Genomic DNA, 273,788 nt, shown 5'->3' with positions numbered 1-273,788 from the left:
CCATTTATCCCAGGGAGCCAATGTATGTTATCTATGTGTGCTATGTGGTAAAAACTGTTAGAAAGCACCATTTCAGATGTATCCCTCTTCTTGGAGAGCTTTGGTAACACATGGTCTCAATGATTTGTTTTCCTGCTTGTAGTCCAAGTTACACAGGCTCTGTCAAAGTAGAAACTGTGTCTGTCTCATATGCTGTTATAGATCTAGCACCTGCCACTCTGCCTAGCACGTAGTACATGCTCAGAAAATACTTCATGAATGAATGAATGAGGAAGTCTAGGCCTTGAAGGATGAGTAAAATTTGGATAACCTGGAAGGGTTAAGGGTTTGCAAGGGTGATGAGCAATAGGAATAGAGTCAAATATGTTTGTGGTGTATACGAGGCACAATTTGGAGGCAATGAGAAATTATCAGATCCCATCATGCCTATTTAACATAATGCTGGGTGAATAAAGAGCCACTGAAGCATCATCGCTGACGAGCAAAGTAGAAATTAGAACAAACAGATGGTAGTTGACACAACCATGTTTCTCTTAGCATCTAGTTTCAAGTCAAACTCTGTGTGTCCACTATGGAAACAATGTCTCACGTGGTCTGGGGCCTAATTCCAATAATTCTTAAATGTTCCCATACCATCTTCTAGCTTAGAAGCCCTCACTGCAATCCCTGGTACCCCAGAGGCAAAGGAACACTATGCTGTCATCCCTCACAATGTGGGATTAGAGGAGTAAACCCTGTTGTTACAGGCATTGTTTTCCACATGGAGAAAGGATCCTAGTGACTATTTCCTACTCAAAACTTATGTCAGGTGTCACAACCTTAGGGAAATTTGCCCTGAGCTCTCTGAGGTTGAGTCAAATGCTCCTCTCTGGTTCCCACTGCACCATACGTTTAATGTTAATGAAACAACCACAGCCAACATTATTGAGCATTTCACATGTTCCAGGCATTATGTTCAGTACTTTACATAAGTTATCTTACTCAATCCTTGCCACAAAATCCTATGGTAAGCATGGTTATTATCTCCATTTTACAATTGAGGAAACTGGAGCAAAGCTAAGATGGGTGCAGCAAATCAACATGGCACATGTATACCTATGTAACAAACCTGCACATTGTGCACATGTACCCCAGAACTTAAAGTATATATAAAAACCTAAAAATAAATAAATAAAGACATATGAATTAAAAGAAAAGAAAAACATTCTGAATGAGGAGAAATGAAAACTCCAGTCCTCCACCAGATGGTGCTGTGGGAGTCCAAAAGAAAAGTGCCCTTGGCCCTCTTCCTTTCCCACTCCTTTCCCAAGAATACTCCAAATATCCGCATTTTTGTTTTTTTGTTTTTCTTTTCCAGAGAAGCCTGAGTGGGTGGGAGAAACATTTTCAAGATAATGTTTAGGCAGGAATTGACATGAGTTTGACAATTTTATTTATGACTTTATGTTTTGGCCCAAAAGGCAAGGTTGACCTTATTTCACTCCACCCTTTTAGATTCGTGTACTTATTTCAAAGATCTCAAAGTGGTTTTTGCACCCTTGTCACCATTACAAAGCTGGAAATAAAATCTGAATTGCCCAGAGCATTGGAGGAGGCCATGCAGTGGAGTGAAAACGTTTCCTGACTGCGAGGCAGTCAGGAGACTTGGCTTCTGATGGCTCCACCGTTAACTAATGAGAGACTTCAGGCAAGTCTCTTCTCCTCTCTGGACCTCAGTAGCTCCATCTTTACAATAAGAGGGTTAGATGAGACTACCAACCCTGAAATGTTTTATTTTCCCTGATAGTTTCTATACAAAGGACAGTAGACAATAAAAAAGATAACTGACTCTGGTTCAAATCTCAGCTTGACCACCTATGAGCCAATCAACTTTGGACAAGTTACTTAACCTCTCTGCAACTTAATTTCCTCATCTGCATAATAGGAATACTGTTTTACCTACCTCAGAGGGTTGTTGTTAAGGATTAGGTGAGAAAATGTATGTAAAGTGTTTAACACAGTGTTTGTCACTTTCAGTAAAAGCTATTATCACATAGAGCTTACCCTCACAATGTACCAATTTCCTAGAGCTTGGGTGTTCATTTAGTAGTCATCAAAACTGGGGGAAGTTTTAAGTACTAAGCCACAAACAGTCAGGCTTGGCCCTTTTATAAGTATAATGATAAATGCATTTCATGGGTGCACTGCAAGGCTAAGTATGCAATTGAAGCAGAGAGCTGCACGAGTAACCATAAACAATTGGAATCCTCTCACACTGTTGGTGGGAGTCTAAAATGATACAAGCCACTTTGGGAAAATGTCTGGCAATTTCTTATAAAACTAAAGTACATCTTTCCCATGACCCAGCATTTCCACACCTAGGTATTTACGCAAGAAAAAGGAAAACATATGTCCACAAAAGGAACTGTATGAGAACATTTAGAGCAGCTTTATTTTTAATAGCCAGAAGTTGGAAACAGACCAAGTGTTCATCAGTAGGAGAATGGATAAACAAACTGTGGTATGGTCACACAGTGGAGTACCACTCAGTAATAAAAAAGAACAAACTACTGATACTTGCAACAACATGTGTCATGATTTATGTATCATATATGTGAATTATGTATCATTATGTATCATGTATTAGCATTAGCCTCAAAAACATTAAGCTGAGTAAAATAAGTCTTATTCAAAAAAGTCCATGCCTTATGATTCCATATATATGAGCTTCTATAACAGGCAAAACTAATCAATGACAGAAAAAAAACAGTGGCTGCCTCTGGGGGTGAAGGGAGAGGATTGCCTATGAAACGACGAGAGGAAATGTTCTTGAGTAGTAGTCTATATCTTAGTAGGGGTTACATTTGCCAAAACTCAGAAAATATGCAGTTAATATTTATATATCTCATTGTATGTATATTTTACTTCAAAAGGAAAAAAGAATAATAAACAAATATTGGACTATAATTAATGATAGGTATGGAGAAAGTGCTTAGGAGTGAAGTGCATACTGATGTATGCAACTTCAAAAAAAAAAAAAGATAACTAATAGACAAATAGATGGAGGGAGGAGTGGATAGGTGAGGGATGAATAAAGCCAGTATGGGAAAATATTAGTGGTAGAATCTAGATGGTTACTAGATATCCTCTGTAAAATTCTGTCAATGTCGCTATACGTTTGAAATTTTACACAATTTTTTTTTTTTGGAAAAATGTAACTACAAAATTTCACATTCCCCACAGAGTGAATCTTTTTCAAAGTTGGTAAGTTTCATTACAGGAAGGCAGACCTCAGACCTAGGTAAAAATTTCCTGAGCACATACTATGTGCCAGGCACTGTGCCAGGCATGGTGAGGGATACAAAGAGGAAGAACACAGCACCTGCCCTCGTGAGGTCTGTAGGGGCCATCTGATGAGCCCATCCATCACTATTCTACACTATGAGATTGCTAAGGAGAGTGAGATTTCATCTAGTTAGAAGGTTTGTGGCATTGAAGACGTTTTGGGTAACTAGTGCTGTAAGTAGGGTTGGCTAGCATCTTCAGGCCAGAGCACAGAGAGTCTTGAAGGCCACACTAAGGTGATCATTTGGAAGTCTAGTGGACCCATTCAAGAATTTTGAGCCAAGGAATGACATCTTTAGGAATTTACTGGGAGAAAGGGGCAGGTGCGATAGATGCCATTGCTTTAGAGGGGTTGGCAGGCAAGGGAGCTTTTCAGGTACCTGCAATGAGCAACGGGAGCAGGTGGAAGCATCCATAAAGAGAGGTTCAAAATGACCAGGACAGCCCCAAAGCCTAAGGAGATGAGATCTTGGTTTGATCCCCTGGGAAATGGGAAGCGATTTAGTCTGTGCCTCTGTCCTACTTCTTTGCCCAATGATGTTGTGGCTCTGTAAGGCCATACTGGTTGTTCACAGTCAACATCTATTCTGATGGTTTGTTAGTCCATTCTGATTGACCAGCATTGAAGATACACTGCTGTTGAATCCATACCTGCCCACCTTATAATGTTGTTATGAGGTTAATTAGTATAATGTATGTAATATGCCTGGCATATGCTAGACACTTGATAAATGAAATCAGGGACCAAATTTGATGCTCCAGTATGTGGCCTGAATATAGGGGGATATCAGCAGAAGCCCATGAAGATCTCCAAAAAGTCTCTAAGTAAGGCATTTGAAGCTCCTGAGGCCCATTCCAACCTACAAATATTGTGATCTTTATCAAACCCCAGTTAGTCTGAAATGCTGTGTATATTCCCATGGAAAAACTGAGAAGCCCCAGTTGGATTAAGGAACCGTCTAATTTACTCTTATCAGTCTTTTGACAACAGACCTACTGTGGTGGCTTATGGCAAACCATATCCTCAAGATTGTGCTGCTAGGAGGAGGTAGAGAAGCTTGCAGCATAGCCTGGGACAGTGAGCTCAGACCACCTGGAGTCTTCCTTTTTCCAAACAAGGCTTTGGACTCTAGTGCTTAGAGATTGGGCCCAGAGTCTCAGTTCTCTCCAAATTCTGGCTGGTCGTCCTGCCCACTACTTACCCAGCTCCACATCCTGGCACTCCCTATTTGTCCCCAGTTCACAAAGAAGTTGTCTGTGAGAGTTATAAAGGCACAGACTGTTCACCGATGTGACTTGCTCACCGATGTGTCTCTAGGACCCAGCACAGTGCTTCACACAAAGCAACATGTAATAAATATTTGTTGAATGAATGAATGAATGAATGAATGATTCCTTCTCAGTCTTTAGTTGGTGCTTCATGAAGCCTTCTTTCTTTCTCTCCTTTAGAGCCCACTGTGGCTTTGCCAGCCTTCTGGACTCCGACAGTGCTTACCATCTGTGTCTGTCCTTTGGCAACTAGCCAAACTCAACTCAGTTCAATTCAACCAACTTCCATAGAGCTGCACTGTTGGCAGGAGGCACTCACAGTCTCAAGGAATGGGGAAAGCATTTCCTATCCATGGCACCTCAATTGTACTTTTAAAACAACTTTGGCATGGAAGAGAAACTTTCCCGAGACTCTTTGAAAGTCTAAATACATGATTGTAAATTACCTCCCTTTGTCAACACCCTTGATTACCATTTTGGAAATGAGTTCCAGGTGATGGATAAACAGATGATTATTTGACAGGTACGGGGCTCGTGGAAAATGGGGGTGGAGGGGTGGTGAGGAATGAGAACCAGTGCCCATCTGGTGGATTGGCAGTTTCATTAAGTGTGGTAGGGCAAGGGGTTGGCATCTCAGCCATTCCAGGCTGGCCTGGAACTGAGATTTAAAGGATGCCCATCAGCCCCTAGTGTGAAAAGAAAGCCAGAATCCCCTCCGCCCCACACCTGTTGTTTTTTTCGGAGTGTTGGGCCTTTTTAAATTTTATGACTATTCTTCGTTTCTGTTTCCACCCGCTTTTACACATCTATCCCTCCCCATGCCATTCTTCTATAAATTAGTAGGTTGATTTCTCTCTGGTATTGATTTCTTTCAATAAAACTGGAAGTAGCATTGTGTTTATTAAAACATTATTTTAATAGCAAACATGAAAATAACGGAAATATTACAATAAATGGCAAAGTTAAATAAGTTATGGTAGATCCATAGTCTGGAGTACTGTGTAGACAATAAAATAACACTAAGGAGTCAGTATTTAGAAAGGGAGACTTCCATGAAATTGCTGTCATATTCCATTTTAATCCACTCTTTTGATCAATATTACAGGATCTGGATGCATTCATTGTGCAATATTGGAAATTATTCTTACCTTATAACTATACTGTGGCTAGGGAAAAGATGTTCTTTAAAAAAATAAAACCTGTAAGTGATCTACTCTAAAAAAAAAAACAAAAACAACAACAACAAAAAATGACGCTATGGAGAAATAGTAAATGACATGGAAAAATTTACCATGTGTTTTTAAGGGAAAAAGGCCATGAAACATGAGAGAGAGAGAGAGATTTGAGAGAGTCATGAGTATGCACTATTGATAATTTTTTGTTCTTTTTTCATGTTGCTTTTTTGTGTTTTCCAAGATTTCCAAAATTTTTCTTGTTGCTTTTTTTGTGTTTTCCAAGATTTGTTCATTGAATGCTGCAAAGTAAAACTCAGAAGGGTGCATTGTGAAGAATCTGAAAGCACAAACAGGGGCATGAAGCAAGGCTTCTTTCAGTCAGCAAATTTTGAGGAAGGCAAAATGCACAGAGTATTGCAGAGGAACCCCAGGGAGATGCTGTTTTTCAAATTCAAAGGGGAGAAGATGGTGTCTATTGGTGGTGAGAACTTAATTTCCACCACAGAAGACTAAACTCTATTAAAGAATCAAAGAGTAACAACTCCTGGGTTTCTGAACATAGGGCTGAATTGATGGAAGCGGTGTTGCAGAATTATTCTAACCATAACATGATAGATTCGGCTGTAAGCCAGGAGATTCTCTGTTTGCATATTTGACCTGAGGTAATGAGAACATGGATTAAGCTTGTGGCAATAAAACCAGAAAGGAAGGAGCAGAGGGATCTGAGACATGCTACCAAGAATCAGAGCTAGAGATTCAAATTTGGCTAAATATATGCCAAGTGGTAGGTGAAACCATGTAAGAGACACTCTTCAAGGAAATGGGTGTTGAGAGAGAATAGCTGAGGACTGAGTCCTTGGGGATTCCAACAGTTAATGGGAGGAGGAAAGAAGAGGAGCCAGCAAAGGAGGCAGAGAATGATGGGTCAGAGAGATAAGAAGAGAAACTTGAGAATGCAATGCCACAAGAGCCAAGGGTAGGACAGTTACAGGAAGGAGTGGGTGGTTGATGGTTTCAAATTCATCCTCGAGGTCAAAGATGCAAAGGGAGCAGAGACCCCTGAATTTGACCGGGAGGTCACTGGTGAACTGACTTACAGAAAGCAGTTTTGGCAGAAAGCACTGGACTCTAGAAGGTTCAAGAGAAGGGAGAGGTGGGAAAATGGAGATAGCTCATGAATACCACCCATTTGATACAAGTAATGTGTGAGGACTGAGAAGAAGAAGGTCAAACTTTATAATTCCAGTCCTGCTACTTAACCAGTCTGAACCTCAGTTTCCTCTTTGGAAAATGAGAATCCTATTAGCTCATAAGGCTGTTGAAATTAGAAAACAATTTTAAATGATTATTTTTATGTTACAGTAAAGGGGTTTCTTCCTCCTTTCCTCTCAAAAAAACAAAACAAAACAAAAAAAAACAAAACCCTAGCTATTTCTAGGTATATTTTAACGCTGCAGTCCTCAACCTTTTTGGCACCAGAGACTGGTTTTGTGGAAGACAATTTTTTCCATGGACATTGGGGAGGGGTGGATAGTTTCGGGATGAAACTGTTTCACTTCAGATCATCAGGCATTAGATTCTCATAAAGAGCATGCAATGTAGATCCATGGCATGCGCAGTTCACAATATGGTTTGAGCTCCTCTGAGACTCTAATGCCACTGCTGATCTGACAGGAGGAGCAGCTCAGGCGATAATGCTCGCTTACCCTCTGCTCACCTCTTTCTGTGCGGCTGGTTTCTAACAGGCCAAGGTCCGGCAGCCTGGGAGGTTGGGGACTCCTGTTTTAACAGATAAGAGAAGTCTTTTTAGCTCAACAGTCGTATCACTAGGTTAGTAGTGCTTTGAAAATTCTCTGGCTGTGTCCTCTGGCATTCATCCTGCCAAGTTGCTTTAACAATTCTTTCCTGAGCCCCTCTGAGGTGAGAATATTGAGGCAAGGTGACTAGAAGGGAGCCAGTGTCAGGGTCATGTGGAATGTCTCTGAGGCCTGTTTAGAGGCTGTGAAGCAAGGCTCTGTTTGAGACCCTGGATACAGTTTGGTGCCAACCTCACCTGAACACACAGAAGGCTACAGCCCCTGGGTGGATGGTGGGCTGAAGAACGGTTGGGGAAGAGGCATCGGAAAACCTTCCTTTTTTAACCCATGGCACCTATAGATTGAATGGTCCCTGGACTGAATGGTCTTGAACAGGCAGCATTATTTTCAAGGTGTGCATAAGGTTATACACTTTTCTTGCTTTCTGCTCTCATTTGGCAACTATGGACAACCAGACCTAGCCAGCACTACCTCATTTTTTCTACCCCAGCATCTACAAACCAACCCTTTTCCTTTGTGAAGCTCAGTCTGTTTCCAGTTTAACATATCTGGCCTGATCTTTGTCTTGGTGCCTTGTTTTCTCCTAAAAAAAGATAGCCTTTGAGAAAAAAATGGCTGCCCTAAAAGCCATTAGGGCCTAGACCTGTTACCAAGTCTAGAGAGGTACATAGCTGTTTGCTGGCCTAACTGGGAGTAGGGTGAGCATATTCTCTAGAACTGGCACTTTTCGATCCCGAGATATCCACAGAGTGTAGTCAAAGGGCCTTTTAAAATGTGCATGCTACTCTTATTGGAAGAACTTGGTTTCACTTCTGGGAAGATGGCTTATTACCCATGGGAAACAGGCTGCCATTATGAATAGTACATTCATGTGCTGAGATGTGTTGACTTTTCAAAAAGTGTCATAGGACATCAGTGCAGGGGTGCTTCCAAGAAGATGTAATATCACTTATATCACCAGAAACCATTTTGGATAACCAGGGAGTTCTACTCTGCCTTGGCCGTCTAGCAGGTGCCTGAGCACTCAGTCACCAAATTCAGCCTGAGCATCTTCTGAATAAGATGCTCTCCTCCGACAAGGTGGGAGGGGGGTGAAAAGGGGGGCTGGGGGAAAAGGAAAGGAATGAGGACTAGAAAGATAGGCCTGGGTCCTTGTATATGGGAGTAACTTCCATAAAATGTGGACAAGGGGTCTCTGCTGCGGAAAGGCGTCGGCCCTCTCCCTTAAGCGCCCCAAGGCAGAGCTGCCTTAGGGGGCCAAATGCTGTATCTGGGCCAAAGCCTGGCCTGCAGGGCAGGTGGCCAGAACTTGGAAGGAATTCTCTTCCGCAGCCCAGGGTCCAGGCTTGGCCCCAGCAAGCTGCCCTGCCAGCCTCTGCTGCCTGGGGCCTCGCGCATTCCGAGCCCCCGCCCCCTCCGCCCGTCTTCCAGCCTCGCCCCGACTCTTGTCCCCTTCTCCTCCCCCCACCAGCTGTCCCCTTTTCCTGGGGTAGCGAGACAGCCAGAGCCTGGGAAGAGGCGGCCGCGGGCCGGAGGGGGCGTGGTGGGGAAAGGGAGGAGGGGCGGGAGTGAGGGAATAAGGAGGCCCCGCGGTCGGCGCCCCCAGCCATTGCGCGCTCGCCGGAGAGCTGGGTGCCACTGCTGTTTCCGCTGGTGAGCCCTGCCGGACGGCCGGCCCGCTCGCTAGCTCGCTTCCCCTCGCCCAGGGGGAAAGGTCAGCAGCGTCCTGGAGCCGCCGTGTCACTCCCCAAAAGCCATGAACTGCAGCGAGAGCCAGCGGCTGCGAACCCTTCTGAGCCGCCTGTTGCTCGAGCTGCACCACCGGGGTAACGCCAGCGGCTTGGGCGCTGGCCCTGGCCCCAGCATGGGCATGGGGGTCGTGCCTGACCCTTTCGTGGGCCGCGAGGTGACCAGCGCCAAGGGCGACGACGCCTATCTCTACATCTTGCTCATCATGATCTTCTACGCCTGCTTGGCCGGAGGCCTCATCCTGGCCTACACCCGCTCCCGTAAGCTCGTCGAGGCCAAGGACGAGCCGTCCCAGGCTTGCGCCGAGCACGAATGGGCCCCGGGAGGCGCCCTGACCGCCGACGCCGAGACTGCCGCGGGCTCCCAGGCCGAGAGCCGCCGCCAGCTTGCCTCCGGGGGGCTGCCTGCCCTCGCCCAGGGCGCTGAGCGGGTCTAAAACCACAGCCCCAGGTTGCTGGTTCGCGCCCTCCTCATCTCGCTCATCCCTGGGCCGCCTCCCGCCTTCCACCCCCAACTCCCTTCTAGGGTTCGCCTCATCTGAGGCCCAGATAATGGTGAGAGGCCAGGAGACCTTGTCTGGAAGGCCCTGGAAGGAGAAGCACCACCTTACCCATTCCTGGCCAGTTTCTCCCTCTTCACCCCTGCGCCTCCACCCCTACTCCGCACATCCAACTGCACTAAACTGCCTCTGTTCTCTTGTCTTCAGACAGCCCTGACAGCACGCTCCAGCCCTCTGGGAACTGAATCCAACATGTCCAACACTTGGCACTGAACTGAAGCAATGCATTCTATCAGAACTCTGGGCCGTCTAACTGGCAGCTGCTCCAGGGGCCAGTTACTTGCCAGGCCGACTGTAGCAGCTCCAGCTTCCAGTTGCCTTAGGGACAGAGACAAAGGAAATGAAGAGACCTCAGACATCTTTTCCCTCCCTCTCTCTTTCAGCAGGGAGCTAGCAGGACACTAGGACCAGTCTGTGGGATAGAATGAACTTAATGGGGGACGGAAGCGGGAGGAGTGCTCAACGGGGAGGGAAATGATCTATGACTCCAACTGTATGGTTTTCTTGCCTCCCCAGTTTTCATCCCAGTGGTAACGCCTGATTTTTGGTAGCTATGCCATCTTCTGCTGAGGGTTACCATTACTGGGTGTATCACCCCAGTACTTCCAAATGCCTCTCCTCTATTGATTCAGTTGTTATTGCAGTGTCTGCTTCATCCGTGGAACTTGAGGCTCAGATGTCCCCTGCTCTGTAACCCTGGGGAATGTCAGAGGCAGGTAATAAAGGTTGTTTAAACAATAACGAAAGACTCTTCTCTCAAAGATTCCAGCCTTAAGACCCAGTACCATATGGAGAAGGAATCCTTTTTCTTTTGCTTTTGGAAATGATGTTTGGATTTGGGGGTTGGGTGGTTGTGATATTTATATCTATATAACCAGCTCCAATTTGATACGTGTGATTATGGGTGAAGAAAATGTTTATATGACTAAATGGGTTGTTTTTTCAAATGTTTCAAAAGTTATACCTACTTTATTACTTATCCCTCCTTTTTTCTTATTTCTGAAGCACTTTCAAAGATCACAATGCAGTTTTTCAGGATGCACTTTAAAAAACCTTTAAGGCCCATCACTTTTAGCTATTAGCAAACCTAATTTTTAGAAGCCACCTTAATAACTGTTTTTGTTTTACTTTTTTTGAGACAGAGTCTCACTGTGTCACCCAGGCTGGAGTACAGTGGCACAATCAAGGCTTACTGAAGCCTCTGCCTCCTAGGTTCAAGCGATTCTCCTGCCTCAGCCTCCCAAGTAGCCTCCTGAGTAGCTGGGATTACAGATGTGCCCCATCACGCCCAGTTAATTTTTGTATTTTTAGTAGAGACGGGGGTTTCACCATGTTGGCCAGGAGGGTCTCGAACTCCTGACCTCAAGTGATCCGCCTGCCTCGGCCTCCCAAAGTGCTGGGATTACAGGCGTGAGCCACTGCACCTAGCCAATAACTTTTTAAAAGTGGCTTATTAAAAGATAAGGAAGCCACCAAATAGTGTAAATCTGAAGTCAAAGAGAAAATTCTTGAACTGAGCAATCTTAACCAATGATGGGTAAAGTTAGAGGTGTGTGTTGTATTGATTTATTCTCCTTGTCTCAAGAAGGTTGTCAGAAACTTCCCTGCTTACAGCTGAAATGCTTATGTCTGATGATGGCTGTTTGGGCTTCATCAACCACACATAAAATCACCTCTTAGAAGTAAGCCAATTTGCTTAAATATAGCTGGGTTCTCTGATAATGATAGCAGGACAAATACATTACCAGTCACTTAAATGCATTGATAACACACAAACCTTATTCAAGGCATTGGGTCTTACCTTCCAGCCCATCTAGCATTTTATTGGAACTGTTAATAAGTGAACTTACCTTTATTTTCAGGATTCACTCCTTGAAGCTATACTGGCCTTGCCCCATTGGCTCTTCTCCAGTCCTTGTTCCAGCCATAAGGTCACCCGTGAAGGTGAGGGCCAGGGATTGGGCAATAGTCCAAGACGATGACAGAAAGAGAAGGGAAGCTGTGTGAGCCATTTCAGCCAGGCAGGGAGGCCTGGGGAGGATGTGGAGGGAGGGCACAATATACAGCAATGCTGAGGACATGTGACGGGGCAGTCTTCAATCCTGTATTCTAAGTAAAACAATGTCACTCATTTATCTGGCATAATGGGGACTCAAGGTTATTATTATTAATTTTTTAAATTGAGACGGAGGCTTGCTCTGTCGCCCAGGCTGGAGTGCAGTGTCGCGATCTCGGCTCACTGCAACCTCTGCCTCCCAGGTTCAAGCGATCCTCTTGCCTCAGCCTCCCGAGTAGCAGAGCTAAAGCCTGCGCCACCACGCCGGCAATTTTTTTTTTTTTTAGTAGAGACGGGGATTCATCATGTTGGCCAGGCTGGTCTCAAACTCCTGACCTCAAGTGATCTGCCCACCTTGGCCTCCCAAATGTTGGGATTACAGGCGTGAGCCACCATGCCCAGCCTCAAGGTTATTTTGATAATGAGGCATAATCACTGCTTCAGGTGTTGAAATTTTGTAAACACATTTGTACCATTTTCCCATAGACATTTAAAAGAATATATTGCCAAAAATAAAAGAAGCTGGGAGCAGTTAGGACAGTGCCCATAATACACATTAATGTGCCAGTTGTGGAAAACAAATCCCATGGAAAATGTTCCTGCTTTTAAAAACATTTTAGCCTTTTTATGATGACTTAGGGTACCCATGAAGAACATGTAGCGAGAGTAGCTATAGAACCCTCCTGGTCAGAAAAGTGAAGTGGGCTGGGAAGAGTGATTTAGTTTATTTTCTAGTGGCTTTTTTCAAATATTCTCAGACTTTCAACTGTCTCCCAGATAATGAAGTTTTTCAGAAGTCTGGACACTCAACTTTTACCAGACAGTGGAGGTGTTAACAGCATTGAAGTGATCATATTGTGGTTAGAAAAACATAGGAAGAAGAAAGAAAAACTAGGTGCTTGGCCAACCCCCAGTTTTGATAATGTATCCCTGAATAGCAATAGCTGACTATACAAGTTGGGAAAATGTTAGCTTTGTCATTAATGTGATTTTAAAGATGTTAAACATTCTAATAGAATGATTCTTTTTTTCACTCCACCAAACAGTCTATTTCTCCTCTCTGCATAACCAGATCCTGTTTCAACTCAGGTTCAGATATTCACTTCAAAATAATAATGAAGCAAAAGACCTTTGCTTCCTGACTTGTAACTTGAGGCTTTCTGCAAAGAGGAACTAGGGGATGTTTTGAGTTTCAATGTCTGGAATTACTCATCGACAGTGCGAAAAGAAATGAAAGCTTTTCTTCTATTACAGACACAATTCTGTGTTATCAATTTTACTTTTCTAGAAGGATATAAGTGGGGTCTTTTGTTTGTTTGTAGTTACCATCTTCTCTTTTTCAATTTGTCATTGCTTTTATCAACCCAAGATCTGCACATAACTTGTATCATCAACAACAAAAAAAGGGTCTGGGCTGCTTTCCAAACAATCTTGCCTGTCGGCTAAAGCAAATACACCATGATGGGGAGAGAGCATAGGACCAGAAATCAGGAGAACTTGGGTCCAGCTCAGGCTTTGCCAATTAACGAGCTTTGTTTCTCAGAGTGAGCTGCTTAACCTCTCAGGGCCCCAGTCTCTACAGCTGTGGGGATTTGAGGATCAAGTGAGATAATATATGGGAAAAGGCTAGGAGAAGTATAGAAACTATAGAAGGTATTAAGTTTATACTTTCCTTTTCTTTCTTTGGAGGAGTGTCCTTGGCACTTGGGTGGGAGTAGTGGGAGGAAGAGAAAATTTTCCACTATGTAGTTTCTGCTGTTAGTGCTCAAAAAAGAGGATTGCTGATACTTAGCCACTGGCTCCCAGATTTTCAAGCTTATCTACCCCATTCTCAGGATCTTGGCTGACTAGGAAACTGCATAACTGTCTCACCATTCTACTCTGCTCTCGTTTACCTGCAGGCCCATGGTGCTCTTTAAAAAAAGTATGACAGTAACACTTTATTTACAACGCTCTACCAGGACTGGAGTCTAGACTTTTGAAGACAGGAGTCTTCAGGGATTGGTAGCGAGCATAAGAGAAAAGAATGAAGGGTAAGAATCAGGGGCGCTGGGCTTCATAAGGGAGGTAAGAGGAAGAATGAACTAGAATGTTCTGTGAAGGTGAGAGAGTATGATGACTGAGGATCACCGAAGGTGAATAGATTAGATTGGTCAATAGCCAGCCTAGGTGAACTTGACCTTTCCATCAAAAATGGCCTTGGGAGAAGCTGTTGGATGAGAAGTCACTTTTCAGCCCTTTTGTTCCTACTTAACATAACCTAGAGGCTGTCCAGGAAGACAAATAATGTGATTAAGCCAATTCCTCTTTCAGTGCTAGACCTCACAGCATGGGACCAGGTGGCCCCAACTAGTCCCCCATCTGCTATGTTTTGAAAGAGGACAGAGTCGTGGTCAAAGCTGTGGCCAGTGCCTCTTCCTCTGAAGAGAGTGCAGCCAGAGCAGACAGGAAAATACCTCAGATACATTTTTAAAATTGTGGTAAAATACGCATTATGTAATATTTACTCACATAGCCATTTTTAAAAGTGTACTGCTCAGTAGTGCTAAGTACACTGACATTGTTTTACCACAGTGCCATTTTCAGTCGGAGAAAAAGGAGAACAGTTAAATTCCCTTAAATAGAAGTGGCATACTTAATCATTGCTTCAGATGGCACCCCTTCCATGGATATTCACTTTTTATAACAGATCACTTAGGACAGTGTAAAGGTAAAACCCCAAGAAAGAAACTCCAGTTGTGGGGTTCAGTGGAATCTGGAAGAAGATATACCTTGAAATATTTACAGATGTCAGGCAGACTACAGAGATGGGTATGTTGGACTTCCCACAACTTCTCAAGTCACATTCTACTCTCACTGCCAGATGCTCTTGGAACCCTGGGGAGGATGGAGGTGGCCATGAATGACTGGATTGCAGTACAAACTCACTGGATTTCCACATACCCAACTCATAACATGTCTATTCAAGAAAATATTTCAGGTCCCTAGAAGAACAGGGTATCTCCCCTTGGCTCTTTTTAGGATCTAGCTGTGATGCAGTAGGGGCTACAGCTCCAGCAGGCCCAGCACAAGAAAGAATGGAGACAAAGGACTTGTTAATTTCAATCTTCCTCTTTTAGGACCACTTCCTAATAGGGGCAATGTGATTAGGATCAGCTTCTGGAAAAACTATAGGATTGGTATTTATCTCATTTTTCCCCTTCTTGTTCCGAGCTCATTCTTGCTCTCCCTAGTCCCAGTATTCCAAAACTACCTCTTTCCTACTGCTAGGATCTAATGATCTTATTCATTTACACCTGATCTGCTATTCATCTCAGCAATGATGCAAAGAATATATTTTTAATGGTGGCTTTCAGACACTGAGTGAGGGAGAGAGGCATGAAAGAGGGTTTGTCCTAGGACACTCAAATATGATATGGGTAAGCTAACTCTGGCAGTCACAACATTGTGATTAGCTTCTCAAGGAAAGGACTTTGTTTTTTTTTCTTTATCTCCACTGCTTCTAGGGGATTTTGGAAGACTGCAACATTCAGCCTAGGAGGGCATCTTCATTTTCATGTGAGCCTCCTATTGTTGGGGATAAGATGTGTGTGGAGATGGGAGTAATTGGGGCAGGTGGAAAGGGGGAGAAGCCCTTGCCCTGCTTCCCAGTTAGCCCTCTGTCCACTGGAAGGCCACCTGAGCAAATACGACACCAAGAGGAATGGCTGAGGAGAATGAGGGGAGAAATACAAGGATGGGTCCCCTGAGGACTGTAAGAATGGAGTTGCCATCATTTTCCTGCAATCTACCTATAAGTCTATACTAAATCAAGGCCAAAGAGAAATGACAAGCCCTGCTTGGAGGTAGCTGCTCTGAAATCAGCTGGGTTAGTCTCCATCCTGTGTACCGAGTATCTGGCACTATCCCATGGAAGTTTGAGCCTTTCCTCTAGCAAGTCCAGGTGGCTGGTACGTTCAAGATCCCCCACCTTTTGATTTTCTCCATCTTCCACTAAGGCAGAATACTGTAGTACCTAGGATGTAGGTGCTAGTGCCAGGCTGCATGGGTCCAAATCTATGGTCTTTCACTAACTGGGTGATATCAAGAGAGTTACTTAACCTCCAAGCCTCCTTTCTCCCTCTGTAAAATAGATGTAGTACCTACCTCCCCAGGGTTGCTGTGAAGATTGAGAAGTTAACATAGTGCCTGGCCCAGGGGAAGGGTTCAGTAGCTACCTCTGTATTTCCCTCTCATCTTGACTTCCAATCCCTCCACTACTATTGCTATTTTTTAGGATGTTGTTCTCCTTCTGGCTTCATTTGCTTCATTCCTTGTTGGCGTACAAAATATGTCAGGCTTGCTCACCTTAAAGACAACTCTCTTGCCCTTCTCCCTCCTCCAGCTATTGCCCTAGTCCTCTTTTCCCTTTTTGAGTAAAACTCCCCAAATGAAGCCAGAGTCTACACTCTGGCTCTGTTTCTCACCTTCTAATCTTGTTTCAGTCCATTGCAATATGGTTTTCAGCTCCTCACACCAATGAAACTGCTTTGTCCTGGTCGCCAATGACCTATATGCTGCCAAATCTAATGCCCAATTTTCAGTCTTCATTCTTTGTGACTATTTAGCAGCATTTGATGGAGCTGATGACTCTTGTAGAAATTCATCTTTTGACTTCCATAACACTTCAGTCTCCTGGATTGTCTCTTTCTTCACTAGCCCTTTTTCTTCTCAGTCTCTTTTACTGGTTCCTTCTCATCTCCTCAGCCTCTCAATGTTGAACTGCCCATGGCTTCATCCTGGGACCTTCTTTCTTCTCCATCTTACTCTTTCTCCTTTGATGATGTCAACTAGCCTCAACATGAAAAATATTATCCTCACATATAAATACAGTCTTTACAATGATGACTCCCAAATTTATATACTTTTTATCTGTTGAAACCCCTACTCTTCAGACTTGCATATTTGACTGTCTACTTAACATCTCTTCTCGGGTACCTAAACCTGTCTCGAAGTTAACATGTCCAAATTAGAGTTTTTGAGTTCCTTTCTCCCAAATTTGCTTTTCTATGTGTGAAAGAAAAAACATCCCCTGACATCTGGGAACTAATGTGACATTTACATCTAGGTTTCACTCTTCTTAGAAGCTGGCCTGATGTTCACAGGTAGGCCATGTTATTCTCCTATTGGACATAAGCAATCTCACAGAACACCAATACCAGAGAAGTCCAATGGCAAGACAAGACATGTCTTGGTGACGGTGATGAAGTAAGACAAAACAAGATCATTTCATCATGTTACATATGCACAGACAAACATAAGGTTAGTGTGAAACACAAAATACCAAACATCCTCCTTTCCTAGCTAATTTGAGTGAATGCTATTGCTCTACAAATTACACCTTTAGTCTTTCTGTGCAGCCTTTCCTGCTTCTAGATGAGATTTATTAAGATACTTAATTATAGGATTATCCTTATTGATAGCACCCATTTTTGTAAATGGAACTACCACCAACCACCCATTTGCTTATGCCAAAACACGAGTCAGATTGATTCTGCTCTTTCCCTCATCCTCCCACAGCCAGTCTAGGAGCCAAATTCTTTCCATTGTACCTCCAAAAGAAATTCTACATGTGACTACTTCTCACGATCTCCACTTCTACCACCCTAGTCTATATCCCCATCATTTCTTACCTGAACTAGCCTAACACTTCCTAGTTGGTCTTCCTGCCTTTACCATTGCCCCCACCAGAGTCAGTTCTTTATACAACAGTTAGAGCAATATTGAAGCATAAAGTAGACCATGTCTCTTCTCTATTTATGTTCTAATCATATGGGTAATCCAAGGCCCTCCATTGGATTACCCATATGATTAGAACATAATCTCCCAACTCCTTACCATGATCTATAAGGCCCCTCATGATCTGACCCTTGCCAACTTCTCTAAACCTCACCTCCTGATATTCTTTTCTCCTTGCTTACTAAACTCAAGTGACACTAGTCTTCTGGCTGTTTGTTCCTTGAACACTTCAAGTTCTTTTCTGCCTCAAAGCCTTTGCATGTTCTGTTTCCTCTGCTTGGAATGTTCTTTCTTTACATCATCCTATGGCTGTTTCCTTCTTATCATTCAGGACTTAGCTCAATGGCAATTTCTCAGCGGCCTTCCTTTACCATCCTATCTATAGTTGCTCCTTTTTGCCACTCCCACCCTATTGTCTATCCCATTGTCCTGTATGTTTACTTCACAGCAGGAAACAATGTCTAAAATAATGATTTTTGTTTACTTACTAGTTTATTGTCAGTCTTTCCCATGTAGGCTATAAGATCCATGAAGGCAGAGATTTCGTGGTCAATTTTTTTATTTTTTATTTTTCTATGGTCAATTTTTAAAAAAAATTTATTTTGCTAACATTTTTGAGGTATAATTGACATGCAAACAGTGCATACATTTAAAGTGGATGATCTGATGAGTTTTGACATATGAATATATATGTGAAACCTCACCAAAATCAAGATGATGAACCTACCTATCACTCCCCAAAATTACCTTTGTGTCTCCCTCCTGCTGGCCCAAACAATCAATGACCTGGTTTTTGTTGCTGTAGATTAATTTGCATTTCCTACAATTTTATACAAATGTAATAATGCAGTATGTACTTCTTTCATTCAGCATACTGATTTTTGAGATTCATCTATATTGTTGCATGTATCAATAGTTCATTTCTTCTTATTCCTGAGTAATTTTAGGTAGGTATCATAGTTTGTTTATGCATTCACCTGTTGAAGATCATCCGAGTTGTTTCTAGTTTTTCACAATAATGAATAAAACTTGTATAAACATTTGTGTGCAACTCTTTGTGTGGGCATATGTTAAATACATAAATTGTGTGTGTATGGCTCTTTTCAGCATCCCTCACGCCCAGGCACTTGTATAATATGTATAAAATATATGGTGTTTAAATATGTGTTGAAGGAATATAGATGAACTTCTTTTGCAGCCCAGGTCCATGGGCAGTTCCATGGCTCCTGTGTCCATCCTAGAATCCTTCACTATCCTACCTTTCGTCCCATTCTTGTCCTTCCAATATGTAGCCCTGAGTGACCCCCTGAAGGTGGCTGTTTCCACTCTTGGCTTGTTGGAAAAACCCTGCATTGCGTTCTCTGCCAATGTGTGCTGTCTAAGCTGGCTTCTCTGGCTGTTCAACAATCCATTCATTCCTCGCTTGCTGACTCCCTATCACATTCCCTATAGCAGCTGCTCCAAACTTCCTGCCCTCCCCTCAAGGCCCCAGCCGCATCCCTCTCCTTCATTCTCAGGAGATGATTTCACCTCCTTCATTTCTGAGAAGATTGAGGCCAACTGACAGGAGCTTCTTCAGCTTCTATCTGAGCCATCTCCGCACAGCCATCCCAAATGCTTCCGGCTCTCAGGAAGATGTGCTCCTTCACCTTACCAGGGTTAAGCTCTCTGCCAGAGTGCTTGATTCTAGCCCCAACTTTATGATATTAATAACAACAGCAGCAAAAAAATGTACTTAGCTTTTGATATGTGCCACACACTGGGCTAAGCACTGAGGAAACAACTCTGACATTTATTGAAAAACTATGTCATCAACATGTATCATTTCTATTTTTTCTAAGCTTAGAAACTCATTAACTTTTTGTAAAAGTACAGTAAATACATAAATGCTAAGCACTTTTTGTGTGTTATCTAATTTAATCTTCACAGCAAAATTGTAGGGTATTACTATTATTTTAACAGATAAGGAGAGAGAGGATGAAGACAGGTTAAGTAACTTACTTTGGGTGATATAGCTAGTAAGTGGTAGAGCTAGGATTTGAGCTAAGGTTTAAATCCAGAGCTCTCTTTTCCTCTCTCTCTCGCCTCTCTCTGTCTCTTTCTCTCCTCCTTGAATTTCAGATAAAATTATCTTTTTTTAAAAAACTATATTTTAAGTTTTAGGGTACATGTGTACAATGTGCAGGTTTGTTACATATGTATACATGTGCCATGTTGGTGTGCTGCACCCATTAACTCGTCATTTAGCATTAGGTATATCTCCTAATGCTATCCCTCCCCCCTCCCCCCACCCCACGACAGGCCCCAGTGTGTGATGTTCCCCTTCCTGTGTCCATGTGTTCTCATTGTTCAGTTACCACCTATGAGTGAGAACATGTGGTGTTTGGTTTTTTGTCCTTGCGATAGTTTGCTGAGAATGATGGTTTCCAGCTTCATCCATGTCCCTACAAAGGACATGAACTCATCCTTTTTTATGGCTGCATAGTATTCCATGGTGTATACATGCCACATTTTCTTAATCCAGTCTATCATTGTTGGACATTTGGGTTGGTTCCAAGTCTTTGCTATTGTGAATAGTGCCGCAATAAATATACGTGTGCATGTGTCTTTATAGCAGCATGATTTATAATCCTTTGGGTATATACCCAGTAATGGGATGACTGGGTCAAATGGTATTTCTAGTTCTAGATCCCTGAGGAATCGCCACACTGACTTCCACAATGGTTGAACTAGTTTACAGTCCCACCAACAGTGTAAAAGTGTTCCTATTTCTCCACATCTTCTCCAGCACCTGTTGTTTCCTGACTTTTTAATGATCACCATTCTAACTGGTGTGAGATGGTATCTTATTGTGGTTTTGATTTGCATTTTCAGAGAAAATGGTCTTAATCCTACTTCTCAGTTCATGGCAAATGATCATCCTTAGTCAAAATATAAAGCAGTTACAAAGAAGAAGTCAAATAAAGGGGAAGAGAGTCACACTAAGGAGAAGATATGAAGGATCCTGCCAGACTAAGGAGTTTGGACTTCATGCTGTAGTCAATGACACCCAAACTTTAATAAACACTCTCTGGGGCACTTGTTAATAGGGCAGATTCCCAGGCTCCCAACTCACACCTCCTGGATCAGTACCTTTGGGGGTAGACAAAAGCAGAAGTATAAAAGACCAGTTAGGAGGCTGTGACAATATTCCAGAGGAGAGATGACAGTGGCCTGGACTATGATAGTGGCAATGGAGGTAGAGAGATACGCTCAGTTTTTGGTTGTTGTTGGTTTTTATTGAGACAGGGTCTCATTCTGTCACCCAGACTGGAGTGCCTTTGGAGTGGCACAATCACGGCTCACTGGAGCCTCAACCTCCTCATTTTTTTTATTGTAGTAAAATACACATAACACAAAAGTTACCATTAGAACCATTTTAAAGTGTACAATTCAGTGGCATTTAGTGTATTCACATGGTATGCAACCATCACCACTATCAACTCCAAAACATTTTCATCATCCAGACTGGAGAATTTTTAAAGGTAGAATTGGCAGAATTATGCAACCAATAAGATGGTGAGTGAGAGGGAAGAGTCAAACCCATTAGGGTTTTCTTTTTCTTCCATCCCATACAGAGCTGAAAAGTCTTGGGTTTGTTTTTTGTTTTGTTTTGTTTTTTTGAGATGGGTTTTTACTATGTTGCCCAGGCTGGTCTTGAACTCCTGAGTTCAAGTGATCCTCCTGCCTCAGCCTCCCAAGAAGATGGGTTTACAGGCATGTGCCAGTATGCGTGGTATCATTAGGTTTTGACAGCATGCTGATGAGGATAGTGGTGATATTTGACAGAGTTGAGTAATAAAAGGTGGGATAGAAAGAAGGAGACATAAAGGCAATTATGGACATGTGAGTTTCTTAGAGATCTTTGGGGAAAGATATGAAGAAACCAGTTGAAGTGGGCCTGGAGTCTAGGTGAAAGTTAGGGCCTGGGGGCCCAGACTATATAAAAGCAAACACTTGCATGAGGCTTACTATCTGTCAGACCCTGGTTCAAGTGCTCTATATACATGATCTCAATGAATCCTCATGTTACAGATGAGCAAACAGAGGCTTAGAGAAACTTGCTAAAGTTACTAGCACATGAAAGAGGGGTATTGAAATTCAGGCAGCCTGACTTTAGAGTCAGTGCTCATAGCCATTATATTATGCTGCCTCTCCCTGAGGCATTGCATTTTGAATCTAGGAGAGTGGAGGCAAGGTGGAGGGCAGAGCCTTGAGAAAAATCCACATCTATGGAGAAAGACATTAGAGAAATCTATTGAAGAAGACAGAGAAGGACAGATAAGAAAGGTAACAGGAAAGAGGAAAAATTGCAGAGGACAAAGGAGAGAAGTGTTTCAAGAAAGAGGGAGCATCTGACTCTGAAGACTTGTTGCAACTGAAGGCTGAGAAGGAGACATTTGATTTGCTGATGACTGTCACTGGTCACCTTCCAGATGGCTAGTTAGTGGGGAACAGGGAAAGCCAGAGGGAAACGGTTAAGGAGTGAGTTGATGGTAGGAACAGAAAATAGCTAGTATGGTATATTCTTCCAAGAATGGTGGAGGTGAAATAAAAGGGAAAGATTATCAATTGATAAATCCTTGGAAGGAATCAGCATGGCATCTTGGATCATGCAGACAGATCAGACTTCCTGTTCTGTCACTTACTTGCTCAGTGACCTTGGGTAAGAGATTTAACTTCTTGGAGCCCCAGTTTCCCCATGATAATATTAGGGTCTACCTATCTCAGAGGGTTGGGAAGTGAGATAATGCATGTGAAATACACACAATTAGTTATTGTTATTAGTCACTCAATAAATGCCAATGAATATAGTTCAGTGATTTTGAGTGTCCAGAAAACTCCCAAATCCTGCCTCCTCAGGGTCTTTGAGATTAGTAATAACTGGGCTGGTGTCTCCAACTATTGTCAATAGAAGAAGTCCTCTTGAGGTCATCTCAGCCTGGAGCCAAGTTGTAGGGGTTAAACTCAAAGCACAGCAGCTTAATGAAGATAGATGGACCTTCAACTTAATGCCTGTCTTTATAGTGAACTGGATAAAGCTTGTGTAAATTCCATATGTGACTGGGCAGAGAACCAGAGCTTCCTTTTAAAGGAGAAATGAATAGTCACATCCACTCCCCGAACTGGTTTCTCTAAGCACCTAAGGGAGTAAATAAATGCCTAAAGCTTCTTGGCATTAGATGTTTAAGAAGATTGTCCACTTGTAAGATGGGAAATTCCCTCCCTTTCTCCCTCCTCCTCTACTCTCCTAAACATTACCGAGCTTTTCTTTCAGGATTGGGAATACATTTGAGGATCTTGCAAACCCCCAGAGATCCAGAAGCATCTATTGTTCAGGTAGGTATCTCTAAGAGCTGCAGAAAATTTTCCAGAATCTGAATTGAATCCACATAATTCCTTGAAAGTTCATTTTATTTTTTAAAAAGTATCTCTCCTGCCATCTGCTTCTCCACAAACTTTGGTGCATGATGACCCAAAGCCAGATTTTTGGTTATTTGAGATTTTCAAGTTCAAGATCAAGAAGAATTTATCAGAAACATGCTTTTCCAGGTGCTGGCGGTAGGGGAATTCCATCAGTGCTCAAGGCATACAGCAGCGGTCATGAAGTCAATCTGCTGGGGCTGGCAACCAACTTCAGTGCTCACTTTACAGAGCTACAGAGAACAAGTACTGACTGAATGCTGTCTGGGCAACATGTAGGCCCTGGCTCCTAAGAATTTCTGTCCAAAATCAACTTACATGAAAAGGGATGTTTTTGCTTCTCCTCTGCATTTTTCCTCTTTACACCATCCCATTTCTTTATCTCCCTCTTTGTTCTTCTGCTCATTCCCCTTGAGTCTTTGGGGTAATCACCCACAGTTAAAACCTTTACTGCTCCATCAGCAAGGTTAGCCTCAGAGCTGTTTGCCACTTGGAAAGACCTCTCTTCCACGGCTGAAGTTGCCTGTGTACGTCTGGTGACGCTCACCAGAGTTTTCCTAAGTGGGAGTCTGTTTCAGCAGAGAACTGAAATTCAAGCAAAATGTCTGGGAGGGGAGAAGTGGAAACAAGTATTTTCTGCAGGGACTCTGAGCCCTGTCAACTGATCAGTATGGAGGCTCAGGCTTCAGGGCAAAAAGCCTGTTCTCATCTACCTATATAGAAAAGCAACATTTCTCCGCCAAGCTCAGGCCCCAATCCAAATACAATGTGACAGAGCCTACTTTTTATCTTATTTACTCCTATGGGGAGCAGAAAGGCCAATCCAAAGGCTGCTGGGGCCTTGTCCAATATGCACTGGCTACTCTTTGGGAAAGAAGACTTAGTTCTGCCTTTGGATACTCTCTGAGTGATGTGCATGGTCCTGAGTGATGTGCACGGTCCTGTAAGACTCAAATGCCTTGTGGCCCTTTTAGCTTGTGACTCTGGGTCACATTTATAGCTATACTCAAGTTTCTATACTTCCCCATCCCTCCAGTGCTCTAGGAGGTAGTTAGTTCCCTCAGAGAGTTCTCTGCTTGTATCTGAGAATACCTCAAAATGATGCTTCCCAAGTGCCTATAAGCTGATCCATCAGTTGTACTTACTATCCTTTTTTTCTTTTCCTCCAGAACCCATTGTCCACACCAGCTATTGTGGCTAGGAGATGTCATCATGAGCATACTGGTGTCCATGCCTAGGGATCTGTCTGGCACCATACGCTCCTCTGGGAGGCACTGGAGATCTGACTTATGAACAGAGGCAGGACAAACCATCCTTTTTATAATTCTTTTCTATACTGGGTTAGTGGAGCCCAAGGCCAGGCCTATTTATGCTTGGAGTCTCATCAAGTTGCAAGTGAATTGTTTATCAGCCTCTGAACCTCAGTGCTCACTGAGAAGCTTACAAAGTCTCCATGGGTTTCAAGAGGGACTTAAACCCAGCCCAGTGGGCCAGAGTGGGAACAGGAGCCAGGCCAGTCTTCCAAGTCAATCTCCTCTCTCCTCAGGTAAAAGTTTGTCTCCTCCCAAAGCAGCACTGTCTCCCCTACATCAAGCAATACTTTTTTTTTCTTCCCTTCAAGATAAATTTGTAGCAATTTGGCACCACATATACAGCATCTTAGACCTCTCGGCTCCAAAGCAAGGTCTTTGCTTTTACAGTTGCATTATTAGAAGAAGCAACTTGGAGGACGACCTAGGGTTGAAGAAGTGTGTCTGTGTTTGCTGCTATTTCTTTTTTTTCCAGACCAATTAAATCAGAATCCTGGGAAAGGGGTATAGACCTCAGTATTTTTTAATGATCCCATGGTGATTCTTTTTTTTTTCTTTTTTAAAATTAAACAAAATTTTTTTATTATACTTTAAGTTCTGGGATACATGTACAGAACTTGCAGGTTTGTTACATAGGTATACATGAGGCATGGTGGTTTTCTGCACCCATCAACCCGTCATCTACATTAAGTATTTCTCCTAATGCTATCTCTCCCCTTGTCACCCACCCCCCAACAGGCCCCGGTGTGTGATATTCCCCTCCCTGTGCACATAAATTCTCATAGTTAAACTCCCACTTATGAATGAGAACATGCAGTGTTTGGTTTTCTATCCCTGTGTTAGTTTGCTGAGAATGATGGTTTCCAGCTTCATCCATGTCCCTGCAAAGGACATGAACTTAGTCTTTTTTATGGCTGCATAGTATTCCATGGTGTATATGTGCCAAATTTTCTTTATCCAGTCTAACACTGATGGGCATTTGGGTTGGCTCCAATTCTTTGCTATTGTGAATAGTGGTGCAATAAACATAGATGTGCATGTGTCTCTATACTAGAATGATTTATAATCCTTTGGGTATATACCCAGTAATGGGATTGCTGGGTCAAATGGTATTTCTAGTTCTAGATCCTTGAGGAATCACCACACCGTCTTCCACAATGGCTGAAGTAATTTACACTCCCACCAACAGTGTAAAAGCATTCCTATTTCTCCACATCCTCTCCAGCATCTGTTGTTTCCTGACTTTTTAATGATTGCCATTCTAACAGGCATGAGATGGCGTCTCATTGTGGTTTTGATTTGCATTTCTCTAATGACCAGTAATAATGAGCTTTTTTTCATATGTTTGTTTGCCGCATAAATGTCTTCTTTTGAAAAGTGTCTGTTCATATCCTTCACCCACTTTTTGATGGGGTTGTTTGTTTTTTTCTTGTAAATTTGTTTAAGTTCCTTATAGATTCTGGATATTAGCCCTTTGTCAGATGGATAGATTGCAAAAATTTTCTCCTATTCTGAAGGTTGCCTGTTCATTCTGATGATAGTTTCTTTTGCTGTGCAGAAGCTCTTCACTTTAATTAGATCCCATTTGTCAATTTTGGTTTTTATTGCCATTGCTTTTGGTGTTTTAGTCATGAAGTCTTTGCCCATGCCTACGTCCTGAATGGTACTGCCTGGGTTTTCTTCTAGGGTTTTTATGGTTTTAGGTCTCACGTTTAAGTGTTTAATCCATCTTGAGTTAATTTTTGTATAAGGCATAAGGAAGGGATCCAGTTTCAGCTTTCTACACATGGCTAGCCAGTTTTCATAACACCATATATTAAATAGGGAATCCAATCCCCATTTCTTGTTTTTGTCAGGCTTGTCAAGGATCAGATGGTGGTAGATGTGTGGTATTATTTCTGAGGTCTCTGTTCTGTTCCACTGGTCTATATATCTGTTTTTGTACAAGTACCATGCTGCTTTGGTTACTGTAGCCTTGTAGTATAATTTGAAGTCGGGTAGCGTGATGCCTCGAGCTTTGCTCTTTTTGCTTAAGATTGTCTTGGCTATACATGCTCCTTTTTGGTTCCATATAAAATTTAAAGTAGTTTTTTTATAATTCTGTGAACGAAGTCAGTGGTAGCTTGATGGGAATAGCATTGAGTCTATAAATTCCTTTGGGGAGTATGGCTATTTTCACAATATTCATTCTTCCTATCCATGAGCATGGAATGTTTTTCCAATTGTTTGTGTCCTCTCTTATTTCCTTAAGCAGTGGTTTGTAGTTCTCCTTGAAGAGGTCCTTCACATACCCTGTAAGTTGTATTCCTAGATATTTTATTCTCTTTGTAGCAATTGCGAATGGGAGTTTGCTCATGATTTGGCTCTCTGTTTGTCTGTCGTTGGTGTATAGGAATGCTTGTGATTTTTGCACATTGATTTTGTATCCTGAGACTTTGCTGAAGATACTTACCAGCTTAAGGAGTTTTTGAGCTGAGATGATGGGATTTTCTAAGTATACAATCATGTCATCTGCAGACAGAGACAATTTGACTTCCTTTTTTCCTATTTGAATACCTTTATTTCTTTCTCTTGCCTGATTGCCCTGGCCAGAACTTCCAATACTATGTTGATTAGGAGTGGTGAGAGGGCATCCTTGTCTTGTGCCGGTTTTCAAAGGGAATGCTTTCAGCTTTTGCCCATTCAGTATGATATTGGCTATGGGTTTGTCATAAATAGCTCTTATTATTTTGAGATATGTTCCATCAATACATAGTTGAGTGTTTTTTTTTTAGCATGAAGGCGTGTGAATTTTATCGAAGGCCTTTTCTGCATCTATTGAGATAATCATGTGGTTTTTGTCATTGGTTCTGCTTATGTGATGGATTACGTTTATTGATTTGCATATGTTGAATCAACCTTGCATCCCAGGGATGAAGCTGACTTGATCGTGGTGGATAAGCTTTTTGACGTGCTGCTGGATTAGGTTTGCCAGTATTTTACTGAGGATTTTTGCATCAATGTTCATCAGGGATATTGGCCTGAAATTTTCTTTTTTTGTTGTGTCTCTGCCAGGTTTTGGTATCAGGATCATGCTGGCCTCATAAAATGAGTTAGGGAGTAGTCTCTGTTTTTCTATTTGTTTGAATAGTTTCAGAAGGAATGGTACCAGCTCCTTTTTGTACCTCTGGTATAATTCGGCTGTGAATCTGTCTGGTCATGGGCTGTTTTTTTGTTGGTAGGCTATTAATTACTGCCTCAATTTCAGCACTTTTTATTGGTCTATTCAGGGATTCAACTTCTTCCTGGTTTAGTCTTGGGAGGGTGTATGTGTCCAGGAATTTATCCATTTCTTCTAGATTTTCTAGTTTATTTGTGTAGAGGTCTTTATAGCATTCCCTGATGGTAGTTTGTATTTCTGCGGGATTGCTGGCAATCTCCCTTTTATCATTTTTTATTGTGTCTATTTGATTCTTCTCTTTTCTTCTTTATTAGTCTTGCTAGCCGTCTATCTTGTTAATCTTTTCAAAAAGCCAGCTCCTGGATTCATTGATTTTTTGAAGGGTATTTTTGTGTCTCTATCTCCTTCAGTTCTGCTCTAAGTTACTTCTTGTCTTCTGCTAGCTTTTGAATTTGTTTGCTCTTGCTTCTCTAGTTCTTTTAATTGTGATGTTGGGGTGTTGATCTTACATCTTTCCTGCTTTCTCCTGTGGGCATTTAGTGCTATAAATTTCCCTCTAAACACTGCTTTAGCTGTGTCCCAGAGATTCTGGTATGTTATATCTTTGTTCTCATTGGTTTCAAAGAACTTACTTATTTCTGCCTCAATTTCGTTATTTACCCAGCAGTCATTCAGGAGCAGGTTGTTCAGTTTCCATGTAGTTGTGCCGTTTTGAGTGAGCTTCTTAATCCTGAGTTCTAATTTGATGGCACTGTGGTCTGAGAGACTGTTTGTTATGATTTCCATTCTTTTACATTTGCTGAAGAGTGTTTTACTTCCAATTATGTGGTCAATTTTAGAATAAGTGCTATGTAATGCAGAGAAGAATGCATATTCTGTTCATTTGGGGTGGAGAGTTCTGTAGATGTCTATCAGGTCCACTTGGTCCAGAGCTGAGTGCAAGTCCTGAATATCTTTGTTAATTTTCTGTCTCTTTGATTTGTTTAATATTGACAGTGGGGTGTTAAAGTCTCCCACTATTATTGTAGGTCTCTAAGAACTTGCTTTGTGAATCTGGGTTCTCCTGTATTTGGTGCATATGTATTTAGGATAGTTAGCTCTTCTTGTTGCATTGATCCCTTTACCATTATGTAATGCTGTTCTTTGTCTTTTTTGATCTTTGTTGGTTTAAAGTCTGTTTTATCAGAGACTAGGATTGCAACCCATGCTTTTTGTGCTTTCCATTTCCTTGGTAAATCTTCCTCTATCCCTTTACTTGAGCCTATGTGTATCTTTGCATGTGAGATGGGTCTCTTGAATACAGCAAACCGATTTGTCTTGACTCTATCCAATTTGCCAGTCTGTGCCTTTTAATTGGGGCATTTAGACCATTTACATTTAAGTTATGTTATGTGTGAATTTAACATTTAAGTACATTTAAGTTATGTTATGTGTGAATTTGATCCTGTCATTATGATGCTAGATGGTTATTTTTCCCATTAGCTGATGCAGTTTCTTCATAGTGTCGACGATCTTTACATTTTGGTTTGTTTTTGCAGTGGCTGGAACCGGTTGTTCCTTTCCATATTTAGTGTTTCCTTCAGGAGCTCTTATAAGGCAGACCTGGTGGTGAGAAAATCCCTCAGCATTTGTTGTCTATAATGATTTTATTTCTCCTTCACTTATGAAGCTTAGTTTGGCTGGATATGAAATTCTGGGTTGAAAATTCTTTTCTTTAAGAATGTCAAATATTGGACCCCACTCTCTTCTGGCTTGTAGAGTTTCTGCAGAGAGATCCGTTGTTAGTCTGATGGGCTTCCCTTTGTGGGTAACCTGACCTTTCTCTCTGGCTGCCCTTAACATTTTTTCCTTCATTTCAACCTTGGTGAATCTGATGATTATGTGTCCTAGGGTTTCTCTTCTTGAGGAATATCTTTGTGGTGTTCTCTGTATTTCCTGAATTTGAACGTTGGCCTGTCTTGCTGGGTTGGGGAAGTTCTCCTAAACAATATCCTAAAGTGCGTTTCCCAATGTGGTTCCATTCTTTCTGTCCCTTTCAGGTACACCAATCAAACATAGGTTTGGTCTTTTCATATAGTCCCGTATTTCTTGGAGGCTTTGTTTGTTCCTTTTCATTCTTTTTTCTCTAATCTTGTCTTCATGCTTTATTTCAGTAAGTTGATCTTCAGTCTCTGATTTCCTTTCTTCTGCTTGATTAATTTGGCTATTGATACTTTTGTATGTTTCAGGAAGTTCTCGTGCTGTGTTTTTCAGCTCCATCAGGTAATTTATGTTCTTCTCTAAACTGGTTATTCTAGTTAGCAATTCCTCTAACCTTTTATAAAAGTTCTTAGCTTCCTGGCATTGGGTTAGAATATGCTCCTTTAGTTCAGAGGAGTTTCTTACTACCCACCTTCTGAAGCCTACTTCTGTCAATTTGCCAAACTCATTCTCTGTCCAGTTTTGTTCCCTTGCTGGCCAGAAGTTGTGATCCTTTGGAGGAGAAGAGGTATTCTGTTTTGTGGAATTTTCAGCCTTTTTGAGCTGTTTTTTCCTCATCTTCATGGATTTATCTACCTTTGGTCTTTGCTGTTTGTGACCTTCAGATGGAGTTTTTGCATGGCCATCCTTTTTGTTGATGTTGATGTTGATGCTATTGCTTTCTCTTTGTTAGTTTTCCTTCTAACAGTCAGGTCCCTCTTCTGCAGGTCTGCTGGAGTTTGCTGGGGATCCAGTCCAGATCCTGTTTGCCTGGGTATCACCAGTGGAGGCTGCAGAATAGCAAAGATTGCTGCCTGCTCCTTCCTCTGGAAGCTTTGTCCCAGAGTGGCACTCGCCTGATGCCAACTGGAGCTCTCCTGTATGAGGTGTCTGTTGACCCCTGCTGGGAGGTGTCTCCCCATCAGGAGGCACGGGGTTCAGGGACCCACTTGAGTAGGTAGTCTGTCCCTTGGCAGAGCTCAAGTGCTGTGCTGGGAGATCTGCTGCTCTCTTCAGAGTCGACAGGCAGGAATGTTTAAGTCTGCTGAAGCTGCACCCACAGCCGCCCCTTCCCCCAGGTGCTCTGTCCCAGGGAGATGGGAGTTTTATCTATAAGCCCCTGATTGGGGTTGCTGCCCTTCTTTCAGAGATGCCCTGCCCAGAGAGGAGGAATCTAGAGAGGCAGTCTGGCTACAGAGGCTTTGTGGACTTTTGCTTCTATTTCTTAGGAAGGGAGAGGCTTGTGCATGTTTAAATGCTGATAGGAGAGTAAATAGAGAGGGAGAAGGTGAAGGCACAGGAAACAGAGAGGGATATTAGTTGGAGCCTGACCTCCAGTGGAAGGCAAATGGTGGAATCTCCTCCCCCACCTCTTTTTGACAGGAGAGAGGGGGACTCCTTATTTAGGCTGTTTAAGAGTGATAGCGTAGGAAGTTGAGCATTCCCACCTGAAAAGTTTTATTTTCTTTGTGAGATGGGAGAGGGAGGGAAGTGAGGGATGGCGATTAGAAGCCTTGGTAAAAATGAAGAATGTTTTAAATTGGCATTGTGGAGGAGGATTGAAGAGGCTAATTAAGAAACTAATAAGATTGTGTGGCAGCAATAAGGGCCCCGTTGAGATTGGTTATAATGACTCTATAGTGTGTCATTTAGTCTGTCATATAGTATGTCATATAGTCTGCCCAGCTATATATTTTTGCATGAGGGGTTAGCAGTCATGGAGAAAGAAGCTTACTTTCTCTTATGTGGAAATAACTCCTTCTGCTCTTTCCTGGCAATGGAAAAGGTACTAGACTAAGAGTGGAGAGACTTGGGTTCAAGTCCCAGTTTTATCATCATCTGTGTGTCCATAAGGCAACTAATGCGACATTTCACATCCCTTACTTTACCTGGAAGGGCTGTTATGTGAAAGAAAGCAGGTGGAGAATGACAAAAGCCACATGCAAGGCATGAAAATGGCAAAACCAAAGAAAATGAAAAACAATTCTATCATAGGCCCCTTTAAAAATAAACTGCAGGAAAATTTTATACAGAAAACATTTGCAGCACATGATACAAAGGGCTTAGTATACAAAGAGTTCTTACAAATCAAAAACAAAGCAGAAAAAATGGGCAAAAGGAATAAATAAGAAATTAACAGGAGAAGAAATACAAAGAGCCAATAAACAGAAAAAATGTTCAACTTCACTAATATAGAAGTTAAAATTAAAACAAGCAACAATTACTAATCATATTTCACCTGTCAGATTTACAAAAATGAATCAGTATTTAGACATTATTATCACTGTAGACCACACTTTTCCAGATTTCATTGGTTTTCCCCTAATGTCCCTTTTCTGTTCCAGTATGCCATCCATTTAATTGTCATGTCTCCTTAGGCTCCTGTGGACTGTGATAGTTCCTCAGATTTTCCTTGATTTGATGACCTTGACACTTCTGAGGAGTGCTGGTCTAGGTATTTTATTAGAATGTCCCACAATTTAGGTTCATTTAATGTTTTTATGGTTAGACTGCAGTTTTGTAACTTGTCAATATTTACAATAATCATGTTTCACATTTGTAATCAGACTCAATAAAAATACATATTTTAAAAAGACATGATGGTGGGTGGTGAGGGAGCTGACAGTAAGTAGCTAAAAAGAAGAATGTCTACTTGGATCAACTTGCAGAAAATACATGAGGATGTGGAAAGCCATGGTTGCCCAGAGCTGTCCAAGCTGATCTTATGCTGTGACAACCAGCAATGGCTATAATCTGCCTGAGAAGGCGCCAGCAAGAGGGGGAACATGGTGAGGGGGGAGGGTGAACAGAGATTCTCCAAGGGGGACTGAGATCTTTCCATAACAAATGTCTCCTAAATCAAGAAGCTTTTCTAATCTTGAAGCACTGACTATTCAGCACCACATCAAGTGAGAATTCCTTACCACCTTCTACGCAGATAGTAACTGGAAGATGAATAGTGAAACCATTTCTGGGAATGCCCAGGCATGAGCACAGCCTCAGCACTAGGTCTATTTTTGGGAACATTTGGACATATTGGACATATTCTGCAGCATCATATTTATTCTTTGGCAAAACAAGTAAAAGTTTAAGGAAATAATCCTTGACTTCCCCTTTGTGCCTTCCATGTTTGTTTACAGAATGGCATATTCTGAGCAGAGATGGGGAGCCAGGGATGGCTGGTTAACCATTATGAAACTCGGCCATCTGCAGGGATCCACCTGGATTTGAAAGAGCAAGTGCCCCATTATACAGGGTTAATGGGGGCAGAGAGGGGTCAAGTCAGTGAAATGTAAGAGAATCAATATGCGGAATGCTTGACGATAGCACATTCACACATTTCACAGAGGACGGAAGCTAGGGTTACACCCAGCAACTGCAGATGCTTGATTTAAAAAACCAACCTTAAGTATTTGCTATTTGCTGGCTGCCTTGGGCATCTCGAACTGCCCCGCAAGCAAGCCTCAATAGTCTTTCTCTGTTCTCTCCGGAAATCTGTATCCTAAGACTGCTCTCCCCCAAACCTCTCCAGCTCCCCACCTCAGTTCCATGTGAACTTAGAGAAGGCTTGGGCAGGGAGGTTTCACTCTCTGAGTGAAAGTGTTCCCCAAGAGAATGTGTGCCTATGTGTTGGGGGCGGGGAACAGCGGGCTGGTGGAAAATGAGGAAACAGCTGGAGACGCTCCAAAGCAAGATAGGATTTTAGATTCGGCACTGGTGGGGGCAGGAAGAAGAAATGGGGAGGGCTTGGAGATGGTGAAAAGAGATGGAATCTAGGAGCCTCTGTGGCTATTAAAGCTCAGCACCTGGTCTAGGGCTGTGTACACAAATGACACATTAATTAATGTTCTAATAATAACTAGGATTTATTTGGCACTTACGTTTTCCCGGGTGCTATATTTCATATGCATTATCATCTTTAATCTCTCAGTACCCCATGGGAGGGGTAATACTATTATTGTTCCCTCATTTTACAAATAAGATAACCAAAGAGGTCAGGTTGGTTGTCCAAGGTCACAATTAGCAAGCGGTAGAGTTGAGATTTCAATCCAGAGCCCGCCGTGCTCAAATTCTTCCATTGTGTGAAAGGCCTCAACATGGTCTGTCAGGATTGGCAGGACGAGGGGGCTTGATATTTCCAGCTCCACACTCTTCCTTCTCAGAGTCAGGTCTCCCTCTCTTGCCAGTAACGTTCCTCCCCATTCCTAGCCCTCGGGCCTGCCCATCCCTAAGGCTAGCAGAGAGAGGAGCTTTTCACTGACTCCCCTTTAAAGGGCAGGGCGCAGTGAGAGGCGGAATGAGAATAACTGTCTTGTTTTTCTGTCCAGCTCCTGACCTCCGTGATCATCTGCGCTTCCTCACCCTCCTCCTCCAGATTCTCATCCTCTTGGATCAAGAGGTACTTCCTGCATTTGAGCTTAAGGGCTCAAGAGGTGGGTAGCGCAGCCAGAGCCTTCCACTGGAGCGTCACAAGCGAGCTGACCCTGTGGGTGGGCAGACTTCCCACAGCCTGGCTTTGCAGGCTTCGTCTGCCTTTTTTTTCTGGTCTGCTTTCTGCAACAGTCGCTCCCATCGATATATATTCAGAGCCCCACTCTATTTCCCTTAGGTACGGTTTCAATGACTGTGAAGTTCTGCTTCTTCCCACATAACTGGGGCGCCCGCCAGTCCAGGCTGCTGCAGGCAACTGGCCACAGACGCACGGGGATTAGCAGCTCCAAGGCTTGTGGCTGCGGCTGACCTCCCGCGCCTGCCTCTCCGCGCTGCTTAGATCCCATCCTCCTCAACCACAGACTGCAGTTTTTTTCTTTCTTGTCTTGTCTTTTGTCTTGCTTGTCTTCTCTTCTCTTTTGTCTTCTCTTCTCACTCTCTCTCACCTGTCTGTCTTGCTGCTTGCAGTCTTTCTTGCGTTCTCTCTCTGCCCTGAATTTCTTTTTGCTAAGTGAGTTTTTAAACGACTTGCTCGTTTTAAATTATATACAAAGATGTATTTGGAAAAAAGAATTTTCCCTTCCTATACAACATCTGGGGTATAATCAGTGTTAACAGTTTGATGTGGGTCCTTTCAAATTTTTCTGAAGAACTCTGTTAAAATTTATAGGAGGCCATTGGTTTAGAGTGAGCCCTTGTGCTGGGCCCAATAGACCAAACCAAAATGGAGTTACTCATGCAGAAGTTTCATGCCACCAAGTCGAAACTAAGTTATTTGTCTGACTTTCTGACAAACCAAGAGAGGCAGAGATAATAGCCAAATTCCCAAACAGGCCAGTTTTAGCCAGTGTGATAAGAAAGTCCTCTCTCTTTTAACCTTTACAAGGAAAGTAATTTGGAAATGACCCATCACTTTTTGTTCACTGTTTCTTTCTTCAGCCCTTTTCTGCCTATAAAGTCAACCTTCTCTGCTCAGTTCATGGAAACCTTCACTTTGTTTTCTAGAATCACAAAAAAAGCCAATTACATTTTAAAATAAAATTTGTTGTAATTTTGTCTTTCGACAGTATACATACACACACACACACACACACAAACACACAACATTAGTTTAAATTTTGATATAGGCTTTCTTCAAACTTGAATACTTTACCAAAATTGTTTTCTGTCATTTGAACACTTACCAGTGTGGTTTATTACATGTTCCTTTGATAAATATATGAGGATAGCCATAATATCACACCCTTTTAACAGAAGTGAAGTATTTTGATTTGATAGACAAATACACATTTACCAAATAATTGTCCCCTTGTAGTTTGTTATACAGAAACATTTCATCAACTACATTCAGTAGAAATTCAGGGGATCTGAAATTATATGTGGATGTGGGCAGACTCTTTTCTGAATTCTACTAAATGCAGTTATATATGCACACAGATATATGTGGTTCCTTTCTCCAACTATTTTAAAATAAAGATACCATCATATTATGAAAAATACTCTGCATCTTTTTTGAAAACAATAACAATACATCATGGAGAACTCTCCTGGTCAACAGTTAGAGAGCTATCAACTTGTGCTCCATTTTAGTATTTGAGTGTATGGCTGCCTGCTAACTTAACCATTACCTTTTTGATAGACCTTCAGATTGCTTTCCTTTGTGTGTGTGTGTGCTAATACCTATGGCAGTGAACATCCCCAGGCATAAATCAATACTGACTTGTGAGAATAATATACTAGGAAGAATTTCTAGAAGAGGTATTGCCAGATCAAAGGTCTACACATTTAAAATTTTTCATAGTTACTACTAGATTACCTTCCAAAATGGTTGTGGCAACTTACTCTTCTACTAGAGATAGATGTAAGGTAGTTGGTGTTCCCCATATTCTGGCCAGCACAGAACATTATCAATATTTTAAAATGATGCCAATCTGAAGGGTAATAAAAATGCTATCCCATCATTTACAATATTTTATATCCTTGACCGCCTATAAAGTTGAAACTTATCATATGCTTGTTGGTATCTGTATGTCCACTTCTGTGATTTTCCTGTTCATGACCTTTGCCATAATTTTTAGGTTGTTGGCTTTTTTATAAAAAATGTTAGAAGCTCTTTATATTATGTGGCTATTAATCTGTTTTCTTTCACTTGATTTGTAGATATTTTCTCAGTGAAGTTTTTACAGAGTCTCTCGCGTTGCAGAAAGTTTTAAAATTTTATGTTCTCAAGTTGGTCAGTCTTTTTTAAGGCTTCTGAGTTTCCTATCTTGCTTCACCCATTTATGGACCATACCCATTCTGAGGTTATAAAAATATTCTCTTTATTTTCTTCTAAAATTTTCATGTGAAAACTTAAATTTCTAATCCCGCTGGAATTTATTTTATGTGTGGCACAAAGTGATGGTCTAAAATTTTGATCCCAGTTACCTAGATGAAGTACATTATTTCTCAGTGAAACACAGTATCTATTTGACCATATTCATTCTAGCTAGCAAGGCTGCGGCCTATGAGGCTGCTTACAGATAGCCCAACCCAGAGGGAGTTTCATTCAACCACGAAGACAGACACAAGTTTTCCATTTATCTTTTATTTAACTGTATTTAATTTTATTTAATTGTATGCTTAAATTTATTTTTTAAATTATAATTGACAAATAATAATTGTATTTATATTATGGGGTGTATTAGTCAGGGTTCCCTAGAAGGACAGAACTAATAGGATCTCTCTCTCTCTCTGAGAGAGGTTTATTAAGTATTAACTTACACGATCACAAGGTCCCACAATAGGCTATTCACAAGCTTGAGGAGCAAGGAGACCCAGTCTGAGTCTCAAAACCGAAGAGCTTGGAGTCCAATGTTTGAGGGCAAGAAGTATCCAGCACGGGAGAAAGACGTGGGCTGGGAGGCTAGGCCAGTCTCACCTTTTCACGTTTTTCTGCCTGCTTTATATTCACTGGCAGCTGATTAGATTGTACCCACCAGATTAAGGGTGGGTCTGCCTTTCCCAGACCACTGACTCAAATGTTAATCTCCTTTGGCAACACCCACAGAGACACACCCAGGATCAATACTTTGCATCCTTCAATCCAATCAAGTTGACACTCAGTATTAACCACCACATGGGGTACAATGTGATTTTTTTTTTTTGAGACAGAGTCTCGCTCTGTTGCCCAGCCTGGAGTGCACTGCAACCTCTACCTCCCAGGTTCAAGTGATTCTCCTGCCTCATCCTCCTGAGTAGCTGGAATTACAGGCGTGCACCACCATGCCCAGCTAATTTTTGTATTTTAGTAGAGACAGGGTTTCACCATGTTGGCCAGGCTGGTCTCGAACTCCTGAGTTCAAGTGATCCACCTGCCTTGGCCTCCCAAAGTGCTGGGATTACAGGTGTGAGCCACCACACCTGGCCACGGTGTGTTATTTTGATATATGCATACATTGTAGGAAGATTAAATTAAGCTAACTAACATATCCATCACCTTACCTACTTTTTTGGTGGTGAGAATGTTTAAAATCTACTCTTTTAGCAATTTTGAAATATGTGTTATTATTAACTATGGTTATCATGCTGTGCAATAGACCACTAAAATGGATTCCTCTTGTATAATAGAAATTTTATAACCTTTGACCAGCATGTCTCCTTTCCCATCCTGCACATATATTTATATATATGTGTGTGTGTGTGTGTGTGTGAGAGAGAGAGAGAGAGAAAGAGAAAGAGAAAAAGAGAGAGAAAGAGAGAAAGATCATGCAGTATTTGTCTTTCTGTACCTGGTTTATTCTATTTAGCATAATGTCATTCAGGTTCATTTATCTTAAATCTTCTGGAGACTGAGGTCATTCTCAGACAGGCCTGCTGCAGCCCAGGATTGATGTTACCTTTTTTTACTCACAGTATCTCATAGTATTCATTGGATTTTGGCAAACAGTCTATCAGATTGAGGTGTTTTCCTTCCATGTTTGTTTTCTTTAAAGACTTTATTAGCCATGCCTGGTGAGTTACGTCAAATACTTCTTCATTACCTCTTGATACAATTGTATAGCATTTATTGCCTTTAATATGTGGATGTAATGAATCATATAGATAGGTTGCCTAACCTAGCCATATTTGTGTTCTTCAAATATAAACCCTGCTTAATCAGAATGAATTACTTTTCTTACTTCTATGCTGGAATCTATTTGCTAATATTATATAAAACACTTTGCTTTTTAATAATCACCATTTGGTGCAAGGCTGTGGAGAAATAGGACCATTTTTACATTGTTGGTGGGTGTGTAAATTAGTTCAACCATTGTGGGAGACAGTGTGGCGATTCCTCAAGGATCTAGGTCCAGAAATACCATTAGACTCAGCAATCCCATACTGGGTATATACCCAAAGGATTATAAATCATTCTGCTATAAAGACACATGCCAATGTGTGTTTATTGCAGCACTATTCACAATAGCAAAAACTTGGAACCAATGCAAATGCCCATCAATGATAGACAGGATAAAGAAAATGTGGCACATATACACCATGGAATACTATGCAGCCATAAAAAAGAATGAGTTTGTGTCCTTTACAGGGGCATGGGCATGGATGAAGCTCAAAGACACCATTCTCAGAAAACTAACACAGGAACAGAAAACCAAATACCACATATTCTCATTCATAAGTGGGAGTTGAACAATGAGAACACATGGACACAGGGAGGGGAACATCACAAACTGGGGCCTGTTGGGGGGTGGGGGACAAGTGGGGGGAGAGCATTAGGACAAATACCTAATGTATGTGGGGCTTAAAATCTAGATGATGGGTTGATAGGTGCAGCAAACCACCATGGCACATGTATACCTAAGTAACAAACCTGCACGTTCTACACTTGTATCCCAGAACTTGTAAACTAAAAAAAAAAATAAAAACATTTTGCATCTATATTTGTAAGTAAAAGTGTCTACAGGTTTTTCTTTGTTGCATTCTTCCATCACATTTTAAAAAGGTATGTGTAGAATAAATTTGGAAGTTTTAACCAAAGCTGAGACAGTTTGAGAAATGTAAAAAATACTTTTTTGAAGGTTAAATGAAACAGAAATATCCTATTTTTTCCCTATATTTATTGGTCTGTTTAGATTTTCTACCACTTCTTGAGTTAATTGTGATATTCTCTGTCTTGCTAGAAATTCATTCATTTCCTTTAGATTTTCAGACTTGTTGACCAAGTTGCATATAACTTTTGTCTTATCATTATTTCAATCTATTAAGTGGTTAAACCTCATTTCTTATTCCTAATAGTGTGTATTTTCATCTTTGCTCTTTTTAAAAATTAGGCCTCTGAAGGAGGGTGGTCTCTTTTATAGATCTGTTGATTTTGGTTTTAATTATCCATTCTCCTTTGTGTGTCTGTGGTAGGAGGCAGGATGTGGGGCTACGTGGTGGTGGTAGTTTCTATTTCTTTAATTTTAGCTTTTATCTTTACTAATTCTCTCTATTTTCTTTCAGTTAATGTTTTTCCCTCCAATACATCCTCTGAAAAACTAACTTTTTTTTTTTTTTTTGAGATGGAGTTTCGCTCTTGTTGCTCAGGCTGGAGTGCATTGGTGCGATCTCAGCTCACTGCAACCTCCGCCTCCTAGGTTCAAGTGATTCTCCTGCCTCAGCTTCCTGAGTAGCTGGGATCACAGGCATGTGCCACCACACCTGGCTAATTTTGTATTTTTAGTAGAGATGGGGTTTCTCCATGTTAGTCAGGCTGGTCTCGAACTCCCGACCTCAGGTGATCCACCTGCCTCGGCCTCCCAAAGTGCTCGGATTACAGCGTGAGCCATGACACCCGGCCAGAAAAACTAATTTTGTTTTCAGCGGTGACTATGTGACTATGTCTCTATTGAAGTTTTAAATTGGCAATCATATTTTATTTTAATTTCCAGAAACTCTTTTTAATGTCGTCTAATGAAATCTACTATATATCACTATGTTTGTCACTAAATTTTTAATAAAATCCAACCGGTTATTAAAAATCTGAAGACAAAATTGGAGTGATATTTAGAGGAAGGGACATAATAAAAAAGGCTTTTGATTATTTAATGCAGACTAAAGGTACAAAAGAGCTTATAGAGGGAGAAAATGTAGGCAGAACAAAAAAAGAAGTTCTATGCCATAACCTGAAAGGCAGGAAGGAGGAGGAATTGGTATCTGTATCAACACTGAAACTTTAAGCCATCATGTCACACTCATTCTCCTACCATCCTATAAAATGAGCCACGAATATCCAACATTGTTCCTGGCAAATATTCCACCACTCCCCTGGCTCCAAGATATTCCTTCATGTTTTCTGACATGCTATTACTTCCAATATATAACAATCCAATTTAAAAATCAACATCTTGTTTGTGACCCCGCTCTAGTTCTTGGAACTGGATGTTTGCACCTTATCTCACTCGTTCTTGACTCTATTCTTTCTCTCAAAGACCTGGACTTGAAATGGACTACTTCCTCTTCCGTTTCCTGCTCCTCCTTCTTCTCTTCCTTCTCCTTCCTCTCTCTTTTTGTCCCAACCTTTCTGTTTCTCTTCCTGATATGGGAAACCTGGAGAATAATACTTGCATTTGGGCCTCCTTGTAACCCAACCTCAGACTTTGGTCTGCCAGCTAGTACACAAGCCAGTCTACTCTATGAGTGTGGGAAAATTCCAACAGGTTTAATGTGATGAGTCTTTAACAATGGACAGGATATGAGAGGAACAGAAAGAGCAAAGAGCTCACCATGAGGATAAGAGTGATGTGTGTATGTGTGGGGGAATGCTCTCAGTAAAGAGTTAGCTTTATTGGAATGGAAGGTTTAATATAGAGGCAATGTCCAAGAAGTTCCTCTAATGGGGAAGGAGTGGGAGATAGAGGATGAGATGTATAGCTGGAAAGGTTCTTCAGGATCAATGCTGGTGGAACAAGTGTTTTTCCCTAAACCGTAGGGCAATGTTGAAGTCAGAGCAGTATTCAGAATCAAGGGTTAAGTAAAGAGTTGAGTCCAATCAATCAGAAAGGAGATTTGGACCAATTCATCAAAACTAAGAGGTTAAAAGAAGATATCAAGAGCAAGAATCAGGGATTGGAGGTCCAGGGATATGAGCAAGCAGCAGCAGATTAAGAGAATCCAGGAATAGGCCAGGGAGATTGCTTGCCACAGTCATTGCTAACTTTTAGGTACCTGCTACAATACGGTATGTAGACATGCTCACTAAGTGAGGAATGGGGGGTGGGAAGAAAAAGGCCAGATTGTTCTGGGTCTTGAATGTCAGGCTGAGTAATTTGGATTTGAAACAGTGAATGATAGGAAGTTATCAACGGATTTTTGAGCAGGAAGGTGATATGATGTATACAATGTTTTTGCGAACAGATATTTAGCAGTTTGGAAGGCATCAAAGGAAGGGAGACTGGAAATGACCTTGAAGATCATTTAGGAGGTTCGGGTGTGAGATGTGGAGAATTTAGACTTGGTTATTGGAAAGGAACAGAGAGTGACACATCCAGGAGACATTGTGAAGAAACATTCAGTAGGATGTTTGGGTGGGCTAGGTGAAAAGAGAGAAGGAATCATCAAAGTTAAACATGAGTTTTTTTGTTTTCTTAGTTTGGAGAGTCTACAATGCAGAGTTGGGAAGGTTGGGTAAGTTGAATTTGAAGCAATGACTAGACATTCACTTGGTGGAAAACACTATTTGATTTTAGCCTATGGGTATATGGTCACAGAAGGCTGCTGTTTTGGCTTTAGATGTCAAGCTGCATCAACATACAAATGGCCATTGAAACCATGAGAGTAGATGAAAGGAGAAGAATGGAGAAGGAGGGTTGTAGGAGCAGCTTATTGAGCACTGGGCAAACATTCATATTTTGCAAAAAGGAAGAGGCAAAGGTGACACTGAAAGAGAAATAAAAGACAAGAGAAATTAGAGAAATTCAGGGATGAGACATTTAAACAAAAGGAGGTGGTTAAAGAATTCAACTATAATGGGGTGGGGTTGGTGGTCTGCCAAGGAGGGTGATAATTTTAAAAGGCTTTGGATTTGGCTAGACGAGTGGTTTTCAAACTTGAGCGTATGTCAGAATCCTCTGGATAATTTCTTAAAAGAGATCGTCAGGCTCCACCCTCAGAGTTTAGAATTCAATAAGATCTGGGGTGGTACCCAATAATTTGCATTTCTACCTAATTTCCAGATGATGCCAAATCTGCTTCTCTAGGAATCACTCTTTTGAGAACTACTGGCCTAAAAGAGTTGTTCTCACTTTTTTGTTGTTGTTCATTTCTATCCCAACATATCTGAGTGCTATGATACACTTCTATTCATAGCAATTGTTCACCAAAACAGGGATACTCACCTAGGGCTAGGGACAAGTATATCTGGTTTTCCAAAGTACTTCCCCCACCTTCAGATGATTTCAAACACCCTTCACTTGGGGATAATTACTGAGCTGATACATGACATTAATAATTTTTAAAAACTAAGTTAAAACAACAATTGAACCATAGCAAAACAGATAATTCTGTCCTTGGTGATGCAGAAGGCACTTAGGGATCTGGCCTGTTTCAGATCCTACATGTACAGCTACATGTAGGTGTTGTCCCTTCTATTTTTTGACTCGAGGTGAATCTCTAGCCACTACTGATGGGGGGAGCAGGGGAAATGGACCTTACTGTCTCTCCAGCTGGATTGCCATCCATGAGTAGATAATCATTGTAACCCTGACGCCCACATTTGTTTGCAGGTAGGCACTTCTTGCCATAGTCTATAATGAGGGTGCTGTCGATGTCCATGGAGAGAGCAAGGCAGCTATTTCCTTCTTTTGCTCCCTGTTCTGCTGCCACATTTGCCTTCTAAAGTATACCATATACCTTGGATCCTAACAAACCCTTAAGCATTTTTCAGAGATCAGGTGATTGGTCCAAAGCTACACCAAGTTGAGAATGAGGGCAGGCATTGTAGCCTTAGCTGAGCTACCTCATTCCCTTACAAAGGCACAAGGTCTCAGTGCCTTGGTTCTTGGGGGCATCACATATAAAAGCTCCCCAAGCCTCCAGAGGTTGGCCATCCTTCCCTGATTTAGTCCTTTCTTTATCTTCCTTAAGTCCTTTCCCTTTTACCCTTTCCTTCTCCCATGTCCCTGCCTCCTCTTTTCTGGGAATGTGTGCCTCACCCCTCCCAACAGAAATAAAGCCTTCTGAAGTTTGCTGAACCCCCCAAAAAAAAAAAACAGGAAAAAAAGAGGTGATCATGTCCCATGTCTCTGCCATGTCTCTGCTGCCTCTGGTGTCTGCTGAATGTCAAAGATTTTCCTCTCCTGCCCAATTTCTGCTGAATATGCAGAGGGGAGGGGTGAGCTCAATCTTTCTATCAGATTTAACTTTTCAGGAATGTTCACATGGTAGTTGAACAACTCAAGTGATATCGAGGTATACAAAGAAAACTATAGACCTCTTTACCCTCATATCTAATTCCACCTCCTAAGTAACCAATGTTAACAGTTTGGTGTGTATCCTTTCACACCTTTCTCTATACCCTTACCAATGTGTATGTGTGATTGTGCATGTTTCCCTTACGGTAGATAAAATACTTAAATTAGATTATATCCTATGCATTACTCAGCAACTTGCCCCTCCAAACAATATATAAACCCATTGTCTTTTGATTCTGTGAGTGGTGAGATTGAATTAACTACAGTGGGTGAGGAAGAAGCCTTCCACTCTAGACTGTGAATTCTACAGGATTAATTTCCTTCTGGACACCCTCCAATCTCGTTTTCAAGAGAGATTCGTATTTCTCCTTTTTTACATAACTTAGAACTTGTTTCTTGTTCTAAGCAGCACTCACCTGACCTCTCTCCTCCAGCTGCCTGATGGGCAGATGATTGCTACAATATATCACCTTGACAGCTGCTTTCACCCTATTCCTGGCTGCCCTGAGGCTGGACTTTATATGTTGAAAGTGATCCTTGTTGTTTTCTACCACATACAGCATGCCCTTCCAAGGCTCAGCTATCTTAGATAGATGTAGGATGCCCAGTTTCCGCAACTGGACCCAATCTCCGGTCCTTGACTCCTGGCCTGTGTATCAAGTGCTTTTTTTGTCTTCCTAGGTTATTCTGGGCTACTTTTTCCTTTGGCTCAGTTGCATATCTGTTAAGCCTGTTTCCTTCTTCGCCCTGCTCCCAACTCCTAAGCCGAGGTCAGTGGACAGCTGCCGATCCTGCGCAAATATCTATAAAGGGGGAATCAAGCTTGTGGAGTCCTTCCTGGTGACATTTGTGGGCATTGCCAGAAAAGGCACATGCTAACTTCACTGCCACTTTTGCTCAGGGTGCAACATTCCCACATGTTTAATAAAGTTATGTGACTGTGAGGTCAATTTCCCACTGACCCAGATTGGAGTACTGTTATATTCGGGGTCCAATTCTCCACCACTACAAGCACAGGTACAGATTCTTCCCCTCCACCCCATTAGGTGTCCCAAGGTCCCCTTGGATCTTACAGTGGTCCTGATAAGTAGGCCTCTCATTGAGTAGTTGTACAACATTGGACTGAGATTCACAGGACGTTTTCTTGAATAATTTTCCCAGTTTAGGGGGCCTGGCATTTAGACTTCTTTCTTTTCTCTGCATTCTTCTGCCTCTGGCCCCTGCCCACTTTATCTTCCCAAACCAAAACTCTTTCTTTCTCCCCCTCTCTTTTCACATAATCTTCAGTGGTCAGATCTGGAAGCTTCTCTTATGAGCTCATTCGAATAAGAGCCCAAGTCACAGAAAAGCTGGGAGTTTTCCACCTGCACCTTGCAGGGTGTGAAACCTGATTATAATTATCTGAGTCCAGAACCTAACTCTGTGTTAAATACAAACACGAAGTAGCTTTTAAAAGGTTTCAATATATACTGAATTTTCCAATAATATAACTACCCTGTAAAATGAGAGAAAATCGTGTTGTGTTTTGTTTGCAATTTTACCAAGAATTATTTACCATTTTGGAAAAACACAACACTGATTAGTCATCTTATTTGAGTTGACAATACCACAAATCTTTATCATTCCACATCTGTGGCTGCTACATTCATGTTTTCTTTGACATAAGGGCATAAATAACTCAATACTTCAATATTTCTTTAGTGTAATCATAGCCACCTATATACATATTGAAATATGAATTACTTTATTTGTCACACTTTTAATTTTTATCTCTTTAAATATATTATTTGATATGTAAAACTATGTAACACATATATATATTAAAATGCATAATAATATAATGAGTATCAATGAATTCACAATGCCATTCATGAAATAGAACACTGTATTAGTCTGTTTTCACGCTGTTGATAAGGACATACCTGAGACTGGGAATAGAAAGAGGTATAATTGGACTTACAGTTCCACATGGAGGCCTCAGAATCATGGCGGGAGGAAAAAGGCACTTCTTCAATGGCTGTGGCAAGATAAATTGAGGAAGATGCAAAAGCAGAAACCCCTGATAAAACCATCAAATCTCATGAGACTTATTCACTACTATGAGAACAGTATGGGAGAAACTGCCCCCATGGTCTAAATTATCTCCCACTGGGTCCCTCCCACAACATGTGGGAAGTACAGGAGTACAATTCAAGATGAGATTTGGGTGGGAACACAGCCAAACCATTTCAAATACTATTAATAATTCGTACTTGCCTATCCCATCCTAATCTTTCCCTAAACCCAGGGGTAACTAGTATCCTGAATTTTGCATTTATTGTACCCTTGCCTTAAGGAATAGCTTTATTACATAAGTGTGAATGCCTAAATAATATTTATGAGGTTTATAAAAATGATATTCTACTGCATATGGTCTTCTTGGATTTCTTTTTTCCAGAACATAATGTTTCTAGGATTTAGCCACACCATCCATATTGCTTAATGTAACTGTATTATATTTTTACTACCACATGATATTTCATAATATATTAATCCATTTTCTTGTTTATGAACATTTGTTTGCCACCAAATATTTGCTGTTATGAACAGTACTTCTATGAATATTCTTGTTTTTGACTCCTGGTGCATATGTGCAAGAGAACAGTCCAAGGAGTAAAATTACTGGATTGTAGGGTATACAAATATAAAGGCAAATTGTTTCCCAAAGTGGTTGTACCCATTGACAATCACACCTGCAATGTATGCGTTCCTATTGATGCACATCCTCATCAACCGTTGGTATTATCAGACATGTTAATTTTTTCCATGGGCATAAAGTATTGTCTCCTTGTGGTCTTAATTTGCATTTTCCTGATTATTCATGAAGTTTGGCATCTTTTCATATGCTTATTGACCATTTGTGTTTCTTCTGTAAAATGAATGTTCACGGCCTATGCCCATTTTTACATTTAAAAAAATCTGTAGGAATTATTTATATTTATATTTTTGGATAAGAATCTTTTTTTGGTTGTATATGTTGTAAATACCTCCTCCACGTTTGTAGCTTGTCTCTCCATTTTCTTTATGATACCTTTTGTCAAACAGAAATTCAAAATGTTAATGTAGTCTAATTAGTCAGTCTTTGTTTTTATGGTTAGTACTTTTTCAGCCTTGTTCAAAAAATCCTTTACTACATTAAAGTCAGCAAGATATTCTCTTATGTTTTCTTCTAAAAGTTTAAAAATTTTGCTTTTCACATTTAAGTCTTCAGTCCATCTGGACTTTATTTTATGTATGGTGTATAATAGGGATCTAATTATTTTTGGCATATGGATAATCACCTGTCCCAGAACCAGTTATTGAATAGTCACTCCTTCCTCAATGATCTGCAGTGTCACCTCTCTGATATGTCACAGTTCCATATATTTATGGATCTATTTCTGAGCCCCCATTTTGTTCCATTAGTCCATTGGTCAACCCCTGCCTCAATAGCATATTGTCTTATTTACTGTAGCTTTTTTTTTTTTCCATGACGGAGGTCCTGAGAACATATGCCCCTATGGCTTTATGTTGTCTCAATATTTGTTCAGGCAAATCTCCCTACTTGATTCTTTTTCTTTCAGGAATAGTCTTCACTATTCTTGGCACTCTGTTCTCCTATACAAATTTTAAAATTTGTTGCCAAATTCAATGAAAAGCCCTGTTGAAATTTGAATTGAAATTTCATTGACTCTAGAGATTAATTTGAGAAGAATTGGTATTGAGTGTGTCTAATTATGAACATGATACATTGTCACATTTATTTAGAGCTTATTAATGTCTTTTTATAAAGTTATTTACTCTTCTTGATTGAATCTTACACTCTTTTGTTAAATTTAGTCCTAGGTGATGGCAGCAGCAGCCCATGTGCAGTGGCTGCTGGGAAGATGCTGGCTGCAGCAGGGGAGGCACAGGTGGGGTTATGTGTTCTGTGGGGCTGGTGAGATCCAGGAACAGGCAGGAGTACTGCTCCCTACCAAGTTGTCTGAGTGGGAGCCCCACATTCCCAGGCACAGCTGCAGCCTCCCAGTTGTGGCTTTGGACCCAGGCATCCCTGTACTTTCTAGGGCCCAGGAAGCCCCTGCCCCTGCAGGCTCGGAAGTGCCTGCTCCTGCTGTCTGGCCTCTGCCCACTCCCAGTGCCTGCTCTGGTGCAGAGCAAAGTTGTGGCCGAGCCCCAGCACTATTGCGACCTGGCTGGGTGTGTGTGCGCTTGGGGCAGTGCTGACATGCCAGCCCCCTGCCACCTCAGCCCCCTTTGGACTTTGGGTGCCAGTGAGAACAGGAGTGAGGTGGGTGGGGTGCTGTTGAGGGCAGCTCAGGACAGGCCTGCAGGTGCCCCTTGCCATGAACAGCCTGGGCACTGTGGATGGCATGTGGATGGTTTCAGGAGGCAGACAGTCTCCTGGGCGGAACAGTGTGGGTCCTCAGTGAAGCCCCACCTTCAAGCCAGGGAGGGCATGAAGCATGGGGGCTGGGCTGTCAGTTCCTGGTGGAGTCTGAAGACCACAGTGAGAACTTATGGTAGTTTTTCCTGGCCACCCATGGCTGCCCATGGACCAATCAGCCTGCACTTCCTCCCTTCCAAGCCCATAAAAACCCCCAGACTCAGCCAGACTTGAACAGACATTAGGATGACTTGCTTTCATAAAGGAGCTACCCACTGTGGGTTTCCTGAGAGCTGTTCTGTTGCTCAATGAACACCTGTCTGCCTTGCTCACCCTCCAGTTTTCCATGTACCTCAATTCTTCCTGGATGTGGAACAAGAACTCGGGACCCACCTAATGGCAGGACTGAAAGAGCTGTAACACCAACAGAGCTGAAACACTGCACCCCCCACTCATCATGTTGCAGGCAATGAGAAGGAGAGAAGAGCTGCAGCATCTTCGAGAAGCCTAGACCTAGGGACTCCCCAAACCAGTGCTGTGACACCTCTGTTGGGGCTCTGCAGTCCCTGGCATCTCCAAGCTTCATGGTGTCACTGCATTCCCCTCATCCAGATGCAGATGGTCACAGCGGAAGCCGCATGCAGTACATCTGGTCCATCTGCAGCCTCATATGGAGCCAGCACCTGTGCAGGCACCTGGAGCTACCCATTGTGCTGTAGCAGCCAGAATGCCTGGCTGTGTACAGTGGCCAGACCCAGCGCTTGCTCGCGCACACACCCGTCACTGCTCTGTGCCTGGCTTGCCCTTGGCAGGTGTGGGATCCAGGCTGGTAGCACAAGTCCAGTCCAGTCTGCCGGGCAAAGTGCGGGGAACAAGCCCAGTGGGCATGAGTAATACTCAGGCAGAAGGCGCCACTGGCCACAGAGGTTTCCAGCTGGCAAAGTGACACCCTAAGGATCCTGTGACATAGGTACCTTGTAGTTTTCATTGCTATTGTAAATGTTTTTTAAAAAATATTAATTTTCTAATTATTTGGTGCTGACATAGAGATGCAAATGATTTTTGAATATTGCTTCTATAGCAGGTCATCTTGCTCAATCTCTTATAATTTATACTCACTTGCAAATTGTTTAGGGTTGTTTTAATGAAGATGGTTGTATTATCTACAAATAATTATGTCTTAGTTTATTCCTGTCTAATGCATACAGCTAATTTCTTCTTTCTTTCTCTTTCTTTCTCTCCTTTCTTTCTTCTTTCTTTTTTCCAGAGTCTTGCTTTGTCACCCAGGCTGGAGTGCAGTGGTGTGATCTCTGCTCACTGCAACCTCTGCCTCCCAGGTTCAAGCTATTCTTCTGCCTCAGCCTCCTGAGTAGCTGGGATTACAGGTGCATGCTACAATACCTGGCTAATTTTTTTTATTTTTAGTAGAGACAGGGTTTCACCATGTTGGCCAGGCTGGTCTTGAACTCCTGACCTCAAGTGATCCACCCACCTCGGCCTCCCAAAGTGCTGGGATTACAGGCATGAGCCACCAACCTGGGCCATACAGTTAATTTCTTTTTCTTATTTTACTTTACTGACTCGATCCTCCAGTATAATGTTGAATAGAAACAGTGACTGAAGGCATCCATGTCATGTTTCTGATTTGAACAAAATGCTTCCACCATTTCCCTATGAAGAATAAACTTTGCTATTGGTCTTGTTTTGTTTTTGTCTTTAGTAGATAATCCTTACCACATTAAGAAAGTTATTTTTTCCAGTTTGCTAAGACTTTTTATCATGAGTATGTACTGAACTTTATGAAACATTTCTTCCTGCTCTTATTGAATTAATCATGATTTATTTTTCTTTCAGTCAGTTTGTAGCATGAATAACATTTTATAGATTTCCTATCATTAAACTACCCTTGAGTTGCTGGGATAACTCAATTTGCTTATGGTATATTATCTTTTTTATCAACTGCTACACTCAGTTTGCTAATATCTATGTTTACAATGTTTGCCTTTATACTCATGAGGAAGAATGACTTATAATTGTCCTTCTCATTCAGCCTTAATTTGGTTTTGACATCAAAGTTATACCTACCTCATAGAATGAGTTGGAGTAGATTCTCCCCTTTTTCTATTCTCTGGAAGACTTTGTATAAAATTAGATAGTCTGTTTCTTCAAAGTTTGATAGAATGAACATTTAAAATCATCTCTTTTTGCTTAGTTTGGGAAAAGGATATAATATGCACACACATAAATACATATACCTATATATATTTCCAAATCTATGTGTGTTGGTATATATATACATGTGTATATATACATATATATGTATATGTGTGTATATATACATATATATGTATATGTGTGTATATATATGTGTGTGTATATGCATATATACACACACACATACAATTTTTGTTAAAGTAGAACATAGATACAAAAGTACACAAACCATAAGGATATGGCTCCATGAATTTTTACAAACTGAAGACACCTGTATACTCAGCATTCAAAGTTATGGGGTCTAATACCTTAAGTAGGTGGGTCTATTACCTACTACATTCACTCAATATTTTGATGTAGTTAAGTTAAACCAATTAGAGACAGTCTTTCAAATTATAATTATTATACAATTATTCAATGTAACACAATGTTGTCCAACATAAAATTACCTAGTCTATCTAAAGTAAAACTTTATATGAATTCACATACCACACAAACACATTCTTTAGGATAAGAGTAGAAAGTCTCATTACCTCAGTCCATTTGTGGGCATAATGTGCTCTCTCTCTTTCCTCAGTGATGGCATAGGCCTTCACTATGGATTGGATCTGCTATGAGGGCTATCTTTATAATGAAGTCAAGAGTTTCTGTCCAGATCATCGATCTTGCAGTGTTAAGGAAAGTGGAAGGACTCAAATATCCCTTCAGTGGGAGCAAGCATCATTGATCTGTGAAAGCTCAGGGTTTGAATAGTTACTGAATCTGGATGTGTTGATCCTAAATATTAATACGATTTAGTAAGCATACTGGCTCTACCCCTCTCTCCTCCAATTAGCTGTGAGATACATGTGTGTGTGTTTATACATACACACACACACACACACACACACACACACGGGTTGAGCTTGATAAGATATATCAAGGGTCCTTCACTGGTTATAGGCAGCACTTACATATTGGTACTGATAAGATGCTGTGGTCCAAAATAAGACTTAGAGCCATGATTTAATTTCTTTTTATGGCTAAATAATATCTCAATGTATGGATATACAATATTTAATTTATTTATTCATTAGTTGATAGACATTTGGGTTATTTTGAACCCTACGCTGTTAAATGAATAATGCTGCTATGAACATTTGTGTATAAGTATTTTTGTGGACATGTTTTCAATTCTTCTACGCGTACACCTAAGATTGGTATTACTGAGTCATATGGTAACTCTATGATGACACTTGGAGAAATTGCCAAACCCTTTTCCAAACTTCCTGCACAAATAGCAATGTATGAGGCTTCTAATTTCTCCACATTTTCACTATCACTTGTTATTGTGTCTTTTTTTTATTATAGTCATACTAATGGGTATGAAGTGGCATCTCATTGTGGCTTTGATGTACATTTCTCTAAAATCTAAAGATGTTTGTTCTTTGATCTATGAATTATCTAGAATAAAAACATTTTCCAAATTAAAGGGGGATGTTTTTCTATTGTTATTGATTTCTAAATGAATAGTTTGATGGTCAAAGAATGTGATCTGTATGATACTTATTTTGGGGGCTGTTGAAAATGTCTTGTACATAATTTTTTTTAAATTCATGTGTTTAATATATGTTTATGATATTAAAATTATTAATTGTGTTCTTCAAATCTTATATCTTTACTGATTCTTTGTCTTTTTGAATTAATAATTGAGAGAGGTAGCATGAAATTTTCCACTCTGATGGTGGATTTGTCCATTTCTTCCTGTAATTTTATCTATTTTGTTTCATATATTTCAAAACTACTTAATTTGATATATGCATAGGTTTAGGATTGCTATATCTTCCTAGCGAATTTAATCTTTTATAATTATGTAGTAGTCCCCTGTATCCCTAATACTGCTTCTTGTCCTAGTGTCTAGTTTTTTGAATATTAACATAGCAATTCCAGTTTTCTTTTTGTTAGTATTTGTTTGGTATATATTTTCCCAGCTGTTTAATCTTCAACTTTTCTGTGTTGTTTTAGTTCAGATGGGTCTTTTGCAAATAGCACATAGCTGCATTTAAAAAATTAAATTCAGTTTGACAATCTCTTTTACCTAGTGAATTAAGTCCATTTGTATTTATTGTGGTTATCCAATTATTTGAGCTTTAATTTTTTATGTTCATCCTTCCTTTTCTCCTCTCACTTTGTTTGGAGGGATTGATTTTATTGCTATTATTGTTCATTTAAAAATTATTTTTTCCTCTATTGGTTTGGAATTTATATTCAATTTCTGTTCTTTTAGTGGTTAGTTCCGAAATTTTACCAGGCATATTTACCTCAAAAAAGGCTAAAATTAGGTAATATTTTCACCCCATCCCAATCAACAAAAAGACCTTAGAACACTTTAATTGATCACAGTCTCCTGACTTGCAATTTGCTTCTTTTTATAACACCAAAATGAGACATTTATTATTTTATACAGTCCACAGTGACCCATGATCATGCCATTGCACTCCAGCCTCAACAACAGAGTAAGACCCTGTCTAGAAAAAAGAAGAAAAATGAAAAAAGAAATAATGGGTACAGTTCCTCAGGGGCAGTCCAACTTCTTCCCCACAACTGCAGTCTTTCTCTCTGAGGCCAGTGGGACCGCAGGTGAGGATATTCAGCCTAGACCAATTAATTCAGAGTCTTTGAAAGGAGTCTACCATTGATATGTTTAAACAGCTTTCCAGATGATTCTAATGTACAGCCAAGTTTGAGAACCACTGATGTGGTGGAATGGTGGAGGGTTTGTGCCAAGATGAACCACAGAGCGAGTCTCCAATAACTATTATGTTTTGGTTATCGTGTGAGCCGACAGTCCCTTAGAAGAGCAGACAAGATTGAACCTTGCAGTGAGTGTAGAGTCTTCCATATCTGGCAGAAGGTGATTCAGCCTGAAGTTCTTGAAAGTGACAGCGGGCGTCATTGAGGTAGTGGGCACAGATGTGTTCAGATCCAGCAGGTCTGATTTAAATGGGTGAGTCAACTGGAACTACTAGAAAAGCAATCTATTTGGAGGTATCAAAAGCTGTCAAAATAGTCAGGTTTTGAGAATCCAAGAAGTTAGAGAAAAGGGGACCACAGAAACCTGACCCACTGCTTTAACTCTTAAGGCATTTGCTAACTCTTGCTGTACAGCAAAAGGGTGAGAATCTGGATCACACCTAGGTACATCATATTCAAATTTCTGAAAACTAAAAAAAAATTTTAAAGCATCTGGAGGAAAAAAGACACATCACATTCAAAGGAGCAATAATAAGATATTGGTTGACTTCTCAAAAGAAATAATGGAAGCCAGAAGACAAAGTGCTACCTTTAGTACTGAAAAATAACTGCCTACCTTGAATTCTATAATATATAGTCAAATACTCTTTAAAAAGGAAGGTAAAATAAAGACTTCTCCAAACAAACAAAACCCAAGAGAATTTGTCACTAGCAGATCCATACTAAAAGAAATACTAGGGCCGGGTGCATTGGCTCATGCCTGTAATCCCAGCACTTTGGGAGGCCAAGGCAGGTGGATCACCTGAGGTCAAGAGTTAGAGACCAGCCTGACCAACATGGTGAAACCCTGTCTCTACTAAAAATACAAAAGTTAGCCAGGCATGGTGGCACGTGCCTGTAATCTCAGCTAATAGGGAGGCTGAGGCGGGAGGATCACTTGAACCTGGGAGGCAGAGGTTGCAGTGAGCCGAGATCACTACACTCCAGCTTGGGCGACAGAGCGAGACTCTATCTCAACAACAGCAACAACAAAAATAGTAAAGGCTATTCTTTGATAGAAGAAAAATTTTCCTAAATGGAAACATAGAAATGCAGGAAGGCTAAATAGTAATGAAAATGATAAATCCAAATTAATATCAACTTATAAAACCATAAAAATAATATCTTGTGAGATTCCAAATATATGTCAAATTAAAAGTGCACGATGACAGAAACAAAAGTCAAAATGAGGGGAAATGGAGATAAAGCGTTCTAAGACACAGCTTCCCTCCTGTGATCTAAGATGGCTTCTCCAGCTCTTACCGTCATATCCATGTATCTCTTCCTCTTAAAGCTGCTTTTCAGAAGTTTGAATACATCACCTCTGCCTTCATTCCAGTAACATGACCTCAACCTAGGTGCAAGGGAGGTTGGGAAATGTAGTCTTCATCTGAGAAGCCAAGTAAAACTTAAGGTTTCTATATTTAAAGAAAGGAGTGAAGAGTGGATATATTCAGAAGGTGGGGTGGGAGTGAGGGTGGTAACTATCAGTTTCTGCCACATTGCCCCAGTGCCTGTGTACAATTGATTTGTACAGGTGTAAAAATTCTAGGTGTGGGCAGACTGCATGATGCCAACAGACCAACTAGTCAATGGACATTTTAGCCTTTCGAGGATTCAAATATGGCCTTTATACTACACACAGATACTATCTTGAAAAGCTTTGCTAAAAGTTTCAGCCATGAAATCTTTAATCCTAAACCGACCACTATTTCACCAAATGAGGATAGAGAATTAGTGCAAAGCTCAGTGGATAATATTTGAGTTGTATTCAGTAGTGGGAAGGAAAGAAGTAGCCTTGTTGGCGGTAAGGAAGATGTGAACTTACTCTACTGGCATAAGAAAGTTCTTCTCATGGGAATGGCAAAAACTATCACTAATGAACAGTCCATTTGTAGGATACTATGGTGTCCCTTAGATATAGTATAGCAGCAGATATTATAGCCTAGAGAAATAAAGTTCCAGAGTGCTAAGGGCAGTGCTTTGGGGAATGGAGCAAATGCTAGAACTAGTTAACTGGTTGCTGTTTGGCTCCAAATAATCAAGGATATTTAAGAAAAAATTTTCAAATGGACTGGATGCATTCACTGGAAAATATTTCCCATGAAGAAGACTTTTTGGAAGAGATCCCAAGGATCCTATGTAATACACCGGTGGAATTCTGTCACCTCACACTGGCAAGAGGAATGCCACTAGCTTTACTCGTTATTTCTTGATGTTCAGAGGGAAGCCTAAACTGCCTTGTGTTGGAAGGAGCTCAATGTGGGATGACAGCCTCAGCTGCAGTCAGCTAAATTGAAAGGCGAATTCTAAGTTGAAGATTTCCCTGGCAGCCTGACATAATAATGGGAGTCAGGAAAAGCACTCTGACCCATTTTTTCCCTGAAACATAGGGGCATAAGGTTGACTACTTGCTTAAATAAACAGAGAAGGGAAATAGGAGAAATGAGGAAAAAATAAAACTATAACTTCCTATCTCAAAACTGTTATCTTTTCACAGAAGTTGAAGAGGGAGTAAAAATGGGACTATTTCAAGCACAGGATATAATTGCATGATGAAATGAGGGGAAAGGGGTTAAAAAGGAAGACAAGAGGGAGGTAAAATGGGGACTTCTAGGAGTCCATGTGCTATGGACATGGTGCTGGCTAAAAGACTCCTTAATGGAAACAGCAAAGCAAAATTTCCCATCTTCCTCATCATCCTCTAAATATGAGAGTATTCAAGGCTCTGAGTAAGAGCAAAATTTTCAAAGTCGTGAATTGAGCATGCATAATCTGGAAGGAGTCTGACGTGCATGCAACTGTTGGGTTACACTAATAAACAAATACGTAATTATGAATTGTGATACTTCTTCTGAAGAAAGAAACAGGGTGCTGTAACCATGAATACTTGATAGGTTACTTTAGCCAGAGTGGTCAGAGAAAGTTTCTCTGAGGACATAGAAATTTTAGCTAAGCTCTCAAAGTTGAGAAGTCAGCCATTCAAGGAGCTTGTCAAAATGTTTAGGTGGAGGTCGGAGCAAATGCAAAGACCCTGAGGAGCAACTGGGCTCAGTATATTCAAAAAAGAGCAACAAGCCCAGTGTGGCTAAAGCAGAGTAAGAGAGAAAGATTATGATGCAGAGACAAGCAGGGGCCACATTACGCAGGGCCTTGTAGGCCATGGTAAGTGTGATGGTTAATTTTATGTGTCAACTTGACTGGGTTACGAAATATCCAGATAGCTGATAAAACATTGGTTCTGGGAGTGTCTTTGAGGGTGTTTCTGGAAGAGATTAGCATTTGAATCAGTAAACTGACTAAAGTGGATCCACCCTCACCAATGTAGGCGGACATCATCTATTCCATTAAGGGTCCAGAGAGAACAAATAGGTGGGAAAAGGGCAAATTCACTCTCTTCTTGGGCTGGAACATCCGTGTCCTCCTGCCCTTGGACATAGGAGCTCCTTGTTCTCGGGTATTTGGACTCCAGAACTTATACCAGTGACTCTCTCCTCACCCCAGGTTCTCAGGCCTTGAAACTTAACCAAATTACACCACTGGATTTCCTGGTTCCCCACTTGCAGAAAGCAGATTGTGGGACTTCTTGGCTTCCATAATCATGTAGACCAATTCCCGTAATAAATCCCTTTGTACATAACCTATCCTACTGGTTTTGTTTCTCTGGAGAACCCTAATACAGTAAGGAATTTGTATTTCACTCTAAGCACAACTGGATACTTTCCCCCAGTGGTTTAGTGAGGGAAGTATTATAACATAAAATGATTTAATATTTCAGAAGGCCACTCTGGCTAATGTGTGGAGAATGGGCACTAGTAGTACAAGAGTAGAATCAAAGATCCTATTTCATTCTAGAAGACATTGCAGCAATTTAGACAAAAGATGATGATTGCATGTGGCTTGGTCTAGGGTAGAGGCTGTGGAAATTGAGTGAAGCATAGTTGATTATCATTATTTGTGGTAGTTATGTTCTACAAAGTGGCTGTGAATATGGCATTAATGAATACCAAACCATTTGGGAAACAGGTTTCTACCAGCGTCTGATCACAAATTTTTTTTCAACTGATAAATATATAACTTTGTTTTATGTGTGTTTCTGTTTTAAAACATCTGCTTTAACATATACTGTTGATTAATCCACATTGGACTCACAGCCAAGATAACTATAACTCACTCCTGAATGAAGCTTGTCTAATACATGTGTTTTCTATCATCATGGCCTTCTTTTGCTTAGTTAGCAATATTAGAAGGCACTTCAGTACTATGCTTCAGGATCATTTAAAACAGTGAAGTCATTAACCAAAGCACAAAGATGTGAAAAAAAGTGGCACTAAATAGACTCCAGAAAAGATCCTTCTTTACAATATGAAAGCTGAAACAAGAAGGCAGAGCATTGCCTTTTTCTAATCTCAGCTGGGAATGTGAATGTCAGTTGACTCACGTTTTTCACCTCCCTGCAGTAGTCTGGGAATGATCTTGAAAATGCTGGAAAAATTAATTTTGGGCTTACAAATAAATTTTAGCAAGTAGGTGAATTCATAGATATAGAATCTGTGAATAGGGAAGATCAACTGTAGAAATTTTTGAGATGTATTATAGAGATATAGACTGACAGGAGTTCATAATGGATTGGATGTGGAAAATGAGGGAAGGGAAGGTGTTAAGGTGAATTCCCAGGTTTCTGAATGAGCAACAGTGATGCCACACATTGGGGAGGGGCAGGTTTGAAGGGGAGATGGTAGGTTTAATTCTGAGCATTTTAAGTTAGATACGGTGATTATCCATCCAAGAAGAGATGGCAATCAAACAGTCGGATATATGAGACTTGAGCTCAGAGAAGAGATCTAAGGGAAAGACAGACATTTGGGAGTGGGTGTCATGTGTGTCTGTGTGAAGAGAGTCCACCAACAGATTTTGTGTGAGCAACAAGGCTGTTTATTTCACCTGGGTGCAGGTGGGCTGAGTCCGAAAAAGGAGTCAGCAAAGGGTGGTGGGATTATCATTAGTTCTTATAGGTTTGGGATAGGTGGTGGAGTTAGGAGCAATTTTTTGCAGGCAGCAGGTGGATCTTACAAAGTACATTCTCAAGGGTGGGGAGAATATTACAAAGTACCTTCTTAAGGGCGGGGGAGAATATTACAAAGTACCTTCTCAAGGGTGGGGAAGGTGTATCATACAAAGTACATTCACAAGGGTGGGGGGAATGTCACAAAGTACATTATCACAAGGGCAGGGAGGGTGTATTGTCACAAAGTCAATTGGTCAGTTAGGGTGGGGCAGGAACAAATCACAATGGTGGAATGTCATCAGTTAAGGCAGAAACTGGCTATTTTCACTTCTTTTGTGGATCTTCAGTTGCTTCAGGCCATCTGGATGTATACGTGCAGGTCACAGGGGATATGATGGCTTAGCTTGGGCTCAGAGGCCTGACAGTGGGCAGTATTGTTAGTCCATTTAGTGTTGCTATAATAGAATCTCAGAGGCTGGGTAATTTACAAAGAAAAGGGATTTATTTGGTTCTTGATTCTTGTGGCTGGACAGTTCAAGATTGAACAAGTGGATCTGGTGAGGGGCTCAGATTGCTTCCACTCATGGCAAAAAATGGAAGGAGAGTGGGCATGTGCCAAGAGATCACATGGTGAGAGAGGAAGCAAGAAAGAGAAACCAAGGAAGTCAGACATTTTAGCAAGCTGATATCATGGGAACTGATCTATTTCTGCAAGAGGGAGAACTCACTAACCCCTGTGGGGGGGAATGAATGTATTCATGAGGGATTCAACCCCATGACCCAAACACCTCTTACTAGGCCCCACTTCCAGTACCACCACATTGGGGATCAAATTTCAACAGAAGTTCTGATGGAGCTGCCCCATCCAAATCATAGCATTCCACCCATGGCCCCACCAAAATGCATGTCTTTCTCACATGCAAAATACAATCATTCTATCTCAATTGTCCCAAAAGTATTAACTTGTTCCAGCACCAACTCAAAGGTCCAAAGTCCAGCTATGAGTTTGTAAAATCAAAAACAAGTAGGCTGGGCATGGTGGTTCACATCTGTAATCCTAGCAATTTGGGAGGTCAAGGTAGGTGGATTGCTTGAGCCCAGGAGTTTGAGACCAGCCTGGGCAACACGGCAAGAACCCATCTCTAAAAAATAAACAGATAAACAAATGAAAGTAAAAAGAAGCTATTTACATCTAAGATACAACAGTAGGACAAACACTTGGTAAACAGTCCCATTTCGCAAACGAGAAATAGGCCAAAAGAGAGAAATGATAAGCCTCATACAAGTACAACCCAGTGGAACAGATTAAAACTCAACACTCCAGAATAATCTCCTTTGACCCCATGTCCTGCATCTTGGGCAGACTGGTGTGAGCGGGGGACTCCTAAGACATCAGGCAGCCTTGCCTTCACGGTTTTGCTGGACATGGCCCACGTAGCTACTCTCACAGGTTGGAGTCAAATGACTGTGGCTTTTCTATGCTGAGGTTGCATGCTGCCGGTGGCTCTACAATTCTGGGGTCCAGGTTGTAGCCCTACCCTGCAGCTCCATTATTCATTACCCTCATGGGGACCTTCTGTGGTATCTCCTACTCCACATTTCTGGTTAGCATTGCCTTAGTACAGGCTCTCTCTACTGTTGTAGTGGCTCTGCACTACAACAACTTTCTGCCTGGGCTCCCAGGCTTTCCGATGCGTACTCTGAAATTTAGGTGGAAGCCACCATGCTTCCATTACTCCCATATTCTGCATGCAAAATGAGTACCACATAGACATGAATACTGCCAAGTCTTCCCAGTTGTGCTTTCTGGAGCAGGGGCACGAGCTGCATGTGGCGCCACTTGTGCTATGGCTGCTCCAGCCAGAGTGGTCAGGATGCACAGACCAGTGTCCTGAGGTCACCAGAGCAGCAGCCCTCCAAGTCTCTCCTCCAATACAATTCTATCATCCTAGGTCTCTGGGCCTGTGATGGGAAGGGCAGCCTTAAAGTTCTAAAATGCCTTCAGGTTATTCACCCATTGTCTTGACCATTAACACCTGGCACCCTTTTAGACACGCTAATCTCTTTAGCAAGTCCGCCATTCCCTTGGATTCCTCTTTTGAAAGTGCTGTTTGGAAAGTGCTCTTTTTGAAAGTGCTCTTTTGAAAGTTCTCTATTACACAGCCAGGTTGTGAGTTTTCCAAATCCTTCTGTTCTGTTTCCAATTTTTCCAGCAAATCACCATAAACACTTAGAAGTAACCATGGCAGCAGCCTGAACACTTTGCTGCTTAGAAATTTCTTCCACAAGATATGCTATTATAGCAATCTTAAATTCAGCCTTCCACAAAACCCTAGGGCATAAACACAATGCAGTCAAGTTCTTTGCAACCATGTAAAATGATGACCTTTGTTCCAGTTTCCAAATAAATATTCCTCATGTCCATCCAAGACCTCATCATACTGGCCTTGACTGTTCATATTTCCATAAGCATTTTGGTTACAACCACCTAACCAATCCCTAATAAGTTCTAGCTCATTTTCTAAGCCCCCACCAGGACTGTCTTTAATGCTCTGTTCACTGTAATATTTTCTTTTTCTAGCCTGTACCTTCAAACTCAACTTCTCCCCATTGCCCAGTTCCAAAGCCACTTACTCATTTTCAGGTGTATTTATAAGAACACCCTACTCCTTGGCACCAACTTTCTCTCTTAGTCCATTTAGTTTTGCTATAACAGAATACCAGAGGCTGAGTAAATTATAAAGAAAAGAGGCTTATTTGGCTCATAATTCTGGTGGCTGGATGCTTCCAGATTGAGCAGCTGTATCTGGTTAGGCTGCTTCTACTCATGGCAGAAAATGGAAGGGAAGTGGGCACGTGCTAAGAGATTACATGGTGAGAAAGGAAGCAAGAAAGAAGAACAGAGGAAGCTAGACTCTTTTGAATGTCAACTGTTAATCTAAAAAAAAAACACCAGAGAAAATTCCCTCTATGTTGGGTTTACTCAGAAATAGAAATAGGAAAAAAAAAAAAAAAAAAAGAAATAGGGATTATAATCCAGAATGCATGGAATCACAAGTCACCAGTACTTTCAGGGAGGGAAGGGGAAGGGGAGCTTTTATGGGCAAAAAAAGATTTACATAAGCTGCATAGAAAAAGAGTTCATTGGTTCCCCAGGTTCAATACCAGAGTTGTCAGTTCACTGGCGGAGATGCAATTACTGGAGAACTGTTCTTTTGAGAACATCTTATTGGAATTATTGCAGTCCTAAAGAATGTCTAGTGATAAGCCTCATCAAAGTAGGAGATATGTAAAGGGTTTTTAGAAAGTCCTTGAAAATGGTTCTTATCTCAGACATGTAAGCATGTGTGCCTCCCCTCCTTTGGTCCTTCCTGGTATTATTTTGTCTGGATTGGACAAAAGTGATTTCATCCCGGTATCCGCAACTTTAACACAACCAAGAAGAGATGAAAGACTAGACTGCAAAGCAGTAAGATAAGGCATTTATTGGGGTCATAGGAATTGCAATTCAGGAGACACAGATTCAGTTGGAAGCCAAAATGTCTTCCAAAGGGTGGAAGGGAAGTAGGGGTTTTCAAAAGGATGATGAGGATGATTACCCAAGTTGTTTCAAAAGAATTATCATTTGTGGAGGTGGCTGCCTGAGCAGTTCATTGGTTGTTTCTGATCAAGAGTTGCAGCACTGGGATAATTCAGCTGTTTTCCAAGATATTGTGGTTGTGGTGGTTTAGCCCAGTTCAAAGTTCAGGCGGCCAGGCGCAGTGGCTCACGCCTGTCATCCCAGCACTTTGGGAGGCTGAGGCGGGAGGATCACTGGAGGTCAGGAATTCGAGACCAACCTGGCTAACATGGTGAAACCCTGTCTCTACTAAAAATACAAAAATTAGTCGGGTGTGGTGGTGGGTGCCTGTTATCCCAGCTACTTGGGAGGCTGAGGCAGGAGAATAGCTTGAACCCGGAAGGTGGAGGTTGCAGTGAGGCGAGATCGCACCATTGCTCTCCAGCCTGGGTGACAAGAGTGAGACTCTGTCTCAAAAAAAAAAAAAAAAAAAAAAAAGTTCAAGCAAGTTCCTGTTTTACAAGGTTGCAGGTTGTGCAGGTAGTACTTTTTCGAGTGACTTCCCAACTGCATTATACATCTCTGAACCAGAATGACATCATTTTGTAGATCACATTTCACATTCCCCTGTTTTGATTAAGATCTGATGTGAGGCAGCATCACTGATCAAGTATTGATTGGTAAGCTACAGATTTGTTATTAGTTTCCCTCAGATCTGGAAGCACTTGTTTCAGAGTGTTATGTTCCATGGAGTGGGGTTGTTGAAAGTCAGTGTGTATCCAAGGCTTTAGAGACTGATCAATTTGAGTAACAAGGGAGCTATTTAAGTGAGGAGGCCCACATTAGTCTATAGTAATTAGCTATATATCAGGAGAGGCATTCATTTAATTAACCATGTCTAAATGTTATTCCTCATTCTTCTTTTCCGAAATAGATGAGATTTCAGGGTGGGCATAGAAGGCAATTGTGTTTCTTTTGGAAATGAACTTTCTTGGTCAGATAAGGAAATTCGGAGAGTCCTTCCTGGCCCTTCGATGGGAAGAATAAGACAAGATTAAAACGACTTTGATTCTGAGGCTAATTTCTTGGGCTTTTCAATTTTCAAAAACACTCAGCATGCTAACGTGCCATATTATGGAGGATCATTTTCTGCATTCCAGCATTCCCCTGTCTGATACTTCCCTAAGACTTTCACACACTAAAATCTGAGTTGGTGTCTGTGGAGAAAAAAATTGAGTCAATAGCTGAATGACAAAGGATCCCATTAAACTAGTCCCCTATTTCTTGGAAGAGACCAGTCCAATTAAACAGTTGTGTCTCATTTCAGGAGATGGCATTTCAAGCCGGCTCTCAACAGAAGAAAAACAACAGCTAGGCCGGGCGCGGTGGCTCACACCTGTAATCCCAGCACTTTGGGAGGCTGAGGCGGGCGGATCACGAGGTCGGGAGATCGAGACCATCCTGGCTAACACGCTGAAACCCCGTCTCTACTAAAAATAGAAAAAATTAGACGGGCGTGGTGGCGGGCACCTGTAGTCCCAGCTACTCGGAGGCTGAGGCAGGAGAATGGCGTGAACCCAGGAGGCAGAGCTTGCAGTGAGCCGAGATGGCGCCACTGCAGTCCAGCCTGGGCGAAAGAGCGAGACTCCATCTCAAAAAAACAAAAACAAAAACAAAACAAAACAAAAAAAACAGCTATTGTTTGGAATAGTCTATAAATCAGTTTCCTCGGAGACTGGAGAGCAGTCAGTTGAGGTGTCTAGATGTTAGACTTGAAAAACCCTCAATTAAAGTGGAAATAGGCAGTGGCAATATGAAAGGATTTTCTGGTCTGTAGTTTGTATGTCAAGGTCATTTATACATGAGCTTCAGTTTGCAGGCCCTAAAAACAAACCTAGTAGCAATTTCAGTTGGAAAAATGGAAGAAATATGTGGAACTGTTAGTTTGGAGACTTGTAGCCAGGAAAGAATTCAAGATTCAGTCTAAATTGTAGGCAAATAATAAAAACTCAAAAAAATAATGGTCAGGGTTAGAATCTAATAACAGATGTTCTATAGTTTTCTTCTGAAACACATTTTTTCTGTCTTCAGTTTCCCACTTTTACCAAAGATGAATCATAGTAGGGCCAATTTATTTGCAAAATAACTTTTGGTCTTACCATACTTGGCCTGATTATGCATAAAGTGTAGCAAAAATAATGATTGGTCATATATGCTCCTTTTAAGTTGGCTTTGCTGAAACTTTTTTTTGTGAGTGGTTCCAGCAATGCAGTTTATTAAATAAAATTAAAAAGTGACTATTCCCAGGAAAGAAAGCATCAAAAACTAGTTTTGAGAAAGAAGATGAAAGGCTCAATCTCTAACTCTTGGATGCCAGGAAGCAGAGATTTTCAGAATCAAACAAATTAAGAGCTCACAGCCCCACCCCTCAAGGGTCACATAAGTTGGTACTGTTGCTTGTAACTAATTCCAGATTTTAGTTTTTTCTTTACCCAAAATTAAAACTAAGGACACAACACTCTTAAAAAATACAAATACCATGAGATACATCATTACCAGAATCTACATAGGGCTTTGCTATTTAGGTACAGTTAGTAACATTCATATTTAAAGTCATTTCATAAAAATAACAATTGTCCCGATCTTACAAGTTTCATTTCCTCCTATCATGGTCACCAAAGCAATCTCTATTGTTAGCATTCTTCATCACGTGAAGGTAGAAACTGCTTAGTAAAATTCTCCAGCTCATTTTCAAGTTGAACAGCTTTATTTCTTAAGAGCTTTAAATTGTTTTGTATTTTCTCCCACTGATCTATTTCTTTGGGTAATCTAGCAATTTCTTCTTCCAGTTGTCTTTGAGTAATATCAACTTGTTGGCACAGGTGAGCAAAAGTGGTAGCCATTTGTTGTTTTACTTGGTGGCTGCAGTTTGCACTTGTGGAGCTAGCAATCATCTTCATTTTTTCAGTTGCATAGTTAACAAACTGCTGTTTAAAAGCTCTCTCCTTGGCATGGGTGGTCCAGGATGATCTTTCATAAAGATACAAAGCTCCATACATAGTTAATGAAACAGATATGAGTTTCCAGCCTATAGTTTTCCAAATAATTCCTCCAACAATATTGATGCCCATAGAAGTTCTAGATGTAAGAGAAGCCAATCCTGTTACTAATGTAATCATGAGTTCTTCCTGTGATGCATTATCTGGCATTGCTGGACTGGTAGGAGCAGTGGGAGTAGAAGCTAAAGATCTAGGGAGCTGAAAGATAGGCTCTGATAATCCTAGGAGCACCATTTGAGCATTTCTAGGGCCCAAAAATTGAGGTACGAGGGAAGACCAGCCCAGGGAAAAATGAAATACAATATCCTCTTGAAAATCTGAACATAACTTGTGGTAATTTAGATTATAGCTGAGATCAAATTTCTTGCAAGGGATCAGTGTATGTAGTTTATCCTGTATACCAGCTGGAAGTAATGGCTTCAAACTTTCAACAATTTCTTGCTGGAACTGAAGCACTAGGTGTTTACTTCATTGGTGCATCGATCAGCCAAATTTCTTCCCATACCATCCTCTATATGCTTATTTAATTCACTTTTATATATTTTTAATACATCTGGAGTAGGATGAAACTCTGAACAAAATTCATCAACCAAAACAGACAGTCGACAAATTTCATCTGTCATTGCACATGACACTTTGTTTGCCACCTCCCCAGTAACCTCCTTGGTTTTTTTCTTAACATCCGGTGTTAAAAGGTTCATCTGGTTTCAGATAAAGTCCAGTCTATCAGTTTGGTCTTCCTTCTCTTCCACTGCATAATGCCTTTTCTGTTCAGCTGCCATGTTTATTGAATCCATTGTTTTTTCACAGTAGCTAGTATCTGTTTAGCTCTGATAGTGTGCTGTTCAAACTGTTTTCACTGCTGACTGTGAGATACACTCCTCAAAGATTTGTTCAAAATTCTGAAATTCCTGTAATCTTGCCTGAAATCCTTCAGCAGGTGCCCCACATCTTCCATATATTCTGGCTCTGATGCAGAGGCATCCCAACGATTATTGAGAATGAAAATATTAGGCTTGGAAAGCCACTCATTCACATTGTGAAAACATGTTTTTCCGTATTCGTTAGTGTTGATTCAGAGTTTGCAACCAAAACAAAGACATCAGCATCTAGGCAAAACTTATCAATCCAGATATCCAGCTCTGTAGTAACATCTGTGCCTGGACTGTCTACTAACACCAGGTAATCTCTCAAGAGGGCACATTTTGCTTTTGGCCAAAACACATGTACAAGACAGCCAGCTTTCAAGTTTTTGTCCATGTGAAGGGCATGGGCCAGTTGATTAACTGTCTTTACACTCTTTTTTCATCTGATCCTTCTGTCATAAGATAGGATTTAACTCCATCAGTTCCTTCAACACTTAGGAAGCAATTGGTTATATGGCCAATCCCACTAGTGAGAACTTTATCCCACAACAGTGCATTGTTAACAGAACTCTTCCCACTGCTTGGCCATGATATATTAATCTAAGGTCCTTTACAATCTGGCTTTTGCTTACAAAGTCTCTACCCTCTTCTTTTGCTACTATTTCGTAGCACCTTAAATTTAACTACTTGAGTTCTCCAAACACACTGTGGTCTCTCTCCCCCTTTCTGTTTATGGCTTTCTGCAAGAAATGGGCTTTTGGACCTTTTTCACATCCAAAGCTACACCTATTTCTCATTCTCAGTAGGACAGTTGAGTCATCACCTTCCCAGGAGGCTCTTCCTACTCCTGAAACTTTTTAAAATAAGAAATACCAGATTTGATTTTTAAAAGCTTCTTAAGTGTAGGAAGCCAAGCTAAGGATTCACCGTCAGACTTGCGCTTGTAATTCTTGTATGAATTGCGTGAATTCTCTTTTTTAAATATTTTTTTGAGACAGGGTCTCACTCTGTCACCCAGGCTGGAGTGCAGTGGCAAGATCACAGCTCACTGCAGCCTTGACCTCCCTGGCTCAGGTGATTCTCCCACCTCAGCCTCCAGAGTAGCTGGGTTCACAGGTGCATGCCACCGACACCTAACTAATTTTTATTTTTTGTAGAAACAGGGTTTCACCATGTTGCCTAGGCTGGTCTCAAACTCCTGGGCTCAAGCAATCCACCGACCTTAGCCTCCCAAAGTGCTGGGATTACAGGCATGAGCCACCACACCCAGCTGAATTCTTCTCTTGTTAGAGTTGTCAAAATACCTTGAGGTTTCTGGACCTATCAGAAAGTGACATTCTTTAAATACTGAAAGGTCAGGAACCCTGTAGGGGAACATGTAGGCAAGGTACCAGGCCAGTCTTTTTCCACATCTATTGGCTTTAAAGTCAATCTCAATTTCTCGAAGCAGCCTGGTCACATTCAAAAATATGATATTCCAGTCAAAGCCTTGGTAAAATAACCAGTGGCTCAATTGTATCCTGTCACAGAAGAAAACAGATTCTTATTGAACTTAGGCAGACAACTATATTGCCATAAAATAAGAATACTCATGAATAATTTGTGGATTCTAGATAAATCGGGTAAAGAGAAAGGTAAATGTCTCAGTTTTGTTAACAAAAGTATACATTACCCATTGATATAAGGTAAAAATAGCTTAAGAGGGAAAAAAATTCTTAACTCTGTAAAACAAAACCATAAAAAGAATTAGCAATAGTTCTAGCAAAAAGTCATAAAAATCATTTCAGTCCTTCATCAAGTTAGTCTCACGTAATTAATTCTTGTTCTGCTTAATGTTGGGTTACCAATTTTATGAATACAGCTTTTTAAATTAGAGTTTTAAAAAAAATTTTACCCAGTACAGTTGAATAATTTGAATGCCATAAGCAGAGTTCTGTATTTCAGAGTATCTGTCAGACCCTCTTCCATGAACCTCCTTGAAGACACAACATTTTAAGATTTGCAAAGACCTTTTAGAAAAAGAGCATCAGAATACAGCAATTTACTAGGACGTATCAGATTTTTTGAATCTCACACAATTTTGGAACACATATTAATAACATCCCTATGAACATAATTCAAAGTTAAACACCATTTCTTATTGGACAATGATTTCCATTTGATTTTAACATACAAAATAAGCCTAATACGTTTTCTTGAACTCTCAGAGGATCTTTTTTTTTTTTTTTTTTTTTTTGAGATGGAGTCTTGCTCTGCTGCTCAGGCTGGAGTGAAGTGGCATGATCTCACTCACTGCAACCTCCACCTCCCGGGTTCCAGAGATCCTCCTGCCTCAGCCTCCTGAGTAGCTGGGACTACAGGTGCATGCCACCATGCCCAGCTAATTTTTGTATTTTTTAGTAGAGACAGGGTTTAACCATATTGGCCAGGCTGGTATCAAACTCCTTCTCAGAGGATCTTTTAAAAATGTCTGAAAGTTTGTTTAAAGTCAAAAAGACTTAATTTACAATTTTAAATTTCATTTTGGGAAGTTTGTCAAATATCAAAGATTTAAAACACTTGATATCAGAATAGGATCACAGGTCACTGTAAAATAATAGTCATTCATTTAGCCAAAGTGATAATTAAAAGTCTTCATAAAGCTAAAAACTTTTACTCTTTGACAGAAAACAGTTTTCTAAATAATCAAATGACCTAATAAAGATAGCATGAGGCAAACTCCTCTCTTTTTTGCAATTTACTTAAAAGTTGAACTAGTCTTTTACTGTTTCTTATTATTACTAAACAAAAATATTGTTCAAAAGAGAAAATCAAATTCTACCTTTGCATTGGTGTATTATTAATACTAAAGCTAATTTTACTAAAATTTTATAAACAAATTTATCCATTCTTAGACTGACCACATAAGATAAGATTTCCACAACTCTTTTATAAACTCTTACAAGTTTTTTTCATTCTCTCTCTTTCCTCAACTTTCTATATCCATTCAGTTATATCTATCATTCTTTTTTATTCCTTCAACAAAAACAACCTTTAAATCACCTTTAAACTAGACAAAGATTACTTTTCTTTGAAGAAAAAACACATTCACTTGTCTTTCTTATAAACTTTCTTACCAAAAACATCCTACTTTTCTTATGCAGTCTGTGTACAGAATTGTTTCTCTTATATCCAGTAATTTTAATTACATATATTAACTATAATTTTAACTTTCAGTAATCCAAATTTCTACAGTAAAACATAGGAGTTAAGTAATTTTAATGTTATATATATCAGGTGCAGAGCCCAGGACAGAGGACAGAGCTGTGAAGACAATGCCTGAAGGATCCGACCCTTCCCAGCATGGCCAGGGGGCACAGCTGGGCCAGAGAGGATGAGGCCATGTTGGGCTTGGCTCTGCTCTGCAGCTTGTGGCCTAGGCACTGTGGACATAACTATGTCTTCCAGCCTCACCATGGCCACCTGTCTAGACCCCAGTATTTAAAGGCTGAAAATGAAAGACGCAAGTTCACAGAAAGATGTGCACAAGGCTTTAGGGAGGTCCGTCACCCTCCCATTACAGCTTTAGCTCACAGACAAATCAAGCAAGCCTCAAAATGATCACAGAAGCAAGACTTTTATGACCTTAAAACATCTAGTAGAGATGGCATACATTTGTTTGAGTGGTAGACTCAGGTGAATATATCTAAAATTCTGAAGACATTTCTATTTTATTTTACCAACAATTTTTAAACTAGCTTTATTTACTAAAAATTACTAAAGTCACGTGAATTCAAAATGCATATGGCCTAGTTATTTAATTTATAAGTACTCATTTATTTATAAGTAAATTTAGTATCATTTACTCAATGTACAAACAGACATGTACACATGTATACATAAAATACAAAGAATGTGTAGCTTTGATTGTAAAATATTAGTCATGCGACACGTGAAATTCGCTAGTTTAAAAAGAAAGTTGGATTAAATTATGCCTCTGTAAATGGAACAAGTTGAAGTTTATCTGTCCCACATGACCAAAGCTTTTACTGAGTTTTAGAGAAAAGAGGGTAGAAAATTTACATCTCAAAGCACAGGAAGAGAATTTAAGCATTTTCAAGAAAGACTTTGGGTGTGTTAGTTAGAGAAAGATTAAAAATGGATACCAATGTAACACAAAATAAATAGGAATTAACCATAGGATTATACAGATGAGCCTAGGAAAATTCAGAAACGTTTTCAAAATAACCAAATGCCAGAAAGCCATATTTTGAAGACTAATATTTTTAGATAGGTGGCTTCTAATTTAGTCTCTGTTTTTCAACTGGACCACTGAGCTCAGGGCAGAGCCCATTAAAGAATAGGGCCAACAAATCATTTGCACTTTCCACGGCCTAAAACTTATGTATGTGAAAAGCAGGAGCAGCTGGAAGGCAGAGCATCCAGATCCCCCAAAATCAAGGATCTCATTTTTACACTGAATCTGTTGTCCTCCAAAAGAGAGAAACACTACAGGACTGGGCTGTGCAAGGCTTCCACAGTGTACTTCGCTGCAAAGACATTTCCAGAAGGTGGTGGGAGACCCAATACTCGTTAGCCCACTCTGTGATCAGCCCATTCACCACAGAAGTCATCCCTCAGTGGCAAATGTTTTCATGGCCTGCAAATGTGCAAACCACTTTTTTTTTAATTTAAACATGCAAAAAAAAAAATGAGTAGCCTGTGCAGTAATAATCATTCACTCTAAATAACCACTGTCAGCCACCTTCAAAACTGCAGCCCTTGCTAGTGACCCACCAGTCATCAAACACACATAGGTCAAGTTTTCTCTCACAGCATAAACTAATCCTTGGTCCCCCCAAAAGCCAGAGAGACCAGGGAACTCAATGAAAAAGAGACCAGAGCTTGAAATCTGAAAGGAACCTGTCCATGACTCTTAGGGCTCCACAAGGAAAACAGGAGATCTTAAAAAGGAGTTGTGTGGCACCTTTTTCTGTGCACCTTTTAATGGGGTTTTAGGGCTGCTAGAAGTCTCCTCTAGATTTTGTTATATGGAATTGAAGATGACAAAAAGGAAGGAGGAGGAGAAGTGGAAGGAAACGGAACAAGTCTTAGTGGAGCCAATTTGGGGAGCCAATTTTAAGTTTCCCAGAAAGACCAATGAAGCTTTACATTTTTTCTCAGCAAAAATCATGCCAACAAGAAAGGGAGCAAACAGAAGGAGCAAACATATCATTGAAAAGGGGATTTCAGTTGACTGAAAAAATTCCCAAAAACAGAATCTAAACTAGAAAAAGCAGAAAGGCCTTTAAAAATATTAGAGCCTGAAAATCCACTTTTAATTAAGCCGATTTCTGACTATAGTGTTCCTATAAAAAGGGTGTCTTTTCAAATATCTTATCAGATTTCATCCAGGAAAAACAGTCAATATTACTGACTTTTGAACTTTTTTCCCCCAAAGGTGACTTTCAAATGACTCACCAAAACCAAAAAGCTTTAACCAAGGATATGACCTAACCAAGGACACATGAGACATTTCCAAATGCAAAGTATTCCTCACAAGACCCAGAACCATCCCAAAGACAGCTCAAAGAAAGGACAGTTTTGCTAGCCACAAATGGGATACAACCCACATTTGTATCCGGCAATATTCTCTAACATCTCAGCTTCTTAGCCGACTGTCTACACACAAAAGCTGACCATCCCATGTACCCACAGATGAAGGATTAAAAGAGAAAGTTGGTAAGACAGGAACTCAAAAGATGTTCATGGGAGGGAAGAGGATCAATAATAAATGAATACCCCAAAAAGTTAAGTCACATAAATATCAAACCAATTTTTCAATAAATGTTTCTTTTCCTGCCTTTAAGGGCTTACATCAGCAGAGACTGATTCCTTGACTGGGAATCGAACCTGGGCCCTGGCAGTGAGAGCATCAAATCCCAGCCCTAGACCATAGGGTAAAGTGTTTTTTTTTTGGGGGGGGAGGGCAGGGAGGTAAATCCTGGATGGGCTCCAAAGCAGACAGTTTGAGCATACAAAATATTTTAACTTTGATTTAGGATTGCCCTTTAATTTAGTCAAGAAAATTTCTAAGGCTAGGCATGACACTATTATATGTCTTTTAAAAGAAATTTCATCCTCCCATATATACAAATAAGGTAATTGTTTAGAATGAGAGATCTTTAAAAGGATCCAGCTTTTGGCCACTGATGATTAGAATTTCCAATGGTATAATTATTCCAATAGTGACTCAATCCAATAACCCTCTTTATGGAAAGCCCAGGAGGAATTGCTCAGGTTTAGAATAAGTTTTTACCATATAAGCAAAGAGGGTGCCAAGAATGGCAGTGAAATGGAATAGCTAGGGCTAGGAGGGGGAGGAGACACAAGACAAAGACAAATAGAGGAGTGCTTGTTTCCAGATTTGTTTCATCTTTAGAAGCTTCTGAGTATTTTCTAATTTAGTCTTTGAATTAATTTGGCATTGTTATCTTTTAGAGACACTGGTTTAGATTCCTAGAGTCTTTTAGATGCCTCAAGATACCAAATTAAAGCAGACATCCTATTTATGCCATTTGGTCTTTTCTTTTAGCCCTTCTAACTGTGGAAGAAAATGCATTGCGGAAATTCAAAAGATCAACAGGTAGGCCATTGTAATTCCAAATCACTTTCAGTTAAATTCATCCATCAAGAAAGAAATTCACAAGATGAAGCACTATAATTTTTGCACCAAGAAACCGAGATTCCCAGAAAGGGGTGACTCAGCACCTATACTCTTAGAAGCAAAAGCCCTCATGAATACTCACCACAAGGGGAAAATGTCCTTTGTGGACAGCTGGCAACAAAGAACACCCAATAAAGATATGAACCTCAAACCAAGTTAGGAGGGTCAGGGAAAAGAGGGGACTCACTAACAGAGTATGCAGCTGTCAGGGAGGTGATGGAACACAAGGAGTTCCTGCAGGTACAGTGCTCAAATCTGTGGCAGCACCAGAATGCATAGTAAGAGAATAACATCATATCCCACTTCTGACACCGTTTAACGTCGACCAAGAAGAGGCAAAAGAACTGACTGCAACGCAGCAAGCATTTATTAGGGCCTTAGGAATTGCAAATTGGGAGACACAGATTCAGCGAGAAGCCAAATTATCTGCCAAAGGGAGGAAGCAGAGTAGCAATTTTTAAAAGGATGCTGAGGGTGATTACAGAAGTTGTTTTGAAATAAGTATCATTGGTGGAGGTGGCTGGCTTTGTAAATGAACCTATAGTTCATTAGTTGTCACTGTTCAGGAGTTGCAGCACTGGCAAAATTCAGCTGTTTTCCAGGATGCTGTTGTTGTGGTGGTTTAGCCCAGTTCAAAGTTCAAGGCAAGTTCCTGTTTTGCAAGTTCACATGTTGTATAGGTAGTCCTTCTGAGAATGGCTTCCCAACTCCATTTTAGAGCTCTGAAGCAGAGTGATACAATTTGTATAACACATTTCACATTAGCTACCCACTTTCACAGGAACTAATTCATTCCTGTGAGAGGAAGAACTCACCCCACAGGAGGGCCTTAATCTCTTCATAAGGGATTCACCTTCATGACCCTGACACCTCCCACCAGGTCCCACCTCCTAACACATTGGAGATCAAATTTCAATATGAGTTTTGGTAGGAACCCACCACATCCAAACTATTGCAAGTATATGTTATGCTAAGAATGTATTTGCCCCTCCTCTGTCCAGAAAAGCTTTTCAACATTGACTGAGAATGAAGGAACTAATGGTACCTTTGCTCCCTAATCCTTTGGTTTCTCATCTGGCTCCAGAAGGGGGTGGTGGTGGGCAAAGGTATTTTACTTTTTCCCACCACACCGATTGATAGGAAGGTCCATTATAGGAGTAATGAACTCAGTGCTTGCTGCCCAGTTTTGTCTGTGGGTCCCACATACATTTTTCTAAGGGTCACAGGCATACAGATGTAGAAGATAGAAGTGCAAAATAAAGTTAGACCTCTGCTTGACAGCATATATCTAATGAAAAAAAATCTAAGATGAATCTAAACCTTATAAAAGCTTAAGGAAAACAAACATCTCCAAACCTATGTAAGTACTTGAAAATATGAGAGCATATATTTGTAATTTTGTGGTAGGGAATACTGTGTTAAGCTTTCCATGAACACCAGAAGTTATAAACAAAAAAAAAAATGCCAAGCTGGAACAGATAAAAATCATAAAATAGCTGCACAGCTGTATTAGGGTTCTCCAGAGAAACAGGACCAATAGGATATAAATAGATAGTTAGATAGACAGATAGATAGATAGAGATAGATGATTGATAGAGATAGATAGATAGATAGATAGATAGATAGAGATAAATTGATAAGAGGGAATTTATCATGGGAATTGGCTCACATGATTATGGAAGCCGAGAAGTTCCATGATCTGCCATCTGCAAGCTGGAGAAACAGGAGAGACGGTGGTGTGATTCAGGCTGAATCCAAAGTCCTGAAAACCAGAAGCTCCGATGTCCAAGGGCAGGAGAAGATGGATGTTCCAGCAAAAGAAGATAGAGTGAATTTTCCTTTACTCCACTTGTTTGTTCTCTCTGGACCCTCAATGGATTGGATGATGAGGGTGAGGGTGCATCTTCTTTACTGAATCTACTGACTCAAATGCTACTATCTTCTAGAAACACCCTCAAAGACACACCCAGGATCAATGTTTTACCAGCTATCTGGGTATCCCTTAACCTAGTCACACTGACATAGAAAATTAATCATTACAACAGACAAAAATATAAACAAAATAAAAAGGCAAGTGACAAAAAGGAGAAAATATTTATAACAGGTAACAAAGCATTAATATGCACTTTCTCTAAAGGTCTCCTACAAAAATCAATAAGAAATAAAAAAGAACTTCAATGGAAAAACAGGCAAAGGACATGAAATGGCAGTTCACAGATGAAGCACTACAAATGGTCGTCCTCACTAATGCTTAATCTTGGTCATTTATTTATTCAACAAGTATTTAATGAGCAGCTACTACATGCCAAGCACTGTAATAGGTGCTCAGGATTCTGTCGTGAACGATATATACAAAATCCTCACCTTCTTGGAATTTACATTCTGGTGGGTTTAGACAAATAGCAAAAATTAAGATACATATTAGTGGTGAAAAGTGCTTTATAACAAAATAAATAAGCAAAGTAGGGGGATAGAGAGTGCTGAAGGATGTGCTATCTTAGAAAGGATAGGTAGAGAGGATCTCTTATTATATGACATTTGAGCAGAAAAGGACTGAAGTGTGAGGATGAGGCATGAAGGAAGATATCTGGTGGAACAGCCTTGTGAGTAGGAGCAAAGACCATAAGTAGGTGTCTTTCCTAGAGTGGTCCACTTTCAGCAAAAAGGCCAAGCAGCTGGAGTTGAGTGAGCATGAGAAAGATGAGGTCCAGAGAGTCAGCAGGGGCCAGACAGTGGGGACCTTGCAAGCCACTGAAAATACTTTACCTTTTATTTAAAATGAGATGGAAAGGCATTGGGGGTTTTTGAGCAGAGGACTGATGTGATCTGAATCGTGTTTTTTAAAGAAACACTCTTGCTTTTATACTTGGTATACTTGGAATAGACTGGGGTTGGGAACAGTTAGAATGGGATCAGGAAGATCATGTAGGAAGCTTGAACAATAATGCAGTCAAAAGATGATAGTGGTTTAAACCAGGGTGGTATTGGTGGAGGTAGTGAGAAATGTCTGAATCTGTGGGTGTGACAGAAAGGGTGGAATCCAGGATGGTTCCAGGGTTTTGGCCTGAGCAATTGGAAGAATGGAGTTGCCATTTTCAGAGATTGGATAGTGCATAGGTTGAGCAGATTTGAGGATAAGATCAGTTCAGTTTGGACATCTTAACACTCTCCTATCTTAAATATTATTGTTGTCCATATTTTAGTTCTACCTTTAAAAAATTCCTCCAGTTTAGGATTTTGATTAAATTAAATTAGAGTTGTCAGGCATTTGAGTAGGCAGTTGATTTTCAGTATAAGTTTGGAGGTCATAACTGAAGCATACATTTAGGAGTTATATTTTCTAAAAATTAAAGAAATATAAACTAAAACACAATACTGTTTTTCATTCATGAGTTTTGCAACTTCCTAAAAATTAATAAGTACAGTCTGGGTAAATGAGCACTCATATACATTTTGTGGGAGTATGAAATGGTAGAGCCTTTTTGGAGGGAAATTTCATGGTTTTAATCAAGATTTAAAATGTGCTTATCCTTTAATCCAGCAATTGCACTTCTAGAACTTTATCCTCTAGGTATGTTCTCACATGTGTGCAAAAATATGTGTACAAAGATGTTCAATGTCTCAGTGTGTAAGAAAAAATGGAGAAAAATTGGTATACCCAACGACAGAAAATGGTTAAGTACTTTATTGTTTAGTCAGCCTGGAGTATTAGATTTTTGTTGAAAAGACTGACCATGTGTCAGGTACCATAAGTCAGGTACTGTTGAGTGTTTTATGTCTTATCTCACTTAAATTAATTTTTTCTACCTTGATTTTCTTCTTTCTAGTCATGCATTCATTTACGTAACAATTTTTTGGGCACCTACTATGTGCCAGTACTGCCTACTTAATCCATAAAGATGGACTCACTTTCCCTGAACCCAAAGTTCCTAATCTCCAATGAAAGATATGGCCCTTGTTCCCAGAGAAGTATTTGTAAAATTTCCTTGGGGAAATCACAGACCACCCTCTGGAAGCTCCAGCAGTTATATAGACCCAAGTCCAGATTCAGAATCTGTGTTCTGGAGCAATGATTCAAGGACATACAAAGGCAAGAGTGGGACGTAGTGTGGGCCAGAAGGCCAGGGTATACAGAAATCTTTAGCAGGTCAGCTTCTGTTTGGAAAGTATTGGTTAAGTGCGGATTTTGCTGCCAGGATGTGAAGACGCTAGGAAGCTGGGGTCCGTTAGTGAATACTAATAGTGCAATGTGGGCCATACACTCCTATTACCCAGCATTCCCTTCTATCCTCTATTCCCTGCTGCCGTATCTCAGGCCTGGGCAGCTTAAGTGTCTCTCCATTCCCTCTTCAACTCCAGCCCTTACAAGGCCAAATGCAATTGGCTGTGAATCCAAGCCTTCTGCCCAAGTGGCTGGGAAGCCTCTCCCACAGCCTGGCTGTGGGGTTTTGCCATGAGTCCCTGTCTCCTGTTTTTTGTTTTTTGTTTTCCTTCCCTGTGTATGTTTCCATGGTAACGGTCAAGCAGGCTAGTAGGATAGCTGCCTGAGAAGCCACCAGGCTCTCACTCTCCGCTCACTCTCAATATTGATCAGTGCTTCAATTCAGCAAAGGACAGGCAACAAAAACCCATGGGTCAGTTCTTGTTCTCTAGTAGTAAGCAGATATTGAGATAGAGTTAGGAGTCAAAGAGCTTTATTGGGGGATAGTTAATATCTGTGAAAGATAAAAAAGGAGGCAGTGTTGGGCAGGAAAGCATTCAGACCTTGATGTATATCTGACACTTGTGAAAGGAAAGAAGGACAAAAGCAGAATTAGGCAGGCTGTGACGTGGCTCTGACAAAGTCTCAGCATATCCAAGAGAGGGCTGTGCAGCAAAGATGTCCCATGAGAAAAGCCCCACACTGGACTGATGGCCAGACTTGAGTACATTTAGTGTGCTCAGTCATTGGCTACAGGCTGCCCTGGAAGACCATGGCATTGGTTCAAATATAGTGCAAATCTTGCAGGTGCTACAGTTAGAAGTTCTCAGCTAACTTCCCTGCTCACAGATGAAAGGTATGTTCCTGCTTGAAGGGAGAATTGAGCAGTGTCCATAGCTGCCACAATGTCTAACTCTTTCTAACCACCAGCAAAAGGTCACCATGGGTGTATATAAGCAGATCAGCATTAATGCAAGGTGTCACCTTGTGACACCTCTACGACAGGGAGTGCAACTTGGGCTAGTTCATTCTGCCCCACAGGGAGTAGGGGTGAGAGAAGCTCTCACCTGTGCTGTTGTATTTTTTCCTCCAGATATTAGCCCAAGCTTCACCTTCAGTTACTGTATATAGATACATACCTGCACATATATTTGAATATGCTTCTTCTCCATGTTTACCCAGTCAGGAGGATAAGGAAATAAAATGCTGTCAAGACATATGATTAGTGAACATATATATATATACACTGGGTATATGGGCAGCTAAATCTCCTTTGATTTTGGCTCTAAGCATGTACAACACAACAATTTTAGTAATCACTACCATTTCTGAACTGCCTGTACTTCTAATATCAAGTGGTTAAGAATCAAAAAGGTCTAGTTTTGAATCCTGATTTTGCCACTTAGTGACCTTGGACAAGTGACTATTTCCTGAGTCTCAATTTCCTCATTTGAAAAATGGTAATCATAAGAGTACCTATTTCCTAAGGTTATTGTGAAGTCATCTCCCTTTTATAGATGAGGAAACAGAGGCCCTGGTAGATTAATAACTTGTTAAAGGATCACACAGCCTGCAACTAGCAGGTCTGAATTTCACCTGCAGGTCTGACTCCAGAGCCCAGACCCATTATCCCACACCACAATACTTCCTAGTTTTCCTAGGCTGCTGCTGAAGGAGCTCTGCAGGCTAATAGGGAGCAAGAGGCACAAACAGGGTTTAGAGGTGTTCTCAGATCACTAGCGACTAGGTGAGAGAGCAGCAGTGGGATGCAAGCCATTTATTCCAGTGAACAAAAGTCAAAATAATGCATAACTGGTGGGATATTTGGGTGGCTATATGTTGGGCTAATGTGTATTTTCATGACAAATGATATATAGAAGTTTGCTTTCTGCAAGGTATAGTTTGAAAGGCACCAAAGGTCCCTCTGATCCTCAAATCAAACTCCTTCTTCTCCTAAAACACAAAGTATATGCCTGAAGTGCCAATGTTACCAGAAAGGGGGTCCAGATCCAGACCCCAAAAGAGGGTTCTTGGATCTCACGCAATAAAGAATTCAAGGCGAGCCCATAGAGTGAAAGCAAGTTTATTAGGAAAGTAAAGGAATAGAAGAATGGCTATTCCATAGGCAGAGCAGCCCTGAGGGCTGCTGCTTGCCCATTTTTATGGCTATTTTTAAATTATATGCTAAACAAGGGGTAGATTATTCATGCCTCCCCTTTTTAGACCATATAAGGTAACTTCCTGACATTGCCATGGAATTTGTAAACTATCATGGTGCGAGTGTAGCAGTGAGGAGGACCAGAGATCATTCTTGTTGCCATCTTGATTTTGGTGGGTTTTGGCTGGCTTCTTTACTGCAAACTGTTTTATCAGTAAGGTCTTTATGACCTGTATTTTGTGCTGACCTCCTATTTCATCCTGTGACTTAGAATGCCTTAACCTCCTGGGAATACAGCCCAGTAGGTTTCAGCCTCATTTTACTGAGCCCCTACTCATGATGAAGTTGCTCTGATTCAAATGCCTCTAACATATTTCCCCCCTCCCTTTTACAAGTGAACCCTTAATCCTAAGGGTTGTAGAGGGACAAAGATCCATCTTCTGTAACTTCTTCATGCTGAACAGAGGCAATGTTATTCCTACCTAACTACTGGGTCTCTTGTATTCAGGGTAGAAAGGAGCTCAGTTAGAAAGCCTCCGTATGGTGAGGGTCATTCATAATTCTTGAGTTCCAACAAAAGTGATATCTGGAAGATTAATAAGTGTTTAAGAAAATATTGAGTAAGCTTATCCTGCATTTCTACACAAAGAGTATAACAGCATTGTATTCCACAACAGTAAAGCAAAATAAATAAAATTATCCAAGCAAACTAAATTAGAAGGCTTTCCATGAGCTGAGCAACTGTTGGAACCAAGCTGATATGGGATCACTAGCTTATTCCAATGTGCCCAGAATTAGAATATTCATCCAGATTTTTACATTACCCATCCCTCTTGTTTCTTCTGAGCAGCAGCCAGAGATCACCAGTTGATTCACAGGAATAAGCAGGGTTAGTCTAAATTGCAGGAAAAAAAAAAAAACTTAAAAACAACTGATGAGACTAGAATCTAAAAACAGGTGTACCACAGTCATTGAAACATAATTTTTCTCTCTCCAGTTTCCCATTTTTTACTAAAGACAAATCATGGTATGACTGATTTGCTTTATTATACTTGGCCTAATTATTTGTATAAAGTGCAGCAAGAATAATTATTTTTCACATAGGCTTTTAAAATTGGCTTTGATGGAACTCTGTTCCATAGAAGGAATCTCAGATCAGACTTTTTTTTTTAAGCTGAACCCAGCCATGGGGTTGTACTGTCAAATACCTATGACTTGGGTAAATTTCTCTCCTCTTGAGGTCCCAAGATAACTTGGGGCTCCTGGGCCTGTCAGAAAGTGACATTCTTACCACAGGTCAGGAACTTACCACAGGTCAGGAACCCTGCACAGGGACTGTGTAGACAAGGCATGAGGCCAGTTTTCCCAAGGGGCTCTGATTGGCTCTATCAGTCAAGTGTGATTCCTTAATGGAAAGCACATCATTCCAGTCAAAGCCTTCCTAAAATAACCAGTATCTCCAGTTGTGTCTTGTTGTAAATGAAAACAGATTCTTATTGCACTTATGCAAATAAGTATATTGCCATAAGTTAAGAATACCCACAACTTAGTTTCCAAATTCTGGAGAAATTAGATAGAGCGAAACAAATATCCTCCAAATTTTGTTCACAGGAGTATACTTTACTCAATTGTTGAAAGCTGTTAATAGCTCAAAAGAAAAGTTTCAGCTGGGCGCGGTGGCTCATGCCTGTAATCCCAGCACTTTGGGAGGCCGAGGCAGGTGGATCACTAGGTCAGGAGATCGACACCATTCAGGCTAACATGGTGAAACCCCGTCTCTACTAAAAATACAACAACAACAACAAAATTAGCTGGGCATGGTGGTGGGTGCCTGTAGTCCCAGCTACTCAGGAGGCTGAGGCAGGAGAATGGCCTGAACCCGGGAAGTGGAGGTTGCAGTGAGCTGAGACTGCACCACTGTACTCCAGCCTGGGTGACAGAGCAAGACTCTGTCTCAAAAAAAAAAAAAAAAAAAAAAGAAAAGTTTCCTTGACTCTGAAAAACAAAACGAAGGATCAGCAACGTTTTAAGCAAAAAGTTAAAAAAGATTACTTCAGTCTTCTATTAGTTCAGTCCATGCAGTTAAGTCCTGTTTTGCTTGATATCCATGAACATTTCAGCTTTCCATAAGAGTCCTTCAAGTTTTTTCCGCTATTCTAATGTCACAATCTCCAAAGTCATTAGAAACCTTCATTTAAGACCACTTGTTAGAGTTCTATAGTTGATTATAAAACCACTTTCTACAGAGGACCAAAACAAGACAATAGTCTGTAGATGACAAAAAGTCTTATTAGTTAGGACAGCCACGATTAAAACCACAATTGACAAGGAAATTTTGGCTACTTCTGTGGCATACAACAATTTTACATAACAATGATGATTATTAATCACATACACTAAGTCATTAGAATTATAGGAGTTTCTCATAATTTTGGAACACATACCAATAACATATTTATACCAATAACATATTTATACAAATACAGCCCAAAGAAAGCCAAACATCATTTTATATTTGACAATGCTTCCTGCAGGATTTTTATACCAAATAAGACAAATTTCACTGTTGCACTAGTGTACTATTAATGTCAACCCCAATTCTTAATAAAACCTTATAGACAAATTTATTCCATCTTAATCAGTTTGAACATAAGATTCTTACAAACTTTTTTTTTCCTTACCTCCTCAGCAAAGTGGATCATAAACCTTTTATAACCCTTTACAATTTTTGTGAAAGAGCAGTTCAGTGCTCTAAGAAAAACCTGTTGTGCTCTTATTCCAATGTTCAATTTATGGAAAAACTGAATACCTTTTTAAATTTTAGGCAATATGTTCACACACAGAATTTTTTTTTACAATTAATTTTTTGCAAATCTTCCACAACTTGCCCAAACTTGCAGCTTTATCCCAACTTAAAACAATCCTTTAACCCTCTAAACTTAGGCAGGAAATCCACATTCTCATGACTTCTTATAATCTTTTACCAAAAACACATTTCACTTTCCTTACACTCCTTGCATGTAAAACTGTTTTTATTGCCCAAAGATTACTTAGGTCACATGAACTAAAAGGCATTACAGTTTTTACTTTTCTGATAAAATAAGAACTTATTATTTTTAAGCCAATTAATTAAAACTCTTTCATATATAAATATCACAGACATAACATATATAAATACACAGACAGAAGAAGATCCAGTACTTGTAAGATTTTTCTTTTGCCAGTTTCTTAAATGGATTACTGGCTTAGGATGGAGCCCTTGGAGGAACAGGGCCAGGAAAGCATGCAGTTTTTAGGGCATAATAAGCAGGCACAGCTGGAAGGCAAAACAGATCCCCCCAAATTAAGGGTCCCATTTTTATACCAGATCCTGGATCCCCAAAAAGGGGGAATCAGTCCATCTCTCAAAACTATATTTCCTACCTAGCTATTACACACTAAAAGTCTCTCATAATGCAAAGTAATTTCTGATACCCCCAAAAGTTAAAAACGTCAGATAATGCAATGCAAAACAGAACAAAGCCTTAGATTTTGAGAGGGATCTATCCACTTTTAATTCCTGGGGTTTCATGAGGAAGACAGAGGTTTTTCCCCAAACAGGGTCTGTGGCGCCTCCTCTGCTTTTCACGAGTCCCCGCCTGTTAGAGCTGGAATATCTGCTTTTAATTAAGCTGACTTTTAACCACAGCACTCTAAAAAAAAGAGTCCTTTTAAAATTTAAAATTTTAAAATTAAAAAGTATTACCCAACTTTTAGCCAGGCCAATCGGCCGATATTTTTGGCTTTTGAACTTTACCAAAAGTAACCTAATAGTTGCACTGAGAAAGTAAAATTCAAGACAGTTAGTGGAGGGAAAGAGAATCAACAAATGGCAAAGGTCACACAGATATTAAACCAGAAAGTACTCATTCCCTAAGCTGGGAATTGAACCCAGGCTGCTATTGTGATGGCAGAGACCAAGAGAAAGTACTGCCATGTGGTTACAAGGTTAATTTGCCAAGGACATTTTTTCAACATGTGGTCTCTGGGCAAGATGGTCACCCTGAGTAATAGAAAAGACAGGAAAGAGAAAGAGAGAGAGAAAAGCATTGCTTGTGGCAGGGTGGGGAAGGCGAGCATCTCACAGAGGCCCAAGAAAGACCCACCCATCCCAGCGTGATTGAAAAGTTCAGGCAGCTGCTTGTCAGTTGTGAAGGGATCTTTTCCAGCAGTCCCATTAGCTCTCAAGTTTCCCCTTTTAGGGAGAAAAAAGCTTCCCATGTCCCATGGTCCCGTACATGCCTCATCCTGTCACCCACAGCCATCAGCAGACTGCAAGGTAGATTAATTCAAAGAGAATAGCCATTAACATCCCATAGTGCCAAACCTGTTCTTAGCTGAGAGCACCTTTACTGAGAGGGTCCTCTAACCTCCTAAATCTTAGGAAGGACTCTAACCTTCCTAAATTGGGCCTCCAACCCAAGTTTGGTCAAGCGTCCTTGCCTTTTATTGAGAGGGCCCTTTAACCCTCTCTGTCTTAGGAGAGACTCTAACTCCCCTAAGTTGGGCCTCTAACCCAATCCATCCTTTACCCAGGTATATGCACCCCACTTACCCAAAGTCAGCCAATTGGTGTGCGCAGATGATTTTCCTTTTGGTCACGAGTTTCTTCAGTAACATCCCTTGGGGTTCACCAGAAAAATGTTACCAGAAAGGGGTCCCGATCCAGACCCCAAGAGAGGGTTCTTGCATCTTGAGCAAGAAAGATTTTGAGGGGAGTCCACAGAGTAAAGTGAAAGCATGTTTATTAAGAAAGCAAAGAAATAAAAGAATGGCTACTGCATAGGCAGAGCAGCCCCAAGGGCTGCTGGTTGCCTATTTTTATGTTTTAAAAAAATTATATACTAAACAAGGAGTGGATTATTCATGCTTCCCCTTTTTAGACTATATAGGGTAACTTCCTGACGTTGCCATGGCATTTATAAACTGTCATGGTGCTAGTGGGAGTGTAGCAATGAGGACGACCAGAGGTTACTCTTGTCACCATATTGGTTTTGGTGGGTTTTGGCCGCCTTTGTTAGTGCTACCTGTTTCATCAGCAAGGTCTTTATGACCTACATCTTGTGCTGACATCCTATCTCATCCTGTGACTTAGAATGCTTTAATTTCCTGGGAATGCAGCCCAGCAGGTTTCAGCCTCATTTTACCCAGCCACTGCTCAAGATGGAGTTGCTATGGTTCAAACGCTTCTGACACCAAGACTAATGAAATATTCCTTTCAGTTATGGTATTGTTCCAGATACTGCCAGCCAAAATGCAACAACCCCAAGATAAAAGCCTATTGCCTCCAAAGTAATGAGTTAACAGATTTAGCTCAAAAGGAGGGGGTGAGGCCTGAGGGATTTGAAAAGAGGGCGGGCTAGGTCTAGAGTCTACCACAGTGTGGGCTTTGGGAAGCATAGCGATATAGGGCCTGAGAAGGATGGGAGAAAGGGGCATGGAGGTAGGAAGTCTCCTAGTTCCTAGTTTTGCCACTGGCCTTCCAGGGATTTGTGAGTGTATACATATTTTTAGCTGCAGTTCTCATTTTCCTCCCAGTTATTATAAATTTCCTGTCTGGGGAGGCTGTTTTTCCTAGTTTCTTTCTCCCTTCTTCCTCTCCTTTTATTTGCAGTTGTTTGGAAAGCAGTGTCTTCCCAACTGTCCCTACCTACCCTTCTCCCTCACCTTCCCCCAGCTAATTACTCCTTCCATCCCTTCTCCCAGGCTTGTCTTTTCTCCTCAGCAACATCCAAAGCCAGTGAATTATTAGGTCTGAGATTGAGCCCAGACCATTGGGAATCCTGGATGCCACAGATGGACAGATTAGTACCTTAGAAAAATCATTTCCAGAGGCTCTTTCAGGAACAACAAAAAAGAGTCAGGAAAACGGCTGGGCGCGGTGGCTCACACCTGTAATCCGAGCACTTTGGGAGGCCGAGGCGGGTGGATCATGAGGTCGGTAGATCGAGACTATCCTGGCTAACACGGTGAAATCCCATCTGTACTAAAAATACAAAAAATTAGCCGGGCGAGGTGGTGGGCGCCTGTAGACCCAGCTACTCAGGAGGCTGAGGCAGGAGAATGGCATGAACCCGGGAGGCAGACCTTGCAGTGAGCCGAGATCAGGCCACTGCACTCCAGCCTGGGCAACAGAGTGAGACCCCATCTCAAAAAAAAAAAAAAAAAAAAAAAGAGTCAGGTAAACAAAGTGCTTGTTGGCCACCTCAGGCAGCTCAGGTCTCCAAGTCAGACCGTGGTACCTGGGCTTGGTGAAGTGTTGCAGGCATCTATTGCCAATTTCTTGCCGTTGAGCAAGAGAATTGGAATGAATAATGTTACAGTCAATTTTGTTTCTCTAGTTACAGAAAGACTACTTGAAAATACATTTGCAAAATTACTATCATTATTTCCTTTAGGGCCCTGAATCCTTTTTTTTTTTTTTTTTTTTTAACAGTAAAATAACCATCTCTATAAATCTAATCTTAGACTTTTTTTGTGGAGCTGGATTAACAACTACTTTGTAAAGTCAGGGGCAAGGTTTAGAATGAGTGTCTGGCTGCGGGAAACAGTCACTCTCAATTGATTTTACCCTTAAAGAAAACCAGAATTTTGGGAAGGGAGGAAACCAATCATCAAGTCAAAAACTATAACCATTGTATTTGTGTAGCACGTGGCACTTAAATATTTTCGTTTGTTGCCTTATTTGATTCTCACAACCACTTGGTGGGCCAGATAGGACAAACAGTATCTCCATTCAATAGCTGAAGAGAGAGGCCCAGAGTAAGTGAATTGTGCAAAGTCACAAAACACATTAGGGGCAGAACAGCCTTAGAACACAGGTCTTCTTTGGGTCTGGGACCAGGATTACACCTTAGAGACCACCACAGCCTTTGTCAAACAAGGGGAGTTGATATGTAGATGTTTGGGGTGTTCAAGGAGGGAGGAAAAGGAAAAAAAACACATGAAATTTATTTAAAATTTATCAAAATACAGCTTACATAATATTAGATCATGTCCAAAAGTGGTTCTGCTAGAAAGCCTTCTCACTTCTTTCCTTGGACACCTGAAATAGCAGTTTCTTCCGTTTCAACTCCTTTTCATTGCCGCTCATTCTATTCCCAGACTCTGCCTAAAGACTAATGTAAACATTTGCTTTCTTAGCTCTGAACTTCTCATGCAAACCAAAGAATGGGAGGCAAACACTGCTGCCCTTCATGGCCTTCAACAAATATGAAAAACCTGAGAAGAGAAAGAAGTTTTCGGTCACTTCTAAGTCAGGGTGACATCATTGATATATGGCACTACCTATTGGAAGCCAGCCCTATACCCCTACTCAAAAGTGATAGTGAAAATATGCTTGATCTATTTTTGTGTTTTTCAAACTGATGGTACAACCCCTTAGGAAGTTGTAAAAAAATCAGTTGAGCAATTTATGACCAGCATTTAAAAAAAATAATAGAATGAAATAGAAAATGCAAGGACCACACTGCAAGTGGTAAACATGAGTTTTATTTTGGACATTATACACACACACATACACACACACACACACACACACACCCCACACATACAGGTTTATTTGTGCATCTGTATACTGGGTTGTGATGTAAAATATACTTCTTACTGTGGGTCACAGTGAAAATTTTGAAAGCTATCTCTCTAAAGAATGTATATACCACAATCCCAGATTTATGTTGTGTCCTAAGACTCCTCCATCTGACACATTATTCCAACAATACATTTTTCTACATTTTACTGCTTCCCTAGAAAGCTAGACTGACCTACATAGCTGACTGAGAGTCACTGAGAACTCTTTTGTAAAGAAAGCTGCATTTGGCAAAAGGTAAGCATTTATTAATAGAATACAGCAGTTTGGAAAAAAGTGTTTTGATGAAATACTTTCATTATACAGAGCCAACTACAAAATCAAAAAGCCAAAAATGCCTTACCATTTTCCCCTAAATAGGTGTGGTTATGTTAAAGCACACATAGGGCAGGAAGGACAACACATGCTTACAACAAAAATCAGTAAATGGAATCCCCTTCTACCAAATTTCCTGCCCAATTTCAGGCAAATAGTAAATTCATCAAAATTTCAGAAAAGAATTGACAGTACCTTCTTGGCTTTTGACTTCCTGCTCCTTTTCCAAACACTGTGCTTATCCTTGAACTTTATTGGGACTGTCTTTATAGATACACTGTACATTACTAGGTGATTTCCAAAAAGTATGAAAATGTTACCATGATTCAAATTCACTGAGGAGTCTGTGGCTCTTACAGCTATTCATGAAATACAAATGGCATGGTGACAGAATTTGTTTGAGTCATGAATTATTAGTCTTGTAAGCTTACAGCCTTTATAGATTCAATGCCATCCCCATCAAGCTACCAATGACTTTCTTCACAGAATTGGAAAAAACTACTTCAAAGTTCATATGGAACCAAAAAAGAGCCCGCATCGCCAAGTCGATCCTAAGCCAAAAGAACAAAGCTGGAGGCATCACGCTACCTGACTTCAAACTATACTACAAGGCTACAGTAACCAAAACAGCATGGTACTGGTACCAAAACAGAGATATAGATCAATGGAACAGAACAGAGCCGTCAGAAATAATGCCACATATCTACAACTATCTGATCTTTGACAAACCTGAGAAAAACAAGAACTGGGGAAAGGATTCCCTATTGGTGCTGGGAAAACTGGCTAGCCATATGTAGAAAGCTAAAACTGGATCCCTTCCTTACACTTTATACAAAAATCAATTCAAGATGGATTAAAGGCTTAAATGTTAGACCTAAAACCATAAAAACCCTAGAAGAAAACCTAGGCAATATCATTCAGGACATAGGCATGGGCAAGGACTTTATGACTAAAACACCAAAAGCAGTGGCAACAAAAGCCAAAATTGACAAATGGGATCTAGTTAAACCAAAGAGCCTCTGCACAGCAAAAGAAACTACCATCAGAGTGAACAGGCAACCTACAGAATGGGAGAAGATTTTTGCAATCTATCCATCTGACAAAGGGCTAATATCCAGAATCTACAAAGAACTTAAACAAAATTACAAGAAAACAATCAACCCCATCAAAAAGTTGGCAAAGGATATGAACAAACACTTCTTAAAAGAAGACATTTATGCAGCCAACAGACACATGAAAAAATGCTCACCATCACTGGCCATCAGAGAAATGCAAATCAAAACCACAATGAGATACCATCTCACACCAGTTAGAATGGCAATCATTAAAAAGTCAGGAAACAACAGGTGCTGGAGAGGATGTGGAGAAATAGGAACACTTTTACACTGTTGGTGGGACTGTAAACTAGTTCAACCATTGTGGAAGACAGTGTGGCGATTCCTCAAGGATCTAGAACTAGAAATTCCATTTGACCCAGCCATCCCATTACTGGGTATATACCCAAAGGACTATAAATCATGCTGCTATAAAGACACATGCACATGTATGTTTATTGTGGCATTATTCACAATAGCAAAGACTTGGAACCAAGCCAAATGTCCAACAATGATAGACTGGATTAAGAAAATGTGGCACATATACACCATGGAATACTATAAAGCCATAAAAAGGATGAGTTCATGTCCTTTGTAGGGACATGGATGAAATTGGAAATCATCATTCTCATTAAACTACCACAAGAACAAAAAACCAAACACCGTATATTCTCATTCATAGGTGGGAATTGAACAATGAGAACACATGGACACAGGAAGGGGAACATCACACTTCGGGGACTGTTGTGGGGTGGGGGGAGTGGGGAGGGATAGCATTGGGAGATATACCTAATGCTAGATGACGAGTTAGTGGGTGCAGTGCACCAGCATGGCACATGTATACATATGTAACTAACCTGCACATTGCGCACATGTACCATAAAACCCAAAGTATAATAATAATAAAAAAAAGAATTAAATTTAATGAACCATTCTTTCCGGAAATCAACTGTATTTTGGTTTCACTGCCTATCCAATATAGCATTTTAGCTGGTTTCTCAAGGTTAAGATTTCCAACTTCTCACCAAAAACCTATAGGTATCTCAAACAAGTGATGATCTCAGGAATGTGAATAATTGGAAGGAAAAGGGGACAGATGTGGCAGGTTACAGAAAGAACACAAAGAAGATCCAAGTTGTTAACCATTGTTGTCAACACATTACTGTAATTTTTTTCTAAATTTGAAAAACCTTATATTGTAAAGAAACAAGTAACCATTCTGAAACCTAAGAACAAAAATCAAAAGACCTTAAAACAAGCTTGAAAAAATCTGTCACAAGGCAAAATTTTATTTTTTCAAGTTACAAAAATAGGAGCATGTCAAAAATACAGTCTAGTCCTTATAAGAGTAGTTCCAGCCATTTAAAAGTTATACAGAGTTTGGAAAAAGCAATTTATATACAAGTCTTAAAACACACAACAATCGTGAGCAATGCACATCGTTCAATGTAGTTATTGCTAGTTATATGCAGCGTTTAGTTACCATTGTTCTTCTCTGTAAGGGAAAGGACAGCATTTGGACATTCTGATTGTTGCTGCTAAAGCTGTGGTTTTGGAAAATCAATCCAAAATAAGAATAAGCTCACTATGAGTAGAATAAAATGTGTAAGTTTCAATCAGTACCACAAGAAAGCATGGTTTAAATTTGAGTTTCATACAATTCTACATAACTCTATTTTGTTACTATAACAGAAACACAGTGTATAGTTTTGGGCAAGAGTAAATGAATTACTGGTTTTATAATTAAGTGAAAAAGTTTTTGGTTGCAATGTAGAAACAAAGCTGGCATATCTAGCTTACAAACATTAAAAAATGGAAAAGATATTTAATGTTTAAGCAAAAGCCGAACCTAGGTTTTTTACCTTTAGAAATCAAGAGATAAAGTTAAGCATTTTGTTCTTTTGAGGATTATCATGAAGATTTGCTATTCTCTATTTTCTTTTTAAAAAGACAACGAGTTAGCCACATAGCGGGAACATATTTTGAAACACATCTATTTGCTCACTATCATATGGAAGAACAAATCACAAAATTAAATAATTCTACCTTTAAATAACTAAAGATAATGCAGTTGACAGTACAAAGCACTGGGAAAAAATCACTTATTTGGGGGATGTGTGATACATAAGAAACTTTGGGCCTAAAGTTCACATGGAAGACTTAAAATTTAAGGGTGTCACCAAAAGATAACAATGGCTTTGACTCCAACTCTCATGTTAGACCCTGTTAAGAGGTTAGGTTTATTGCTGTTATTTTACCCCAGTAAGTTATTGAATAAATGGAGATATACATTGGTGATAAGTATGCGGTGAAGTAAAAAGATCTAAAAATATTAGTCTTAGAACAAAAATGACACTCATGATCATTTGGCAAGGATACTTATTAACTTAGTGATTTAAATCCTAAAAATAAGCTACATTTTTAGGAGGTAGAAAACAAGTACCAACAGTTTACCATTTGGCCACCCTCCTTACTTTTCGCTTCAGCCTTGGATTTCTATTTCTCATTCCCTATTCTCCTGTTAAAGCTATTAGTTCTACTACCATTCATTACCTAAATGTATAGACCTGGAGCTGCCAAGAAAAATCTTTTTGGGAAGCTTTGCTTTTAAGTCGCCAAATGCACCCAATACTCAGATATCAACTGAGAACGTTTTGCACCTCTCTAGTTGATTAATTTACTTCACACAAAAAAATGCCAAAATAAAAATTACTTAAAATGAAAAACGACTACTGAACATCTCTATATGCAATTCCAATATGTCAGAGTAGTTATGTAAACCTAAATCTGTACTATTTTCACTGAACTGATTTGAAAAAGCCATATATTAAAATGGCATTACCAGTGTTAACTGAAAACAGGCAACGTGTTTTACTAGAAAATTAACCTAATAACCAAAAAACTCCACTTCTTCCCAGAGTGTTATATTGTGCTGACATCCCATAGATAATATTATAAAAAGATTTTATTTTTGCAATAGGCTGAGTTCACAGTGAGTATGTTAGTACCAAGATCAAGTGTTTAATATTACTATAAGAATGTCATTAGTGGAATCTATATAAGGCATGTAAAAAAATAGCTTTAAAGTTCTTAGAGGTCAATGCTCCAAACTGGCAGCTGCTAGAAAAGGTGCTGATAGGAATAGAAAATATTAAAGAAATTTAGTTTCAGCACATATTATAGTGCTTCTACAATCAAAATAATTCACATAAATTTCAGTTGCTGGAACTAATGGACCAAATGAGAATGGACTTTTGCCCCTTTAACTACTAGACCAATCTTGAAAACGGAAGCAATCACTTGCAATCTTCCACACAGTATTGTTGGGAGTGGACTGAGCAGTCAGCAGGAAGTTCTGGTTGAAGAAATGTTGTTTGTTTCCATCAAACTTCACAGTTCCACTGGTCACAATAAGAACTGTAGTTTGGGACTGAGTTGCTTGCTCTTCATCCACATTAAAAAAAAGAGAACATGTCATTTTCTATCTCTAAATAAACAGATTTTCAGGCTTAAAATACATTGTTTATGGACTAATGCTTAAAATTTTTTTCATAAACTTTCTGTCCCTTGAGCATAATCTTAAGCACGCATACTCAAACCCAGAAAACTAAATACTCATTAAAAGATATTAAAATTATTTTCAGTCCAGAAAACTTTGGGATACTCTAGTTTCAAAATGAGGAGCTTATATCTAGCATAGGACCATTTGCTTCATATATATATAAATATTTCAGAATTAATATTTCAGGTTTCTAACAGAGCTTATTCATGTTTTGCTTCTTAAACTATTGTTCCTTTCAGGAATTATAAAGGAAAAAAAATCACCCTAAACTACAATTTAAGACACTTAGGACCCCACCTAGAGGTTTTATTAAACTGTATCAATCTACCTGGCATCAAATTGTCTTGTAAAAAGTCATCCTTTCACATAACAGAGTAAATTTCTGTGAAATATTAATAGATTGTAAGATACTGAACACATTAATCAGAGATATGGTATAATTTTACTCTGGAGACATTTCAGGGTCCAGCAGGCAACTATTTAGAGAAATCAGATAATCTTTCCCCTCCATTTACAAAAATCACATTAATCTCAACTTTTCATACAACTTTTAATAAGCCAAAATCACATAATCCATCAAAACCTACTAGTGGAAAGAATCTGAGGGAAGACCAAAGTTTGACTGGACAGTTAAATTTTTCATAATATTTAACTTGCTCAAATAAGTAAATAGTTCTACCACTAAAAGTTTCTCACTGCTTTCGGTGTAAAAGCTCAGTGCTTACTAAAGGAAAACAAAGGAAGCATCTTGAAAGATCATGATCTTACCATGAACTGGTTGGCAATCTAACATATTGACCTGGAACTCACTAGAAGGCAATGTGTCAAAAAAATTATTTAGGGCATCCAGCCCTGAAACAACATTTCCATTCCATATTAAAGTGGCCTGGTCCAGATACAGCCTGGTTAGTGCCTAAAAAGAAAGACAAATTTAAAAAAGGGAAATAATTCTGTTTCTAGATAAACATTTTATAGAAATGGATTAAGATATTACAGATGGTATATAAACATTTTTTGTAGTTCTACCTTCATCTCCACTCCCCTTGCTCCATCTCCACTGGAAACCAATGTGAACAAAATGTCTGTCTTATAATCTTGGCCTTAAATAAATATCACCTTACTCTTTATAAACTAGGCAGTAAAATACATTTTTCATATTTCACTTTAGACACAATAAAACCTTCCACCCAATTAAGTTCTGCTTTCTGTATTAAAACAAATTAAATGATCACAAATTCCAAGCGAATGCAGCCCCAAGCCAGTCTTAGTGTGTCTTCCTTTTGTAATTATGAGAATTAACAAAGTTTTTGATCAAGCCCTACCTGTATCCTTTAATGCTAGTGGCTATATAAATGAAACATTTAATATTTGCACGTGTTAGAAAGAATTAGTTCACTACTCCCACTTTTTAGAGAAGAGGTTTATGTTTTCTTAAAAATTATTCTGGTTTTTTAAAAAAATTGAGACAGGGTCCCGCTCTGCTGCCTGAGGCTGGTCTCAAACTCTTGGGGTCAAGAAATCCTCTTGCCTCAGCCTCCCAAGTAGCTGGGGTTACAGGCATGTCATACCATGCTCGGCTATAGTACTACTCTATTCGTGTACTTAGTTCAAAAGAATCATGAGTACTTGCTAAAGCAGAGACTTTGATAAATCAAATAAGTTCAGGCCCAAATGAGGCAGAAATTCAACAGTTAAAACTCTGGGGTCACAAGACACACTATTAGCTTAATTCTATAATGTAACTTGGGTTAAAAGGCCAGGCTGGCACGGTGGCTCACGCCTATAATCCCAGCACTTTGGGAGGCTGAGGCGGGTGGATCATGAGGTAAGGAGTTCAAGACCAGCCTGGTCAAGATGGTGAAACCCCCATCTCTACTAAAACTACAAAAATTAGCCAGGCGTGGTGGCAGTTGCCTGTAATCCCAGCTACTCGGGAGGCTGAGGCAGGAGAATCGCTTGAACCCGGGAGGCAGAGGTTGCAGTTAGCCAAGATCGCGCCACTGCACTCCAGCCTGGGTGACAGTGAGACACCATCTCAAAAATAAATAAATAAATAAATAAATAAATAAATAAATAAAAATTTAAAAAAAGGTCAACACATAGCTTGACACTGGTAATAAACTATGTTGTCTTTTTTTTTTCTACTTTATTTTTTGAAAGCAGTAAGGTACAATACACATTCAAGGCAAGGCACAATAAACATCCATTGTCACAACCCTTTTCCCTGACATCAAATATCAGTACAAGAAACTTCTTTTATCTTTTGCCTTAAAAAATGGGTTTTTACCTGACAAAAACAAGCAATGGGGAAAGGATTCCCTCTTTAATAAACGGTGTTGGGAAAACTGGCTAGTCATATGCAGAAAACTGAAACTGGACCCCTCCCTTACACTTTATACAAAAATTAATTCAAGATGGATTAAACACTTAAACGTAACACCCAAAAGCATAAACCTAGGCAATATCATTCAGGACATAGGCATGGGCAAAGAGTTCATGAATAAAACACCAAAAGTAATGGCAACAAAAGCCACAATAGACAAATGGGATCTAATTAAACTAAAGAGCTTCTGCACAGCAAAAGAAACTATCATCAGAGTGAACAGGCAACCTACAGAATGGGAGAAAATTTTTGCAATCTATTAATTTCAGAATCTACAGGAACTTAAACAAATTTACAAGAAAAAACAATCCCATCAAATAGTGGGTGAAGGATGTGAACACTTTTCAAAAGACATTTATGCAGCCAACAAGCATGAAAAAAGCGCATCATCACTGGTCATTAGAGAAATGCAAATCAAAACCACAATGAGATACCATCTCAGGCCAGTTAGAATGGTGATCATTAAAAAGTCAGGAAACATAGATGCTGGAGAGGATGTGGAGAAATAGGAATGCTTTTACACTGTTGGTGGGAGTGTAAATTAGTTTAACCATTGTGGAAGACAGTGTGGCGATTCCTCAAGGATCTAGAACCAGAAATACCATTTGACCCAGCAATCCCATTACTGGGTATATACCCAAAGTATTATAAATCATTCTACTATAAAGACATATGCACACATACGTTTCTTTCAGCACTATTCACAATAGCAATGACTTGGAACCAACCCAAACGCCCATCAATGTTAGACTAGATAAAGAAAATGTGGCATATATACACCATGGAATACTATGCAGCCATAAAAAAGGATGAGTTCCTGTTCTTTGCAGGGACATGGATGAAGTTGGAAACCATCATTCTCAGCAAACTAACACAGGGACAGAAAACCAAACACAGTATGTTTTCACTCATAAGTGGGAGTTGAATAATGAGAACACATGGACACAGTGGGGGGAACATCACACACTTGGGCCTGTCAGGGGGTAGGGGGCTAGGGGAGGGATAGCATTAGGAGAAATACCTAATGTAGATGACGGGTTGATGGGTGCAGCAAACCACCATGGCACGTGTATACCTATCTAACAAACCTGCACGTTCTGCACATGTATCCCAGACCTTAAAGTATATATATATATATAAAATCCTATGTTTAATAAATGGGTTTTATATAAAAAATAGGTTTTTAGAGATAGGGTATTAACTTTTGCAGCTGCAGGATAGAAGTAGTTCTCCAAAGCACAGTTCTATACTGGTAAGAGACCTAGGCAAGACTCACTTGACCACATACTGACATAATTACTTAAAAGATATGGTGCAGGGATAAGTTGCAATGAAAAAGCTGATGAAATCTCAGTCTGTTGAGGACTTAATATTATCCATGCTACATGCATACTTTTTGTGGGTGTAAGCTATACTTTTGAGCCATAATCAGAAATTATCTATAAATATATGACATAAAAGGGTCGAATCAGGAAATATTCCCCGTAATGACCCACCCCTTCATTAGCACTAATACTACCTTAACCATATTGGTTAATTGATGGAACTAAGAAAAGGAAACATATTTAAGAAAATATGCTGGGCCCAATGTTAAGTGCGGTATTTTAATTAATTCATATTTACCAACTTGAAAATAAAATGAGGTTAAGGGAAAATGGCAACTTGCTCCAGGTCAAAGAACTAGGTAAAGGTAAACCTGGGATATGATTCCAGAGCCCATGTTCCCACTAATGCCATACCAATCCTTCCCTGAGCAATTTGCTTTTAAAGAGTAAGTCCACAGTTACCACTTATGCAAGTCAGATGAAATGCTGGCTCCAGACACAACCTGGTATTTAATAAACAGTAGTAGTCTGTAAACAGTAGTAGAGTCTATAACACTCACCCGTCTTCTTTTATCCATTGTCTCATAGTAAATATTGACAAACTCCTCAGCAGCTCTACATGCCTGATCTACATAAGTTTTAAAATCCTACAAGAAAAATTCCAGAAGTATAGATTACCAACCTTTTCAATCCCTCACAAACACAAAACCACTGACGGAAGCTGATGATTTATTTCAACCACTATGTAGCTCTATATACAGTCCACATTCTTTCATATAAATTCAGACATTTTAAAGGCTGGACTCTAAAGTTTGCAATTTTAAAATTTTTCACTAATTTTAAGTGCATGTCTTTAGGACATAATCTTCTCAATGAATCTGAGTCTTTTTCTGTCTCCACATATAAATTTATAATCTTTTCTTGGCAACTAAACACTTTAGACTTTCAATATTTTACAAACATTCACGGCAATGAAAATGACACCACCTGAACCTTAGAAAAGGAGAGAGAGCGGCGAAAACTGCCACTGAATAAGCTAGGAAAGTGTTTTCTCTTTTCAAGTGAGGTGTTAGAGCCAAACTCCAAAGTTGTTGAATGGGAAACACACACACACACACACACACACACACACACACACACACACACACACACACACACACACACACACACACACACACACACGAAAGTAGTTCAACTACTTGAAAAACCGGCAGCTCCCCTTAGGAAACTTTCCCACATTGCGTAAATATTCACTGCTGTTTGCATAAGAACTGTGAAACCGAAGAAAGCAATGCTGTTGGCGTTCGTGCCGGAGAATTAAGGAATACCTTCCTTCTCATTCATTTACGGGGCCCAGTCTACTACTAAATTAAGAACAATGAATCGCCAGTTTCTTTGTCAGGTGACTGAAAGTGATTTTTAGAGAGGAAGATAATCGAGAGAAAGAGACTGCAAGCCATAAACAACAAACCCAAACATCCCCGCCTCTCGCTATTTCCCAGCTCAGGGTCCTTTCCGGGACCAGAAAGCGACTGCTAACCAGGCGGGGGTGGGGCCGGCAGGGCGGGCAGCAAAGCTTGGGCCCCGCCCCGCAGTGCAGAGAGCCGGGCCGTGATTCGTCACCTATCCACGTGAGCAGCAGCTAGACCGCCCCGGAGTCCCTCCCCTCAGCCACTGGAGCCCGGCGCCCAGCCGTCCTGCCACGGCCCAGGCACTCACCAGAGACGTGGCCATCTGGGAGCCTGTAGCAGCGTGTTCCGGCAGTGGCGGCGTCACTACCTCCTCACGTGTCCGGCCCCCACGGCTGCGGAATGATCAATACTTATGAAGAGAGCGAAACCCGCCAAAGGCACATAATTTTTCACCCTCCCATTCTCTCCCGGAAGTAGCTTGGTACGTCGTTAAAAGCACACCGATGTTCCAACCTTAAGTTCCACCACCCTTCAGTTCCTGAAGATCCCTCCCATCCATCTTATCTACTTGTTTGATACTTAGTTTAAAATTTAAAAGCCACTTTGCTTTTGTAAACATGATACTCAAAAGGAAAGTCCCCTAGTTTTCTAACGACAAGCCTGGGGACAAGCAAAAATGAAAGTGTTCAATTACAGGGAATTTTTTGCCCCAGCAGGCGGAGCCAAAGCCCTCTGAAGACCAATTAGAAATGCGAGGAGACCTACCATTCCGTAGCCTATAGGATAAGTGGGCGGAGCTTGGGGAAAGGCGTGCATGACTAGTGAACAATTTAGCATTCTGGAACATTCTGTAAGGATCATCCTCACTGAATTACCACGTTTTGGCAGTATGCCTAAATTACTATTTCATTTTAACCTAGCCATATTCAACAGGAAAAGTTCATCTAGTTTCTCCATTCTGGCATTTTAAAATGTCTTGCAGACACCAACAAAAATTAAGTTTACAGTGCTATTCACCATCTTTTAAGGGCTATTTATTCTGCAAAGTAGTCTAACAACTAAAATGTCGAGTGCTGACTATATGTAAGGTGCTTTTCTAATCAGTTTTACATATATTCACTTATTATAACAATGCTGAGGTAATTGCTATTATTTTATCATCTTCATTTTACAGCTAAGACTGTAAAAACCTGCCTGCGGTCACAAACTAGTTGAGATTCAAACTCAAGCAATATAACTATCATGGCAATGTGGCTTTGCTCCCCAACACCCCTTAAAAACCTCTCATCCCAAAGCCACCAACGACTTCTGATTTAAATGGCAAATTAATTAGATGTCGTAGTTTTACCTTGAGTGGCTGGTGTGTGGCCCCTCATAATAGTTACTTCTTTGGTATCCTTCTCTGTCTCCCTGAGACCAGTGGCTTCCGTGTTTTCTCATACTTTTAATCTCTCTTTATCTGGCTCTTTCCTCTTCAAGGTAGCACTAACGGAAGCTTCTTCTCAGCCAGCCCGCTTCCGTTTTCCGTTAACCTCTGGCGTCACTTCCGGTGCATCCCCCCTTTTAAAGCCTCCCTTCTTCAGGGTGATCTAAATTGCTACCCGTATGCTAATGAATCTAAACAACCTATCCCAAGCCCCCACCCCTTATCTGAGCTCCAATTACACATATGAATTTTGCTAAACATGAACATGAGTGCACTATAGGCTTTTCAAACTTGTACGTCCAAAATTTAAACTCATTATTTCCTCCGCACTTCCAAACTTTTGTATTCTCCCAGTCACCTATCTTGAATTCTCGGAATCTTTATTTTTTCGGTTCCCCTCTCCTCCTCATTATAATTCATTCAATAAATACTTATCAAGTATTCACTATGTGCCAAGGATTGTGCAAGGCTCTGTATATAGAGTGGTGAATAAAATAGGCATGTTTCGAATCCTTGTGAGGCTCAAAGTGTAACAAGAGTGCTAGACAATAAACATAACATTGAGTTACAAAGAAATACTAAGTAACTTGCTTAGTTCTGACCATTCCCTATAGCAACCCTTCTCTCTCTTCCCCTCCCCTCCCCTCCTGCTCCTCCTCCTCCTCCTCCTCTTCTTTTTTGTAGAGACAGAGTCTCACTCTGTGGCCCAGGCTGGAGTGCAGTGGCATGATGTTGGCTCACTGCCAACATCTGCCGCCCTGGTTCAAGCAATTCTCTTGCCTCAGCCTCCCGAGTAGAGTAGCTGGGACTGCAGGTGCTGGCCACCACGTCCGGCTAACCCTCTTCCTTTTTCTCCCTCTCTCTTCTTGGCTCTCTCCCTCCCTTTCTCCCCCACACTTCTCTCACTTTCCCCATCTCATTCTCTCCTCCCTCTCTCCCCCCTACTTCTCTTCCTTTCCCTCTCTCATTCCCCCTCTCATTCTCTACTCCCACACAAACTTTGATAACTCTATTGTCTATTTTCTTCCAAATTCTCATAATCTTTAAATACCTACCTTGGTCTGATCTGAATTTATTTTCCCAGGCTATTCTCCCAAATTCACGAACACCGGCAAAGTTAACTACCACTGTTTGCCAAGAATGACTGATGTTTACTATTTCATTGGTGATTGTTTTTCTTGATCGAGAGATTGTGTTTTATATGATTTCATTCAATCCTTACAACCCCCAGAAAGGCAGACATTATTATCTAGATTTTTAAAAATTTAAACTTAAGTTTAAAGAAGTTAAGTAAATTGGTTAAGATGATAACAGCTAGTGGACCTGGGATTTCAATCCCAAACTTTCAAATTCCAAAGTCTGCTTTTAGACACTTGGCTATTCATGCATTTACTTATATATTCTTATTTTGGAATGTTCCCTCCATTTCCAGCTGTCCTTCAGGGACCAGAACAGGTGCGATCTTCCCTATGAAGTCTTCCCTCATTTCATGTCCCCTGAACCCCAACTGTTGTGAGCTCTTTAATGGCTATGAGGATGGCTATTGGTGTGGGAAATAGTGTTGAAAAATATGGGAGGGTTGAAGTATTGGAAAGGGACAGCTGAGTTAGAGGTGGAGGGGGGCTCAATTTTGCACTGAATTTTTGCACAGAATTTTGTGCTACAAAGTGGAAATTGCTACATTGTGCTACAAAGGTAGGAGACTGGGTAAACTGATAAATATAGAAACCAATGATGGGCTCTGGTTGTCAGAGCAGTGAATTTAAAGATATGAAAACTATGTTGGGTGGAGGGGGAGGGATGCAAATGGAAACAAAGTGAGTAAGACACGGAGTTGCTCTTCACTAGATGACTGCAAATGTATAAAACTTGGGAAGAATGACTAGGAAGGGTGTGAAAGGGCTTTTCTTGGAACACAGCATAGCATTTTGATTAAGCACATTGTTGTTGGCACCAGTCTGGGCTCAAATCCTAATCATGCTACTGACTAGTTTTGTGACCTTGGCAAAATTACCATTCCATGACTCATACTCCCGATCTGTAAAATTGAAATGATATTAGTACATATTTCACAGCATTGCTTTAGGAATTAAATGAGTCAGTGCCTGTCGTATAGTTCCTGCTTGAGGAGCATTATTTTCCTACCCATGGCAGAGGAAATTAGGCAGCCACTTATTTGAGAGTATGAGGCGGGGACAGATTAGATAACGTTTGAGGTATTGAGAGGCATCTATCTACACAGTTTAGGAGATGGCTGGTGACCCTGGGATAACAGACTGTAAGGAGCAATAAATTGTGTCAGATAGGACTAAATGAGGCTGTGCTGTGCAGCTAGATCTTCTGATCAAGTGTAAACCTAATGGAATTAATGTTGTTGGGAATTACCAACATCCCCATCTGAATCTTTGCCTTGCTCAAGACTTGAGCAGAACTAATCTAGAACAACAAGGGAAGTGATCTGAGCAGTCAACCCCTTCCTCTGAGTTCCTTAATTGGCAACCATAGTGTTCATATCAAATAGTGCTTTTAAAAAAAAGTTTAATTGAGATATAATTCACATATACAATTCACTTATTTAAAAACCAATTCAGTGGTTTTTAGTATATTTACAGTTATTCAAGCATCACTGCACAATTTTAGAACATTTTTAACACCTCAAAGAGAAACCTCTTTCCCGTTAGCAGTCAGTTCCCACTTCCCTTTATACCCCAGCTCCTAGCAACCACCAATCTACTTCCTATCTGTATGTATTTGCCTATTCTGGACATTTCATATAAATGTAATCCTACATTATGTGGTCCTTTGTGTCTGGCTTCTTTCACTTAGCAGAATATTTTCAAGATTCATCTATGTTGTAGCATGTATGAACATTTCATTCTTTTTAATTGCAGAATAATATTCCATGGTATGAGTATAACACATTTTATTTATTCATCCACCCATTGATGGACATTTGGATGGTTTCTACTTTTTGGCTGTTACAAACAATGTTTCTAGGAACATTCGTGTACAAGTTTTTGTATTGACATATCGTAGATACCTAGGGGTGGAATTGCTAATTCATATTGTAATTTATGTTTAATGTTTTAAGGAACCGTCAACCTGCTTTCCACAGTGGTTACAACATTTTACATTTCCACCAGCAATGCATGAGGGTTCCAATTTCTTGACATCTTTACCAACACTTGTTATTGTCTATATTTTTTATTACAGGCATCTTAGTGGGCATTGTGGTGTTGATTTGCATTTCCCTGATACCTAATGATATTGAGCGTCTTTTCATGAACTTATTGTCCATTTGTATATCTTCTTTGAAGAAATATCTATTTATTTTTTTTGTTTACTTTTAAAATTGGGTTATTTGGCTTTTTATTATTGAGTTTTGTGTTATATATATAGTTACAAGTCCCTGATCAGATATATGATGTACAAATATTTTGTCTCATTTCGTGGGTTAATTTTTGCTACTGTGGAGTTGTTGAGAGAGGTCTGGGAGTAGTTGAGCGTGTCAAGTTATAATTCTACAAATCCTGGTGTCCTTAGAAATATTTAGCAGTTTCTGAGTAAATACTCCTCAGATTCTCACAGGTATTTACTTAACTTCTAGAGTTCTGCAAAAGATGATTTTGACCATTTTTGTCACTGTTTCTATTGTTTTTATGGAGTGGTGGGTTTATAGAGATGTGCACTCTGCCGTTCCAGTAGTCCTGCCTAGATGGTACTTTTGCACATCCTTCGAAATAAATTGTTATAAATAATGCTGCAATGAACATGAGAGTGAAGATATCTTTATGAGGTGATGATTTCATTTCCTTTGGGTACATAGCAGTATTATTCACAATATCCAAGATATGGAAACAACCCAAGTGTCCACCAATGGATGAATGGATAAAGAATCTGTGATTGTGTGTGTGTGTGTACATATATATACACACACACAAATGAATATCATTGGGCCCTATAAAAGGAATAAATCCTGTCATTTGCCACAACATGGATGAATCAGAGGACATTATACTAAATAAAGTAAGCTAGACACACAAAAAAAACTGCATGATCTCACATATGTGAAATCTGACAATAAAGTCAAATATATAGAGATAGAAAATAAAATAGTGGTCACAGGGGTGTTGGGGCAGGTAGGGAGAGGAAATGAGTAGATGTAGGTCAAAGGATACAAAGTAGCAGATATGTAGGATGAACAAATCTAAACATCTAATATATAACATGAGGACTGTAATTAATAATAGAGTATTATGTTCAGGAATTTTCTGAACAAGTAGCTTATAGCTGCTCTTGCCACATGGGAAAAATGGGTAACTATGTGAAATGATAGATATGATCATTTGATTCACTATGATAACCATTTTATCATATGTGTATCTCATAACATAATGTTGTATACCTTAAATACATACCATAAAATGCATTCTAAAAAGACATTATAGTCTGTCTTTTATTATTTGTATATTTAAATTCCTACTATATTTTAAGTTCCCAGAGATAACTCTATAGTTTTCATATATTAAACACTTACCCAAACCACTGGCACTGAGAAAAAATCTTACACAAAGTAGGTGGTTAAAATTGAGTGACCAAATAAAATTTCCTCCTCCTTTTAGCTTGTCTCTATCCCCATTCTGAATCCATTCTTAAGGAAGTGAAGGTGTGAATTAATTTCCTATAAAGGAAACGTTTTCCTCCTGTGGCATAGAAGTGAGAGTATAATCCATTTTCGCCTCATTACTTTCCAATTGCCTCCTCTATGGGATATTCACAAGTCTTATCTTCAAAGGAGAACAATTCTTTCAACTCCCTGCTGGAAACTTATTTTTCTTCAAGTAATTATTTGCAGAAGCAAAACGAATAATAAGGCTTTTGTATTGGTTGAGCTCTCAGGTTTTGGGAAGTCCCTCTAAGACTCTGGCTTACTCATTCTGCAAATTTCTTAGAAAAATGTAATTTATAATTGTCAGGATATCATAATGAAAGGTTCAGGCAGAGACATACATTAACAAGATGAACTAAAATCTGTTTCCTTATCTTATTTGGCTCTACCTGAGAAGTCGTCTTCATACTAAACACCTGTTTCTTTCTTACTTTCTCCCTACCATTTAGCCCCAAACTTCTTCCCCCTCCCGTGAACTCAGTAAAAACGAAACAACAAATAGAGAAAACAAAAAGTGACTCTTCCCCGCAAAAAAAGACATAAAATGTTAGAGGCTTAATGTAGTGACTCAGTTTTTCTCTATTACCTTTAAGTATATTTTCTTCTGATATTAAAATAGATCTACTAAATTATTTTAGTATTTGCCTGATATAACATTTTCTCATCATTTTACTTTCAACCTTTTTGAATCCTTATGTTGATGTGTCTTTTGTACATTGCATATAGCTGGATTTTATTTTTTTGGCCTGACGATCCTTTTTTTAAGAACATGATGTATAATTTGCATGAAGTAATGTTCAGAAAGTTTAAGTGTACTGCTGGATTGATTTTACAGAAGTATACCCTCACATAACTACTAACTCCATTAAAACAGAGTATTTCCATTGTCCCGGAAATTTCCTTCCTGTCCACTCCCAGTCAACACTCCCCAAAGATAACCACTATAGTGACTATTATGATTATAAATAGCTTTTGTCAGTTATTGAACTTCATATAAAAGATATAATATAATATGTATTCTTTAACATCTGGCTTCTTTTTAATTTAAATTTTAATTTTTACTAGACAAATAATAATTGTATATGTTTATGAGATATAATGTGATGTTTTGAAATATGTATACATTGTGGAATGATTATATCAAGCTAATTAACATATGCATCACCTCACATACTTACTTTTTTGTAGAAAATATTTAAAAATCTATTCTTGGGGCTGAGTGTGATGGCTCATGCCTGTAATCCCAGCACTTTGGGAGGCTGAGGCAGGTGGACCATTTGAGGTAAGGAGTTTGAGACCAGCCTGGCCAACATGGTGAAACCCTGTCTTTACTAAAAATACAAAAAAAATTTAGCTAGGTATGGTGGTGCACGCCTGTAATTCCAGCTACTAGGGAGGCTGAGGCAGGAGAATCACTTGAACCCAGGAGACGGAGGTTGCAGTGAGCCGAGATCACGCTGCTATACTCCAGCCTGGGTGACAGAGTGAGACTCCATCTCAAAAAATAAATCTATTCTTTTAGCAATTTTGAAATATATATTATTAACTGTGGTCATCTTGTCGTGCAATAGACTTTGAAAAACATCTGGCTTCTTAAACTCAACATTAATGTGAGATTTATCCATGTTTTTGCCTTGTAGTTCATTCTTTTTCATTGCTGTGAAGTATTTGTATGAATATATCACAGTTTGTCTATTCTCCCATTGACTGACCTTTGTGTTGTTTTTGGTTTGGGGCTTTTTTTTTTTTTCTTTTTTGAGACAGGATCTCACTCCAGTGCAGCAGGGCAATCGTGATTCACTACAACCTCAGACTCCTGGGCTCAAGCAATTCTTCACTGTCATCCTCCCGGGTCACTAGGGAATACGGGTGCATGCCACAATTCTTGGCTAAATATTTTTTTTTAACAGACAGAATCTTGATATATTGCCCAGGATGGTCTCAAACTCCTGGACTCGAGCAATCCTCTTGCCTCTTGGGTATCTTAAATATCTTAAATATCTCTAAGGCTGTGAATATTCTTGTATGTGCCTTAAAGTTGGACAAGAGCACTCATTTCTTTTGGGTATATACACAGGAGTGGCACTGCTACATTATACGGTACACATATGATCTGCTTTAGTAGATTCTGGCACATGGATTTCCAACTGACACTTTCACCAGCAACCTATGAAAATCCCAGTTACTTCACATTTTCGCCAACACTTGGCATTGTCAGTATTGTCAGTCCTTTTATTTTTAACTATTTTGATGGATGTGTACTGGTATCTCAGCATGATTTTGATTTGCATGTCCTGATAGGTAATAAGTTTAACTCCTTGTAATAGGCTTATTGGCCATTTGTTTGTCCTCTATAGTGAAAGGTCTGAGTGTTTTACCCATTTTTTGAAAAGACAGGTAGTCTGTTTTTACCCGTTTTTTTAAAAGATAGGTAGCCTGTCTTTTACAAAAATTAATTTGTAGGGTTTTTCTTCATTCTAGATACAAGTCTTTTGTCATATATATGTGTATATATATATAGTGAATATATACGTATATACGTATATATAGTATATATACGTATATACTATATATATAGTGAATGTCTTCTCTAAATCTGCGGCTTGCCTTTTTACTGTCTGGATGCCTCTTAATGAACAGAAGCTTTTAATTTTTATGAAGTACAATCTGTCAATTTCTCCTTTTAAGTTTACGTTTTCTGTGTCCTAATGAAGGATTTTTTTTTGCCTGAAGGTCCTTAAGATATTATCCTATGCTTTATTAATTTATATTTCACATAATATCTAATCCATCTTAAATAAATTTTTGTGTGTAGTATGAAGCATAGATCTGGTGATCCAGAACAATTTACTGAAAAAGCCATTCTTTCCCTCACTAAATTGCAATGGATGCTTTGCTGTAATTCAGGTAATTGTTTATAAATTACTTGACTTCCTAATCCGTTCCATGGATTTCTTTCTCTGTGTTTTCATCACTATCACATTTAAATATTGGAGTTTTAAAATAGGCCTTGAAAACTTGAGGATGTATAATCTGCTAACTTTGTTCCTCTTTTCCCCAAAATTTGTCTGTACCTATTTTAGATCTTTTGCATTTCCATATAACTTTTATATGTAACTTTTCAATTTCTACACAAAGATATCCTTCTGGGCTTTTGATTTGGATTGCATTGAATCTTAGACCAATTTGCAGAGAATTGAGATCTTAACAGTATTAACTTTCCAAATCCATGCACATGATGTATCTCTCCATTTATCTAGGTCTTCTTTGATTTCTTTCAGCAATGCTTCATAGGAGAGATCTTAAACATCGTTCACTAGATTAATTCCCGGATAGCTCATTTTCTATACTATTGCAAATGATATTGTCTTTTAAAACATTTTCCCATTGTTTGCCATTATTTGTTTATTTTAGCGGGGGTCTTGTTTTGTCACCCAGGCAGGAGTTCAGTGGTGCGATCATGGCTCACTGCAGCCTCAACCTTCTGGGCTCAAATAATCCTCCCACTTCAGCCTCCTGAGTAGCTGGGACTACAGGCATGCATCACCAAGCCTGGCTGAATTTTAAAAAATTATTTGTAGAGACGGGGTTCTCTCTATGCTGCCCAGGCTGATCTCGAACTCCTTGGCTTAAGGAATTCTCCCCCTTGGATTCCTATAGTGTTGGGATTTCAGGCATTAGCCATGACATCTCACCTGCTAGACATGTGACTCATTCTTATGTGTTAAGCTTTATCCAGAGACTTTGTTAAATTTACTTAAATATTTTTTTTCTTGAGACAGGGTATTGTTCTTTCACCCAGGCTGAAGTGCAGTGGCATGATCATAGCTCACTGCAGCCTTGAATCCCTGGGCTCAAGTGATCCCCCCACTTCAGCCTCTTGAGTAACTAGCACTACAAATGTGCACCACAATGCTTGGCTAATTTTTTATTTTTAAATTTTGTTGTGGAGATGAATGTCTCAATATATTTCCCAGGCTGATCTCAAGTTCCTTACTTCAGGTGCTCCTCCTGCCTTGGCCTTTCAAAGCATTGGGATTACAGGTATTAGCCAAAGTGCCCAACCTATTTAAACATTTATAACAATTTGTATATTCTTTTGGATATTTTATATACAAAATCATGTTATCCAAAATACAGTTTACTTCTTTCTTTACGATCTTTATATCTTAAAATTAACTTTCTTGACTTATCAAACTGATTAGGGTTTCCAGTACAATTTCGAGAAATGGAAATAGTGGTCACTTTTGTTTTGATTCTCTTCTCAGGGGAAGAGTTCAATATTTCAACATAAAGTATGATGTCTGATTTTTAAAAATAACCCTTATTAGATTAGAACATTTCCTTTCTATTCCTAGTTTGGTATGCTTTTTTAAAAAAATCAAAAACAGATGTTGAATTTTATCATGTGCCATTTCTGCATCTATTGGTGGCTTTCCCCTTTATTCATCGAATATAATAAAATACATTGGTTGATTTACAAATGTTAAACCAAGGTTCCATTACTGATCTAAATCTCAGTTAGTTATCATTTGTTTTATATATTACTGGATTAATGTAGCTAATATTTTGTTCAAGATTTTTGCATCTATGTTCATAACAGATATTGGCCTGACATTTTCCTTTCTTGCTATATCTCATTAGGTTTTGGTTTCAGGGTTCCATTGGTCTCATCAAATATAGCCGGGTCAGCTTTCTTTTCTAGTGTTTGCATGATATATATTCCCACCCGTTTTACTTTTGATTTTTCTGTATCCTTTTATTTACTTGGAGTCTCTTTTAAGCAGCATGTAGTTGTATTTTTTTATATATAAAAGAAGCAGTCTGACAATTGTAGTATTTTAATTGGAGTGTTTAGTCCATTTGCATGTAATTTTTAAATATACTTGGTTTTATAGCTATCATTTTGCTATATGTTCTCTATTTGTCCTGTCTGTTCTTTATTTTTCCTTTCTTGACTTCTGTTTTATTATTCAAGTATTTCTATTCCACTATTTTCTTCTCTATTGCTTTTTAATTATACATTATTTTATAATTCTTTTTCTTGGTTATCTTAGGGATTATGAAAGGCATCCATGACTTATTCCAGTCTATCTTAAATTAGTATTTTTACTATTTCCTGAACATGTGGTATATAACAGTTTCACCCCACTTACTGACCTCTCAACTTTTGTACAATTGTTGTTATGTCTTTTATTTTATTTATGTTTAAATCCCTATAGGAAGTAAATTTTATGTTATGTATATTTTACTACAATAAAAACATAGGAAATTATTATTATCATTGTTTTAAACAGTTAGTGCTCTTTGTTCCTTCCTGTAGTTTCAGGCTTCTATGTGTAATAATCTTCCCTCAGCACAGAGTCTCTTCTTTCATATTTCTTATAGTGTGCATCTAGTAAAAAAAACTAATTTTTGTTTTTCTGAAAATATATTTTGTGTTATTGAAGTGAAGTAATATAACATAAAATCAAAAACTTGAAAGTGAAAAATTCGGTCTTATTTTGTATATTCACAATGTTGATCAACCACCACCTCAATACAGTTCCAAAATATTTTCAGAACTTCAAAAGGAAACACTGTATTCATTAAGCAGTTACTCCTAATTTCCTCCTCCTTTCAGCTCCAAGTAACCACCAATCTGTTTTCTGTCTTTATGGGTTTAGCTATTCTGGATAGTTTATACAGTGGATCATATATAACCTTTTATGTCTGGTCTCTTTTACTTAGTATAAGGTTTTCAAGGTTCATTCATGTTATATCAGTACGTTACTTTTTATGACTGAATAATATTTCATTTTATAGCTATATGATGTTTTACTTATCCATTCATCTGTTGATGGACATTTGGATTGTTTCCACCTTTAGCTATTGTGCATAGTGCTGCTGTGACCATTCATGCACATGTCTTTGTTTAGTACTTTTTTTCAATTCTCTGGGGTATAGCATACAGTTTTATTTTATTGCGATATCTTTGATCTTGGTATCAGAGTAATAATGGCCTCTTAGAATAAGTTAGGAAGTGTCCCTAGCTGTACAGTTTTTTTGGAGAGTATGTGAAGGATTGATATTAATTATTCTTTAAAGATTTGGCAGACTTCACCAGTGAAGCCACTGGTTCAGGGCTTTCTTTGAATTGAGAGGTTTTGATTGCTGATGATATCTCTGCTATTTTTTAATAGAAAATTGCATCAGATTTTTATTTCTTCTTTTTCCCCTTTCAGCTCAACTTTTATTTATTTTTAATTTTTATGGGTTCATAGTAGTCGTATCTATTAATGGTGTACATCAGACGTTTTGATACAGGCATGCAATGAGAAATAAGCACATCATAGAGAATGTGGTATCAATTCCCTCAAGCATTTATTCGTTGAGTTGCAAATAATCAAATTATACTCTTTAAGTTATTTTAAAATGTACAAATTAAGTTATTATTGACTACAGTCACCCTGTTGTGCTATCAAATAGTAGGTCTTATTCATTCTTTCTGTTTTTTTTTTAACACCCATTAACAATCCCCACCTCCCCCTTAACTCCCTACTACCCTTCCCAGCCTCCAGAAACCATCCTTCTACTCTCTATGTCCATGAGTCTGGTTGTTTTCATTTTTAGATCCCACAAATAAGTGAGAACATGTGATGTTTGCCTTTCTGTGCCTGGCTTATTTCACATAACACAGTGATCTCCAGTTCCATCCATTTTGTTGCAAATGACTGGATTGCATTCTTTTTTATGGCTGAACAGTAATCCAAATCCATTGTGTATATGAACCACATTTTCTTCATCCATTCATCTGTTGATGGACACTTAGGTTACTTCCAAATCTTAGTTATTGTAAACAGTGCTGCAAAAAGCATAGGAGTGTAGATATCTCTTTGATATACTGATTTCCTTTCTTTTGAGTATATACCCAGAAGTGAGATTGCTGGATCATATGGTAGCTCAACTTTTAGTTTTTTGAGGAACCTTCAAATTGTTCTCCATAGTGGTTGTACTAATTTACCTGCCCACCAACAGTGTACTGGGTTTCCCCTTTCTCTACATCCCTGCCAGCATTTGTTATTGCTTGTCTTTTGGATAAAACCCATTTTAACTGGGGTGAGATGACAACTAATTGTAGTTCCGATTTGTGATGATCAATGATGCTGAGCATCTTTTCATATGCCTGTTTGCCATTTATATGTCTTCTTTTAAGAAATTTCTATTTAAATCTTTTGTCCATTTTTTACAGATTGTTAGATTTTTTCCTGTAGAGTTGTTTGAGCTCCTTGTATATTCTGGTTACTAATCCCTTGTCAGATGGGTAGTCTGCAAATATTTTCTCCCATTCTGTGGGTTGACTTTTCATTTTGTTGATTGTTTCTTTCACTGTGCAGGGGTTTTTTAAGTTGATGTAATCCTAATTGTCCATTTTTGCTTTGGTTATCTGTGCTTGTGGGGTATTGCTCAATAAATTTTTGCCCAGACCAAAGTCCTGATTGGTCTGAGATTTTTTACCCAATGTTTTCTTCTAGTAAATTCATAGTTTGAGGTCTTAGAGTTAAGTCTTTAATCCATTTTGATTTGATTTTTTAAATGGCAATAGATGGGAGCCTAGTTTCATTCTTCTGCATATTAATATCCAGTTTCCCCAGCATCATTTAGTGAAGATTCTTTCTTTTCCCCAATGTATGTTCTTGGAAAGTGTCGAAAATGAGTTCACTGTAGATATATGGATTTGTTTCTGAGTTCTCTATTCTGTTCCGTTGGTCTATGTAGTGTAATTTGAAGTCAGGTAATGTGATTCCTCCAGTTTTGTTCTGTTTCCTTATGATAGCTTTGGCTATTCTGGGTCTTTTGTGGTTTTATATAAATTTTAGGATTGTTTTTTCTATTTCTATTCGTTCCATTCATTTTTCTGTTTCATATTTTTATGAAGAATGGTCACTGGTATTTTAATAGGGATCGCATTGAATCTGTAGATTGCTTTGGGTAGCATGGACATTTTAACAATATTGATTCTGGCCAGGTCCAGTGGCTCATGCCTGTAATCCTAGCACTTTGGAAGGCCAAGGCAGGTGGATTGCTTGACCTCAGGAGTTTGAGACCAGCCTGGGCAACATGGTGAAATCCTGTCTCTACAAAAAATAAAAAAAAATAGCTTGGCGTGGTGGCTCATGCCTGCACTCCCAGCTACTTGTGGGGGCTGAGGCAGGAGGATCACTTGAGACCAGGAGGCGGAGGTTGCAGTGAGCTGAAATCATGCCACTGCACTCCAGCCTGGGCAAAAGAGTGAGACTCTGTCTCAAAAAACTAACAAATAAACAAACAAAAATATTGATTCTTTCAATACATGAACATGGGATATTTTTTCATTTTTTGTGTCCTCTTCAATTTCTTCTATCAGTGTTTTATGGTTTTCATTATGGAGATCTTTCACATCTTTGGTTAGCTTAATTCCTATGTATTTAATTTTATGTGTGGCTATTGCAAATGGGATTACTTTTTTATTTCTTTTTCACATTGTTCAGTGTTGGCATATAGAAATGCTACTGATTTTTGTATATTGATTTTGTATTCTGCAACTTTACTGAATTTGTTTATCAGTTCTAATCGTTTTCTTGTGGAGTCTTTAGGGTTTTCCAGATATAAGATCATATCATCTGCAAACAAGGATAATTTGACTTCTTCCTTTCCAATTTAGATGCCCTTTATATCTTTCTCTTATCTGATTGCTGTAGCTAGGACTTCCATTCTATGTTGAATAACAGTGGTGACATTGGACATCTTTTTTTTTTTTTTTTTTTTGAGATAGAGTCTCGCTTTGTCACCCAGGCTGGAGTGCAGTGGCATGATCTTGGCTCACTGCAACCTCCACCTCCCAGAATCAAGCAATTCTCTGCCTCAGCCTCCCGAGTAGCTGGGATTACAGGTGTCCACCACCATGCCTGGCTAATTTTTGTATTTTTAGTAGAGATGGAGTTTCACCATCTTGGCCAGGCTGGTCTTGAATTCCTGACCTCGTGATCCACCCGCCTCAGCCTCCCAAAGTGCTGGGATTACAGGCGTGAGCCACCGCGCCCGGCCAACATTGCACATCTTTGTCATGTTCCAGATCTTAGAGGAAAGGCTTTCAGTTTTTCCCATTCAGTATAATACTAGATGTGGGTCTGTCATATATGGCTTTAATTATGTTGAGTTATGTTCCTTCTATCGCCAGTTGTTTGATCATTTTATCATGAAGGGATGTTGAATTTTATTAAATGATTTTTCAGCATCAATTGAAATGACTATATGCTTTCTATCTTTCATTCTCTTGATATGATGTATCACATTCATTGATATGCATATGCTGAACCATTCTTGCATCCAAGAGATAAATTCTACTTGGTCATGATGGATGATCTTTCCAGTGTATTGAATAATTCAGTTTGTTAGTATTTTGTTGAGGATTTTTGCATCAATATTTATCAGAGGTATTGGCCTGTAGTTTTATTTTTTTGATGTGACTTTGTCTGGTTTTGGTATCAGGGTAATACTGGTCTCATAAAATGAGTTTGGAAGTATTCTCTCCTCTATTTTTCAGAACAGTTTGAATAGGATTGGTATTAGTTCTTTAAATGTTTGCTAGAATTCAGCAGTGAAACCATTGGGTCCCAGGCTTCTCTTTACTTGGAGACTTTTCATTACTGCTTCAATCTTGTTACTTGTTATTGGTCTGCTCAGGTTTTGGACTTCTTCCTGGTTCAGTCTTGGTAGGTTTTATGTGTCTAGGAATGTGCCCATTACTTTTAGGTTTTCCAATTTATTGGCATAGAGTTGCTCATAGTAGCCACCAATGATCCTTTGAATTTCGGCAGTATCAGTTGTAATGTGTCCTTTTTCATTCCTGATTTGATTTATTTGGATCTTCTTTTTTCTTAGTCTGGGTAAGGTTTGTCAATTTTATTTAACTTTTCAAAAAAGATCTTTTTGTTTCATGTATCTTTTGTATTTTTTTATGTCAATTTCATTGATTTCTGCTTTGATCTTTATTATTTCTTTTCTTCTACTAATTTTGTGTTTGCTTTGCTCTTGCTTTTCTACTTATTTAAGATGCATGGTTAGATTGTTTATTTAAAGTTTTCTCTCTTTTTTATGTAGGCACTTAAAGCTATAAACTTTCCTCTGAGTACTACTTTTGTTGTATCCCATGGGTTTTGGTGTGTTGTGTTTCCATTATCATTTGTTTCAGGAAGTTTTTCAATTTTCTTCTTAATTTCTTCATTGACTCCTGGTCATTCAGGAGCATATTGTTTAATTTACATGTATTTATATAGTTTCTAAAATTCCTCTTGTTATCAATTTCCAGTTTTATTTTATTGTGGTCTGAGAAGATGCTTGATATTATTTCAATTTTTTGGAATGTTCTAAGGCTTGTTTTGTGACCTAATATATTATCTGTCCTTGAGAATGATCCATGTAGTGAGGAAAGAATGTGTATTCTGCAGCTGGTGACTGAAATGTTCTGTAAATACTTACTAGGTTCATTTGGTCTGTAGTACAGATTAAATCCCATGTTTCTTTGTTGATTTTCAGTGTGGAGGATCTGTCCGATGCCACCATGCCTGGGCTGATATTTGTATTTTTAGTAGAGATGGGGGTTTCACCATGTTGGCCAGGCTGATCCTGAACTCCTGGCCTCTAGTGATCCACCCGACTCAGCCTCCCAAAGTGCTGGGATTATAAGCGTGAGACACCGTGCCTGGCCAAGAATTTTTTTTTGGCCCGCTAAAGAATTTTAGGTTTGTAAATATATTTTTTTCTTCTAGCAGTTTGATGGTTCCATACTGTTATCTTCTGTCTACTGTCATTTCTGTAGAAAAGTTAAAAAAAATCTATCATCGCTCCTTGGTAGGTAATGTTGGGTTTTTTTCCCCAGTCTAGCTACTTTTCAATTATTCTTTTCAATTTCAAAAGTTTGATTCTGGTGTATCTTGGTATAGTTTTATTTGGGTTTATCTTATTTTGGGTTTTATAATGTTTCTTGTCTGTGGTTTCATGTCTTTCTTCAGTTTTGGAAAGTTTTTGGCCAGTATTTCCTCATATATTGCTTCTACCCACTGTGATTCTTCTCTCCTCTGACCCTGATTGCACATATACAAAATATTTTTAACATCTCCAATGCCCTCTTTCTGTATTTTTCATTTTTTTTCTCTCTATAGGATTCAATATAGATATTTTCTACTACAGGTGACCCTTGAACAACACAGGTTTGAACTGCGTGGGCCCATATATACATGGATTTTCTTCTGTCCCTGCCACCCCTGAGACTGAAAGATCCACCGTTCCTCTTCCTCCTCCTCAGTCTACTTAATATGAAGATGATGGTGAGAATGACGATCTTTATGATGATCAAATTCCACTTAATAAATAGTGAATATATTTTCTCTTCCTTATGGCTTTCTTAATAACATTTGCTTTTCTCTAGCTTACTAAATTTATTGTAATAATTAAATATATAATATATAAACATGCAAAATATGTGTTGATCGAATGTAAATGTTACCAGTAAGGCTTCCAGTAAACAGTAGGCTATTAGCAGTTAAGTTTTGGGGGAGTCAAAATTATACACATGTTTTCAACTGCACGAGGGACTGGCACCCCATCCCTTGCATTGTTCAAGGTCAACTGTAATGTCTTTTAGTTCACTAATCTTTTGCTCTGCTGTTCCTAATTTGTTGATAAGTCCATTTAGTTAATTTTAAATTACACTTCTATAATTCTTATTATATCCTTTTAGAAAATCATGGTAAAAATGTAACATAAAAATCTCCATCTTCCTGTAATCCCAGCCCTTTGGGAGGCGGAGGCAGTTGGATCACCCGAGGTCAGGAGTTCGAGACCAGCCTGACCAACATGGTAAAACCCCATCTCTACTAAAAATACAAAAATTAGCCAGGCATGATGGCGGGTGCCTGTAATCCCAGCTACTTGGGAGGCGGAGGCAGGAGAATCGCTTAAACCTGGGAGGGGGACGTTGTGGTGAGCTGAGATCATGCCACTGCACTCCAACCTGGGTGACAGAGTGAGACCCTGTCTCAAAAAAAAAAAAAATTAAAAAACAATTGTGGGATTGCCGGATCAAATGGTAGTTCTACTTCTATTTCCTTGTATGTATATACTGTATTTTCTTTATCCATTCATCTGCAGATAAACATTTAGGTTGCTTCTATCTCTTGGCCATTGTAAATAATGCTAACATGAACATGGGTGTGCAAATATCTCTTTGGCATCCTGCTTTCAAATCTTTTGGATATGTAACCAGAAATGGGATTGCTGAATCATGTGGTAATTCTATTATCAATTTTTTGGGAACCACTACATTCTTTTCCACAGCAACTACACCATTCTACATTCCCACGAGCAGTGTACAAGGATTCTAATTTCTCCTCATCTCTGTCAACACTTCTTATTTTCTGGTTTTTAAATAATGGCCATCTTAATAGGTGTGGGATATCTCATTTTGGTTTTGATTTGCATTTCTGTAATGATTAATGCAATTGAGCATCTTTTCATTTGCTTTTTAGCCATTTGTTTATCTTCTTCTGATAAATGTCTATTCAAGTATTTTGTCCGTTTTTAAATTGGATTTTTTGTTGTTGTTGATAAGTTGTAGTTCTTTACATATTCTGGATATTAACCCCTTATCAGATATATGGTTTGCAAATATTTCTCCAATTTTATGGATTGCCTTTCTCCTCTGTTGGCTGTCTTCTCTGCTCTGTAGAAGTTTCTTAAGGTTGATGTATTCTCTTTTGTCTATTTTTGCTTTTGTTGCCTGTGCGTATGGTGTGCATATTGGAGAAATCATTGCTAATTCAATGTAATGAAGCTTTTCACCCATGTTTTCTTCTAGGAGTTTCATAGTTTCAGGTCTTATATTTATGTGTTTAATCCATTTTGAGTTAATTTTGTATATGGTTTAAGGTAAGTGTCCAACTTTATTCTTTTGTATTTGTAATATCCAGCTGAAGAAACTATCCTCTCCCCATTTTGAAGCCTTGGCACTTTTGTCGAAGATTCTTTGACCATATATGTACAGATTTATTTCTGGGTTCTCTCTTCTGTTTCATTGGTCTATATGCCTGTCTTTATGCTACTACATACTGTTTTGATTACTGTAAACTTATAATGTGTTTTGATGTCGGGAAGTGTGAGGCCACCAGTTTTCTTTCTTTCTTTATTTTTTTAAAGATTGCTTTGGCTATTTATAGTTCTTTGAGATTCCATATGAATTTTAGGATTATCATTCCATTTATGAAGAAAAATGCCATTGGGATTTTGACAGGGATTGCATTAATCTGTAGATCTCTTTGAATAGTATGGACATTTTAACAATACTAAGTCTTCCAATCCATGAACATGGAATGTCTTCCCATTTATTTATGTTTTTAACATTTTTTACTACAATATTTTGTAGTTTTTGGTGTACAAATATTTTGCCCCTTTGGATGAGGTTATTCCTAAATAATTTATTCTTTTTGATGATACCGTAAATAACATTTTTTTCTTAACTTTCTTTTTGGGTTGTTCATTTTTAATGTATAGAAATGGAACTGATTATGTGTTGATTTTGTATAATGCAACTTTGCTGAATCTGTTTATTAGTTCTAACAATTGTTTTGTAAATGACATAGTACGGTTTCCTACATACAAGGCCATGTCATCTGTGTACAAAGAAAATTTCACTTCCTCCTTTCCTGTTTGGATACCTTTTATTTCTTTTTATTGTCTGATTCTTGTGGCTAGGACTTCCAGTACTATGTTGAATAGAAGTAGCTAGAGTGGGCATCCTTGCATTGTTCCTCATCTTAGAAAAAAAGCTTTCAGTTTTCCACCGTTGAGTATGATGTTAGCTGTGGGCTTTTCATATATGGCCTTTATTATGTTGAAGTAAGTTTCTTCTATTCCTAGTTTGTTGAGTGTTTTTTTTTATTATAAAAGTGTATTGACTTTTGTCAAATACTTTATCTGAATCAATTGAGATAATCATGTAGTTTTTCCTTTATTCTGTTAATGTGGTGTATTACATTGATTTTTGTATGTTGAAGCATCCTTGCATTCCAGAAATAAATCCCACTTGCTCATTAGGTATAATCCTTTTACTGTGCTGTTGGGTTTGGTTTGCTAGTATTTTTGGTGAAGATTTTTGCATCAATATTCACCAGGGATGTAGATCTGTAGTTTTTGTTTCCTGTTGTATCTTTGATTTTGATATCAGGGTAATGCTGGCCTCATAGAACGAGTTTGGAAGTGTTCCCTCTTCTTCAGTTTTTGGGAAGAATTTGAGAAGAATTGATGTGTATTGTTCGCTAAAGTTTTGGTAGAATTTACCAGTGAATTCTCCTCTGGGCAATTTTGTTGTTTTTGTTGGAAAGTTTTTGGTTATGATTCAATATTCTTATTAGCTATAAATCTGTCCAGGTTTTTTATTTTTTAATTATTCAGTCTTGATAGGCTGTATATTTCTAGAAATTTATCAATTTCTTCCAGGTTACCCAATTTTGTGGTGTATAATAGTTCATCATAATCTCTTACGACCCTTTTTCATTTCTGTGACATCGGTTGTAATGTCCTTCTTTCATTTCTGGTTTTTGTTATTTGAGTCTTTTCAGTTTTTTATTAGTCTGGAGAATAGCTTATTCAAAAGCTATTCTCTTATTTTTTCAAAAAATCTCTTATTTTTTATTCTTTTCTATTGGGTTTCTCTTCTCTCTTTATTTCTGCTCTAATTTTTATAATTTTCTTCTGCTAATTTTAGTTTGTTCTTTGTTTTCTAGTGTCTTAAGGTATAAAGTTAGGTTGTTGATTTGAGATTTTTCTTCTGTTTTGTGTAGGTGTTTATTGCTACAAACTTTCCTCTTGGTACTGCTTTTACTATATTCTACATGTTTTGATATATTGTGTTTCCATTTTCATTTGTCAAAAATATTTTCTAATTTCCCTTATGATTGCTTCTTTCACCTATTGGTTGTTCAAGAGCGTATTGTTTAATTACCACATATTTTGAATTTTCCAGTTTTCTTGTTGCTATTGGTTTCTAGTTTCATTCCATTGTGGTCACAAAGGATACTTGGTTTGATTTCAATCTTCTTACATTTGTTAAGACTTTTTTTGCGACTAACGTGATCTTTCCAGGAGAATGTTCTGTGTGTGTTTGAAAAGAATATGTATTTTACTGTTGTTGAGGAGAATGTTTTGTATATGTCTATCAGGTCTATTAGGTTTGTAGTGTTGTCCAAGTTCTCTGTTTTCTTATTGATTTTCTGTCTAGTTAATCTATCCCTTATTGAAAGTGGAGTATTAAAATCTCCTACTATTATTATGTTACTATGCATTTCTCCCTTCAATTCTGCCAATGTTTTCTTCTTATTGTGGATGGACAGGTACATACATATTAAAATTGTTATATCTTCCTGGTGAATTGACTCTTCTGTCATTATATAATGTCCTTTTTTTTTCTGTGACGGTATTTGAATTATAGTCTATTCTATCTGTTATAAGTATGACCACCCCTGCTCTCTTTTGGTTACTGTTTTTATGGAATATCTTTTTTTCCCATTCTTTCATATTCAGCTTGTGTATGTCCTTATAGTTAAAGTAAGTCTATTGTAGAGAGAATATAGGTGGATCTTGTATGTTTTTTATATTCACCCAGCCGATAAATGTCTCTTGATTGGAAAGTTCAATTCCTTTACATTTAAAGTGATTACTGACAGGAAAGGACTTATTATTGCCATTTTTGTGAATTGTTTTCTGTGTGTCTTGTAGTTATATTGCCATTTTTTGTGAATTGTTTTCTGCGTTTCTTGTAGTTATTTTGCCTTGCATTTTCTCTCTTGCTCCATCCTTTGTGTTTTGTTGATTTTTTATAGTGACATGCTTTGATTCCTTTCTCTTGTCTTTTCTTTGTGGTTACCATGGGGATTGCATAAAACATAGTTATGGCAATCTATTTTAAACTGATAACTTAATGTCAGTTCTATACAAAAAATCTATTCCTTTACATCCCCTTGCACTTTATATTATCAAATTACATCTTTTTATGTTTTGTATCAATTAATATAATTTTGTAGTTATTTTTATAATTTTATCTTTAAAATTTTATACCTCAATTAAAAGTGATTTATGTACCACCATTACAATATTGGGGAACTTTGTATTTGTCTATATACTTATTATACCTTTACCAGAGAGCTTTATATTTTTATATACATTCATGCTGCTGTCTAGTGTCCTTTTGTTTCAACTTGAAAGACTCTTTTTAGCAACTCTTGTAAGGCAGGTCTACTGGTGATGAACTCTCTCAGCCTTTTCCAAATGAATATGTTTATCTGGGAAGGTTTTTATTTCTCCTTTATTTTTGAAGGACAGTTTTGCTGGATATAATGTTCTTGGTAGCTTTTATCTTTCAGCACTCTGAATATATCCTCCCACTCCCTTCTGGCATATAATATTTCTTCTGAAAAATTTGCTGATAATCTCATGGGAGCTCCTTATACATAATGAGTTGCTTTTCTCTTGCTGCTTTCAAGATTCTCTCTTTGTCTTTGAATTTTGACAGTTAGACTATAATGTGTGCTGGTGTGGGCACTCTTTGTGTGTGTGTGTGTGTGTGTGTGTGTATGTGTGTGTGTTTTCTGAGATGGGGTCTCACTCTGTTATCCAGGCTGGAGTGTACTGGCATGATCTCGGCTCACAGCAACCTCTGCCTCAGGCTCAAACTATCCTCCCAACCTCAGCCTCTTGAGTAGCTGGGACTACAGGCACACACCACAATGACAGGCTAATTTTTTAATTTTTTGTAGAGATGGGGTTTTGCCATGTTGCCCAGGCTGGTCTCAAACTCCTGAGTTCCAGTGATCTACCCAACATAGCTTCCCAAAGTGCTGGAATTACAGGCATGAGCCACCATGCCCAGCCTTGTGAGCACTCTTTGGGTTCATGCTAGTTGAAGTCCATTTGATCTTTCTTACAGATTCCAGACGTCTGGTGAAAATTTCCATCTTTCTTTCTGTTTTCTTGAATGTATTAATCATATTATTTAAAAGTTTTTCTCAGCCAACTCTAAAATCTGAAATACATTTGGGTCTGTTTCTATGTTTTTTCTTTTCATATTTGGTTTTATTTTTTAGCATAATTTGTGATTATTGAATAGACAGATATTGTGTATAAAAAGTTGTTGATATTTTAGAAATCTAGATAATATTGTTATCCTCCAAATAGTGTTAAATTTTCTTCTGGAGGCAGACAGAATTACTGATGGATCACCAGCTAGTTTTAGGCTTTGTTGAGATTGTTGTTTTTCAGTTTTACTCTTACTTTTAGGCTTATAGCCTTTACTCCTAGAATGTGGCCTCTCTTTTTTTCAACAGAAATCCAAGAGGGGTTATCATGTCTCCTTCTTCCACTTTGGTAAGACATGAATGTTTACTTCTTTCTTCCCGCTGTTACAGAGCTGTGGAGATTAGCTTATCATTTTTGGCCTCTCAGTTGCTATTTTCTACTGGGAGGTCTTCTGGTAAGCCACCTCTTTAGGGAGGTAGAAAAAGCCATGACTTACGGGACTTGCTGATTTTCATGGTGTAAGTACTCCCATCATAAGCAATTTCAAGATACCAATGTAACATAATTGAATGAGAAGTTGGGAAGAGATGTGTACAATCACCTTTAATGAGCTGTTGTGAGTTGACTCTAAGACAGAACTGGTTTGTTGGAGTCTTGTGGACATGTGTAGCTTTGGAGTCTCCTAACAATATGAGAAAGATTTGTATGCAGATTTGGAGATCAATTTCTCTGTGATTCCCTTCTTTCTATGATTTTGTCCCTCAACCTTCAACCCTAACTCAATTTAGTAGCCTGAGATCTTACCTCTGTCTCCTCATCCTAGATACTCATGCTTTCTCAAATCAGAAAAATATCCTTTGGTGAATGCCTGTATGAATGTGAAGGTCTCCTCATGTGCATTTCTCCTTTCAAGGAAAGTAACATATCATGTCTTGCCTGTGTTGGTTGTTCTTCAGTATCTCCAAAGACTTTTTTTAAAAATGTATTTTGTACAATTTTTATAATTATTTTCAGGGGGAGACTTAGTCAGATAAATGCTACTCATTTGTAGTTAGAAGTAGAAGTCTTTTTTCCTGTCCAGTCTATGACTTTAAATGAAGAGGTTAGTCTATTATATTCATTATGGTTAGTGGTATATTTGGATTTATTTATACATTTAACATTCATTTTTATGTTTTTCATTGTTGTTCTTTTGTTTCTCTTTCTTCACCTCATTTTTTGCTTCCTTTCAGATTGATATTTTTATGGATGTGTCTGTTTATCCCCAACTATTTTTTTCCTTTTTGACTTGAAAGTTATATGCTCTGTTTCCATTATTTTAGTTATATTCTCTTTTTCTATTTTAGAAATGTGCTGCATATTTAATAATGTTTAAGTTAAATCATTATATTTGCCACCCTCCCAAACAATACAAGGACCATAGAACATTTTAATTCTGATCATCCCACTCTGACTTATATGTATTCATTGTCCAGCAATTTTTTACTATATTTTTGATCCCATGAATTAGATATTGTTTCACACAGTCACTATTTTAGCTTACTCATGTATTTATCACATTATAAATGTTAGATCAAGGGGAGGAAATGTAAGGTATATTGAGAGAGGTTCACTCTCCCAAGATTCAGGATTGAATATGATAGTACTCAAGTACAGTCATGCTCTACATCATGATGTTTTGGGCAATGACAAACCGCATATATGGTGGTGGTTCTATAAGATTATAATGGAAGCCAGGCATGGTGGCTCACACCTGTAATCCCAGCACTTTTGGAGGCTGAGGCAGGAGGATCACTTGAGCTCAGGAGTTCAAGACCAGCCTGGGCAATATACTGGGACCCCATTCTCTACAAAAAATTAAAAAAAAATTATCCAGTCATGGTAGTATGTGTCTGTAGTCCCGGCTGCTCAGGAGAATGAGGTGGAAGTATCAATTGAGCCCAGGAGGTCGAGGCTGCAGTGAGCTGTGATCACACAACTGCACTCTAGCCTGGGTGATAGTGTGAGACCCTAAAAAAAAAATTAAATAAAAATTATAATGGAACCAAAAATTCCTATTGCCCAGTGATGTTATAGCCATTGTAACATCATAATGTAGTTACCTTACTTATTTATTTATTTTTTTTACAAATTTAGTGTAGCCTAAGTGTACAGTGTTTATAAAGTCTACAGTAGTATACAGTAATGTCTTAGGCTGTCACATTCACTCAACACTCACTCACTGACTCACCCAGAACAACTTCCTTTCCTGCAAACTCCATTCACGGTTAGTGCCCTATACAGGTTTACCATATTTTATATTTTATATTGCACTTTTACTGATGCTTTTCTAGGTTTAGATATGTTTTGATACAAAAATACTTACCATTATGTGTTCCAGTTGCCTATAGAAATCAGTACTGTAACATGCAGGACAAGCGTGTAGCCTAAACCGTATGCTATCCCATATACCCTAGGTGTGTAGTAGGCTATACATCTAGGTTTGAACATGTACACTCTATGATGCTTGCACAATGATGAAATTGTCTAATAATGCCTTTTTCAGAACATATCCCTGTCATTATGTTATGCATGACTGCACTTGGGATTGTCATTAGTTGTCCACCAGGATGACTAATCAAAGCTTAATCTCAGTATATCAATCATGGCCTAGTTAATAAGACAAAAATATTTGCACATCCTGAATGCACTGTAGAAGGAGTCCATGATGTAGTGGAATTGGATTTTCTGATCATTTTGGGAATAATGGACTTTTGGAATTATAGAACACAGATGGTGACACCTAACCATTAGAAATAAGGGAATACAATTATCATAGTAAGCCACAGTGGCATAATGGCAACTCGAGTATTCTGGAATGGAGAGAACTGTGGTAGCTGATTGGTAACAGATCCCTCAAAATGAAATATATGGGCAGCCTATTAAAATGCTGCTTGTTTGATACATGTGGAAAAATTTTAGGTCTGTTGGACAAAAATCTAACTTGAGTCAAAACAGTGGCAATTCATAGCCTCTTACCTAGTTCTTAGACTTAAGCTTGTTAATAGACTTGGAGCTTCTCAAATAGAGAGGTGGTTGGATCCTTTTGAAGAAGCATCCTATAATATGGCCATATGTATATACTGTCAATCTTACCCTAAGCTTTTCCCAAAGTGGCCTTCAGCCATGTACTAAGGGGACTGTGCAGTGGGGAAAGAAACATACCAGAATTTTAAAATTATCTATTATATACTGGCTCTGATCCATTGGAACAAGAGATCCATTCAGTGGTTATTTCTATAGACTCTGAACGTATAGTATGAACATATATACTTAGTAACTGGCAGAATCTCTACCTTGTCCCCACCTGAAGGATGAGGTCTCTTATGGTGGGCAGTGGCCAAGTAAAAGCCCTTGGAAATTCCCTTCATCCCACTCAAAGACAATAAACCAAAAGCAATACCATATCTCTGGAGGAACTGCAGAGATAAGACTAGAGAGATGCAAGGGTGATAACTTCTACCTCATCCCCATTTAACTCATCTGATTAACTGGTACAAAAGTGAGATAGGTTGTGGATAATGACAGCAAATTGTTACGGACTTATTCTGGTGATGATGCCAACCACAGCTCCAGTTCTGGATAAGGTATTTTTTTTTTTTTTTTTTTTTTTTTTTTTTTTTTTGTGTTTTTTTTTTTTTTTTTTTTTTTTTTTTATTATTATTATTATTATACTTTAGGCTCTATGGTACATGTGCGCAACGTGCAGGTAAGTTACATATGTATACATGTGCCACGCTGGTGCGCTGCACCCACCAACTCGTCATCTAGCATTAGGTATATCTCCCAATGCTATCCCTCCCCCCTCCCCCCACCCCACAACAGTCCCCGAAGTGTGATGTTCCCCTTCCTGTGTCCATGTGTTCTCATTGTTCAATTCTCACCTATGAGTGAGAATATGCGGTGTTTGGTTTTTTGTTCTTGTGATAGTTTACTGAGAATGATGATTTCCAATTTCATCCATGTCCCTACAAAGGACGTGAACTCATCATTTTTTATGGCTGCATAGTATTCCATGGTGTATGTGTGCCACATTTTCTTAATCCAGTCTATCATTGTTGGACATTTGGGTTGGTTCCAAGTCTTTGCTATTTTTACTAAGGCAAATCAACACAGATTCTGGCCTGTTGTATACAGCTGTTGACTTGGAAATTTCTTCCTCTTCCCATTCCTCTCAGTAATGAAAATCAGAAGTAGGGATGATTGTATTGTTTCCAGAGCTATTCTAATTTTCCTATTCTTTATCATAATATAGTTGAGAGGGATCTTGACCATCTTGATATCCCACAGATCATTATTGTTCTATTAAATTGACAATATTATGCTAATTAGATTTGATGATCAGGAAGTAGAAATAAAACTAGATACCTTAGTAAGATATGTTCATATATATGGTGGGACATAGTTCAAGATCCTTCCATGTAGATGAAGTTTCTAGGGGTCCCATTTCAAGCATCTTGAGATATCCTTCTAAAAGGAAAGTTGCTGCACTTTGCACGGCTCACCGTAAAGAAAAAGGCTTAATGTTTGGTGGGCCTTTTCAGATTTTGAAGGCAATATACATTATATTTGAGCATGTTTAATTAGGTACTAAAGAAAGGCCCAGTGCGGAAAAGGGTCCCAATGGTGGGGCAAGCTGTGCTGCCACTTTGGCCTTATGACTAGAAGAATAATAATAAGGACGAGTCTACAGAAGACAAAGTTTCTGAATGATGTCTCTGGAAGTCTCCAATAAAAATATCACATTGCAGACCAAATGCTTGGAGTAAGTCCATGCTCTCCTTGACTGACAACAATTCTCTGTTTGAAAGTCAGCTCCTAGCTTGCTATTAGACCCTGGCAGGAAATGAATTCCTGACTATGGGACATAAGGAAACTATATGACCTGAACTTTTCCTTATAAACTGGGTGTGTTAACTGATTAACTGAATCATAAAATGAATATATTCATCAGTGTTCTGCTATAAAATTGAAGTGTTATATATGAGACTGGGCACAAGCAGGTCTGAAAGGCATCCACTTGAGCAGGTTATTCAAGACTCCTATGGTACTTGCTCCTGGTACTTTACCAATTTCTCCTGAAACATACTCCTATGGCCTCATGGAGATTTTCCTATGAACAATTGCTGTGGTTTAAATGTTTTTGTCTCCTCCAAGATGCACGTGTTAGAAACTTAATTCCTACTGCAACAGTATTGAGAGGTAGGATCTAATAGAAGGTGTTTAGGTTATGAGGGTTCTGACTTTGTGAATGAATTAATGCTGCTATAAAAAGGGCTGCTGGGAGTGAGTTCTCTCTCCTGCTTTTCTGCTAGGTCAGGACATAATGTTCCTACCTTCCAGAGGATGCAGCATTTAAGTTGCCATCTTGGAGGCAGATGGAACAGGCTCAAACCTGCTGGCACCTTGATCTTGGACTTCTCTGTGCCCAGGACTGTGAGAGAATAAATTTCTGCTCTTTATAAATTACCCAGTCTGCAGTATTCTGTTATAACAGCACAAAACAGACTGAGACAGACATTGGCACCAGGGAAGTAGAGTGTTGCTATAACAAATACCTAAAGATGTGAATGAAAGTGGCTTTGGAACTCGGTAATGGGTAGAAGCTGGAACAGTTTTGAAGAGAATTCTGGGAAAAGCCTATATTGCTATGAAGGAAGCATTAAGGGTGACCCTGGTGACGGCTCAGAAGAAGAAGAGAGCTATAGAGGGAAACTCAGTCTTAGAGATTATCTAAGTTGTTGTGAACTGAATATTGGTAGAAATATGGGCAGTGAAGGCCATTCTGATGAGGTCTTTGATAGAAATGAGGATTATCTTACTGGGAACTAGAGGAAGGGTCATTCTTATTATAAGGTGGCAAAAAATTTGGTTGAATTGTATCCATGTCTGAGGGCTTTGTGGAAAGCAGGATTTAAGAGTGATGAACTAGGATATCTGGCAAAAGAAATCTTTAAGCAGGAAAATGTTGAAGCTGCCGCATGGCTTCTTGTAATTGTTTATAGTAAGAAGTGAGTACAGAGAAACAATTTAAAGATGAAATTTTTAATTAAAATGGAAGCAGAACATAAAGATTTGAAAAGTGTTCAGCCTGACCTTGTAAACAATAAAAAAGTGTGTTTAGAAGAGAAAACCAAGAGTGTTGCCAAGCTACTGTTTGATAAGGTTAGTATGGATAGAGGGAATCCAGATTATATTCATCAAGACAATGGGAGAGTGACCCCAAAGGCATTTCAGAGATCTTGGAGGATGCTATGTCCATGACAGGCCTAGAATGCCAGGGCCTTGAGGACAGAATTGTTTTGAGAGAGAGGCCCAAGGTGCCTGGGAGACCTTGCTGCTCGCTGTTCAGGACGCCCTCATGATTTTGCTCCCAACATTCTGGCACAGCACTCATCAGCCACCCCAGATGTGGCTCAGGTGGGCCCAAAAGCTGCTCAGGCTGTCACTGGGGAAGGTGCAAGCAATGAACTTCACCGGTGTCCACGTGGTGCTAATTCTGCAGGCACACAAAATGCCACAACTTGGAGACATGGCCTCTTCCACCCAAATTTCAAAGAATGTCTCAAACAGCCTTGGGACCACTGTAAAGACCACAGTGGCTGGCAGAACCACCACAGAGAATACCCACTAGGGTACTACTTAGTGGAGTTGTGGGGTCAAAGCAGCCTCTGAGACTCCATAACTGTGAGACAGAGCAGGCACCCCTCTTAGGGGCCTGCTGGGTTCCCCCCAACCCCACTGCCGACTGCCTTAAAGGCATGGAAATAAAGAAAGATTTGAGTCCCTTCAAGGGAAATACCAGGCACCTAGCTAGCACTGTAACCAGCAATTAGGGAAGTAAATGAATAACCTGCTAAGCAAGAAGGTGATAATAGCATAAGCAATAGTCCCCCAAGTGAGTCAGAGTCACAAGATGTTTCATTCCCTATAGAAACTCGAGAGAATGTATTGACATATGTCCTTGAGTTGTTTTTCAGAAGCCACAGCCTCCACCAGATGGAAATGCCAACCACTGTCACATAGATGTCAGACAGACTGAAATGAGAAAATGTGTAAGGAAGTTCTAGAGATTCCTCACCCCTTAACTCACTTTGGAAATCCCTCTATCCCTGCCTTAAAAACCCTTGACTGTAAGCTGTCAGGGAGTTCAGGTCTTAAGCATTACTTGCCTGTTTTCCTTGCTTGGACCCCTGCAATAAATGCCTTACTTTCTCTTGCTGCAAATCCCAGTATCAGTGTTTGGCTTTGTTGTGCACTGAGCAAGCAGACCCAGGTTCAGTAAGATAACAACTGTAGAGCTACCAGTGTATAACACCAGCCTGGGAAAACTGCAGGCACCTGACTTTAACCAATGAGAGTAATGCAGGCTGCACCTAGCAAAACTGTGGGGGTGGGGACACTAAGGAGCATTGAGGGTCCATTGCCCACATTAGTGTGTCTGGATGGCAGGACATGGAGTCAAATAAACAAACCTTAAGATCTAATGTTGTTTGCCCTATGGGGTTTTGAACTTACCTGGGACCTTTTGCTCCTTCTTTCTTTCCTTCTGCTCCCTTTTGGAATGTGAGTGTCTATCTTATGCCTATCCTACCATTGTATTTTGGAAGCACATAACTTGTTTGATTTAACAAGCTCACAGCTGGAGGGAAATTTGCCTCAGAGTGAATGTGCTTTGAGTCTCACTCATGTCTGATTTAGTTGAGACTCTGAATTGTAGACTTTTGGGTTGATGTTAGAACAAGTTAAGACCTTTGGGGCTATTGAGACGGAATTAATTTCTTTGTATATAAGAAGGATATGAATTTTAAAGGGACAGGGGTAGAATACTACGGTTTGAATTTTTTTTTAGAGATGGAGTGTTTCACCATGTTGCCCAAGCTAGACTTAAACTCCTGAGCTGAAGCGATCTTCCCACCTCAGCATCCTAACTAGCTGGGATTACAGGCAAGTGCCACTGCATCTGGCCTGAATGTTTTTGTCCTCTCTAAAACTCATGTGTTAGAAACTGAATCCCCAGTGCAGCATTGTGTGGAAGTGTGGCCCAATAGGATGTGTTTAGGCCCAATAGGATGTGTTCAGGCTCCACCCACATGAATGAATTAACGCTCCTGTAAAAAGGGTTGGTGAGGCCAGTGCGGTGGCTCATGCCTGTAATTCCACACTGTGGGAGGCCAAGGGAGGTAGATTGTTTGAGCCCAGGAGTTTGAGACCAGCTTGAACAACATGGCAAAACTCTGTCTCTACAAAAATACACAAAAATTAACTGGGTGTGGTGGCATGTCCTGGTAGTCCCAGTTACTTTAGAGGCAGAGGTCAGAGGATTGCTTGAGTACAGAAGATAGATGCTGCAGTGAGCCAAGATAGTGCCACTGCACTCCAGCCTGGGAGATAGAGTGAGACCTCATCTCAAAAAAAGGGCTTATGACAGCAGGTGCTTTCCCCTGCTTTTCTGCCAGGTGAAGACATGGTGTTTCTCCCCTCTAGAGGATGCAGCATTCAAGTTGCCGTCTTGGAAGCAGAGAGAACAGGCTCTAACCTGCTGGTGTCTTGATATTGAACTTCTCAGCCTCCAGAACTGTGAGAGAATATATTTCTGTTCTTTATAAATTACCCGGTCTGTGTTATTGCAGCACAAAATGGACTAAGACAGCAGTTAAGGGAGAAAGGAGACATGTATGGCTGATTTAGGCACGCATCTGCATGGTAGGCCATCACTAGTTAGAAGTGGATGGCCTTTGCACTACAAGCCCCTCTGGATGGCTCTGAAAGACAGTGGAGAAAGAATTTCCTTCCAGTGAAGTGAACTTCAGGAGCATCCAGTTGTCCATTTCATGTGGAAGAAGAGATGGCCTGAGGTATGTATTTGCTGGTCAGGGACTTGGAAAGAACATAATTCGACAATTGATGACAGGAGATCTAGAGGGAAAGATATGTAGATGGACTTCTTGGAATGGGCAGAGTGTGAAGATAGTTATGCCTTACATAAATGCTCACCAGAGGCCAGTTAGTCCAGAGGAGGTTCTCAATGATCAGGTGAGAAAGATGACCCAGCCTGTGGAAGTCAGCTAGACTCTCTCTTCTGCCACTCCAGTGCTTGTGTAATAGACCCATGAACAGAACAGACGTGCATGCATGGATAGAGGTTAAGTCTGTGCCCAGCAGCATAAAACTCATTAAGGTTGATTCTGATTACTACTGGGTGTCCATTCTCCCAACAGCATAAGCCAGTGTTGAGCTCCTGATATGGCACTATTCTCTGGGAGGACCAGCTAGCTACCTGGTGGGAGGTTGATAACATCTGACTTTTTTCATTATGAAAGGGACAGTACTTGGTCCTCACACAGATAGACATATTCTGATAGAGATTTGTCCTTAATGTTCACAGGGCTTCTTCCCAGTCACCGTCATTCATAGATTTAGAGAATGATTAGTCTATGCCAGAGTAACCAATTGTAATGGTAAACTTTATGTGTCAAGAATGGAGCAAGATGGCCAAATAGAAGCCTCCATCAGTCGTCCTCCTCCACAGGAACAGTAAATTTTAACAACTATCTGCACACAGAAAAGCACCTTTATAAGAAACAAAAATAAGGTGAGCAATCACAGTATCTGGTTTTAACTTCATATTGCTGAAAGAGGCACTGAAGAGGGTAGGAAAGACAGTCTTGAATCACTGATGCCACACCTCTTCCAACCCCCAGCAGCAGCTGTGTGCTGTGGAGAGATAATCTGTGCACTTGGGGAAGGGAGAGTGCAGTGATTGTGGGACTCTGTATTGAAATCAGTGCTGCTGTGTCTCAGCGGAAAGTAAAACCATGCTGAACTTAGCTAGTGCCCACCCACAGAGGGAGCATTTGGACCACATCTAGCTTGTGGGGAAGTGCCCATCCCAGTGGTCAGAACATGAGTTTCTTGGCAAGCCTTGCCACCATGGAATAAAGTGATTTGGGGTTTGTATTAGTCAGGGATCTTTAGAGGAACAGCACTAATGGAATATATATATATATATACATGACTTTATTAAGTATTAACTTGCACAATCACAAGGTCCCACAATAGTCTGTCTGCAGGCTGAGAAGCAAGGAGAGCCAGTCAGAGTTCCAAAACTGAAGAACTTGGAGTTCGATGTTTGAGGGCAGAAAGCATCCAGTACAGGAGAAAGATGTAGGCTGGGAGGCCAAGCCAGTCTCTCATTTCACATTTTTCTGTCTGCTTATATTCTAGCTGTGCTGGCAGCTGATTAGATTGTGCCAACTCAGGTTTAGGGTGGGTCTGCCTTTCCCAGCCCACTGACTCAAATGTTAATCTCCTTTGGCAACACCCTCACAGACATACCCAGGATCAATACTTTGTATTCTTCAATCCAATCAAGTTGACACTCAGTATTAACCATCACAGGGTCCTAAGTGAACTTGAAAGACAGTCTAGGACACAAGGACTGCAATTCTTAAGCAAGCATTGATGCTATGTTGGGCTTAGAATCAGTGGACTGGGTCTGCATGTGACCTAGGGAGACACCAGATGGTGTGGCTGGGCGAGAGCTTATATTACCCCTCTCCCAGTGCCGGGCAACACAAGTCAGATCAACAAAAGTGAGTCCTTCCTTCTGCCTGTGGAGAGGAAAGAGAAGCATAAAGAGGACTTTGTCTTGCATCTTGGATACTCGCTCAGCCACAGTAGAAGATGGCACTGGACAGAGTCGTGAGACCCCCATCCCAGGCTCCAGCTCCTGGGTGACTTTTTTAGACACACCCTGGGTCAGAAGGGAACCTGCTGCCTTGAAGGGAAGGACCCAGTCTGGGCAGGATTCATCACCTGCTGACTAAAGAGTCCTTGGGCAGTGAATAACCAACAGTGATACCCAGGGAGTAACGTTATGGGCCTTGTGTGAAACTTGGATATGTGCTGGCTTCAAATAGTAGGTCTTATTCCTAAATTTTATATGGAATCCTAAAATTTATATGGAACTACAGAAGACCCAAAATAGCCAAAGCTGTCCTGAGCAAAGAGAACGAAACTGGAGAAATTACATTATCTGACTTCAAATTTTACTACAGAGTTATAGTAACCAAATAGCATGGTACTAACCTAAAAACAGACACATAGACCAATGGAACAAAATAGAGGACCCAAAACGAAAGTCATACATCTACAGTGAACTCATTTTTGACAGTTTCCAAAAACATACTTTGGGGAAAAGACAGTCTCTTCAATAAGTGGTGCTGGGAAAACTGGATATCCACGCACAGAAGACTGAAACTGGATTCCTCTCGCCATATACAAAAATCAAATCCAAATGGATTAAAGACTTACATCTAAGACCTCGAATTATGAATCTATTAATTTGAGGAAACCCTCCAGGACATTGGTCTGGGTAAAGATTTCTTGAGCAATAACTCACAAGCAGAGGCAACCAAAACAAAAACGGAGAAATGGGATCTCATCAAGTTAAAAAGCCCCTGCACAGCGAAACAGACAATCAATGAAGTGAAGAGACAACTCACAGAAAGGGAGAAAATATTTTCAAACTACCCACCTGACAAGGGATTAATAATCAAAATGCATAAAGAGCTGAAACAACTCTATAGGAAAAAATCCAATAATCCAATTTAAAAAAATGGACAAAAGATCTGAATAGACATTTCTTAAAAGATGGCATACAGATGGCAAACAAGCATATGACAAGGTGCTCAGCATCACTGATCATCAGAGAAATGCAAATCAAAACTGCAATTAGAGATCATCTCACTCCAGTTTAAATGGCTTTTATCCAAGAGACGGGCAATAACAAATGCTGGAGAAGTTGTGGAGAAAACAGAACTTTTGTACACTCTTGGTGGGAATGTAAATTAGTACAACCAATATGAAGAACCATTTGGAAGTTCTTCATAAAACTATAGATAGAGCTACCATATGATCCAGGAATCCTACTGCTAGGTATATACCCAAAAGAAAGGAAATCAGGATATCAAAGAGATATCTGTACTCTCATGTTTATTACAGCAGTATTCATAATAGCCAAGATTTGGAAGCAACCTGATGAATGGATAAAGAAAATGTGGTACATTTATATGCACAATGGAGTACTATTCAGCCATAAAAAGGAATGAGATTCTGTCATCTGCAAGAATATGGATGGGACTGGAGGTCATTATGTTAAGTGAAATAAGTCAGGCACAGAAAGATAAACCTTGCATGTACTCATTTATTTGTGGAAGCTAAATATTAAAACAATTGAACTCACAGAGGTAGAGAGTAAAATAATGGTTATCAGAGGCTGGGAAGAGTAGTAGGGGGAAATTCGTGGGAAAGAGGAAATGGGGATGGTTAATGGGTATAAAAATGGTTAGAAAGAATGAATAAGACCTGCTATTTGATAGCACAACAGGGTGACTATATTCAATAATAATTTAATTGTACATTTTAAAATAATTAAAATAATATAATTGGATTGTTTGTAACACAAAGGATAAATTCTCAAGGGGATGGTTACATCATATTCCATGATTTGATTATCGTATATTGCATGTTTGTATTAAAATATCTCATGTACCACATAAATATAAACAGCTACAAAAATTAAAAATTAAAAAAATTGGGTACCCACAAAAATTAAAACAATTTTGTATCAAATTGGCTGGGCCATGCTGCTCACAGAGTTGGTCAAACAGTATTTTGGATGTTTCTGGTGAATGTGTTTTTGGATAAGATTAACATTTAAATTGGTGGACTTTGAGTACAGCAGATTACACTGCATAGTATGAGTGAATCAAATTTAATTAGCCTTAATAAAACAAGACTATCCTACCTCAAGCAATAATTTCTTGACTGCAAATTGCCATTAAACTTGGACTGTAACTATTTCCTGGGTGTTCAGTTTGCTGGCCTACCCTGTAGATTTTGGACTTGTATCTTCACAATCACATGAACCCATTCCTTAAAATAAACCTTTCCTTCTCTAGGTATACATATCCTGTTGGTTCAGTTTCTCTAGAAAACCCTGACTAATACACCCACCCAACATTTCTTTGACCAGAAATTCACTTTATGGCAAAAAAATATAATAATAACACAGTGGGCTCATACCCATGGAATTCACTGTCTTACTATGTACTCCTTCATCCAGAAATAGCTGTCTTCATAAAATGTGTAATGGCCTGCTGAAGGCTCATTTATGGCAGCATCTGAGAGACAATACTTTGTGAGCTTGGGGTGTTATCCTGCAGGACAGTTTATGCTTAAAAGCAACCCATGGCCAGAATGTATAGGTATAACAACCAAGGAGTGGAATTAGGAGTGGCCCTTCTCAGTATTATATCCAATAATTCACTTAAAGAATGTTATCTTCCTGTATCTGCAAGCTTGGACTTGGTGTGTTTGGAGTCACCAAGGGAGCTAAAGCGCTAAAAGATGATTGCTTATACCAGGATACATGGTCAGGATGTTTCCAATTAATTGGGAGCTGCGATATCACCTGGTCATTTTGGAGACACCGTGCTATTGAACCAACACGTCAGTGTGTTGTCTGGAGGGACTAATCCCATTTACTAGGGGAAAATTGGGTTCCTGCTACACATGGGAAAAATAAGAGTATGTTTGGAACCCAGCGTATTCACTGGGGTGTCTCCTGTACTTCTTTGCCCCATAGTACTGGTCAAATTGGAAATGGGACAACCCAATAATATAGATATGACCACACTCATATGCTACTGATCTAAAGAGTTTGTTTTTCCCACCAGTTTAAGAGCCCCATCGAACCTGGATGCTGGCAGAAGATAAGGGAATCATGAGGTGCGTAGTGGAAGAAGCTAGCTTTGATTACTTAAGCAGGTTACAAAAACAGATACTATAGCAGCTACTTTTTATGTTACTTTTAAAAGTCCTATTTTTATACTCTCTTCCTTATGTGAAGAGCACTAGTGGTGATTGTTTTAGGTTTCAGTTGGGAATGCAACTCAATTGACATCATCCTTTGATCATACAATAGCTGTGGGTCTTTTTGTTATCCTGTGCAAGGGAAACTAACTCTTCACCTAGGTGAACAACAATAGTGGACACTGAGGGGCAAAAGGGTTGCACTATGTTAGATATGTATCACTTACTCCTCCAGATCCACTCTCTGCCTTTTTTTTATTCTGCTCTCATCCCTGAGAGGGTGATCTTTATGGATTATATCAACAGACTTCCTTTCCTTTAGTTAGTTTCTATTTTTGTTTGCCCATGGGGACCATGGAAGGATATCATAAAGAAAATAATGAGCTTAGGCTATTTATTACATTCAGCTCTTTTCTTGTTGGGTCACCTCGAGCTGGTTGTGTCCATTTGTTGATAGACCTTTTGTTAAAGGTCACGATTCTTTTCCGAGTGGTCCTTTCTACGTGACTTTTTTGAGTTCTGGTAATTACTGCCTTCCCTCAGTCCTTCCAGCCTAAGGGTTTTAATATCTCCAGTTAAGAGTGTTATCCCTTGTGGTTTTGCTGCACCCTGCCCACACCTTTGTAAACAATTTCTTTATTAAGCCATTCTTGAATCTTCCTGTTTTGAATATGTCATCTGTTTCCTGCTGGGACCCTAACATGTCCCTTCTGGTTGTTTCCTCTCTATGTTGCCCCTTTCCTTCTCTAATTCCCTTAACTGTAGGTACTTACTTAGAGTCCATTACTAGGATTTCAACTATTACCTCTAAGCTGATTAACCCCTAATCTATAGCTCTAGCCTGGATTTCTCTTCTCGGCTTCAACTCTGCCTTTGCATCTCCCTACTATACCACTTAAAAGTTAACATTTCCAAAAATGAAATTAGTCCCTGTCTCCCCAAGACTGTGTGCTTCTTGCTGTGTTTCTAACTCAGTTCTAAGATATTTCAGGGATAAGGGTCCTCTTCTCATGAGTAAAAGTCAATTACACTCAGAGAAAAGGCATTTTAAAACACTACTGTCACTGTCATCCAGGTCTAAATCTCAAGATCATATTTGACTCGCAGTCCTCCTCCACTCCCACCTCCACTGCCATCAAATCAGTTACTGTTACTTCAATTCTGCCTCTTAAATGATTCTTGAATCCACTGTCTGCTGTTTTTATGGTTACTATACTATATAGCATGGTGATGAAGGGCATAGGTATTGGCCTCAGTCAGACCTGGGTTTCAATTCTATATCTGCCACTTACTTGGCTAAGTTCATTTTCTCATTCAATGAATACTTATTGGGCATTAACAGCACCAGGTACTGTTCTAGGCCCTAAGGATTCAGCAATAAACAACAATAAGTCTCTGCCTTCATGAAGCCTACATTCAAGTGGGAGAGATAGATTATAAATATGTTAACAAAGTAGTAAATAAGATATTTTTAGATTGTGCCCCAGTGAAAACAAAACAGGGTAGTGGGAAAGTAAGTGTCATGGGAGATGGAAACCTTAGACAAAGTCATGATGGAAGTGTGGCTAGAGAAGAAAAGAGGGTCCTGGACCAATTCCTGGAATATGCCAAGATTCAGAGGTTGGGAAAAATAATAGCAAATGTGTTATAGGCCTTACTAAATGCCAGGCACTGTCCTAAGTGCATGACATAGAGTAATTCGTTGAATCTTTTACCAAAACCCTAGGAAGTATCATTTTGATCTTTACCACCATTATACTAATAAGGAAACTGAGGCACAAAGAGGTTAAGTAACTTCCCCAGCTCACATAGAAAATAACGATAAAACTGAGGCTTGGACATAGGCAGTCTTATTTTGGAATCCATGTTCTTAACTACCATGCAGAATGCTGTCCTCCCAAGAGGAGGGAGAGGAAGAAGAGCCAGTAAAAGAGACTAAGAAGTAATGTAATCTGTATGATTTTCAGTTTTCTCATCTGTAAAATGGAAATAAAAAGTATGTGGTTCATGGGGTTCTTGTGAAGATAAAATTTTATAATGCTTGCAAAATACATATCACAGTGCTTGTCAAGTAGTAGCCACCCAGTTAACGGTAACTACTATTGTTACTTCTTAGACTGTTGTAGTAGTTCCCTAAGTAATTTACGTGACCCCTCTCTCTGATCCCTTAACCCAAACCAAACAACTGGTTCACACATTCCAGTTTACCTCTATGCAGTGGTGCCATTGTAATATTACATACCACTCATCTAATCAATTTCCTTCAGTAATTCCCAATTGCCTGCAGTAGAGGTTGGCAAACTTTTTATGTAAAAGTACAGATACTAAGTATTCTTAGGCTTTGTGGGCCACGTATTTTCTGTTGCAACTACTCAGTCCTGCCATTGCATAAGAAAATAATCTATAGACAATACATAAGTAAATGAATGTGAATGTGTTCCCACAAAACGTTACTTGCAAAAACAGGGATCAGGCTCTGTTTGCCCTACAGACCATAGTTTGTCAACTCCTGGCCTACGGAATTCAGTTTGGCATTCAAGACCCTATCTACCTCTTACACTGGCCTCCTGCTGCTCCCAATCATGCATTCAACATTCCAGCCAAACCACATGATGCTCTATTTTCTTTGTTTACACCAGTTCCTCTCTCTGAGTTGTTCTCCTGTTTAAGCTCTGTTAAAATCCTATCTATCTGTATTGATTATGGTCCTTTGTTAGCAAGTAACAGAACTGACCTTGGCTGTGGTATGTAGACTGCAGGTGCTCATACATAATAATGTTCTCCTCTTTTGTTTGGACACCCGTCTAGATTACATTTCCCTGTCTACCTTGCACCAAGGTATGGTCATGTATCTAAGTTCTGGGCAATGGAATGTGAGCAGAAGTGATATGTGCCATTTTCCATAAAAAATCTCCCACATTTTATCCTGCCAGTTGAATGTAGAGGACTTCTAAGACCTAGAAGAGAGCAGAGCCAAAGAATGGAAAGAGCCTGGGTCCCTTAGTAGACCCACTCTAGGTAGGACATGAATGGGAAATAGACTTATATTTTAAAGCCACTGACATTTGGCAGTTGATGTATTACTTACGCAAGTTAATACACTGGCTAGTCAAGGAGTTTATTTGGAAGACAATGAGTTAGCTTGCAGAAGGAATAATTAAACCAGCAGGTCTCAAAAAAGATGGACATCATGACATCATCCAGGATCTATATGGAGGGAACTAATGAGATACTTTTCCAGGTGCATTAGACCCTTCTCACATTGCTAATGAAGACATGCCCAAGACTGGGTAATTTATTAAGAAAAGAGGTAAAATTAACTCACACTTCCACACAGCTGGGGAGGCCTCAGGTAACTTACAATCATGGTGGAAGCCACCTCTTCACAGGGTGGCAGGAGAGAGAATGAGTGCCAGCAGGGGAAATACCAGATGCTTATAAAACCATCAGCTCTCATGAGACTCACTCATTATCATGAGAACAGCATGGGGAAGACAACCCCCATGATCCAATTACTTCCACCTGGTCCCGCCCTTGACATGAAGAAATTATTACAATTCAAGGTTGGAATTTGGGTGGGGACACAGAGGCAAACCATATCACCAGGGCACCATTGGCACTATGAATCAGCTGTTTTTCATCTTTGCATTGCTTAGCTCAAGATTCAGATTCTTAGGCAAATCCAATTGACTTGGTTTGGACCTAGTACCCACCACTTTCTTGATCAGAGGGGGGCAGGACATATTGATTGGCAGTCCCTGAATGCTACACACAATGGGCGAAGGGAGTCTTCCAGAGGGAATAACATAACTGGTACTCAGAATATCATACAAAGTAGTGGTGAACCTTAGACTTTATGTGGCCCACTATTGAATTATTAATTTCTTTTATTGTATTTTTCATTTTCAGAATTTCCATTTGATTCTTTTTTATAGATTCTAGTTTTCTGGTGAAATACTCCACATTGTTCTTCATTTTCTTGAATATTTATAGCCCATGTCATATAACTGCAATAACTTGGTCATTAAGTCTGTTCCTGTTGCCTGCTTTTTTTTTTTCTTCTTGGTGCTGTTTCTTGGTACATTAGTTAATTTTTCACTGAGTGCCAGACTTTGTGCCTAAAAAAGTATATAGACTCTAGATGATCTGATGTGCTCCAGAGAGGATTCACCTTATATTTTGCCAGGCAGCGGAAGGGCAAATTATCTTAATCCTTTCAGCCACTGAGCTGACCTGAGGCTGGTTTGCAGTGTTTGCTAGACTCAACCTATTTCTAGTTTGCTCTATTCCTAGGATGTAGCTCTCCAGGGATCCCAAATGAGAACCAGGGATAGATGTTTCCTAGGGACACTCCTTCTTGAGAAGTTCTGAACTCCAATTTTTGTATCTTCAGCTCTGTGAATCTTCCTGAAACTCCGCTCTACTTTTTAGCCACTCTGCAGGGCTTATAATCTTTATAATCTTTTGCCCTGCGCAACTTAATTGGCAATTTCCTGGAGTGGAAAAGTTGTGCTAAGTGTCAGGTTCACTTTCCTGTGCTGCTTCTTTCTGCAGTTTCATGGCTGTTCAAATCCTGGCTGACCTTGGCAGACCTTAGACTTCAATTTGTGTATTCCGAGTTCTGTGATATTACCTAAAGCTCTGTTGACTTCTCTGCCTCATAGGAGTCACCCTCTAACCAGTTTCTGGACCAAGAATTGAGAAATACCCTAGGGGAAAAACAACATGCAGAAAGTTGGGCTTATTTTCATAAGCTTCCCTTCTTTCTGGGTTCTTACCTCTCAAGGCCTGGCTCTCTGATGCCTTCAAAAAGGAACTTTTTGGGGAGTATTTCACCTGATTTTTCTAGTTGTTCGCAGCAACAGCATTAGTTTGCTACAAGTTGCTCTATCTTCAAACAGAAGTCCCTAGTGTGGTACAATATTTTAATAAGTATTGGGCCTCCAAGAATTTTCTTGTATATTTATTTTATTTATGAGATTTGTAACTGGATGAGAAACCAGCTGTTTGCACCACCTCAGTTATATAATGTTTAATGATGATAATGATGACAGTGTGTGTACCAGTCAGGGTTCAAGGCAGAAAACAGAAACCACTGTAAGTTTCTTAAGCAGAAAGGAATGCCCTTGCCTCTTTAATTACAAAAATGGAATTATACAGACCATTTCCTTAAATGTATCATGGCATACTTTCAGATCAATAAATGGACAACCTTTTCTTTGTTAAAAAAATTTTAAATTTTTTAGTTTGATTTATAGTATTCCGCAGCATGGATGTTCTGTAATGAATGTAACCACCTCCCCCCCATTGGTGGGCATTCAGGTTTTCTCCAGGTTGTTTTTTGCCACTAAAATAACACTGCAATAAATATCTTTGTGAAAATGCATGCTAATACTTTTATTTCCGTGCAAGAGAATTTTCCAAGTACAACTGCTAGGTCAAAGTGTATACATATTTTTATATTGTGATATATACAGTTAGATTATGTTCCAAAAAGTTCCTAACAATTTACAGGAAGGAATTTAAAACAGGGTACTGAGTACTTATAAGATTGCTGGAAGGTCTAATGGTCTATTTCACAAGCGTAGTTCCAGAAAAATACAGAACTGGAACTTTAAGGGAATTACTACCTTTGATGTCGCCCGTAGAGCTCTGCCAGAATCAAGAACCTGCTCTTTTCTCCTCTGCAGCTGCTGCAGCAGCTGTTTCTGAATACCTACGGATCTAGATGAAGAGCATCCAATAGCTGTGACCCAGTGATTAGAAACCAGATCGGGACGCTGCTGTTGTTGACTTTGGTGGGGGTAGCACGTCACTTCCCCTTGAGACCTAGGAAGGTGGAAAATGAACACTGCAGAAAACCTCATATATACACATAGTTTTTCAGCCCACTCTTAACTGCCAAACTTCATACGAGTGCATCTGCTTGGTGACATCTAATCCACATGCCAAATCTTGGGTACAGAAGATTCCAGGGTGGAATGGAAGTGAAGCAAGCCAATCCATAGTATTAGCACAGTTTATAAGCACTATATAGTATTATTAACTACCTGATTCTGCATAAGACTGTGCAAAAACACTAATTTTGGGGAATCCTCTGTCTACCACTGGACCTTAGAAGCAGAGAAAGAGACAAAGAGAAGATTCACAAGGCAGAAAATGCATATGGCTTATAAAATTATGAGAAAATAATTTTTAAATAACTCAATAGTAATAGAAAAATAGACATTAATACCAAATATCTTTTTCTGGCCTATACAATTGACAAATGTAAATTTGAGACAACCTGCAGCTGGTGACAGGGCAATAAAATGGACACTTTTATTTTATTGACCATTGGTGAGAGCATAAATTGGTCCAAATATTTTGGAAAGTAATTGGACAATACATGTTAAGAACCATTATTGATATTCATACATTCTGACTCAGTAATTTTACTTCTGGGAATCTATCCTAAATTAATAATCCTATTATATTGAAAAGAGGTTTATATTTAATGATATGCATTGTAGCATCATTTATAATAGGGAAAATTTGGAAACAACCTAAATACTAGAGGAATGATTGAGTACATTTTGAAACATATACAAAATTAAATATTCTGTAGCCATAAAATAATGCATAAGTGAAGCGGTAATAATGTTAAGCAGATTCTTTTATTTTAATCCATTGAGCACTACAAGGACAATGCCTAAGGCCTATGAACTTCCCAAGGATCTGCTAAAGGGGTTTGAAGCCTGACAAAAGTTATTGGCTTCAAAATATGAAGATAACTGCAAAATTAAAGTCTATAAATGTCTAAGTAAATGTCAAAAAATGTAACTCATCATTTTTATAGATTATTACATTTTGTGTTCAGAACAATTTTGACACATTGGAAAAATGCTTGGTTAGATTTTATCAGTTGGTAAGAATTCTTTGGTATATATAATATCTGCTAAGAAGCATAACTGATAATAAATTTCAAAGGCAAAATTTTAAAATCGTCTCAAATTTTTAGCAAAAATTATACTTATTTGACATAGGATATGGGGTGTGTACATGTCAAAGTATATGTGATAAAATGTAGAGTGGAGCTTCTAAAAACAAGAGTGCCGTGGGATTAGCATGGTCTAAAGAAATGCCATGTTTGGAGCACCCACTGTGTGCAACACTTAATATGCATCATTCTTTTTAATCCGCACAACAGGGCTGGGAAATAGTTCTATTTATCATAATTTCTTTCATTTGAGGAAACCTAGGGCTTTAGGGAAATTAAGTAATTAACCTCAGGTCACACAGCTAGGGAATATGGTGACGGGGTTTGAAGGCAGGTCAGCTTGACTCCAAATCCTGTGCCCTTAGTGAGAACATAGGTATGTTTTAATGTCAAATTAAAAAAATAAGTTTACAAAATTGTATACCTGGTTTGAGTATAACTTTGGAAAAATACAGGATTCAATAAAAGCAAAAATTTTTTTCTGTTTTTTACTGTTCTGAATTTTCTAACATATTTTTACAACAATCAGGTAACCCGTATTAATTTCTAAAAAAATTGATCTTAGAGGAGTTTGATAATAATGTTAAAATATTGACATCTTGCGGCTACGTGGTGTAATTACAACCTTTACTTTCAGTGTGGGAGTTGACTGCTAGAGGGCAGCACTGAGGTTTATTCGGGTCACGTTTTCTGGGCTGAATGTGGCAGAAAGCTGGATCACTTCTCCACTCAAAACTGAAGAAAAGCAAACTCATTTATAATGCCATAAATACATACACGTATGTGTAAACAAAATAACGTATACTGTAAATATACAAGCGTAATACACTTCAATAACTTCTTTGCATCCTGAAGCAGTATAGCAAAGTTATTCAGCGTCAGGCCCTGGAACTATGCTACCTGAATTTGCATCATGGCTCCACCATTTATCAGCTGTGTCTTTGGCCAAAGCACACAAACTTCCTGTACTTTTTTTTTTTTCTCTATCTCTAAAGTGAGAATAAGAATTTTCCCTACCTCTTAGGGATGCTGTGGGAAATAAATGAAGTAATGCTAACAGTGCCAGTTGAAAGGAGATGCTCAAAAATTGGAAATTATCATTTTGCCTGTTGCCCAAAGCTATTCTACTTTTATGAAACAATATATGTCTTGTTGAGTACTATAAGTATTTGTTTAGTACTATAAGCAGACAGAGAATTTTGTTATTACTACTGAATCAGAAAAATAACTTTCTGTCAGGTAGGGTTAGGTGAAAAATCTAAAGGAAGGTCGAGAATCACAGTTCAGAGCCCTCACTGGAATGAAGCAAAATGTATAAGTTTGCCTAACATCCTTTCTTGTAGTTTTCCTCTCTCATTCTAATTTATCTTTGTCCATCACCTCCCTTGTTCCCCAGGTTCTCACTTTCCCCAGGACAAGGAGCTACTTGTCCAAGCCTTATTCTGGATGATTAACTAGAAGCGCACCATTCTGAATCATTTTTATACCTCATGCCCCAGCCCTGCATCTTAGTCTCCAAAGGAATGCAAGGATCCTAGGCTAATATTATGTAAGGCCATTTCCCATGATGTGTGTAATTAGGAGTTCCCTGTAGTGTTTAGTAGTAATATATGTATATATAAAATGTAAAAGGGCCACATTTTTTTCTTTGCAACTAATGTTAAGAGGAAAGCTAAATTGATGTGACTGGCTTCACAATTTTGTGGAGGGAGAGGGTGCTATTTTGGATTCTTTCATTCCATGGCACCTTAGGGAGTAAAGATCATCCAGAGAAGACGAAATTTTGTAAATTGTTAGGCTTTGATATTGGAAACATAGACAGGAACTGATACGAGTTCCAACAACATCTAGTAGAATCCATGAACATTCTGGTGTTGTAAGTCCGTGAGAACACTAAGGTCAATACTTAATCATACAGTGTGCTGATGTTTCTGACATAGCAGTTCTAAAAGGTGTGTAGGAATAATTCTTAAGTTTGTACTCGTGAATGGGTTTGAAGTATCTGTATAATTTTAGATTCATGAGGACCCCAAATAGTTTTAGATTTCTGTTCTAAAATAATCTTTAATTATACTGTAACTAAAACTTAGAGATCTAATGGGAATTTTTGAGTGTATGGATAAATCCAATGACCCCCATACTGTGATTAACAGGCAGTGGTTAAGAGCCCTGACTCTAAAGCTAGACTACTTATTTTCACAGATGGCTCCACCACAAACTAGCTGTATGTGCTTGGGCAAGTTACTTAATCTCTTTGTGCCTCAGTTTTTCATCTATAAAATGTGGATGACAATAATACCTACCCCATAGGACAGTTGTGATGATTCATTGAGTTAGTATATGTAAAGCCCATAGAGCAACAAGTGTTTGTGGAACTCTTAAACAAAAGAAGCAAATTCACTTTAGAAATTTTATTTATGTGCTAATTCCCAGCTACTTCTACCTATAAATTTAGAATCTTATGTCTATTCAGGATTTTGGAAGATTCTTTGAATGATGGTCCCTTGAATATCCTAGTCCTCATCAGAACCTTATCATAAAATCCATACTGGGGTTGCTCATGGCACCGTGCAGCTCTACATAGAGAATGCTAACTGGGGCCCTCACTTGCACCAGTATTTCCATTAGGTCACCTGAAATTCTACAATTAGGGATTGTTTCCTTTGGGTAGTCACAGTGTGTTTCTGGAGACCCTATTAGAGTGCAAGCAGTCTTTGGAGGGATAGCACAAGGATGCATTAGTGGAATATATCAAGGATAAACATGAGCTTTCTTGGAGCCAAATAGTCTTGCGTTTAAATTTTCTGGCTTTATTACTTACTAGAATTAGAGTGTCTGAGTTCAAATTCTGTCTCTACTGACCAGTGGCTGTGTGATTTTTGGTAAGTTACTGTAGCCTCTCTGGACGTCTGGGAATTCAAATAGTATCTATCTCGTGGGGTCACTGTGAAGATCTAAGGAGATAGGGCTTCCAAAAATGCCTGTCACATCATTGGCACTCAGTAAGTATGATTATTGCCTAATTTATCTCAGTCTTGGCATCCTCATTTACAAAATGGAAAGAATGGGTAATATCTACTTTCATGGTTGTTGTGAATATAAAGTAAGATAATGTACATATAAAATGCCTGTCATACTTAAATAAAAAACTGATAGATAATAACAAGTGTTGGTAAGAATGTAGGTAAAAAAACCCTCATATGTTGCTGGTGGGAATGCCAAATGGTGCATATACTTTGGAAAACAGTTTGCCAATTCAAAAAATGTTAAACATAGAGTTATTATATGACCCAGCAATTCCCTGGGTATATGCCAAAGAGAAATAAAAACAATATGTCCATATAAAAACTTTTACACAAAGGTAGTAAAAGCAGTATTCACAATAGCCCAAGGTGGAAACAACCCAAATTTCCATCCTGATAATGTGGTATATCCAAAAAAGTGGAATATTATTTGGCCACAAAAGAAATAAGTACTGATACAGGCTAGAACATGCATGAACCTTGAAAACGGTGTGCTAAATGAAAGAAGCCACTCACAAAAGATCACCTGTTGTATGATTCCATTTATATGAAGTGTTCAGAATAGGAAAATCCATAGAGAAAGTAAATTAGTGGTGGCCTGGGGCTAGGAGGAGGAGAGAAATGGGGAGTGACTTTTAAACAAGAATAGAATTTCTTTGTGGGGATAATGAAAATGTTGCACAAGCTTGTGAATATACTTAAAAAACCCCTAAATTGTATACTTTTGTGGTAGATAAATTATATCTCAATAAAACTATTATTAAAAAACATTTCTCATTTAATATAAGTCATTTTTAGCCCTTAACACCTCAGTTCTCACGTTGGGAATCCAGAACAGGGCCCGGAGTGAATGATGCTCAGGACAGAGAGGGACTTCTTAAGGAAAAGGAATACATCTAAAGTATGGGGAAACAATGTCTCTGTACAAAGGTGTAGAGGGAAATAGGGAGTCTCTCTTGGAAGGAAAGGCAGTGAAGGCACTTAAGGGGAATAGGAGAAGGAGACAAAATTCACCTGCTTTGAATTTTGCAGGGAGCCAGCCTGGATCGCCTTTTATATGCTGGGATGGAATCACAGCTGATGAATGTTTTGGCATTTAGAACTGTCCTGGAGAAAGGGCGATTGGTGGTTATTAGACAGAATGGAACAAGGAAGAACACAGAGGCAAAATCTGAGAGTTTGTGTCTGACTTTGAAAGGTAAAAGAAGGCAGTAGTCTGTGGAGGACGTATTTATCCAGAGGACTCTAATTGTTTGTTAATCTCTGGGTCATTGCATTTAGGTCAGCACTAACTCTGCTACAGGTGGGATAAATTTAAAGGATTAGAAGTGTCACTCTAAATCCTAATCCAAGTCTTGGTCTGCGGATGCTGAAGAGTGATTTTCAAAACATTTACTAACGCTTTCAATTATTTACCCCATTAATGGAATTTATCAACAGACTGGAGTCCTTGACAGGATTGTGAATGCATAGAGGATGCAAAGAAATGGACACACTGGGGTAGCTATGCCAGTGGTCTGCATGCACAGGCAGTAAACTGAAGACATTTGAGCGGTGAATTACTTGGTGAGTAGTTGACAGCTCTTGTTTATAAGAAAGATTGTAATGGGGGAAAAAAGACACAGCCCACCTGGGAGCTGAGACTCTGATTGAGATACATTAGTTTTACTGCAATATGTAGTAAAAAAAATTTAAAGAATGAAGGAAAGAAGGAAAGAAGGGTTAAAGAGAGCCTTCGAGATACTTTAAGTCAAGATTTGAGCTCAAAGGCTCTCATCCAAGCTTTCGTTTAGTTTCTCTCATGATTTTTTTTTATTTCTTCCTGATGTTGTTTTATACAAGCTATTAACTTGATTCAGGCTGTAACTAGAAAGACAAATCAATCTTTCATAGAAGTCCTTGGCTTGACAAGCTGGTATGAGGAGCCATTTCCCTCAGAGCTATTTGTCATAGTCTTTCTTTGTACATGTTTAACAAACAGTGGTTTTCTGTGTGAAGCCAGGCTTCCCACCAGATTGTGAAAACTACCTGAAATGAAATTATGCATCCCTGTGCTCTAGCCGCTTTCCATGGAAGTCTGATCCCATGCAGGTGTTCATACCTGAGTAACCTAGGCAATGGCCCCAGAACAACTGTGGGTCAGTAGTATTCTATTTCCAAAATTTCATACCTTCAAACTTTGTTTTAGTTATATCCACATTTCCCATTAACCCCAGGAAAGACTTTAGTGAACTAATTTTTTTCCTTAAACCAAAATCAGCAGGTGGAGGTTTAGGGCATCCTCCCTCTATCTTGCCCATTTCTTTCCCTCCCTCCCTCCCTTCCTCCCTCCCTTCCTTCCTTCCTCCCTCCCTTCCTTCCTTCCTTCCTTCCTTCCTTCCTTCCTTCCTTCCTTCCTTCCTTCCTTCCTTCCTTCCTTCCTTCCCTTCCTTCCTTCTTCTCTCCCTCCATTCCTCCCTCCCCTTCTTTCCTTCCTTCTTTCTCTTCTTCCCTCCTTCCCTCTCCCTTCCTCCCCCTTCTTCTTTTCCTTCCTTCTCTCTTCCTCCCTCCTTCCCTCTCCCTTCCTCCCCTTTCCTCTTTTCCTTCCTTCTCTCTTCCTCCCTTCCTTCCTTCCTTCTTTTTTTCTTTTTTATTTTTTAAAGAATAAGTTTCCTTCTGTAAAATCTTGAGTTGGGGGATCAAGACTAAATCCTACAGCAACATAAAACTTTCTGGTTGTCCAGGGAGTCCTAACAGAGTTAGAAATATCACCAAATGCATCACATTGGTACCAGAAAAAAATGTAAGGGCAGACCTTCAGCTTGGGGAATGGTTATCTTGCAGTTAACAAAGGGAAAAGAGCAACAAAAACTGAGAGTGAATGCCAAGGGGCACTTTGTGGCATGTGGCCTGAGGAGGGACCCGTGTTGTACGAATTTTAGAAATGGTATAAAAAATCCAACTTTTTAGAATTTGGGGGTGGGCATTGTGCTTAGGAGTGACCTGGATTATAACACAAAAATGCCAGCCTTACACCTAGAATGGACAGTTAGTCACTTTGATCTGAGGGGCACCATTTTTTTACTCAAAAAGTAGTCCATCCTCCTTTGCCTACCTGCAACTGATGCTTGAAATAGACATTATATTATTAGAGATTAATTATTTTGGCATAAACTTCTCCCCAGCCCTTATGAGAGAACAAACACCACTGGTTGGGGAGGAATAGAGGAAAGTGTCAAATATTATCATTCATTTACATATTAGTGCAAATCATTTAAAGAGTTTCTTTCTTTAGAGTTGTTTTTCTCTCCGTTAACGAGAGGGCAGAGAAAGCTGTGCCAGAAGTTTGAAGACAAACTTTACCCCTTGATAATTTTGCCAAAGGTGGGTCTTGATTAAGGCCTAAACTAGAGCATTTTAAATAACATGGTAATACAAAACATTTTATTCATGCTCCATATCTCCTCTTCAGTATTAATTCAACATATATTTTTTGCGCACCTACTATGTGTCAGGCACTGCGAAGGGCACTGGAGATTTAATGTTAAGCAAAAGCAAGCAGGGAACTTACTAACTTGGTTTTCTCCCTCCTGAGGTACATGCTTGCTTTTCTTGTTTAGATGTCTTGGCCAGGCCCTTATACTCTCCCATTTTTTTTGTAGTTAGTCTTAGCACAGACCAACTTCTCAACATGTGTTTGTTATTAATGATAATAAGCTAACCAGTGATTTTAGGAGCCCAGGTTTTCAGTGTAGCATAACTCCAGCATTGTCGGGGAGTGGAGTCTTCACATCACAGATGCTTGACAGAGGATTCTAGGCCAAAATTAAAAATGATCAGGAACTGGATCTACCAGATAGAAGCAAGTACTTTGGGGGAATCTAACTCCAGTGAGAAGCTAATTAGAGCAGCAAAGGCTAGAAAATGTTGAATGAACTCAGCAGTTTCAAAGTGCAGAGGTTTGGAAAAGTAACTGCCTAGACAAAGTATAGAATCCCAGGATGGATGGAGGTCAGAGAAGAAAGGGACTTGCTGATCTGCTAGTCCAGCTAAAGGGGAAAAAGGAGAGACCTAGAGTAGGCAACAATCTGTTCGGGTCACATGGTGAGTCGGTGCAGAATTGGGTCCAGGACCCTGGCCTTCTGCTTCCCAGTACAGTCCTCTTTCCAAATAGCAAGGAAGAACCAGTGTTTATTGAAGGACAACTGTGCACTTAGTATTCTAACTTATTTAATTCTTTATCTCAAAATGATTAAATTAAATTTACCCCCACTTTGCAGATGAGGAAGTTGAAAATTGGGGCTAATATGCTGAAGGGTGTACCCTCAAGATTTCCATTCTCAAAGATTAGGATTAGCTTTATATAGAATACAGTGGAACTGGTGCTCCCCACCCCTAGCTGTGCAGCACTGTGCTCTGAGTGAGGAGTAAGTGGGCAGTCCCAGGGCTAGGCTTGAACACTAGTAGCAAATTACTTCTGGTTGGATAATGAATTTCTGGTGGCTCCTCCAAATTTACTCTGCCCCTCCCCAACTCTACCTAATTTATTCTTTCATGGATGACTGGGGAACTTCTTTAAACTGCAAATGAATGATTCAAACTCAGTCTGAGTAATATAGCAGGTATAATAATGGTAGTCTCATTGACTTCATAGATGAGGGGCTATCTGCAGAACTTCTATCTAGTACAGTGCTCAATCAACTGGGGTGCAAATCTCCATTCTACCGTGGTTTGCCCTTAGGCAAGTTACTTACCCTTTCTGAGCCTCAATTTCATCATCTGTAAATAGTGATGATAATAACACCTCCTTCAAAGGACTGTGATGAGTTTTTTAAATTCAGTTTTTAAAATGAGACAATACACGGAAAGAGTGTAGCCCAGCATTTAACACATAGCAAGAACTCAGTATATCTTAGACTTTTTTAGTCTAAGTGCTAATTTCTGGATTAAATGCACAGATACTGGGAAGGAACCCAGGAAACTAGTGTGTTTGGGGAAGAAGAGGCAGTATGTCGGCTTTCTTGCCCTGTTGCTGTGAATAGGGCTCTGTTTCCCATATAGAGCTGTCCTCACTGTTGCCCATTCCTAGTGGTCAAAAGAGTGAGGCCTATAAGGACAGAGAGATAATGTAGTTCAATATCCTTGTCACAATACAGACCAGAAATAGAGACCCTTCCCATATTACTCCAGATAATGAGTGGCTCCTACAGTGTCCTTGCTCCCAAATTTTGCCATGGCAGAGAAAAGAGGGAGGCTGGAAGAAGCTGGGAAGAGAAGCTCGTGGCTCTTGACTAGAGCTCAGCTCTGGGTTGGGAGCTCCTTGAAGCCTGAGTCAACACCTCACACTTCATCCATCCTGTATCTCACTCTAATGCATTCAACATAGTGCACAGAATAGATCTAATTTTTTGGAGGCACGTTAGATTGGATTATCTTTGAGGGCCTAGGAATAAATTTGCTGCTCTTGTGCATATAATCAGCTCAGAATCATCTTTCCACTGTCCCCAAAGCAAAGCTAGAAGTCCTCCCCCATCCCACACACCCCTCAGCCACTGGCTTATGTTGTTTTGTGAACTGTTTGCTCCCCCAAGACTTTCTTGACTCTCATTCAAATCAGCTTTCACCAATATACGAATGTTGGGGCATACTATTTGTGGTAGGTCCTTAAGATTCACTAGATATGCCTCAGATTGGTCTCTTCAGGAGTCAAGGTTTCTCATAAAATTAGGAGTGAGAGTCAAGATAATAACCAACAGGGCTGGCACAGACAGAATTGTTGCTGCCCATAAACAACCAGTTTGTCCTGACTGGTGCACACCAGCGCTGATTATCAGCCCTGAAGAAAGCTATGCCATTATTTTGATCTTTGATTAGAATTAAGGATTTACTAAGGATTCTACTTATTAACACCTCTGTGACCTATCTTTAAGTGTTGTGGGGTCTCAGGGTTTTGTCCTTTGTCTTCTTTCTTTACTCCACAAAAGGCATGTTTTAAATTACCCTCTATCAATTGGTTACACTCAAATTTATAACTCTTATTCAGCTTTCTATTAAGAATTTATAACTCTTGTTCAGCTTTCTATTTTTTTCCTAGGCCCTCCAGTATGTGCTATTATCTACTGGATATTGCCACTTGTTGACCAATTCAAGATCTCTATCAGAATGCGTCGTCTCTCCCACCTCCTTCCTCCAATGTTTCCTATTTCAGAGACTTGTGCCATTTTCCAATCAGTTTCCTAGGTCTGAAAAGCTCAAAATCATCCTAGAGTCCTCCTTTCTTTTCACTTACCTTCTCTATCTTGTCAGTCACCAAGTTCTTGTTATTTCTATTTTCTTAATCTTGATATTTTTAATCTTGGAGGAAATGATCCCATTCCTCTAGGTCTTCACTACCACTGTCTTGGGCTGTCATCATTTCTCATATGGATTATTATGACAGACTCCAAACTGGTCTCTTTGCCTCCAGTCTTGCTTTCTTCCAACTCATTCTCCACATTTTTGCTAGAGAGATCCTTTAAAATGGAAATCTGATAATACTATTTCCCTGCTTAAAACCATTGGGTACACTATTCAGTCATGGCATATCTTGGTGATCTGGCCCTTGCCTTGTCTGACATCACAAACTCAAGCAGAACAAATGCTTTAGAATTCTAAGAATCCATACATATATATATACACACACACACACATACACATATATACACACACACACATATACACATATATATACACATATATACACATATATATACACACACATATATATATACAGTATCTCTATCTATCTGTCTATCTATCTATCTATCTATCTATCTATCTATCTATATATATATCTATCTATCTTTACCTCTGGGTCTTTCTGCATGTTGTTCCTTCTGTTTGGAAGGCTCTTAGCATCTTAGCACCAAACTACTCCTGCAACCTCATTCACCTGGCTAACTTTTCTTCAGTACTCAATCCAGAGAGACTGTTCTTCTTCCCTTCTCTCCTCCCTCCCCTGAAATCTGGGTTTAGATGATCCTCTCTGTCTCTCTGTTTGGGCTACCTCAATCATAGCACTTTTTACTCTGCATTGTTATTATCTGTTTACATCTATTTCTCTCCAAGAGAGCTGTATGGGAGAGAAAAATGGACATATTGCAAAGTATAATAATGATACTATGTCTAATATAATGCCAATGACTTGCCAGGCTCTGTTATAAGCACTTGCTGTGTGTTAACTTATGTAATTTTCACAACACTGTAAGGTGGGCAGCTATTATTGAAGTTGAATAAATAGGAATTGGTGATAGATTGAATATGGGGGAAGAGAAGGAGTCTCAGTGATTTCGTTTTCTGAAAGAAGCAAGTGGGCAAACAGTGGATGGATGTGCCATGTACTGAGATACGGGGTACAGGAAGAGGAGGAGTTTTGTCAGGATGGGGGAAAGAAACTTTTAGTTTGGGCACTACCATTTTTTTTTTTTTTTTGCCATTCTTTCACAATCGATGATTTCCAGAAGCTTCAGAAATAATGTGAGTAACAAACCTTTTCCTCTGATTGACAGGCATTTGGAAACACCACTGTCTGTGTCGGGAAAGAAGAATAACTCTCCAGTATCTCGTCATTAGCTTGCTGGAAGCAGGAGGGCTATGTTCCTGGGACTCGGGCGTTTTTCTCGCCTTGTGCTCTGGTTTGCGGCTTTCAGGAAACTGCTGGGACACCATGGCCTTGCATCCTCCAAGTTCCTGTGGTGCTTGTGCCTTCTGTCTGTCATGTCCCTTCCGCAGCAGGTGTGGACACTCCCCTACAAGATAGGGGTGGTGGGCCCTTGGGCTTGTGATTCGCTGTTTTCGAAGGCCCTGCCTGAGGTTGCTGCGCGATTAGCCATTGAGCGAATCAACCGGGACCCATCTTTTGACCTGAGTTATTCTTTTGAATATGTGATTCTCAATGAAGACTGCCAGACTTCGAGGGCCCTCTCCAGTTTCATTTCCCACCACCAGATGGCCTCAGGATTTATTGGCCCTACCAACCCTGGCTACTGCGAGGCAGCCTCGCTCCTGGGAAACAGCTGGGACAAAGGGATTTTCTCTTGGGCTTGTGTGAATTATGAATTAGACAATAAAAATAGCTACCCGACCTTTTCTCGGACACTCCCTTCTCCCATCCGGGTGCTTGTAACTGTCATGAAATATTTCCAGTGGGCTCATGCTGGAGTCATTTCCTCAGATGAAGACATTTGGGTGCATACAGCCAATCGAGTCGCAAGTGCTCTTCGGAGCCACGGCTTACCTGTAGGGGTCGTCCTGACCACAGGACAAGACAGCCAAAGCATGCGGAAAGCTCTCCAGAGGATTCACCAGGCAGACAGAATTCGCAGTGAGTGCTTTCTCCTGCTGAAATTTAAACGTGACTTCAGGGAAAGAGATTACAATCTCCAAAAGGTTTCCTACCCTCACACCCTAGGGTAGCACATCCCTTCCCATTTCTTTACACATTTGCCCTTTTTCACTCACATACAGGTCCCAAGACTGCCCTGCTTCAACAGAGCCTATTTTATGAACTGAATACAGTACAAAGAACTCTGTGCTTCATATGCCTGTGGATGCTAGTGCCTGCTCTTAGCACCTGAGTGAAGAATGGTGTCAAGAGCACTGTGGCCATACATCCTTTCTTTCTGCCCTTAGGACCCTGGTAGCTTCGAAAGTGCCAAAATGGTATGGGGAGGCGAGGGTCTTCTTATGGCTTCATTTTTGTTTGTTCTAGTCACTGAGGAGAGATTTACTTTTGACTCCTTTCTGGATACTTCCCTTCAAAGGTACCCAGTGTCCTTGTAGGACACTTACTTAGAATCTGTCTTCTTTGGACTCCAAAATGTCCATACCTTCTGCCTTTTCTCAAAGCAGGGCTTTTCTTTTTGCAGCACACAGTTAGTTGATATGGAGGGCACCTAGCTGATGAATGAAAGCATATTAAAATGAGAAGACTGTATAAATTTTAACAGTTTCCCCTTCCAATGGAAGCTTAATGTTCAAAGATGATTCTTGCAGAGACAATAGACAAAATGTGAAGCAAAGGACTTGACCTACTAAAGCTATCATTCTCAAAGTTAGTTGGGTGCATTTTGGCAAAAGGGGGCCCTTCGTGGTCCTCTTGAATCAGATCTCTTTTACTCACACTTATGGCAAGCCCTTGTGACACCTGGTTTTGATTTTTTTCTATTCCAATTTTTTAACCTCCATTTTACCTTCCTCTGGAGATGGCTATGATTCTTGGGAACGCTGCTCATTCCCCCATTGCAGCCACTCCACCACTTTAGGATGGATATCTCAGAAACTATTTGACAAACTGATTCCTTCAAGGATTAGTCCTGGTCCCAGTCATTTCCTTAACAATGAGTTTGTTAGAGAATGGTCCAGCTTAGGCCTGGTCTATAACCAGAAGCCTGTTTTAAGTTTCAAATGGCTTCAGTATTGGACCTTAATTATGATGATTACAAGAGGATGGGGGCAAGAGGAGTTTTTAGTTCCAGAACTATAGTAATCTGCCTCCAGCTCCAGTTGACAAGATTCCGTGATGTTTAGCAATCAGTGTGGCTCTGATTACTTCATAATAGAGCTTGATACTTTCAAAGCAGAGCATAGAATTATTTTGAAAGATATAAAATCATTTGCAGGAGGAGCCATGCCAGAAACAGGCTAATATATTTCGTATCATAACTTTATAATAGGTTACAAATCTTCTTGAAGCCCAATGTCTCCTGCAAGTTTATATTCCATGAATGTTTCACATCCCACCCATTTGTATACTTTGAAATGACATTTCGGCCTCTACCATAAAATGTTAAATAAATCCAGGCCCTGAAGCTCTTTGGGCTGCCAGACTGAGAAGAATTAGGATTGAGTGCTAACCACCCACAACCCCTTTGAGGCAGGGAGGAAACAAATGCACATATTATTGCCCTACCATTAGAGACTCCTTTAGGTCAAGGGTTCTCAGTCTGGCTGCATGCTAGAATTACCTGGACATCTTTTGAAGACTACTGGTGCCACAGCGCCACCTCCAGAAATTCTACTAGAATTGGTCTGTGGTGGGTCCCAGCAAAGGTATTTTAAATAGCTTCCCGGGAGCTTGTAACCTGCAGCCAGAGTTGAGAAATGCTGCTTAACTTAATAATAATCAAATAAATGTTTCTCGCTTTAAGTTCCCATTGTTTTAATATGACTTCGCTTAGTCAGATTGTTTTCTTTATTACAGTACAGATCTGCTCACTAAGGGAATGGAAATTTTGAGGATGCAGAGAAAAAAACCTAGAGAGGATGGTTATGGAGCAAACGAAGACCTTGAATAGCAAGGACAGCAACAGGAAGTGGAGGAGGGATTCAGAAAGAGAGATTAAAGGGAGTGAAGACAAAAACTCTGCACTGCAGGATTTTCCTTTGTTTTTTGACAAAACATAGGCAGATTCAGATGAGGCATGCTGGGACCTCAGTGACATGAGTCAGAATGTGGGTGGGGTGGGGGCAGGGGAACTGAGCCATTGGTTGGGCTGTGGCCTGAGTACAACCTCAGGCAGCTCCCTGTGCTTTGTTCAAAGGAGTGTGTAATACCCGTACGTGGTACAGGCACATGTCTCTATCTGAGGGCATGCCAACTGGTGGGTGAGGTGTGACAGGGGGAATGGTGGAAGGGGAGTGAGTGTTAAAGTAAGATAGACCTTGCCCTTGTTGTCCACTTGATCATTTGTTGAAAACAATGCCCCAGCCCATGGGAACGCGTAAAGCAGGATCCAGAGAATGAACAAAAATAGATTATCAGAGCTTTAGCTAAGTGGCCTAAGGGTCAGGGCACATCTTTTGTCCCATTAGAAAATTGGAGATTTGGTGAGAAACCGAGCCAGAAGCCAGTGAGTACAGCTTGGGTCAACACAACAGTGAGGAAGACTGCAACACACCATCCATAGCACATACCAGATCAAATCTTTAGCTAATTTCCCAGCTCCTCTCAACTGCTGGGACTGAGGCTGCTAAGTATTCCTGGATGTTATCTATCTGGACTGAGAAGAACTAAAAAGACAACAAACTTTGTGTGATCTCAGCTGAGAAGGTCTGAGGACGGCAGAGCCTGACTTCTTCCCTATTTTGCTGGATATGAGGCTACTTTTTAACACTGTAGACCCCCAAGCAAACCTTCAGAGAAGACCCTTTGTGACATACAAAATACAGTGGAAAGGGACCCCTTCCTTTGGAGGGGCCTAGAAATATTTGGAAGTAGTAGAAATAATTGGAAGGTTGTTTTTTTTTTTTTTTTTCCTGATCTGTTCACAAAAGCAGTGATGGCATTGCCATGTGGCAGTAGCAGTGGTGGTTGTAGTGATGGTGGTAGTGGTGTGGGAGGGGAGAGAAGAGCAGCCTATTACTGGCTGGTATGACACTTCTGGTTCTTATAAGTTAGTATTTCTAATTAGGAACTCTCATTGGCAACTTACTGGAGTTAGAGGAAGCGTCTTTCTCAGAAACAGGTCTAAGTTGCACTTACATAATATCAATGCAATGATAGATTGAATAGTAGGTAATAATAGCAATAATAATAGCCGTGCGCTCTTGAGTGGGAAAACAGCAGTTACTATATGCTGCCATAGAGACAATAAAAGCAACCATACTATTACTTTACGTGTAAACAGCTCTCTACATTTTACAAGGCATTTGCACATAGATCTCATTTAATTCTCAGGATTATCCAGGAGATAGGCATTTTCTTTCAAGTTTTACAATACCTGCGAGTCTCACAGTAATACTTATTACTGTAAGTGCATATGTGTAAGCACTATCAACACTAAAGAAGGAATAAATAAAGTCTCAGAGTAGGGGGATTCAGCCTCTCCCAGATTCTCAACTCAATTCTCTTAAGCCTTGGGAGCAATTACCAATATTCTTTTCTTCTGACAAAGTCAAATAGGAGAGTTATTAATCAAAGACAAAGGCCTTAATTTATAGTCAGGGCTGCTGTGTGTGGTTATGTAGGTTGTGCCCTGCACAAGGAAACCTAGCTGATTGGACTTGAGGGCCAAAATCCAGTCCAGTCTCTGCTCCTCAAACTATGAGCCCTGTTGGAAGTTTTTGTCCAATGGCACAAAAGGGCATTTACTTACCAAGCAGGGCACCTGTAGGGTTGCATTCATTCAGAAGGGGTTCCTCTTCTAATTCCTGCGAAGGTTAGCAGGAGGCTCTACCTGCAGCTCTTTAGAAAACTTTTCAAATGGCTATTCTAAGCCCTCTCTTCTCCTCATCTTCTTGCTGATCAGCCCTGTGCTTGGCTGATTGTATAATCCTTTCAATTTGGGCTTACCAGGATGTTGGACCATTTGGGATTTCCTTTCAATCCTTCCGAATTGGGAATGCTTCATTACAACATGATGTTAAGTAAATATGACACCATTGGAATAGCCTTCTCTTGCTCTTCCAAAATTAGATACCTGATTGCTGTCTTATTGCCTGGGACAGAATGGCTTCTTCTCATTTATTGAAGATTCTTGTATATAAGAAAAAGATAGCAATAAAAATAATGGTAATAGTTAATATTTATTGGGAGTTTACTACGTGCTAGTAATTTTTCAAGGGCTTTGTATGGACTATGTCATCCAATTATTGCATCACCCCTATTAAGTAAGGGCAATTATTGTTTACCTATTTTATGAATAAGACTTCCGAAGCTAAAAGGGGTTAAATAACTTACCCAATGTCACACAACTGGTGAATGAGAAAGCCAGGATATATATTCGGAGTAGTCTAAAGCAGTGGCTCTCAAATCTCAGTGGGCATCAGAATCCCCTGGAAGACTTATTAAAACACAGATTGTTGGGTTCCTCCTCCAGAGTTTCTGGTTGAGGAATGCTGGTGTGGGGCCCCAGAATTTGTATTTCTAATACTGCACATTCTCAGGTGACACCGATGCTGCTGGTCCATGGACCACTCTGAGAACCACTGGTGTATTGATAGACAAATACTATACTACCTCCTGAAGCATACTCACTTGAGATCCTGTGTTCTATATGTGGCATATAATTCAGCCCTTCCACTTTTCTTTCTTAACTTTTGGACCCATAGATAAAATTCTTTTATGTGCCTCAACGTATCAGGTGTCAGCCCTGTTTTCCTATACTAATAACAACAGTGATACTGATAATACTATGACTAGGAGCCTTAGCATCACTAGGGAATTTGGTATAGGATTTGGTATAATGTAACACCAAATGTAAGTAAATATAAATGGCAAGAGGACAACTGGCTTTCATGAATGGCAAATGATCACTAATGATCAAATTATTGAAGGCTTGACACAAGAGGAAATCGCTAAACATCTAGACTTCTTGCATTTAAGAGGCCTTATGTACATAGCAGTTTAGGAAAAACAGGAGAAAACATATGTTTCAAGGTATGGAGAAATATAAAACCTTATCTCAAGCTGGGCAGCAATGTTAAGGCAACAAATGCAATTGCAATACAAGTTTGAGTACGGAAAAAAACATGGTCTGATGCAGATGGAATAGTCTTTGAATGATATATTTGTGTACCATCGTGCTGAGCTACTTGGACCAGTTCAACACCAGTGGTAGTTAAGTAAGTGGTAGCTTCAGGATTTATGGCCAAAAACGTGTGGGGTGTCCTTAGCTGATAGAGATAGCCACACATCACCTAGTATAGTGTTCCAAAAGTCTACTTTGAGAGCCTCCTGCACTGAGTCAAAGTTGGAGATGGGGCCTGGGAAACATGCACGTTCCAGAGCCTCCCACCTTCCTCTTACACAGCCATTTATTAGGTTGGGTGGGAGAAAACTGAGAGGGAGAGGGTAGGAATGTGCTTCTTTCATAATATGGCCAGCTAGGAAAGAATCCTGAGAGAAGATGAGACTTGGGATAAATCTGCATGCTGCCCTCCTCCTCTGGTCTGCCCCCCCTCCCCGCCCTCTTAGCAACTGTTCAAATGAATGACAGTGGCAGGAAATATCACAAAGGGGTTACAATAAAAAGCAAAGACAGTAGAATGGGGGGGGTGTCTCTGTGGACTGTGAGCAATATCGATGGCTCACAAATATGAATATGGCTCCTAAGGACTTCTTTAGCAGCAGCAAGTGGAATCATTTCCATCTTGCAAGGTGTGAAACTGGGCCCAGTTTCCTCCATGGAGGACACCATAGCCAGTAATCTGAGAGAAATAAGTGACCTTTGCCTTTTCAGAAACACAGTTACTCTCTCTCAAGAAAATATTTGATATAATATTTTAATTTAGGAAGAGAAATAGGAATTGAGTGACATGGAAATTGGCTCCTCCCGGAGTTTCATGGCATTTCCTGCTGCTCGTGAAAGAAAGGGTCCTAGACAGCCTGCTATGGTTGGTGCCACAATATAAAGACATAGACACTAGACAGCTCAAGTAGCTCAGAGAAAGTGCTGGTGTCATATCCTGGTGAGATGCAATCTCAGAAGGGTGTATTTCCTGGTCCTTGTTTTGACTATAAAGTAGCTTGACAGGATGGAAACTTACAAATTAGTATTATTCAGTGACCACCTGTTGACCCAGGCCTTGTTTAGGATTTAAGATTTCTGTACACTAATCCTTTCCTGACAACAACTTACAGGTCAAATCCCATTTTAATGAATGTAATTTTAACATAATAAAACTATTTAGTAAAATTATCTTGTAGAACAGATGTATCTACAAATCCCTGTTCACGAAGCACTCAATCTATTAAATTAAGATGCTGTTGTTTGAATTCAGTATTTATGCTTTCTACTTTAATCATGTTCAATGGAAAGATCTTTCCAGGCAAAAAAATAGAGGAGCCTGTGATTATTCCCTGTTGAGTTTCCTATTTCTTCTTCTATAAAATGATGGGGACAGGTTGGCCTACTTGGTCTTAAAGGGTCTTTTCAGTTATAAAAATTCGGACCCTTTGAAATATGGTCAGTGTGGCTCAATGAAAGAAAAATAAAGAGGAGAGATTCAGGGTTGAGGGTAAGGTACTGGGCATAGCTAATGATAGTAGGCATGAACAACAGGCACGACAGTATCTACCTGCCCAGCAAATATCACTTCCAATTTTTCCTCCATCCTAACAATCAATATATGCCCATATCTCATATCTCAAGGAACCCACAAAAAATACCCAAGTGTACAAGCTCTCCTCCTGAAGAGGCTGTTAGTTTACAAACATTCATCTAAACAACATTCATTGTGTGCATAATATGTACAAGGATATGGAAATAAATAAGACACAGTTCCTGACCTCAAGGAGCTCACAGTTTGGTAGTAGAAGCTGATATAGGTAAATAAGAGCAATAAATCTTGTAAGTGCCAGGATAGAAATCATCTCAGGGTAAGGTGGGGGCTCTAATCCAGTGTCACAAGTCAGTTTCCCTGAAAAGCAGCCTGTCAGATGGAGCTTTGAGTGCACGAAGCTTATTGAATGAGTATTTTCAAGAACACCTTTGAGGAAGAGAAGACAGTAGGATTGGGCAGAGAGAACTGAACTGCAGTGCAGCCACAACAAAGGCCTCAGCCAGTCTTAGGGGGGAGCTCTAGAGCTGGTATGACCCTTCAGAGTTGTCCAGAATTGAGATGAGGAGTCTGGGCTCTTCTACGTCCATATGGAATAGTCATTAGGTTCAGTCTCAGCCACAGAAAGGGGCACAGTGTGTAATAATAATTGTTTAACAGTCAGATCTTCAGATGGAAAAAAGTTCTGATTTGTAGTGTTTGCTGATTTCCATAGTGTAACCACTCCCACAATGGTCAATTTCAAGCTAATAACATGATGTTAACTGGCTCACAAAATCTCTGAAAGTTGAACCAGCAAAAGCGAACCCCAGCACACTACTGAGAGGATGTAACCTTGAGAGAGGTGCCTTTCCTTAGCTGAGGCCAACTCTCAGAGAAAAATCACCTATCAGCTACTAACACACCCAGCAGCTGGTGGAATGAGTGCTTCAGTGCTGAAGTGTGTATCTTGATGGCACATCATCATAGCACCTACTACATGTAATGTATGTTAAAGTATTTGCTGTATTGCAATCAGCACCAAACACTAGTTCTATTTAACATTTTCCATGCAGTAAAGTCATTTTAATATCCCTTTAAGTAAATTAAATCAAATTGTATCACTGTTGAGTAACCTTGAACAAATCACTCAATCTCTGATTTGCAGAAGAAAGATGCTAATACTGATCTACTTGCTGAGGATACTGTTGGACAAACTGGCCAACTGAAGCCTCTGACTAAACTCATTTTCCCCGCCTCAATGGACCTATGACTATACTAATTTGACCAAACTAATTTACTTTTAATGGTTCAGCCAAATGTAGAGAGTGAGAGGTCTTCAGTTCTACTTTCTTTTTCTAAATCCAACTCTTGCATTGCCAAACATCTCTGGCACTCCATTTTCCCATTATACAATGTGTGATTATAAACAAGTGAGGCTGAATTCCTTGTGTGGCTCATGAACTAGCTCCAAAGATATCCTTCGAGAATTCTAAGGAAGGTCTGAACATCAGAATACATGTAGAACCTCTTAGCGTAATTATTTTGAAGGAGTTAATGGTCATTTGAAAACTCATGTCATGCTGTGGTGTGTGCATATGTGTGTGGTATGTTTAAATAAACTTCATAACTTATTAGTTACACTTTAAAAACTAAAAGGTACCAGCTCTAGCTCAAAGGGAAACTTTCTAGGGGTGCTTAGCAGGTGTAAAAAGGTGTTTGACAGTAGATGAAACAATATGCAAATGCCAAAGACAAGTCATTGAATGTAATTAAGCACCCTTAGTTCTTGAGATTAAAGGTTCCATGTAAACATGTATAATTAATATTTACCAGTAGCAATAGAGTCTTTGCCTTTCTTCAAGGAGCTCAGAATACTTGCCAGGCATTATCTAATTAAACTACTCAGTGTACCTGTAAAATGCATTGGAATCTATATTTTAAAGATGTGGGCACTGAAGCACAAGCGGGCTTAAACTAAACTTATTTAGCATGCCAAGGGCAAAATTGGATATAAGACTTTCAGTCTCACCATCTAGCTGCCATTTTTCAACCGTGGCCCCCTTGAATCCACTCTATTCTAGCATAACCTTGCCAAACAACATAGTTTCATAAGTCTAGGAAAAATTAAATTGAGTGCATAGTAATTCCAATTACAGGGAAGTTAGATTTTTAAAAGTTGAATATCTCACCCATAATATTACAGAGAGTACATCCTTAATCTGAGAATCTGAAATCCGAAATGCTCCAAAATTGAAAACTTTTGAGCACCAACATGACTCTCAAAGGAAATACTCATTAAAGTATTTCAGATTTCAGATTTTTGGATTAGGGATGCTCAACAGGTAAGTATAATACAAATATTATACTTAATATCCCAAATCTAAAAAAAGTCTGAAGTCTGAAGCACTTCTGGTCTTCAACAGTTTGTATAAGGAGTACTCAACCTGTAGTAACATTTATAGGTGAGTGAGTTAGTGCTTTTCATTGTCTATAATGACCTCGGTAAGGATGAGAACAGTTGGTCAAAATGTATTAAAATGCATGTTTGTAGGAGATGGACAATAAAAAGCAATAGTGGCTGTGGTATGGTAACGTCTCCCATCCTCTCTTACTATCCTCTCTTCTAATTCTTAGGTGTATAGTAGCTACTATTTATTGTGTGCTATGTACTAAGTAAATGACTTGTCTCCTTTCTTCAATCACTACCACCCCATAAGTACATACTGTTATCTCCATTTTATGGAAGAGACAGAGAGCGGTTAAGTAATTTTAAAAAGGGTACACAGTTAAAACTGGTGGTGTTACAATGTAAAGCTGATTTTTCCAACCCTAAAGCCTCTTTTTTTATGCTACTCCCCATTTATTATACTAGTTCTTGTTCCTGTCTAGGTATTAGGCTCTGCAGCCTGTAGGCATCTCTCTCTTGTCACTATCCCCAATCCAGAGTCCATGAGTATACCTTAGCTTCAGCTCAGGACAACATCTTGCTTATCTTGGAGGCATAAGAAACCACTTACAAATTGGTTAGAACACATTTATTTTTCCTCTCTGTAGTTTTTGGTACTGTGCTTTACTAACAGATTGCTTCCATAACCTCCTTGCTTTGTTGGTTTCAGTAATCATCATGTGTATGCATTCAGCTTTGATTGGGGGAGAGACTCAGATGCATCTCTTGGAATGGGCTCATGATCTGAAAATGACTGATGGAACCTACGTCTTTGTTCCTTATGATGCCCTGCTCTACAGTTTACCTTATAAGCACACCCCTTACCAGGTCCTAAGGAACAACCCAAAGCTCCGGGAAGCCTATGATGCAGTGTTGACCATTACAGTGGAGTCCCAAGAAAAGACCTTCTATCAAGCCTTTACAGAGGCAGCAGCAAGAGGTGAAATTCCTGAGAAGCTGGAGTTCGATCAAGTAAGTACACATTCATAAGTTATCATGAGCTGAGAACCTAAAACATCAGCATGGTAAATTATTTTCATACCAACAGTCTCAATTCCATAGGAGACCCAGTCAATGGCAGGCAACCACAGACAAATTAAAAACATCTTTAGTTTGCTGAAAACATTTGTGAAACAAAGGCATATTATTTGAGATTTTTTCTTTTATCTTTAAGCAGCCCACGATGACATTATATAGTCAGGAAGAATAAATGTATTTAAGAACAGATAAACAAAACTTTAATATATACTGGTGCTGTTCAAGGGAGCCTAATAAAAATAAGTCCTGTTTGTGGTGTAAGTTCTGAATTAATTTAACAATAAGGCAAAAGAGCTAGTATATAAGAAACTATTTCCTTCATTTTTGATAACACTGGTATTGGAGGATGTGGCTTCTACCTGCAGGCATTTGAGCTTCCCAATACTGAACCCAAGGATTAAACAAATTTCTCCATCTGGTCAATGGCATTGCTGGACCACTGCAGTCCTGCCCCATGAGGGCAGGTCTTTTTTAAAATGTGTAGTCTGGAGAGGAACAGCAGAGCATTTGCTTCTTGTATGTAGTCTGCTCCCGAGAGAAAGAAGACAGGAGGGGCTGAGCTACACATACTTAGTCCTCCTTCCAAACTAACCAGTCAGATTAATTCATTTTTCCTTTGTGGGGAGGAATGAGTAAGTGGGTGAAGACAGGCCACTTGGAATGGGGAAGAAGTCCTCCCTTCTGATATACAAGAAATAGTATTTATATATGTGTAGATAAATGTATGTATAGGCATATTTCAGATTCCAATCATAGCCACTGAAGGCTTAGAGAAAGAAAAGGGAGTGAGGAGGGGAAGAAAGTAGAGAAAACAAGGAGAGCAAAGACAAAAACAAAGAGGATGAACACAAAGAAGACGAGGAATATGAGAGGAAGATGGGGAGACAAAAGAAGCCATTTAGATTGGAAAAAATACAGAGGGACGTTTCTGTGCACTGGAGGTCAGATGTAGAAAGCAGACATTTTCAAAAGTACTTAGAACAACATACACGTAAGTTTAAAAGGTCTGGCATTTGCTAGAATACTGCATTAGTCATATTGCTTCCAGCTGTAAGTAATAGCTCAACACAAAATGGTTTAAGTAATAATTCTTTTTCAAAATTTGAAGATAGGGCCCCAGGGTTGGTTAATTCAGCAGTCAATGATGTCATCAATGAAACATGTTCATCTTTCCACTTTACAAGCCATAGCATGCTGAGCTTGTCCTCATGAGCTGGTTCCTCTTATGGTCCCAAGGTGGCTGCCACAGTTCCAGACATCACTTATGGGTGGAAATGTCCAGAGGTGAAAGTAGAGACTGTCTTTCCCTTGTGTCTCTTTTTAAGAGTGAGGAAATCAGCCGGGCACGGTGGCTCACGCCTGTAATCCCAGCACTTTGGGAGGCTGAGGCGGGTGGATCACGAGGTCAGATCGAGACCATCCTGGCTAACACGGTGAAACCCCATCTCTACTAAAAATGCAAAAAATTAGCCGGGCATGGTGGCGGGCACCTGTAGTCCCAGCTACTCGGGAGGCTGAGGCAGGAGAATGGCATGAACCCAGGAGGTGGAGCTTGCAGTGAGCGGAGATGGCGCCACTGCACTCCAGCCTGGGCAACAGAGCAAGACTCCATCTCCAAAAAAAAGAGTGAGGAAATCTTTCCCAGAATCTCCCCAAGCAGACTTCTTCCCATACCTACTTTGTCACGATTGTGTCCCATGCCCATGCCTAAACCAATAATCTGGAAGGAGGAATGTGACAACTGTGATTGAAAAGTGTGAACAAAATATATAGCTGCTGGAAAAATGTGAACAAAATTGAGATTCTGTTAGCAAGAAAGAAGGCTGTTAGGTAGGCAGTTGATTGTGTCTGATATTCATATTCTTTTTTATCTGTCCTTTATTTCATCATTCTGTGGGCTGCTTCTCTGTCTGAATAGTGATTCAAATGAAATTTAGGTTTATGTATCTCTTTCTGCTTGGAGGATTTATATCAAATATTTTTCTGATCCTTGTTCTAATAAAAAAATTAATAACAGAGATATTAACAATGCTGGATTTGGACTTTATTGTTACTGATAAGTTTATAATAATTATTACTGTCTTTTAGGAGACATACACATGCACACACACACACATAACTGAAAACAACTGGTCAGTTTAGTCAAGAATTGCAAAACTCCTCAAACTGCTAAAAATGGTCGGTCAAACCAGTTGTTTGATGTGTTTATAGGCAAGCAACCAGATGGTAAATTTTTGTACTTTTTAGCCAATGATATGGCATCACATAGATACAATTAAAGTCAAATTTCTATTTTAATCAAAGGATCAAAGGAAGGAAGGAGATGGTGTATGTGTGTGTGTGTGTGCACATGTATGTATGTGTATGTATATTTTTCATATATATGAACAGATATTTTGATATAAAACTCAGACCTTCTTCTCTTGATATTTGCGTCAATCCTTTTGAGCTTGTGGAAAACATAAGGTAATTAAGGCAAAAAAAGATGCCATTAGCTTGGTTGCTAGGCAGCCTGCACTCTGCTTTACACAAGGAAATAGAATAGCTACAACAAAGAATCCAGAGCTTATGAAAAAGGCTGTTTGGATGCATTTGTACCCCTCAGTTTGCAGGTGCCCAGTCTGGACCTTCATAACCAAAGAATGATAAAAGGGTGAGATAATTATCTTCATGTCTCTGATAAGCAAAACCCCAATTTTACCTAAATTATCTTGCTCAAAGGTACTTTAGAAGGCAGCCAGTATAGCAGAAACTGCATATGTTAAGGTGTTAGACAAACTTGGGTTTACATCCCAGCTCTCACTTTTACTAGCTGTGTGCCCTTGGGCAATTTACTTAGACATTTGAGTCCCAGTTTCTCCATGTGTAAAATGGGTTAGTGAGCTATATCTTCTAGGACTACTGTGAAAATTAAACAAAGTAACATGTAAAAAGTGACTATCAGAGTGCCTGGCTCACAGCTACCTTTCTTTCCACTTTTTCTCCTTTGAGGCTAGGATGACCTTATTGATTGGTGGTGACCTAGCATCCAAGTTACAATCTTTAGCTTCCTACTCTCTTGAAGTTTTCTGATTACTGGCAGAGAGTCTCTCAATATTTCCAGGTTTCAAAATTATAAATGGCATATTCTCAGATCAAATTATGTAGTTTGATATTTGCCTATCCCTGGGCTTCTGTTGTTTGTTCCCTATTTGGTCAACAGGTCAACAACTATTTATTGAGCACCTGTGATGTGCTAGGCAATATGTTGAACCCTAGATAGAACACTATACAAGACAGACAGGATTTCTAGCAATGGTATGTTAGAGCCAGTCCAGAAAAGCTGATTCTGTGCATCTTTTCCCAGCTCTCCATTCAGTGACATCAGTTGGTAGCTTGAAATCAGGCATGATAGTAGTAGTTACACCGCAGAAACGGGCAAATGCTACAAATAAGAGTTTTTTTTTTCCCTGTCCATATAGCTGTTGACAAACATTTACTAGCACACCACTCATTGCTACCCTTATAGACCTTAGATTTTAGTGAGAGAGACAGATAATAAATGGTTAAGCAAATGCATTAACAAGATGGCTGTATTTCTCCCTTGCCCAATAACTTTCAATGAAACAGAGATTTCTATGTACAAGGAGCATTGCCTACAGCAGTGGTCTGCAACATCTCTTAATTTATACCCTTGCTTCTTTAACAAGTAAAAAATGAAATGAACAAAAAGCTATCAAAGTGATACATACACATAGTTTTAAAAGTCAAGAAATGCTAAAAGGTTTATATCAGTAACAAAGCAGTCTATAAGGCCTCCTTTCTTCCCTTCATCAGAAGCAACCACTTTCATATTTTTTTAGCTCTTTATTCTGGTATTTACTTTATGTTTCTAAATGCTATGCTGCTACTGATGACTCTTGATTAATCAATTTTGAGCGTTATTTGTTGTATTACTATTATAGTTGAGGAGCATTCTTAGTCTTTTTGTACTTCCTTACTCTCCTTTAAATCTTAAATATGATTATGTCCCAATTTATAGTTAAATCCATATTTAGTATTTTTAACATAGTAACTATGTAAATATCATTTATTGCTAATCCACATGATATAATATGGTTATAATTCTTGTCACATGTAACTTCATTTTTACCGGGGTTAATAATTACTTCGATTTTTAATTTGCTTACCTTAATTTGAATGTCTAAGTCTTTCCATACTTTCTGACAAGGCTGTAAAATCCTGTCAAAACAATTTTATGCATAGTAAAGCCTATTAAATACCTTATCAATTTCATTTGTTTTTGCTGGGGCTCGCTATCTTCCTATTCTAATCTAAACGTGTTGCTCCCTAAGGCTGCTGCACAGCTATTAATATTATGCTAGTTTTCTATTTTCATAATTCTTAAATGTCTCTTTCTTTCTCTTCTCTGCAGGATCTATGTTTTATGAATCTCATGACCTATATTCTTGGTTTAATCTGTCATTTTTGTGGAGCACATCCTGTAGTAGCTTTTTACAGGAGGCAAATTTTTGAGATTTTGCATGTCCGAAAAGTCATTATTTCATCTTCACTATTGATTGATAGTTTGAATGAGTATACAAATCTAGGGTAGAAATCATTTTCCCTCAGTACTTTGAAGACATGTCACATTGTCTTCCAATTTCCACTGTTGGTGTTGAGAACACTGATGTCATTCTTATTCCTAATCTTTTGATACAACCTATTTCTATTCCTCTTTATCCTCTCAGAAACTTTTAAAATGTTCTCTTTATTTCTGATGCTATGAAATTTCATGATGATGTATGAGTCTTTGACACATAATATGCTGTATTGGTGGAGCCTTTCAATCTAGAAGCTGATTCCGTCTGAGAAATTTTCTTCTATTGTTTATTTGATAATTTCTTCAACAACATTGTCTGTCTTCTCTCTGGAAATACTATAAGATATATAAGATATAAGATGTCATTGGTTGATCTTTTAATTGTCTTATTATTTATCTTATATGGTCCATATTTTTGTTTTTAGTTTTCCTTTCTCAGAGAGTTTCTCATCTTTGTGTTTTAACACTTTTACTAATTCTTAAGAATGATATAGTTATATTTTTAATTTCCAAGAGTTCATTCTTGTTGTTATCAATATAGTATTTTTCCTATTTCCCTGAGGTACTCATAGTTTTTTTGAAGTTTTCTTCTGCTCTCTATTTTATCCATTCTTTCCTCAGTTCCTAATTTTTCATGTTTTTATTTCATGTTGAAAGTTTTCCTTAGATGTCTGCGGATTTGAAGGTTTATGTGCATGATGGATATGTTGACAAGTGGGCTTCAGTACAGGGTAATTGGCTAAACAGTTGCTTTTTGTTTGCTTCTTTTGGTTAATATCTGTAGGCCTCGGCTCTTGAGCTAGTCTTTTTCTTCAGAGAATAGTCTTCTGATCTTCTTGGGAGTCATAATCATAGCTGTCAGTATTCTGGAAGCAATGTTGGGAGGAGACTGGTATTCTCACCATTAAGCATGAAAACTTTAAATTCATCACTGTTTTTTTGTGCTCCACCTCATTTCCAACTTCCTTTTTGTCTAGTGCCCCAGCTCTGGAGCTGCTCTGAATCAATTTAATCTGTTTCCTATAGACGTCTGCACCTCCTGGTAGAGGTGGGTATGGGGGATGTCTACATGTTTATTACACAGACATTCAAAGAGCTCTCGCTCTTTTAGTGTTTGGCCTCACCTTCACTTCTACAGTACTTGGTGGTTGTAATTACTCTTTCCAGGATTCTTATGGGGCAGATCTGCTTGTTGCTTATCAGTAATTCCCTCTGCAGGCACTTAGGTTTGACTGTTCTTCACTTTGCTAAATCAGTTGCCATGTTTGTACCAACTTTTTATTTTCAGATTCTGTGGTACAGGGTTATAGATGTTTCCTAATACCATTAGATATGGAGATTTAGTGTTTCTGTTCCTTGTTCTCTTTGTTTGAGAGTGATGTTTGAGAGGAGAAAGAGAGTGAAGTAAAAAAAAATCTTGATTTCATTATTTTTAATCAGGAAAGTCATGAAGGAAAAAATAAGTCACAAAAGGGTGCATGTGATATTATTTTACTGGTGAGTTTGCCAAAGCCTGTTAATTAAGTTAGTAAGTATTTATTAAGCTCAGATTTAATATGAAGGTTAAGATCATGGGTTTTGAAGGCAGACTGCCTTAAGTTTACTTAAGCTCTCCACGTCTTCTTTTCCTCATTTTTAAAATTGAAAATAACAGTAGTACCTAACTAACAGGGTTCTTGTGAGGATTAAATGAATTAACAAACTAAATAGTTTGCCTGGCACCTGATAACCCCTCAATTAATGTTAGCCATTATTATTATTAAAGTTGTGGTTATTATTATTATTGTGGGTCAGGCACTTTGCAGGGGATATAATAGAGATCAAAATAGAAATGAGATCTTTCCCCCGATGAAGTAGAACAGTTTTTCCATTTCAGGTGCTAAGGAAATTGGATCTAAAATTGGGACTCTAGCACTTCTTGGTCACCAGTTCAAAACTAGGACAAGGGACTTGAACACTATACTTCCAGGATAATGTTACCAGAGCCCTGTGCTCCTCTTCCGAAATACAAATAATAGCAGCCTGTTGTATATTCAGTGTTTACTCTGTACCAGGTCATTTACATAAATGATCCAATGGGATCCTCAGACTACACCTACAAATTAGATATTAATGTCTATATTTTGTGGTTGCAGAAACTAAGGCTCAAGGTAACTTGCTCAAGGTCATACATCTGGGAAGTGGCAGAGCTGGGATTCCAACCCAAGTCTGCTACCAGATCCTGAACCACACATTAGGCTTGTTGTGTTTTATTCCACTGTGCTAATAGTATCTAATGCCAATGCTTTACTCAGGCAAAGTAACATTGCTAAGTGACTAATACTTTGATTTGAATAGATTTATTGAATTGTTTTCCTGTAATGTAGGAGGTACTAGGGCCTTATGAGGACCTGTGAAAAGAGAACAATAAATCAGAATAGAGAGATCTGAGGGGTGGGGACACCAGTGATGAACTTCTTAATTTAGTCTCAGGATGATTGGGCAAGGATCATAACTTTGTACCCTTATATTTTGGCCAAATTAGAATTCTGAATTAGGGTTTGATGCCTGCATTCTTCCTTTTCATTGTATTCCCAATGCTTGTTTTCGGTTAAATTCTATTGGCCACAAATGTATATGGCTGGAACACACATTTTGGATATTTTTCCAAATGTACAGTTATTTGATTAAGCAAAGGAAATCCTCAGGATTTCTTAGAAAGTTTGGGGACCTTATGCTCCTTATTGCTATTGTTTTCCATTACCCTAAATATGGGTGCCTGGCAGGGGAATTCTAGGCTGCAGCAGATGTGGTTAGGACTGGAACATTCCAGAATGGGGCCCACCAAACAAGGTTGTCAGAAAAGGTTGCCTGTAGCTCACAGTGACTAAGATTGTCTTTCTACCCCATTCTATACAAAATAAGGGTTTTGTGTTGATGTGCATCACATCAAACACATTGGTCTTTTATCCATCTCTTGACTATGCCCAAGGGTTGAGGTCATGCATTATTGGAGGTGCTGCCTTTAATAACAAGATTTCAATTATCCTTTGGTTTCTTGATCTGTGCATGTGCCTGACTTTTTGTTCAAAATTGATGTGCCATTTTGTCCTTCATGTGATGGCTTTTCAAGCTAGGCATGTTTTAATGTACACTTCTGAGGATAAAATTCTTTGGAAGCCAGTTTTGTGTCTTCTCAGACACGGTAAATCTGAACTGATGGTAGTCAACTTAACAACAGCACAAACCATTATACTGAATAAATTCATATATTACTGTTCCTGATCCAGGCCTTATTCTCTTGGATAAAAACTTTAAAAGCCTCAGGTAGAGCTATCTAAAGTAACAGAATAAAAACCAATGATATGTTTTAATTATCATTCATAATTAATTCTTTCAGGTTCAGGTCTATAGAGCAGGCAAAAACAATGGCCTTCATCATCGGTGGTCTCACCATTTTGGACTGTGATTTCAACAAGGTCATCTCTCTGACAGAAGTTGCCACCAATTCTGTCTTACTTTTTTGGAGCTGTAGTGAGAAGCTGGATAGAGGCCTGTAAAGAATGCCTCTTCTTCCCGTGTTCCACCCTTTACCTTTTCTCTTTCTCATTATTTGTGGCAAGTGCAACTACAGACCTTTTGTGAGTGGTGCTAACAGTGTGTGCCCTTGACATATGGGCAGAGGCAATTCCCTTTGCTGAAGGGCACAATGGGTGAAGCAGGAACTCAAGCCAACTACAGCACAACTCCAAGGCCTTGAAGTGACAGTGGACCATTGTGACAGCCCCTCTTTTGCAAATGAATGCTGTTGCTATAGCTATGCTATAAGTCTCTCTACCATACTTTTGTGACTGTGAGTACATGTGTTGTCTAGGCTAGAGAATCCTGAAGAACAGGCTTCAGGTTTCAGTCGTCCTGGGGAGTTTCTGTCAGTCAGCTCCAATGGGTCAATCAGAGCACAAAGACCAGCACAGCCTGGCCAGCTGAAAACCCAGTGTGTTGGATCAATTCAGAGGTGGGAATGTTGTTTTTGAGTTTTAATCTTCACTTTTGGCTGTAGGTAGATGCAGTTTCTTTCCCAGAAGGCTCTGTGCCTTTCAAAACAGAACACTAGCATTCTGTTTGCTTTCAGGAGCTTGCTGCCCTGTGTGTGTGTGTGTGTGTTTCACTTATTTGTTTTACTAGTATTGATTTTATACTCCACTTTCCATCCTTCGCTTATTGTCATAACCTACCAAAGCCCCCAGAAAACAGTCAGGGTTTTGCAGAAATTACAAAGACAATCAAATACAGCATCCAAGAATGTCAGGAGGGGGAATTAGTGAAAACCTCTTAAGGGAGCTCAGCGTGTGCTAGGCAACTAAGTGTGGATACCTTGGTGGCAGCACATGCCATCCATTCATGATCTATTTCTACAGAGTACATCTTGAGACAGGGTGATGAAGGAAGATCATTGGAATAAAACCCTCTGGAGACTGAGGTATTGATTTCTGCTCTGCTAGTAGTTAACTCTGTTATGTGGGGCAAGGTTTGTGGCCTGAACAACTAGAAGAATGGAGTAGCTATTAACATAGACTGGCAAGACTCGTTGTAGATGGATCTGGAGGATTTGGGGTGAATATCATGAGTTCAACATTGGGTATGTTGATTTTTAACACCCAAGTGGAGATATAAAAGTAGGCCATTGACTATATCAATCTGGAATTTAGGATATAGGTCTGAATTGGAAGTATGAATCTGAGAGTTATAGCATAGAAATAGTACTTAAGGCCATGAGAGCAAAAGAGATCACCAAGGAAGTTAGTGTGGACAGAGAAGAGGGCCAAGGACTGAGCTGTGGGGCACTCCAACATGAAGAGAGAGGTCAGCGAGATGAAGAACCCTTAAACAGGCTATAAAAATGTCTACAAGCTAAATTTTGTCCCTGAACTATACCAAGTATTAGGAATTTTCACAGGAGTTCAGAGCCAGAAGGGACCACAGGGGACATATATTCCAATCAAGAATGCTAAACCAAGAAACAGGAGACCTGGATTTTGCTCCTTATTTTATGCTCAGGTAGGTGAACTTGACAGGTCATGTAACTTCTCTGTGTCTCCCTTTCTTACCTATAAAGTAAGATAGTTAGACAAGTTGACTTCTAAAGTTTAGACATTTATGATTCTGTATTCTCATTTCACAGAGGAAGAAATGGAAGCACAGAGAAAGCTGATAAATGACTTTCTCAAACATTCTGGCATTAGGCACTGATCACAGGACAGGGTATCATCTTCTATACTGATGTCTTAAAATCCTGCATGCATATTAGAATCTTTGAGGAGCTTTTAATAATGCTGATTAGTGGGGTATCAAACTAAAAGCATCTCTTTTTGTTGGTCTGGGTTGGGTTTGGCATTGCTATTTTCGACACTCTTCAGGTAATTCTAATGTGCAGCTGGTGTTGAAAACTCCCACTCTACATTAACAAGACATGGCAGTGTCTTGCTATCTGCTACACCTCTCTGCATCTTGACTTTTATTTCTAATAAAAAATGATTCACTCAATTTTAAGCCCTTTTTTTTTTTCACATGAAGGTTGTTACAGGAGCTTAACTTTCTAGACCTTGTGAAACCAAAGTAGCAAGTATCAGCTTTCCCTGATGCTCAGTAAAATGGCATGACCATAGCTTTCTTGAACTCCATCCTAGAAGTGAAGTGACGTGGAAAACCATGAAGCCATGGCCGCGTGTGTGAGGGGCCATGTCGGGGGAGGTACAGAGAAGGGAGGAATTGTTTGCTCATCCTCTCTACCTTTTTGGAAAAAAAGATACAAGATTTTATCCAAAAATAAACTTACAAGGTTAATGGGCAGTGCATCTGGGCATAGTATACAAAAACATTGTTGCTTTTACCATATTTATTTAGCAGGCATAGTTATGCTATCCACCTTAGCAGTCTTACTGTTTTAAAGTGGCTTCTTGTTGAAGCTTTGCCACTTTGCACACCAATAGGTTTTCTGACTAAAATTCACATTCTCTATACTCTACAAACTTTGGCTCTAGATAGCTGGGTGCATATGTGTCAGGGTGGATGTCTGTGTGTGCATACATGTGAGTGTGTATGTGTAGGTATGTGTTTAAAACTGAATTCTAATGTTCACTTTCTCTGGGGAGCATGTGTCTAGAAAAATAGCCATTTTGAACTAAGACAGGATACAGACATGGAGACACATTATTTACAGTCTTTCCACACACATCTACCACTCCAGTGGTGCCAGCAAAATGATTTTTACCATGCACAGTGCACCAGTAATTAACCTGGCATATTTCCTTTGAACTCCACTTGTCTATTCTATACTTGTTTTCTTAAGTGCCCTTTATAATTCTAAATCATTTTCTTAGTTTAGGAGCATAAAAATATATTGTGTATGACTTGGTTTGCTCATAAAATTGTCATATTTGATATATTTAAAGATGTGACAGCCTGGGGGAAAGAAACAGAAAAATTCAGGGGAGAAACCAAGCAAGTCCTTAGAAACAATTTTTTTCCTCTGGGTCTTCATAGCTCTACTTCACTCAGACGTGCAGACCATAATAATGAACACAGGCTTGGAATATACTCTGAGATCGCTCTAGGGCGACCAGGGCTCAAGGTAATTGTAATTTTTAAAAATAGGTTTCACCGTTGTTTGGAACCATCTACAATTCAATTTACTTTATCGCACAAGCCATGAATAATGCTATGAAAGAAAATGGACAGGCTGGTGCTGCCAGCCTGGTTCAGCATTCCAGAAACATGCAGTTCTATGGATTCAACCAGTTGATAAGGACAGATTCAAATGGAAATGGAATTTCAGAATATGTAATCCTGGACACCAACTGGAAAGAATGGGAACTCCATAGCACCTACACTGTGGACATGGAAATGGAGCTGCTACGTTTTGGAGGGACCCCTATTCACTTCCCTGGTGGCAGGCCCCCTAGAGCAGATGCAAAATGCTGGTTTGCAGAACGGAAGATCTGCCATGGAGGTAAGGAATGGAAAATCACTAGTAGTCAATTTGGCTCAGCTTGGGTTACAAGGGAACCTCTTTAGGAGAAGGCATATTTTAATATTGAAACACTCATAAAATCAGTCATTTGCATTCGAGTGACAAACACTTCTTGGCACTCTATCTAGTTAATTTAAAATAATAAGAACAATGAGAGGTACTTTGCAGCCTTGAATAACCATCCAAAATTTAAAAGCCTCCCCACCACTCTTTTTAAAAAGAATCCCACTCTTTCCCAAAGAGCTTACTCTAAAAAGAGGAAGACATTAGCCTTCTTCTTGCTCTTTTGTAGGCTATGACCTATGATTGTTTCTCCTGCTTTCAAGGTCCCCTATCCATCCCTTGATGTTTCCAAATCCTGCCAATCAGGTCCCACCACAGAAATACCGTATCTATACTCTCTCCTCTCTGAACTCCCATTGAAGTAAAAGTCTGTACCTCACAGCTTAGCACAAAATTGCTTTTCAATTGTTTCTTGTGTACTAATTGTGTCTCCACTTCCACTCCCAAATATATTGCTTGTTGAGGGTAGGGACCCTAGCTAATAATTTGTATGCTGCCCAACTGCCCAACACAGTAGGTATCCAGTAAATACTTGCCGTTTGATTGACTGGTGGAACTCCTCTAGCTTGTGGAAGAGGGGAAACTTTGTCAAATCTCTGAGAGCCAGAGGGGATCATTGGAAGGACCCATATTATTATTATGCAACTGTATACCATACACTTTTAAAACCAAATGCATCTATTTGAAAGGGGCTTTGATTTCTACTTTGCTTTAGCATGATATACCCAACTACCTCTTCACTCACATCATATTTCCCTAAAAAACCTTACTAATCTATCCAAATATTTAGATTTTATGGAGGCTAATTTACATTCTGATGAAAACACTAATTATCAAAACCAGACTTACCCTCACCCTTGAAGGAGAAGTACCATGTTTTTCATCTATAACTCATATGGGCTCAGGTGAATTAAAAAGGCCTTTTATTTTATGAAGGCAAGATAATACTTAACTTTCACAGGTGAGATAACATATTTATTCTCAAGAACTCTATTGCTGTCCAACTTAAATTAAGGTACTCAAAGTTTTCCATTTGTGGACTTTTTCCTCCAAAGAAACACTCTGGTCAGCCTTAATTCATGTGATTTGTTATTGTCAGAGTGGTTAGTGGTTTTGCTTCAGAACAGTGAAATTGCTTTCTGTGTCCATAAAGTCAACAAGACAGACTGTGCTGAGAAAAAATGGAATTAGGTTAGGTAGATGTGGCTTGATATTAGAGTCACCAGAAAGCATGAGGAGTCACTCTGTGGTGCCCTTTATTTACTGCCTCTCTCTGATAATGCCATTCTTCCTCTTCCTCTCACTCTCTGCAGGCATCGACCCTGCCTTTGCCATGATGGTCTGCCTTACTTTGCTTATAGCCCTGCTGTCTATTAATGGATTTGCTTACTGTATAAGGTACATTTTTTGTTCTTTTTGTATATAAAAAATACAAGCCCATATTAGCCTTGTTAATATTGATTTCCAGGAAGTCCTGTTTCAGTACAATTGCCTCATTACATGACCCACTGATTTTCTTTTTTCCACAGTGGTTTACCATTCCTACAGGCCCCATTTAGAGTGAAGTGTTTTCATGATGCCAAGAATAACTTCCTCAGCTGTGTTGTCAGTGTTGTTGCCTGTGAATAGATCTGGCTCTCAACACAATGGTGAAATAAGAGAACTAGTACTTTAGGGCCTGTCTACTCCCTATCGTTGTTCTCCTTTCTCCTAGCAGAGTCTCCTATAACCATCTCCTTGCCCAAATGATATGTGATGATAGGGAATGGAATTGAGATATTTTAATGAATTCCAAGAATTAGGCAGATTTTGCTAGAATCCAAGCTCTAGGAATAATGGTATGAGCTCATAGGATTATAATGGGGATTAAGTAAACTAAAATAAGTAAAGCACCTAGAACAGTATGCGACTCATAGTAGGTGCTCAATAAATGGTAAAATCTCAACCCCTTCCCAGACACAAGGAACTCTCTTGCTGATTGTTGGAAGCTCAGGATCTTCACTTTGATACTCATGCCTTTTGTCCAGGGTATCACATTCTAGATTTCTACCATCTTGCTTCCTTGGGCAAAAGTTATCCTGTCTAATCATCAACATCTTTATTATCATGAAGTTTTGTCTTCGTCTCTCAGATCCCTTAGTACATGACCAAATAATCTAATGAGCTACTTCAGAATCAGGGATAAGTGGCTGAAGATGGCCTAACATGACACCTCTTTCCTATAAACTTTGCATTTTAACACTTGGACCCTCTCCATACTAGAACAATTGGGGGAAAGTGAAAAATAAAATAAATTATTACCATCCCATTTTCCTATTGCCACCCTGCAAACCACATCATTGTCACCTCTTAGTAAGGGTGGTCCTGACAACAACATGGTGTAGATTGGTAGGGAATGGGGTGAGGCTGTTTTGGTGAGTTGTAAGAAAAAATTTCTATAGTGTATTAAATAGCTGTGTGACCTTGGGTAAGCCCCCTAACCTTTCTTGGCCGGAATTTTCTCATTTGTGCAATGAAGAAATTGGATTAGGTGATGTTTAAGAGCTCTCCCAGCTCTGATATTTTAATAAGTCTATGAAATCCTGGATTGAAACCATAACAGGTGTTACTCTTAGTGTTTAAAATGTTGGCATAGCTGTGAAAACTTCTATTATCCAATTTCCCCAGTATTGGAAATTTGATAAAGTCACGCAGAGTTGTAGGTAGCTTATGAATTGTTAAAACACTTGATAAAGACACTAGTTCAAAGGAAGTTTTTCTTTTAATTTCTGTAACTGGGACATATTCCTGCTAAGAACAGAAATTTAATATCTTTAACTTAGCTGCTGCCAAAGAATAAAGTATTTAATTAACATCATTAGATTCTTAGCAAAAATAAACTCTATCCAATCAAAAAGCTTCCCTCTCTGGAGAGATTTGAGGAGTAACAGACTCTGTCTACCTAATGCCAAAACATCCCATGGCAATGTGGGAAATGGAGTCACTCAGCTGTTTATGTTACTCGTCAACCCCCCAACTGACAGTTTTCACTGGTCTTTCCCACTGTGTGGACTGGTTCTTTGGGCTTTGAGTGAGCCTGGTCTGCAATTCTTGGAAAAGGAAGGAAAAAAGAAAAAAACAAAAACAGCGGGGAGGGGTTTGTTTGAAGCTTGTGGGCTGAAGGGCAAAGATTGGAGAGGAAAATTATTGGAGAGGGACATGATTAGAGAGGAAAATGATTGGAGAGGAAAATGAGTTTGAGACAATTCGTACTTCAAGTGGTCACAGAAAACTCAGAGATGGGAAAGAGGTACATCATTTCCCAGACCCACTTGGTCCTTGGTTCTTCAGCTAACAAAGCACAAAAGATGCCCCCTCTTTGCTGCCTTCCTCCCTCTCTCTGCCCACCACGGCTGCAATCAGAAGAGCTGAGCGGCTGATGAGATTCTGTAATAGACGGTGATTACTTGCAGGAGAGTAACTCTCTGTTCCTTCCTTTTCTGTATGTTTTGATTGTTTAAGTTTTTTTTTCAGAAAGAAAGACATGCAAAGAACCCAACCACCCCAAAACAAAGGATTCTTTGAACTCCTCCTTTCTCCCTACTCCTCTGGAACCAGATTGCATCGCCTTTCTATGAAGCTCTCCCGTGCTTTGTTATACGAATGATGATAATGATAATAATGAGCCCTCATGCTTTCATAATGCTTTATGCTTTTCAGAACACTTTCACATACATTATCTGATTTGATTTTCAAAACAACTCTATAAAGCAGGTAATGCAAGGACTATTATCCTGCTAGATAGATGAGGACACTGAGCCATGAAGAGGATAAATTATTTATCCAAGGTCACCTGGACCTGGCTAATTAATGACAGAATCTGCACCACACCCCAGGTCTCTGGATTGGGAGTCCAGTTTGCTTTCTACTAGAGTGTACTCTGTAGCATGATTATTTTTGCAGGTGTGCCTGTTTTAAGACAATTCACTACACATATGAAACAGATCAGTTAGGGAGTGATGCTTTACTTTGCCAAAAGATTCATGTGCTCTACCCAAGAATCCACTACAGGGCTCTTTTAATTTTCTCTGCAGGGCAGCAGCTCCCACAGTGATAAGGGACATATTTGTTGGCAGACAATTAGAAACACGTTAATTGTTTGTTTACAAACCAGTGGAATCACTGAGAAAAACTGAGTTGCTGATACTTAAAGCTACAGTGACATTGTAAACTTTTCCTTAAAGCAACTTGACGAAGCATTTTGATTCAGTGGTGGTTTTCTCCACCATGGCTCTTGGCTTTAACGCATTCCACAGAGTAACCATTATGGGGTTATGGAAAAAGCAAAGCCAAATTGTAGCTGTCAGAGCCCCCAAGACAAAACAACAAAACGAGCATACCGACTAATCAAGATTCCCTCCAAGTCTTCAAGTTACCCAGTCAGACCTACCTGACTGTGTGAATACACATCATAAACTCCTATATGTCTAGTAATTGACTTGTAGAAAATAATGACATTCACTACAAATTAATGGGCATGTTTAGAGAGAATCAGGTTTAAACTGTGTCTGTAATGCTCAGACAAGAGACCAATTCAGTAAAAGAAAAAAACTCAGTCAGCCTACTTGTTTGGAATCATGTAGACAAAGCAACCAACTGATTGAATTTTTCCACTTTTCAACCTGTTGCTTTGGCAACACGTAGATGCAACTTTACAAGACAAGTGTCTTACGGGCAGAAATCTGGGCCCACAGCCAGGGAGCAAGGATTCAAGTTCCAGCTCTGCCTCAGGCTAGGAGATCTCATGCCAATTTGCTCAATTTTGTTTTGTTTCTCTAATGTGTTTTTGTCTATAAAATGGAGATTAATGATTCTTGGCCCTGGTGTTATTAGGATAAATACTATGGCATGTGAGAAAGGGTGTTGAGTTCCTTAAATGTATTCAGAGGTGTTGTTTTGAATGTGTCCTTGATGTGGGATCACCATTTTATTAGCCTGAGATACCATTCCCATGCAGAACCTTCGCACCTCTCTTTTGATGCCTCTTCAAGAGCATTTTGATTTTTCTCTTTTGGTCTTTGTAATTGCAAGTTGTGCGGGCCAGGGTTGCTTCCTTCTTTTCCTGTGCGTACTATGGTAAAAATCCATGTGTGATTATCCTCCCAATTACCTTGTATACCTTGTATATTCTTTAAGTGCTATCTTAGGGCAAATTAACCCTGGCTTTGCCAAAACACCCAGTCCCTTGTGACCTTCTGATTTCATGTTTGTTTTAGGCGTCGTATAAATAAAATCCAGTTGATCAAAGGACCCAGTAGAATTCTACTGACTTTGGAGGATGTAACATTTATCAATCCCCACTTTGGCAGTAAGGTAAGGCGTATCCTCTTCTTTTGCTGCCCTGTCCAATATGGCAGCCACAAGCCACAGATAATTACTGAGCACTTGATGTGTGGCTAGTCTGAATTGTGATGTGTTATAAGAGTAAAGTACTCAGTGGGTTTAGAAAACAGTATAAAAACATGTAAAATATCTTATTAAATTTTAAAAAAATATTTAAAAAATTAAAAATGTTAATTAAATGTCAAAATTAAATATTTTAGATATATTGGGTTAAAGTATATTATTAAAGTTAATTTTACCTGTTTATTTATTTATTTATTTATTTATTTTTTATTATACTTTAAGTTCTAGGGTACATGTGCATAATGTGCAGGTTTGTTACATATGTATACATGTACCATGTTGGTGTGCTGCACCCATTAACTCGTCATTTACATTAGGTATATCTCCTAATGCTATCCCTCCCCTTCCCCCCACCCCACAACAGGCCCTGGTGTGTGATGTTCCCCACCCTGTTTCCAAGTGTTCTCATTGTTCAATTCCCACCTATGAGTGAGAACATGCGGTGTTTGGTTTTCTGTCCTTGCAATAGTTTGCTGAGAATGATGGTTTCCAGCTTCATCCGTGTCCCTACAAAGGACATGAACTCATCCTTTTTTATGGCTGCATAGTATTCCGTGGTGTATATGTGCCACATTTTCTTAATCCAGTCTATCATTGATGGACATTTGGGTTGGTTCCAAGTCTTTGCTATTGTGAATAGTGCCACAATAAACATACATGTGCATGTGTCTTTATAGCAGCATGATTTATAATCCTTTGGGTATATACCCAGTAATGGGATGGCTGGGTCAAATGGTATTTCTAGTTCTAGATCCTTGGGGAATCGCCACACTGTCTTCCACAATGGTAGAACTAGTTTACATCCCACCAATGGTGTAAAAGTGTTCCTATTTCTCCACATCCTCTCCAGCACCTGTTGTTTCCTGACTTTTTAATGATCACCATTCTAACCGGTGTGAGATGGTATCTCATTGTGGTTTTGATTTGCATTTCTCTGATGGCTGGTGATGATGAGCATTTTTTCATGTGCCTGTTGGCTGCATAAATGTCTTCTTTTGAGAAGTGTCTGTTCATATCCTTCGCCCACTTTTTGATGGGATTGTTTGATTTTTTCTTGTAAATTTGTTTAAGTTCTTTGTAGATTCTGGATATTACCCCTTTGTCAGATGGGTAGATTGCAGAAATTTTCTCCCATTTTGTAGGTTGCCTGTTCACTCTGATGGTAGTTTCTTTTGCTGTGCAGAAGCTCTTTAGTTTAATTAGATCCCATTTGTGTATTTTGGCTTTTGTTACCATTGCTTTTGGTGTTTTAGTCATGAAGTCCTTTCCCATGCCTATGTCCTGAATGGTATTGCCTAGGTTTTCTTCTAGGGTTTTTATGGTTTTAGGTCTGACATTTAAGTCTTTAATCCATCTTGAATTAATTTTTGTATAAGGTGTAAGGAAGGGATCCAGTTTCAGCTTTCTACATATGACTAGCCAGTTTTCCCAGCACCATTTATTAAATAGGGAATCCTTTCCCCATTTCTTGATTTTGTCAGGTTTGTCAAAGATCAGATGGTTGTAGATGTGTAGTATTATTTCTGGGGGCTCTGTTGTGTTCCATTGGTCTATATCTCTGTTTTGGTACCAGTACCATGCTGTTTTGGTTACTGTAGCCTTGTAGTACAGTTTGAAGTCAGGTAGCATGATGCCTCCAGCTTTGTTCTTTTGGCTTAGTATTGTCTTGGCAATGCGGGCTCCTTTTTGGTTCCATATGAACTTTAAAGTAGTTTTTTCCAATTCTGTGAAGAAAGTCATTGGTAGCTTGATGGGGATGGCACTGAATCTGTAAATTACCTTGGGCAGTATGGCCATTTTCATGATATTGAGTCTTCCTATCCATGAGCCTGGAATGTTCTTCCATTTGTTTGTGTCCTCTTTTATTTCGTTGCAGTGGTTTGTAATTCTCCTTGAAGAGGTCCTTCACATCCCTTGTAAGTTGGATTCCTAGGTATTTTATTTTCTTTGAAGCAATTGTGAATGGGAGTTCACTCATGATTTGGCTTTCTGTTTGTCTGTTATTGGTGTATAGGAATGCTTGTGATTTTTGCACATTGATTTTGTATCCTGAGACTGCTGAAGTTGCTTATCAGCTTAAGGAGATTTTGGGCTGAGATGATGGGGTTTTCTAAATATACAATCATGTCATCTGCAAACAGGGACAATTTGACTTCCCCTTTTCCTAATTGAATACCCTTTATTTCTTTCTCCTGCCTGATTGCCCTGGACAGAACTTCAATCACTATGTTGAATAGGAGTGGTGAGAGAGGGCATCCCTGTCTTGTGCCAGTTTTCAAAGGGAATGCTTCCAGTTTTTGCCCATTCAGTACGATATTGGCTGTGGGTTTGTCATAAATAGCTCTTATTATTTTAAGATATGTCCCAAACCGAATCCAGCAGCACATCAAAAAGCTTATCCACTGTGATCAAGTGGGCTTCATCCCTGGGATACCTATTTCCTTTTGTTTATTAATTGTGACTACTAGAAAACTTAAAATTACATATATGGCTCATGTTACACTTTTATTACATCGTGCAGCCTTAGAACAGTGTTGTGGAAGTGAATGCAGTGCACTTTGAGCAATAGTTTAGCTTTGACTTTATGTAGTTCTTTGTTTATTTGGACTCAACATTTGATGGCTATTTCTTCAAGGGCAACAATATATTTTTTAAAATGTTAGCCTGACATAATGCTTATAATATAGTAGGTGCTTGTAAAGGTTTGGTGAATTAATCAACTAGTGAAAGAATTGGATTCCACCAAAAGATCTTCTCTGGTTTTGATTGTAATGTAATTGGTGATCTTCATTAAAGGTGTGCTACTATGTCCTACCCCTGGGGCTAGGCCTTGTGAAAGATGACATGTAGTCCCAGATTTCAAGAGGATTACAGTTAAGTTAGAGAGACAAATCATACCACACAAGAGAGGCGATGAGCACCATGTTGTACGAAGAAACTAGAATGTGGTAGGACTTCAGAGGAGGCATATCAGTGGAGGGAGGCTTTCAGAAATTCAACACAAAAACTGAGTCCAATGAAGGAATGATAGGGTTTGTTTAGGTTACAAACTGGTAACCACCTTTGTTTCACCCTCACAGTTATTTAAAAAAAAGCCAGAATTTTGAAATTGTGAAATTACATATAAAAATCTGGATTTCTGAGTTTTCTTTAAAAGTTGGAAGATCTGTCAACCTTGGATCTCATCATGACAATCGGCTATAACTCAGTAGTAGTTGCGTTTTGTGGAAAAGGCATGTTCTTTGCAGTTTGATACAATTCCCACCACTCTATATTGTCTTATACTCAGCATATTTCACGTCTTTATATTACCTGTCTGGTTCCATAGGCAAGGCGTCCTAGGCAGAGGAAACAGTAAAAACAGAAGCTTGGAGAAGAGAATATGTAGGGAAGAGTACTGTCAAAGCTAGCTAGTGTGTCTTCTTGTGCTAGTATATGTGGCCACAGTAAAGACACTAGTCTGTAATTTATAGTACGGTAGTGGATGTAGGAAGAGTATACAAATACATTATATTGTCTTCATGTGCCGTTTACTCTTGCTACACAACTGTGCCAGATTTGAGAATTAATTGTTGTCTCAGTGACCAAACTGCTCTTCTGCCTGAATGTGAAATTGAAAGGTCTATTTAATTAGTTGGCTGGGTGAGAATGGATTTACATGGTACTACCCTGAGCAGTTGGAGTGAAATTAATTGTTCAGCTGTTAGATTTAATTTTCAATTATAACCGTAATTCTTACTTGTTTAAATCATCAGATCTTTTTGTAAGGTTGATATTGTGTTCCTGGAAACGTATTGCTGAAAGCCAAAACTATCACTGTGGCTGAAGCCTACACTCCACCCTTGTGACATAAAAATTTGTTGATGTTAGTCCCCATTTTTGGAGACACCAAAGGACCCTAGGACTCATAGTAGTGGAATTTGTCTGGATTTGCCATACTCAATATGCCTTGTATAAAATTTCCTGCCTTAAGTAGAAAGTATAGATGTTGAAATACAAGCTATGAAGCAATCCTAATATATAACCCAATACTAAGAAAAAAGTATTCACTTTTGTGACAAGATGTTTTATCAAGAAATTGATGCTTAGTAGTAAAAGTAGATGACTAGAAGTTATTGTCTAAATGTAGCAAAATATAGTAAAGTTTCAGTCAAAAGCAATAAACCTATTTGTAAAATCCCCACTTCTTTGGTGGTATCCATGTCAAAATGACAGTTCATATCAATTGCCTAGATGTTTTAGCTCTAACATATCAAAATGATACACATAGCTCAATTTTGGACTGAACGAGGCTTTTATTTGTATAGGCTTTCAATAGCCCAGTGTAGTCTATAAGACCTCCACCTATGCCTCCTCTTATTTGTACTGGGACATAAACCATATTTGGGTGACTAAAGCATACCAGGCCTCACAAAATTACCATAAATAGCTGAGCAGTGCTACCTTCAGGTAAACAAAGTACCTAGGGCTTTAAAATCTTGCTCACCATGATAGTTTTTTTTCACTTGTGCATAAATTTTGACATGAGAATAAAAAGTCATCACTTTTCACCACATGAGTGAGAAAAATGAATAGTAACAGGGCTATTACTGTTACTAAGGGATTGGTATACTGTTATAAGGGATGGGTAGCCTTATAGTAGGGAATGTTCTTTTGTAAATAAAAATAAATAAATTGTTTTATTTTTACTATTTTGGCCCAGGTGGAAAAGGATGGCATTACCCTAGAAGAACATAGCTCTTGGCCTCCAGATCCCTTTTGGTATTTGGCTTGTATCGGAGGTTCTGATGGGAAAAGATAGGGGAAGCATACATTTTCCTTAATTGCTGTGTAGTCACAAACTTGCAGCTGGCTGTGCCTAATCAGTCAAGAAGCCAAGCCAAGAATTCCATCCAAACGGAATGTCTGAAAGTGTAAACTCTTAGTGAATATAAAATTAATTCCGTCTAGAAAAATTGGCAGGTCAGGAGAAGTCAGGTTAGGAAAGGAAGTTTTTAGAAGAAAATGAATCTGAAGTCAAAATGTGTGTGGATTTTGGCAATTCTCTCGCTTTCTCCTTTGCCCTTCATGGAGAGGTCTATATCTCAATATACAGATCTAGGTACTCCTGCTGAGATATGAAAATAAAGAATGAAAGGGAAGTAGATTCCTCCCTGACCTTGTTCTGTTGGGGAGTGTTCAGGTTGATACAGGGGTTATGTGAAGAGTCAAGTTTTACATCTTGTCTGAATTTTGAGCTGTTGAGATTTCAGCACATTGGGGGCTGGGTAGAGTTTACCGCTGTCTTGGAACTTCGTGATAGTCTTCATAGAAGGAGCTTAACTCTGGGCTAACTCAGGTGTAATCTTTAGTTGATCAAAGACTATTAAGGTATAATCTTTAGTTGATCAGAGACTATTAAGGGGTAGAGTGTTGGGAAGTAGTTAAGATTAATTTTTATTGGCAAGCAAAGTAAAATAAAGCATAATGTAGTTGTAGAGAGAGCACAGGACCAGAAAATATAATACCAAGATTCTTGTCCCAGTCCCTATGTACCTCTCTAGGTCTTTGTTTCCTAATTATAAAATAAGGATGTTGGAGTTGAGGGTAGGGGAACTCCTAGACAATACCAAAATGTAACTGCTAGCTCTGGATTGCTTTAATTCTAAGAAAGGCACATTTGGAGGTATGGAGAATATGAGGAACCTGTTGATTTATATGTCTTCATGTGAAATAAGTCTACTGGTTCAATTGAAGATATAGAGGTTCAATTTTAAAGGTTAACACAGATTGCAGGTAACTCTTCCTCTTGTCATTCAACTGTGCAGTTCCCAGCCCTTTCCTACCAGACTTATGTGTGCAAGTTCAAAAATCAAGGAATAGAGAATTTGGCCTATTTAAGCATCAGACTCATAAATTATACATAGGCATGTGATCTGCTCACTCTCTACTATTATTGCTTTCTGGGATACCCTCTGCCATTAATCTTATCTGCACAAAGAAGGATGCCATTCAGCATAGTATCACAAAAAGAGCCACTCCTGAGAGTCAGCAAGGTGGGATGCTGTCCTAGGTCTGCTATAGATTTTTTTTTAAACCTTAGATTTTTACAAACAATAATCTTGTAACTAAATAATTGACTAGCTGTATGATATTAGGAAACTTATTTCATCTTTTTTTTTTGGTCTTACTTTTTTGCTATAAAGTGAGGGTCCCAGATTAAATTATGACTGGCATTCTTTCTTGCCCCCATCTGTAATTTTAATCCTCTCTAGGAGGTAGAAGCACCTTTATAATTTTTTGGTGCTACATGGTGGTTAAACAAGGTACCAACCCTGAACTAAAAAAAAAAAGTTCAGAAGGATAGGGAAAATGAATCAATCTCATGTTTACAGGGTTCAACTCATATGATTATTTTCTTAGGAATAAAAAAGAAAATTCAGATAAGCTCTGTGCCAGATCATGAGTATTTTGGTCATAACTTTTCTTTCCTAATCCTTTCACAGAGAGGAAGTCGTGCCAGTGTAAGCTTCCAGATTACCTCAGAGGTCCAAAGTGGGAGGTCCCCAAGACTCTCCTTTTCTTCAGGGAGTCTAACTCCAGCTACCTATGAAAACTCCAACATAGCGATTTATGAGGTAAGATATTCAACAGCTGTCTAATCTACTGCTTTCTTGGATTTTAAAATGAGGCAATGATTTAGTAATTAGTCTTTGGGTAAAAATACTGGGGCTTTTGGCAAGTCTTTCCAGTTTGGTGTCTGTGTTTGCTTATGGACTTGTTTGGTTGACATTCTTGGCAATTATTTTCCTCAGCAACAAATCTACTTATTTATAACTTGACTGATCTTTCAACTCCATGTATTTACTATGCATGTAGAAAAAAGTTCTTGAGACCCGAACATTTAAATGTGTCTGTCACTCCAGAAGATATATAGATAACAATAGAAGAAATGACTCCCTGAGTCTATTGTTTGTAATGAGATGTCTAGAGACATGCACGTGCACAGCAGGGTTTGGGGTACCATTCTCTTCAAATTCTAGTTGTTCTTCCTGTACTTGTTATCCTCTGATATTGAGACTTTAAAATTTATTCAGTTATTTATTTTTCTTCACCTGTTCTGCCTCTTGGAGTAACAGGTTACTTTCTGCTGCTGAAAATAGAAATCCTTTTTATTCCACTGAGGTTTCTGTCTTTCAAGCTTTAAGAGGCCACCCTGTACCACCTGATCTAAGATACTAGAATTTGGCAACCAGAACAAATCTTGCATCAGAGAGATGAACTGTTTCTTCTCAGCAGGAATGAGTTAAGCAGGGGGTAAAAGGGAAACTAGACTGCCTTTCTGTTCCTTCTAAGTGAAGCCTTCTCAGTGTGGTTTCCTTGTTTTGTTTGAAGATACTCCCAAGAGCAGCAAACACTCTCAACTTCAACAGTAACTACAAAGAAAGTCCAAAACAGGACAGAATGAGTTTTTAGATTGTCAACCACATTGGATTTTTCAAGTGAATACTCTTCTCTATTAGATAAATAATTGACAGGGACCTTACTATGGTTTGAATGTGTCCCTCTCAAAATTCAGGTGTTGAAACTTAATGGCCAATGTGATGGTATAAAGAGATGGGCCCTTTAGAAGGTGATTAGGCCATGAAGGCTCCTCTCTCATCAATGGAATTAAAGCCCTTATAGAAGAGGCTTCATGCAGTGTTTGGCTAATTTGCCCTTCCACCTTCTGCTCTGGGAGGACACAGCATTCCTCCCTTCTGGAGGGTGCAGCAACAAGGCACCATCTTGGTAGCAGAGAGCAGCCCTCACTAGACAACCAAACTTGTTGGCACCTTGATCTTGGACATCCCATCCTTCAGAACTGTAAAAAATAATTTTCTGATCTTTATAAATTACCCAATACTAACAGACTAAGACAGAAATTGGTACCAGAGCAGTGGGTTGTTACAAAAAAATACCTAAAACTGTGGAAGTGGCTTTGGAACTGGGTAATGGGGAGAGGCTGGAACACTTTTGAAGGGAATGCTGGAAAAAGTCTTGATTGCTGTGAGTGGAGTGCTAAGGGAAATTCTGGTGAGGATTTGGAAGAAGAGATGAACTGTATGGAAAGCCTGATTCTTCTTAGAGATTACTTAAGTGGTCATGAACAGAATGACCACACTGGTAAAAATATGTACGTTAAAGACCATTTTGAGGAAGTCTTAGATGGAAATGAGGAACAAAGTTGGAAAAGAAGCCATTCTTTTTATAAATTGGCAAAGAACTTGGCTGAATTATGTCCATGTTCTAGGACCCTGTGGAAGGTAGAATTCATGAGCAATGAATGAGGATTTTTGATGGAAGAAATCTCTAGGCAGCAAAGCATTCAGGGTGCTGAATGGCTTTTCTTAACTGCTTATAGTAAGATGCAAAAAGTGAGAAATGACTTAAAGACCGAATGTATTTAAAAAAAAAAAAAAACAAGGGAAACAGAACATATAGAGTTGTAAAATTCTCAGCCTTGCCATGTGAAGAATGAAAAAGTATGTTTGGGAGAGAAAACCAAGGGTGTGACAAAAAAAAAAAAAAAAAAAAAAAGTTTTGATAAGGAGATTGGTATGGATAGGAGGAAGCCAGATGCTATTCATCAAGATGACGGGAGAATGGGAGAATGACCCCAAAGACATTTTAGGGATCTTCAAAGCTGTCATGCCCATTACAGGCCCAGAGTGCCGGGGCCTTGAGGGTCGAACTGGTTTCAAAGTAGAGGCCCAGGACACTGATGCTGTCCAGGGCACCTTTGAGATCCCAGGGCTTGCCGCCTGGGGCTGACTCAAATCTCTGCTTCCCGTATTTCAGTGCAGGGCTCTTTGGCCTTCCCAGTTGTGACTCAGCTGATCCAAGGTGTGGCTTGGCCTACTGCTCTGGAAGATGCAAGCCATAAATCTTGGTAGTATCCACGCGGTGCCAACTTTGCAGGCTCTCAGAGTGCAAGAGGTATGGAGGCATGGATACATCCATCTAGATTTCAAAGGATGTCTTGTACAGCTTCAGGACCCAGGCACAGACTTGCCACAGAGGCAGGGCCACTGCAGAGAGTCCCCACTAGAACAATACCCAGTGGAATTGTGGGGTCTGGGCCACCACAAAGAGTCCTCACTCGTGCAATACTCAGCGGAACTGTGGAGTCAGGGCCACCACAAAGATCCTCCACTAGCACAATGCTTAGTGGGGCTTTGGGACATGGCCACCCTTGACACCCCAGACCTGTAAAGCCACCAGAATGCAATGCCAGTCTGGGAGAGCTGCAGTCATACTGACTGCAACCTGTGAGAGCTGTGGCCTGGGTTGCACCCAGCTAAGCCATGAAGGTGGAATCCACTGGGGCCTTGGGGGCCCAACACCCACCCCAGTGTGTCTGGGAATTGGAACATGGAGTCAAAGATTATTCTCAAGACTTAAGACTTAATGTTGTTTGTTTTGTTGGATTTTGGACTTACTTTGGACCTGCTACCTCTTTCTTCTTGCCTACTTCTCACTTTTGGAATAGAAATGTTTATCTTGTGCATATCCCACCATTGTATTTCGGAAGCACATGATTTGTTTGATTTCACAGATTGATGTGATGATATTAAGATGTGAGGACATTAAGAGGTAATTAGGCCACAAGGGCTTCTCCTTTGTGAATGATATTAAGGCTTTTATAAAAGAGGCTTAATGCAGCCTTCAGCTAGCTTGCTATTCTGTATTCTGCCATGTGAAGACATAGTGTTCCTCCTCTTGGGAGAGAATGCAGCAACAAGGCATCATCCTGAAAGCAGACAACAGACCTCACCAGACCACCAGACCTGCTGGTACCTTGATCTTGGACATCCCAGCCTCCAGAACTGTGAGAAATATATTCCTCTCTTTATAAATTACCCAGTCATAGGAATTCTGTTATAGCAGCACAAATGGACTATAGGCCTTCAACACCAACATTGGCATGGTGTATATTTGTTCAGTCTATGTGAGGGCTTTGACTTAAATTAGTGGCAGGAAACCTCTGGATCTTGCCTTGGACTTAATTCAATCAAAGAGGAGAACCGCTTCAAATGTAAACTTGAGGTATTGGGGAATTATCAGCTCTACTCTCTCAAAGACCTAAGATAGGGTAATCAGATGGCTTTGAATGTCAAATGGAATGAGCTGATGGCTTTAGAAATGTATTGACACCTCTGGGATTCTGAAGTAAATCTCCATAAACTTGGTTTTTATCTGTAAAATGAAGGGTTGAACTAAGTTCTCAATCTTGGTTGCTTACTGGAATCTCCTTGGGGAAATTTAAGAAATACCTGCTCCCAGGCCCCACCCTCAGCAATTCTGATTCAGTTGGCATGAAGTGGGGCCAGGTATTGGTATTTTTTTAAAGTTCTCTGATATGTGCAGCCTGGGTTGAGAACTGCTGGTCTAACAGAGCTTTAAGGCCTTTTCTGGCTGAATATGCTATAATTCTCTGATTCTGTGGAATAATTTATGTGTTAAATTGTGGTATGTTTTACTTGGTGGGGCTGGAAGGTTATAGTGTAGAATTGAGAAGGGGAAAAAATAAACATCTGTATGTAACTGGCTTTTAAGAGTCTGTCAGATCTTTTCTCATTTTGGAAGGAGGCAGAGAGCTAAGTTAGTTCCAAGAATGACTATTGGTCAGTCAGATCATGAGTATTTCTAAATGGTATAGGCCAAATGGGGATATTATTTTTACAAAAGGAGGGTGTTATGAGAATAATACCTACACGGTAAAGTCAATATTAGGCCGATGGCAGGGTGTGAAGGAAGGCAGCTGAGGCTAGAAAACTGGCCTGACTAAAGAGGACTGACTAAAGAGGTTAAAGAGGACTCAAAGAGGGAACATAAGCCAATCAAATTAACAGATGAAACAAAGAAGTAGTGTGTCTTCTGAAACAGTACTCTATTAGGAATGTTTTAAAGAAGACTCATTGTCTAGTTGCTGTTTAAAATAAATCAAGTTTTCATAAGAATTGTCATTGGAAGACCTGGAATTTCCAGATAAGGTGCCCGGAGTAGCAGATATAGCAAAAGACAGGTTTCTCTAGGACATGCCATCACGCTGTACTACACTTACACAAATTCACACTTTTATTGTACACACAGATGCATAACCTTTGGAATTGTGTGGGAAAATCAGCCCTTATTTCACAGATAGCCTTTGAAATGTGAAAGGAAAGCCAGATGAGCTAACTGCCAGGCAGAAAGAGCTGTGAATGGCAGATGCAGTGGGGACATGTCGTGATCTGCTCTAATAGTTACAGTCTGGGTGAGATGGGGTGTGGTGGGCAGCAGTGTAACCCTGACACATTCAGAGAGAACCCACTGAATTCATCTTCCCTCTTCATTTTCTGACTACTTTTTCCTCTTTGCTTCTCCCTGTGTTTTCCTCTTTGTCTCATCTTTCTCTCTCTCCTTTCATCTCTCTTTCTTAGAGCATTTTTTCTGTCTTCTCACATTCTATATTCCTTGTAGCTCTCTCCCTGCCCCCTCCCTTCCGTCAACCATCTTTTCTTTCTTATCACAGAATCGCAGATCATCAGAGCTAAAAAATCATCTAGTAAGTCCAGAAATCATCTAGTAAGTCCAGCTTTATCAGTGAGGAAACTGAGGCTCAGGCAGATTGAGTGGCTGTTCTAAGGCCACCCTTGAGTTTGAAGCAGAGCCAGGTCTAGGATCTAGTGCTCTTTCCCCTTATTAATACACCATGGCTTTAGTTCAAAACTGATGGACTTTAAATTACTTCTAAAAAGTTTAGTGAATAGAGTTTGATGTTTCTTGCTCTTAATTAAAAAGTGAGTGATGAGTGAAGTATTTTATCATTCTCTCTTAAAAGAAAAAAACAAAACAAATAGTGCATGTGTGGTGAAGATAAAACTTGCCCATTTCCTCCCTTTTCTTCATTATTCATGAAGTAGAACGCACACAGACTCAATAAAAAATTTGCTCACAAAGTTTGTGAGAATTATTTAAATCTTAAAACAAACACACACAAATCTCCCAAACCAAAGAAAGCCCAACGAGAGGAAAGAGCAACAAAGTAGGAGATGGAAGACCTTGGGTCAATTTGCGGCTCTGTTACTACCTAGTTTTCTGACCTTGGGACAGTCACTTAATCTCTTAAGTTTTCAGTTTCTTTATCAAAATATGAAGGGATTGTGGTATGGATACCTATGACCCTTTCCAGCTCTCATAGTTGTTGATTTGGCATGAAAAAGCTCTGCTTAGCTGCTCGTGGCACTTAATAAGCCAGACAGAAGGCTAGCCCATGTTTGCAATAGGGCTGGCTCTAGGAAGAAGGTATCGGGTACCAGGTGTGAGGCAGAGTCAGGACTGCGAGTACAGATGTTCAGGTTGTGTACTGCAAAAGGGAACTACATCTAAGAGGGTAATATTCACATTGTAACATATGCCAACTTATGTGTGAGTGGTACCAAAGTGGGCACAGAGATTCTGGCTTCCCAGCCTAGTTCTGGAATGAGGTGGTAGAAGAGCCTTCTCACATCTACATCTATACTGGCACTCCCAGCTATGCACATACACCGTCACTGGTAAACTCATGTGTAGCTGGGTATGTACTATCTTGACTATGTTCCAGAAGTTTCTTGAGGTTGCTTTTCTCTCCTGCCTAATATTCTCAGAGGACCAATTTCGACTTCTCACCCCCACTCCTAAAGTCTGACTCCACAGCTGACAAAGAGGCCTCACTGGGCAGATAGAATTTGGTGATGTGCAGAGCATCCATGCTGCTAGTGGAATGTGCTCCCTGGTGTCTGGGGGATGTGTCCATAAATGAGAGTATGGTACTTGTATGTATACAGCCAGGGTGTGCTGCCTAACATCACAGGGCTGCCACAGGCTGTATGATAATATACTCACAAAGTTAAGATTTTTTAAATTTGAGAGAAAATACCCTTTCTAACTAGCACAAAGGTGCCATAGTGGCTAGCAGTGACCATGGGCTCAGTAACACAGCTGCAAAGGTGCTGGGAAGGCTTTTTTGTTCACCAGTCTTTCCTATACATTGGCTGATTCCATAAATTTTCAGTTAGAGTTTTATTCTTTCAGCTTAATATTTAGCCTTTGGTCCCGCTAAAGGGCAAAGTTCTCTGAAAGGTAAAACTTCAAGCTTGTGTCAGGCCCTCCTGACTTCTGTGAATGAGTTTTAGATCCCTGACTGAGAGCAGATTTTGATGAAAGAAACTTAGTAAGAGGTAAATGAAGAGAGTATGAGTGAGGAGAGTTCCATAAATACGAGGAAAAGGCAAAGGCTGGGATGGTGGGTCACAAACTTTCACCTGTATTAGAGTCGCGTGGAGGGCTTGTTAAAACACAGATTGCTGGACCTCACCCTACTACGATTTCTGACTTCGTTAAGTGTCGGGTGGAGCTTGAGAATTGGCCTTTCTGACCAGTTTCCAGGTGATGCTGATGCAGCTGGTCCAGGGACCACACTTGGAGATTTACTGGATCAAATGCTTTGACCATTCTGCTGCAGGCAGGCACTGATCTGGGACTACCCTTCTGAACTCTCTGGGCACTGAGCCTGGCCAGTGCAGTTTTTATTTTTTATTTTTATTTTTTTTCCAGCTGCTGAAGGTCTCTGAGGGCCATTTCTTAAAGGACTTTGAGCTCCTTGGCTAGTAAATGCTAATACAAAGTGCTGGCAGGTAACTCAGAAGCCTGCAGCTTCCATTAGCCTTTGCCTCTGGCAGGTTTCCAGATGCAGTGCCATAGCCGGATATATTCCTTAATAAGAGAGTGGTTACACTCTTTTTTTTTTTTTAGACAGAGTCTAGCTCTGTCGCTCAGGCTAGAGTGCAGTGGCGCCATCTCCGCTCACGGCAAGCTCCGCCTCCCAGGTTCACGCCATTCTCTCTCTCTTTTTTTTTTTCTGTTTTGAGACGGAGTCTAGCTCTGTCGCCCAGTCTGGAGTGCAGTGGCGCCATCTCCGCTGACTGCAAGCTCCGCCTCCCAGGTTCACGCCATTCTCCTGCCTCAGCCTCCTGAGTAGCTGAGACTACAGGCGCCCGCCGCCACGCCCGGCTGATTTTTTGTATTTTTAGTAGAGATGAGGTTTCACCATGTTAGCCAGGATGATCTCGATCTCCTGACCTCGCGATCCACCCACCTCAGCCTCCCAAAGTGCTAGGATTACAGGCGTGAGCCACCGCGCCCGGCCCGGTTACACTCTTATTTTTGGAATTTGACTGCAAGTGCCCTCTGCTTTATTATCTCTACTTGATGACAAGTTGGTGCAGCCCGAAATGGAATCTCCAGGCTATAGGTAATGGATGTGAAAGCACTTTGAAGAGTAGAGAGCATTGTGCAAATTTAAGGCATTATTACTATTATGGAGAAAAAAGAATCTATATTGATATTTTTTTTAAAACAATTTGGGTTGGACGGAAACTAAATAGGGCTTTATGACTGATGAATCCTTGAGGCTATGCACATAGAAAAAGGTTATCTATCAGGCGCTGGTGTTGAAGTGAAAACAATGAAATAGTTGTTTTTAACTTGACAGAAACCTTAAAATAGCAGTTTTTTACTTAATAAGTCAGAAATAGACTTTTGGAAGACTCTAGATTACTGACATTACTATGGTAGTACATTGAGCATTCAAATAAAAAATATTTAATCTAGATTTAAGCCAACTGGATTATGACTAAAGCATAAGACAACCCCCCTTCCATATACACACAAATGGCCTGTCCCACGAGAGAAAAATGGATCAAGGTAAATGCAGGAAACATTTGCTGCACTACATCTCCCACCCCACATTTCCCTCCACAGACGCCTCAAGGCAGTGGGAATTGCAACTACTATCGCCATTAATCGCGGGGAACCTGGTGCTACATCACTTAGCTATGAAAAAGTGAAATGACCTAGCACTTCCTGCAGTTAGTTAAGAAGGCTTTGCAAAGAGTGGTATCATTCTGTTTCTGGAATCTACATACTTGCAATTGTTTCCCTGTCTTGAGTAACTGTAATTTTTAAGTTTAACTTCTGTGCATGACCTCGTTTCAGCTCAGAATACAGAATGTCTGTGAGGTGGAGGGTGGGAGAGAAGGAAAATGTTTATTTGGATTGCTGCTATAGGTATAAACTCTTTATGTGGAAGGGACATTTTTCTAAAACTGCTGGCAACTAAGTTTCATCACTATTAATTCTCCTCCTTTTCTTTCTAGGGTGATTGGGTGTGGCTGAAAAAGTTCTCCCCTGGAGATTTTGGAGACGTTAAGTCCATCAAATCAAGAGCAAGTGATGTGTTCGAAATGGTATGAGAAACCTTCATTTATGTAAATTCTCACTAAAATAAATCTGTTCTCCAAAGTAACTAACATCAGAGCTGTTTAGGAAGACCCCTGAACAAATCAGTGAAGGGAACTGCAGGGTTGCTAATGGGTTGGTATGATCATATCATGCAATGGCAAAGGTATGTGCTCTGGAGTCAAAGAGATATGAAGCATTCAAATCTCAGCTCTACCATGTAAGAGCTGTATTACAGGCAAGTCATCTAAACTCCCTAAGCCTTAGTTTCCTTATTTATAAAAGGGTTATATTAATGTCTACCCTTTAGGTTGGATGAGGATTTTAAGAGACAATACACGTAAAGCATCTTGCGCATTTCCTGGCGCATAGCTTCTTTATCAAGTGGTAGCTATTATGATTATTATCAAGTGAATATCCCATCATCATTCCAAATCTTCATTTTCCAGTCACCTGGTAATTTCTATTTGAAAAGTGGTTATTTCCCTAATCCCACTAATTATGTTCAAGGAGTCCTTGGATGGCTTGCTTAAGAAAGCAGCCTGTAGATAAGGCAGGGATACTGATGATCCTTCCTAAGCCATTTTAAAATCTTGGCTCCTCCTTGGACTGAGTCCATACAAGACTTGTGAATACTATCTTGGGTCCCTTCAGGTTCTTGAAAGTGGGATTTTAAAAGGCAATCATAGATTGCTCTACATTTATGAAGTGAGCAATTTCAAATCATTCCAACAAATCTGAATGAGGCAACTACTACTTCCAGAGCCCTGAACAAGTGAGAAAACAAAGGAAATGGAAGATATGTGGCCTGTGGAAGATAGGACATGTCCTATAGGTTAGGAAGAGATGTTATGATTTGGTATTTTTCTTTCTTTCTTTCTTTTTTTTTTTTTTGAGCTGGAATTTCGCTCTCGTTGCCCAGGCTGGAGTACGATGGCGCAATCTCAGCTCACTGCAACCTCCACCTCCCGGGTTCAAGGCGATTCTCCTGCCTCAGACTCCTGAGTGGATGGGATTACAGGCACCCACCACCACGCCTGGCTAATATTTTGTATTTTTAGTAGAGACAGGGTTTCACCATGTTGGTCAGGCTGGTCTCAAACTCCTGACCTCAGGTGATCCGCCCACCTCAGCCTCCCAAAGTGCTGGGATTACAGGTGTGAGCCACCGTGCCCAGCCAATTTGGTATTTTTCTTACACGTGATTGTAATGCCTGGAGATGAAGGCAAGATAATGAGACATGAGTCCAGAAGGGAGATCAAGGTCAGAACTAAAATAGGCAATTCTACACTGGTTTGGTAATCCAGGATGCTACACAGAAATCTAGATCCAAATTATGGTGCCAAAACAGTCCAAATCTGAGACAGCTGATACACTAGAAGTATTGACCCAAGGTAGAGTGTGTCCATGACGTCTTTTTTGGGGTAGCTTTTAATTTTGACATAATTTCAAACCTACATAAAGCTTTAATAATAATTCAAACATTCAGCAATTGTTTACATTTTGTCTAGTTGCTTTTTATTATCTATTTATATATTTATGCGCATTATTTTTCTGAGCCATTTGAGAGTAAATTGTAGACCCTATGCCCTTTTACCTCTAAACACTTCAGTGTGTACTTCCTAAAAACACTACAGTATAATGATCAAAATCAGAAAATTTAACATCGCTGCAATATTATTATCTAAACTACTTCCCATATTCTAATTTTACTAATGGTCTTATACAATACAGCTAATATTCCCACAGGTCAGTTTCCAATCCAGACTCACACATTTAGTTTGCTGTCATATCTTTTTAGTTGCTTTTAATCTGTAACAGTTTCTCTGATTTTCTTTGTTTTTCTTCATCTTGATACTTTTGATGAATTCAGATCAATTATTTCATGGACTGACCCTCAATTTTAGTTTGCCTGTGTTCCTCAAGATCGATTTAGACTATGCATCTTCAGCCGGAATACTACAGAAGTTATGTGTCTTTTTCAGTGCACTTTATCAGGAGGCACTTTATCAGGATGATGTTGATCATCCCATTATTGGTGCTGTTAACCTGATTACTTAATTTAGGTGGTGTCTGCCAAGTTCCTCCACTGGAGAGTAACTGTTTTTATCTCATTGTAATTAATATATAACACTGGGGGAGATACTTTAATCTATGTAAATATCCTGTTCTTCATCAAAGTTTTACCCAATAATTTTGACATCCATTGATAAATGTCATATTCCATCATTGTTTCTGCATTTACTGGTTGACATCTTATTATAAGAATCTTCTCTTCTTCCTCACTTATTTATTCATTCATTTATTTATATCAGTGTGCATATATGGGTTTTATTTTATTCAATTAGTATCTATAATATTCATATCAATCAATCTGTCTATCTAAAACCATAAATTCATACTAAACTCTCTAATTCCAATCCAGTGCCACAGGGTTAATTCTGTTTTTTTTTTTTTTAACTTTTCCGTATTTGTAATTTCCTTCTCTGACAGTGAAAAAACTACCTTCCCATTATCCTCATGACATCTCTTTATGTGTTTCCTTCACTGACTTGTGTGGCCATGTCAGGTATAGAGTGTAACTCAAACTTAGAGAGAAAGCCAGGATTTTCTAGAGTTTACCATGTAGACGTGCTTTAATGCTTTTTAGTTGAATGCTTTTTTGAAGCTGGAGGTGGATCTGATCATACTGTTACTGTGAGTCCAGCACTGCCTTGACTACTTATGTGTATTCATGACCTTAAAACGTTAGGGCTGGGTACCAGGATCCAGATGGAAAGCAGATCTTTGTGAGCCAGATATAGAAAGGAGCAGTGCACAATGGGATGGATGTCCTTGAAAAACAAACAACTGGAGTCAGAAGGCCGCAGAGCTGATAATTTTCAGCATCTTTTAAGATCACAACTTCTGCAAAATTGTGTATAGAAAAATTAGGCTGTATCTCTTAGTCTCATGTTCTTCCCCATAATGTGGAACTGATTGGCATATTCCCTGTACTCCTCTAACGGCAAATGGAAAGTATCCTGGAGTTCTTTAAAGGAAATTCTCAGTTGTTAGAGAGTATCTCTTTCTTTAAGAAATGTGAAGAGGAAGAAACTGCAGTTGCTGTGAAACCAAGTGTTTACTTTGTGAAAAAATATTTGGGGCCATTCTAGAGCCTCTATTGAGAATATTATCTTCCCTGTAGCCATTTCTTCTCCAGTGGTGGCTGTTATTATGCCTCAGTACCTCAAAATCATGACCATGTGATGAAATTGTATCCCTTGCTTACTGATGATGCTTCCCAAACAATAATCCTCTTGCCTTTGTTAAACACACTCACAAGCTTTTGAGGCTAATGACACTCTCTGTTTTAGCATCTTCTACACCTCCTGTTACTTCCATCTACTCTCCATGTTCACTACCCCTAATTTATTGAATATTTTGGGATATGGATCATGGTCCTCCTCTCTACTCCAAGACCTGCTGTTATGCTGATGACATCAATTGGACATGGACTGTGGACAGCTATATATCTTGACTATTTCATTCTTTGCCATATCATCCTAATAATCTTCTCTTCCATTCTACTTTGGCCAACACTGCTACCATTATATTAATACCTTCTGCTTTTCAATCTTCTATAACTGCTACTGAAAATACTTCACCTGGCCGGGCGCGGTGGCTCACGCCTGTAATCCCAGCACTTTGGGAGACCGAGGCGGGTGGATCACAAGGTCAGGTGATCGAGACCATCCTGGCTAACATGGTGAAACCCCCTCTCTACTAAAAATACAAAAAAATTAGCCAGGCGTGGTGGCCAGTGCCTGCAGTCCCAGTTACTCAGGAGGCTGAGACAGGAGAATGGCGTGAACCCGGGAGGCGGAGCTTGCAGTGAGCCGAGATCACGCCACTGAACTCCAGCCTGGGCGACAGAGCGAGACTCCGTCTCAAAAAAAGAAAAAAAGGAAGTGCTTCACCTCCCAAATAATGAATTCATCACACTCTCTGATTTCAACCTCCTTTTATCCCAACTGTGCCTATATTTGACTATAGCAGGTCTTCCAGTCTACTGACCTCTGCTTTCTCCAAACTCACAAGCCCTTGTTTTATTTACTTTATTGTCCAATTCAGATTCTATAATCTATCATTTGAACATGTTCTTATTAATATTTCTGTCTTTTTGGTCAGACACACTTGCAAAACTCTAGTTCTGTATGATCCCAACTCTTAACTTTCTTTGTGCTTGCACTTGAACAGCCAAATATTGTAGCAGAAAGTTATGCAACAAAGTATATTGTGTCCACTATAAATTCATGGTTTCTTATAGTTAAATGTCCCTTACTACTACCTCATAATTCCATTATACTTCATTGGTTAATTCACTTCCTACCACCCATACATCAAAGCTTCTCCATTTTCCTTGAAGTTCCAATGTCCTTCTCTTTCTCGATTTTTACTATCCTGGTCCAAGCTACCATCATCTCCCACTACAGCTACTAAGATTGTCCTTTTTTCTTTTCATAGACTTAATTTCTTTAAAAAATTTATTTCCATAGTTTTTTGGGGGGAGCAGGTGGTATTTGGTTACATGAATAAGTTCTTTAGTGGCAATTTGTGAGATTTTGGTGCACCCATCACCTAAGCAGTATACACTGAACCCAATTTGTAGTCGTTTATCTCTCGCCCCCCCACCCTTTCCCCCAAGTCCCCAAAGTCCTTTGTATCATTCTTATGCCTTTGCATCCTCATAACTTATGAGTGAGAACACTCCCACTTATGAGTGAGAACATACGATGTTTAGTTTTCCATTCCTAAGCTACTTCACTTAGAATAATAGTCTCTAGTTCCATCCAGGTTGCTGCAAATGCCATTAATTCATTCCTTTTCATGGCTGAGTAGTATTCCATCATATATATAAATATATGTATATATATGATGTGATATATATATACACACACATATATATCAATAGATATATATACATATATATCATTAGATATATATACATATATATCATATATATATGCATATATCATATATATATACAAACACACACACACACAACAATTTCTTTATCCACTCGTTGATTGATGGGCATTTGGGCTGGTTCAATATTTTTGCAATTGCAAATTGTGCTGCTATAAACATGCGTGTACAAGTATCTTTTTCACATAATGACTTCTTTTCCTCTGGGTAGATACCCAGTAGTGGGATTGAAAACTGAATCAAATGGTAGTTCTACTCTTAGTTCTTTAAGAAATCTCCACACTGTTTTCCGTAGTAGTTGTACTAGTTTACATTCCCACTAGCAGTGTAGAAGTGTTCCCTCTTCAGCCGGGCGTGATGGCTCATGCCTGTAATCCCAGTACTTTGGGAGCCCGAGGCAGGTGGATCACCTGAGGTCAGGAGTTCGAGACCAGCCTGGCCAACATGGTGAAACCCTGTCTCTACTAAAAATACAAAAAGTAGCCGAGTGTGGTTGTGGGCATCTGTAATCCCAGCTACTCTGGAGGCTGAGGCAGGAGAATTGCTTGAACCCAGGTGGTAGAGGTTGCAGGGAGCCAAAATCATGCCATTGAACTCCAGCCTGGGTGACAAGAGTGAAACTCCATCTCAAAAAAAAAAAAAAAAAATGTGTTCCCTGTTCACTACATCCACGCCAACATCTAGACTTAATTTTTTGGAACTGTTTTGGGTTCACAGGAAATTGAGCAGAAAGCACAGAGAGTTCCCATGTATCTCCTGTCCCCACCCATGCACAGCCTCTCCCACTATTAACAGGGTGGCTCACTGATTATAATCATGAACTTACACTGACACATCATTATCACCCAAAGTCCATAGTTTACATTGGAGTAAACTCTTGGTGTTATATATCTTGCGAGTTTTGACAAATGTATAATGGCATGTATTCACCATTATAGCAACATACAGAATAGTTTCAGTCCCCTAAAAACCTCTGTGCTCCACCTATTCACACCTCTCTCCCCCTAACCCCTGGCACCTTACAATTGTCTTTTAAGTATTTTAATCACATCCACTCTCAAATCCATTCTTCACATTGCAAACTACTCTTTTCAAAATTGAGTCTTATTTTATCACTTCTCTGCTTAAATCTCTTTAATAGATTCCTATTGTTCTTTCCTTTGTGTGGCGATTTCAAATAATAGATTCAATTTCTTTAATAGATACTGGACTATTCAAACTTTCTGTTTCTTCTTGTGCCAGTTTTGGTAATTTATGGCTTTAAAGGAAGTTGTTCATTTCATATATGTTATCAAACTTATTGGCACAAAGTTGTATGTAATATGCTCAAGCTATCTTTTAGATATCCTTAGGATCTGTAATGATGTTCTCCGTTTCATTCCTGATACTGATAATTTATGTTTTTTTCTTAATCAGCATTGCTAGAGGATTATTAATTCTATTCATCTTTTCCAAATATCAACTTTGAACTTTGTTGATTGTTCTCTATTGTATGCCTGCTTTCTGTCCCATTGATTTATATTTTTATTTTTTCCTTCCTTCTACTTACTTTGTATTTAATTTGTTGCTCTTTTACTAGTTTTCTGAGTGGGAAGCTTTGATGGTTGATTTTAACCTTTCTTATTTTCTAATTTAGTCACCTACAGCTAGAAAACCTCCTCTAAGCACTGCTTCATCTACCACCCATAAATTTTTCTTTTTTTTAATAAAAACCACTTTTTGTAATCCCAGCACTTTGGGAGACTGAGGCAGGATGATAAGTTGAGCCCAGGAGATGGAGACCAGCCTGGGCAACATAAAGAGACCCCATTGCTACCAAAACAAAAAAAAAAAAGGAAAAGAAGAAACATATGCAAAATAAACAAATAGTATGACATTTATGTGTCCAAAACTCACCTTCAACAATCATCATTATCCTATATTTTTTCATCTATACCTTCACCCATTTCTCACATCCCTAATTTGGTGGTGGTTATTATTAATTTTTAATTCTGTATTTTTAGGTACAGTTACAAACATTGAAATGCCCATATCATTTCTCTATAATTTTGATAAAAGGACATACCCATACAATCTAGACTTCTATCATGATATAAAATAGGGATTAGCAAACTATGGCCCATAGCCTGTTTTTACAGACTGGAAGCAAAGAATATTTTCTACATTTTAAAAAGTGTCATGAAAAAATAAAACAACAACAGAAACCATGTATTATCTGCAAAGTCCAAGTTATTTATTATCTGTAGTTTTATAGAAAAAGATTGCTGACCCTGATATAAAACATTCCCTTCTCTCCAAAATTTCACTTGTGTCCCTTAGTAAATTTGTGTTCACCGAAAACCAGAGGCAACCACAGTTCTGTTTTTCTGTTTGTTTGTTTAACTTGCATTAATTTTGCTTGTTCTAAAACATCATATAAGTGGAAACAGACAACAGAAAGACTGTGATATTCATCCATGTATAAGTAGCTTGTTCCTTTTTATTGCTAAGTAGTATTCCATTGCATAAATATAGCACAATTTAATTATCCATTTTCCTGCTGATGGACATTTGGGTTGATTGCAATTTTGGCTATTGTCAATATAAGTGCAATGGATATTCTTGAACCAGTCTTTTTATGGACACATATTTGAATTTCTCTCGAGAATTTCTCCTAGAAATACCAGGAAGGGAATTTCTAGGTTAAAGAATAGTATACACTTAACTCTATAACACACTGTGAAATATTTTCTCATTTTACTTTCCTGCAAACAAGTTATGAGAATTCCCTTTGGTCTACATCATTGCCAATATTTGATGTTGTCAGTTAATTTAATTTTAGTCATTCTAGTGACTTGATGAGGTTATCTCATAGTGTTTTTTATTTTTAATTGTGCTAAAAAGACATAAAATTTACCACCTTAAAGTGTACAGTTAAGTAGTGTTAAGTATATTCACATTGTTGTACAACATATCTCTGGAACTTTTTCACCTTGAAAAACTGAATCTCTGTACCCATTAAACAACTCTCCATTTCCTTCTTCTTGAAGTTCCTGGTAAACACCATTCTATTTTCTTTTTCTATGAATTTTCACTACTTCGTATATCCTATATAAGTAGAATCATACAGTATTTGTCATTTTGTGACTCACTCATTTAACTTAGCATAATGTTTCATTATGTTTATAAAATATGTTTTCTATTCAGGTATAATTAACATAAAATAAAATGTACACATGCTAGATGTTCTGTTCAATGAATTTTGACAATTGCATGTATCTATGTAACCATTCTCCAAAAAAGTTACTAATATGTTCATTACACCAGAAAGTTCATTTGTCCTCCTTTTCAGTAATTTCTCCTATTCCATAGGCAATCACTATTCTGATATCTATTAAAATAAATTAGTATTTTTTTCTGTTCTTTGATTTTATGTAAATGGAATGATACAGTATCTTGTGCCTGTCTTCTTTCTGTCAGCACAATGCTTTTTAAGATTAACGTATGATTTTGCATATACCTGTAGGTCACTTTTTAAATTGCCTAGTTGTATTTTGTTTTATGACTATATCACAATTTGTTTATCATTCTCCTGTTGAACATTTGGCTTGATTCTAATTTTTTAGAAGAGTTTTTTTTTGACAATTTTATGAATAAGGCAATTATAAACATTTTTCATTATGGTAAAAAAAAATCACATAACATAAAATTTACCATCTTAACCATTTTTAAGTATACATTTCAGTAGTGTTAAGCATATTCAGATTGTTGTGAAACATATCTCCAGAACTTTTTCATCTTGCAAATCTTAAGCTTTTTCATCTTGCAAATCTGATCTTGAAAATCTCCCCTTTTCTATTTCCAACAGCCCCTGGTAACTACCACTCTTTCTGTTCCTATGAATTTGACTACTTTAGATATCTCATGTAAGTGTAATCATATAGTATTTGTGTTTTTGTGACTGTCTTATTTCACTTGGCATAATGTCCTCAAGGTTCATTCATGTTGTAGCATGTGACAGGATTTCCTTCCTTTTTAAGGCTGAGTAATAGTCCATTGTATGTTATCCATTTGTTCATTGTTAAATGTTTGGGTTACATCCACCTCTTGGCTAACGTGAATAGTGCTCCTAGGAACATGGGTGTAGAAATACCGCTTTGAGACTGTGCCATCAATTCTTTTGTACATATATCTGGAAGTAAGATTGCTGGCTAATATGATGGCTCTATTTTTAATATTTTTATAAACTTTCATACTGTTTTCCATAGCAGTTGCACCATTTTACAATCCCACCAACAGTGCACAAGTGTTCCAATTTCTGCACATCTTTGCCAACACTTATTTTCTGTAGCCATCATAATGGGGTTAAGGTGATATCTCCTAGAGGCTTTGATTTTCATTTCTCTATTAATTGGTGGTGTTGGCCATCTTTTCATAGAAAACTATAAAGATTTTTATATATGTCTTTTGTGAACATATATTTTCACTTCTCTTGAGTAGATACATAAGAATAGAACTGGGTCATAGAGTAGTTGTATGTGTAACTTTATGTGAAACATCCAAACTGTTCTCCAAATCGGTTTTGACATTTTACATTCCCATCGGAAATATTCCAGTTGCTCTAAATTCTTAACATTTGTCTTTTTGATATTTGCCTTTCTATGTGTGTGAAATGGTATCTTATACTTTAATTTGCATTTTCTTGATGACTAAAGTTTTTGAGCACCCTTTTAATGTGTTTACAATTCACTTGTATATCTTCTTGTGTGAAGAGCCTGTTCAAGTTTTTGCCCATTCTTAAACATTGGGACTTTTTTGTATTTTTGTTTTTAAATTACAGACATTCTTTATATATCCTGAATAGCCTTTGCTGAACTATTTATTTTGTAATTATTTTTCTCAATTTGTGGCTTGTCTATGATGTCTTCTGTTGAGCAACATTTTAGTTTCAAGGAAGTCCAATTGTCCAATTTATCATTTTATTTTCCCCTCCAACTCCCCTCCCTTTCCCTCTCCTTCTCCCTTTGTCCTCCCCCTTTGTCCCTCCTACTTTGTTTCTCTTTGTCTTTCTCTCTCTCTTTCTTCCTTTTCTTTCTTTCTTTTTCTTTTCTTTTCTTTTCTTTATTCTTTCTTTCTCTTTCTCTCTCTCTCTCCCCCTCCCTCCCTCCCCCTCTCTCTTTCTTTTTCTTCTTCTTCTTTTTTTTTTTTTTTTTTTTTTGGTGGCCTAAGAAATCCTTGTCTAGTCCAAGATTCTGGGTTTAGGCCTATCATCCATTTTGAATTACTTTTTGTGTAGAGACTGAGACAATGATCAAGGTTCATTTTTTGCATATAGATACCCAGGGTTCCAGTAACAATTGTTTTTAAAAAGCTTTCCATTGAATTAATGTTGTAACTTGGTGAAAAATTAACTGACCATATATGTGTGCATATATTTTTGGAGTCTCTGTTCTGTTTCCTTCACTCATTAGTGTAACCATAATGCCAATATCACACTCCCTTGGTTATCATAACTATAGAGTACCTCCTAAAGTCAAGTGGTGTAAGCCTCTAACTTTTTTTTTCAAGATTGTTTGGGACATTGTAAATTCTTTAAATTTAAAATAAATTTTGAAATCAGCCTGTCTATTACTTCCACAAGGCTTTCTGTAATTTTTGATGGGGATTGCAATGAATTTATAGAGACATTTAGGTAAAATGGACATCTTAATAATACTGGTCTTTCAGTCCATTAATGTGGTATATGTCACCATTTATTTAAGTTTTCTTTATTTTTTCTTATCAAAGTTTTGATGCTATTATACACGTTGAGTAGAAATGGTAAGAGCAGACATCTTTGCCTTGTTCCTGGCCTTAGAGGAAAAGGAATCAATGTTTTATTTTTAGGTTTGATGTTACCTGAAAGTTTTTCACATTTCTGAGTTTCTATGATTCTTTTAATCATAAAGAGGTTTTATATTTATATTGCTACCTATTGCAATTATTCAATGGTTTTGCTCTTTTATTCTGTTAACATGGTGAATTACATAGTTTTTAAAAGAAATATTAAGCACATCCTAATATCCCTGGGATGAATTCCAGTTGGTCATGATATATTATCATTTTAATATCTTGCTAGACGATATTTGCTAATCTTTTAAAATAATTTTTGCATCTATGTTTTTAAGAAGAATTAGTCTATACTTTTAATGTTTGGTCAGGGTTATTTTTGGCTTCATAAAACAAGTTTGGAAGTCTTTGCCTTTTTCTGAGAGTTTGTGTAAGACTGGTATTATTTATTAAAATTTTTAATAAATTTCATCAATAAAATCATTTGGTCCTTGGATTTTCTTTGTGGGGATGTTTTTGAAAACAAATTCAATTTCTTTGCTAAATATAGGGCTGTTAGGATTATTATTTCATATTGTGCCAAGTTTAATAAGTTGTGTTTTTCAAGAAATGTCAAATTTGTTATTGACTTTATTAGCATAAAGTTGTTTAAAAATTCCTTTATCATCTTACTGATATCTGTATGATCTGTAGTGATACCATAACTTTCATTCTAGATATTAATAATTTTTTCTTTTTCTTTTTGTCTTGATCAGTCTTCTTAGAGATTTATTAAATTTATTACTTTGTTTTAAAGAACAATGTTTTGATTTTGTTAATTTTCTCTACATTTTGGCTGTTTTCTATTTTTATCTGCTCTTATTGTTATTATTTCCTTCTTTCTGCCTATTTTTGGTTTATTCATTCTTATTTTTTTAACATTCTTTCTTTTTAATTTAAGCAACATATTTACATTTAAGCTCTGCTGTAGCTGCTTCCCACAAAATTTTATATGTTATATTTTCATTGACTTTTCAGCTTGAAGTAATTATGATTTCATTATTCTTTTTTGACCCATGTATTATTTTGAAATATATGCTTAATTACCAGATGTTTGTGGCCCTTCTAGATATCATAATTAATAGATTTCTCATTTAATTCTGTTGTGGTCAAAGAATATTATCTGCAAATTTAATCTTGAAATTTATCAAAAACATTGGCCATAGCCAAGCATGTGGTCTGTGTTAGTGAACATTCCACATACATTTGAAATTAATGCATATTGTACAGTTGTTTGGTATAGAGTCCTATCAATATCAATTAGGTCAAGATGGTTGATAGTGTGATTCAGATCTTCTATATCCTTACTGCATTTTTGTCAATATGTTTCATCAATTACCGTAAAATTTTCCTATTTTCTAATTCTGTGAGTGTTTTCTTCAGGTGCATTGAAGTTCTATTATTAAGTACATACATATTGGTGTGCTAGTAAATGTTTAACAACAGGCTTTCTGAAAAAGATCCCTAATTTGGAGCATTTTCTGATTTCTGTGCTGTAAGTACCTCCATTGTAACTAATCTGGGGCTACCCATGTGATGTCACTGAACACAGAGATGGTAAGAAATATGCAAAATATTCTTCTTATGATCCAGCACATCTTTGCACATATACATTTTATTATTATGTCTTGATTATTTTATCATTATGAAATGTCTCTCTTTATGTCTGATAATACTTATTTTCTTGATTTCTATTTTGTCCAATAATAACATAGCCAATTTAGCTTTCTGATTAGTTTTTGCATGATTTACTTTTTCTGTACTTTTTCTTTCAATGCATTTGTGTCTTTGGATTAATGTTCATCTTATTTAGGGAGAAGGCATTTGGTTCTTGCTTTTTATCTCCCCATTCTGCAATCTGTCTTCTAATCGAAATGTTTAGGCTACTTACATTTAAGGCACTTATTGATATAGTTGGATTTCTTGTCATCTATTTTGCTATATGTTCTCTATTTGACTCATCTGTGTCTCTGTTTGTTCCTTTGTTTCTGTTTTCTTGCTTTCCTTTGGGATAAAAGTGTTTTTCATATATTCCATTTTGTTTCCTATTGGCATTTTAGCGATACATTTTTGCACTTTTTAGTGACTGTCCTAGGAATTGCTTAAATGCATCTTGAATTTATCATAATCTTCTTAGAATTAATATTCCACTTCTTTACCTAAAACATAGGAAATTTGTAACAGCAGTGTCCCATTTACTAGCCTACTATTCTTTGCGCTATTGTTATCATATATATACCTACATTTATTGTGAACCATATAATATAGTGTTAAAATTTGTTTTAAACATTCATATGCATTTCATAGAAATGAAGAGAATGAAATAAAAATATATTCTGTTATATTTATCAACATATTTACTATTTCTGATAACTTTAATTATCTCCTAATAGAGCCAAGTTACCATTTAGCATCTTTTCTCTTCAACCTGAAGATCCTCCCCTTAGGCATTACTTGTATTGCAGGCCTGCTGATGACGAATTTTCTCAGTTTTCATCTATTTGATAATGTCTTCAATTTTGAATGACACTTTTGTTTGGTACAGAATTATGAGTTGACATCTGTGTTTATTTTCTTTTGGCATATTAAAGATTTCGTTTCATTGGTTTTTTTTTTTTTTTTTTTTGCATTTCTTTGTTTCTGATGAGAAGTCAGCCATTATTCATTTCTTTGTAATGTAGTGTGTACTGTTTTTCTCTGACTACCTTCAAAAGTTTATTTTCATATTTCAGGGTTTTGACTGTTAAATGTCTAGGTATTGCTTTCTTTGTATTTAATCTCTTTGGTGGGTCACCGAACTTCTGAGATCTTTAAGTTCATCTTTGGATTGTAGGAGTTTGAATATGATATATGTAGGGCATTTTCTTTGTGTTTATTCTGTTTGGAGTTCAGTGAGCTCCTTAGAATTTTAAGTTGATGTCTTTTACTAAATTCACAAAGGTTTTGACCACTATTTCTAAAAAAAATTGTTTTGCCGCATTTTCTTTATATCCTTCTAGAACTCAAGTTACCTATGTGTTAGTCTGTTTGATATTGTCCCACTTATCCTTTTTCCCTCTGTTTTTCAGACTGGGTATTTTTTATTGATCTCTCCTCAAGTTCATTACTCTTATGTCATTTCCTAAGCCCACCTAGCAAATTTTTTTACTTCAGTTATTATATTTTCCAGCTATGTAATTTCCAATTGGTTCATATTTATAGTTTCTTTTTCTCTGCCATGTTCTATACCCATATATTCATTTTGCATATATTTTCCTTTAAATCTTCAAATATATTTATAAAATCTGTGTTAAAGGCCTTTTCTGCTAATCGCAAGATCTGTGTCATTTTGGGATTAATTTCTATTGACCTTTTTTTCCCTTGAGTATGAGTCACATTTTTTCTATTTCTTTGTACATCTAAGGCTTTTTGGTTCATTACTGAATATTATGAATAATACATTTTAGAAACTCTGGATTCTGTGGTGTTGCTCCAAAGAACTATTTTTTTGTTCTTGGAGGTAAACCCAAATTTTACTCATTTTAGTTGTCTTTCAAATATAGTTCTACCTCCATTTCTGCTTTCAGTCACTCTCCACTGTCTTCAAATGGTTTTTAGAATATTTGATTCATATTTCATAGGTTTCTTTGTCTACTGAGTATTCAAAGACATTGTTCAATTGCCTTCTGACTTTGTTATGCATTCCCAAATATCTAATGTTTTTTATTTTATGCTAGATATTTTATGTAAATAAATGGTAGAAGCTCCAGGTCATAATTTCTACCAGTAAGGATTTTTCTCTTTTCATTTGTTAGGTAGATTGGGTAAGGAACTAATCACATTAATTGAGTCAAAGATTGAGCTGGATTGAAGCTGTGTTGCAGTTTTGGTTAGACTCAGTCCACCACTAATTCTACTGTTTCTCAGGCGTATCCTTCCAAGAGTCTACAAGTCTCTCTCCTCCACTTTGAAAGATTGGGATATTCAGACTGTACTTCATAACCTTTTTCCTGTACTCTCAATCCATGCTGCTTCCAAATTTGGCAAATTTCTTGAGGAAGACACCAACCGAATGTCTGTTGCAAGCCCTATTTCTTCAGTGAGACTTTGTCTCCTAAATATTTGGAAACTACAGAAGATCTCAAACAATTTTACAGAAGCTTTCTAGTCTCCTCTATAGCCCCCAGACTCAGAAAATATGCTGTGGGGAGAAAACTAGCTCACATTTAGGTCTCCTGAAATTTATTAATGGTGATACCAGTCTTCTACAATTGCCAAAAGCATTACCAGTTTTTGTATTTTCCTAGCAAATTCTTTCTGTTAGGCTAAGCCCAATCTTTGGCTTGTGCTAGAAATCAGCAAGTGTCCTCAGGGAAGAAAATGGCTGACAACAGCCTGGTTATCTTAGAAGGGCTCTTACATCTTTGAATTTTAGATTCTTTTTTTGCACCTACATGTCCCCAGTGTTTTTTTTTTTTTTTTAATATATTTTTTCAATTTTTCTAGTTGTTAAAAGCTGTAGCATCAGGAATGGTGGTCTGCCATAACCTACTACACCCTACTTGGTATTCAATGTCCCTATAATCATTTTTAATATAAATAAATAGCTACTTAAAATGACCTATTAGATTCTGTATAATCTGGCTCTTCCCTGTTTCTTCAGTCTTATATCACCATCATATTTCCCTCAACCGCTCTGCTTAAGGCACACTGGCTTTTACTTAGTGTTTGGGTTGTGATATGCTCCCAGCACAAAGCCTTTACCTGTTCTATTACAACCCCTGAAATACTTTTCCTTCCCTTCTTTGCATGGTTTAATCCACTCATCTTTTAACTCCCAGATCGATTCTTACTTCTCATGAACCCTGTCCCAACTTCTCTGATTGGTCAAAGCCCCAATTATACATACTCACATTATGTAACTCTCCTCCATAGGACTTGTCAGAGTCACAAATTATGTATCATTGTGTAATCATCTGGTTAAAACAAGAGGTCAGAAACCATGTAACATTTTGTTCATCATTTGTCCCCAGTCTATCTCTCAGGGACTGGCAAATAATAGGTACTAAAAAAGTTTGTTAAATGAATAAAATATTGCTAGTGGGAAATATAGGATCAGAAGTCTTTCACTAGTACCTGGTTAGTGTGTTCTATATGACCATTGACTTCTGGGTGTTAGATAGTGGGTAGGTTGATACAGCAATAGGAGGTCTTGAACAATAGCTCTTTACAACAAAATAAAAATAAAGAGAAATGCAGGAAACAGACATGAATCACCAATTAACTCATGGAGGTAGAACGTTTTCTTGTCGAGGCCAGGCACAGTGTCTCGTGCCTGTAATCCCAGCACTTTGGGAGGCCGAGGTGGGTGGCTCACCTGAGGTCAGGAGTTCGAGACCAGCCTGGCCAAGATGGTGAAACCCTGTCTCTACTAAAAACACAAAAATTAGTTGGGCATGGTGGCATGCACCGGTAATCCCAGCTATTTGGGAGGCTGACACACAAGAATCACTTGAACTGGGAGGTGGTTGTGGCAGTGAGCTGAGATCGCGCCACTGCACTCCAGCCTAGGCGACAGAGCAAGAGCGAGACTCTGCCTAAAAAAAAAAAAAAAAAAGAAAATTTTCTTGTCAATATAGACAGCAATTGTTGCTGATATAGCTGCGGGTGAGCACTTATGTGGAGAATGACATTTTCATAAAGGTATACATACCCACCTCTAGGATGGGATTTCAGCTGCTGCGGAAGAGGGACAAGTAGAGATTAATTCTGGTGTTATGACATCCTAGGAACTTTTTTCAAGTGGGTGAAGGAGTCTTTCAGATAACTTAGGTCAGTATTTGACTTAGGAGCAGATGTCTCTGGTGGCTGTATGCTTAAAGGTGTCATGTCACACTTTGGGAGTCTAAGGCGAGTGGATCACTTGAGGTTAGGAGTTCGAGACCAGCCTGGCCAACATGGTGAAACCCCGTCTCTACCACAAATATGAAAAATTAGCTGGGTGTGGTGGTGTGCACCTGTAATCCCAGCTACTCAGGAGGCTGAGGCAGGAGAATCGCTTGAACCCGGGAGGCGGAGGTTGCAGAGAGCAGAGATTGCGCCACTGCACTCCAACCTAGGTGACAGAACGAGACTCTGTCTCAAAAAAAAAAAAAAAAGATGTCATGTCAAATATGAAGCTAACAAAATCCTTGAGAGACAGGACACATTCAACTCTTAAACATTTGATGGTAGCCAGCCAGATAGGTATTATGGAAGAAGTAAAGTATATGTCTACCCCGTAAATGCTCATCTTGCTAAAGCTGATGTTGCAAACTTTCTCTGCATCCTGGGGTTGTCCAGAATCTTGGTAGGACACGACTGCATGTAGGCATCTACCTGTTCCTTATATGGGATCTTCTCTATTGGTTACAGCTGAGGATGGATGCCTATAAAGATCTATCAAAGATCTAGACAGAATTATTCCCATGCTAGTACCATTAGTGTAATGCTAGATGTTTTAACAAATAGACCTTCAAATATGTAATGTCTCAAACACAGCAGAAGTTTAATTTTCACCCAAATAACAGCACAAGGTGGATATTCTTGTACTGTTGGCAGGTGACTCTCTTCCAATATCATGACTCAGGGACCCAAGCTATAACCATCTCACGGCTCTGCTATGTCTTAGGGCCGTGTCATCATCTGCATTCATCCATAGAAGTGGGAAAATAATATGGAAGAGGGTATAAAAGCCTTAGCCTAGAAATGACACATATCACTTCCTCTCCCATTTTATTGCCTAGAGGAAGGGGCATATATCGGTTCCTCTTCTATTCCATTGCTTGGAATTCAGTCATATGGCTACACTTAGGCCCAAGAAAGACTGGAAAACATGGATTAGCTCTCTGCCCAAGAAGAAGAGAAAATACATTTGTGTTGAACAGCTAGCAGCATTGAATATGACAACTTTTTACTTTTTCTTCCAACAGAGTTCCAGAGCCCAGTAGCTTTGGCTGCTTGCTTCATAAGAAAATAGAACTTTAGGAGCAATGCCTATTTTGCTGTTTGTGGGCTGAGTTTCTGTCCACCTTAACTGGTTTAGGTTGCAGTGGATGAAGAGAATTGTCATGGGTGCCAGGCTCTTATGCTTAGAAGGCAACCTTGGTGGTCAATAGCTGACATTCCCACCAGGGATAATTTAACCTTTGCTTGGATCATATTCTAAGAAGCAAGCTCATATTCTAAGTCCTATAGTGTAATTCATCTCAATAGATGGCCCACCATCAGTTCAGTGTTCAAAATAGAGTAATTCTTTGTTTCATTCTTTCCTTCCCTCCCCACACAAGAAGTCACGTGATTTATAGCTCCAAAATACATCTCAGATCTACCTTTTGCTGTTCATGTACACTGTTACCATTCTAAGCCTATCTCTCTATCTATTTAGATAGATATAGATATACATATCTGTGTAAACATGTTGTAAGTTTCTGTAATTAATAAATTTTAATGGTGAAATTCACCAGACACTTTTCTTCATCTTACCTGACCTCTCTGGTATTTATCACACTTTCCTGAAATTCTTTCTGGCAGGCATTTTTCTCACTTTCCTGAAACTAATCCTGTGGTTTTAACAATATGGTTTTAAATAGGCTTTTCTCTACTTCCTGGCCTTTCTTCTAAGTCTTATTATTGCAGGCTGTTCTTCCTTTTCCCACCCTTCAAATGCTGCTTTTTCCTTTTTCTCTTTTTCTTTATACTTTCCTTGGGTAATCTCATTTGTTCCCACTGATTTTACCTAAAATTTAATTGCTTACAATTCCCACATGTATTTGTACTGGTCAGAACTCATTCCTGAGCTTCAAACCCTGAATATACAACTGTCTTTACAATAGTTCCCCCTTGATGTTCTGTAGGTACCTCATTCTCAATATGTCTCCAACTGAATTTATCAGCCTTTCCACCACCAAATGTGCTTTTCCATCTGTCTTAGGTTAGATTCCCCAAAATCTGAGCCTGAGATGGAAATTCTTGTTCAAATTATTTATGGAGAAAATGCTTTCAGGTAAAGAGTGAGGGAAGTAGGATAGGACAGGGTAAAAGTTAAGCAAGTATTTGATTTCAGCTGGAAACTAGCAACAGTATGATCTTATGGGGAAATGCTGGAGCACAAGTTATACCATGAATCTTTTTTTTTTTTAATTTCTTTTTTTTTCTTTTATTATTATTATTATTATTATTATACTTTAAGTTTTATGGTACATGTGCGCAATGTGCAGGTAAGTTACATATGTATACATGTGCCATGCTGGTGCGCTGCACCCACCAACTCGTCATCTAGCATTAGGTATATCTCCCAATGCTATCCTTCCCCCCTCCCCCCACCCCACAACAGTCCCCGAAGTGTGATGTTCCCCTTCCTGTGTCCAAGTGTTCTCATTGTTCAATTCCCACCTATGAGTGGGAATATGTGGTGTTTAGTTTTTTGTTCTTGCGATAGTTTACTGAGAATGATGATTTCCAATTTCATCCATGTCTCTGCAAAGGACATGAACTCATCATTTTTTATGGCTGCATAGTATTCCATGGTGTATATGTGCCACATTTTCTTAATCCAGTCTATCATTGTTGGACATTTGGGTTGGTTCCAAGTCTTTGCTATTGTGAATAATGCCGCAATAAACATACGTGTGCATGTGTCTTTATAGCAGCATGATTTATAGTCCTTTGGGTATATACCCAGTAATGGGATGGCTGGGTCGAATGGAATTTCTAGTTCTAGATCCCTGAGGAATCGCCACACTGACTTCCACAAGGGTTGAACTAGTTTACAGTCCCACCAACAGTGTAAAAGTGTTCCGATTTCTCCACATCCTCTCCAGCACCTGTTGTTTCCTGACTTTTTAATGATTGCCATTCTAACTGGTGTGAGATGGTATCTCATTGTGGTTTTGATTTGCATTTCTCTGATGGCCAGTGATGGTGAGCATTTTTTCATGTGTTTTTTGGCTGCATAAATGTCTTCTTTTGAGAAGTGTCTGTTCATGTCCTTCGCCCACTTTTTGATGGGGTTGTTTGTTTTTTTCTTGTAAATTTGTTGGAGTTCATTGTAGATTCTGGATATTAGCCCTTTGTCAGATGAGTAGGTTGCGAAAATTTTCTCCCATTTTGTAGGTTGCCTGTTCACTCTGATGGTAGTTTCCTTTGCTGTGCAGAAGCTCTTTAGTTTAATGAGATCCCATTTGTCAATTTTGGCTTTTGTTGCCATTGCTTTTGGTGTTTTAGACATGAAGTCCTTGCCCATGCCTATGTCCTGAATGGTAATGCCTAGGTTTTCTTCTAGGGTTTTTATGGTTTTAGGTCTAACGTTTAAGTCTTTAATCCATCTTGAATTGATTTTTGTATAAGGTGTAAGGAAGGGATCCAGTTTCAGCTTTCTACATATGGCTAGCCAGTTTTCCCAGCACCATTTATTAAATAGGGAATCCTTTCCCCATTTCTTGTTTTTCTCAGGTTTGTCAAAGATCAGATACTTGTAGATATGTGGCATTATTTCTGACGGCTCTGTTCTGTTCCATTGATCTATATCTCTGTTTTGGTACCAGTACCATGCTGTTTTGGTTACTGTAGCCTTGTAGTATAGTTTGAAGTCAGGTAGTGTGATGCCTCCAGCTTTGTTCTTTTGGCTTAGGATTGACTTGGCGATGCGGGCTCTTTTTTGGTTCCATATGAACTTTTAAGTAGTTTTTTCCAATTCTGTGAAGAAAGTCATTGGTAGCTTGATGGGGATGGCATTGAATCTGTAAATTACCTTGGGAAGGATGGCCATTTTCATGATATTGATTCTTCCTACCCATGAGCATGGCATGTTCTTCCATTTGTTTGTATCCTCTTTTATTTCCTTGAGCAGTGGTTTGTAGTTCTCCTTGAAGAGGTCTTTCACATCCCTTGTAAGTTGGATTCCTAGGTATTTTATTCTCTTTGAAGCAATTGTGAATGGGAGTTCACTCATGATTTGGCTCTCTGTTTGTCTGTTATTGATGTATAAGAATGCTTGTGATTTTTGTACATTGATTTTGTATCCTGAGACTTTGCTGAAGTTGCTTATCAGCTGAAGGAGATTTTGGGCTGAGACAATGGGGTTTTCTAGATATACTATCATGTCATCTGCAAACAGGGACAATTTGACTTCCTCTTTTCCTAATTGAATACCCTTGATTTCCTTCTCTTGCCTAATTGCCCTGGCCAGAACTTCCAACACTATGTTGAATAGAAGTGGTGAGAGAGGGCATCCCTGTCTTGTGCCAGTTTTCAAAGGGAATGCTTCCAGTTTTTGCCCATTCAGTATGATATTGGCTGTGGGTTTGTCATAAATAGCTCTTATCATTTTGAGATACGTCCCATCAATTCCTAATTTATTGAGAGTTTTTAGCATGAAGGGTTGTTGAATTTTGTCAAAGGCCTTTTCTGCATCTATTGAGATAATCATGTGGTTTTTGTCTTTGGTTCTGTTTATATGCTGGATTACATTTATTGATTTGCGTATATTGAACCAGCCTTGCATCCCAGGGATGAAGCCCACTTGATCATGGTGGATAAGCTTTTTGATGTGCTGCTGGATTCTGTTTGCCAGTATTTTATTGAGGATTTTTTCATCAATGTTCATCAAGGATATTGGTCTAAAATTCTCTTTTTTTGTTGTGTCTCTGCCAGGCTTTGGTATCAGGATGATGCTGGCCTCATAAAATGAGTTAGGGAGGATTCCCTCTTTTTCTATTGATTGGAATAGTTTCAGAAGGAATGGTACCAGATCCTCCTTGTACCTCTGGTAGAATTCGGCTGTGAACCCATCTGGTCCTGGACTTTTTTTGGTTGGTAAGCTATTGATTATTGCCACAATTTCAGCTCCTGTTATTGGTCTATTCAGAGATTCAACTTCTTCCTGGTTTAGTCTTGGGAGGGTGTATGTGTTGAGGAATTTATCCATTTCTTCTAGATTTTCTAGTTTATTTGCATAGAGGTGTTTATAGTATTCTCTGATGGTAGTTTGTATTTCTGTGGGATCGGTGGTGATATCCCCTTTATCATTTTTTATTGCATCTATTTGATTCTTCTCTCTTTTTTTCTTTATTAATCTTGCTAGCAGTCTATCAATTTTGTTGATCCTTTCAAAAAACCAGCTCCTGGATTCATTGATTTTTTGAAGGGTTTTTTGTGTCTCTATTTCCTTCAGTTCTGCTCTGATTTTAGTTATTTCTTGCCTTCTGCTAGCTTTTGAATGTGTTTGCTCTTGCTTTTCTAGTTCTTTTAATTGTGATGTTAGGGTGTCAATTTTGGATCTTTCCTGCTTTCTCTTATGGGCATTTAGTGCTATAAATTTCCCTCTACACACTGCTTTGAATGCATCCCAGAGATTCTGGTATGTTGTGTCTTGGTTCTCGTTGGTTTCAAAGAACATCTTTATTTCTGCCTTCATTTCGTTATGTAACCAGTAGTCATTCAGGAGCAGGTTGTTCAGTTTCCATGTAGTTGAGCGGTTTTGAGTGAGATTCTTAATCCTGAGTTCTAGCTTGATTGCACTGTGATCTGAGAGACAGTAGTTTGTTACAATTTCTGTTCTTTTACATTTATTGAGGAGAGCTTTACTTCCAATTATATGGTCAATTTTGGAATAGGTGTGGTGTGGTGCTGAAAAAAATGTATATTCTGTTGATTTGGGGTGGAGAGTTCTGTAGATGTCTATTAGGTCCGCTTGGTGCAGAGCTGAGTTCAATTCCTGGGTATCCTTGTTGACTTTCTGTCTCGTTGATCTGTCTAATGTTGACAGTGGGGTGTTAAAGTCTCCCATTATTAATGTGTGGGAGTCTAAGTCTCTTTGTAGGTCACTCAGGACTTGCTTTATGAATCTAGGTGCTCCTGTATTGGGTGCATATATATTTAGGATAGTTAGCTCTTCTTGTTGAATTAATCCCTTTACCATTATGTAATGGCCTTCTTTGTCTCTTTTGATCTTTGTTGGTTTAAAGTCTGTTTTATCAGAGACTAGGATTGCAACCCCTGCCTTTTTTTGTTTTCCATTTGCTTGGTAGATCTTCCTCCATCTTTTTATTTTGAGCCTATGTGTGTCTCTGCACGTGAGATGGGTTTCCTGAATACAGCACACTGATGGGTCTTGAGTCTTTATCCAATTTGCCAGTCTGTGTCTTTTAATTGGAGCATTTAGTCCATTTACATTTAAAGTTAATATTGTTATGTGTGAATTTGATCCTGTCATTATGATGTTAGCTGGATATTTTGCTCATTAGTTGATGCAGTCTCTTCCTAGTCTCGATGGTCTTTACGTTTCGGTATGATTTTGCAGTGGCTGGTACCGGTTGTGCCTTTCCATGTTTAGCGCTTCCTTCAGGAGCTCTTTTAGGGCAAGCCTGGTGGTGACAAAATCTCTCGGCATTTGCTTGTCTGTAAAGTATTTTATTTCTCCTTCACTTATGAAGCTTAGTTTGGCAGGATATGAAATTCTGGGTTGAAAATTCTTTTCTTTAAGAATGTTGAATATTGGCCCCCACTCTCTTCTGGCTTGTAGGGTTTCTGCCGAGAGATCAGCTGTTAGTCTGATGGGCTTCCCTTTGTGCGTAACCCGACCTTTCTCTCTGGCTGCCCTTAACATTTTTTCCTTCATTTCAACTTTGGTGAATCTGACAATTATGTGTCTTGGAGTTGCTCTTCTCGAGGAGTATCTTTTTGGCGTTCTCTGTATTTCCTGAATCTGAATGTTGGCCTGCCTTGCTAGATTGGGGAAGTTCTCCTGGATAATATCCTGCAGAGTGTTTTCCAACTTGTTTCCATTCTCCCCGTCACTTTCAGGTACACCAATCAGACGTAGATTTGGTCTTTTCACATAGTCCCACATTTCTTGGAGGCTTTGCTCATTTCTTTTTATTCTTTTTTCTCTAAACTTCCCTTTTCGCTTCATTTCATTCATTTCATCTTCCAGGGCTGATACCCTTTCTTCCATTTCATCGCATCGGCTCCTGAGGCTTCTGCATTCTTCACGTAGTTCTCGAGCCTTGGTTTTCAGCTCCATCAGCTCCTTTAAGCACTTCTCTGTATTGGTTATTCTAGTTATACATTCTTCTAAATTTTTTTCAAAGTTTTCAACTTCTTTGCCTTTGGTTTGAATATCCTCCCGTAGCTCGGAGTAATTTGATCGTCTGAAGCCTTCTTCTCTCAGCTCGTCAAAGTCATTCTCCGTCCAGCTTTGTTCCGTTGCTGGTGAGGAACTGCGTTCCTTTGGAGGAGGAGAGGTACTCTGCTTTTTAGAGTTTCCAGTTTTTCTGCTCTGTTTTTTCCCCATCTTTGTGGTTTTATCTACTTTTAGTCTTTGATGATGGTGATGTACAGATGGGTTTTTGGTGTGGATGTCCTTTCTGTTAGTTTTCCTTCTAACAGACAGAACCCTCAGCTGCAGGTCTGTTGGAGTACCTGGCCGGCCGTGTGAGGTGTCAGTCTGCCCCTGCTGGGGGGTGCCTCCCAGTTAGGCTGCTCAGGGGTCAGGGGTCAGGGACCCACTTGAGGAGGCAGTCAGCCCGTTCTCAGATCTCCAGCTGCGTGCTGGGAGAACCACTGCTCTCCTCACAGCTGTCAGACAGGGACATTTAAGTCTGCAGAGGTTACTGCTGTCTTTTTGTTGGTCTGTGCCCTGCCCCCAGAGGTGGAGCCTACAGAGGCAGGCAGGCCTCCTTGAGCTGTGGTGGGCTCCACCCAGTTCAAGCTTCCAGGCTGCTTTGTTTACCTAAGCGAGCCTGGGCAATGGCGGGCGCCCCTCCCCCAGCCTCGCTGCCGACTTGCTGTTTGATCTCAGACTGCTGTGCTAGCAATCAGCGAGACTCCGTGGGCGTAGGACCCTGTGAGCCAGGTGCGGGCTATACTCTCCTGGGGCACCGTTTCCTAAGCCTGTCGGAAAAGCACAGTATTCGGGTGGGAGTGGCCCGATTTTCCAGGTGCCGTCTGTCACCCCTGGAAAGGGAACTCCCTGACCCCTTGCACTTCCCGAGTGAGGCAATGCCTTGCCCCTGCTTCGGCTGGCGCACGGTGTGCTCACCCACTGACCTGCGCCCACTGTCTGGCACTCCCTAGTGAGATGAACACGGTACCTCAGATGGAAATGCAGAAATCACCCGTCTTCTGCCTCGCTCACGCTGGGAGCTGTAGACCGGAGCTGTTCCTATTCGGCCATCTTGGCTCCTCCTTATACCATGACTCTTACCTTGAGGCTAGGAAGCTGTACTTTTGTACTGTCCTCAGTGAGTAAATTATTGCCTGAGGCCTGTGGGTGGGACCTAACCTCTCAGGTAAGGTGGCTCACCATTAATTTGGGCTCTAGGACAGTTTTTTTTTTTTTTTTGAAAATGGAGTAACTATGAGTTATCAGTCAACATTCACAGCAGTTGGGGGATGCATGGTTAAAGGCATATGGGTGGGGCACCAGCATATCCACTATTACCTCATCCCTGAATTCCCTATATTAATATGTAGCACCACTGTCTACCCAGGTATCCAAGTAGAAATCTGGGAGTGATCATGGAGTCTTTTTTCCCCTCTCTCATCCCTCATTTAAATAGTAATAATAATAAATGATAATTATTGAATGCCCACAATATAAATTTCAAATTCCATAGCATGGTTCGTAAAGTCTCATGGGATATGGCTCCTGTCCATTTCTCCAGTCTGGTATTTAATATTCTCTTCCTTACACTCCATTGTGGCCACCCTAAACCTGTTGTGGTTTTCTCCACATAATGTGCTATCACTCTCAACCCCTCTCATCATGTCATCGTCACCTGATCAACTCTTCATTGTCCTTTGAGAGAGTCCACATATTACCTCCTTAGGGAAGCCTTCTCTGACTACCCTAGGGTGAATTAGATACTTAACATTTGAGCTCTTACAGCATCCCATGCCCCCATTTTTCAGAACACATTTCACAGTGAAATACAATTGTTGGATTACTTGCCTATCACCCTTCATTGAATGTGAGCTTTTTCGGGACAGTGATTTTATCTTGTTTGTCTCTTTTTCTCTAGCATGCATTCCAGTGTCTTGGATGTTGTGAACATGCACTAAATGCTTCTCACATTAGTGAAATAAAATGAATGAATGCAAAGAGAAAGTGTGGCCAAAATTCTAAATGTTTCTTCTGAAAAAAATTGTATAAGCTCTGGCCTGATATTTATATAGGGGAAACTATTTTAATAGATGCTAGGTAGATGAGTATTCATAGAAAGACAACCTATTCTACATTTTACTGTATCATCTCTCTTTAGTCCTCTTGAGCCACTGAGCTCCATTCCAGAAAGTCCCAAAGGAATCAGGGAGAAATCTGCAGCTTCAGTTTCACTTATAATTATGCTAAAAGAGATCCCTCTCTGAAATTTTCCCCTTTGGCCATTGAATTTGTTTTCTACTGCTGCTGTAACAAATTAGAGCAAACTTAGTGGCGTAAAACATCACTAATTTATTATCCCATAGTTCTGTACATCAGCAGTCAATGCCGACTCAGCTGGGTGTCTTGCTTGGCATCTCAAAACTCTGAAGTCAAGGTGTCAGTTGCACTGTGCTCTTATCTGGAGACCTGTGTCAGGGGGCAGGGCTGGGGTGAGGGGGAACCATTTCTAGGTTCCTTCAGGTTGCCTGCAGAATTCAGTTTAGTGGGGTCATAGGATCGATGTATTAGTCCGTTATTATGCTGCTAATAAAGACACACCTGAGACTGGGTAATTTATAAAGGAAAGAAGTTTAATGAACTCACAGATCCACATGGCTGGAGAGGGCTCACAATCATAGTGGAGGGTGAAGGGGAAGCAAGACACGTTTTACGTGGTGGCAGGCAAGAGGACGTGGGCAGGGGAACTCCCCTTTATAAAACCATCAGATCTCGTGAAACTTATTCACTATCATGAGAACAGCATGGGAAAGACCTGCGCCCATGATTCAATTACCTCCTAGTGGGTCCCTCTCACAATATGTGGGAATCATGGGAACTACAATTCAAGGTGAGATTTGGGTGGGGACACAGCAAAACCATATTAGTTGAGGTCCCTGCTTTCTTGCTGGGTGTCAGCTGAGGGTGGTTACCAGCTTCTAGAGGCTGCCCACATTCTTTGACTTATAGCCTCCTTCCCCCATCTTCAAAGCCAACAATGGTCTGTTGAGTCCTCATATTTTGAATCTCTCTGATTTATCTTCTGCACTCTTCTTTTGCTTTTATGGGATCATGTGATTAGTTAGATTAGGCTCACCCTGATAATCTCCTTTTTGTTGTATAGCAAAACACAATCACAGGAGTAACACTAGGGGTTGGAGATCATGGGAGTCAAAATTCTGTCAACCACACAACCAATCATAAGAAGGGTCAAGAGAAGGTTATGTGCCCTCAACTCTGGTCCCCATTTGAGACAGGACAGCTGTGACTCTCATTTTTCTCTCTCATTTCCAGATGAAGGACTTGCGTCATGAGAATATTAACCCTTTATTGGGTTTCTTCTATGATTTGGGGATGTTTGCCATTGTAACAGAATTCTGTTCCCGAGGGAGCCTAGAAGACATACTGACAAATCAAGATGTGAAACTCGACTGGATGTTTAAATCATCACTCCTGCTGGATCTCATAAAGGTTAATGGGAAGACTGAGGAAATCTTGGATTTTCTCTGTAGATTAGAACTTTAATGTTTTGGGATATTTTATGTTCCTCAGATTGTTGTGATCATTTCACTCCTTACTTTCTGTATTAGTCCATTTTCATGCTGCTGATAAAGACATACCTGAGACTGGGAAGAAAAAGATGTTTAATTGGACCTACAGTTCCTCATGGCTAGGGAGGCCTCAGAATCATTGCAGGAGGTGAAAGCCACTTCTTATATGGTGGTGGCAAGAGAAAACGAGGAAGAAGCAAAAGTGGAAACCCCTGCCAACCCCATCAGATCTCATGAGACTTATTCACTATCATGAGAATAGCACAGAAAATACCAGCCCTCACGATTCAATTATCTCCCCCTGGGTCCATCCCACAACACGTGGGAATTCTGGGAGATACAATTCGAGTTGAGATTTGGGTGGGGACACAGCCAAACCACATCATTCCACCCCTGGCCCCTCCAAATCTCGTGTCCTCACATTTCAATACCAATCATGCCTTCCCAATAGTCCCACAAAGTCTTAACTCATTTCAGCATTAACCCAAAAGTCCACAGTACAAAGTGTCATCTGAGACAAGGCAAATCCTTTCTGCCTATGAGCCTGCAAAATCAAAAGCAAGCTAGTTACTTCCTAGATACAATGGGGTACAGGTATTGGGTAAATACAGCTGTTCTAAATGGGAAAAATTGGCCAATACCAAGGGGTTACAGGGCCCATGCAAGTCCGAAATCAGTGGGGCAGTCATATTTTACAGCTCCAAAATGATCTCCTTTGACTCCAGGTCTCACATCCAGGTCACGCTGATGCAAGAAGTGGGTTCACATGGTCTTGGGCAGCTCTGCCCCTGTGGCTTTGCAGGGTACAGCCTCCCTTCTGGCTGCTTTCATGGGCTGGCATTGAGTGTCTGTGGCTTTTCCAGGTGCACAGTGCAAGCTGTCAGTGGATCTGGAGGATGGTGGCCCTCTTCTCACAGCTCCACTAGGCAGTGCCCCAGTAGGGATTCTGTGTGGGGGCTCTGACCCCACATTTCCCTTCCTCAGTGCCCTAGCAGAGGTTCTCCATGAGGGTCCTGCTCCTGCAGCAAACTTTTGCCTGGGCATTCAGGCATTCCCATACATCTGAAATCTAGGCGGAGGTTCCCAAACCTCAGTTCCTGACTTCTGTGCACCTGCAGGCTCAACACCACATGGAAGCTGCCAAGGCTTGGGGCTTCCGCCCTCTGAAGCCACAGCCCAAGCTTTACGTTGGCCCCTTTCAGCCATGGTTGGAGCAGCTGGGACACAGGGAACCAAGTCCCTAGGCTGCACACAGCATGGGGACCCTGGGCCCAGCCCACGAAACCACTTTTTCCTCCTGGGCCTCCAGGCCTGTGATGGGAGGGGCTGCCATGAAGGTCTCTGATGTGGCCTGGGGACATGTTCCCCATGGTCTTGTGGATTAACATTAGGCTTCTTGCTACTCATGCAGATTTCTGCAGCCAGCTTGAATTTCTCCTCAAAAAATAGGTTTTGCTTTTCTACTGCATTGTCGGGCTGCAAATTTTCTAAACTTTTATGCTCTGTTTCCCTTTTAAAACAGAATGCTTTTAACAGCACCCAAGTCACCTTTTGAATGCTTTGCTGCTTAGAAATTTCTTCTGCCAGATACCCTAAATCATCTCTCTCAAGTTCAAAGTTCCACAAATCTCTAGGGCAGGGGCAAAATGCCACCAATGTCTTTGCTAAAACATAACAAGAGTCACCTTTGCTCCAGTTCCCAACAAGTTACTCATCTCCATCTGAGACCACCTCAGCCTGGACCTTATTGTTCATCTCACTATCAGCATTTTTTGTCAAAGCCATTCAACAAGTCTCTAGGAGAGTCCAAACTTCCCCACATTTTCCTGTCTTCTTCTGAGCCCTCCAAACTGTTCCAGCTACTGGCTGTTACCTAGTTCCAAAGTTGCTTCCACATTTTCGAGTATCTTTTCAGCAATGCCCCACTCCCAGTACCAACTTACTATATTAATCCATTTTCATGCTGCTGATAAAGACATACCCAAGACTGGGAATAAAAAAGAGGTTTAATTGGACTTATAGTTGCACATGGCTGTGGAGGCCTCAGATTCATGATGGGAGGCAAAAGGCACTTCTTACATGGCAGCAAGAAGAGAAGATGAGGAAGAGGCAAAAGTGGAAACCTTTGATAAACTCATCAGATCTCGTGAGACTTATTCACTATCATGAGAATAGCATGGAAAAGACCAGCCCCCATGATTCAATTACATCCTCCTGGGTCCCTCCCACAACACATGGGAATTCTGGAAGATACCATTCAAGTTGAGATGTGGGTGGGGTCCCAGCCAAACCATATCACTTTCCTTCCCAAGTTTTGCCCCCACCACCCTTCTCACAGTCCTTTTGTCCATATCTGTTATATGATACAGATACGGAAAAGGTTTGCCTGTCCTCTCCCCAGTTTGAGGTCCAGATTTTTCTTTACTTCCTGTTGCCATTAAGCACTCTTCTGCCTTAAGCCATCCTTTCTTTCATCCAATTTCTCTGCTTTGTGGATGTGGGAAAGTGCTCATTCCCAGATTATTTGGTGCTACTTAGCCCTACCTCCTAGTTTTCACCCTTCTAAATGGTGGCTCAGTCTAGAACTAGGTGACAGGTCTTTACATACCATGGCTGTGTATGTGGAACTCAGTGCCACTGGAAAACCAAAAGACCAGTGGATCTATCAGGCATCACCTTTATTCTCTGAGCCAAAGATTCCTGACAGCCAAGGTAGGGTTCATAGATGAGTCCCATGGAGGAGCTTCTGGGGATCCCATGAACACCATGGAATAATGTGCAAATTGTGTATATGTGCATTTTTTACAGGGCTGATCTGCATACTCAATGACTTTTTGGGCTTCCTGCATATTGATCATAGTCTTGACCTTTTTCTGCTAGCCTAATCCTTTTTCAGGGCCCTTGAAAAGGAAAGACATTCTGTTATGCCAATTCCCTTTAAGATGGGTGTGATTAGCCTCTTTTACAGAGGCTCAGGGAGGCTAAATGAAGTACACATTGTTTTAGAGTGTCTGGCACACATAGTAGGTACTCAATAAATATTTCTCAGCCAACTATTAGGTGGCAGAGCTGATAATAAAATCCAAATCTCCTGATTCTTATTCTAGTACTTTTTCTGCTCACACTGTAAGCTAAGCCCAGTGAGTTAAGGGAGAAACCTCTATATGACAATCCTCTCAAGGCCATGATGAATGAAAAGCAACCGTTAGACAACATGGGGGGGAATCTTGCCCACTGTAGACTCTACTCAGAAGTACTGAAGAGTGCAGACTATCCAAGAGCACAGGGTGAAAAAAATTCCAAGTACAAAGGGGTGTCACACTGCAAAAGAGCCAGATACTTAAAAGGACACTCAGCAAACAAAGTTCTGAAATGACTGTACTAGAATATAAATGTATGTATATGCAGAATGAATAAATCCATCTGAACGAGAGTCCTGGTCACATTTGAATACCACATGAAGGCTGCCAAGCAAGTGCAGAGATCAGCACTAGACAGCTTTCTTCTTTCTGGTTGCCTATTTTTAATTACAAAAATAATATATTAAGTGTAAAACTCAAATGACATATATTGGAAAAATACTCACATTTACTCAACCCTCTTTCTTCATACTCCCCCTCAAAGTTAACTACTGCTAACAATTTGGCAACCCACCTTGTAATTAATTTCATGTGTATTTATATGCATTATAGATGATTTTTTGTTTGTTAAATATACATGCTGTCACATAGTTCTGTAATTACTATATTTCACTTACTTTATGGATTAGAGTTGTTTCTATGTCAGCTACATACAGATCGATCTTATTCTTTTTAAGTGCTGCAGAATATTCCCTAGTGTGAATGTACCACACTCTAGCCAGTTCCTTATTGATATTTAGTGCATTTCCAATTATATACTATTATAAAAGCAAAGCTACAACAAGCATTCTTATCTTTGTCTCTTCGTGTATACATGCAAGCATTTCTCTGGAGGAGAGGTAGAACCCCTGGATCATAGGGTACACACAGTTTAAATTTTGATAGCTGTTGCCAAATTGCCCATGCACAAGTTTGTCCCAGTTTCCATTCTTGCCAATAATGGGTGAGAGTGGGTTAGAACTTTTGGGGAAAATCAAAATCTCCAAATTCCTGGCAATTATATGTATATGGATCCATTCTGTATCTGAAATGTTAATAAATCTCCTAGTAACACAGAATTCTCTGCACACACAAGATAACATTCTTCACCAAAGCATAAAATTTTAGAGCTCCAAGGGATCTGAAAACTGACTCATGTTGTCAAAGGTTTACTTTGCCTGCATAGAAGAGAAGAAAGCTGAGTTCTGGATCATAATAGCTCATGCCATTAACAATCTCAGAAATTGGTGTTAAAAGCACAAAATAGTTAAATGAGTTGCTAAATAAATCCTGTTGTGTCATCTACAGGGCATGAAGTACTTACACCACAGAGAGTTTGTTCATGGGAGGCTAAAGTCTCGAAACTGTGTGGTAGATGGGCGTTTTGTACTAAAAGTGACAGATTATGGCTTTAACGACATCTTAGAAATGTTGAGACTCTCTGAAGAGGAATCTTCTGTGGAAGGTAAGCAATGAGTTGTACCCTTCTGATGCACACGAGGTAACTCCAAAGTTCAAATGAAAATATGCACTGAATTAAAGCCTCAGGCTGATTTCAACTCTCCACTTTTGTTGAAAATCCAGCCTCATTTCCAAGCCAAGGGACTTGAATGAAGTAGGCCTGCTGTAACCTCGGCCCAGCCTAGCTTTCTGAACAAAGCCAGTGTAATAATGTTCAGTTCCTGCTGTGGGAGGATTAGGCTGTATTGTTTGGAGACCCCAGCAGTCCCTGGAAAAACTTGCTGAGCACTAGGCACACAGTAGGTGCTCAATAAATACTTGTCAAGTTGAATGGAGAGTAATTTGGAAGCTGGACCCCCACAACGTACATTTTAGAATGGGATGTCCCTAGAGCATACCAGCATAGTCTCTGTCAGGGAGGAAGAAGCGAGGAGTGATCTCTCAGCAAATAAATGCTCTATGGGTTATGTGGGAAGGCTTCAGGCAGAACTGTCGCCTTCTAGCAAATAAGTAGCCATGGCTGTGTCAAAGTCAAATAAAAATATAGAGACAAATCTTTAAATGAAACATTTTATCAGAATTTCAATTTGTGGCACGCACATAGACCAGGGTGGTCCTTGGTGTGTCCAAAGAACACAGAAAAGTTGGGGTTTTTATTGGAAAGAGAAATGTTACATATGGTTTTTAAAAAAAAGTCATTGGCACTACCAAAGTTTTGGGGAGCAGGAAAGCTCCGATTGGTAAGTGATGGCTGTAGGTAAAACTCGTCTTAGAGTCATGAGAGTTTGTTTCATCAGCTACTAGGTAAAACTGATATTAAGATTATAGAAGGTCATTTCGGTATCTGGCTTGCAAGATTATTCCTGGGCAGGCACTTGTGCCCCAAGTGCTTTTCTTTTTCTCCCGTGGTCTCTGGATTCCAATTTAATTGGATATAATAAGATAACTCCAGTTCATATCATCAATTTTCACACCAACAACGTCCATTTTGTGTTTTTGTCTTCTGTCTGGTGCACCAATGATAGCACTAAACAATGACAGTAGGAGTCATAACAGATCAAAGAAATAGGAGAAATCTGAGATGGGGGTGGGTGGGTGAGAACCAGGGAGGAAGGAGCAGATAGATGAGGGAGAGAAAGAGGAAAAAGAAAGAGAACAAACATGATGAAATACGTATAGGAAATGTGGGCATTAAATGTTTTAACCAATATTGCAAGCATAAAGAAGAGAGATAGTGACACAAAAGACAGAAAAGCAAACAGCTCAAAAAAGACAGACAGAGACAGAGAGATGCAAAACTACATCATATATCCATATTCTTAAAATTATCTTTGGCATAAGTTTTAAAACTGCTGACTTTACTACATAAAAGAAAAGAAGAATGAAAGACACACACACAGAGAGAGACACATGCATAGACAGAGAGTCCAGTCATTGATGGTATCATCTTTGCTCTTTATAAGACTTGTGGGTTATTAAATTTAGGGAGTCATCTAGTCCAATTCCCTCCTTTTACAGATGAGACAATTGAAGCTCATGATTTGCTCCAAACCTGCAGTGACTTAGCAGCAGTTCTAGGACTTCAAATTCATGTTTTTGAAGTCTAGCCCCTATCCTGTAGAGAGGGCAAGTACTTAGCATTTTTGTCAAAATCAATTCTCTATAAAACACAATACCTTGGGAGGCTGAGGCGGGCAGATCACAAGGTCAGGAGTTCGAGACCAACCTGGCCAGCATGGTGAAACCCCATCTCTACTACAAATACAAAAATTAGCTGGGCGTGGTGGTGCGCGTCTATAATCCCAGCTACTCGGGAGGCTAAGGCAGGAGAATCGCTTGAGTCCGGGAGGAGGAGTTTGCAGTGAGCCGAGACTGCGCCACTGTACTCCAGCCTGGATGACAGAACGAGACTCTGTCTCAAAAAAAAAACAAAAAAACAAAAAAACGCCTAGCTTCTCAGAGTTCCATTTAATTTCCAGATTGGCAGCTTTGAAACTGAAGAAAATCTAGTCTTAGGGTGGGTAAAGGATAGTTGCAGGGCTCTCTTTTCTGGTTTTGTGCTTTTGGGTGGACTATGTCTGTCTGTCTCTGTCTCTGTCTCTCCCTCTTATCATTTTACTCCATTCTCCGAATTGCAGTGGCAGTATGGATGGTCAGTCCATTCTTCACACACTACAGCCAGAAGGAACTTTCTAAACTGCAAATCTGATCATGTTACAGCTGTGCCTAAATCTATTGAATGGCTTCTCATTGCTCTAAGGATAAAGTTCAAATTCCTTTACATGGCTTATGAGCTGAGCCTTGCATGGCCTGGAACTTGCTGACCTCTCATGCTAACCACTCCCCCCCTGCTTTATGCTCTGGCCATGCTGAACTCCTTCTAGTTGTTTATTTACACCAGGCTGTCTCTTACTACCAAATCTCCACACAAGCTGTGTCCTCTGCCTGGGACACTCTTCTCTTCCCACTCTTTCATACACTTATCTGGGTCTGGCTAAATTCTACTCCTTCTTCAGCGTTCAACTTAAGTACCACTGCCTCAAGAGGCTTTCCATGACCCCTACGCTGGGCTAGGTTTCCCTCTTTATGATCCTTCAGGGCCCTGAACTTTGTTGTGATACCATAGTTCATTAGCATTACTCATTCAATTAGCCTTGTCTCCCCCCACCCAAACTACAAGCTCTGTGGGGGCAGGAAACAGGTTTGCCTCTCTCAGTGCCTTTCATAGTTCCTGACAGAATATTTGTTGAATCAACAAAAGAACAAAATAAAATGAAATAAAGGAACTTGTCTCCCTACCTTAGATATGAGGCTAAATGAATCTTATAATTGAAAGGCCATTGGATGTCATCTGACTCAACTTCCATTTTATAGATAGGGAAGCCAAGGTTCAGAAAGGTGAGCTACTTAGTGGCCAAGCTAAGATTTTGAACCCAGGTCTCTAGACTTCCAGTTCTGTGTTCTTTTATACTATACCACAGTAGCTCTCCAAAGTCAATCCTATCACCCTAGCAAAACTCAGAGTTAATACTGGCTCCAGCAGATAAAAAACAAACCAAAGTAATTTCTCTAGTTTTCCCGAGAGTTCAACTCTAATGGTAGTTAGTGGCTCTTACTTGGTTCTGGAGTGGAGATGAGGAAATGGGGGCGGGTTGTAAGTGTATTTATTACTGTCCACTCTCAATTATATAAGTATAGTGCAGAAAAGCCTCATTATAGCCATTAACAACATACATGTAAGTGCTCTTTGGAAATACTATTTCGTAATGATTGTATTTAATCACCCAGCTTTTACCAGAGAGTTTTGCCCTCTTTTTCCATCTTGTGCTTTTAAATGTGCAGGGAGAAAGGATGCCAAAAAGAAGCAGCCACATGCCATTTTTCCTGCTCTCAAATATTCATCCTTGCACTCCTCTCCAAAACCATGGTGCCTAAAATCCTGCAACTATAAATGTATTCCTTTGACATTCAATCATTCAAGTATCATTCATTGTTTTCCGTTTGATCTGTAAATATAAATCTTCCTAGGCAGGGAGACATAGGGGCAAAATCACTATAGTGAGTGTGTTGGAGACTTTCATGGGTGTGAGTGAGTTGTGGATGGTGGGTGGAAGCTCAGAGGGGCCTGGTTGGGGGACAAAGCCTGGGGACACTTAAAGAGCAAAGAGAGAAGATGGGTACATGATTGGTGGTGAAACTGGAATTTCTTATTTCACCATTTTGATCAGGATTGGCTGAAAATAAGAATTTCCATGGTGGATTTCTCTTTCCTGAGTTTTGCTAACAAACCAAAATAATCTCTCACCTTTCACCCTTCTTCCTATTTCATAGGACTTTGTTTCTTGGACTCTCTTCCCAATACCCAAAATTTAACAAGATGAAAAGTTAGCCATTACTTTCTCCCTGATACCCTCACTCTTAGCAGACATTTGTCTCCAACCTCACTATCTAGATGTCACCTTGTTCTTTACTCCAACTGCTTCTCATTCTCAAGGCACAGGGAGCCTATCCTTAGCCCTGTCACTTCCTTCTCCATTGTAGCCTTCCAGTGTATCTGGTTCCCTGTGTTGCTGCTAGTACCCCCACCCCCATTTAGGCCCGTCTCACCTCACTACCTGCTCTTACTGCAATAACTTCCTAGCTGGTCTCCCTGATTCCAGCCTCTCTCCTTCAATCCAGCTTGTGCAGGTTGCCAGATTAATCTTCCCGAACAGGGCTTTCATCAAATCCCTGTCCAGCTCCAGCACCCCTACTGCCTTTTGTATTCACTCCAAATGCCTTCATTTGGCTCTCAGGGCCTCTCACCTTCTGCCCCCATTCTTCCAGACACCCGCCCTCCCCCACTTCATCAACCCCACTTCTCATTTCTCATTATTCCTTAACAGAGCCCTTCTCTTCAGCCAAGCTAATCTGCTTACCACCACCCGGCACCCCCCCACCCGCAATTTGCTGCTTTCTGCCTCTTGTTCTTTTGCACATACTGTTCTTTCTCCCTGCAAAGCCCTTACCTTCTCAGCTCCAGAAAGTTGCATCCTTGACCTTCCTAACAAGCACATTTAAAATTTAACTTTTCCAGGAAGTCTTCCTGGATTAATTTGATCAGCTCAGGTTTTTTTTTAGTTTGAACCTGATGAAATTGCCGATATCTAACTGTTTTTGATTCACAGAAATGATAACTATATAATTCAATCTAAAACACTCTTCTTCCAGCTTTTGAGTACTGTATTTCTATTGTTAAATTATATTTCTTTATACATTGCTTACAGTGCCCCCCTCCCAAGAAAAATTTCTGACATTCTCACTGCCATAAACTCTGAATGCAGAAATAATGTTTTGTCCCTGATGGGGCCTGAAATGCAGCAGAGCACACAATGGGTGTTTAACTTTGACCTTTAATGGATTCATTTCCCTTTACTATATAGTGGCCCTCATCATTCCCTCTCTTTTATTGCAGTTAGGGGTGCATATGTCTGTGTTTCCTACTGGTCTGTGAACTCCTCAAGTTTGATTCATCTGTGGCACCACCTCTGCACCTAGCACAGGGCGTAGTACATAGTAGACCATCAATAAATATTTGCAGAACTGAGTTGAAGGAATTGTTGCACCTTTTTGCACTGCAAGGAACAGGAAGGCTGGGGTAACTCTAATCCTTTTAGAGGAGACCTAGAGAAAGCAACTTGTGAATCTCTTAGCCCCAGCACAATCAAATTACCAGACACATATAGATCTCAGCAAACAGCAAATCCATGGCAACCAGTGTGATAGCACACTTGCCTTTCCCTGGAAACCTGCCAACTGCTACTTGCAGGCTCAAGAAAGCAAGCACCAGAGAATTTCTATACTTTGAGCTTCTGTGCCCTTTCCCACATCGCTGCTGTGTCTGCCTGCGTGGTCCTGGGGTGGAGAGAGTAGTATGTTTTCTCTGTTCATAATTCCTTAGAAGAATAGATTCAGACCCCGGGGGATGGGGGGCACTAGCATGTCAGTCTGTCTAATAAAAATATAAGGCAGTCAATAAAACAGTACCCTCTGAGCCCTTGAGGGCATTGCAGATGTTGTCAGTTAATCCTCCCTGCATTCATTACACAATGCTTTCTTTTTAGAGCTGCTGTGGACTGCCCCTGAACTGTTGAGAGCTCCAAGAGGCAGCAGGTTAGGTTCTTTTGCAGGAGACGTCTATAGCTTTGCCATCATCATGCAAGAAGTGATGGTCCGGGGTACCCCATTCTGCATGATGGATCTGCCAGCTCAAGGTAAGCAGGAGGTGAGAAAAGGGCCCCAGGGGTCCACCATGACCGAGATCATCAGACCAACTCAGGCTGTCATGATTTTCCAGAAGAGTGTTAGTGCTAACAGCCTGATAGTCTGCAAGCAGCTCAAGTTATGTACAGGTGGGACTTATAGCCAGACAGCTTTAGGCATCTGGAAGAAATTTCCCCACCCAAGAAGCTGGTCTTTTTTCAGACTGTGACGTAAAACAAGGGCCTACAGGACTGATGCCAATCCCTTTTGTTTTTCTTTTTAATTTCACAGTCCCCTCTACTCCTTTGAGACACTCCCTGCCAAGTATTTTAGTATCCCTCATGATGCTTCTGGATGTCAAGGCCTTACCACTGTTTCCCTGTGACATGGTCCAGGCTTCCATCCCAATCTCCCACCAAGGCACTTGGCTATTAGGCAATATCCATCAATAATGACAAAATCAGTAGACAAAACTTTTAGGGGAAACAGGATATCTGTATATTCTCAAATTATGAACCCACAAGATACTTACAAATTGCAAATGGAAAAAATAGAGTTTACAAGTAGAGGATCCTGTAGACACCACCTTAAACAAGTGATCAAGATTACCAATAATAAGCTATTACCAGTAATACAGCACACCCATGTCTTGTACCCATTGACATGATACACTAAGAAGGGCACAATGTCACCTCGGTGTTATTCTTGACAAAAAAAAAATACATAACCTCAATCTAATAATGAGAAAACTTTAGACAAACCCCAGCTGACATTCTACAAAATAACTGGCTAGGACTAATCCAAAGTATCTAAGTCATGAAAGACAGGAAAGGAATGATGAACTATCACAGACTGAAAGAGACAAAGACACAACAATTACATGCAATATGGGATCTTGAATTGGATTGTGGAACAGAAAAAGGACATTAAGGGAAAACTGATGACATTCAAATAAGAACCCTAGTAATATTATTGTACAAATGTTAATTTCTTTGTACTATTTTTCTGTAAGTTATTAACAATAGGGGAAGCTGAGTGAAGGAATACAGGCAATTGTACTATTTTTACAACTTTTCTGGAAGTTTAATTTTTTTTTTCAAAATAAAAACTTTTAAAAATGAAAAAGAAAGAAAAACTAAAACCACTTAGCTAGGCTTTGTCCCACTCAGGGTTCCACATTATTCCTCTACTTAAAGCCTTCCAACTGTTCCTCATCACTTTTTAAGTGAAGGTGAGACTCCTCCCATGACATACAAGGCCCTTTACAATCTGGCCCCTAGCTACCTCTCCAGGCTTATCTTCTGTCACTCTCTATATCCCAGCTAAACCACATGACTGGCAGGGCCCTGTAAATATCATGGTCTCTCCCATCTCTGTGCCTTTTCACATACTAGGAGGTGGAATTTTTCCACCTCCTCCCAACCTTGCCTCATCCAACTCATGTCACCTTCTCTGGGAAACCTTCTCTGACTTCTTTAGTGTGGGTCAGCTGCCTTTTTTATACTCACAAGTGCCTATCTCAGCTAGAGCACTTATATTGTTTGCCACTGTTTATTGCAATTGGACTGTGAGATCCTTAAGGGCGTGAATCATGCTGTGCCTAAGCAGAGAGGTGGCCCATTCAACTTGATGGTGTTCTGAGAAAGGGACAAAGACTTCATCTGCCAGAGAATGGATGAGGCAGTCAAGTTTCAGGGAGTACATGCTCATGGAATCTGTTGTACTGAGAGCATGATGCTGTAATGGAGAAATCATTACTGGTACAGCCTGACCTGGGTTAAAGGAACAGAATGTGTGATGTCACAAGGAGCTGAGAAGTCAGAGGCAACAACTGGAATTCTTTTATGGAGGCAAGGGGCTCATATTAGGGATAAAGCAGCACTGTTGGAGTGTTATAGCCAATTCAGGGGTGGGAAGGTCACACTGGTGGGGCAAGCAAAGCTTGGTTCCTGATGTAGCAGTTAGAATTGGAGGTGGTGGGGAGGGGACTAAAGATGAGAAATGAGCCTGAAGAGATAGGGACAAGAGCCTGGATTTTACTCTGTGGGTGATGGTGAGTCATAAAAGGCTTTTGAGCAAGAAAGTGACACGGCCAGATCTGTGTTTTAGGAAAGGTTTGGAGAAGGGTAGGCTGGAAGCAGAGAGATCAGTTTGAGGCCCAGTGTGGGTTGCTGGGGATATTGAGAGATAATGATTTTTTTTTCCTGCTACCAGGGAGTTTTCTTTTCGTAAAAAGGTCAGTCTGACTGCTCTAGACCTTTTGTCACTAATGGCTCTTGGGTCTGAATAGGGAGTCCAAGAATTCCCAGTTGAAGTCTGAGACATTTGGAAGCAGGACAGTGTAACAGATTGAGATTCTCTGGGTTCAAATTTGAACTCTGTCACTTACTAGCCATTTGACCTTGGGTAAGTTACTTACTCTCTTCATGTCTCAGTTTCCCTAGCTGTAAAATTAAAATAAGAGTGCCTACCTCACCTGTTTGTATGTGAGAATCCAGTGAAATAATGCATGCAAAGCGTTCAGCACATTACTGGTATATAGTAAATATTCCACTGGAAGTAGAGTTCATGGACCGTCAACCAGGAGGATCTTGATGAGGCCTTGAACTGTTTACTGCAGTTCTTAATTCCCTTTGCCTAGACACCAGGTAGAGAACTGGACCTGGGCTGGGCCTGGGCTTGTAAGAAGAGTTAAGTGGGTCTATTGTGGGGATTGGAAGGCTTAGATGATTGGGGATGGGTGAGGGGAGCCAGGTCACTGAAGTTAGAGCATTAGAATTGACATCAGATAGGCAGTATCTAAAACCTAGCAGAAGCAGAATAAAGTGCCTAAATGATACCAAGAGTCCAACTGATTAATTTCTCACTCCTCCCCCATTGCCTAATGCAGCTTTTGCTCAAATATAATCTATATTCAGGCCACCTAAGGAGAGAGCAAAGGAGATGGCCCTTCTGTGTTATCTCCTAACCTACCCCCTTCTTGGCTAAAAGTCAGTTATCTTTGCCAAATCTTTGTCCTTTTTTCCATGATTTGTAAACTTTTCTCTTCTCGCATCTGGACAGAAATCATAAACAGACTTAAGAAGGCTCCTCCTGTCTACAGACCAGTAGTTCCTCCTGAGCATGCCCCTCCAGAATGTCTCCAGCTGATGAAGCAGTGCTGGGCTGAGGCTGCAGAACAACGACCAACTTTTGATGAAATATTTAACCAGGTAAGGACTCCAAATCTTATCATTGCCCAGGAGCCTTCCTGAAGTCAGCCTACACAAGGCTAACTCCTTGGGTCCTTGTCATATTGTGGAAGGAACCTCTTTCAAGGGGTAAGGGCACTCCTCTTGGAGGAACAGCCTGGGAGTGGCTACTTTGAGGCTCTTGGTGCTGGAGTGTCATCAGCACATCCTTCAAGAGCCCAAAGATTGGTTCTAGTGTTCTTCTGTGTCTGAACCTCTGTTCCAGACCATCCACAATCTGACCTGATCAACCTTTCAGAGATGGAATTGAACCTTCAGGCATTTGTAAGGCAATGGCATTGAAACTATTAGATGATGGGTATCATGGAATAGATGGGGCTCCTCACAGAGCCATGTTTACTTTGGGGATACCAGAGAACTCTCATGAGTGTACCAATTAGGTAATTTCAGGTTGTTTTTGGAAGGTCAGGAAAAATATGGAGTGTTTGAAAGGGTGTTCAAGATGGAAGAAAGAGAAAGTGCAAATGTGGCGTGCAAAAGCAGGAGATTCCTTAAGTTTCCAGGCAATGGGGTACATGAAAAGTGATAACCTTCCTCCTTAACATACTGAATTTCTAAAAGGGGTGATTCTTTCCCTAGAGGTGGGGATTGAAAGGGGAGTGAAGGAAAGGACAGAGTGAGCCCTGCTATGGAAGCTAATGTGCAATTCCAATGTTGGAGCATGCAGTTTAGGCTTTGTTGAAATTACAGGACACCAAAACTGAGGGTGCTCACCATGAGTGCTGTGTCAGCTCTGGCAGAGAGGCTTTTGTGCCTGGCTGGAGTACAGCAATGAGATGCTTTATGAGTGGCAGGTATCTGAGGCGGAAAGAAAGAGTTGGATTGAAAGCCTGAGGGGCCCTGCTTATGAAGTCATCCGTGTCCCCAGCTAACAATGCCTCCATTAGCCCGGCTGAGTTTCTTGAGGACACTCAAACAGGTGTTCAATAGTATGGAAAAGGCGAAGGACCATGAAGGTCAAATTTCTAAAACCTTACCATGAGGCAGGAGAAAGAGCATTTGCCCCTGTGTTGATGCTAGAGATGTTATTTCAGAAGGCAGCAGAGAAGCCAGTGATAGATAGGGGGAGTGTACATCATGAGACTTTCAAACAAGACATTGCTATAGCTGCCCTCACTAAAATGCTTCAGTGGAAGTTTAGGCTGTCTGATGACAAGGCTAGCCACCTAACTTCCTGCAGTTAATAAAACTTAAGTGGAAGGAGGAGGAGAGGGAGGTTCCCTGGGTTAGGCAATAGGGGGAGCCCAAAGCATCTAAACTGGCTATGAGGTTATCCCCGGGACTTTGATGGACCTGCAGATGTGAACCAGGCTCAGAAGGGAAACTTCTAGTGTTGGCCTTGGGGCATTGGGTGCTAGGTGGAGCATGTGTGGCCCAGCTATATATAAGAAGTTCACTGGGACAGAGCTCTAGATGTCTGTTTAGCAAAACCACCTCCGATTTTTTGTTGTTGTGAACACAGTCATGTGCATGTTGACTATAGCAGTACAGAGGGGCTACCCCTCATGATTCTAATACTATGTCTAGCTCCCTGTTACTGTAGATAGACCAGGTCCCAAAAAGGCATGTTGAAAATTTGTGACATGCAGACATCTCTAAGGCATCAGGGCATAGAATGGGGCAAAATCAGTTGAATTTTACATCACTCTGACTGACCGAAGGACAGGTGCTAGAGGACACCACTATTCTTGGACTCCACGGTAAGAAATAGGGGTTGATTTTATCATGTGGATCTTAAGCCCTCTGTAAGAGGTCAAGGAACCTCTCACTGTTCAAAAACTGGCAACATAGTGGCATTTGAGGATAAGAATGATTTAGTAGACTGATGATCCAGAAGAGTAAAATGGCGCTTTTGGCCCTCTCTCCCCTTACCTCACACACAATTGGCCTGGGCTCAAGACCAAATCCTGTTGTCTTAGAAGTGGCTACTATTCACGTGATAGCATCTCAGAACTGAAGGAGCCGGCTCAGAGCACCTTTGCTCAGGCTTGAAAGAACCAGAAGGGTAGGGGAAGAACTGGTGGGGGGGCAGCGGGGGCAGAGGTGCAGTGGTAGTGCCCTGTAAATGGGTCAGGGTGACAGTGAGGATGGGTGGTGACTTTTCCTATTTATATCTGGGTTCACCTTTCCTGCCCTGGCATTTTAGTGGAATGGATTTGTGATAAGGGGACCTGTTCCATCATCTCTGAGTTTGAGGAGTAAGCATTTTCTGGTTCCCTTTTCTATTTTACTTCCAGTTTAAAACTTTTAATAAAGGGAAGAAGACCAACATTATTGATTCTATGCTTCGGATGTTGGAGCAATATTCTAGCAACTTGGAAGATTTGATTCGGGAGCGGACTGAAGAGCTGGAAATTGAAAAACAGAAAACGGAAAAGCTTCTAACACAGATGCTACCACCGTATGTGAGAACACCTGAGGAGTGTGAATCCTTATAGCAGTGTGTTCTGTTAAAAAAAAAAAAAAAAAGAAAAGAAAGAAAAAATTACCCATCAACTAACTGCTGCCTCCCCTTGTCCTACACCCTCTCTCCTCCTAGTGGGCTTGAGTCACACCTTCAAATCAAAGTAAAATTGGAAACCAAGGGAGCAGAGCACACATCCTAATTTTCCACTACCTGTAGATCATGCTGGTCATTTAAGTTTTTGTGCCTTGTTTTTTCTGTGTGTCACTTCGTGACTTTGCTAGGAGGTTGACCGATTAAAAGAAAGCAGTTCTTTGAGCTCCTAGAGGAAAGTAGCAAGGTCGTTTTTCCAGGTCTTTCCTCTCTTAGCTGAAAACCTTATCTGTTGCTACAGTTTCCAAGTTTTCCAGGGCACCTTACTTATTATGTTGTAACATGATCTTCTAGGAGATAATTAAGGAAACTAGCCTCATGAAAGGGCAATCACCTGGGAGCATTCCCCAGGGGTCTGAGTTAGAAGTATAGAGAGATGAAAAACCTCCACATGAAGGCACAGACCAGGTCTGTCCAGTGCTGTATTCCAGCACCTGGCACAGTTCCTGACCGATTGTAAGCACTTAAAACTTATTTGTAGAATAAATGAACGAATTAATGTTTTCATCCATGTAACACTTTCTTCCTCATCGTTTAATAGCAGTGATTTTTAGAGGTTTATTTGGTGTATTTTTAGCAGGTGTATGTGGCATGAAGGGGGACCAGTGTCATCTTAGGAATAGCTGTGTCTGCTTTTCAGATCAGTTGCTGAATCTCTCAAAAAGGGCTGCACAGTTGAACCTGAGGGCTTTGACTTGGTCACCTTGTACTTCAGCGACATTGTGGGCTTCACAACCATTTCAGCCATGAGTGAGCCCATTGAGGTGGTGGATCTTCTGAATGACCTGTACACACTCTTTGATGCAATAATTGGCAGTCATGATGTCTACAAGGTAGGTTAATTAGCAGGAAAATATATTCCATAGTGAAATTTTTATATGAGGCCCATCCATGTATATTCCAAAATTGAAGAATAAAATTTATGGAATATTGTTATTTAGGAATAACAAATTAAATAGTACACCCCTTCCATTGGTATATCACTGGAAATGAAAGCCAGGTAGAATGCATGTAATTTCCCAATTTACAAAATAGCAACTTTTAACCCAGCAAAAGATTGCCAGTCAGATTTCTTTCGAACTTTTTTTCTAGAATTGGGACTAAGAAGATGTTGGGACCAAGAGAGTTATTGCACATCAGTGGCTGAGTACTCGTAGTGTAGGCAGTACTGTACTAGGTACTGAAGGGGATAAAGAGGAAGAATTGGTGTTTTGCCCATAGTTGGTGACTGCTACAGAGTTCATCTTGGTAAGGTTTGTGTAGATGCTATAAAAATTTGGTCTCCTCCTTCAGGTACTGTTTTATACGGAGAGAACTTGACATTACAGCAGGGAAATATTAGACTCGAGGCTTTTTGGGATTGCTACAGGGTAACTGAAAGGCTGCCTATTGGTCTGAGGTCTGGGGAAGTGATTAATTATGGGGTGGCAAGCCCCTGTTCCCAGCTTCTCTCACTCCTCCAGCCTTCGAATTTTCACTCTTTCTATTAGAGTTTGCAAAATGACTACATTGACTAATTTTGATGCCATGCTTCCTTACCTTTGTTTATATATGTTGTCTTGTCTCTAAGCAAAAATGACTAAAAATCTCATAGCTGTGCAGGGACATTTCTACGTTGTCTGCATCATGGATACTTGTCTTATTGATGGAGAAAGATGCCCCAGGCATCCTAAACTTTAGACAGCTTCTCTGTCCCAGGACCAAAGTAGAGCCGGAGAATCAGTAGCTCCATTCATTGGATTCTTCACAGTAGTCTGAAATGTTCTAGCTCTCAAATCACACACAAGAAAGTGTGTTTATCTCAGATTAGACAGGGCCTTTTCAGGTCAGATAGAGAGCCTCAGGGCTAGGCCAAGCCACCTAAATAGGGCTCAGAAATAAACATCATACCTGTCAATCAGCAGGAGCTGCAAGCTAATCAAGAAGCACACATGGAAACCACGATGCAGGAAAAATCCATGGAATCAGAGTACCTGTCTTAACTTGTTGAACTCAAACAGCCTGAAGAGAAAAACAAATCACTGAAAGCTAATTCAGTTGAAACTAAAATCAAAGATGATTCAGTGTGGGCTGTAACACAGCTACCGGTTTAATCAATCCAGCTGATTCTGTTCAGACAATTGTTGGGGGTCTTAGCAATAGGCCATTAGATATTTTGGTACTTAATGGTTGCAGTAGGGAGTTAATGGGCTGTTCTCAGAACAGAGCAGGGCTATATAAATCCAAAAATGAAATTTATTTTTTTTTCAGCCCTGTTTATTAAAAACGGCACAGTGCAAAGGAAATAAAAATTGAACCAGCAGCAAATGACCAAACTCATTTGTATTTTCATTTTCTTTACCTGTAAAATTTGAATCGCCTCCCCTGGTACTTGATAATCTGAAATGGAAGTGAGAAGGCTACTGTAGAATTATGAAGTTAGTGATTCAGTTTCAGTTCTCCTGCCACTATGTGCATCTCAATTGCACCCTTTTCTAAACCTCCTTTTCCCTCTCAGCATCCTTGTGTTGACTGATACAACCCACAATTTTCCACAGCAGTCTGCACACCAAGACCATGCATGCCCATACTCCCTGCTCTTCTAATCTCCTCATCCATATCCTTGGGGCCTCCTGGGTGACTGACTCATCAAAGCTAAAGGGTCAGCAACTAATCTCTGATAATGGCCAGCCACTGACTTCCCCTTGCATGTAGCATTTACATTGTAATCCTTCCTTCCTGTGCGCAGGCTGGCATGCCTATCTGAGGGCAGGTATCCTTTCCTCAAATTGCACAAGGTAAGGTAGACCTTGGATGGAAACATGTTGAGGCAGAAAGTCCTATAGATTGAAAGGATTATTGTTATTGGCTATAGTAATTCATGATGAGCCTATTGCTGATTGCTAAACTTCTTTCTCTGGAGCTGAATCATACCCACAGTTCCGAGGCTGGTTTCAGGACGTACCTATTTGATAATGATGATGATGATGATGATGTTGATGATGATGGTGATAGCTTGAACTAATTATATGTTATCATCCAATAGGCAGGTTTTAAATGCTTTGACATATATTAAATTATTTATTCCTTAGAAAACCCTATGAAGTTTTTACTATCATTATCACTATCTTACAGATAAGGATACTGAAGTACAGAGAGATTAAGTGATTTGCCCATGGCCACACAGTTTGTAAGTGTTGAATCTTAAATGCTAATCAAGATGGTATAACTTCAGAGTTTCATGTTCTTAACTGTTGTATTCTGTGAGTGCAGTTCTCCAGGAACACATGGGTTTTAACTGGATTCAAACTTGTAGTAACACAGTCTGACTGGCGCATTTCGTAAAAAGTCCCTTCAGCTTAGTTATTTTTTTGGATTTACCCAAAAAGTTTCAACTTACTGGTTATCTAAAAGAGGGAGCACACTTCTGTGGGGAAGGCGAGGAACATAGATTTGGCTTTATTTCCAAGTGTCCAGCCCTAACCGTCCCCTGCAAAGCAGTTGAGGGCCAGTACTGCTGCTCCTCAGGGAGGTAGCAGTAGGAGAGGAGGAGGTAACTGGTGGAAAGAGACTCAGTTCTCATACCCAACAGGCCTGCAAAACTAACTTCATCATATTAGCAAGGCAAAGCAGAGGGAACAGGCTCGTTCTTCCTTTCCCCTTCCCTATATTTTCCTTAAGGCTACCCTAGCTTATTTACCCCAAATAATCTATAGAAACGTTTGCTGGGAAGCATCATAGGCACCTTCTCCTAAGATGCTCCCCCACGGACACCCTAGGGACAGTCCCAGAAATCTCCCTTTTCTCTTCTCCCCAAATGTCTCAGAGCCTGGTATTTTTCTAAGGTCAATCAGGAGCCCGTGAGGTAGCTACACTTATTTCAGAATCTCTTGGTGTGGGGCCTAGACTTCAGTATTTTCAATAAAGCTCCTCAAGCAATTCTAACATGCAGCCAGACTTGTGGGTCATTGACGGTCCCTCTCTGCCTTTCTCACTTTACAACAGACCACCTGGCCTCCATTATACCCTTACAGCTCTGTGCTAAAAAGAAGCACAAATAAGTTGTTTGCTAATTCTATTTTTCCTAATTCCCAGGTAGAGACCATTGGAGATGCCTACATGGTGGCTTCAGGCCTCCCAAAGAGGAATGGCAGTAGGCATGCAGCTGAGATTGCAAACATGTCCTTAGATATCCTGAGCTCTGTGGGCACTTTCAAGATGCGGCACATGCCAGAGGTGCCAGTCCGAATTCGAATTGGCCTGCACTCAGGTAATAACCAGTTAAAGTAAGAGGAAACATTCTCATGCGCTTCTAGGAAGACTAAAAAAGAAAGGGAAAAAGATAGCTCTCCCTTGATTCCTGGCCACTAGATTATCCAGGTGTCCAGGGCTGCATAATTCCTTTATGCCTACCCAAGTTTACTCTCCTCCCAGTACCTGCACTAACACAGTGGGCAGCAGCTCCTTGTTCCAGGTACTAAACTCTTTTAATCTACCATTTTGGTTAGAGGCAATATTTCCATGTTTGACTGTGCTACAAGATCAACAGGTATATGTTGTAGTTAGGATAATTCATTTAATTAATTAAAATCCCAACTTCTGAACTATTTTCCTCCCACATTCATTACCTACTAGCTCCTCTTGCTTCTGTATCCACTCCCTACCTTTTTCTCTTTGCTCTGCTCTTCTAGGCTCCTTTCCTTCCCCCATCCTTTTCACCCCTTCCCTACCAAACTTCTTTAAAAAAATGAATGACATCCACTGTGCCATTTCTTCACTGTCCACTCCCTCCTTAGCCCCTTTGCAATCTGACTTCAGTTCTCACCACTTTCCCCGGTCCTTGTCTGCCTTTACCTCTGCAGCATCTGCAATTCGTGACAATCCTCCCTAAAATGCTCCTCAATTGGCTTTTATGACATGCTCCTCACTCTGTGAATGCTGCTTTTCACTTTATTTACTGGTTCTCTTGACTCTTCCTGTTCTCTAACATTTTCTGCAAAGCTCTCAGTCTTGTGATCTCTTTGCTGTCTGCATGTCTCACCTCTAATTTATTACTCAACCCACAGCAACCTGACTTTCATTTCCTACCACTGTCTGATAATTCCTTTTGTCTCTAATTGTCCCTTATATTGGTATTCTCCAGTGTTCTGTCATGATCCACTGTTTTTCTCCTCCTACATACTCTCATGGGTGATCTCATTCATATCTGTGGTTTAACTACCACTTGTACGCTGATGACTTCCAACTCCACAGCTTTAGTGCAGTCTTCTCCCTTAAGCTTCAGCCTTCTATATCAAAATTCCTGCTGATATGCCTACCTGAATGTTCCACATGGACCTTAGACTTGACACATCTAAAACAGAATTTTTTTTTACCCATGCAAACTTCCTGCTCTTTTTATATTTATTCTCTATTTCAGTTGGTGGTACCATCATTGACCTAGTTACTCCAGTTAGTCTTGAGAGTCATTCTCTTTGACTCCTCCCTTACTCTGACCTTTAACGTTCAACTAACTACTAAGTCTTGAACACTTTACCTTTTAAATATTTATTGATCTCTCTTGTCTTTTATTCACTCTCACAACCCAAGCCTGGGACACCAACATCTCTCGCCTGGATCACTGCAATAGCATCTTCTTGCTTCCACTCTTGCCTCTTACCATCCATCCTTCTCATACTCATCAGCATAATCTGTGTTTCCTTGTCTGTCCTTCCATTAGGCTTTAAGCTCCTTGGTGGCAGGAAGCATATCTTACTCATGTTTGTATCCAGAGTTCTTAGCACATAGCAGGTGTTTGATTTTTTCTTTTAGAGAAAAGCCCTCATCTGTCATTTGTGCTTCAGTTTCACATTTCCAACCCCCCTCAGCATACCTCTTCTTGTAGGGTTCACCATTATTTCAAATTTAACATATTTAAAACTTCAAGTCATCTTTTCCCACAAATCAGCATAAACTCACAAGCTCATGGCAATTTTCTCATGGTTGTCAATCAGACAGCCAATAAGTCTGTTGATTCTTTTACGTCTCTCTTATTCTTCATGGCCATCCACTTCTTATCATTGCCTCCTTTTAAGTACTTTGTGCTTGGATTACTGCAGCAGCCATCTGGAGGGTTTTCCTGGTTTTACTTCTTCCCCTTTCAATGCATTTTATACACTGATCTGAGTAAAAAGATCATGCAATTCCTTGCTCACAATTCTCTAGTGGTTCAAGATCCTCCATCTTGTACAGCCCACTTAATCCAACCTTGTCTCCAGTTTCTCGTGAGCCATGTGAACTAGGCAGACTGTTCTCTCTAAGAGTTTCCCAAATTCCCTGTACAATCCCAACCACAAGCCTTTGATTTATGTCCCTTTTCCACAGTTCAAATCCTACTCACCCATCAAGACCTAGATCAAATCCTACCTTCTCCACTGGACCCTTCTTGATTGAGTCAGGTCCTAATAAGCACCTCCTCCCATTTTCTGAATTATTATAGCACCTCTGTCTGTGCTTCTTGCCTCAGCCATATGTTGTCTTGGGTTACTGCTTAAATGCTTCCTCTTTGATAGTATCTTCTCTTCAATTAGACTATAAACTCCTGGAGAACTGAGACTATGTGTTACATTTCTTTTTTATTCCCCTTGGGGCCTAGCCGTAAAAACAGAGCAGAAGGCCAGGCATGGTGGCTCATGCCTGTAATCCCAGTACTTTGGGAGGCCAAAGTTGGGGGATCGCTTGAGCTCAGGAGTTCGATACCAGCGTGGGAAATATAGTGAGACCCCCATCTCCTTTTAGGAAAAAAAAATCAGAGCAGAAACCAGAAAGGTGAAGGTTAAGAACTTTCTAGATACTCCCAAACTGACTTTTCAGTATGGCTGCTGAAGTTTTCTCAATTACCTTGAACACTTAACACAGCCATATTAAAATGTAAGAACAAAAAATTCTAAGTGCAAAATATCCTTTGATTATTTATACATACTGCTTTTCCATGCCCCAACACAGATAATTGAAAGTCAGCTCTATTTGTTTTCAGATTTTTGAAATGTTTTAGAATAATTCTCTTGATAGACACAGTTTGGGAACCAGATAAACCCATGAAAGCCTTTCTTCCAACCCTAAGGCACAAGAAAAAGTCACATTTTTTTTCCTTACAACAAACATGTTTGGACCCTGAGTCCCTGCCCAGGACTTTCTGGTTTGGGTTTGATACTTATTTGTCCCTGTTGACAGATATAACATCTCAGGTGTAACTGTTACGTGGAACAAAGGTATAAATCAGAAGGGCAGTCATGTCAGCATTGTTATAAATTTGCTTTCTTGTAGGGCAAAGAGTTCGTTACTCATTATGTCTTTCTTCAGATTCCCAGAGCTATATGATGGCAACTTTTATTCTTTTACAAAGATACATTCCTTCCTCTTTGCACTATTCCTCTATTAGCATTGGGTGCACACCTGTTGGCTGTAATTCCAACCCCCTGCTACTCTATAGGGCCGGTTGTTGCTGGAGTGGTGGGCCTCACCATGCCCAGATACTGCTTGTTTGGAGACACTGTGAACACAGCTTCTCGGATGGAATCAACAGGCTTACGTGAGTACCTAATAGAGAGATGGATAGGATGGCACCATCCTGCTATTGAGAAGGTGATTCTTCTTCAGAGAGGTGAAAGAGAGCAAGGTACTTGATGTTTCAATGTTTTAAAGAAAAATTAAAGATAATTTGAGAAGACTAAGATTTATCACGCATTTTCCTGGTCTCTAATGGCAAACCAGTAGGGGGTGATGTTGGACTGAACATGTACCTTTCTTGTTCTAGAAATGAAGCTGTAGCTAAGTGACACCAAAACAGCCACTCAATTTGATAAAAACAACTAAAATAGTATTTTGGGTAAAGAAAAAAATTGGCCGGGCTTGTGGGTTTGTGGGAGTCATGTTGAGAAAAGAACTACATAAGGGACTGACATTTTCCATTTTTCAACTAGTTTGTGGAGACGCACTGAAGCCAGCTGCCTCCCAGTTGGCTGCTGTTTGCTGTTGCAGTCCCCTTTTTGAACCAGTTAGGACCCCAGGAGTTCTGGCTTCATCAAATAGCCTCTAGAATTTAGCTAGCAATAATCCCTCAATCCAAGTAGCTTGGAATTATGAAATAATTTATTGCACCTTCCCTGTATATAAAACCCTTAGCTTCTATCAAAACAGATACAGTATCAAAGATACCATTTCTTCTCTGCTTCTTTGAAAAGAAAACTGTAGAAACCATATGCCATTTGTCTGTTGTTTGTAAGATGCTGGCTCAACTCTTACTCGGTTATTTACTGCCACTACAGAATCACAATGTGCCTTTTGCTTATATCGTGGTTGAGCAAAGCATTTTTTATGCTACTGTAGGAAAAGCATAGAGAATAACATTAAATTCTATACGCAGTTTTCATGGATTTTATACCAAAAAAGGGAAGAAACCACTTAAGCCCTTAGAAGGGCTTAACTCTGGCAAGACAAGTTCTTTCCAAACTTCAGCAACATACTCAAACTAGTCCCTGATGTTATGGTGGACTGTATCACAGTGGGTGGTGCCCTGTCTGACCCCACTTCCCATCACTTATGTGTAGAAACAGGCTTACACAATGGGTCCAGTCTTAGTCAATCTAGCCTGTGCAGCCATGATTAAGGAGGCAGTATGGAACTTAGAAGCTGTTGTCAGAATAAATTTTCTGACATCTGGGAAAGTCTTCAAACTCCTTAGATATGGCAGAGGCCATGGAAGTAGTCATCCAGGAACTGCTGCATTAATATGACTTTGCATATGACTTTACTCTTGAAGTGCAACCCAACATGAAGTAAAATTTATCATGGAACTGCAATGCAGATTTGGCACAGTATTCTGGACTGATGTAAGCTTGTAGAAGGCTGAAGTCATATTCTGGTCTGAACCAGGGAAAACTCCACGCACTTCACATTGGAAATACAAAGTTGAGACCAGAAATTGAATTTTGAGATTTAGACAGCACCTTGCCCAGTGATCAGCTAGAACGAAGAAAATGGAGTGAATCACCCACAGCAGGTGTTTATTAAGCACTGACTGTGCAAGGAAGTTATTGTGAAGCATACAAAGAAGTATACACATGTGCTCTCTGTGCTAAAGGAGCTGGTTAATGTGCTTTTCTAAAAGCTAATGACTATGACCCAAATATGACATTAAGCTTCACAACTGAATGGAGATCTGTAGAGAGGTAGCCTCTCCTCACATTGGATATGAAATCAGGACATGTCACACATCTATTAATAAAAAAATTATTTCATCAATATCTCCTTTGTGCTCAGTTGAAACCACTGAGATTCTGGAATGGAAGTGACTCGTGACCCAGCCCTGGAGTGATCCTCCCTACCATACAAGTGGATGGTGGTTGGCATGAGCTATCTCTCTTTTAAGCTGTGTGTTCCCTACCATCGAGATTACTCTACTGAAAGGCTCCCTGAAGACCAGATGCTTGTGGGATGCACACATAGGACTGGCTAGGAATATACTGGCTGGGCATGTATATTTTAGGAATAGGACAACCTTTTTTGAGTAAGGGCTTTGGGTGATCATGAGTTAATGAGGAAGATACAAACAAACAACAGTACTGAGCTATCAAGAGAAAGAAAGTCATTGTGAGTATACACAGCAGAAACTCCTTGCAGTTCTCTCCAGCCATGCCTTCCTACTCAGGTTGTAATCAGCTTTTTTTTTTTTTTTTTTTTTTAAAAAAAATGATTTTCTCAAGCATGTGTGAAAACTAGCCTTGGACTTTTATTTAAGACTCAACCTCAACAAGGTCTCACTTCACTGGGTGAGTTTTTAGAAATGTCAAGGATCTTACCTGAGTGAATAAGTGATTATTCTTCATCAAATAATTACCCTTAGGTTCTAAATAAAATTTTAACGTGGCAGTTCCCCATGTAAATCTCTTATCCCAGATTGAGATCACTGGTTAGAAAATAGTACATTCATGTGTAAACACAGCTAGGTGCCCCCACCCAAAGGTCAGCTATAAATGTACAGTCTTCATAAAATATTTGTTGAAAGAGTTCTTGGGATATTTCTCATTGATGTTTTATTTTTAAGTATAGCAATGTTGAGAGATAGTTGTAAGAATGCATATGGAAAAGACATCCTTTTGCCTCTTAAGATATGTAAAGCATGAGAGTTCAGCCATAGTAGCAGCCTGTGAAAGAAGCTGCTGAAGTCAAACTTTCTTCAAATGATGTCACGTTTCAGCTGAGAGCACAGTAGATGCTGGTTTCTTCATCTCAACCTTTGAGTTAAATTAACACCTTTCTATTGCATGGCCTTTCATTTAAGATAGTGTCTAGGAGGCTGATAGGTGCTACAACCAATGCCTTATTTGGGCCTGGTGAAGAAGGCCATCACTCCCTCTCCTCCTCTTGTGAAACCGTAAGTAAACCTCTCTCAGGACGTTGCTAATGGTCTAGTTCATTTACAAGTGCAGACATTTATTACATCGACATTTTCTCATTAATTTTACCAGTGAGAAAGGAGCCCAAATCATGTCTCCCTTTCTTTTGCAGCTTATCGCATTCATGTCAGTCTCAGCACTGTTACAATTCTTCAAAATCTGAGTGAGGGCTATGAAGTGGAGCTTCGAGGAAGAACAGAGCTCAAGGTATAATGTCTTTTTGTTTTTTGAGCCAGACTACTTGGATACACCTGCTTCTGGAGAGGTCATGGTCTGCTGAGTTTATCTGGGAGTCTGAGACTCAGAGCTATAACTTGGGCAGAATCTTCAGCCCCATTTGGGGTTCCCAAAAGATTGCTCCACTTTGCCTCAATTTTCTTCTCTTTAAAATATGGCTACAGTGGGGAGGAGTATTGAGATTTTTTCTGCATTTTTCAGACTGTAAGTTGTATCTTTCTCTCTTAAAGAACTGCACAGAATTTGGCTTTCTGATGAGCTGCACTATTATTTACATTTTCTAACCTACATTTTTTCACTCTTTGGCAGTGCCAGACATTGTTCAATAAGCCATAGTAATTGTGAGTTTGGATTTGCTATTCACTTTCTTAGTGGCCACCCCTCCTGGGTGAAAGGCACCCACTGGCACACTATTTGCAAAGAGACTTTTTCTTTCCCTAAGAAACCAGGAGGAACAAAGTCAGTTTCTATGAAAGGCAAACATTTTGTAGCCCCTTTTTCCCGGTTAGAGTTATCACTTGGCCTGAGATATAGGATTAGAATAATTTTAGTTTTCTTTTTTTGCCATTTCCACTACGTTCTATTTATCTATTTCTGAATGACCCAAAGACCACCGGTTGACCCTGTTATAAGAGAGCTCAGTGATATAATAATCTAACTCCCTCATTTTCAGATGAAGACCAAGGTCCAGAGAGGTGAAGCAGTTTGAGCAGGGTCACACAGTCAACTGATAGCAGAATCAGGTCAAGAATCAGGAAGCCTGACTTCCTTTTTAGTGATCTTTCCATGACACCATGCTGCATGAAGATGATTTTCTCAGTGATTATTTTTGGGCAAAGCAAGAGCAGGGCACTAAGTGATGCACAATTAGCTTCTGACTTTGGCATTCCTTTTCTAAACAGTGGCAAGTTACATGTAGCTAGATTTCAGACGTTAAAGTTTGGAAGGTCTAATTCTAGTTGATAACTTCCTCCTATGGCTAGTCCTAGTTTTTTCCTTCCAATAGGTCATTAGTATCTTCCAGGAGGTTGGATGAGTCACTTACAAGGGGACAGAGGCTCCTTTCCCACCTCTTGCAGAGAACTCAGACAGTAAAATGATGGGGACAGGGATATTACTTGGGCAGCGAATCTAACTGTCCAAAGCTTTTGTGATCCTTCTATACATTCTGTCATATTTCAACAGAGGAGTAGAAATGCAGCTTGGTTTCCTGAAGACCTTTTCCTCTGCATTGCTGGGCAGAGACCCCTCATTTAAAAGCTGAAGAGTTGCCACTTTTGAAACTGAAAAACGAAAATGCGTCCCTGTCCCAATGGTTTTTATTGTCCCACAAATTCAATTCAAGAGCACTCACATCTTTGGGTGTTTCAAGTACAAAATCAGAACTTAACTTCAAAAGGGCCCTTTGCAGCTTCATGGTTTCCCCAACCCCAGGGAATTTGGGAACATTTTGCAGCAAGTTGGAAGAAGAGCCTTTCCCTGATGCCACATTGGGCCTCAATTATTGTGGTGGCAGGGTCCTTATGAGGAGGAGAGATTAAGAGGGAAGAGAAGAGGGAGCCTCAGAGGAAAGGAAGGGGCAATGAGAACAAGGAAGAGGAGAGGAAGTAAGGCCCAAGGAAAGGTCAGGAGAGGAGGAGAGATCCTTTCTGTGTCTGTACCCTCTACCTCCCCCACCAGAAACAGGTGTTGTACATTGCATCATAGGGGCTGGGGGACATGGGGTTTCTGGTCCACCAGGGACATGCAATATACCCCCAATAAGACCATGTCGCCAGCACACTTCAGAAATTCTGATTCAACATTTTCACTCCTCATCCACTCTGTGCTACTGGAAGCAAGAGTTGCTCCAGTACATGGGGCAGAAATATCACATTTGATGGTGAGCCCGGTGTGATTTCAAAGTTGATGGCTAGGAATGTCTTTTCCTTCCGGCTGACCGATGTTTGAAATTCCTCCATTAAAGCCTTTTCTCTTGGGCTCAAGGTTTATATCCAGTAAGAACCTCCTTCCCTCCACGCCATCTCCTCTACTAGGTTGATGACACTTTACGTTATTTCCCTTAGTGGAATCAAAAACATGGATTAATTGGGTGAGAGAGGAGAACATAGGGCAGTTGAGTAATTGGCTGGGTTGAGGTTACAAAGAAAGAGACCAAAGTGAGGAAGCTGAAGTAGCTTGGGGGAGGACTCATTTAGAGATGAGAAGCTCAGCCTCTTGGGCCTACTGCCCATTGCCCACTTCAAGCCCCTCTTGTACTATACTGGCAACAAATTATCAATGCCTAACTGGCCAGTTCTACTTTTTCAGTATTTCTCTCCTGGTGGGCTAGTGATAAGTCACTGTATTACCTCTTCTCATACATGAGTCCTGTTTCAGTCACTGTTTTTCTGACAAGTGTGGAGCTCCTTGCTGAGATTTTTGTATATATCTAGGCTTATCAGCTGTATTTACCAGAAACTTTTAGGTAGATTTACGTTCTGGGGAGACTTTCTCAAATGATTGCTCTTCAGCCAGTTTATGTTGTTGTTGCCAGAGGTGGACACTTTAAAAATATTTTGTAATTTTTTATTGTAAACTGACAATTAATAATTGTGTACTTTATGGGGTACAAAGTGATGTTATGATTTATTAATACAATGTGGAATAATTCAATTAAACTAGTTAACACAGACATCACCTCAAATACTTAACATTTTTTTTTGTGGTGAGAACATTTGACATGCATTTGCTTAGTGATTTTGAAATGTACAACATTATTAACTATATTCACCGTGATATGCAATAGAGCTGAAAAAATCACACATATTCTTCCTGTCTAACTGAACAGATTTTGTGTTCTTACACCATTATCTCTTCATTTCACCTACCTTTGGCTTCTGTAACCACCATTCTACTCTCTGCTTCTATTAGTTCAATTGTTTTAGATTCCAAATATAAGTGAAAACATGCAGTATTTGCCTTTCTGTGCCTGGCTTATTTCACTTAGCAAATGTTCTTCAATTCCATTCATGTTGTCACAAGTGATAGAATTTATTTCTTTTTAAAGGATGAATAGTATTCCATTGTATGTATACACTAAATTTTTTTATCCATTCATCTGTTGATAAACAGGTTAATTCCATAACTCGGCTAATGTGCCTAGTGCTGCAATGAACATGGGAGTGCAGATATTTTTTTGACAAACTGATTCCAATATTTTGAGTAAATACCCAGAAGTGGAATTGCTAGATCATATGGTAATTCTACTTTAACTTTTTGGAGGAATCTTCATGCTGTTTTCCATAATGGCTGTACTAATTTACATTCTAGAAGTGTGCACTTTCTGAACTTGTCTTTGAATTCTGGGGTTAAACAGTATTTGGTTCTCAGGTTCCTAAGTATTAGTATTTGTTTTATTTTCCCCAGTCTTTCCCATTCATACCCCAATCCCAGCATACACACACAAGCAGTTGTGTGTGCATATGAGCACACACATGCACACACACCAGCAATTGAATTAAGAAATAGTGAGATTGTATTGACAGATCCATGAAGGTCAGAAAGTTTTGCCTCAAATTCTTGCCCCATCACTGACTTAATGTCTGACATCAGACAAGTAATTTCACCCTCTCTCTGTGCTTTCGTTTGTCCACATAGAGGCCTCATCTGACTTGTGGTTATCAGGAAGCTCATTAATCTCACAAGCTTCAAATTTCTCAATTGTTGCTTTTTGGCCTCTAGATCTGCCTTTTGACTCCAGTGTGTTGGAGAAGCTTTGTGGTATGGAAGGAAGAGCATTTAAAATTTGGTGTCTAGTAGAGCTGGCTTCAAGTCCCAACTGTGCCTATTTATTGACAAGTCATTTAATCTCCAGGAATCTCAGTGTCCCCATTCGCAGGATGAGATTAATAATTAACCTACATTCTAGATTTTTGTGAGGATTAAATAAGATAGGAGATACCAAAATGCCTCATAAGCATCATGCCAAAGTAAGATGCTCTTATTTGGGGGATCTCTAGGACTGCTTGGGGATTGATATTGGGTCAAAGAGTTTGCTTCAGGCTTTAGTTGTTGCCATACTTGTTTTCTCTCTTTTTCTCCCTTCAGCAAAATTGTGGAAGTCAGGTAGGTAAACAGAGAACGGGGATTCTAAGAATTCTTTTGGATGGGCTCCAAAACCTCAGGGAGCCTCTGGAGCTCCCCCGCATACTCTTTGATTTGGAAGCTTGCCTGAGTCCATAACACTTCTATCCTCTTTTGCAACCATTAGTTTTGGCATCCCAGTGTGTCCTAAGACCCACCCAAATCTTTGGACAATCCTGGCATCTACAAAGCTCCCTTGGGGATTGGCATGCTGTTCTGATAGCCTCTAGATCTCAAGACAAACAGTCAAATATGGCTGAGGGTGGGGGGCCTTTGAGTTTGAACTTTAATAGTATGTTTTTCCAAAATAAGATCCAGTGGTGCCTTGAGTATTCCAAGTGCACAAGGGCTGAGAGTTTCAATTAATGAAACAGTCTGATTATTTACTGGGCAACTGTCTGTATAAGACACTACACTACGTACTGTGTAAAAAGAAAAAGCTTTGGAATCAGAGGAGTTGGGCTTAATGTGTTTAGAACCTATAACATGTCCTAATGGTTGTGTTTAACTGTACTGTGAGCTCCTTAAGGATGGAGCCATCTCTGTATTCTCAGCCCTAGTACAGGAGGAGTGGAATAAATGAAAGAATGAGTGATGGAATATATTTTCAAGTTGCTTACCTCTTCTGAAAACAGAGTGGGCTCAAATAGTCCAATTATTTGAACTATTTGAGGCTTAGGGAGAGTCTGATGCCAGTTAATGGAGGTTGGACTATAGTGGTATGCTCTTTCTACTTGCCTCACAGAAGGCTTGTTCAAGCCTTGAATCAAATATTTGCAAAATGCTTTGATATTCTCCAATTAAATGTGCTAATTATTATGGTTGTTGTCATTATTGTTAAGGGATAAATATATGTGATGTAAAATAGGGAACAGTGGACTTGATATTTAAAGGGGTAAATCTAATTGGAATTTCTAAGTTAAACAATTCAGAACTGCTCCAAATGAGAGCTGCTGAGAGTGAGACCGTATTTCAGATTAATGAGTTGGAAACACATCCCATTACTTTTCTCAGTCTTGGTAAACACATCTTTTTCTTATGGATTAGAGGAAATGAGAGAACAGATGAAAGAGAATTGAAAGGAGGAGAGAGAAGCACATTGAGAGGAGAGTTTACTGGAAAGAGAGAAAGGCAGAACAGAGGCAGAAAATTTGACTCCTCTGAGGTCATCACTCAGGCCCTGGGGTGACTAACTTGAGTTTACACTCCTTTTCTCTTCTGAGACCTATGGTTCTTGACAACCAAGTAACTGAGCTATAGATGGAGGCCAACTTGGGGTCTTGCCCTACCTGTAAGAGTTCCTTGGCTGGAAGGAAAGAACACTGCACAAATGTAGACCTCTCAAAATAGCCAGGATAATTTAGGCTTAAAATTTAACAGCCTGTTTTCCATTTCTACTCTCTTTTTGGGTTTGGTGAGAGCCAATGAATGAGAGGGTAAGCGGGTAGGTAGAATCTGAATATATGTACTCTAGATACAGAAGACAATGGCTTACCTAATGCCAAAAGATCAGGGCACAAATGATAAACAAAATCTTCAACTGAGCATCCAGACATTTGGTTGCTGTGAAGCCAAACATCCACACATTCCCAATGATGAAGCTGTATGGTGGCGGTAGACAAAACATCTGGATGACAGCTTGATATAGTGTTCACTTTTCATCTGGCTGCTCTGGCTCAGGCCCGTAGGGAGGAAGACTCCAGGGAGTGGTGAGGCAATTTCTGAGCCAACCTGAATGCTTATATTCTTTTGGAAAATTGATTATAGCATGCTTAAGATTTTTCATGTTTTCTATAATAAGGGCAAAGGCACTGAGGAGACCTTCTGGCTGGTTGGGAAAAAAGGCTTCATGAAGCCCCTTCCTGTGCCCCCACCAGTGGACAAAGATGGGTAAGTAGAGTCCACATTTAATTGGAGTCTTCCTATGCCACACTCTGCCACACTTTCTTCACTACCTATTTGATGTCTCCCCTGCCCTGCAGGCAAGTGGGCCATGGCCTGCAACCAGTGGAGATTGCAGCCTTCCAAAGAAGAAAAGCAGAAAGGCAGTTGGTGAGAAACAAGCCATAAGGTAATGGCCAGGAGGAAAACAGAGCACAGCAGCTTGCCAAATTTTCAAATCTGGGGCTTCCTTTGGCATGCGTGCCAGTGTCAGCCTACACTCTGTTGGCATAGTGTGATGGAGCTGGAGAATTTCCAAGCTCTAATAAAATGGGTGAAAAACTTGTTGTGGGGAGGCCTGATGCAGGGTGAGCTGCACCTGAGGGAAATTGTCTGCCCTGGCCCGAGAGAGACCCTTACCTCTTGCCCTGACAACATATTTGAATGCTAACAAAGCTGGCCTTGCTATCCAGTTATCAGGCAGGTACACCTGTCTCTTTTATTGTTGAGCACCTGGGCCACATGGTGAGCCACATCAGATCTTTAGAGACTTACATCTGTCTAAGCAATAGCAGTAGGACTACCTGCTATTCCTGGGATCTGTTGGCAAGACCACCTTGGAGGGGATGTTTATGTCATTTCCTCCGGAGGCACTGCTGCCTGATCCCTTTCAAGGGATCAGTTTTGCCAACCAAAATAAGACTGGCTACTCTTTGACTGCCTGGCTTGTATTCAGGACAATTTCTCCCATCTTTCCTCCCTTACTAGGATGGTACAATTCTGAAGCAGCAACAACCATCTAATTATCAAGAATTCTCTCCACATATTTATCCGTATTTATCTCTGAGGAATCCATTGTGTTCTTGGGCCCTTCTCAGTATCTCTTCTCTTCTTTATCGTGTTTGCTTTTTTTTCTTTTAAATCTTGCTTTCTTATTCTCTCTTCCATGGAAACTTTGGCCCTGAAACACTTTGCTCCCTCCACATATCCTTGGAAATCACAAGATTCTAAGGTAAACATTAAGGCATCTCCACATACTCCTGCTCCCTTGTTCTCTAACATGTCCCAGAATAATCACAATTCTAGCAGCCACTACTAAAGGCATCCACATACTTTCATATTCTCCCACTGGCCTCTGATGACTGTTGATTCTTTGTGACTGTTTCTGTCCTAAGGAAACCCCAATGCATCTTCATTTCTGCAACAATAACAGGTACCCTGAACTAGTCGTAAACATTTATGCATCACAAAGGCTTCTGTATTGAGTGTGTGGCTCTTCTGCAGCCTCCTGCATCACCCTCTGACTCACTGACACCTGGGGCCAAGATTTGTTCTACAGTCTTCCAATTTCCAGAAACATTCTTTCCTGTGAGTAGGGAAACACAGGAACAACACACACACAGATCCAGACACATACTCTCTAGCCTCTCTCTCTCTCTCTCTCTCTCTCTCTGCAGGAAAGTGTTTGGAAGCTCTTGAAGGATTTATCCCTTTGGAAGGGTAGTGTGGCATTGGAGGCACTATACAAGAACCCATCCACTCCTAAGAATGTGTTGGAGTTTGCAGCAGAAAATACTGCAGCTCACTTACCATCATTGGCTGTGTGATTGGTAGTGCTTTCCTGACATGCAGATGAATGTTGCTTAGGTCATTTGTAAATTCACTCATCTGGAACCCCTTGACAGAGGGCCAGCTTCTGTGTACTGTAGATATATGGAACAGATTGAAGTCATTGGGTCAAGAGAGGATTCCACCTCTGGTCCTGGCCTTGTTAACACATGTACTTCAACCAGCATGTTAACTGACCACGTGGCCTTGGTGGCCTATACAAATCACAAAAATCCCCAAGAAGTGCATCCCTGACAAATTTCAGAAGGCTTGTCCTAAATCCAAGCACTCCTCTGTTGCTGTTACTTGCTAATACCACCTATTCCAGAATGTTTCCAACTTTGTGTGAATTTACAGGCTGACACTTACTGGGATAGACCCAACTTACAAAAGACCTATGATACCTATGAATGCCACTGACTTGCTGCCACCGTCATAAGAGATGTTGAGGAAAAACTTGAAACATTTAAGAGAGCCCCTTGAGGCTGGCCAGGGAGGAAGAAAAACTGCTATGAAAGGGGGCACAGCTTTGGTGAAGTGATTACAGGGGCTGCCTCTCAAGCAGGTCCCTACGCTTCACCTGATAACTCTTATCTTGTGTCCCCAAATATCCACTACTTCTCAAACCTGGTTTTTGTATCATCTGGTTACTTTCCATAAAATTTCAACAACTGGGGTTAATTTTGGGCTGACAACCCCCTCTTTTAATCATAGATGTGCTTTCTTGAGGGTGAGAAGCAATTAATCACCCATATCATAATGAAGGTGAACTGAGCTAAATGTTCAGGAGGACTTGGCAGTTTCATTTTGATTAGGACAAGGAGAAATGGGGAAGTTGGCAGTTTTGAAGAATAGACGGTCACACTGGCAGGCTTGGGATAACATAAAAGCAGTGGATCCCTGGGAAATAGAAGAAGGGTGAAAATAAGTATGAAGGTGGAAAAGTTAGCTCAGATTCCACCTCTTTTAAACCTTTTGAGTCTTTATTGGACTCAACGAATGGAGAGAAAGCACATTTTCCTTCTGCTATCAGGACCCAGGACTCCCACCAGAGCTTTAATATAACTCTGCTCTATGTGGGTTAAATCAGCCTTTGTGGACTGGCTAGAAACCTGACCACCACACATATAGCACTGTTACTATGGAGGAAGCCATTCCAAGTTCCAAATCATCGACTTATAAATGTGTAGAACATAGCTCGTTAGTAAGTTGAAGACCACCTGTATATTAACATGCCCTCTTTTTTGTTAAATTTGTAAAACCCTTGTAGATAGCAATGTCTAATTATGCAAACCTGACACATGTGATAATGTTTATTTGTTTAACAATCCAGGAAAGTTGAGCAATTTGCAAGCTGTTTATGGAGTATAGTAGTGGTGTGGGGCTTGGAATCATTCATATTGAAATCCTGTGAAAGGCCTAGGATATATAAGGTATGATTACTGTTTTCTCTTTCTCTCGCCCAGGGGCAAAGGGCTCCAAGATTTGAATCTTCTCTTGGTGAGGCAATGGGAAAGCTCACTTCAGTTCAACAAATTGTTCTACCTGGGCAAGAAATTTAGTGAATGACTACATCTCTGAGGATGACCTAATTCCGGTGTGAGCAGGACCCTGGGAAGTAATTTTTAAAAGTTTTGCTCAATACCCAGCTATCACTAGCAAGGCCGTATGAATGTAAACTGCAATAGATGTGAACCTTATGGAAGAGTAGAGAGCCACCTCCAAGTTTAGTCATTCCAAAGTAGCAGGCCCAACTTGGATTAAGATGAGAAGAAGCTCTCTATTTTCACTATGTTTTCTTTTTCATTTTGTTTTAATCTCTAGGAAGTATTTAATGAACATAATTTATAACTCAGATACTATAAGATTAGTGCCAGGAAAAAAAAAAAAACCTTCCAGCAAACATACATCTGAATCCCAGTCTATTGTGACCTCAATTGGCTGGAATGCATAAGGAAGAAAGAGGGAGAAGAGTCTGGTTAATTGTGTTGTTTGGACAACTGAAGGCTAAGAAGTTTGTTTTCTTAGTGCTCATTTTTCAAAATCTTTCCAAAACTGTCACTGTCTCTTTTCCTAAGTTAGGCAACATAATTGGATAGTCCTTGCTAGATGAGTATTTAACTGGGACTCAGGGTAGTATTCTAAACATGACAGAATAAATGTAAGATATATTGTCGGGGTAAAAGATATAAAAATCATAGATTGAACTGAGCGATTCCCTTCAAGTTTTGTATTTTCCCTCCCTTTTCCTTCCCACCCTGCCTTTCAACCCTCTACCCCTTCTCCTAAAATAAATCCCTTTGAACATTTGTTTTTACTTTATGCTTTTAGTTTTCCAGATTCCACTTTCAAGGGGTTATTGGCAGTGGCTTGCCACAGTCACGTGGACCAAAGCAATAAGGCTTAAGTCTCAGGCATGTTTAAAATAGTTAAGCAAGCTTTTCCTCTCATTTATTATATTTAAAAAATCTCTTTATTAAAACAGCTGAACCCAAACATATCAGCTAGTAAAGCAGTTAATTCTTTTTAGTACAACCCCTTTTAAAGAAATAAATGCCTAAGGTATAATTTGATACCTTTCTCACTATTATTTAATTTTTCCACTATCAACTCACCCTGGATCTGAGCTTAGAGTGAAAAGTTCTTCCCAGCAGTTTTCCTTCAACCTTCAGTCAAAGGCCCTTGGACTACTTATCTCTTAACAGAATCCAACTTCTGCCAGCCTCAGGTGGTCTACTTACTATGCCAAAGCTGTTCAAGAGGATGCAGAAAAGGCTTAAGTTGCCTTTCAACTTCCTTAAGCAGAGTTTCTAACTCCTTTTTCCAGACATGCCAGAGAAGGATGCATAAAATATCATCCTCTATTTTTAACAAGGTCTCAGTCAAAAGCTGAGCTTTTAAGATCTAACCAGAAGTTTGGGTGACAAATGTAATAATGTTTATTTGTTTAACAATCCAGGAAAGTTGAGGAATTTGCAAGCTGTTTATGGAATGTAGTAGTGGTGTGGGGGCTTGGAATTATTCATATTGAAATCCTGTGAAAGGCCTAGGATATGTAAGGCATGCTTACTGTTTTCTCTTTCTCTCGCTCTAGGGCAAAGGGCTCCAAGATTTGAATCTTTTCTTGGTGAGGCAATAAAAAAGCTTCACTTCTTCCAGAGATGGTAGCACTGTCCTGCAGAATACATATGGAAGGATAATTGAGGGCAAGGGAGTGGCAGTGGGGCTGCAGCTCCAGAGCCTCCATGAATTTGTATTCTCCCAAACACAGTTCAGTTATTTAGCCCTAGGACCTATAGCTCCGGGATGGGCCTGCAAAATGAACACTGCTCAGCCAAAATCTTTTATTAAGCACAAAACCCACTGAGAGGGATTCCTAACTCTGTATCTGATCCTATCCCCTATTTCCCTCCTTAGTATTTCTCTAGTCCAGCATGTCAACCAAGTTTATCTTGTCAAGCCTACTAATTCTGTCTTGTTCACGATCACATCTTCCTTTGCTTGATTTTATCATGAGGCCCTTTGTAAAACTATTCCATCCATTTTTAGATTCTTTTTCATTAAGGCCTTCTGCATTGACCAAAACTAAGTTTTCTTCAATTTTTCTTAGTGCTTTAATTATTTGATCAGAAGAAAAACCATTCCCTACTCTCATATACTATTTGATTTGTTTAGTGAGGTATAGCATGATTCTCACATACAGCTGATTATTTCTGTATTTGTCTGTTGCTACTAGCACACTGGCTTGAGTTGGTCATTAAGAGGGAGTAAAAATTTCTCCCCAGTTGTTTTCCTAAGTACCCTTATATTCCTTGTATAAAATAAAATATTTAGAAAACAATTTAAATAAAGTTTTCAAACAAATTTAAATTTGTTTTATCACATCCCTCATATCTGCTTGTTTTCTTGTGATTTATCTTTTAAAAATAAATTATTGGAAAAACAAAGCCAAATGTGAATGAACTGCAAGTTAGCTTTTGCTTATTTGAGGTTTTACTGTACTTTACAACATAACTGAATAAAATGATCATCCCATGGGGAATTATATAAGTCCTTTTCTTTAGATTTTTTTTCCCTTACGGACCTCAATAGCAATATATGTTCATTGTAGAAAATTTAGAAAAACACAGAAAGGCACACAGGAAGTTAGGATTGTTCAAAATTCCTTTAGATCCTTTATTCTATCTTCCCTGTTTGGCTTCACTTCATAGATTATTACATGTTATTATAGCATCTACCTAGCCAAAGAATACCTGAACTCAGCTGATTCTGAAATTAACCCAGTTTGCTTTTATTTTATTTTATTGTTGGCAATATTATTCATATTTTTGATGTTAGAAGTTGAATCTGTTTAGATTTTGGGAAGCTTTCAGTGATCCAGTCATTCTTTTTTTTTTGAGACAGAGACTCGCTCTATCACCCAGGCAATCCAGTCATTCTTTATTGCACTTGGGATAGCGAAGCAGGAAGAGATAGCAGATGGCTATCTACTTCATCAGAGGGCCATAACTTGGTTTACTACATAAAGCAACTCTAACAAGAAGTATTGTTGCAAGAACTCTCATTTTTCCTACCTTGTCTTAGACATAGTATAAACAACTTTATTACCGAACTACTCATTTAATTACATTCTTGTCCTTAATCCAACTGGAATCAACTTGCAAGGAGTAGGAGGTGGCAAACAGCCAGACAGTAATACTTCATGCACTGGGTGGTCACATCTATGTGATATCAAATAATTGAATGTAACTTAAACACTCAATTGAATCAAGTAAGCATTAATTAGCCAAAAGGCCACAGGAGATTGACCATTTTACTTTAACCTCTTCTCCAGCCACAGCTGGTGGACCTAATCAATGCATTTCCCATCTGACTGGTTGATTATAGCCCATTAAAATAGTGGAGTCTGTGCAATAGAATTCTCTCTCACCCCTTCTGTGGTCCACGCCTTCTTCTCGGGTCAAGATAATTGATGAGTACACCATAGACATGGACACAACTTACCTTTTATAAGACATTATGTGTCTGTTATTTGTGTGTTGTTTGTTTTTCTCCTGGAGTGGTTTGTAAAACCCCTGCAATCTTACTTATTTTGTAGTTTGGATTTGCTGTAGGCCAAGCAATAATGAATTGCTTTCAAAGAGAGAAGCAGAAGTGACCATTAATCTATATATTCACTTTGGCTCACTACAAATTAGAGTGGCTCCAGATGCCACTAAAGAGCTTTCAAAGGTGACTATTCCAAGCAAATGAATATACACATAGAATCATAGAACTGGCAGGGCTTTTGGAAACTATCAACCCTGTTATAGCATGAAGGAAAATATGAAGATTCTGAGAGGAGAAGCTATCCTTTTAAAGTTACCGTCTAGTTAGTAAATAAGAACTTGCTTTACCAAGTCAAAAATAGATCTGAATTATCAAGGAAAACCTCTGACCCTTAGGAATACTTCTTAGAAATTCTGGGGGTAAGATCCCTAACTGTGTATGTACAAGCACGGGCTTGGCAGGAATACTCTGGTTTGGGGTGTTTTGAGCTAGGTGACTGCTGACATCACAATCCAGAAAGAAATAGAGTACAGAAGGAAGATAGCAGATTCCTTGATCACTAAATCAGCTTTACCATGCAGACAGGATCTAATCCATATATGCCCCTATCTAAGATGATCTGGCCCAAGTGGACGGAAAATAAACCTCTAATTCTGCCTGGCCCTATGGATTCATTTGTAGCTTTTAGCACAGGACCCAGGTCCTATAGAACTAAAGTCTCAGAAATACATGAGGAAATGCCTGACTTTGGAGAACACCAAGAATATTTTCAATGTGCCCAATATCCAAATGGTAGCTCCTATATATAGTGAGAGAAGTCAGGGGAGAACCAAACCTGCGAACTTTAAAGCAAGATAAGAACTGAATCTGATTACTACTTGTCGACACCAACTTTCTCCTCCAGAGACAGGAAATTTCCTGAGTTGTGAGTACAATTTTGTATCCACTGGGTATAGACTAGCCAAAGAAGGGCTTTACTTCAGGGGTGATTGAGCTCATCATGGGGAATAGACACAGGTGAACTTCTCATGACATGGCTTCCTGGAATGATAGATCATAGGAAAAACAATTGTTCAAGCAGCATTGGTAATAAGAATGAGCCCTCTCAGGGACTAGCTGATAGAGCCAGTTTGGGTTTGCTGTAGGCCAAGCAATAATGAATATCTTTCAAAGAGAGACTGGGGGTAGAGGTGACCATTAACCTATATACTCACTTTGGCTCACTATTAGTGGCAGTATTTTAACTTCACTGGGACATCTTTGATGTGGTTTAGAAATAAGTCCAACTTGTTTTGCGGGGCATCCCTTGGTCCAGGAGCAATCTAGGGTCAGATTAAATTTTCTGGATGGTTGTGAAACTGTAGAACCTGCCTCATTGGTCAGATTTGGGTTGATTTAGTCACTGACCCCACAGGACAAACATTAACACAAAATATCCCCACTTAGGCTTACAATTAGAAAGTACAACACTATTTTAATGGTTTTTAGTAACAGTATTCCAAACCATATCATAAGGTGATTATGTTACTCCAGGGAAGTAACTTTTTTCCTTCTGTATGTATATCTTTTCTGTATTTAAGAGTATTTTTCTGGGATCACAGTTCACCTCTTATAATTTTCCTGCTCCAGAAACTTCAATGTTCCTCTAGTTTTATAAATTCCTTAGTTGGTTTCCAACCTAGCTTTCTCTACCCTTCTTTTTGCAGTTTATTCTCTAGTCAAAATCTATTATTAGCTCTTTCCTTTGACATTTTCTGATTTCATGTCATTAATCATGCCGTTTCTTCTACCTAAAATTCCTTCTCTGTCTCCTACCACCACATGTCCAAATTGTACCCATTCTTCAAAGTCTAGTCAAATATCTCTTTTCACCAAAAGCCTTCCTTGTTCACTATAATCATATGTCTCCATTTCTAAATTCCTACCTATACTTCTTTAATGGTTATGTAACATTAACTTATTTTATGGTTGTCTGCTTGTCTTCTTGTCACAACTATATTTGACCTAGATTTAAAAAAAATTTACAAGCTTCTTGAAGGCAGGAACTATGTTTAATTCATCTTTGTACTCTGCGCAGTGCCTAATGCATATGACAGGCACTCAATAAATATATGTTAAATAAATAAATGAATATTTCTATGTCTTTCTGTGTATGTATCTTTTTTCTGTGCACTTTTACCCCTTCTTTTGTTATTTAATGTTTTTCTTGTGTTCCCATCCGTCTATCTACTATCACCCTCTCTCACACTACCTGTGGAGAGAGATATATATATATATGTTATATATATGATATATATATCATATATATCATATATATTGTATATATCATATATATCATGCATATATCCTATATATCGTATATATCATATATATCATATATATCAATCATATATATCATATATATATACTCACATATATATGTAACTTCATAGCTATTATTTAAAAACAAAGTATATTTTGTATTTCTTGTGTTTATTAGAGGTTAGATACCTTGCTCTTTATCTGAAAAGTGTTCGAGTGTTTTTATATTTCCTTCATAAAATACTAAAGAGCTAAATTAAGTCACATTTTTAGTATGTCATAGTTGGTTAACTTTTTTCTTGAGGACCACTAACCTTTGATAGCGAAAACATTCCTCATTTGTGCATTGAAAAGAATCTAGTTATTGTTTACTATGGTTTTAACTTGTGGCATTGAGGGCAGTCAATTTTAAGAATTGTAATACTTAGCCAAGAGAAATGGACACTAAGGGACAAAGGAAGGGCAAGATAGCTCTCTTAATAGATATGAAGGGATACCATGGAGAACAGGTTTTATGTTGCTTCAGAAGATAGAATCTGAATCAAATGATGGAAGCTGGAGACATAAAATAAACATAAAGCAGAACTTTCTAGTAGTCAGAGATATCTGAAAATGAATGTCAGAGTCTGAGAGATGGTGAGTTCTCTGTCATTAGGGATATTCAAACAGAAGTTAAATGATAGTGTAATGGGAACAGAGTAGATGATATTTTGTGCATTGTATGGGAGTTAGGATAAATGATATTTCAAGTTCTATTCCCACTCTGAGAGTTTTTGGTTCTACAATTCCTTGACACACCTTCTTAAAACAGACCTAAGTGGTTTTCAAGTGTTAAGAACACATGAAAACAGGTCAGTTCAAACCCCAAACCAGAAAAAGTTATAAGAAACATAACTAGAAGCTTCAGGCAGTCCCATGATAAATCACTGTATTTGCCCACTAAATCTCACTCTGAGTTTCTTGGTAGTTAAAGCAAAAAGGGAAGAAAACAACAAAATTGAGTTGCGTGGTTCTCTGTCAAGTAAAAAAAAAACCAAAACAACAACAACAGCAACACGCCTGTGAGTTCATCTGCCTAGAGAGATTTCTTTTCCCTGCCACTGAATTCCAGGAGGAATTTATCATGTAAATCCTGTATAATAGATATTGTTTATTATAATGGACAATGTGGTTTTATAAAAGATACAGACACAATCTTCAAATGGAAATATCTTTTCTTCCTCTTCAAAAAGGAATAAAAGGCTGTAAAATGTCAAATCTTAAGCCATTAAGGGTCTCCCCCACCCAGAAAACTAAGGTATTATGGCTCCAGTAAGTTGTTTTCTGTTGATCTGGCTTACTATAGGGACCTGGCACAGAGAACCTACAAGAATAGACAGTTAACATGACCCTTATCAGCTCTCAAGTGTCTTCTGTATCAAGTTATCCTCTTGGGTCACAGAAAATTTATTGTCAAATTCCCTGAAGGTTGCCTCAAGGAGAATGTGTGGTCTCTGCCAATTACTTGCTGGCTTTGGTGATTAGCTATTGGGAAAAGCCAATTTGCCAGATCTGCTATGAAGTGTCATTGCATGTCTACAGGGGCAAGGCACTCAACTTCACAGAGAGATGAATTTATGAAATTAATAAAACTTTTATGGAGTAAGGACCCTTCTCAATGAGTATCAGAGTAGTGCCTTGATCAAAGACATAGTCTAGCAACCAAAAGTAATTTTAAAACAATTTAAATTCTCACATTAAGCAAAAATCTTGGAGAACTCATTAAAATCTCCTTTCCCCTCTCTCTCTTTTTTTTTTTTTTTGCATCATATTCCAGGGGTTTCTAGTACCTCTCTCTTCAATTCATTGCCACCCTCCAACTTTTCCTGTACTTTCAGATTGAACAATTACTTTTCTCAATACTCCCCTCTCTGAGCACTTTATTATGCATATTGACTTAGACTGTAGTTTAAATCTTTTCCCCCTGCCTCTCATGTGTTCTTGTTTTCTCTTCTTGATTCTGCACCCAAGAGGTAAAGAATCAAATTTGCCAATAAAAGGAGAGAGTGGTTGGAATTGTGAGAATCTGAAAAAACAAAAACCAAACTCTCCTTGATGCACTTGGGCAGGGAAAAGGCTGTGAACATAAATACATTTGTAACTTTCACCCCATCACCCATCACACTGTCATAGAAGTTTAGTCTATTCTTTGGACAGATGAATTATCAGAATCACTCAATTTCAAGCCTGTTTTGTTATTAACACAATTTCTTTCTTTTTTAATTCCAATTTATAAACTAGGCTTTCCCACAAGAATTAGAAATATAAAGATATTTGGAAACAAATAGTTAATTATGGCAAAACCTTATGTTAAATGTGGTTAGAAAAGATAGCAAGCCTGGTGGGAAGATTGGGACTTCTTTTAGACTGTTGGTATAAATCCTTCTAAGAGTGCCATCTTCGGCATGCAGAGAGGGAACAAGGAAGGGCTGGCTGGACTTCCCAATGCTTCCTAAATCTGCCCTCTACAGTGCAGCTTCAATACAGTCATGTGCCGCAGAAGAACAACTTGGTTAACGACTGTCCACATATATGATTGTGGTCCCGTAAGATTATAGTACCACATTTTTACTGTACCTTTTCTATGTTTAGATACACAAATGCATTGGAACCTGGAACAAGATGGGTTTGAACTGCATGGGTCTATTTATATGTGGATTTTTTCAATAAAAGTTACACTGAGTGTTCCTGCCTCTCCTGCCTCCCCTTCCACCTCCTCCACCTCTTCTGCCTCTGCCACCTCTGAGACAGCAAGACCAACCCTTTCCTCTTCCTCCTCCTCCTGAGACTGTTCAATGTGAAGACAAGGAGGATGAAGACCTCTATGATGATCCAAGGGCACTTAATAAATAGTAAATATATTTTCTCTTTCTTATGATTTTATTAATAACATTTTCTTTTCTCTAGCTTACTTTATAGTAATAGTAAAGTATATAATACATATAACATACAAAATAAGTGTTAATTGGCTGTTTTAATCTTTTTAAAATGTTTGTGGATACATAATCGGTGTATATATGACCATTTATGTTTCAGTAAGGCTTCTGGTCAATAGTAGATTATTAATAGTTAATTTTCTGGCAAGTCAAAATTATTTGTGGATTTTCGACTGCATTGGAGGTCAGTGCCTCTAACCCCCACATTGTTCAAGAGTCGACGGCTACCATTGTTACATTTGACTACAGTATTCAGTACAGTAACATGCTGTACAGTTTTGTAGCCCAGGTGCAATAGGCTATACATTATAGCCTAGGTGTGTAGTAGGCTATACCATCAAAAGTTGTGTAAGTACACTCCATGATGTTTACATAATGATGAAATTGTCTAACGATGCTTTTCTTATAATGTATTTCCATTGTTAAGTGATACATGGCTATCTCTGGTTTATGGTGTGAAGTCCTGAAGCATTAGGAGCACCTTTTCAAATAAAAATGCAACCCCAAATTATAAGGCCAAATATAAACATTTCAATAACTAATCACACCATTCTTCTCAATTGACAAGAATTCTGGCTAACAGACAGAAATTCTTGGTGGTTGATGACAACAGTATAGATCCTTAGTCATTTACCAAAACGTCCTGCTGATAGGCCTTCAAATATTCAGTTTTTGTACCTTGTCATTCCTTTTTATGGTCCCAATAAATAGAGTCATAGAATTTCAAAGCTGGAAGGGATTTCAAAGATCATTTGTTTCAACCTTCTTATTTCACAGACTGGGAAACTAATACCAGAAAAGAAAGTACCCTTTCAAAGTTTGCACAGCTTGCTAGTGGCAGAGCTGGGACTAGAACTTCCTTTCTCCCTGTTTCAGGTGCATAGTTACTGTTAAATTCCAACTCTGGCTGTCAGCAGAGTATCCACTATTGAAAATGCACCAAGTGTCCTTAATAACTTCTGTATTTCAGTTCAATATATTCCAAACCCTTTCCATTATGAAACTGATGAATCATTAGTGACAAATTAGGTCTTCATGTGACAGTATCATTTGTAGTCTGCTCCTTGATCTTGCATTTTATCCCTTCCTCTTTGGCATCAATTGAAAAAGCCACACAGACTATTTTTTGGACGAGCTCAGTTGGTTAGTTATATCACATCAGTAGAAAGGAAAGACCTCAGCTTTTCATTATTTGGTCTACGCTCTTAAGAATGTCCTGACTTATATTTTTTAAATGGACTTAGTCTTTAGACTTTACAAGGAAGTAAGCATATTATTCACTTATTTATGTGAATAATATATTTATTCAGCTTTCTCCTCCCCCATGGGAGAAAGGTGTGAAATTGCCAATCTATGGATCAGCTTAGGATCACATATCGACCAACTAGTTTCCTTTTCCTCTGACCCAAATCTTTTGACTGTGAAAAGTTACAATTAGTACAAGTATCTACTAAGAACTGCCAGATCTGCTCGATAACAGCTTTTCAGATTAACTTTTTAAAATAATGCTTTCATTGTATTAGGTTAACTGATTTTAAAATTCCATGTTGTATTTTTATCAATGAGTGCTAATTCACTTAATTGTGACATTCACCAGAGTGGTGTCATCTATCTTGGGAAAGAGAAAACTGAATGTATTCAAAGTCAGCTGTAGGCAATGAAAACATTAACTTCAGTAGAACTTTAGTTCTGACCTGTTCTACCTGTTTCTCTCTCTGGTCAGTTACATAGAGATAAGCTTAGGTTTCAGAAGGATGATTTAATACATTGAATGCTAACCAGTGAGACAGACTACTAACCAGAGGCCTAATAGACCATCCACCTAACTGACTGCAATGAGATAATTTGGAATAGGCTATCTTCTAGATTCTGTCCAAGGTGTTATTCATTGGAGTAACTCATTGGCTAATCTGCATCCTTCCATGCTATATGAAGACCAGCTGGGTATTCATATAGCCTGGCAGTCCTTGGCATGTGCTTGGAAGTTTCTCCAGTCTTATTTTAAATCACAATGTCAAAGAGGTAGTGCCAGATGGGCAAGACTTGGAGTTTCTTTTCTGCTTCTCTTCCAATCCCATGTCAGAGCTAAGGAATCAAGGCAAGGTTGACACATATGGCAAGATCTGACAAATACCTTCTTAATCAGATCCAGAGAAACAGCCAAACCAGATAAATTGTCTCCAAAGTGGGTTTTTATTTGCAGTTTGGGTGCTGAAATGATCTGGATTATCTATGAGGAATCAAATAACTGTGGAATTTCCAAATCTTTACTTCCTTTTAAGCTCATCATCCTTGTTGTATAGCTAGTAACTCCAGGCACCATTAATTTAAGAGCCAGTTAACAACATGTCAGTTTCAAATCAGGAAATTGCTAATCTATTCCCTTTAGCAGAAAATATCATCATCATGATTACAGCTGTCACTATATTCCTACTATGTGGCAAAAGCTACACGTGTGATCTCTTCTAATCTTCACAACAATCCAGGGAGTCAGGTATTATTATCAACCCCAATCTACAAAGGAAAAAACTAAGGCTCAGAGGAGTTAAGCAAATTGCTCAAGGCCACAGAGGTGATAAGTGACCAGCAAAATCAAACCCAGACCCATCTTTATTCCAAGGCCCATTCTCATTCTACTATACTCAAATGATGTGAAATTATCCAAGGAGACCAAAATAACATTTTTCACTGTAGACTTTGCAAGGCATTGGACTATTTAGAATGCTGAATTTATTTTGCACTTGAGTGAACAGTTTCCTAGCTTTGAGGCCTGGTTCAACAGATACTTGATGGATGAGGCAGCTGCTGGAGAACGTCAAAGGGTGGGGGCGTGGCAAGCATATTCAGCAACCAGAGTCAGAGCGTGTACTCTCTTGGTTTTGTCTGACCTGGTAGGTGGAAATAAGTTCTCTCAAATTTAAAAATGAAATAAACAAAACCAAACATTTTTGTTAGAGTTTCAGCCTTTTAAAGAAGTTTTGTTTCAAAACATTTGACAGAAGGAAAACTATCTATTGAATCATTTTTTAATAAAAGTTTCACATCACTGATACCATCAGTGCTTCAAGAATGTCTACCTTTGTCTACTATAGAGGGGTCTCTGGTGGATATTGAATATTGACTCGAATTTGAATGGAACCCAACCAGGTACCAAACTATGGGAAGTAGCCACATTCTATTGCTAAACCCCAGATCAACTGAAGCTGAATATTCTTACTGAACTGTGACCTGAACCAATGTTTGCTATTGTTGGTTTTTGTGTCTTAACATACAGTGAATTGATTCAAACAGCAACCAATGCTGTGTATTTTCTAAAGCGATTGAACCCAAACTAACAAAATCTTCAAAATAATCTTAATATTAAATGTGAATGGAATTGATACACAGTCCAGTAAATTTTAGTCCTTGATTAATGATGCCACTGAAACTCCAGGGTTAAAGATCTGCTCTGTGTTTGGAGAGCCCAGCTCTGCCTTGACTGAACAACTCAGCCACACTGTCTTGAAGACCATGGATCACATTACCCATAAACTCACCCTTGTTCTGAGAGAGCATGAGCAGCAAACTAAGGTGGAAGAGAGTTGTCTGCTTCCAAATACAATAGGATGCACGTGGATGACACTGAAAAATGCTCACTGGCTTCCTTTGCTATTCCTCAAACATACCACACATACTCCTGCCTCAGTCTTTGCATATGCCATTCCTTCTGTCTGAAATACTTTGCCCTCACTTAATTTGCTCACCCCTTCTTTAAGGTCTCTGCTCAAATGTCACCTTAATAGAGAATGATTTCTGTGATAACCTTATTAAAACAGAAACCATTTTCACTGGTTTAACCCCATGTAACATCATGTTATCTTTTCATATTCTCAAATTAAGATAAACCCCTGGGGACAAAAAGCAAATAAATTACCTGCCAATGGACCTAGCCAATCTCACTCCCTGGCAGAGTGTGCCTAAAGGTCAAAAAGCCAGTCTAAATGAAGCCAGAATCTTAACTGATTCTCTTTGCCAAAACTTGTGCTGGTCCTGGAAATGAGCTACATATTTGAGGCAGGGACTCAGGCTAATGATCCATTGAGTTCAGCTACTTCATGAACCAAGCTAGAGGCCCCTTAGTCCTTCAAAATTTGGTTGATCATCAGTCTCTCAAATGGCCTGGGACCACGAGGCTCATGGAAGTAGTTGGCCTCTTTCCTAGAATCCTCTGGCTTGCCATGGATATACACTGAACAAGTAATCAGAAGTCATCAGATATCTCGGTGTCCTTGTGGGTATCCACCTGCCTTGAGCCCAAATCCAATACAGCTAAACAACATCCATCACCTGTGCATGCCTTTAGGGATCACAGGCTGGAATAGTTAGTTTTGAAACAGGAAATTTTCCTTGACTCCTTTGTGGGCCTCATGTCAGGGGTGCCTCACTTATTTGTCTGCAGCAGCTCTCAACCCCTCATGGGACGGGAGCACACAGGTGAGTGGGTGCAGGAACTGGAGTGAATGCTTTTGGGCACTGGCAGGAGCAAAACTCTGTATGGTCCTGCGGCAGCATCTGGGGTGGTACCCGTGATCCCTGAAGACCCAGAGGGCATGTGTTACAGTGTGCTTTTTTAGCTTTGCCATCTGTGGATGGCTGAAGTGCTAACATCTCAGCGAATGGTCAGTGTGACAGCCTTTCGCCCCTGCACCCGAGTCCTTGTCCAGTGTCCAGGAGAAATGAGGTTGCATGAACAAATTGAAGGGTGGTGTGGAGGATTTTATTGCCAAAGAAAGTGGCTCTCAGTGAGAAGGGGAGCTGGAAGAGGGATGGAGTGGGAAGGTGATCTTCCCCTGGAAGTCCTGTTGTCATTCCATCCCTCTGAAGTCAAGCTGCTTCTCTCTGACATGGCTATTGTTTCTCTTCTCTCCTTCTCTGCTCTCTGCCAGTTGGGTCAGGGGTTTTTATGGGTACAGGATGTGGGGCAGGGTGGGCTATGGATGGTTTTCGAAAAGGCAACATTAGAGCAGGAAAATGGGGATGTTCTCACTTTGGGCCGTGGTTCCAGGCTTGATGGTGGGGCTTCACCAGGGACCCCTCCCTTTTCTGTCTAGAATTTCTCTACCTCCTCTCCCTATCACTTTGATGAAATATAAAAACAAATCTGCCTTTCCCCAAAGTTTCAAATGAATTGACTTCACAGCCATTGGCTAATGCCCCCAGTGGGACTGAGTACTGCATGCTGCAAGAAGGATCTTGAGCTTTAAAGGTGGTGGGGTAGTGGTGGGTAGAGGCTGAGGCTGCTTTGTGAATAAAGAAGAGAGAAAAAGGCACACCTAAAGAGTCCTCTGTTCCCTAAGACCTGTGAGTCATCTCCTCACAAGTGTCATAAGCTATGACATACATTGTCCTCCTTGGGTTGCCAGTGAAGAAGTACCTCAAGAGTGGAGGTTAGATATTTGGCTTGTGATAAAGACAATGGAAACCCCAGCAGTAAGAAAAAGAACTGAAAGGCTAGTGGAAGCCAGGAGTTTCACTCCCTATTTTCTGCTTCTCAGAACCAGGGTCAATAGAGTCAGATTTTTAGCATGCTTGCATGCATTTACTCATTCACTCCTCGTTTTATTTTACCAAGGACCCAAGGAAGTTAAGAATCTTAGCTTTTCCATTCTACTTTAAAATTGATACACAGTGGGATATGTTTCTTGCTGGAATGCCACACTCTTTTTCCAAACTGGATAATCACCAACCAACCCAGTAGTGTTATATTTAGGGTTTTTAGAACTCAGGAAGCTGTAAAACTCACTGGTTTAAGAAACATGCTGCTTTGCTCAGGGAGGACTTAGTCTAATCAGAAGGTTTAAAGATCAAAGATCACTGTAATAGGCAGCCTATAATGCATAAACCCACAGAATGGCAGAGCTGGAAGGGACCAAAAATCATATAGTCAAACACATACCAGTATCTCATCAGACCATGGGCATATTATTCATTCTTTTCTGTGGCTGCCACTGGCTTTTCAGAGATCAAGTGGCTTTGGGTCATGGGAATGGTCTTTTTGCTTTGCAGCTTTCATGTTCCAGTTCTAAGGGTTTTTGCATTTGTCTTGCTTTCCAGCTCTAACACGAAAAGAAATGATTTTTATACAAACTAGAATGTTAAGTTGGGAGCATGACAATGGTCATAAAAACCCTAATCAACTTTCTTTTAAAAAATTTATTGAAATTGTATATATTTAAGGTATATAGCATGATGTTTTGATATACTTGTGCACCTTTCTAACCTACCCCACCCCCTGGCTTACCATTGAAAAATTCCCTTGGGGTGTCCCCAGTGGAACAAATTATTTCTTTTAATAGTGCCAATGACTAGGTGGATGAGCCTGAGGGGTGTGTGCATGTCACATAACGAGGCAATTAGTTTATTAATAATACTGTGGCTGCCCCTAATTCCGTTAACAAACATGCATGATGTGTGTGCCTTCCCCTAGGCACTTCATTAAGCATTTGATAGAGCAGTGATTAGCATTATCATCACTAACACCTCACTGGCTGTGTGCTTTGCATTTACCTTTCAGGACAGGAAGCAAAGTTGAGAAAATAAGCAGCAAGTAGAGATAATAAGGCCCAGAGAGGGGGCAGATATATTGTCCTCAGAGCTTAGAGTTTTGTAGAAGAGTAAAAATCATGTAATTTGGGACTCATATAGGGTGACTGGCATTTATTTTGTGAAAAAAAAGACAAAAAAACCTGTACAAGTGAAAATCTCTATCATTTCAATTAAAAATGACATTTGAACTCCAAAGACGTAGAAAGGACAGAATAGATTTAGAGTAAATTTAATTCATGAAAAACTCACTGCATTGTCCTAATTCCTGTGGAAACATGGTCACAAACTGGAACTGGTACACACATTGGCTTTTGGAAAGTTCTGGTCTACATGAGAGCTAACAATCTCAGCTTTATGGAGGTGCCTACTGGCTGGTCTGGGGTGACACTGGTTAGTTTCCCAGAAGAATAATCAGATGTAAAGACGTAAGTTAGGAAGCTTCTGGAACAAGAAGGCAAGAAGATGGAAGGATCATTCTTTCCACTATCATTCTGAGACAGGGGGATATGCTAAAAGCACAAATGTCTTGTGGACAGACAAATTGATGGTTTCCCAGCAATAATCTGGTATAGCTCCTGGATAGAGCAAGGTAGCACCAGAAGACTGTCCACAGTGTGGTCCTTTCCCCACCTCTCCAAAGACACAAACACACACACACACACACACACACACACACACACACACACACACAGGACACCCTTTCTTTTTCTAATACTAGTTGCCTGCAATATGTATTGACAAGATTAAAAGAGCCTTCCACTTAGAGTCCAAATACCCAAGTTCCAGTCCTGGTTCTGACACTAGCATGATTTCTGGCAAGTTTTCTCCTTTCCCTGAACCTTGGTT

At 39.6% G+C, this 273,788-nt stretch overlaps 3 protein-coding genes and 1 pseudogene across 7 annotated transcripts; 2 read left to right on the top strand and 2 right to left on the bottom strand.

Annotated features, from left to right (window-relative positions):
- Positions 1-9,189: 9,189 nt before the first annotated feature.
- On the top strand, positions 9,190-11,311 carry KCNE5 (potassium voltage-gated channel subfamily E regulatory subunit 5). Its single transcript, XM_002832022.3, has one exon. The coding sequence runs from the start codon at positions 9,342-9,344 to the stop codon at positions 9,768-9,770; it is 429 nt and encodes a 142-aa protein (XP_002832068.1). The 5' UTR covers positions 9,190-9,341; the 3' UTR covers positions 9,771-11,311.
- A 52,720-nt stretch (positions 11,312-64,031) lies between these two features.
- LOC100443504 (mitofusin-1-like) lies at positions 64,032-83,085 on the bottom strand (annotated as a pseudogene).
- A 5,646-nt stretch (positions 83,086-88,731) lies between these two features.
- On the bottom strand, positions 88,732-97,668 carry NXT2 (nuclear transport factor 2 like export factor 2). Of its 4 annotated transcripts, XM_009235161.3 has the most exons (5): positions 97,493-97,668; positions 96,452-96,536; positions 95,293-95,379; positions 91,793-91,937; positions 88,732-90,906 (listed from the first exon to the last, which is right to left on the bottom strand). In XM_009235161.3, exons 1-5 carry the CDS (start codon positions 97,582-97,584, stop codon positions 90,725-90,727), a joined length of 591 nt encoding a protein of 196 aa, XP_009233436.2. In that variant the 5' UTR covers positions 97,585-97,668; the 3' UTR covers positions 88,732-90,724. The 4 variants fall into 4 exon arrangements, with proteins under 4 accessions (XP_009233436.2, XP_009233438.1, XP_009233437.1 ...); XM_009235163.2 differs by lacking the exons at positions 96,452-96,536; positions 97,493-97,668 and adding an exon at positions 96,204-96,308; XM_009235162.4 differs by lacking the exons at positions 96,452-96,536; positions 97,493-97,668 and adding an exon at positions 96,061-96,184.
- Positions 97,669-144,591: 46,923 nt separating this feature from the next.
- Positions 144,592-259,639, top strand: GUCY2F (guanylate cyclase 2F, retinal). Of its 2 annotated transcripts, XM_002832020.4 has the most exons (20): positions 144,592-144,812; positions 150,773-151,587; positions 161,363-161,664; positions 172,946-173,300; positions 174,698-174,782; positions 178,640-178,736; positions 185,315-185,446; positions 194,030-194,119; positions 221,380-221,556; positions 226,064-226,220; positions 231,820-231,969; positions 235,022-235,170; positions 237,447-237,610; positions 238,407-238,599; positions 241,841-242,015; positions 245,217-245,315; positions 248,294-248,388; positions 254,345-254,433; positions 254,526-254,614; positions 257,499-259,639. In XM_002832020.4, the coding sequence occupies exons 2-19, from the start codon at positions 150,858-150,860 to the stop codon at positions 254,611-254,613; spliced, it is 3,327 nt and encodes a 1,108-aa protein (XP_002832066.3). In that variant the 5' UTR covers positions 144,592-144,812; positions 150,773-150,857; the 3' UTR covers position 254,614; positions 257,499-259,639. The 2 variants fall into 2 exon arrangements, with proteins under 2 accessions (XP_002832066.3, XP_054400932.1); XM_054544957.1 differs by lacking the exons at positions 144,592-144,812; positions 257,499-259,639 and having other exon boundaries at positions 150,858-151,587; positions 254,526-254,622.
- The last annotated feature ends 14,149 nt before the right edge of the window (positions 259,640-273,788 follow it).

The sequence above is a fragment of the Pongo abelii genome, chromosome X (genome assembly GCF_028885655.2).
Source record: "Pongo abelii isolate AG06213 chromosome X, NHGRI_mPonAbe1-v2.0_pri, whole genome shotgun sequence".
Taxonomy (NCBI): domain Eukaryota; kingdom Metazoa; phylum Chordata; class Mammalia; order Primates; family Hominidae; genus Pongo; species Pongo abelii.
The sequence above is the reverse complement of the archived record's forward strand: the minus strand, read 5'-3'. Positions and strand labels throughout refer to the sequence as shown.

Excerpts from the sequence above, each read along its gene's own strand:
- KCNE5 (XM_002832022.3), top strand. The coding sequence starts at position 9,342 with ATGAACTGCAGCGAGAGCCAGCGGCTGCGAACCCTTCTGAGCCGCCTG.
- NXT2 (XM_009235161.3), bottom strand. The coding sequence starts at position 97,584 with ATGAGAAAACACGGAAGCCACTGGTCTCAGGGAGACAGAGAAGGATAC. Across the intron at positions 91,938-95,292 it reads CAATGGATAAAAGAAGACGG|GCACTAACCAGGCTGTATCT; the intron begins GTGAGTGTTATA and ends CTTTCTTTTTAG. Across the intron at positions 90,907-91,792 it reads AGATTGCCAACCAGTTCATG|AGCAAGCAACTCAGTCCCAA; the intron begins GTAAGATCATGA and ends ATGTGGATGAAG.
- GUCY2F (XM_002832020.4), top strand. The coding sequence starts at position 150,858 with ATGTTCCTGGGACTCGGGCGTTTTTCTCGCCTTGTGCTCTGGTTTGCG. Across the intron at positions 178,737-185,314 it reads ATCCCCACTTTGGCAGTAAG|AGAGGAAGTCGTGCCAGTGT; the intron begins GTAAGGCGTATC and ends ATCCTTTCACAG. Across the intron at positions 237,611-238,406 it reads CTAACACAGATGCTACCACC|ATCAGTTGCTGAATCTCTCA; the intron begins GTATGTGAGAAC and ends TCTGCTTTTCAG.